The sequence below is a fragment of the Sorex araneus genome, chromosome 2, assembly GCF_027595985.1.
Source record: "Sorex araneus isolate mSorAra2 chromosome 2, mSorAra2.pri, whole genome shotgun sequence".
NCBI lineage: Eukaryota > Metazoa > Chordata > Mammalia > Eulipotyphla > Soricidae > Sorex > Sorex araneus.
This window is the reverse complement of record NC_073303.1, coordinates 47,631,928-47,920,285: the sequence shown is the minus strand read 5'-3', so window position 1 is coordinate 47,920,285 and position 288,358 is coordinate 47,631,928. Positions and strand designations below refer to the sequence as shown.

The 288,358-nt window shown below is 40.8% G+C and overlaps 1 protein-coding gene and 1 long non-coding RNA gene across 5 annotated transcripts; one reads left to right on the top strand and one right to left on the bottom strand.

Moving 5' to 3' along the window:
* Positions 1 to 79,237: 79,237 nt before the first annotated feature.
* On the bottom strand, positions 79,238 to 136,326 carry LOC129401987 (uncharacterized). Its single transcript, XR_008628483.1, has 3 exons — positions 135,836 to 136,326; positions 104,316 to 104,450; positions 79,238 to 80,022 (listed from the first exon to the last, which is right to left on the bottom strand). It is a non-coding gene; the product is annotated as an uncharacterized LOC129401987 (long non-coding RNA).
* Positions 136,327 to 136,624: 298 nt separating this feature from the next.
* ERCC6L2 (ERCC excision repair 6 like 2) lies at positions 136,625 to 269,874 on the top strand. 4 transcript variants are annotated; one of them, XM_055125781.1, is made up of 19 exons: positions 136,625 to 136,754; positions 143,573 to 143,997; positions 160,761 to 160,880; positions 185,854 to 186,047; positions 189,511 to 189,672; positions 190,997 to 191,204; positions 193,265 to 193,405; positions 194,411 to 194,524; positions 197,410 to 197,529; positions 203,365 to 203,436; positions 203,970 to 204,115; positions 205,323 to 205,418; positions 206,145 to 206,244; positions 216,594 to 216,746; positions 220,792 to 220,872; positions 222,134 to 223,265; positions 228,876 to 229,030; positions 260,748 to 260,929; positions 267,086 to 269,874. In XM_055125781.1, exons 1-19 carry the CDS (start codon positions 136,721 to 136,723, stop codon positions 268,047 to 268,049), a joined length of 4,599 nt encoding a protein of 1,532 aa, XP_054981756.1. In that variant the 5' UTR covers positions 136,625 to 136,720; the 3' UTR covers positions 268,050 to 269,874. The 4 variants fall into 4 exon arrangements, with proteins under 4 accessions (XP_054981756.1, XP_054981758.1, XP_054981759.1 ...); XM_055125783.1 differs by lacking the exon at positions 136,625 to 136,754 and having other exon boundaries at positions 143,754 to 143,888; XM_055125784.1 differs by lacking the exon at positions 136,625 to 136,754 and having other exon boundaries at positions 143,877 to 143,997; positions 160,783 to 160,880.
* Positions 269,875 to 288,358: the final 18,484 nt, after the last annotated feature.

Sequence of the window (288,358 nt, the reverse complement as noted above, 5' to 3'; positions counted from 1 at the left end):
TTTTAATGTTTGGGTTACAATTACAAAATGATCAAGCACCCATCCCTCCACCAGTGCACATTCCCCACCACCAATATCCCGGGTATACCCCCGCTTTCCCACCCTCCCCCTGCCTCCATGGCAGACAATATTCCCCATACTCTCTCTCTACTTTTGGGCATTATGGCTTGCAACACAGACACTGAGAGGTCATCATGTTTGGTCCATTATCTACTTTCGGCATGCATCTCCCATCCCAAGTGATTCCTCCATTCATCATTTTTTTAGTGATCCCTTCTCTATTCCATCTCCCTTCTCCCCTCTGCTCCTGAAGCAGGCTTCCAGCTAGGGGGCAAACTTCCTGGCCTTTTGTTCCCTCTTTCTTTCTGGATATTATAGTTTGCACTAGAGGCATAGAGTTGCCATTGTGTACAATCTATGGTCTACATTCAGCTCGCATTTCCCAACCCAAGCTGGTTTTCCAAATACCCTTTAATTGGTGCTCCCTTCTCAATCTGAGCTGCCTTTTCCCCAGCATTTGAGGCCAGTTTCCAAGCCATGAAGTAAACCTCCTGGTCCTTATCTCTACTATTCTTGGGTGTTATTCTCCCATTCTGTTACTTCATTTTCCACACATGAGTGCAATCTTTCTATGTCTCTCCCTCTCTTTCTGACTCATTTCAATTAACAAGATACATTCCATGTTGATCCATTTGTATGCAAATTTCATGACTTCATCTTTTCTAATAGCTGCATAGTATTCCATTCTGTAGATACACCAAAGTTTCTTTAAACAATCATCTGTTCTTTGGCACTCAGGTTTTTTCCCAGATTTTGGCTATTGTAAACAGTGCAGCAATGAACACACAAGTGTAGATGTCATTTCTGCTACAGTCTTTTGCCTCTCCAGGATATACTCCCAAAAGTGGTATAGTGAGGTCAAATGGGAGCTTAATTTCTAATTTTTTGAGAATCATTCATACTGTTTTCCAAAAGAATTGAACCAATCAGCATTCCCACCAGCAGTGAAGGAGAGTCTCTTTCTCCCCACATCCGTGCCAATTCCAGTTTCTTTTGTTCTTCTGGATGTGGGCCGACCAATTTAGCCCCTTTGGAAAACAGTATGGACGCTTCTCAAAAAATTAGAAATTGAGCTTCCATTTGACCCGGCAATACCACTTCTGGGAATATACCCCGGAGATGCAAAAAAAGTATAGTAAAAGTGACATCTTCATCTATATGTTCATTGTAGCACTGTTTACAATAGCCAGAATCTGGGGGAAAAAAAACCCGAGTGCCTGAGAACAGATGACTGGTTAAAGAAATTTTGGTACATCTACACAATAGAATACTATGCAGCTGTTAGAAAAGATGAAGTTATGAAATTTGCATATAGGTGGATCAACATGAAAAGTATCATGTTAAGTGAAATGAGTCAGAAAGAGAGGGAGAGACATAGAAAGATTGCACTCATTTGTGGAATATAAAGTAACAGAATGGGAGATTAACACCCAAGAATAGTAGAGATAAGTACCAGGAGGATTACTCCACAGCTTGGAAGCTTGCCTCTCATGCTGGGGGAAAAAGCATCTCAGATAGAAAAGGGACGACCAAGCAAAGGGTGCTAGGTGGGCCCACTAGGGATGGGCGATATGGGCTGAAAATGGACTATAGACTGAACATTATGCCTACTTATTACCTCTATAGCAAACCACAACACCCGTAAGAAAAGAGAGAGCAAAAGGGAATGCCCTACAACAGAGGCAGGGTGGGGTGGAGGGGACAGGGTGGGGATGGTGGGAGGGATGCTGGGACCATTGGTGGTAGAAAATGGGCACTGGTGGAGGAATGGGTACTCGATCACTGTATGACAGAAACGCAAGCACGAAAGTTTGTAAATCTGTAACTTTATCTCACGGTGATTCACTAGTAAAATTTTTTTAAAAAACAGTAACAAGTCTCACAATTGAGACATTACTGGTGCCTGCTAGAGCAAATTAATAAACAATGGGACGACAGTGCTCGACACAGTGCATATATATTTATATATGAGTTCTCATATAAAAATATATGTACAAAATGAATTAATGTTTCACCCAAAACAGTAAAATATCTACTTCCGTTGTATAAAATAATTACATTACCAATTTCTAGTTGTATTTTGGCATGTATACAAGATGCTATATATTGATGTAAAGCATTACTATTTAAAAAATAAAAGAAGAAGACATCCAACCCCATCAGAAAATGGGGTGATGAAATGAACAGAAACTTTCTCAGAGAAGATAGCCGAATGGCCAAAAGACACACGGAGATGCATATCAAAACAATAATGAGATATCTTTAATTTTTGAGACCTCTCCATGCTGTTTTTCATAGAGGCTGAACAAAATGTTATTCCCAACAATGGGTTCTTTTCAACATATGCCCAGCGGCACTGGCTGTTTTTAGTCTCTTTGGTATGGGACATTCTGGTTGGTGTTTCATCATTTTCATTTCCCGGAAATTAAATGATAATGAGTACTTTTGCATGTGGTTATTGGATCTCTATGACATCTCTGGAAAAGTATCTGTTCAGCCTCCTACAGGTCAGTGAACCGAAACAGGCTACAATCTCCTCTGCGCCTGCACATCTCCCCGCCCCCCCGTGCTGTCTCCTCTTCAGACCCTGACTCCCACCCTGCCTGAGCACCGCCCATCTACCCCTTTGCCACCTTCCAGCGCCACTGTGCCAGTTTGCTCCCTCCTGCAGAGGGAAAAGTGATAGTGAACTTGAAGGTCCCTCTTCCATACCACCACAACAATATTAAGAAACAGCCCAAATCCCCCCAACCAGGAGAAAATGATAAAAGGAGTCCGGAAACCTCAATAAACGTTTACTACAAACTTGAGCTCTCGAAAAAAGAATTCAGAGTTGAAATCCTCAAGATGTTCAATGAACTCAATGAAAAGATTGACAAGTTAAAGGAGGACCTGACAGAAACGATACAACAGACAGCCGAGAAATTACTGGAAGAAATGAGCAGAAATAAAAAAAAAAACTACAAAAGTAAACATCACAAATAAAGTATTCGGTAGATGAATTAAAAAACTCAGTAGGTGCCCTCAACAATAGAATGTGTACAGCCAGAGACAAAATCAGTGAGCTTGAAGATGAGCAGCAAGACACCTACAGGCAACAACAATGGGGAGAGACCTCAAAATTGCTATAGGGAAAATCAGACTCCTAGGGGATAAGTTCAAGAGAAACAACATTAGAATCACTGGAGTACAAGAAGGACAGGGAACCAACCACAAGGAAAAAGCCACAGTCAAACAAATCATTGCTGAAAAGTTTCCGGAGCTGGAGAATGCAGACATCCAGATTCTAGGAGCCAGAAGAGTGCCAGCTAAAAGAGACCCTAACAGAAAAACTCCAAGACATGTCGTAGTTAGTATGATGGACGTCATGGATAGAGACACAATACTGCAAGCAGCAAGGTCGAGAAAGGAAATCACATTCAAAGGAGCACTCCTTAGAATTCTCAGCAGACCTATCGGAGGAAACCCTCTAAGCCCTAAGGCAGTGGTGGGATGTAGTGAAAAAACTCAATGAAATGAGCACTTCACCAAGAATACTTTATCCGGCCAAACTCTCATTCAAACTCGAAGGAACGATACACTATTTTGCGGATAAACAACAACTCAGGAAATTTCATAGACTCAAAACCAAACCAAAACGAAAGACTAAAGAGGCTACTGTAAGACAAGAAAAACCCCTAAAAGCACAACAAAGCCTTACAGAAAGATGGCGCAAAATCCTATAACAATAATCTTTCTCAATGTCAATGGACTTAATTCACCAATTAAGAGACACAGAGTGGCTAAATGGATTCAGAGACTGAACCCAACATTCTGCTGCCTGCAAGAAACACATCTGAATACCCAGAACAAACACAGACTCAAAGTCAAAGGATGGAAAACAATCCTGCAAGCAAACAACGCCCTCAAAAAAGCTGGGTGGAATTACTAGTATCGGACAATATAGACTTCAGGTTGAAAAAGATTAGAAGGGATAGTGAAGGCCATTTTCTATTAATCAAGGGATATGTACAGCAGGAAGAAATCACACTCCTAAATGTGTACGCACCCAATAAAGGACCACTAAATACCTACAATAACTGCTAAAAGACGTTAAGAGGGAAATTGTGAGCAAAACAATAGTAGTTGGAGACTTCAACACCACCTTATCACACCTGGGTAGATCAAGAAGATTAAAACCCACCAAGGAGCCCGCCGCCATCTGCGTTCCCCGAGTTCCTGAAGCCGCACCCAGCGCGCCCCACGCACCCTGTCTTCCGATCTGGCTCTGTAACTGCGCCCGTCCATCAGGTACCAAGCTCTCTAACAGGAAGACACTGGGGGCGTGGCCTGTGTCTTAGTGGGCGTGGTCTCTAAGTGGGCATGGCCTCCTGTCGGAGCAGCCAACACTAACCAGGCCGAAAATATTCTTTGATACCTCAGCTCAATCGGTACTGTATATATCTTTGAAAATTCACTTTTGCGATCTCAAACACTTACGCAAAATATCCAATTAGCCTAGTTTGACACTGTAAAAGCTATCAGTGAATAAGGGAAGTTTAGCACAATCAGAGCCCCTTCTTTCCACAAGAGAGAACAGGAATAAATAACTACAAAGTTCCAACTCTATACTTCTGTAACAATATGAAGAAGCAGCGAAAATCCCCTCCACGAAGTGAGGGAGAAGAAAAGATACAAGAAACATCAACAGGGGCTACTCACATCTACGACCTCTCAGATAAACAATTCAGAGAGGAAATCTGGAGGAGAGTCGACCTACTCCAAGCAAACATGGAACAGACATCCAATAAATTAAGGGAGGAGATGAATGAAGCACTGCAACGGTCTACCAAGAAAATCCAGGAAGAAATGAGAGAAGAAATTTCAAACCTATGAAAGGAAGTCACACAAATAAAGGAATCGGTAGATGAATTAAAAATCTCACTAGAGTGCCGGAGCGATAGCACAGCGGGTAGGGCGTTTGCCTTGCACGCGGCCGACCTGGGTTCGATCCCCGGCATCCCATATGGTCCCCCAAGCACTGCCAGGAGCAATTCCTGAGTGCAAAGCCAGGAGTAACCCCTGAGCATCGCTGGGTGTGACCCAAAAAGCAAAAAAAAAAAATCTCACTAGATGCCCTCAACAGTAGAATGACTACAGCCGAAGACAGAATCAGCGACCTGGAAGATGAGCGGCAGAAAGCTTATAGACAACAACAAATCATGGCCAAAGACCTCAAAATGGCTATAGAGCGAATCAGAGCCCGGGGGATGACTTCAAGAGGAACAACATAAGAATCATTGGAGTACCAGAACCACAGGGAAGTAACCCCAATGAAGAAAACACAGTCAAAGACATCATTGCTAAAAAGTTCCCAGAACTGGAGAAGGCCGGCATCCAGATACAAGGAGTCCGAAGAGTACCAGCAAAAAGAGACCGAAATAAAAAGACTCCAAGGCATATCATAGTCAGAATGACAGATGCTATGGATAGAGACACAATTCTGCAAGCAGCAAGGACAAAGAAGGAAATCACATACAAAGGAGCACCCCTCATATTTACAGCAGACCTGTCAGAAGAAACCCTCCGAGCCCGAAGACAATGGTGGGACATAGTGAAAAAACTCAACGAAATGAATGCCTTACCAAGAATACTTTATCTGGCTAAACTCTCACTCAAACTAGAAGGAACCATACACTGTTTCTCGATAAACAACAGCTCAAGAACTTCATAGACTCAAAACCAAACTTGAAAGAAGGTCTAAAGGGGCTACTGTAAGACAAGGAGGAGCCCCATAATAACAAAAAATCCCACAGAAAGATGACACAAAACCCCATCACAATAATCTCTCTCAATGTCAATGGCCAAAATGCACCTATCAAGAGACACAGAGTGGCAAAATGGATCCGGAAATTAAACCCAACATTCTGTTGCCTGCAAGAAACTCACCTGAACAAACAGAGTAAACATAGACTCAAAGTCAAAGGATGGAAAACAATCCTGCAAGCAAACAACCCCCTTAAAAAAGCTGGAGTGGCCATCCTGGTATCCGACAACATAGATTTCAGGATGAAAAAGATTAAAAGGGACAGCGAAAGTCATTTTCTGTATATCAAGGATATGTACAACAGGAAGAAATCGCACTCTTCTACGTATATGTTCCTAATGAAAAACCGGCTAAATATTTAAAACAACTCCTAACAGATTTCAAAGAGGATATCACTAACGGCACAATAGTAGTTGGAGACTTCAATACAGCCTTATCGCCTCTAGGTAGATCGACAAGAACAAAACTCAACAAGGAAACACTGACTCTGAAAGAAGAGATTGAAGAGAGAGGCCTAATAGACCTATATAGGGCCTTACACCCCAAAAAGAAAGAATACACATTCTTTTCCAGTGGACACGGAACTTTTTCTAAAGTAGACCATGTACTGGGCCCCAGAACATACCTCAATAGAATCGGAAAAATAGAAACTGTATCAACCATCTTTTCAGACCACGATGTGCTGAATATAGAAGCTAACCACTCACAAATACGGAAAATCAAATCAAACACCTGGAAATTAAACAATTCAATCTTGAACAATGAGTGGGTCAGGAAAGAAATCAAGGAAGAAATCAAAAAATACTTAGAAACAAATGAGAATGAAGACACGAGCTACCAAAACCTATGGGACGCAGCTAAAGCCGTGTTAAGGGGAAAATTTATAGCTCTCCAAGCATTCCTAAGGAACCCAAACCAGACCAAAGTAAAGAAATAATAAAAATTAGAGCAGAAATTAATGACATCAACACCAAAAAGACAATCTGAAAGATCAAAGAAACAAAGAGCTGGTTCTTCGAGAAAATAAATAAGATTGATAAACCACTAGCAAGACTCACAAAGAAAGAAAGAGAGAGAACTCTAATAAATCGAATCAGAAATGAAAAGGGGGACATCTAAAAGAAACCAATGAGATTCAAAAGATCATTAGAGACTACTTTGAAGGTCTATACGCCACAAAAAAGGAGAACCTAAAAGAATTGGATGGATTCCTTGATTCCTAAAATCTCCCAAGACTGAACAAAGAAGACTTGGAATACCTGAATAGACCCATCAATGTTAAGGAAATTGAAACTGTAATCAAAAACCTCCCCAAAAACAAAATCCCAGGCCCAGATTGTTTCACTGGTGAATTCTTCCAAACATTTAAAGATGACCGGTTGCCTGTTTCCCTCAAAGTTATCCAGGAAATTGAAAAAACAGGAACTCTCCCAAACAGTTTCTATGAAGCACACATCTCCCTAACACCAAAAGCAAACAAAGACACCACTAAGAAAGAAAATTACAGAACAATATCCCTGATGAACACCGATGCGAAGATCCTCAACAAAATACTAGCAAATAGGATCCAACAACTCATCAAAAAGATCATACATCACAACCAAGTGGGATTCATCCCGGGGATGCAAGGATGGTTTAACATTCGGAAATCAATCAACATAATCCAGCATATCAACAAAAGTAAAGATAAAAACCATATGATCATATCAATAGATGCAGAGAAAGCATTTGACAATATCCAACATCCTTTCATGATGAAAACCCTCACCAAAATGGGGTTTGGAGGAATTTTCCTCAAGATAGTCAAAGCCATCTACCACAAGCCTATGGCAAGCATTATCCTCAACGGGGAAAAACTAAGGGCCTTTCCTCTAAGATCAGGTACAAGACAAGGATGCCCACTCTCACCACTCCTCTTCAATATAGTACTGGAATTACTTGGGATAGCTATTAGACAAGAAAAAGAGATTAAGGGCATCCAGATAGGAAAGGAAGAAATCAAACTCTCACTATTTGCAGATGATATGATACTATATCTAGAGAAGCCTAAAGCCTCTACTAAGAAACTCTTAGAAACAATAGACTGATACAGTAAAGTTGCAGGTTACAAAATCAATACCCAAAAATCCATGGCTTTCATATACGCAAACAATGAGGCAGAGGAAAGGGACATGAAAAAAGCAATCCCATTCACAATCGTGCCCCAGAAAATCAAGTACCTCGGATTCAGCTTAACCAAGGAAATAAAAGACCTCTACAAAGAAAACTATAAAACGCTACTCCATGAAATAAAAGAGGACATGAGGAAATGGAAACATATACCCTGCTCGTGGATAGGGAGAATCAATGTTGTCAAAATGGCAATACTCCCCAAAGCATTATACAGATTCAATGCGATCCCTATAAGGATACCCATGACATTCTTCAAAGAAACGGATCAAGCAATCCTAAAATTCATATGGAACAACAGACGTCCACGGATAGCAAAAACAATTCTTGGGAAAAAGATGATGGGAGGCATCACCTTCCCCAACCTCTAACTTTACTACAAAGCAGTAACAATCAAAACAGCATGGTATTGGAACAAAGGCAGAGCCATAGACCAATGGAACAGGGTGGAATATCCCTACACGAAACCCCAAATGTATGATCATCTAATCTTTGATAAGGGAGCAAGAGATGTGAAGTGTAGCAAGGAAAACCTCTTTAACAAATGGTGCTGGCACAAGTGGACAACCACATGCAAATGAATGGGCTTAGACCTTGACCTGACATCATGCACAAATGTCAGATGAAAATGGATTGAAGACCTCAACATCAGACCTCAAACCATAAGGTATATTGAACAGAAGGTCGGCAAAACCCTCCACGATATTGAAGATAAAGGTATCTTCAAAGATGACATGGAACTAAGCAATCTAGTAAAAACAGAGATCAACAAAGGGGACTACATTAAACTAAAAAGCTTCTGCACCGCAAAAATACAGTGACCAGAATACAAAGACTATCCACAGAATGGGAAAGGATATTTACACAATACCCATCAGAGAAGGGGTTGATATCAATGGTATATAAAGCATTGGTTGTTCTCTACAAGAAGAAAACATACAACGCCATCAAAAATGAGGGCGAAGAAATGAACAGAAACTTTACCAAGGAAGAGATACGAATGGCCAAAAGGCACATGAAAAAGTGCTCTACATCACTAATCACCAGAGAGATGCAGATCAAAACAACCACGAGATACCACCTCACACCACAGAGACTAGCAAACTTCCAAAAGAACAAAAGCAACCGCTGTTGGAGAGGATGTGGGGAGAAAGGGACCCTTCTACACTGCTGGTGGGAATGTCGACTCGTTCAGCCCTTTTGGAAAACAATATGGACGATTCTCAAAGAATTAGATATTGAGCTCCGATTTGACCCAGCAATACCACTTCTGGGAATATATCCCAGAGAGGCAAAAAAGTATAGTCGAAACGACATCTGCACTTATATGTTCATCGTAGCACTGTTTACAATAGCCAGAATCTGGAAATAACCCGAACGCCCTAGAACGGATGACTGGTTGAGGAAACTTTGGTACATCTATACAATGGAATACTATGCAGCTGTTAGAAAAAAAGGAGATTATGAATTTTGTATATAAGTTTATCGGCATGGAAAGTTTCATGCTGAGTGAAATGAGTCAGAAAGAGAGAGAGGACACAGAAAGATTGCACTCATCTATGATATATAGAATAACAGAGTGGGAGACTAACACCCAAGAATTGTAGAAATAAGTACCAGTAGGTTGACTCCATGGTTTGCAGGCTGGCCTCACATTCTGGGGAAAGGGCAACTCAGAGAAGGGATCACCAACTATAATGTAGTCAAAGGCCATGCGGGGGAAGGGAGTTGTGGGCTGAATGAGGGCTAGAGACTGAGCACAGTGGCCACTCAACACCTTTATTGCAAACCACAACAGCTAATTAGAGAGAGAGAACAGGAGGGAATGCCCTGCCACAGTGGCAGGGTTGGGTGGGGAGAGATGGGTTTGGGGAGGGTGGGAGGGATGATGGGTTTACTGGTGGTGGAGAATGGGCACTGGTGAAGGGATGGGTTCTCGAACCTTGTATGAGGGAAACATGAGCACAAAATTGTATAAATCTGTAACTGTACACTCACGGTGATTCACTAATTAAAAATTAAAATATTTTTAAAAAAATAAAAATAAAAAAAATAAAACCCACCAAGGAAATACTGGCTTTGAAGTAAGAAATAGAAGAATAGAAGAAGGCTAATAGATCTATACTGGCTTTATATCCCCCCAAATGGGAATAAACATTCTTTTCCAGTGCACATGGAACATTTTCTAAAGTAGACCATGTGCTGGGCCACAAAACATACGTCAACAGAATCAGCAAGATAGACATTGTATCAGGTATCTTTTCAGACCATGATGCACTGAAGACAGAAGTTAATCATGTACAGATGCAGAAAAGCAAATCAAACAACTGGAAATTAAACAACTCCATGTTGATCAATGAGTGGGTCAAGAAGAAAATCAAGGAATAAATCAAAAGGTACCTGGAAACAAATGAGAATGAAGACACGAGCTACCAGAACCTGTGGGATGCAGCTAAAGCCATGTTAAGGGGAAAATTTATAGCTCTGCAAGCATTCCACAGGAAGGAAGGAAGGGCCCACATAAATAACGTGACTTCACAGCTCAAGACCTTAGAAAATGACCAACAAAAGGAGCCCAAACAAGGCAGAAGGAAAGAGATAATAAAACTCAGCAATAATCAACGACATGGAAACTTAAAACACAATGCGAAAGATCAATGAAACTAAGAGCTGGTTCTTTGAGAAAATAAACAAGATTGATAAACCACTAACAAGACTTACAAAGAAAGAGAGAGAGAACCTTTATAAACAGAATCAGAAATGAAAAGAGGGACATCACAACAGAAACCAAATAAATTCAAAGATCATCAGAGACTACCTTGAAAATCTGTATGCCACGAAACATGAGAACTTAAAAGAAATGGATATATTCTGGATTCCTATAATCTTCCAAGCCTGAACCAAGGAGACCTGGAGTACCTGAATAGTCCTATTAATATCAAGGATATTGAAACAGTAACCAAAAGTCTTCCCCAAAACAAAAGCCCAGGTCCAGATGGATTCACTACATAATTCATCCAAACATTTAAAGAGGACCTGTTGCCAGTTCTTCTCAAGCTTTTCCAGGAAATTGAAGAAACAAAAACCCTTCCAAACAGTTTCTATGGGGCCCATATCTCCCTAATACCAAAAGCAAGGAAAGACACCACAAAAAAATAAAACTAAAGGCCAATATCCCTGATGAATGCGAGGATTCTCAACAAAAAATCAGCAAACATAATTCAACAACTCATCAAAAAGATCATATACCACGACCAAGTGGGATTCATCCTGGGGATACAAGGATGGTTTAACATCCAGAAATCAATCAACATAACCATCATGTCAACAAAAGAAAAGATAAAAAACATATAATCATATAATTAGATGAAGAAAAAACATTTGACAAGATCCAGCACCCATTTATGATGAAAACTCTCGCCAAAATGGGTATAGAAGGGACTTTCCTCAATATGGTCAAAGCCATTTATCACAAGCCTATGGCAAGCATCATCCTGAATGGGGAAAAACTAAGAGCCTTCCCTCTAAGATCAGGGACGAGACAAGGATGCCCTCTCCTACACTTCTGTTCAATATAGTACTGGAAGTTCTTGCAATAGCGATTAGGCAAGAAAAAGATATTAAGGGCATTCAGGTAGGAAAGGAAGAAGTCAAGCTCTCACTATTCGCAGATGATATGATACTATACTTAGAGAACCCTAAAACCTCTACCAAGAAACTCTTAGAAACAATAGACTCCTATAGTAAAGTTGCAGGCATAAAATCCATACCCAAAAGTCCATGTCTTTCCTATATGCAAATAATGAGAGAGAAGAAAGCGACGTGATAAAAGCAATCCTGTTCATAATTGTGCCTCAAAATATCAAGTACCAACAAAGGACGTAGATACAAGGGCCAAGGGGATTGCCCCATAGCTGGAAGACTGTTTCATGAGCGTAGGGTAGAAGGCAGATGGAATAGAGAAGGGTTTACTAAGAAAATGATGGCTGGAGGAACCAGCTGGGATGGGAGATGCGTGCCAAAAGTAGATAATGGACCCAACATGATGACCTCTTTGTGACTGTGTTGCAAGCTATAATACCCAAAAGTAGAGAGAGTATGGGAAATATTGTCTGCATTAGAGGCAGGGGGATGGTGGGAAAGAGGGGCTATACCCGGGATATTGATGTTGGGGAATGTGCACTGGTGGAGGGATGGGTGTTTTTAATCATTGTGAGATTGTAGCCCAAACATGGAAGCTTGTAACTATCTCACGGTGATTCAATAAAATTAAATTTAAAAAAATATGGGGCTGGAATGATAGTACAGCGGGTAGGGCGTTTGCCTTTCACGTGACCTATCTGGGTTTGATTCCCAGCATCCCATATGGTCCCCTGAGCACCGCCAGGAGTAATTCCTGAGTGTAGAGCCAGGAGTAACTCCTGTGCATCCCCAGGTGTGACCCAAAAAAGAAAAAATAAAATCAAGTAACTCGGATTCAGCTTAATTAATGAGGTAAAGGACTTGTATAATGAAAACTACAAAACGCTACTTCAGGAAATAAAGAGGAGAAAAGAAAATGGAAAGATATCCCCTGCTCATGAATTGGAAGAATTAATATAGTCAAAATGGAAATAATCACCAAAGCATTGTACAAATTCAATGTGATCCCTCTGAGGATACCCTTGATATTCTTCAAAGAAATGGAGCAAGCGCTCCTGAAATTCATATGGAACAATAAGCCCCCACGAATAGCTAAAGCAATTCGTGGGAAAAAGAAAATGGGAGGAATCAACCTCCCCACCTTCAAACTCTACTACCAAGTGGTAATAATTAAAACAATATGATACTGGAACAAAGGCAGAGCTGTAGACCAATGGAACAGGATTGAATACTCTGACACACACCCACAAATATATGATCATCTAATATTTGATAAGGGAGCAAGAAGTGTCAAGTGGAGCAAGGAAAGTTGTTAAACAAATTGTGCTGGCAAAACTGGACAGCTATATATATAAAAAATGGACTCAGATCTTCACTTATAATCATGTACAAAAATCAGATCAAAATAGATTAAAGACCTCAACGTCAGACCAGAATCCCTAAGGTACATTGAAGACAAGGTCAGCAAAACCCTCAACAACATTGTAGCCAACAGTATCTTCAAAGCTGACACACCGCTGGCCAAGCAACTGAAAACAGAGATAAGTAAATGGGACTACATTAAACTAAGAAGCTTCTGCACCTCAAAAGATACAGTGACCAAAGTACAAAGACAGCCTACAGAATGGGAAAGGATATTTACCCAATATCCATCTGATAAGGGGTTGATATCAAGGTCATACAAGGCATTGGTTGAACTCCACAAGAAGAAAACTGCTGACCCGATCAAAAACTGGGGTGTTGAAATGAACAGAAACTTTCCCAAAGAAGAAATTCGAATGGCTGAGAGGCACATGAGAAAATGCTCAACATCACTAATCATCAGGTAGATGCAGATCAAAACAACAATGAGATACCATCTCACACCACAGAGACTGGCCCACATCCCCCAAAACAAAAGCAACTGGTGTTGGTGCGGATGTGGGGAGAAAGGGACTCTTCTTCACTGCTGGGGGGAATGCCAACTTGTTCTGCCCTTTGGGAAAACAATATGGACGATTCTCAAAAAATTAGAAATTGAGCTTCCACTTGACCCAGCAATACCACTCCTGGGAATATATCCCGGAGAGGCAAAAAGGTATAGTAGAGATGACATCTGCATATAGTAGAGATGACATAAACAGTTCATTGCAGCACTGTTTACAATAGCCACAATCTGGGAAAAAAACGGAGTGCCCCAAAAGAGATGTCTGGTTAAAGAAACTTTGGTACATCTACACAATGGAATACTACGAAGCTGTTAGAAAAGATGAAGTCATGAAATTTTCATATAAGTGGATCAACATGGAAAGTATCATGTTGAGTGAACCGAGCCAGAAAGAAAGAGACAGACATAAAAAGGTTGCACTCATATGTGGAATATAATGAAGCAGAGAGGTACAAACTTGCAATGATGCAACTTCTGACAGAAATTTCTCTGGACTCAGTTACTAAAATACTAAAATACAGAAATCCAAAACCTCTCGGCCACTATTGTGGCCACACGACCTCATATCTCTTCATTCTCAGCAATGGAAAACAAATTATCAAATGCTTCCTTTCCAGCATGTCCAACTTTATGGGGGAGGGGTACTCCAAATAATAATAGTGAGTTTTTTGTTGAAATATTGAATGTAATCAAAGTAAAGAGAAAGTAAAGTGAAATTTATCAGCTACACAGGTGGGGTGGAGGGGCGGGGGGAGGCATCCTGTGGTTCTTGGTGGTGGAATATGTGCACTGGTGAAGGGTGGGTGTTCAAGCTTTGTGTAACTGAAACTTATGCCTGAAAGCTTTTTTAACTTTTTGCAGGTGATTCAATAAAAAAATAAAATTTAAAAATAGTATCTGGTCGTCTTCTTTCCCTATTTTTATTTTAATTTTTTATTAGTGAATCACCATGAGTTACAATTACAAACTTGTGAACTTTCATGTTTACATTTTGTTTATATTCCTCCACCAGGGCCCATTCCCCTCACCAATGTTCCCAGTATCCCTCCCACCCTCCCACCCCATCCCCCTAACCCCACCACACCTCTGTGCAGGGCATTTCCTTTTGTTCTCTCTCTCCTTTGGGCATTGTGATTTGCAACAGAGGCACTGCGTGGCCATCGTTTTTGGTCTATATTCCATTTTCAGCGCACATATCCCATCCCGTGCGGGTCCTCATATCACACTTTAAGTGGTGTTTCCTTCTCTATGCGAGCTGCCCCTTCCTCAAGCGTGTTGGCCAGCTTCCAAGCCTTGGAGCCAATCTCCTGGTACTTATCTCTACTATTCTTGGGTGTTAGTCTCCTATTCTGTTATTTTATTTTATATTCCACAGATGAGTGCAAACTTTCTATGTCTGTCTCTCTCTTTCTGACTCATTTCACTTAGCATGATACTTTCCATGTTGATCCACTTATATGCAAAGTTCATGACTTAATTTTTTTCTAACAGCTGCATAGTATTCCATTGTATAGATATACCAAAGTTTCTTTAACCAGTCATCTCTTCTCGGGCATTCGGGTTTTTTCCAGATTCTGGCTATTGTAAACAGTGCTGCAATTAATATTCGAGTGCAGATGTCATTTTGACTATACTTTTTGCCTCTCAGGGATATATTCCCAGAAGTGGTATTGCTGGGTCAAATGTGAGCTCAATTTCTAATTTTTTGAGAAGCGTCCATACTGTTTTCCAAAAGGACTGAATCAGTCTCATTCCCCCCAGCAGTGTAGGAGGGTCCCCTTCTCTACATATTCACACCAACAGCGGTTGCTTTTGTTCTTTTGGATGTGTGCCAGTCTCTGTGGTGTGAGGTGGTATCTCATGGTTGTTTTGATCTGCATCTCTCTTATGATTAGTGATGAAGAGCATTTTTTCATTGCCTTTTTGCCATTCGTAGTTCTTCCTTGAGAAAATTTCTGTTCATTTCCATCCCCCATTTTTTGATGGGGTTGGGAGTTTTCTTCTTGTAGATTCCAAACAGTGCCTTGTATATCCTTGATATCAGCCCCTTATCGATGGGTATTGGGTGAGTATTCTTTCCCATTCTTTAGATTGTCTTTATATAATGGTCACTGTTTCTTTTGCAGTGCAGAAGCTTCTTAGTTTAATATAATCCTATTTGTCCTATTTATCTCTGTTTCCACTTGGTTGGTCAGTGGCATATCATCTTTGAATATACCAATAGCTTCAATGTTGTGGAGAGTTTTGCCAACCTTGTCTTAAATATACCTTGTGGATTCTGGTCTGATGTTGAGTTCTTTAATCCATTTTGATCTGAATTTTGTGCATGGTGATAGGTAGAGTCTAAACCCATTTTTTACAAGTGGTTGTCCAGTTATGCCAGCACCATTTGTTGAAGAGGCTTTCTTTGCTCCACTTCACATTTCTTGCTCCTTTATCAAAGATTAGATGTTCATACAATTGGGGTTGTAGGTAGGGATATTCCACCCTGTTTCATTGGTGTACGAATCTGCCTTTGGACCGGTACCATTCTGTATTGATTATTACCGCTTTGTAGTTTGAGGTTGGGGAGAGTGATGCCTCCCACCGTACTTTTCCCAATAATTGCTTTAGCTATTTGTGGGCATTTATTGTTCCATATGAATTTCAGGTGTGTTTGCTCCATTTCTTTGAAGTTTTTCATGGGTATCCTTATAGGGATCACATTGAATCTGTATAGTGCTTTGGGAAGTATTGCTATTTTGACAATGTTCATTCTTCCTATCCATGAGCAGGGAGTAGGTTTCCATTTCCTCGTGTCCTCTTTTTTCTCATTGATTAGCGTTTTATAGTTTTCTTTGTAGAGATCCTTGACCTCTTTAGTTAGGCTGATTCCGAGGTACTTGATTTTCTGGTTCTTTCCCCATTTTTTGATGTGGCTGTTTTTACTGTAGATGATCTTAATTAGTGCTTTATCTATCTTGAATATTATCCCTTTACCAAATGTATATATAAAGTGAAAATACCTTTCCCCATGCATTAGACGGTCCTTGTTTTAACTACAGGTTCTTTTGCATTGCAAAACCTTAATTTTAAAAAAAGTCTGTTTTTTTGTCAATACAGTTGAATAATAAAATACTCTGAAATTAATTTCAAGGAAAAGTTCTGCCTATGATTTACTGAGAATTTTATAAATTCTTGTCTAATGTTGTAGGATTTAATCTATTTTTAATTGTATCACTTGTACCACTTGTCACTTGTCATCCCATTGATCTTCAATTTGCTTGAGCGGATGTCAGTAACATCTCCATTCATCCCTGTAGCATGCTAGTGTATCCCAATGATATCTTCTCGCTCCAGAAACAGGAAGAGCCTCAAACTGTTCATTGAGGGTTTTGATGAAGAAGTCTGACCGTCTTGTTGGTGGGTGGCCATGCGGTCTTTTGACGTCCCATGGAATCCAGTCGGTAACAGCTCTAATCCAGCGGTTGTCTCTAAATCGCATTACGTGCCCAGGCCATCTGATTTTTAATGCCTTGGTAAACAAGACAGTGTCCCTGGTTTTTGACTGTCAACGATGGTAAGAACTCCGGATTCCTTCTCTGACTTGAGTGAAAGGTGATACTCCAAGCATAGCTCTTTTGATTCCTCTTTGGGAGACCCAAATAGCCTTCTCATCCTGTTTTCGTAGAGCCCAGGTCTCTGAGGCGTATGTTAGTGCAGGAAGAACAATGGAGTTGAAGAGAATATATGCCCGAAGCCAGAGATTCTTCATACTCTAAACCACTTCTTCGACACTCTTGAAGGCATTTCACGCTGCTCTCTTCCTCCTGCACAGTTCTGGCTCCAAGTCGTTCCTCATATTGAGTTCTCGACCCAGGTACACATAGATGCTGCATTCAGAGATTTTCATTCCATTGAGAGCAAATGGAAGATCAGGGACCAGTTTGTTTTTCATGAACACTGTTTTGATGAGATTCAGCTGCAGTCTGACATTTCCACACTCGCGGTCGAAGTTAGCCAGCATTTGTGCACTTGGCTAATGTTTGGTATTATTAGAACGACGTCATCAGTGAAATGGAGGTGGTGTAGTTGCCGATTGTGTATCTTCACTCCCATTCCTTCCCATTCCAGTCATCCCATGACGTTCTCAAGGGTGGCACTGAAGAATTTTGGTGAAATGGTGTCCCCCTGCCCAACCCCTCTCTTTACGTCAATGATCACTTCCTTGTAGAATGGTGAGATCCTGATGGTGAATCCGTAATATAGCTCACAGAGTATCTTGATGTACCAAGTTTGAACGCCCTGTTTGGCTAGGGCTTTGATTACCACTTCAGTCTCAACAGAATCGAAGGCCTTCTTTAAATCAATGAATGTTAGACAGAGCAACATTTTGAAATCTTGCAAAACTTCAATGAGCTTGGTTACTGTGTGGATATGGCGGATTGTGCTGAATCCTTTTCAGAACCCAGCTTGCTTGCATGGTTTTCCTTCATCTAGTGTTCTGCCTATTCTATTCAGGATGACTCGAGTGAATAATTTGTAGATTACGAACAACAGGCAGATTGGGGGATAGTTGCCAATGTTGTGGATGTTTTCCTTCTTGTACAACAGAACGGTCCTGCTGGTTTTCCATTGGGACGGAACCTTGCATATGGACAGGTAGCATGTGAAGAGCCCAGCCAGTGTATTGATGAGTACTGGCAGCAGATGCTTCATGTGTCGGGTCTGACCTTGTCTGGACCAGGTGCTGTATGTGTCTTTACTGACAAAATGGTGTGTTGGATTTCGGAAGGGAGGATGTTGGGAACGGCATATCCATCCTGTGAAACTTGGTATGTTCTGCATATGGGCTGGTAGACATGGCTTTCAAAGAGATCTGAGTAGAAGTCATGAATAATCCTCTCATTGCACTTCTGGAAGATGTGATGGATCCATCAGGACGTTGGAGGGCAGTCGTCTTGGTCTTGTAGTTGGCGAAGGATAGTAGAGCATTGTGAATACTTTTCCCAGCTTCTGCCACATTGGCCAACATTGTTGCTATCTCTCTTTGAGGTCTTCCTTTTTTGCTTCTCTGCACAGCTTTGCAAACTCAGACATTGGCTTGTGTTTGCCTGAGGCTCGTGCCAAAACATGTTGGCAAATGAGCTCGAGAGTTTCCAGAGACTGGCATCTGTTTGTGGCTTTCCCATTCTAGGCACTCTTCGCGTAGTCATGGAGGTGCTGAATCAGTCAATCATATTCCTCGTCAATGTTGCCAACAACAGCATCTTCCCACATTGCCACAATAGTGCCAAAGAGCTCCCAGTTGGTGGTCATTCTGGGAGTTCTCTTCTTAGACTGAAACTTTGCAGACATTTCTCCCCACTCTGTAAAGTAGAATTTTGCACGAAGGAGACAGTGGTCCAATCTTGTTTGGAATTTTGGACAACAGCGACATTGGTCAGGCAAAACCTTCGATTTAATATGATGTGGTCAATTTCCTTGTGGAACTGTCCACCGGGAGACTCCCATGTCCAACATTTCAATTTGGCCTTCTTGAACTGTGAGTTACCATGGATGGTCTTGGTCGACACAATGAACTCAGACAGTCTCTCACCCTGTTCGTTCCATTCTAGGCCATGTGATGTGGAGATCAATGTGGGGTTCTCAGGTGACCTTCTCTGTCCTATCTTGGCATTGAAATCACTGATAATGATCTTGTAGAAGGTGTGATCTTTATAGAACTTTTCCAGCTCCATGAAGAACTTCTCAATTTCTTCTTCATTGTAGTTGGGTGTTGGTGCATAGACGACAAAGATAGAAACTGCCGACAGTGAGCCACATCTATTCAAGCATAATCATCCAATTCAGGTTGTTAGGCATTTGAATGAATCAATGCTCATGGCCAAGTTCATGTTGACATGGACACCGATGCCACTGATGCCTCTGTTGTCGCATGTTCTGAGGAACAATTCTTCTCCAGTGTCGAAAATGGCCTGATGTGATTGATACCTTCTCATTTCAGTCAGACCAATGATGTCGTACTTGATCTTCTGCACTTGCACCATCAGGTCCTCGATGGATGCTTCCAATGCCAGCCTATGTGTGTTGAAAGTACAGACAGTCATTTTAATCTTTCTTCGTTTTGGCAGTCTAGTTCGTCCCTGAGATTTTTATCAGCCTCTTCTTGCTTATCCTTCTTAACGCTGCCATATTGGGGGCTCTTTTGGTGTCAGGCAAATGAGGCCCATTGTTGTTTTGTTTTTGGCATGTCGAATATGTCACGGGTAGCTTGCCAGGCTCTGCCATGGGGGCAGGGTACTCTCGGTAGCTTGATGGGCTCTCTGAGAGGGATGGAAGCTTTTAGGGCAGTCTCCAATCACCCTTACAGGTGTTCCCATGGTTCACACATATTTGAAGCCCATCATTAAAAATCTATTAAAAATCTATTTTAATTAACTTTTTAATATGTATTAGAGAGGATCTAATGTATTTTATTCTTTTTGTCCCCTTTTCTTCCTCTCCCTCTTCTTCTTTCCTCCTCTTCCCCTTCCCCTTCCTCTTCCCCTTCACCCTCCTCCTCCCCTTCCCTTTCCTCCTCCCCTTCCCCTCCTCCTCCTCCTCCTCCTCCTTCTCCTCCTCCTTCTCATAGTTACCCAGTTCTTTTTACACCATTTATTGGAGTCCTTTATTCCCCAACTTAATTCACCTAGTCCCTTTGTCATTAATTAACTGTTAATACATCTGAGGGCTTACCTTGAATATCTCAGTTTTGGTCTATTTGACTGAAATTTTTATTTTATGCCAATAGTACACTACATATTTTTTGGTTTTAAGTTTCACTCAGCTGTACTCAGGGTTTACTCTTGAATTAGGGATTACTCTAGACAGTGGTTTAGGACCATATACAGTGCCAGAGATCAAACCTTTGTTGACTTAATCAAGGCAGTTGTTGTACCCACTGTACTATCTCTTCAACCCCAATGACACTATTTTGACTATTACAGCTTTAAAGTGTAGTTTAAATTCATGGGATGCAATACTTCCTGTATTTTTTTCTGAATTGCTTTGGTTATCAAATATTTTTATGAGACCTTACAAATTTTAGCAGCAAATGATCTGTCTTTGAAGAAAACCATTGGAACTTTTAAGAGTTACATTGAATATGTATAAGAAAATAGTATGACTGTCTTGACAGTGCTTCAATTCACAAGCATGGAATAGTTTCCCATTTTTTGTGTCCTTTTCTATTTAAATAGTTGTTGATGCAAAAATCTTTCATGTCCTATGTTACATTGATTCAAAGGGACTTTTTTGGTGCATAATTTTAAATGGAGCTATTTTTAAATTTCTCTTCTGGTTTGTTCTTTGCATGAAAAAGTGCAAGTCTTTTGATAATTGACCTTTTAACCTCCTATTTTACCATAGCAGGCTCATTGTTGTTAGGGTTCTTTGACTGTCTTTATTTTCTATGTATAAGAGCATATAACCTCCAGGTACTGTTAATTTCACTTTTCTGATTTGAATTCTTTTAATTTCTTTTTCTTGCTTGATTAATGTGGCAGGGACTTCCAATACTATATTAATATTATTTAAGAAAATGGGGAAATGATCTGTGTCTGGATTTAGAGGACAGGTTTATCAGATTTTGGCTACTGAGTTTGATGTTAGCTGTGGCTTCGTTATGTATAAATAGTTATTATATGTGGATAGATAAATGTATGTGAGATGCATTTCTCCTAGATCTATTATGCCTAAATCTCTTTTTGGCAAGTTAAAATTTATTTTAATTTTGGGGCCGGAGCGATAGCACAGCGGGTAGGGCGTTTGCCTTGCACGCAGCTGACCTGGGTTCGATCCCCAGCATCCCATATGGTTCCCCAAGCACTGCCAGGGGCAATTCCTGAGTGCAGAGCCAGGAGTAACCCCTGAGCATCGCTGGGTGTGACCCAAAAAGCAAAAAAAAAAAAAAAAATCTTTATTTTAATTTTATAAAGCTATTCACAATATTTGGTAACATTTAATATTCAAAAACCAATTCCACTACCATTCCACCTTCTCACCACCACATTTCAAATGTTCCCATCCCAAACACCAAGTTCTGTCCCCAAAGCAAAACCGAAATAATTTGTTTTGTATTGCTTGTTATGAATAATCCGCTAAAATTTATAAAAAATTTTTTTCCTTAGAGGAGAGTGTGTGAAAATTGTTGCATTTCACCTAGGAGCCATTCAGCCCTTCTATAAGAGATTAGTAACATATTATTAAGGGCTTGTGTGCTTATATAAATATCTTTGTAAATATATTTCCCCCTAAGGTTGTCTGCCTTCTACTTTAAACCCCATCAAATGTGGTATGCTACTCTTGGTGTAAAGTATGAGATGTGGTGCAGCCACAAATGCGGCCTTGCATGCCTAGATATTTTAAAACCAAAAATATACGTTGAATCTTTTTGAAAGCCTCATCTAAATCTATTGAAATTATCATATGATTTTTAACTTTTACTTTGATTATATGGTGTATTATACTAATTTACTTACATATATAAAACACTCCTTACATCCATGAATTACTTGATTCGACTTTTGATATATTGTTGGATTAAATTCACCGAGATGTTGTTGAGAATATTTGCATCTATGTTTATCAGGGATGTTGGTCTGAAATTTTGTCTTTATTTGTAATACTTGTTTTTGATATTAGGATAAATCTGACCTCAAAGACCTCAGAGAAGCTATAAAGAAGACTCACTTTTTTTCATTTGTGGAGGTATTTAAAGAGTTTAGGTAATATATGTACTTTGAAGGTTTGGTAGAACTTACTGGAGGAACTGTTTCAACTTTTACTTTTATTTTACAGAGATATTTTATTGCTACTTCAATTTCCTTAATTGCAATTTCTCTGCTTGGGGCTTTATCTTCCTCCAGATTTAGTCTTGGTAGTGTGGAGGCTTTAAAATACCAGGTATTTTTAACCACCCTTATCTGATTCTGTGATATAATGCATAGCACACTGGACTTCTAAAATATCATCCAGGGTCTATAAGGAGAGTACAGCAGGTAGGGTACTTTTCTTTCATGTGGCCAGCATAGGATAGAATCCTAGCATCCCCCATGGTTTCCTGAGCCATGTCAGGAGTGATCCTGAGCAAAGATCCAGGAGTTAAGACCTGAACACAGCCAGGTATGGCACATTCTTCCCTTCTCCCTCCCATTCTTTGAAATAAAATATCATCTCTTTCTTCTAGGTTTTCCAATTTAGCATCATAAAGTTATTTAGCCTCTTATAGTCATTTTTATTCCAGAAACATGTTTTTACTGCTCCTCTTTCTTATATGTTCTAAATTTTAGGGTTTTCATTCTTTATTCTTTTGTGAATCTAACAAAGGGTTTGCAAATCTTGTTGCTTCCTTAATAAAAAACGTATTCTTTAGGAAGAACAGTATTTCAATCTTATCAATTGATTACCTTTTGATTTAGTGCTCTTTATTCCCTGGAGTGAAGAGATAGCACATGTTCAAGTTTGCATGCATCTGACTCATTCAGTCCCTGGCACCACAGATGATCTCATGAATACTTACTAGGAGTGATCCCTGAGCACTGACCCAGGGGTAAATCCTATGCACCATAGGTGGACCCAAATCTCCCCCCATAATTTTTTCAAGGACTGATTAATTTAGGGTGTTAAAATAGTAGAAAAAGGAACAAAGTCAGAGAGTTCCTCAGGCCTGTGAACATAAAGGGCATTAAGGAAAGTATTTGAGTAAGGCGGTGCCTAGAGACCAACAATTACTTTCATAGACTCACCACACAAGACGTCTGGTTGGAGAGCATGTAAAGGCACATTTCAGAAAGTGTTCCCTTCTCCCTCATCTCAGGGAGGGGGACAGACAGATCGCACTGACGACGTCTGACTGTCTGCTGCCCACATTGAAGCACAGCGGTGCAGGGCAGACATTCAAGCCTAAAATGGTGAGATATATTCTGAAGGGAAACACATTCTGCAGCAGCAAATCTCAATGGCAACAGGAACATGAAGGGGTTTTCAGAGAGAAATTTCTCCTAGTACATTTTTTCGACATCTTTAGTAAACCAGTGGGCTGGTGTTGCAATTGTCAGATGCAGCATCGCTGGTCTTATTTTTGGATGAGTTCGTATTTTCAGGTGAGCATCTTTAGAAGAGAAAATTGAAAATTCATCTTTTGATTCATTTCCTTTTGTTCCTGTTGCACTAGAATTTTGCTGCTGCAAAATGTTCACACGGTAAAGTAATGCGAGGTAAGGAAGATTGAAGTTTTTAAAATCTGTAAGGCACTGTGGGACCAGAGTGATAGTACAGGGACAGGCACTTGCCTTGCATTCAGTCAACCAATAAGGGTTTGATCTCCAGCATCCCATATGGTTCTCCAAGCCTCCCAAGAGTGATCTCTGAACTCGGCCAGGAGTAAGCCCTGAATACCCTGAGCATTCGCCCCTGGAATAGAAGAGTCTTCAAGGCAATGAACTCATCAACTTCCAGGGCTTTTAAAGTAACAACTGAGACGTATTTCAGCTTTTTGGTGTGTATGATAGGACTTTTTGTTATGTGTATGATGGGACTAGAGTTGTTTCAGACTAGAGAATAGTGTTTTACCAAAACAGGCAGTAAAGGATCAAAGCTTGCAAACCTTTTTGAACTCAAAAACTAAAATCAGTTTGAGGAAAGTGATCAAAAAATCAGTTGCAAACTTTCAAGGAGACTGAGAGAACTCAGAGAGGAAAACCTCTTACATAATGTCCACAAACTGCAGTGAGCCGCTGCTCAAATATAATGAAGGAAACGTCTAATGATAATTCATTTGGATCTGAGGGCGCATGTGTTTACCAGCAACTAATTCAGAGTTGAACAGATATTTTGCCCACAAATTTTGAGGGCATATATAATTGAAATGCATTAATAAAAATATCAACACATATAAAATTGTTATAAAATTGTTAGAATATTCTCCTCTGACAAAAAAGTTTTGTTCAAATTTGACCACTCACATTAAGCAATCTGAAGCAATTATAGTGGGACTTGATATTCCTCTGAGCTATTGTTCGCCAACAAAAGGAAGCTTTCAAGTATCCTAGAACTCTGAGTTTCTAATGTGTATCTGTGCTTCATGGAAACCAAAGTACACTCCATTTTCTTTTATGTTTTTTGCCACCAGCATATATGTTCTTCATAAATTGCAAATACAAATCTCTCAACACAGTTTAATCCATAAGTGAACTTTGGATGAGAACAAAGAAGTCTATTTTTACCTTCTAAAATTGAATTTATTAAATCGTTATTTTGCACTGTTACCAAATTTCAGGGGTTTAACTTCACACCTCTTGTTGTGTATAATACTCACTACAGACACCAGAATGACCACCTAAGTTCTAGTGCCAACCTTCCCCCCCAAAGTCTCCTGTACTCATTCCTCCAAGGTACCTCCCCTTTCTTTTTGGTAAACATCCTGGTTTTCAGAGTCTAAGAGTAAGATACATCTAACTCCTAAGAGTTTTTATGTTTTATTGCCAGTTCATTACTTTAGTTATTTATATTTCACATTGTAAGTGAAGCCATCAAATAACTGCCTTTAAATTACTGATATTGCACATAGCATAATCACAAGGTTCCAACTATTTTGTTTCAAAAGGCACAATTGCATCGTATTTTTATAGCAGAGCAGCATTCTGTTGAGTTTCTTTACTACTGTGATGGCATTTAGGTAGATTAATATTATGACTATTATGAATAATGCGGCTTTGAAACCCGGTATCCTTTAGAATTAGTGTTTCCATATACTTTGGACATATGCCTAGGAGTAGACTTGCTGGTTCATGTGGAATTTCCAATTATACTTTTTTTACAGAAAACTGCATACCATATTCGATAGAGGCTGTTCCAATGTAAACGTGTTCTAGAATTCCTTTCCCTTCATATCCTCACCAACACTTTTTTTTCCACTCTTGACAGTTGTCAAAAATTTGTCAATTTTTTAACAGCATGAAGTGATGTCTTATTGAGGTTTTGCTTTGCATTCCACAACAATAAGGGATACAGAGATCCCTGTGTTTCTGTAGACCTTGTGTATGTCTTATTTTGAAAAGTCTATTATTTGTGTAGTTCTTGACACATTTTTTCTTTATTTTCTTTATTCTTCTAATTTTTCTTATGTTGACTTCTATTCAATTAACTTATTGTATCTACCTTCTTCAGTAATAGTCGCTACTGTAGATTTTGTAATATGCATTTTAATCATTTTTAAGTTTTAAATAATACACCACCTCAAGTATAGTTTAAGGACCTTACCAAATGCATTCCCAATTCTTTCTTCCCATCTTTGTATTATTGCTATCACTTATTTTACACTTCCACAGGCTATAAATATAACACATTGCTAATATTTTTAATTTAAAAACCCTTTGATGGGTAAGATGCCACTGACAGGTAAACCTGTACCTGTGGGACGAGTGCATCCGCAGCCTGATGGTATCTTTAGGCTTCCTGACTCCCCAAAATTGCCCCTGTGCCTTTGGCCAGACCCAACAACTTGGGACCAAGTTTACCAAGAAATTAAATGGCCAAAAGTTAGGTATGTGGGAGCCTTGCCTACAAACCACCTTTATTGTCCTTATCTGAGAGACCCATAGATAAATCTAGAAAGAGACCAAAAGCCACAGTTAATCTCAGACCCACACATGGCTGAATAGACTGGGGTAAATTGGAGGGGGGCAGGTTGGCCTGTGCCTGCCCAAGCAGAGCCCCCAGCAGCTGTTTGCTCCCGCAATCCAAAATCGCTGCCATAATCCCGTCCTGACTCCACCGTCTCAGGACAGACCTCACCAAGATATAATCTGCTGAAAATTCTGGTATGTGGCTTTTGTGACTGAAATTTCCAGGCTTTTATGGAGTTTTTGTGGGCTACCTTCCCCCACTTCCCAATACACATGGAAGTGCTGGCAGTCACCCCCATGAACCAACTCTAGAGCCACCCTGTAAGCTCTACTGCAGGCCTTGCTTCAGAGACCCATAAATAAATCTTGAAAGAGATCATAAGCAGAGACACAGCAGCGAGTCCCAGAAGACACCACAGAACCGGAGATCTTTCCAGGCCCCATACCAAGCCAATTTCTTCCTGCCTACTCCAGATGGAATGCCGGCGACCAAGAGCTTCCACAAGCAAGGCTCTGGTATGCAGTTTTCAGGATTAAATCTCCATGCCCCATGGCAGCAGAGGCACCAGGCTGTTCCTTCCTGGTTCCCCACCCACTGGATTAGTGCCCTACAGATATGTCTCTGGAACCCAACCATTTACAATCTTAGATTCCAGAAGTGCACGGCAGCCCCAGCACCCAAGTTATTTAAAATGAGCAATGAACAATAATTGATATAGCATCTACCCCTGCCAGGCAGGCTTGAGAGATGGTGGGAAAATTCAAGCAAAACATAATACCTAAACGTAGAGACAGTATTGGGGAAATTCCCCGCCATGAAGGCAGGGTGAGGACTGGGATGGGAGGGTGCGATATACTGGGGACACTGGTGGTGGAAAGTATGCGCTGGTGGAGGGATGGGTGTTTGATCATTGTACGGCTGGATCTCGGACTTAAAAGCTTTGTAAATGTATCTCAGGGTGATTAAATTAAAATATTTTTTAGAAAGTAATGTGGAGTTCATGCCCAATTCAATCAGCTTAATCGATGGCTAAATAAATAGCAGTACTCCTACACTTAAAAAATAATTTAAAAAATAACAACCCTTTGACTATGAAAAACAAAAAGAAAAAAGTCTACCTTTTCCAATAAACTCATTAAATGGCATTTTGTTCATGGAGTGAGAGACATAATGCAGAAATTAGGTCATATATACTCATTTGATGCCTGGTACCACATGCCTGGAGCAATAGCACAGCAGGTAGGGCGTTTGCCTTGGGTTCGATTACTCCGTCCCTTTCAAAGAGACTAGCAAGCTACCGAGAGTATCCCGCCCACACGGCAGAGCCTGCAAGCTACCCATGATGTATTCAATATGCCAAAAACAGTAACAAGTCTCACAATGAAGACATTACTGGTGCCCGCTCGAGCAAATCAATGAACAACAGGACGACAGAGCTATACCACATGCTTCACATGTATCGTCTGATAAAGCTCTCTAAGCCCATGAGCACTGCTAGGTGCTGGAGGCCCCTGAGCACCACTGGGGTGATGCAGGTAACATCCAACTATGTAGGGTCTAAGCAGCAACACATCCTTTGGACTCGTGCAATGAATCACAGGCCTGATTGCTAAAAATCACCAGGAGTCACCCAAGTCTCCTGAGCAGCACGTGGGAGACCTCCCAAAAACAAATGTGCAAGTGATGAATTAGGATAACTTCGTGAAAAATCCATAAATTTAACACATTTGTAAAATATTTGTGTAACGAAAGCTGAGAAATGCATTGTCTTTATACAGATTCAATTTTATGTACTTCTCTTGAAATCATTATGATTTTCTTTAAATCATTTATGTTCTATGAAATTATAATATTATTTTTATAATTCTAATGATAGATTATATTTGAACCTTGAAACAACTTTCTGTACCCAAGCCTAACTATATTTCAGAATCTATGATCAATCAGACAAAAAGTTTTCTTATACCTTTGAATTTTTTCGATTTATCCTATTTGAGAAACAATTCAATAATGAAATTGAGCTATATGAGTTGCTATCAGGAATGTGTTTCTGTAATTACATCTTTTTCAAATTAAAAATAATTATTATCTGTTTATCTCTTTTTTAAAAAAAAATAAAAGAGAGTCTCTTGTCCACAGGCCTGGCTGTGTTCCCCAGGGCCCCTAGGAGGGGATGGGCTCCAGCTTCCCTCCCCGCACCAAGGAGAGCTCTCGGTGCCGAAGACCACTGAAACTAGCTACAGCCATGCTAGAGGCCCCTCTCCACACGTTCGGACAAGCCTCACACATGAAGGTACCGGCAGAGGAACCCAGGTGTGTGTAATCCCATCAACGGCCAACATCCAGAGACTTAAAAGCAAGCTCCCAGAAGATATCTTATAACCTACTTCTCCCACAGGGAGAAACTCAAAAGCTACTGAGAGCTTCCTGTCCACATGGGACAGCCTGGCAAGCTTCCCATGGTATATCTATATGCCAAAACCAGTAACCAGCTGAATCTCATTCCCCTGACCCTGAAAGAGCCTCCAATGCAGCATCATTGGGAAGGCCGAGTAGAGAGAGGCTTCTAAAATCTCAGGGATAGGACGAATGGAGACATTACTGAGACTGCTCAAGCAACTTGACAATCAACGGGATTTCGTAATTTGTGATTCGTGATTTTTATTAAAGTAATAGTTTCTAGTGTGTATTTTATGTATAGAACTATAAAGAAACTTTAAAATAACAAAACTTTTAAATGCATGACACACCAATCTTTTTGTCTGGTTGTCGTTTTTTGGTTAGAATGGTGTACTAAAATCTTATACTGCTGTTGTATTTCATTTCTGGTGGGGAGGAGACACGCAGAGATTCTCAAGGGTTATTCCTGACTCTATATATTCCTGGGTATCTCAAGAGCACTCATGAATGACCCCTAGTGGTGCTTGGGAGACCATATGAGGTACCAGGGATTTAAACCAAGTCTGGTTGCATGCAAGGCAAGTGCCTTAATCTCTATCTATGTAAGGGGTTTGGAGTGGTATACTATCACTCCAAACCCCTTACATTTGTGTGTGTGTGTGAATTTTTAGGCCACTGTTGGTTATGCCCAAAGATCACTCCTGGTAACAATCAGAGGACCATATGCAATGCCAGTGGTTGAACAGGATTAACCTCAAGCAAGGGAAGTGTCTTAACCCCTGTAATGTTTCTCCAGCCACTGCTATTTTATTTCTGTCAATATCTCTCATCTGCCCTGTTAATGCTTGTCCAGTACATTGTTATGCTTTTGATTTTAAGAAACAAATGTTATTCAGTGTTAAACCCTCTTGATATTTTGATTAACTGTTATAAATGTCATTCCCTGCTCTTATAACCTTTTATAAAACAACCAAATTTTTAAAAGTTTACATAACATATTTTACCTGCAGTAAACATGGATGTCTCTGTACTTGCACACCACCATTTTCCTTACAATTGTTGTCCAAGTTTTTACTCTGAGCCTATGTTTATTACTGGAATTCAAGTAGGTCTCCCAAAGATAGGAGAAAGCTATATTTTGTTTCTATTTTTTGAGCTTACATTTTCTCTCTCCTTTGATATACATCTTTCGTTTAGTTACCAAGGCACATTTACTGCTTCTTGTTTGTTTCTTTAAGTAATTTTTCAGGTTACTATAAGAATTGCATCAAAGATCCTAAACTTATGGATCATTTTTAAGTGAAAGTAAGTAGAGCTTGAGTATTTTTATGAGATCTCATTACTACTTTTCTTCTTTCCAACACTTTATGTTTTTCAGATTATCTTGCTACTTTAAGGTATATTCTCTTTTCCTTTCAATAGTGACTCTTTTGTATGTCTTGCATATCTATATTAGTGGTAATGATTCCTTTAACTGCTGCTTGTCTGAGAACATTTATATAATTCCTTCAACCCTGAATGATAATCTTCCTGAATAAAGTTGCCTTTTACGTTCAACACTCTGAATATGTCATACCATTACCTTCTGACTTGCAGAGTTCCAGCTGAAGGCCCAGTAACAGCTCCCTAGTATACCAAGAACGGAAAGATTTGGTCATGAGCACTTGGTAGCAACTAGACAGATCTTGTGGAACAAGATCTTGAGTGTTTGGCAAGGCCTATGCCACCTATGCTTAAATAAATGGTCCTACTGCAATGAAAGGTTGAATTTTGCAAGTGCCTGTTGGCATCTATGCAGCAAATTTGAACAGACTTTGACAGGAATCAGGAGCTTAACCTCACAAAATCAAAAAGTTTGAGTGGGCTCATTTGTGACCAGGGTGTGTAGTCAAAAGTGCCCAGAAGTGACTGTGAAACAGGTTTGAACAGGCGTATGGTGTCAAGTTTTAAGATGATTGGTGGCTTCTGTACACTATATTCAATGTGGGGATAAAGATTGCCATTTCCCATACGTCACAGCTTGCTGTGATTGAACATCTGTGGGCTGTTGCTAGGGAACTTGGATGAGTTAAGAGAAGACTGGTGGACTTAAAAAGAGGGTGGGATTTAGTTTTGATGATAAGTCACTTCTTGGAACAGCAGGAAGTACAGTAGGCAACTGTAGGATTACATAGTCTCAGGTAGTTTAGGTTTATTGGGTTACTCCCATTACAGTGCTCCCATTCCTCTGTGTTTATTTGTAGCTTATTTCATAGTGTTCTGTTGACTTGTAAATATTGTTTTTCTCTTCTCCTTGAGTCCTTTGCATAGTTTATTCAGAGCCATGTCCTTTTGTATGGACACAGGAAGACTTAGCAAATGCTATGCTTTTGTAATCTTATGTCATTTGACTCTACATGATATTTTCCTCCTGGACATCAGTTCTCTCGACCTAAGCCTCAGCTGCCCTTACTTCCTAGCACCCCCAAAAGCAGGGTCCCGATGAGGGACGAGATGGACCCAGGGCAAGCGGTGAGTTGTGTGCTACCCTGACATTGAGATGGGCCTGGCCAAAGTGCCTCATGCTTAATTTTAAGTTAACAGTTTGATCATGGACAAATGTTGTCATGATCCAAACAATGATAATTAGATTTGGAGCCTGCTAGGGTGAGGAATGATTAATCTGGCCTGAGTGCTGTAGTCTGAGTCTGTGGCAAGATGTTGCCAGGAGAGATGCCTTGCAAGCCTCAATCTATCTCTTGCTATGTCCATACAAAAATAACTAGTATTAAGATGTTAATGAGTGTTTGGAATAAGGAGAGGAGAAAAAACCCTTAAGAGGTATTTTGCCTACTGGCAGTCAGGAAGGTTTGGAATGACCCTAGGTTGTGTTCCCTTTGAACCTGACAGCACTCAGGAAGGGCTTTCTTATGTTGATTTTGCTACCTGGCAGTGTGTAACCTAGGGGCAAGGGCCACAGAGGAAAAAGGGAGGAGAGAGATGAGAATTCAGGCAGCAGTAGACCCATAGAGAGGACGGAGCTGGGAGTGCAGGAGATGAGAAAGATGGAAGATTGAATAAACGGTAACTAATCAGCAACCAGCTTGGTCCTCGTTCTTCCTTCGCCTGTCCTTGGCCAACGGCCGTCCCAATCCAGTCCACACATAGCGATTCCAGAGCACTGAACGTGGGCGGTGAGACAGAGCCACCCAGAGAGCCCGCGAGTGCACACGCACCCCCCCGCCCCACGGCGTGCTTTAGTTTTTTACAGGCAATAAGGCCTCCTCGCTGTCTGTATTCATTCCGCTTTGTGTAGGATAACATTGGGCTTGTCCTTTCAGCCTTGCCACAGGGAACTTAGTTTCCCTTAGAGCAATGGCCTTTCTCTATGGACAGAGGAAGACAGTTAATATTATACTTTGTAACTTGGGAGTTGATTGACTCCAATAATATCTACTCCTGGGCATCTGCTTTCTAAACTCAGTTGCCCTTAGTTTCCAGCACCCCAAAAGCAGGGTCCCAACGATGGATGGAATGGACCCAGGGCAAGCTGTGAGCTACCTTGTCATCGAAATGGGCCAGTCCAAAGCACCACAATACTCAACTATAAGTTGAGAGCATGGTCATAGACAAATGCTTCCATGATGCAAAAGTAATGATGACACTAGGACCCTGCTGGGGTTAGGAAGACTAACCTGGCCTGAGGACTGTGGTCTGGAATATATAGTGAATGTCCTCAGGAAGGACCAAACTTTAAGTCTGATATACCTCTTACTGTGCTCATACAGAATCACATTGCTATAAATATTAGAAGTAGATTTACTATAACTTTTTAAGTGGATTACTAGCCGAGGAAGGAAGAAAGTGACATACTCTTCTTTGGATCCCACCCTTGAGCGGATCTCCTTGTAATCTGGAGTAGTCTCCTTAGATGAGATTTTGTTACTCTCCTGGAGAAATGGTCTTACCCTTCTTTGTTGATTTGTTAATGTTCAACCCATCTTTGTGTCACCACCTTATGTAATTGCTATATAAACTAAGCCCATAAGAGGTAAGACAGAAGCAAGGAAAGGAGACAAAAGCAGAGAGAAGACACAGAGGCAAGAAAAAAGACACAGAAAAAGACACAGAAGGAAGAGAGAAGACACAGAATAAGAGACAGAGAGAGGTTGGAAGAGACCAGAGAAGAGAGCACAGCAGCACACACAAAAGATGAGTACAAGGAGGAGTCGTCCCAATCTGGTCTATACACAGCTCCTCGAGAGCACCAAATGCAAGTGGCGGAGAGAGAGAGAGAGAGAGAGAGAGAGAGAGAGAGAGAGAGAGAGAGAGAGAGAGAGAGAGAGAGAGAGAGAGAGAGACCCTGAGAGCCCTCAAACAATAAAACACACATCACATCTCACCCTCCCTCACGCATGTCTTTCTATTTTTTTATAGCCTTGGAAGATTACATGACTCTAAGAATCTATCAATTTCTTCTAGGTTCTCCAGTTTAAGAACATAAAGATGTTCGTAGTAATCTTTTATTATATTTTGGATTTCTGAGAGATCCATTGTAATTTTTCCCCTTTTATTTGTTATGTGATTTATTTGAACATTTTTTCTTTTTTTCATTGTAAGTATAGCTAAAGATTTATCTATCTTGTTTATTTTTTATGATACAATTACCATGTTTATTTCTAATTCTTTTTTCCCCACTTTATTTATTTATTTATTTTTCTAAATTTTTATTGATGAATCACTGTGAGGTACAGTTACAAACTTGTTTGCATTTGGTTTACATCCCTCCACCAGTGCCCATTCTCCTCCACCAATGTTCCCAGTATTCCTCCCACAACCCCCACCCCAATCCCCAACACCCCACCCTGCCTCTGCGGCAGGCATTCCCTCTTGTTCTCTCTCCTGTTGGATGTTGTAGTTTGCAATAGAGGTATTGAGTGGCCATCATGTTCGGTCTATAGTCTACTTTTGGTACACAGCTTTCAACCTGAGTGGGTCCTCCCAACATTCTCTACTTGGTGTTCCCTTCTCTATCTCTGTATCTTGTTTTTTTTTTTTTAAGAACCAGTTCCTGGTTTCATTGATTCTTTGAATTGCTTTCTTGGTTTCCAAGTTGTTGATTTCTGTCCTAGTTTTTATTATTTCTATCTGCTACTCTTCGGATTTATTTGTTGGTTTTTCTCCAAATTTTTGAGATGTATGTTTAGGTTGTTGATTTGGGCTTTATCTTATTTCTTAATGTAGGTGTGTATTGCTATGAATTTCCCCCTTAGTGCAGCATTCACTCTATCCCATGGATTCCGGTAGCTTGTGTGTTCATTCTCATTAGTTTCAAGGAATCCTTTCATCTTTATTTCTTTCTTGATTTTCTCTTTGATCCATTTATTGTTTAGCAGAATTTTGTTCAGCTTCCAAGTGCTGGAAGTTTTCCTCATCTTTTTCCTGTGGTTAATTTCTATTTTCATGGAATTGTGGTCTGAGGAGGCAATTTGTACAATTTCTATATTTGTACATTTATGTATTTACGCTCTGTGTCCTAATATGTGATCTATCCTGGAGAATATTCTGTGTGCACTAGAGAAGAATGTGTATTTTTGTTTAGAGGATATAGATTTCAGTATATATCCAACAATCCCAGTTCTTTCATCTCCTCACTTAGGGCTCTAGTCTCTTTACTTCCATCAGTCTAGTTGACCTACTTAGTAGGAAAAATGTGTTTCTGTTAATGTGTTTCCTTACACTTGAGAGTAGAAAGAATCCTTTTTTGAAATTTGCTGAGCCTTTGTTTTGTGCATAAATGTTAATGACAGTTATTATTTCTTTATCTGTTGTTTCCTTGACCAATGGTGGTAGTATCCACCATTGTCTCTACTATCTTTTTATTGAATAGAATTTGGTCTGATATAACTATGTCTGTACAAGTTTTATTTTTGCCTTTTTATGTTTTCCATTAACTTATATGGTTGTTTACCATCATTCCATCCTTTCTAAGTCTGTATTTATCCTGATAGTTCAGGTGTGTTTCCTTTAGGCAGCTAAAGGATGGATTTTCTTTCCTGATCATCGTGCTATTCTATGCCTTTTGATGGGGGAATTGAGTCAATTGACATTCAGAGTGATTATTGAGATAAAGAGCTATGTTACCATGTGTGTGTATGTGTACGCACATGCATGTGTGTGTGCAATCAAGGTGTTTTTGCAAGTATCTGTTTTTTATAGGTGGCATTTCAGTAATTCTTGTATGATTGTTTTAGTTATCACAAACACTGCCATCTCTTGATTGTCTGAAAAGGTTATGTTAGGGCGCGGATCGAGATCTCCCTATAACGACAAAGAGACTCTAGAGACTGCAAACAGCAAGCAGGGTTTATTGTAAGACTGGCTAGCCAGGGTCCAGCCGCCTACACGGACACGCAGGTCCAGCAGGTTGGACAAAGACCCCGAGCTTCTCCAAAGGAAATCTTATATTGGCCTTTCCCGGCCATTACAACAGAGCCCGCGCATTTCATAGCCAATAGATTTGTAATATTACGAACTTTCTTAACCAATCCATTTAAAAGGACATTACTCCTCAGTCTATGGTTTTAGAGATCAGTATTCACGCCAATATTCAGGAATGTCCCGGTTCTGGGGGCAGTCCTGGGTCTTGTGATATGGGTCGTGTGATATGGGTCTGGTTATCTGGTCTGACCACCACCCTTCTTGCAACCCAGCGTGCCTGTATCCAAATTCCTTGCTCAGGGACAGATAGACAAGTTATTCTACAATGCAGGCTCCTGTAAAAAGAGTCTTAAGAAAGCTAAATAGATTTCTGTGGTCTGTCCTGGGCCAGTTCCTCACAGTTCTTATTCCTCTCTCAAGTCTAAATAATAACTTTGCAGGGTAGTGGACTCTAGGCTGGAAGCATTTTTCAGTCAGTACCTTGAATATGTCATTCCATTTTTCCTGACTTGTAAGATGTCATATGAAATGTCTGTTGTAATTTTTACATTCCTTATTTGTGAAGATTTTTTTTCTCTCTTGCTTCTTTGTCTTTGTCTTTTCTGGGGGGAGGGGTCACACTTGGTATTGCTCAGGGGTTACTCCTGGCTCTGCACTCAGGAATTATTCCTGGCAGTGCTCAGGACACCATATGGGATGCTGGGAATCAAACTCAGGTCAGCCAAGTGCAAGTACTATTGCTCCAACCCCCAGTATTTGTCTTTTGATCATACCACTTTGATTACTATGTGTCTGGTGTTCTTTTGTTTAAGTCTATTTTCTTTGGTACTCTTTGGGCCTGTTGAACCTGTACAGAAGCTTTTCTCAAAATATTAGAAAAGTTTGAAATTATTATTTCTTTGACAAGCTGTTTAGAAGACCATTGTGAAGAGATAAATTACTTCTAAATTGTGGTGGAAATGAAATACCAATTTAAGAGAATTGGACATTTTAAAGACAGTGGAAAACAACAGAAGGTTTCTACTGTTTATGGATGTGGATTTGCTTGAGGAGGGAGTGAAATGTGAGACATGCAAGTTCTGCATAGGGATGACTCATCTGACCAAGATGTGAGATGGAGAAGAATGGAGAATTAGGCTTCAGAGTTCAAGACTGAGAGTGCCACTGGCTTATGGCTACTGATTATTAAGCATCTATATCTAGACTATAATTTGTACATTAGTCTCTTAAATTGTGTATTACGACTGCACATGGAGTCATTTAACTTAATGTGGGGTCACAAAATTTGGCAATAGTCAAAGGCTTCTTAACATGCAATAATAATTTTTACATTAGTTTCACTTGCCTTGCATGCAGTTGACCCAGGTTCAATCCCTGATATCATAATGATCCCCTGAGCTCTGCCAAGAGAGATCCCTGAGCACAGAGCCAGGAGTAAGTCTGGCTGGGTGTGGCCCCAAAACAAACAAAACAAAATCAAACACACAATGAATCCAAGATATTATTGGCAGCGCTTGCCTGCATTGCATTTATTGGGCAAAGTCTCATAAGTAGCAAAGTTTAACAGGTCTCATCTAAACTGTAGGCATGTCTCCACTTCACACCTTGACTCAGGTGAACTTTATCCTATAATGTGGGTTTTGGGAATCAAATGTTGAATGGTGCAATACAATAGAGAAATTATACAGGTGAATCCACTTACGGTGAATATCCATATATTTCTACTGTAAAATGCCAGTCTCTTTTAAAAATAATGACTAAGCATAGCAATGCCAGGTGGCATGGAAGAGCACCAGAGTTAGGGTCAGGTTATCCTTGAAACTATACTGTCCTTATGTTGGACTACAATGTTGTGGGTAACTCAATTTCCTCTTATTTCCACTGGAGCTTCTCAGGGTAAAATCATTGCACTTTTCCCTGAGGACCAAGTCCTGTGTTCACTGTGAGGTGGAAGGTGATGGGTGAAGCATGTTCCAGGCTTGTGAGAGATTTCAGAGGACAAGACGAACCAGAACTGCACCACTGAGTGATGTGCTGTGACCTGGGACAGCAGCTGTGTTGTAGGCCTATAATCATTCTCATTAGAAAATTTAAAAGTTCAAACTTCACGTCTGTAGCCTTGCACTGCTCCAGCCACAAGGTGACAGGAAGCCGTTTGTTTGCACAGGTGGGGAGGCCAGCAGCCTCAGAGTGGGCGGCTGTTGGCCCACCCTGGAGCCCAGGTGGGCTATCAGAGGAGAGGCGAGCCCAGGAGGAGGCATGTGCGCTCTGTGCTCTCCACAGCCGTCTCAGAGGAAGGACCAAGAGGGCCTGTCCACGTCAGTGGTCATTGCAGGGCCAGACTGAACTGAGTGTTGGGACTCATGCCACTTGAGAAACTTGCCTCCAACTAATGCTTTTGTACACAGTTAAAACCAACCCAAATTAAAAGTGGTTTTTGAGAGTTTATGTATGAACCTCCTGTATTTTAAAGAAGGTATTTGTGTCAAACTAATGGCAATAAAAAACATAAGAATCAGGGTGGTGATTACCGCAGACTTGGAGTGTGGGTAGAAAAATGTCCGGGAAGGAAGGGGCCACCAAGATGCTGCCATGTTGTCATAGTTCTGGAGTCTGAGTTGGATGTTGAGTTCATGGGAGCTGAGGGGGTCATTAAAAGCTAACTTCCATACACACCACAGCTCTGTGGCCTCTGACATCACAGAAGCCTCTGCTGCAGACTGGTGGCCTTCTCCCTGCCGTGCCTGGCAGCAGAGGCCGACACACAGCTGGCAGCTACTGCCCAACGACTGCCAGAGGGCAATGATGGAAAAACTCACTTAGAATGAACACTGCACATGACAATAACACCTGACTTATTGGAAATGTGGATGTCACTGATCATTTCTTTAATCAAAGGAATTTAATATCAAACAGAAAGTCAGGAAGTGTCATTTTTTGAACCTAGTGGTCTACAACCAAAAGTTATATACTATCTTAAAATGTATTTCTTATTCATGCAATAGTCAAAGATGCCTTTTATTATTCTCCTTACAGCCCTCCCCTTCTCTCTTAGTTTCTAACCTGAAGCAACCTTCACTTTTCATTTGAAATAACATACAATGGTAAGAGTTGGGGGCAGCTCAGGCCACAGACTCCTCTGACCTGAAAGGCACCATGGTGCTGTGTGGCTGTGCTGGCATGGAGCTTTGGGCTCCCAGGGCACTCAGCACCACCCCATCCTTCAGCTTCAAGATCCTGGTCAGGGCAATTTGGGGAGTTATTCTGATTCTATGACTTCTCTTGTTTATTTCCATAAAATTAGAATATTAAACTAAAATTTTCCCTACATTGATTGAACTAGAATCATTGCAAACCAGAAAAAGTTGAGTCACTGTCTTACCTGTGGTTTCTGGGAAGAGGGAAGGAGTACCTGCCTATCTGCGCCACTTAAAACTGGAGGCTAATTTTGAGGTTAAAGTTCAGAGCCTACCACATGATTCGCAGGAGAAGAGAAAAGTGAACTTAAAATCTAGGACCTTTTGTTAATAATTACTAGAACTTTCAAAACTGCAACAACAAAACACTGAATCAAGTGTGGGCCCCTAGATGCCCAAGGCCTGGCCCACTGCCCACTGTAGCCGACCAGCTGCTGTATTTGCAGGGCAGAAATGACAACCTAAAGCTGTGGTGATTGGTTTTCTACATATTTATAAAAATGAGATTTCACTCAGTAAGAAGCCATGGAAGGATTCTGTTGGGAATTATTGTGGCACTACACACTTCTAGAAGAATATTTGACCCTTCTGTGGAGAGGATACCAGGAAAACCAGGAGTCACCATAGGGAGACAAGCCAGAATTATGACAAAGGAAATAAATAATTCAGTATAGGGCTTTGGTGATTAATTTTGTAAGCAATATTGATATCACCAACCCCCTAAATTTTAAATATTCTTTCTTCTTGCCTCTACTGATGAATAAAAATGCCCTAACACTTGAGTGTATTTGTATGAGTTAGAACAACTTAAGCAGAAAGGGAATTTAAGATTCAAAGTATCCTTTACTGTCTCAGGATGCCAGTATTGATTCGGTGGGACGGGAAAGTTGAGAAGACAGAAGTTCAAACCAGAAAAATTCTTTCCGGTAGCTTCCTAATATTTAATTATGTCTCCCTTTCTTTAAAAAACAAGGAAAATTCTGAGGACTTAAGGAATGTCTTTTCTTTCTTTCTTTCTTTCTTTCTTTCTTTCTTTCTTTCTTTCTTTCTTTCTTTCTTTCTTTCTTTCTTTCTTTCTTTCTTTCTTTCTTTCTTTCTTTCATCTTTCTCTTTCTTTCTTTCTTTCTTTCTTTCTTTCTTTCTTTCTTTCTTTCTTTCTTTCTTTCTTTCTTTCATCTTTCTCTTTCTTTCTTTCTTTCTTTCATCTTTCTCTTTCTTTCTTTCTTTCTTTCTTTCTTTCTTTCTTTCTTTCTTTCTTTCTTTCTTTCTTTCTTTCTTTCTTTCTTTCTTTCTTTCTTTCTTTCTTCTCTTCTTATTTATTGAAGCATCATGAGACACACAGTTACAAAGTTGTTTAACCATCCTTGCATTGCTGGGATGAATCTTACTTGGTCATGGTATATGATCTTTTTTGATGAGTTGTAAGATTCTGTTTGCTAGTATTTTGTTGAGGACGTTTGCATCTGTATTCATCTAGGATATTGGCCTGTAATTCTGTTTTATCTTGTCTTTGTGGTGTCCCTATCTGCTTTTGGAGTCAAGGTGATATTGGCCTCCTACACTGGAGGGTTTCATTCCATATGTCTACTGTAAGTCTAAGGCAAGATCTTTATTCTTTGTACGTTACGTCCTTCTTTGATCTTTCTGCTTTCATTTTTGTATCTCGATCTATGGTATTTACCATTCTGATTAGAATATGTCTTGTAGTATTTTAATTGGGATATCTTTTAGCTAGTACCCTTCAGGCTTCTTGCATCTGGATGCCTGTTTGTAATGTTCTTCAGTTCTGGGAACTTTTCAACAATGATGCCTTTAAATGCTGCTTCCTCAATTGGAGTTGCCTTCTGTCCCTCTGGGATGCCATTGATTCTTTTTTTTTTTAATTTTGTTGAATAACCGTGAGATAGTTGCAAGCTTTCATGTTTGGGTTACAATCACACAATGATCAAACACCCACCCCTCCACCAGTGTACATTTCACCACCAATATCCCCGGTATAGCCCCCTTTCCACCCTCCCCCTGCCTCCATGACAGATAATATTCCCTATATCCTCTATCTACTTTTGGGCATTATGGCTTGCAACACATACACTGAGAGATTATCATGTTTGGTCTGCTATCTACTTTTGGCACACATCTCTCATCCTGATGAATTCCTCCAGCCATCATTTTCTTAGTGATCCCTTCTCTTTCCATCTGCCTTCTCCCCTCAGCTCATGAAGCAGGCTTCCAGCTATGGGGCAATCCTCCTGGCCCTTGCATCTACTGTCCTTGGGTGTCAGCCTCATGTAATGTTATTCTATACTCCACAAATGAGAGCAGTCCTTCTATGTCTGTCCCTCTCTTTCTGACTCATTTCACTTAGCACGATACTCTCCATGTCTACCCATTTATAAGCAAATTTCATGACCTCATAAACAGATGACTGGTTAAAAATACTTTGGTACATCTACACAATGGAAGACTCCAGTGATTCTTATGTTGGGTTCCTTTTGAATTCATCCCATAGTTCTCTCGCTCACCGTTGAACTATTTTAAGGTCTTTTCCCATCTCTATTTTTGCCTGGATGCTTTCTGCATCTCCTCTTCAAGCTCACTGATTCTGTTTTTAGCTGCTATTTCTCTACTGTTCATACATTCGTCAAATGAGTTTTTCATTTCATCCACCAATTGTTTTTGGGTCACACCTGGCAATGCACAGGGGTTACTCCTGGCTCTACACTCAGGAATTACCCCTGGCGGTTCTCAGGGAACCATATGGGATGCTGGGGATCAAACCTGGGTCAGCCACGTGCAAGGCAAACGCCCTACCCGCTGTGCTATCGCTCCAGCCCGTATGACCAATTGTTTTTATTGATGACATTTCTATTTGTAGTTTTCTTATTTCTGCTCTCATTTCCTCCTTCATTTTATTGGCTGTTCATCCTACTGTCTATGTCATATCCTCCTGCATTTTATTGGATATCCATTACATTGTTTCTTTGAGGTCATTTAACATCCATGTTGTCTCTGAATTCTTTATTAGAGAGATTTTATATGTGGGTATTCATTGTTGAGGCTTCTGGGCTCCTGTTTTCACTTGCTCCTTGTGGTGGGATTCTGCACTGCTTTCCCACAGTGCCTGGTTGGGCTCTCTTCTCTCCTCTTCTAGGATATTCCCTTCCTTTTTGGTGTCCCAGTGTAATGATGTAATTATTTGGAAATAAATTTTGTGGGCTATACATGGAAGTATAAATGGTGACCTCATTAGCATCTTTACACTGGAGAAACCACTCCCACTGCACTTCTAATCCGGGGGCAGGGGGGCATTAGCATTTCTAACCTGGAGTGAGGGGCATTAGCAGAGTTTCATAAGTTTGAAATCCCACACGTTGGCTGCCTAGGAATGCACTGGCCACATCCTCTGGGTCTGTGCTGCCTCCACACTCCTGCTGCTGCGGGGTCCACCCCTGGGGAAGCCACTCAGCCTCGGATATTTATTCCCCCTACAGTGCAGAAGCTTCTTAGTTTGATAGAGTCAAATTTGTTCACCTTTGCTTCTGTTTGTCTGGCCAGTGTATTAAATCATTGAAGATACCTCTAGACTCAACATCATTCAGAGTTCTACCTATGTTTTTCTCAATATGCTCTGTAGATTTCAGTCTGGTATCAAAGTCTTTACTAATATTGATTTGACTTTTGTGCATGATGTTAGAAAAGGGTCTGAGCTCATTTCTTTTACATGCGAACAACCAGTTTCCCCAATGTCATCTGTTGAAGAGGCGTTTGTTTCTCCACTTAATACTATATCCTCCTTTGTCAAAAATTAACTGACCATAACTCTGAGACTCTGTCTCTGAACTTTCAGTTTTGTTCCACTGATCTGAGAATCCTTATTCCATCACCACACTTTTTTTACTATGACTTTATAAAATAGTTTGTAGTTGGATAAAGAAAAGGCTCACTAGGATTTTTTCTAGGATTTCTTTGACTATTCACAGGGTTTTATTACTACATGCAAATCTCAAGAGTGGTCTACAATGAAATGGGAGTGGGAGAAAAGCTGGGGACACTGGTGCAGTGAGTTGAACACTGGCGAGGGGATCATTTTTAGAACACTGCATGCCTGAAACTCAGTCATAAATTACAATGCAATTTTGTAATTCACAATAATTCAATAAATTAAATAAATTTCAAAAGAATTTTATCTATTTCTTTAAAGAGTGTCAAAAGTATTTTTATAGAAACTTCATTGAATCTCTATAACAATTTAGCAACTGTCATTTTGGCAGTTTTAACCCTTCCAACTCATGAAGATCCAGAAAATGTGGCTTTTTTCATTTATTTTAGTAGCATTTTATAGTTTTTTGTATAAGTTTTTCACCTCTTTGTTGATTCCTAGATACTCAGAATTTTTAATTTGTTCTTTGGGCTACACCCAGCAGTGTTCAGGACTTATTACTGGATCTGTGCTCAGGGATCATTTCTGGCCCTGTGCCCAGGGATCACTCCTGGTTGGCATAAGGGATAATATAGTGTGCCAGGGAATCAAACCTGAGTCAGCTGCATGCAAGGCAAGTATCCTGCCTGTTGTATTATCTCCCTGACTCTGATACTTGATGTTTTGAGGCACAATTATGGGAGGAATATTTTTTATCTTATGTTCTATTCTCTGCCGGTTCCTTCATGTGTGAGGCTCGTATGAACGTGTAGAGAGGGGCCTTTAGCATGGCTGTGGCTAGACTCCAGAGGTCTTCGGCCCCTGGGAGCTCTGCTCGGGGTGGGGAGGGAAGCTGGAGCCCATCCCCTCCGAGGAGGCCCCGGGGAAGATAGCCTGGCACGCAGGCAAGAGACTCTCTGTGTCGCTCTCTTCAGGGAGCTTGCTTTTAAGTTTCTGGATGCTGGCCATTGACAGGATTACACAGTGCCAGAGGCAGTCCCTGGGAGTGACCACGTAGCTACTGGGAAATGGAAACTCTGGGCAGAGAAAGCCCAGTCCCGATCCAAGCAGCCTTGGAGGTCTCAATCCCGGGTCCCACACACCTGGGTTCCTCTGCCCGTTCCTTCATGCGTGAGGCTCGTCTGAAAGTGTGGAGGGGGGCCTTGAGCATGGCTGTGGCTAGGCTCCAGAGGTTTTCGGCCACCAGGAGCTCTGCTCAGGGTGGGGAGGGAAGTTGGAGCCCATCCCCTCCGAGGAGGCCCCGGGGAAGACAGCCAGGCATGCGGGCAAGAAACTCTCTGCGTCGCTCTCTTCCGGGAGCTTGCTTTTAAGTGTGGGGTGTGTGGGACCCGGGCTCAGACCTCCAAGGCTGCTTGAATAGGGACTGGGCCTGCTCTTCCCAGATTTCCCATTTCCCAGTAGCTAGGTGGTCACACCCAGGGACTGCCTCCGGCGCCGTGTAATCCTGTCAACGGCCAGCATCCAGAAACTTAAATGCAAGCTCCTGGAAGTAGTATCTTATAGCTTACTTCTCCCTCTGGTAGAACCTGGCAAACTACTGGGAGTTTCCTGCCCACATGGGAGAGCCTCACAAGGTCCCCATGGTGTATTAATGTGCCAAAACCAGTAACAAACTGGGTCTCATTCCCCTGACCCTGTAAGAGCCTTCATTATGGCATTGTTGGAAGGACAAGTAGAGAAAGGCTTCTAAAATCTCAGGGCTTGGATGAATGGAGACGTTACTGAGACCACTCAAGAAATTTGGCAATCAACGGAATGATGATGATGATGATGTTCTATTAAATTATATACTTATAATGAGCACTGGTGAAGGGATGGGTATTCGAGCATTGTATAACTGAGATTTAAACCTGAAAACTTTGTAACTTTGTAACTTTCCACAATAAAAAATTAAAAAAAAAATTATATACTTATAGAAAGGCCATAGAGTTCTGTGCATTGGTTTGGTAGCCTGCTATACTATTGTATTTCTATTGTTTCTAAGACTTTTTTTTTTTAAGTCTAAAAAGAGACATTTTATTTTATTTTATTTTTAATTTTTTTTAATTGAATCACTATGTAGAAAGTTACAAAGCTTTCAAGCTTAAGTTTCAGTTGTACATTGCTCAAACACCCATCCCCTCACAGTGCACATATTCCACAGTAAACCTTCCCCCCACCCCGTACCCCCACCCCCCGCCTGTGTAGCTGATAAATTTAACTTTACTTTTCTCTTTACTTTGATTACATTCAATATTTCAACAAAAAACTTACTATTATTGTTTGGAGTTCCCCCCACCCCAAGTCAGACCTGTTGAAAAGGAAGCATTTGATAATTTGTTTTCCATTGCTGACAATGAAGAGATATGAGATCACGGGGCTGCGATTTTGGATTTCTGTATTTTAGTAACTAAGTCCAGGGAAATTTCTGCCAGAAACTGCATCACTGCAGGCTTGTACCTCCCTTTTGTGGTCGTCATAAGATGGCGGCCAGGGCTCAGTTCACAGTCTAGAGACATTTCTGCAAGAGGCTGCTGGTGCCCAAAGTAGTTTAGCTGGCCTCTGGGGCCATGGTCATGCAGCAGCGGAGAGGCCGTACACATGCGGCCACCGGGGTTACATCTCGGCCTGTTTCTAAGAACTTTTTAATGAAGTCTGTAGGGATTTTTTAAAATTTTATTGAATCACGTGTGAAACTTAACCGTGTGATAGTTACAAGCTTTCATGTTTGGGTTACAATCTCACAATGATCAAACACCCATCCCTCCACCAGTGCACATTCCCCACCACCGATATCCCGGATTTTTAACTATGGTCTCATCTCATCTGCAAATAGTGAGTGTTTGACTTCTTTCATAATCTGATGCCTTTAATATCTCTCTTTCTTGCACAATTGGTATGACAAGGGCACTATATTAAATAGTGTCAGTGACTTTGGGAAACTGTGCCTGATTTTAGGATGGCTTTCAAATATTCATTGAATATGAGATTTTCTGTGGGCTTGTGCTTAATGGCTTTACTATATTAAGAAGGTTCATTCAGCCTTCACATTTTTTAAAATCATAAATGGGTGTTGAATCTTTTTAAATTCTTTCTCTGCATTGATTGATATTGACATATGAATTTTACATTTTCTTGGTGTATTATATGGTATTATATGGTGTATTAGGTTAATTGACTTGTTTGTATCAGACCATCTGAAGAGTTTTTGAGGACTATTTGTACTATTAAATTGTCTTGACATAATACCCTATAAAAATTAATGTTTTATAGCTAGGCTTTCCAGAGTTAGGAGGCTGTGCCAGTGTTGTCACTCAGACAGGGTTTGATCTCCAGTTCCTTATGGCCTCTAAGTACCAAAGGACATAGCCCTAGAGACCCCTGAGAAGTGCCAGAGGGGCCCTAGTGGTACTGTGCACCACACGACCCCAGAAATACTGCATCCTGAGGCCCTCACAGTGAATTAAAGACCCCACTGAACAAGAACATAGGGAGGATCCTCGAGTTTCCTTAGCACTGGTTGGGAGACCCCTACAAAAGAATAATTATAAAAGATGTGATCTTCCTCTAAAATCCTCCTCCTACTAAAAGCATGTTGTATTGAAATGTTGTTATCTTAACAAAATTAAATTCTCAGTAGCATTTTGTAAGATTTCATCACTATAATAGTGAGTTCTTGATCTTGTTCTTATTTTAGGATGTCTAAAAAGAAGTTTGGGTATGAAAAATGGGGGTGTTGCCCTCCTGACAGGGAATTAGATGCTGCCATTGAGGCCTTTTCTCCATGTTTTTAGCATATCACTGTGGGATAGCTTTGGATTTGTGTAGGGAAAACTACTCTCGAGGGACGATTTTAGGAAATGAAAGGCTTTTATTTCTTAAACTTATATTAAAAAGTCCATGACACAACTGAAAGAGACTATGAAATAACTAAAATGAGGCATTAATTGGAGCTGGAAATGAGGAAAAAAAGAAGAGTGAGATGAAAGCAGTAGGTGACTATTAAGTACACAAAGAAACCTAAATATCCTGTCAAAGGTGTGACTGTCATTACAGTTCCTGACGCCAAGACTGCATGACCCTCCAGGGAACTCTTCTACTTCAAGGGTCTTGTTTTAAATCTCTCTTAATGGTACAATAGCAAGTCCATGAACTCCATATTCTCTGTGTGTGTGTGTGTGTGTGTGTGTGTGTGTGTGTGTATCCTAAGAATTGTGGCAGAACCACATAAAAGACTGAGTTACTGCAGTGATGAATCCTTTGGAAGATTAAATGCCGCTGATGACTTCCATGCTGCTGTCTGGACTCTGGTCATTTTTAAGGTTGACTCTTTACTTGCTTTAATTTATGTGGCTAGCATTTCTTATGTTGTTAGATTAAAATAAAACAGGGGAAACCCACCTCACCACCACAAAGATTAAAGTCTGAATACAGCTAGAGATCTGTTTGCAAGCTTGTCAGGAATGACTCATTAAGCTATTTAAAGCCAGAGACTCCAGTAAATCAAAAAGCTTTGATAATTCTTGTTTTTGGTTAATTTAGAGAAGCAAAACCAAATGGCCAGATCCATTACTATGCTGAAGCTGGGCAGATTTTTTACAAACAGAAAAGGATAATCCTTAAGATTCCAAGAATACCTTTAATTAGCCTGTTTCTAGATCTATTATTAGAGGTTCATTTTCAAATGAAAAATATGTATACAACTTCAATAAATCAATTTCAGCTTGGTAAGAAAAACTCCTTGAGAATTGCTTCATTTTGTGCATATGTATCCCCCCCCCCAGAAAGGGATATGGTTTTTATATGTTATGATCCCATATATCGTGTAGGTCAGGAGGAGAAACCAGTCTCTAAGATGAATTTGTGTGAGTAATTTATTAAGAATTCTGAGGGCTCTCATTGTTACAATGGTTTTCATTTTCAATTATTGTATGGTTCATTCAGGGCTGTAGTGATAGCACAGCGGTAGGGCATTTGCCTTGAATGCAGCCGACCTGGGTTCGATTCCTCCACCCCTCTCGGAGAGTCTGGCAAGCTACCTGAGGCGTGTTCAATATGCCATAACAGTAACAAGTTTCAAAATGGAGACGTTACTGGCACCCGCTCAAGCAAATTGATGAGCAACGGGATGACAGTAACAGTGATGACAGTGACAGTATGGTTTATTCAAATCACACAGGTATATTTCCAACAGTTATAAGAAGCTTCCTGGGTTCCATGGGACTTCACTCATGCATGAGGCTCAGCCCGAGCATGTAGAAAGCGGCCTGGAGCGTGGAGGCAGTGGGGTAGTGGAGGTTGGCTGCTGAAGCTGGGTCTCTTGGGGACGGGGAAGACTCTCACCTGCCCCCTCTGGGGCACCCCTGGTGCGGAGTCCAGTGGCATGGTTATGGGGACCTCACTTTATGCTCCCTTCTGGGTGAAGCAGCCCTGAGTTCTAGAGGGTGGGCAATGAGGAGATTAGCAATAGCACAGCAGGCAGGGCATTTGTCTTGCATGAGGCCGACCTGGGTTTGATTCCTCTGTCCCTCTCGGAGAGCCTGGCAAGCTACCGAGAGTATCCCGCCCCCCCCCCAACAGAGCCTGGCAAGCTCCCCGTGACATATTCGATACGCCAAAAACAGTAAAAACAAATCTCACAATGAAGAAGTTACTGGTGCCCACTCGAGCAAATCGATGAACAATGGGAAGACAGTGCTGCAGTGCTAATTTATGAAGAAAGTGCTCCAGTGGAGACCAATTAGAAGGAAGGGAAGAGAACAATTAGAGAGCTTAAAGAGTTCTATTTCAGGCCACATTCTGCTGGGATGCATCAGTCTGATTTACTTTGATGGACCTTTTCCTAAATTCTCTTGGTTGGTTTCTGACATTGACAGATAAAATAGTGAAGAAGCAAGTTATCTTTTAAAAAAATTAACAACATTTTAGAATTTTTTTCTGTCTTCAGTTATTACATAACTTTAAGCCTGAAAATGCTTAAACTTCTTGTTTAGTTATATGTTGGGGTTTTATTTTTGATTCACAAAAAAAAAAAAAGATGAGAAAGGGAAGTTGGGACCTGCGATGCAGCACTGATGTGGTACAGTGTATAGTTATATAACCAAAATAACATTGGAAACATGAGATCTAAACTGCAAACACCGAACTTTGAACTGTGCCTGTCAAGGTGGCAGTGGAGGTGAGGTGGTGGGGACACCAGTGGAGGGTAGTTGGCACTGATAGTGGAATTGGTGTTGGAATATTTTGTGCCTAAGACTCATCTATGAATAATTTTGTAAATCATGGGTCTTTAATGAATTTTTAAAATTTTTAAAAAATATGTTATATTCAGAAAAGTGCAGTCCTGGCCCAGAGCAATAGTATGGGGCAGTGCACTTGTCTGCTACGCGCCGACTAGGGTTCAATCCTGCCTCCCCCTATGGTCCCCCAGGCACTCAGTGGTTCCTGAGCTTAGAGTCAGGCGCAAGCACCACTGAGTGTGACCGCAAAACAGTAATAAATAGAGTACAATCCTAGAACTATGAGTGATTCAATTTCTTTTGTTTAAAATTACTGTGTTCATGGTAATTTGTACTGGAAAACAAGAATTACATACCAGGTTTTTTGATTTAACACTATGAAATATATATATATGCATATATATTCATTCTTTTTGGACTGCCTGTCTTTCTAGAATTCTACTTGCATAATTGGTATAAATGGAATTTCTTTTTTGTTGCTGTTGTTTCAAATTTTGTAATTTTTTGTGTGTAAAAATATTTTGTATTTTATTTATTTTTTAAAATTTTATTGAATCACTGTGAGATAGTTACAAGCTTTCATGTTTGGGTTGCAATCTCACAATGATCAAACACCCATCCCTCCACCAGTGCACATTTCCCACCACCAATATCCCACGTATATCCCCCCTTTCCCACTCTCCCCCTGCCTCTAAGGCAGACAATATTCCTCATACTATCTCCCTACTTTTGGGCATTATAGCTTGCAACACAGACACTGAGAGGTCATCATGTATAGACCAAATTTTGTAATTTAATTTATACCCACCAGAGCTCCAATGGGGAAAAAAATCTTGTGGTACAGTTTAGCATATTTTCTTACAAACCTCAAGTCCAAAATGTGCTTCTACTGACATTTGGTCTTTGTGTTGGAACTGTGTTTCCATTATAAATTACCAACATATCAGAATGTGTTTTCAGTGAGTTGTCTATTAGGCATTCAAAGAAGAAGTATGAATTACAACTCCTGGTTGATTTTGGTGCAAGTGAAAGATCACAAATAGTTATTAAGAAAAAGGTGATTATAAGAATGAGCAACAGTCAAGTTTATCACTACCAGTGTTGACATTTAATACAATTTCCACAGCTAAGAGATATACTGAGTCAGTTAATAAAATGATCTATGTAACATAATGATCTGTGTTACATATTTAGAGAGATTTCAAGATGATATATTTTATGACACCACTTAAGGATATCATTTAAAACAAAGGTACTTAAGTTTGAATCTCTGTTCCACAGATTTTTACTAATTCCAATGATCAAAGTCATTTCACCCCTAGAACGTTGTATCACTTATATCAATTGTCATCCCGTTGATCGTCGATTTGTTCGAGCGGGTGCCAGTAACGTCTCCATTCATCCCTGTTGTGCTTGTGTAGCCCAATGGCCTCTACTCACTCCAGGAACACAAAGAACCTCAAACCGTTTATTCAGGGTCTTAAAGAAGTCTGTCCATCTCGTAGGTGGGCGGCCATGCCATCTTTTGATGTCCCATGGAATCTAGTCTGTAACAGCTATAGCCAGTGGTCATCTCTAAATCATATTATGTATCTGGCCCATCTGATTTTTGATGCCTTGGCAAACTAGACAGTGTCCCTGACTCTTTTTCTTTGTTTGTTTGTTTGCCTCCTCTTTTTTAAAAAATTGAATTACCATGATAACAGTTACAAAGCTTTCAGGTTTAAGTCTCAGTCATACAATGATCAAACTCCCATCCCTTCACCAGTGCACATTCCACCATCAAGAACCCTAGTATACATCCCTTCCAACCCCCACACTGCCTGTGTGGCAGATGATATTCACTTTACTCTCTCTTTACTTTGATTACATTCAATTTTCGACGGAAAACCCACTAATATTATTTGGAATTTTCTCCCAACAATCATACCTGCCAAAAAGGCATCATTAGATAATTTGTTTTCTATTGCTGATAATGGGCTGGAGTGATAGCACAGCAGGTAGGGCATTTGCCTTGCATGGAGCCAACCTGGGTTTGATTCCTCTCCCCCCCTCAGAGAGCCTGGCAAGCTACCAAGAGTATCCTGCAGAGCATGGCCATGGCGTATTCGATATGCCAAAAACAGTAACAACAAATCTCACAATGGAGACGTTACTGGTGCCTGCTTGAGCAAATCTATGAGCAACAGGACGACAGTGATGGTGATAGTGATTGCTGCTAATGAAGAGCTAATCCATGGTGCTCTGCTTCCCTGATTTTTTTAAAATTTTATTGAATCAGTGTGAGATAGTTACAAGATTTCATGTTTGGGTTACAATCTCACAATGATCAAACACCCATCCTTCCACCAGTGCACATTCCTCACCACCGATATCCTGGGTATACTCCCCCTTCCCACCCTCCCCCTGCCTCCATGGCAGACAATATTCCCCATACTCTCTCTCTACTTTTGGGCATTATGGCTTGCAACACAGACACTGAGACATCATATTTGTTCCATTATCTAATTTTGGCATGCATCTCCCATCCCAACTGGTTCCTCCATCCATCATTTTCCTAGTGATCCCTTCTCTATTCCCTCTACCTTCTCTCCTCCACTCATGAAGCAGTCTTCCAGCTATGGGGCAATCCTCCTGGCCCTTGTATCTACTGTCCTTGGGTGTCAGCCTCATGTGATGTTATTTTATACTCCACAAATGAGTGCAGTCCTTCTATGTCTGTCCCTCTCTTTCTGACTCATTTCACTTAGCATGATACTCTCCATGTCTACCCATTTATAAGCAAATTTCATGACTTCATCTGTCTTAACAGCTGCAGAGTATTCATTGTGTAGATGTACCAGAGTTTCTTTAACCAGTCATCTGTTTTAGGGCACTCGGGTTGTTTCCAGATTTTGGCTATATAGGTACAGATGTCATTTCTATTGTGCTTTTTTGCACCCTCGAGATATATTCCCAGAAGTGGCCTTCTGCTGTCATATGGAAGCTCACTTCCTAGGACTGTCCATATTGTTTTCCAGAAAGGCTGGATCAGTTGACATTCCCATTAATAGTGAAAGGGCGTCCCTTTTTCCCCACATCCACGCCAGCACTGGTTGCTTTTGTTCTTTCGAATGTGTGCCAGTCTCTGTGGTGTGAGATGAGACCTCATTGTGTTTTGATTTGCATCTCCCTGATGACTAGCAATGTGGAGCATTTTTTCATGTGCCTTTGGGTCATTTGTATTTCTTTTTTGAGGAAATTTCTGTTCATTTCTTCTCCCCATTTTTTAATGGGGTTGGAGGTTTTTTCTTACATAAGTTTACTAGTGTCTTGTATATCCTGGATATTAATCCCTTATCAGATGGTTATTGGGTAAATATTCTTTCCCATTCTGTGGGCTCTTTCTGTATTTTGGTCAGTTTCTTTCTTTTTTTTTTTTTTTTTTTTTTTTTGCTTTTTGGGTCACACCTGGCAATGCACAGGGGTTACTCCTGGCTCTGCACTCAGGAATTACCCCTGGCGGTGCTCAGGGGACCATATGGGATGCTGCCCGTTTACATGACTAGCAAGGAAAATGCTCCTACAGAACATCTGAATTAAGGTTAATGAATTCTTTGTTCCACTAAATAAGTTTTGTGAACTGGGTGGCACCATCATTTTGTTTCAATTCTGTTAATCTTTTATTTATCCTTAATGCGTGGTAAAATTCAGGGTGTTTTATATAGAAATTAATGATTTCTCAGCCCAGTCTATTGAATATATATATAACTAACCCCCAAATCTCAACATATTTTATTTTTCTAACAATTAACCCGATGCTTTGATTACACATGAATTAGGCAAGTGTTTTCTTCCTTTGACTCCACCTTTTCTGATTTCTAAGCTAATTTTTTTTTCAGTTTTATTGAATCACTGTGAGATAGTGACAAGCTTTCATGTTTGGGTTACAATTACACAATGATCAAACACCCATCCCTCCACCAGTGCACATTCCCCACCACCAATATCCCCGGTATACCCCCTCTTTCACACCCTCCCCCTGCCTCCATGGCAGACAATATTCCCCATACTCTCTCTCTACTTTTGGGCATTATGGCTTGCAACACAGACACTGAGAGGTCATCACGTTCAGTCCATTATCTACTTTCGGCATGCATATCCCATCCCAACTAGTTCCTCCAGCCATCATTTTCTTAGTGATCCCTTCTCTATTCCATCTGCCTTCTCCCCTCCACTAATGAAGCAGTATTCCAGCTATGGGGCAATCCCCCTGGCCCTTGTGTCTACTGTCCTTGGGTGTCAGCCTCATGTGATGTTATTTTATACTCCACAAATGAGTGCAGTCCTTCTATATCTGTCCCTCTCTCTGACTCATTTCACTTAGCATGATACTCTCTATGTCTATCCATTTATAAGCAAATTTCATGACTTCATCTCTCCTAACAGCTGCATAGTATTCCATTGTGTAGATGTACCAAAGTTTCTTTAACCATTATCTGTTCTAGGGCACTTGGGTTGTTTCCATATTTTGGCTACTGTGAACAGTGCTGCAATGAACATATAGTTACAGATGTCATTTCTACTGTGCTTTTTTGCATCCTCGGGATATATTACCAGAAGTCAAACCAAATTTTTAAATTTTGATTATTGGTGGCCAAAAGAACCATTGTTAAAGGTAATATTTGCATCTTTTCAGATTGTCTCAAAATAGAAGCTTTCTGTATTATGTTCCCATAGTTTTACTGCCTTAACTCCAAAAAAGACACAGCAAGAAGAAATCATTACTAATACCAAATTGTCATTGAAAGAAATGTTATGGGCTATTTTATAAAGATCAGCTAGGAAATATGCAGCTGCCATCCAGACAATAGATAAGATTGAAACTTGTTCTTTGAACTTTGTTATCTGTTCAACTTTTTAACTTTCAGGTTACAGAGGAGTGAATAAAGAAAGTGCTTGTCATATCTCCCTAATACCAAAAGCAAACAAAGACACTTCTAACAAAGAAAACTGTAGACCAATATCCTTGATGAACACTGATGAGAAGATCCTCAACAAAATACTAGCAAATAGAACACAACAACTCATCAAAAAGATCATACACCATGACCAAGTGGGATTCATCCCGGGGATGCAAGGATGGTTTGTCATTCGGAAATCAATCAACATAATCCATCACATCAACAAAAGTAAAGTTAAAAACCATATGATCATATCAATAGATGCAGAGAAAGCATTTGACAAGATCCAACACCCATTCATGATAAAAACTCTCACCAAAATGGGTTTTGGAGGAACTTTTCTCAAGATAGTCAAAGCCATCTACCACGAACCTAGGGCAAGCATTATCATCAATGGAGAAAAACTAAGGGCTTTTCCTCTAAGATCGGGGACAAGACAAGGATGCCCACTCTCACCACTTCTCTTTAATATAGTACTGGAAGTATTAGCAATAGCCATCAGGCAAGAAAAAGATATTAAGGGGATTCAGATCGGAAAGGAAGAAATCAAGCTCTCACTATTCGCAGACGATATACCTAGAGAAACCTAAAAGCTCTAGTAAGAAACTCTTAGAAACAATTGACCTATACAGTAAAGTCGCAGGCTATAAAATCAACACCCAAAAATCCATGGCCTTCCTATATGCAAACAATGAGACAGAGGAAAGGGACTTGAAAAAAGTAACCCCGTTCACAATTGTGCCCCAGAAAATCAAATATCTTGGAATCAGCTTAACTAAAGAAGTAAAGGACCTCTACAAAGAAAACTATAAAACACTACTCCATGAAATAAAAGAGGACATGAGGAAATGGAAACATACCTCCTGCTCATAGATAGGGAGAATAAACATTGTCAAAATGGCAATACTCCCAAAAGCATTATACAGATTTAACGCGATCCCTATAGGGATACCCATGGCATTCTTCAAAGAAACGGAGCAAGCAATCCTAAAATTCATATGGAACAATAAACGTCCACGTATAGCTAAAACAATTCTTGGGAAAAAGATGATGGGAGGCATCACCCTCCCCAACCTTAAACTCTTCTACAAAGCGGTAACAATTAAAACAGCACGGTACTGGAACAAAGGCAGAGCTGCAGACCAATGGAACAGGGTGGAATATCCCCACACACAACTCAAATGTATGATCATCTAATCTTTGATAAGGGAGCAAGAGATGTGAAGTGGAGCAAGGAAAGCCTCTTTAACAAATGGTGCTGGCACAACTGGACAACCACATGCAAAAAAATGGGCTTAGACCTCGACCTGACACCATTCACAAAAGTCAGATCAAAATGGATTAAAGACCTCAACATCAGACCACAAACCATAAGGTACATTGAAGACAAGGTCGGCAAAACCCTCCACGATATTGAAGATAAAGGTAACTTCAAAGATGACACGGAACTAAGCAATCTAGTAAAAACAGAGATCAACAAATGGGACTACATTAAACTAAAAAGCTTCTGCACCGCAAAAGATACAGTGACCAGAATACAAGGACTATCTACAGAATGGGAAAGGATATTTACACAATACCCATCAGATAAGGAGTTGATATCAATGGTATATAAAGCACTGGTTGAACTCTACAAGAAGAAAACATCCAACCCCATCAAAAAATGGGGCGAAGAAATGAACAGAAACTTTCCCAAGGAAGAGATACGAATCGCCAAAAGACACATGAAAAAGTGCTCTACATCACTAATCATCAGAGAGATGCAGATCAAAACAACCATGAGATACCACCTCACAACACAGCGACTAGCACACATCCAAAAGAACAAAAGCAACCGCTGTTGGAGAGGATGTGGGGAGAAAGGGACCCTTCTACACTGCTGGTGGGAATGCCGGCTAGTTCAGGCCTTTTGGAAAACAATATGGACGATTCTCAAAAAACTAGAGGTTGAGCTCCCATTTGACCCAGCAATACCACTGCTGGGAATATATCCCAGAAAAGCCAAAAAGTATAGTCGAAATGACATCTGTACTTATATGTTCATCGCAGCACTGTTTACAATAGCCAGAATCTGGAAAAAACCTGAGTGCCCTAGAACAGATGACTGGTTGAAAAAACTCTGGTACATCTATACAATGGAATACTATGCAGCTGTTAGAAAAAATGAGGTCATTACGTTTGCATATAAGTGGATCAGCATGGAAAGTATCATGCTAAGTGAAATGAGGCAGAAAGAGAGAGACAGACATAGAAAGATTGCACTCCTCTGTGGAATATAGAATAATAGACTATAAGACTAACACCCAAGAATAGTAGAAATAAGTACCAGGAGGTTGTCTCCATGGCTTGGAGGCTGGTCTGGGCAACTCAGAGAAGGGAACACCAAGTAAAATGTGGTTGGAGGTCATGTGGGGGAAGGATGATGTGGGCCGAATATAGACTAGAGACTGAACACAATGGCCACTCAACACTTTTATTGCAAACCACAACACCTAATCAGAGAGAGAGAACAAAAGGGAATACCCTGCCATAGTGGCAGTTTGGGGTGGGGGGAGACGGGACTGGGGAGGTTGGGAGGGATGTTGGGTTTACGGGTGGTGGAGAATGGGCACTGGTGAAGGGATGGGTTCTCAAACTTTGTATGGGGGAAACATGAGCACAAAAATGTATAAATATGTAACTGTACCCTCACGTTGACTCACTAATTAAAAATAAACTATTAATTTGGGGCTGGAGCGATAGCACAGCAGGTAGGGCATTTGCCTTGCTTCCCGCCGACCCGGGTTCGATTCCCAGCATTCCATATGGTCCCCTGAGCACCGCCAGGAGTAATTCCTGAGTGCAGAGCCAGGAGTAACCCCTGTGCATCGCCAGGTGTGACCCAAAAAGCAAAATAATAATAATAATAATAAAATAAACTATTAATTAAAAAAAAGGAAAAGTGCTTGTCTCCAGTGATGATAAGAAAAGAGTAAACATTTTTCTTTGTTTGAAAATAACCAACAGTTTTGCTTTCCTAGAGAAACCAGGAAATGATAAATTAGAATTGATAGGAAGCATTTATTAAAATAACAGAAAAACACTTAGCTAGGAAATCCCAGCTTATAGTTTCAGTCTTACTCAAAACTGAAAAGAAAGTGGTTTTGGTCTTTGATGCACCTTGACTGCTCTTTCCCTCCAAATTCAGACGATTACTTACAGTGTTTGCATTTAATCATAAAATACTTGCACAGAATCAATCAGTTATTTAAGAATTTACAGTCTCAGATGGTGGGCTTGTATTCAGCCAGAAAGGTCACTGGAGATTATTCCTTGACTAATGCTTAGCATAGGTCAAAGATTCTCTGATTAGCATAGCAAATGTTAAAAATGGGTTTTAATTAGTGAAATTTGTGGCTTACTGCTTGTGATGATAAATGTTACAAACAAACCCTAAATACTGAATTTTATGGTGTTTAAAATGCATGATTTAGCTAAAAGACTTTTTTTTAACTTCCCTTCTGAAATATAAGGATTGTAGGACGCTAATAAATGGGTGGCTTCTGTCCTTTGTCATGGCATGCAAAACTGATTCCTGGACAACGTTGCCCAGCCACTGGTCAAAAATTTTATTGAGTGAATTAATTTAGACAAAATTCTGTTTCTGAAGTACAATTTTTCTCAAATGTGCCTTTCATGAAATATAGTGGTCAGAATAACTACAAAGTGTTCGAAGCTGGAGCTTCTTGGAGTTTATAAAGCAGGTTGTGAGACATGTTCGGGGCTTGCTGTCCCTAGAAATGTATTTGGTGCATGTTTGGAACACAGCCGAATTTGATGAGAGCTGCTCTTATTATAGCTTTGTAGTGAGGATGTAGGTAAGTTACTAGCCCTTATCCATCCATACAAAACATATACTTCAGCTGATGTAACCTCTGACCAAAAGGCCCCAGGAGTGATCTGTGGCCTAATTGACTTGGGTCATTTTGAAACACATACCTGGGTCCACAGTTTAGTTCTGCCTTTTCCTTAGTAATCTTCTTCTTGCCCTCTTTGTATATAAAGGGAAATAGATAGCCATACACTGCTGGGGGCCTATGCCCTGGCACTATGTCTCAATTCTCTGCTCAACCCTAACCTTGCCCACCAAGCCAAGAGCAAATTAGCTTGAGACATAGTTGCCTACAATGTCCAGGAAGTTTCTATATAAGTAAAAGAAAAAATCCTGAACTTTGAAAATAGAATTCTAGGTATCAGAAAGAGACCAGCATTTATTTTGAGATCAATTGTCACACAATTTCTTTAATGTAACATAGGAAAGTCAGTCCCTGGCAGTCAACACAATTAACAGGAGGGACAGCTGCAGAAAGGGGCAGCTCAGGTAAACACGGCAATGGAGGGTCATTTGTTTTGTTTTCTCTTTAATGCACTTCCCTTGTCCTCGTACAGGGTTGTAGGCTCTGAATTTTTGCCAGCCTCTTTTTACAGTCCATTTTCTTTGTTTTGCATTCTGACAAACCGTCATTGCTAGGATATCAGTGAAGTTGTGGTTTATGTATTATTTTAAAGGACCAAGTGTGGCCGAAATAAATTTAAAAGACCTACTTAACTATTCCCAGGGCCTTTCATGCTTGAAGCTCAGAGAGGAAACTGATAAAGAAAATGTTAGGGATCACAATAAACCGCAGAAGATCATTTCAGTAGACACTTTCCCTATGTCTCCAACTGGTACCATGCATTATCAACTTTCCCTCTATAGGCCTAAAGATCAAATTCAGTCCTCACACAAGCGAGTCAGATGCATCGCATTGAGTTACACTCCTTCCCCACTCCTCACTTTCAGCATGGAAAGTATCCTATGTGGCCAGAGCAGTAGCACATAGGGCATTTGCTTTGGTTGCAGCTAACCTGGGTTCAATCCCCACCACAGTATATGGTTTTTAAGTCCTTCCAGGAGTGATCTCTGAGTACAGAAGCAGGAATAAGACTTCTATACTACCAGTGTGGCCAAGATACATCTTTAAATAAATAAATAAAGATTCTATCAGAGATATCCAACTATATGGTAGGGCAAACATCTAATCATTCAGCATTTCGTCTTAGTGATGTTAATTCTTCTCTCTCCTCAGATACTGAAACTCCATCTCATATCTTAGCTCAAGATATTATTCCTTGATTTTTCTTTATTTGCTGTTTTCTTTTGCTAATTTTTCTAATGGATTGCTTGATCAATCCAAAAGGAACCAGAGAGGCAAGGGATGTCCACCCTGACAATCCTGTACCATTTCCCATTGGTATCAATGGCAGCTTAATATTATGCCCTTGCCTGGAGTCATGGCTTCTCACTGCTTCACTCCCCTACTGTTTTAGGAAACTGATGCTCAACACACAAAGGAAAATAAATATAGCCTGGCAATGTAGCACTTGCATATTTTTATTGTGTAATGTCTTTCACCATCAAGGCCTGCTTCAAGTCTCTATCCTTCAGGTCAAAAGATGTGGAGCTGAGTAGAGAATGCACAGCCAGCTCTCCTAGCCAGCACAAGCATAGCTGTCTTCAGTGCATCGCTCCCTGTACCTCCTAAATAAACCAAACAAACTTCTGGTACCTAAATCCTTTCTTTAGGGTCTGTTTCTCAGAAGAACTAGGTGATTTCCTCAAATATGCACACTTGTCAATAGACAAGAGTGTCTTAAAATTCATAAATCATATCATAGTATGTATTATGTAATAGTTGCCTAAACTTTCACTCCTCTGTTAAATAGGAATGAATTAAATAAAAGTACTTTGTATAGAAAAGTAAGAAAAATTAGAATTTTATTGATATAAAAACTGTAAGGCAGATAATAAATTTCTGCATTTAAAAATAAAACACAATATACTACCACAGAGTGATTTCTCAGCATTCATTATTCTTTGTATAAGAATTACTAGCCTCGGGGCTGGAGTGATAGCACAGTGGGTAGGGTGTTTGCCTTGCACGCAGCCGACCCGGGTTTGATTCCCAGCATCTCATATGGTTCCCTGAGCACTGCCAGGGGTAATTCCTGAGTGCAGAGCCAGGAATAACCCCTGTGCATCGCCGGGTGTGACCCAAAAAGCAAAAAAAAAAAGAATTACTAGCCTCATACTCACATTTATTTATATAATTAGTGAGATTAATTGCACATAATAAATAAGATCCTTAACATATTTTTTGTATTCTTTTCTAGAACAGAAATGCATTAATCATTCTTGGGTTTTTCTGGCTAAAATATTACTAGAAAACATTCATAACCATCTTGTTTCTGGAAGTGCTTTGAAGTCACTTCTTTCTAAAATTAAGTTTGCTTGCCAAGAAATTTCCAGCAGGTTGACTCGTTTTGCTTTTGTTTTGCAGCATCAGCTCCATGATACCAAACACAGGAAGCCTAATTGGTAGGAATTACTCTCCAATGTGTAAATGAAAGAATTTCAATCATTAACAACATTCCATCTTGGCCTCCAGCAAAACTAGGTCAGATATATTATTAACTAAATGTTATGAAAAAACTTGGATAACTATTTTATATACAGTCATTAGTAAATTAGATATAGCACTGTGTAGCACTGTCATCCCATTGTTCATTGATTTGCTCGATCGGGCACCAGTAACATCTCCATTGTGAGACTTGGTGTTACTGTTTTTGGCATATTGGATATGCTACAGGTAGCTTGCCAGGCTCTGTTGTGTGGGCGGGATACTCTCGGTAGCTTGCCGGGCTCTCCGAGAGGGACAGAGGAATCGAACCTGGGTCAGCCCAGTTCAGCAAGGCAAAAGCCCTACCTGCTGTGCTATCACACTTTAGATAACAAATTTATATAAAGTGATTAGTGCTTCTGACAACCTCTATTAAGGGGCTGTTATTGAGGGGCTGGAGCGATAGCACAGCGGGTAGGGCGTTTGCCTTGCACGCGGCTGACCTGGGTTCTAATCCCAGCATCCCATATGGTCCCCTGAGCACCGCCAGGGGTAATTCCTGAGTGAAAAGCCAGGAATAACCCCTGTGCATCGTTGGGTGTGATCCAAAAACCAAAAAAAAAAAAAAAGAATTGTTATTGAGAGAAACAAAATTAAATTTGGGGGTAATCATTTTTTTAACTCTACTATAAACATACAGATTTCCTACATACAGATTTTAACCTCTCTTCCACTCTATTTGTCTTTATGGCTCTCTTAATATCTTCTCCTACTTAAATCCCTCTTTCAATTATTTTATTTAGCAGATTGTATCAATTTTTTCAACTTCCATCTAAGAAATCCATGATAATAAAGCATTTCACAATTATTTTCGCTTTTATTTAACAATTATAAATAAAGTCATTTATGCATGATTTGATTTGGTGACATAAAAGTAACTACTAAATTTATTTTTTTTTAATTTTTTTATTGAGTCACCATGTGGAAAGTTACAAAGTTTTCAGGTTTAAATCTCAGTTATACAATGCTCGAATACCCATCCCTTCACCAGTGCTCATATTCCACCACCAAGAATCCCAGTATAGCTCCACCCCGCCCCCTCACACCCCAACCCCCCCCACGCCCCTAGCCCCCCCAACGTAAGCCCCCCCGCCTGTGTAACTAATAAATTTCACTTTACTTTCATTTTGATTGCATACAATATTTCAACAAAACTCACTATTATTGTTTGGAGAGTCTCTCCCCTAAAGTCAGACCTGCTGAAAAGGAAGCATTAGATAATTTGTTTTCCATTGCTGAGGATGAAGAGGTATGAGGTAGAGTGACCACACTTATCGGCCTCTCAGTTTTGGGTTTCTGTAATTTAGTATTTTAGTAACTAAGTCCAGAGAGACATCTGCCAGAAGTTGCATCGTTGCCAACTTGTACTTCTCAGTTACATTATATTCCACATATGAGTGCAATCTTTCTATGTCTGTCTCTTTCTTTCTGACTCATTTCACTCAACATGATACTTTCCATGTTTATCCACTTATATGCAAATTTCATGACTTCATGTTTCATGACAGCTACATAGTATTCCATTGTGTAAATATACCAGAGTTTCTTTAGCCAATCATCTGTTTTCGGGCACTCTGGTTTTTTCCATATTGCGGCAATTGTGAACAGAGCGGCAATGAACATGGAAATGCAAATGTCATCTCTACTATACCTTTTTGCCTCTCCAGGATATATTCCCAGGAGTGGTATTGCTGGGTCAAATGGGAGCTCAATTTCTAACTTTTTGAGAATCGTCCATATTGTTTTCCAAAAGGGCTGAACCAGTCGGCATTCCCACCAGCAGTGAAGGAGAGTCCCTTTCTCCCCACATCCACGCCAACACCGGTTGATTTGTTTTTGGGAATGTGGGCCAGTCTCTGTGGTGTGAGATGATATCTCATTGTTGTTTTGATCTGCATCTCCCTGATGATTAGTGATGTTGAACATTTTCTCATGTGCCTCTTAGCCATTCGGATTTCTTCTTTGGAAAAGTTTCTGTTCATTTCATCAGCCCATTTTTTGATCGGGTTGGCAGTTTTCTTCTTGTGGAGTTCAACCAGTGCATTGTATATCCTTGTTATCAACCCTTTATCGGATGGGTACTGCATAAATATCCTTTCCCATTCTGTAGACTGTCTTTGTATTTTGGTCACTGTTTCTTTTGAGTTGCAGAAGCTTCTTAGTTTGAGATAGTCCCATTTATTCATCTTTGTTTTCACTAGCTTAGCCAGTGGCGTGTCAGCTTTGAAAATACCTTTGGCTTCAATGTCGTCAAGGGTTTTGCCGACCTTATCTTCAATGTACCTTAGGGATTCTGGTCTGATGTTGAGGTCTTTAATCCATTTTGATCTGATTTTTGTACATGGTGATAGATGGAGGTCTAAGCCCATTTTTTTGCATGTAGCCGTCCAGTTTTGCCAGCACAATTTGTTAAACATGCTTTCCTTGCTCCACTTCACATTTCTTGCTCCCTTACTAAATTTAATTTAGCTGTTTTGAGACTTAATAAACTGAAATTAGGTGGGCCCTGTATACTTCAGGAGAGACATGGTCATGTAGTTTACTCAAAAAAGGCACTGAGGGCCAAAGTGATAGTACAGTGGGTAGGGTGTTTGCCAGGCATGCGGCCAACCCAGGTTCGATCCCCAGCATCCCATATGATCCCTTAGCACTGCCAGGAATAATTCCTCAGTGCAGAGCCAGGAGTAACCCCTGAGCATCGCTGGGTGTGACCTGAAAAGCAAAAATATAATAAAATAAATAAATCACTGTATGATTGTCATTCGTTGTCCATCAATTTGCTTGAGCGGGCACCAGTAACGTCTTCATTTGTCCCTGTCGTGTGCTAGTATAACCCAATGGCATCTGCTCGCTCCAGGAACACGAAGAGCATGTTGTTACTATTCTTGGCATATCAAATATATCATGGGTAGCTTGCCAGGCTCTGCCATGCAGGAAAAAAAAATGAAAAAAAAAATAAAGAGGTCACATGGCCACATTTGCGGCAGCGCACTCTAGGAAAAATTGTGTTGCTCTCCTGCCCCTGTGCCAGGCTGTCTTTACTGGGATCCTCAGAGGGGCAGGTTGAGTTTCCCTGACCACCCGGAGCAGAGCCCTCGCAGCTGAAAACCTTCAGAACCCAGCCACAGCCATGCTCAAGGCCACTCTCTGCACACTCAGAAGAGCCTCACCCATGAAGGAACCGACAGAGTAACCCAGGTATGTGGGACCCAGGGCTGAGATCTCCAAGCCTACTAGGATCAGGACTGGGCCTCCTCCACCGAGATTCCCAGTTTTCCAGTAGCTTGGTAGTCACACCCACAAACTCCCCATGGTGCCATGTAATCTCATCAATGACCAAAATCCGGACTATAAAACTATATATATACATATATACATATATATGTATGTATGTATATATATATATATATATATATATATATATATAGCACTGATGGGGCCAGAGAGTGGAGTGGGTAGGGTGCTTGCCTGCTCCTAGCCGATCAGAGTGTGATCCGTGTATAATCCACCAAGTCCCACTGAAGTGATCCCTGAGCACAGAGCCAAAAGTAAGACCAAAAGTAAAACAAGCAAAAAAAGCATTGATCAAATCCTTAGTTTATATTGGGAAATCAATATGCTGGCTGTTCAAATGTAATTTGGAGATGTTAACACTAACTTTTTTAAACCTAATCTATGTTTTGTTTTTTAAATCATAGCATTTCAGGTTTTGTGTTTGTTTTGGGGTCACACTTCACAGTGTTCAGGGGTTACTTCTGACTGCTTCTCTGGAGACTATAAGTAATAGGGATCACACCTGAGCTTCCTGCATGCAAGGCATGTGCTCTAATCCTTTGAACTCTTTCCCTCCCCTATCACAGCATACAATGTCAAAAATTTATTGATTAGGGTGTTTCATCTTCTCTATCTGAGTTTAAGTGATTTGAAAATAGACATTTAGTCTAATTTACCTCCCATTCCTCTAATGCTCCTGTAAACATTTGGGAAATTTATTAAACTAAACTTCATTTTATGTAAACTTAATTACATAGAGGAGTGAGAATAAAAGGAGATGTGCTTCAACAAGAAGTAGAATTTTAAAACTCAGAATTAATCATATTCTCAGCTGTTTTACTCTTCATAACTTCTAATGTGTGTGGCTTTTGTGTCGAAAAAGTTTATTAATTGTGTGATTAAAATGGCATAATGTATAAATGCCTGTTTGAATAAGAACTTTTAATGTTAAATTTAATTTTTACTCAGCAGATTTATTCTTTAACTGGCTCCTATGAATATGATCCAAAGTTGTGGGTGGCAAAAATGCAGTCTGTGGACCATATGTGTTCTCTAGGCCACATTCAAAACATGGAGCATTCTTGAATTCCAGATATAACTCAGATTCTGGTATGATATGTCTACAGAAAGCCATGCCTTATGTACTCTGAGGCAGTGGGGGGTGTTCCCTAAAGCAGGGTGGATTGCCTACCCTTACCTCTTTCATAGACTTTTGCCAATAAATCACTTATCAAGTTCTGGACTGCATTTAAATGAATATTTAAAAATGCACAAGAACTTTGGTATGTATTTCCGTTTTCTATTTTTTCCCTTCAACTTGGTTCTGTCAGATTTTACACTTTAGTATTGTTCTCTTCATTAAATTAATCCTCTCCTTTGTAACTCGATTTAACCTACCCTGCTTATGCAAAAAAAAGGAAAGAAAGAAAGAAAGAAAGAAAGAAAGAAAGAAAGAAAGAAAGAAAGAAAGAAAGAAAGAAAGAAAGAAAGAAAGAAAGGAAGGAAGGAAGGAAAAGATCCAACACCTTGTTAGATCACAGTAATATTTACTAAAGTCATGTGCTAAAGGGATACATTTATATGATATAATAAATTTCAAAGTAGGAATGAGATTTACTCTAAAATGAGCCCAACAAAAATAAGTTTAAATTTTTAAATATCAGAGCCATTATAGAAATTATTCCAAGGAAGGAGGGGAGTGAGGAGGAGGATGATTGGGGTTGCAGACTGAGACTGACACAAGGACATTTATTCGTCAAAGGATTGAACATTTTAGTGGTGTACAGATAACAATATATATAAAAATTATGAGTAGGAGCTGGAGTGCCTTGCACTGGCCAATGCAGGTTTGATCTCCTGCATCCCATATGGTCCCTTGTGCAATGCCAGAAGTAAATTCTGAGTGCAGAGCCAGGAGTAACCTCTGAGCATCACTGGGTGTGACTCAAAAAGTAAAAGAAAAAAAGTATTGGAAGCAGGTCCAAGAGGGTGGGAACTACAATGAGAGATGAAATAACGAAAACAGAAACAGCAGTCAGTTCCTTAAGAGAAAGTCAGGAAGGCAGTGGGGAGGAGGGGGGATGCAAAACTTTATCAAGCATTCCAGAGAACCATGCACAAAATATTACTGCCCACTATTATTTGATATGGTATTGGAAGTCTTTTTCATAAATATCAAGAGGATCCAGATTGGCAGAGGATTCAAGCAATTACTATTTACAGGTGACTTGGCACTAAGGAAACCCAAAAGATTCTACCAAAATTGCCTACAATCAATAAACCTTTACAATAAAATGGCAGGCTGCAGAATCAACACACAGAAATTCACAGAATTTTTATACACAATGAAGTAGAAGAGGGAGAATTAGGGGGAAATTTTCCATTCATAATGGTGCCTTGGACAGCCCGCAAGCTACCGAGAGTGTCGAGCCCGCAAGGCAGAGCCTGGCAAGCTACCTGTGTGTATTGGATATGCCAAAAACAGTCACAATAAGTCTCTCAATGAGACTTACTGGTGCCCACTCAAACAAATCGATGAGCAATGGAATGACAGTGACAGTGACAATGGTGCCTCAAAAAAATCAAGTATCACTGAAATGCAAGCATGAAAGTTTGTAAGACTATAACTGTATCTTACAGTGATTCACTAATAAAAAATAAAAAAATAAATTTAAAAGATTCAAGTATCTTGGAATCATCAAAATAAGTGAAAAACTTAAACAAATAAAACTACAAATTACTGTAAAAAAAAAGTAGAAGGCACAAGAAAATGAAACCACATCCTTTGTTCATGGATATGAAGATAAGCGTTGCCAAAAATGACCATCCTTCCCAAAGCACCATACAGATTCAACACAGCTCCTACAAAAATCACTTGTATCACTTGTCATCCCATTGATCTTCGATTTGCTCAAGTGGGCCCCAGTAATGTCTCCACTCGTCCCTGTCGCATGCTAGTGCAGCCCAATGATATCTGCTCTCTCCAGGAACTGGAAGAGCTTCAAATTGTTCATTCAGGGTTTTGATGAAGGAGTCTGACCATCTCGTTGGTGGGCAGCTACGCTGTCTTTTGACATCCCGTGGAATCCAGTCTGTATCAGCTCTAGTCCAGTGGTCGTTTCTGAATCGCATTACGTGTCTGGCCCATCTGATTTTCAAAGCCTTGCCAAATGAGACAGCATCCATGATTCTTGATCATCGATTCTTGAGGTCAGAACTCTGGATTCCTTCTCTCACTTGAGTGAAACGTGATACTTCAAGCATAGCTCTTTCAATTCCAATTTGGGATGCCAGAACAGTGTTCTCATCCTGTTTGCATAGGGCCCAGGTCTCTGAGGCATATGTTAGTGCAGGAAGAACGGTGAAGCCGAAAAGATGTGCCTGGAGCCGGAGGGTCCTTATCCTTTTAACCACTTCTTCGACACTCTTGAAGGCGTTCCACGCTGCTCTCTTCCTCTTGCGCGGTTCTGGCGCCAAGTTATTCCTGATGTTGAGTTCTTGACCCAGGTACACATAGCTGCTGCATTCAGAGATGTTCATTCCATTGAAAGCAAATGGAACATCAGGGACTAGTTCATTTTTCATGAACATTGTTTTGATGAGATTCAGCTGCAGTCCGACCTTTCCACACTCGCAGTCGAAGTCGGCCAGCATTTGTGCCACTTGACTAATGTTTGACGTGAGAACGATGTCATCAGCGAAGTGGAGGTGGTGTAGTTGCTGACTGTCTGTTTTCACTCCATTCCTTCCCTTTCCAGTCATCGCATGATGTTCTTGAGGGTGGCACTGAAGAGTTTCAGTGAAATGGTATCACCATGCTGAACCCCTCTCTTTATATCGATGATCACTTCCATGCAAAGGAAGTCCTACAAAAATACCTGTGACTTTTTTTTTACTTTTTGGGTCACACCCGGCGATGCACAGGGTTAATCCTGGCTCTGCACTCAGGAATCACTCCTGGCGGTGCTCAGGGGACCATATGGGATGCTGGGAATCGAACCTGGGTCGGCAGCGTGCAAGGCAAACGCCCAACCCACTGTGCTATCGCTCCAGCCCCCAAAACCTATGACATTTTAAAAGATACAGATCAGATGCTGTTCATATATATATATATATATATGAAGTAATAAAATCACCTGAACAAAAAAAATTTTCTAAAAATAAATAGAATGGAAGGCTTTTCTTTCTCCAGCTTTAAATTACAGTATAACTATAGTAATCAAGACAGTTGTGGTGCTGGAATAAAGTCTAGACTTTTGTCCAATGTAATAGAACTAAAAGGCCAAAGACAGACCTTCTGGCACATAATCGCCTAATCTTTAACAAAGGAGCAGGGAGTGTGAAGTAGAGCAAGGAAAACTTCTTCAACAAATGGTTTTTGGAAAATTCATCAGCTATATGTAAAAGAAAGAACTATGAAGTCTATATCATCCCATACAAAAAAGTTAAGTTAAAATGCATTAAACATCTCAGTATCTAAGCTCAATGCAGGCACAATTCTTCTTTGATTCAGTGTCACTGAATCAAAAGGTGTCTTCAATGATCAAACAAACAGAAGCAAAAATTTAAACAAATGGAACTATATCAAATTAAAAAGTGTCTTCACCACAAAAGAAATGATGACAAGAATAAAAAGACATTCCATAGTGAGAAATTTGCCCATATTTGCCCATCACTCATGTGACAAAAGATTAATAACCATGATGCACAAAGCATTGTAAAGTTTAACAACAACAACAAACAAATAAAACAAACAATCCCATCAAAAAATGGGAAAAGAGATAAGTAAACATTTCCTTAAAGAAGACACAGAGATGATCAAGATGTATATGAAAAACTATAAGTGATGGCATGTTACTTATCATCAGGGAAATGCAAATCAAAATGAGGTGATATCACCTCATACCAGTAAGACTAACGTACATACATAAAAAAGAACAAAAATGACTCACAAATAAATCTCTGAAGATATCAACAAGCTTCAGACATGCCTCCAGATCCCGTGCCAGGCTGAATTCATATCTGGGGCACCCCAGAGGGGATGAGTCCACCCACCCACCCAAATAGAACCCTGACAGCCAAAAACCTCCAGAATTCAGTTGCCGCCATGCTCACGGCTGTCCTCCACAGGCTCAGACGAGCCTCATGCATGAGTGAATATGCTGAAAAACTCAGGTATGTGGGTTTTGTTACTGAAATCTCTGGAGCGAGATGGAATGAGGGATGGACGACCTCCCTTCAGCCCCCTGTTCTTCCCGGAGGCTGGCAGTCATGCCCATAGACTCTTTGGTACCATCTAAGCTCATTAACTGTCCATGATCCAGAGCCTCACAAATAAATCTTGGAAGAGATAAACAGCTTCAGAGATGACTCTGGACCCCAAAGTCACCATCCAGTTAAAAATTTAATTCCAAATGTATCATTTTATTTAAAATTTTATAATTCCTGGAGTATGTGACTGCATTCAAGGCTGCGTGACATCTCATATTCCATACACTTATGTACCAGAAGTAGCATACTACATTGGATGGGATGTAAAGTAGAAGGCAACTAATCTCAGTAAAAAAGTATTAGCAAAGGCCCAACATGTAACATGTTAGTAATCTCTTATACAAGAATTAACAGTCCCAGGGTGAGATGCAACAATCTTCACACACTTTCTTCTAATGAAACCTTTTTTTGATCATTTTTAGTGAATTGTCCTAACAAGCAATATAAAATAAATTATTTAGGGGCTGCTACTCGGGCAGTCTTGAGTGGTGGATGGGAAAATTGGAAATAATGATAGTGGAAATATGTAAGTATGGTGGAATTGGTGTTGAAATATTGAATGCAATAAATTATTGTGAACAACTTTATAAAAATAAAATAATTTTTTTATAAAAGAACAAAAACAATCACCACTGGTATAGAAGTAGAGAAAAAAGAACCTTCATCCACTATTGATGAGAAGGCTGACTGGCTCAATATCTTTGGAAGACAATTTGGGCACCTCAAAAAAAATTTAAAAATTGAGTGTCTAGTTGACCCAGAAATTCCACTTCTTGGCACCCACTCCAAAAGCTCAAGACACTATTTCAAAAAAGATGTTGTACCCTGATGTTGACTGCAGCACTATTAACTATAGCCAAAATCTAGAAACATCCCAAGTGTCCAAAAAATAGATGACTGGCTAAATAAATTATGGTACATATACATGATGGATTTCTATTCAACTATAAAGATGAAATAATCCTTTTTGCCATTATGTGACTGAAACGAGAGGATGTCTTACCAAGTGAAGTTAGTCAAAGAGAGGGACAGACACCTAATGATTTAATGTGTGGGATACTAAGTAACATAGTAAGGAAACAGAAAATGGCCAAAGGCAATAGAACAGAAGAGTCAATCTGTGAAACTGAGCATAACTGGGACCGTGCAGAGATGAATGAGGGTTTCGGTTGTTGGGGGAGGGTAGGTGTCCCCCAGGAGGTGCATATGGGATTGTAATGATGTGTGCATGAAGCTAATAATAACAGGGTTTTAAATCAATGTGCCTCAATAAAAGTAGATGAAAAAAAAAGGGGGGAAATGACTGTCAACACTCATGTAAATACAGGACCCAAATTGCAATTTGTAAAGTTTTTAAAAGAAGGGCTGCTAAGGAGGCAGTGAAGAGGAAGGTAACAAAGTAACATTTCCTCACTTGTGAAGGGTTTGGAATTGGACCACCAATGCCTGACACTCAGCTACAAATAGTTTTGTAAACTAGGGTGTCCACACAATACATAAATAAAAAGTTTATATATATATATATATATATACATACATATGTATATCTTTAGCCCATGGGATAAAGATGAATGCTTATTAACTTTGGCTGGAGTGATAGCACAGCAGTTGGGCTTTCGTCTTTCAGGTGGCCAACCCGTATTCGATTCCTCCACCCCTCTCGGAGAGCCCGGCAAGCTACCGAGAGTATGGAGCCTGCACAGCAGAGCCTGGCAAGCTACCCGTGCGTACTGGATATGCCAAAAACAGTAACAACAAGTCTCTCGATGAGAGACGTTACTGGTGCCCACTAGAACAAATCGATGAGCAATGGAATGACAGTGACAGTGGCTTAATAACTTTAACCACAGCATTCCTTTAAGCACACAGATTGATTTAAATATTTATCTGCTGGTTCTTTGGTGCTTTCTACATGAAAAGAGCATCATCTGTAAATATTGTTTTTCTTATTTTGTTCCTATGTTTTTCAAAGTTTATTATTTTAGTACTATAGTACTGGGATGGAGCGATAGCACAGCGGGTAGGGCTTTTTCCTTGCATGCTGCTGACCTAGGTTCGATTCCTCCGCCCCTCGAAGATCCTGGCAAGCTACCGAGAGTATCCTGCCCACACGGCAGAGCCTGGCAAGCTACCCGTGGTATATTCGATACGCCAAAAGCAGTAACAACAAGTCTCACAATGGAGATGTTACTGGTGCCCGCTCGAGCAAATCAATGAACAACAGGATGACAGTGCTACTATAGTACTAGTTAAAAATCTCCTATAAAATGCTGAATAAATACAAGTTTTGGAGCTGGAGCAATAGCACAGTGGGTAGGGCATTTGCCTTGCACATGGCCAACCCGGGTTTGATTCCCAGCATCCCATAAGGTCCTCTGAGCACCACCAGGAGTTAATTCCTGAGTGCACGAGCCAGGAGTAACCCCTGTGCATCACCAGGTGTGACCCAAAAAGTCAAAAAAAAAAAGTAACAAGTTTTGCAAGTTTCTTTACTCTAGATATTAACCAGGATTTTAAACATTTTACAAATGATTTCTATGCCTGGAATAATTTTGTATAACCCTTTATTGTATTGTAAATCCCTTTATTATCCCTGACTTAACAAGATATTTCTCATAAGTTCACTTATCACTGACTGTATCACTATCATCCTGTTGCTCATCGATTTGCTCGAGTGGGTGCCAGTAACATCTCCATTCGTCCCTGTCACATGCTAGCGTAGCCAGATGGTGTATTGGGGGCCCTTTCTGATCAGGGGAATGAGAACTGTCATTGTTACTGTTTTCAGCATATTGAGTAAGCCATGGGTAGCTTGCCGGGCTCTGTCGTGCAGGCGGGATACTCTCGGTGGCTTGTCAGGCTCTCCAAGAGGGATAGAGGCATTGGGGTTGGCTTCTAATCACCTTCACAGTGTTCCCAGTCTACTGAATGTAAGCTTTTGGTCAACTGGCATGTTGTAACGATCTGCACACTGACAAACACGCACCTGCCTGCATCTCCAGGCAGCACCTGGGACATCTGCAATCTCAGGTTGACCTCCTTGAGGTTGATGAGTGCTCCCAAAGGTTGTTGAGCAGCTAGCAGCGCAGGACCCTATCGCGGAGGGTCTGTGCCAGGTCGAACACCTGTGCCGAGTCCCAGGTCACCCAGTAGTTGGCTGCCAGCACCCCATAGTGGATGAGCCACTGCGCACACTGCCACCACGGCTCTATGTCCGATGGCACTGTGACTCAGCCCAGCCGGGGCAGGTGGCGATGCCGCGGCCACTGTCTCAGTTTCTCCGTGCTCTGCTAATGCCATTTTGTCCGAATCTTTCAAAACAGCCGGTGATGTCCATCAGGAATCACGCATAGAGATCCAGCAGGGATCATGCGTAGAGTTCCATGCCTGGTGTGCTGAACCATGTATTGTCTAAGGCGAGGTGGGGAGCCAGGTTCAGGAGAGTGCGAGGGGTTCGGGCGGCATCAGCACCATCTTGTCTCCAGTCTATAGCTGAGCCAGAGGTGGTTTGTGGGTGTGTCTTCCACATACCTAACTTTTGGTCACTTTATTTCTTGGTAAATTTGGCCCAAGTTTTTGGGGTCTGGCCAAAGGCACAGGTGCAATTTGGGGGTATCTGTATGTCTGAAGGCACCATCAGGATGCTGATGTACTCGCCCCACAGGTACAGAGTGACCTGATGGCAGCACCATACCCCCAAGAGACTATATGTTTATAAATCTTTGTTTATGTATCTTAGGAGGAAAAGAGCACACATAATTTGCCTTAGGAAAACTAAAATAAACAGGTACAAATTCAAGTTTCACATGCGGAACTATCAGTTCAAAAGTGTGGGGCAAGGGGATGTGATTAGAGAACATTCCTAATGGAGTTACAAGACAACTGAAATGGAAAATCCACAGAGACAGGAAAAAGGGCATCAGACTGTACTGCTAAAAGTCACTCTCATCTCATAAATATCCACTGGCTCTCTGCTCCCTATCCTGAGAGCCATTCAGCTATTTGGAGGCTTCCTAAGCACTCACTCACCCATTCTAAAAATATGTATTGAGCCTAGGCCTAAGATATATCAGAGATCCTTTTAAATTCAGAAATCAGTCTGAGGTCTTGGTCCCATTGGGCCAGGCCGAACCCATCTCACCTCCCCACCATGCACCCTACACAGTCTCTCCATCTCAAATGCTTAAAGTTTCAGTGATAAAGCATCACTCTGGTCTTGTCTTAATGTTCCAATTTGTCTTGGAGTGATACTTTCAGAAAAACGAGTCTCTAGAAAACTTAAATACTGAACATAAATACTGAACAGACATTTCTATAATCTTCACTGCAGAATTACAATTAAGAACATAACAATAAAATGACTCCCAACTGACTATAAAAGTTTCTAAACAAAAACCATTGCTAGTGGTTTTTCTTTCTTAACTACAGCTTCATGTTTGCTTGGTGACATAGGTTTTATTTGTTTTGTTTCTAAAATGCAGACTGAAAAGCAGTGTGCTAAACTTGTTGAGAAATGAGTTAGAGCCACTCCAGTGGCAGGAAGCAGAGGGAGAGATCGGCGGGCAGGTATGGCAATGATTTCCCTCCAGGCTACCCGCCTACTTCGCTAGGAGATGGATTTGTGTTGCCAACATGGATTTATCCCTGCAGAGAATTCCATGGTTACACTGAGGAAAGAGGCGCAGATACATAAGAATGTTCCTATACAGTGCCGGTCATGCAGATCATTCCTGGCTAGGGTGGTGGTGACTGCAGGTCCTAGAAGATGTTCATGGAGGGCATAGATCAAGGCTACTGAATTTTGGTACTCTTAATATTTGAACCAGACAGTTCTTTGTGTGTGTTTTGTTTTGGGGTCACACCCAGTGGTGCTCAGGGCTGACTAGTGGCTCTGCACTCAGGGATCATTCCTGGTAGCACAGAGGACCATATGGAGTGCTAGTGATCACCCCAATCTGCTGCATGCAAGGCAAGCACCCTACCTGCTGTACTATTGCTCAGGCCCCTAAATAGCTTTTTGTTGTAAGTAGCTGCCCCATGTCTCATGAAATGCTTAGCAGCATCTCTGACCTGTGCTCTCGGGAAGCCAGTAGTACTTGCAGGTTTTGACAGCCCCTAAATGTCCTCAGACATTGTCTGATGTATCCTGGAGAGCAGGGGACAAGACTTCTAGTTGAGAGCCATGCAGAGGCATGGTTGAGCACAATAATTTGGAGCTGAATCTGAAGATCAGCAGTACTTGGCTATGTCATGAGATGTGGACTGAAGACTCAGTCAGCTTCAGTGTCTGTCCGTCCTGGAGCACTCGGATCTGGGGGCTGAAATGTGCTTCTCATAAATTAATGCTTCTTATTTATATATTTGAACTTTTGGTAAGATATATATTTTCTCTATCATATTATATATATTATATATTTTTCTTCACTAAACTGTTAATGGGGGTGAGAGCCCTCCCGCGCCAAGGGACCGAGCCCCAGCAGCCGACCTCCACTACCCAACTGCCACCATGCTCCAGGCCTCTTCCGCACTCTCGGGCCGAGCCTCACGCATTAGCGAAGTCTCACGGAACCCAGGTAATGCAGAGCTTTGTGATCTTGGACTCTGGGCTCACATGGACCTGGGAGCAGAGATCCTCTGCCTGCTTCCCCCAGTCTCCGGCGACTCGGGGGTCACACCCACAAGCCTCCTCCTGCAGCTCCTGCCGGCACCAGATAATCTCATTGGTCACCCTCCAGAGCTCACGGCTGCTTCTCCCAGAAGGGAGGATAAAATGAGGCCTCCATAACCATGCCACCAGACTCCGTGCCAGGGGTACCCCAGAGGGGGTCGAGTGAGAGCCCTCCCCGCCCCAAGAGACCCAGCCCCGGCAGCTGACCCCCACTGCCCGCCGCCACGCTCCAGGCTGCTTTCCACATGCTCGAGCCAAGCCTCATGCATAAGCGAACATATTCCTGGACTGCGCGACCGCGCATCATCATAAAAAGAAATATATATATGGGTATTATATATATATATATATATATATATACACACACCTCTCGGGGAGCCCGGCAAGCCACCAAGAGTATCCTGATAGCACAGAAGAGTCTGGCAAGCTCCCCATGGCGTATTCGATATGCCAAATACAGAGACAATAACAGCCTCATTCCCCTGACCCTGAAAAGAGCCTCCAATTGTTGGGAAAAATGAGTAAGGAGAGGCTGCTAAAATCTCAGGGCTGCTACGAATGGAGACGTTACCTGTGCCTACTCGAGTAAATCAATGAACAATGGGAAGACAGTGATACAGTGATACTGTGAAACTGTTAATGTACTATTAAGATAGTAAAGATAATATTAAAACCATTCAATGTTGTGAATGATTAACACGTTGCATTTGTTCTGTCAGTTGTTCCTTCTTCACCTATAAATCCATTTTACCACTGAATTTTAGGAAACTACCACTTGCAGTAAATGTTGGTCCACCATCTATAATTCTTTTTATATTTTTAAAATATATTTAAGTTCCTTCTCTTAGGATGCAAAAGTGAGTTTCTTCAAATCTGACATCTAGGCCAGCAACATGAACATAATCTGGGTACTTGCTGAATTGCAAATTTCTGACCAATTGTTAGATATATGATTTGAAAATATTTTCTACCATTCTATAGATTATCTTAACATTCCCTTACGTCTTTTGGTGCACAAAAGTTTTGTAGTGCATCTTGATGCATAAAATTTTATAATTTTCAATAAATTTCATTTGTCTGTTTCCCTGGATTCTTGTACTTTTGGTTTCATGTGCAAAACAAAAAAATCATTGTTATGTTCAATAACATGAAAGTTTCCCCCATATTTTGAGGATTTTATAACTTAGCTCTTATGTTGTCATCATTGATCCATTTTTTAATTAATTTGTGTATATGGTTGAAGGAGCATATAGAAAGCAAAAGGGTCCTTCTTCTTTTTTTCAGTCTTTGAATGTCTTGTATCTGATTTGCTCATCACTACTTGTTGAAAGACTGTCCTTTCTTTAAAGAATAAGCTGGTATTGGTGCCTTTGTAGCAATCTGTGTTTAAACTAGGCTCCTACATTATTCTAGTGTACACTCAAGTTTTAGAATCACTGGGTTGTCTTTTTTTTTGCTTTTTGGGTCACACCCAGCGATGCTCAGGGGTCACTCCTGGCTCTGCACTCAGGAATTACCCCTGGCCGTGCTCAGAGGATCATATGGGATGCTGGGAATCGAACCCGGGTCGGCCATGTGCAAGGCAAATGCCCTAGCCGCTGTGCTATCACTCCAGCCCCGGGTTTTGTTTTTTATGTTTATTTTTTGGTTTTTGAGTCACACTTGGCTTACTTCTGGCTTTGTGCTCAGGGATAACTCCTTGCTGAATTCAGGGGACCATATATGGTGCCAGGGATAGAACCCAGGTCTGCTGTGTGCAAGGCTATCCTACTGTTCTGCCCCCTAGAATCACTATTCTTAAAGCATTTTATCCATTATTTTATGCTTAATTAACCCAAGATTGGGAAAGTTTAGATCAAATTGCAAAGGTCTAGTGGGAATTCTAGACAATGAAAGTATGTAGATAAAATTATCTAGATAATTATCTAGATCATCACGATCATGATAGCCCGTTAAACACCGATTTCTCGGGCGGGCCCAGTAACATCTCATTTCGTCCTTTCCCTGAGATCTTAGAAGTCCATCTCAACTCGGCCCTCCTAACGATGTTGCACTGGGGGTTCTTCAGGGTCAGGGGAATGAGATCTAGCTTGTTACTGGATTTTGCATATAAATACACCATGGGAAGCTTGCAAGGCTGTCCCATGTGGGCAGGAAACTCTCAGAAGACTGCCAGTTTCTCCCAAAGGGAGAAGCAGGCAAAAGATATCACCCGGCCGCAAGCGGCCACGCACTTCTGAGAGCTTGCTTTTAAGTCTCTGGATGTTGACTGTTGATGGGATTACACACACTGGGTTCCTCTGCTGGTACCTTCATGCATGAGGCCTGTCCGAACGAACGTGTAGAGAGGAGCCTCCAGCATGGCTGCAGCTAGGTTCCAGTGGTCTTCGGCTGCTGGGAGCTCTGCTCGGGGTAGGGAGGGAAGCTGGAGCCCATCCACTCCGAGGGGCCCTTGGGAAGACAGCCAGATGTGCAGGCAAGAGACTCTAGATAAGTTATCTATATAAGTAAATAAAATTATTATCTACTTAAATCCACTCTTGTTATAACCTGTAAGTGATTCTCTAAATCTCTCATTATCCTGTCACAATTAACACCACTCTTCAAAATGGAGGCTCATGATATTTAGTTAATTGTATACTAGAAATAAAGTTTTTAGGGTTGGAGCAATAGCACAGTGGGTAGGGCGTTTGCCTTGCATGTGGCCTACTGGGTTCAATTTCCAGCATCCCATATGGTCCCCCGAGCACCGCCAAGAGTAATTCCTGAGTGCATGAGCCAGGACTAAGCCTTGTGCATCGCCGGGTGTGACCACCACCCCACCCCCCAAAAAAGAAAGTAAGTTCTCTAGGAAGTACACTTTAAAACATTTATATTCATCTTTTGAAAGTTTTCATTAATCACACTTAAGCTTGATAAGCAATGTTCACCTCAGGTTTAATGCAGCTTAATTTTAAAACTATGCTAAATTTTGCATTAAAATACATCTTGACCTAGGCTAAATGATACTTGAACCTTATCCATTAATGTAAATCAGTCACATTTATGTGTGACAACAATATGCATACACAAGCATGCATATCTCTAGAAATACTGGTAATTTGTCTTTAAAGCTCTAGAAGGGAAAGGGTTACATCAAATCTGACAAACTCAGTGACAGATTAGTTTATCAAATTGTCTAGATTATCAGCTTTATTTAACTGACAAATTGGATTTTATTTCTTAACTATATCCTTCAAATGGTTGTTCATCATACAACCTTGAAATGAATGTTAATTGATTGAAGTAGTAAAGGTCAAAGTGGTTAAGCCATATGTGGTAGATCTAAAAAATCAAATCAATATGTGCAAAGGGAAGAATTATTAGAAGATTTATGAAATCTGGCCTAAACAAATTAATTCATCAGTTTAGCCAAAGGTCTGTCAATGTATCCAAGAAACTTTTCAAAAGGGAACATCTGTTACAATTTAAGTTTCTGTTTAAAAGTGAATGTTATGAATTATTCTTTCTGAAAAAGGATACAACAGTTTACAAAAATGTATTTGAAAGCTAATTTGATGTTACTCTTGTGTCTTTGAGGATCAAGGAGAAATGGTTATGGAATTTGGATTATTACTGTCTTCTCCACTCTTTCTTGATGATGGAAAGGAATTTAAGCCTCACTGGGACTGAAGGATGTTGGAACAAACCACAGTGTCAACTGCCTAGGAAGAGCTGATGGTGTAGATAAGTACACTAAGACTCTAACAATCCTTTCAGTTTCTTGTTTGTTTATTTTGGTCTGTTTACTTGGAGGCCATATCTAGTGCTTACCTTTGGCTCTATGAATATGGACACTCCAGGTGAGGCTTGGTACCCTTTGATTTTAAAACGTATTTATTTAATAAGGGTTTTAAGGTATTTTGAAGCATAGAGATGTACCATACACAAAGCGTGCATGCATACATTCCTACGTAAATTTTTGGACCACAATTTTTTTCTTTTTGGGTCATACCCAGCAATGCACAGGGGTTACTCCTGGCTCTGCACTCAGGAATTATTCCTGGAGTGCTTGGGGGACCATATGGGATGCCTGAGATCGAACCCAAGTCGGCCGCGTGCAAGGCAAATGCCCTACCCACTGTACTATCGCTCCAGCCCCAAGGACTACACTTTTTTAAGAACCTAATCAAGTTAGAAACTCCAATATATTTTATGCCTACACATATATAATAAAGAAGGAAACTGAAGCTCAAAACAATTGATTTTGTTAAATGAACATGTATTTGTTTGAGAGTATACAGTTAGCATGTGACAGGACCCAAACTTAAACTCACGATCACGATCACGAAATCCCCATTAATCGTCGCTTTCTCGAGCGGGCTCAGTAAACTCTCTATTCGTCCTTTCCCTGAGATCTTAGAAGTCTCTCTCAACTTGGCCCTCCCAATGATGTGCACTGGAGGCTCTTTCAGGGTCAGGGGAATGAGACCAGCTTGTTACTGGATTTAACATATGAATACACCACGGGAAGCTTGCAAGGCTGTTCCATGTGGGCAGGAAACTCTCAGAAGCTTGCCAGTTTCTCCCAGAGGGAGAAGTAGGTTATAAGATATCTTCTGGGAGCCTGCTTTTAAGTCTCTGGATGTTGCCGTTGATGGTATTACACACACCTGGGCTCCTCTGCCAGTACCTTCATGCGTGAGGCCTGTCCAAATGTATGGAGAGAGGCCTTGAGCATGGCTGTAGCTAGGTTCCGGTGGTCTTCGGCTGATGTGAGCTCTGCTCGGGGTGGGGAGGGAAGCTGGAGCCCACCCCTCTGAGGGGCCCTGGGGAAGACAGCCAGGTGTGCGGGCAAGAGACTCTCTTAAACTAATGCTGCTTAATATTGATTTGCACCAAACTTTTTTTTAAAAAAAAACTTTTTATTAAATCACCATGTGGAAAGTTACAAAGTTCTCAGGTTTATATGTCAGTTATACAATATTCAAACACCCATCCCTTCACCATATTCCACCACCAGAAACCCCAGTATACCCCCCGCCCCCACCCCAGACCCCCTACTGTATAACAAATGAATTTCACTTCATTTTTTCTTTACCTTGATTACATTCCATAATTCAACACAAAACTCACTATAGTTGTTGGAGTTTCCAACCAAGAGAGACAGACCTACTACATTTGATAATTAGTTTTTCATTGCTGGAAATGAAGAGATATGTAACCCCACTGCTACAAGTACCTAACTCTCTCTCTCTCTTTTTTCCTTTTTCCTTTTTCCTTTTTTTTTTCTTTTTCCCCCTCATCCCCCTTCCTGTGCCTCATAGTATGGTGTACGCCACGACGCGTCGGCCAGCGTGGGGCTTTTGCTTAGTTCACAGTCCAGAGGTGGCTGCTACATTAAAAACCTTTGGGGCTCCCAAGAACTCATGAGAAGGGGGCGTAACCAGCACGCCCTCGGCCCAGATAAATCCAGAGCCGCTGAGCGCGAATCGGACCCTCTGCGCCTAAAGACTTTGATTCCAGAGATGTAACACATTCGGGCATCCAGCGCAGCATCCGATAGCAATGCACTGGGACACCGAACTGGGCTACAACTCTGTGCTGCTGGGGGTGGATTTTTTTCCTCCCCACCCTGCCTTCCTGCACGGAAAGCGGCGGCCTGGCGGCACCCACGTGGCAGGCGCCATCTTCTGTGACTCCAAACCCACAGGTATTTGGTTTTTACTTTTGGGGCTCCCAGGAACTCATGGGAAGGGGGCGTAACCGGCACGCCCGCGGCCCGGCCCAGTTAAATCCGGAGCCGCTGAGCGCGAATCGACCCTCTGCGCCTAAAGACTTTGATTCCAGAGATGCACCAAACTTAATAAACTGGTGGAGGGGCGGAGTGTGGAAGTCGATGTGGAGGTCTCGTTCTGTTCAGCAGGGAGAACTCTTTGTGGGGCTTAGAAGGGGACACAGCCGAATGAACAGATGCAGAGCCTGGTGGAGGGAGAAAAGGCATTTATTCTATGGCAGTTACAGTATTTTATACCTCCCTGCTGGGAGGAGGTGGTATAGTATGCATGCAGGGACCCCCAATAGAAATGCAGGGTGTGGCACAGGCTTTAGCTAGTAATAAACAAATGCTGATAGGATAAAATCAGTTAGATTAGGAGCGGCAACCTTTGCTAGGTGTGGCATGGGGTTAGCTAGTGATAAACAAATAGTGACAGGATAAGATCAGTAAGGTAAAATGGCTCCCTACAGCAGAGAACCTAGTGTCAATATTATTATTTTACATTAGGAAACCAGTGCTTGAATTTATGTGCTAAAAAATACTTGATTAAACCCTTAAAACATAATTTCAACTTTTGGACAATAATTTTCTATATTTCAAAATTGTATAATAATTTCTTTCTGTGGTTTTTGTTATAGGTTTAACTAAAATAGATGATTTGCTATCATGGATTTTAGATAGATTCCTTTGCTTAAAGCAAAGATTCCTTTGCTTTAGAAATTAGGTCACCAACACAGAAGAAATTTGAGTCATTTTCTATTGAAAGATGTTTTTGAATCAAGGCTTTAAAGAAATGCTACTAACTTAAATTCAAAATATATGGCAAGAGATGGAGCCAAAATGGCAGAAAGGGAGCAATTTGAGAATGCTCTGGACTTCACAACAAAACTGCATCAAAACCCAGAATTAAACACAGAATCTTTCACAGAGTCTTTCTAAGAAATTTCACTGGAGAAACCAGTTCCCATCAAGGAGGGTTATCTGCTGTGGAACGAGCAGAGGCCACTGCGGCTGGGCAGAGGTGGGGACAGGGAGAACAGAGAAGAGGTGATAGAGACTCTAAGACATAGAACTTCACCTTGGGGAATAAAGGAACCAACTGAAAACAAGTGTTCCAGCCTTAAAACCTAATCCAAGGGCAAAAAATAAGCTGGGTAAATTTTCCAGCACTACCACTAACAGGTGGGGTGTATCTGCAACTCCCTGCAGGCAGGTAGTGAGTTCTGATCCTTTTCAGAATGGGAAACAAACTCAGGGAAATCCCACTGTTTCAGTGGTGGAACAATTCAGGACTGCGCTTAGCAAAAGAAAAGCCCATTTACTTCCTAGCTTACACCTAACATGTTGAGGGAATGTAATGAAAGCCAAGTCAGGGAGGCCTTGCAGTTTCTTTAGGAAGTGCACGCTATCCTTCATTGCCTGGTAACCCCATATTCTACCCTTATTTGAGTAACTGAACTTCTGCTTGAAACTTTGGCTGAAATTTGTGAAATAGTGAAATTTACGGTAGGCTGCTGGACTATGTGATATTTTCCATGTTGCTTATATTAGACAAAATAGACTCCAACAACAACAAAAATTTAGTAAGAGATATGGATGTTTATTATATGAGTAAGAGATCTATACACTAATAAAACTTAGCCATACTATTAATAATATGCTCCAAATGAAGAGAAATAAAAACATACCTTGCAACCACAAATAGGCCTAAAAAAAAGACCAACAGAAACACTGTAGTAGAAAAGAAATTGGTGTCCTCTCTCTACCACTGGATATGTCAACCAGACAAAAAACAAATAAATGAGGAAATAGTAATCTTAAAGGAAAAACACAAAAGATGTGGGATTCATATACCTAAGAAGAGCTCTTTATTCCCCCAAGATGATTACACATTATCCAGTGTACACAAAACTTTTGCCAAGACAGAATAACATACATGCTAGGGTATTAGAGTACCATATAAAGTCACAAAAAAATGGAAGTTGTATTAAGTATATTTTCAGATTACAATGCCACAGAATTAGAAATCAGCCATAAAAATAAACTTGGGGAAAGCTCTAACATTTGGAAAGTGTACAATATGCTTTAAAATAAATATTTTATTTTTGATCAAGAAAGAAATCAAAAAAGAAATAAAAAAGTTCCTGGAAATAAATGATAATTAAGAGATAAAATACTAGAACACGTGGGACACAGCAAAAGCTGTATCCAAAATGGAGTCCATAACAACACAGGTTTACATAAAAAAAAAACTGGAAAAACTTCAAATAAATAGCTTAATCTCACATCCTAAGAACTTTTCTTATGAAAGGTAAAACAAATGAAGACCAATAAGAATAGAAAAAAATAATAATATATTAGAGTGAAAATTAATAACATAGAAATCAAGAAAACAATATAAAGGATCAACAAAACCAGGAACTGGTTTTCAGAGAGAATTAACAGGATAAATAAACCTTAATTAGACACATGAGGACCTGGATTCATAAAACACATCAAGGAACAAGTAAGCAGAGCTCTCCATGATATTGATTTAAGAGCTGTATTCAGTGACTTGACTCCATTGCCTAACAAGGTGAAAATAAAAAATAAATGTGAATGAATTTTGAAAACTTCTGTACTGTAGAAGAAACTATGGGTAAAATCACAAGACTTCCTACTGAATAAAAGAAAATAGTAAAGGGCTATTATCCAAGATAAAGCACAATACTAAACAATAAAACGTAAACAGCCCATCAAAAATGTGGAGATAGATATTACTGCCAAGAATTTATGCAAATCACCAACAAGTATAAATGAGCATTCGTCATCACTGATAATTGAGGACTGCAAAGCAAAATGACAAAATGATATCTCTTCACATCAGTGAGAATGGCTTGGGGTTCATTTCTTCAAGACTGTACCTATGGAAGATGCCAATAGCAAGCTTTGGATCCCCACATTACTTGGAGTTTTCTTTTCTTGTTCTGTCTTTTAATTTTTTTTTACTTTTCCTTACCTTCCTCTCTTCCTTCCTCATTCTCTCTTACCTTCTTTCTGCCACACCTGAACTATGCTCAGGGTTTAATCGTGGCTCTGTGCTCAGGGACCGGTGCTGATAGAGCTCAAGGAATCATATATGATTTTTGATATTGAACCTGGGTTGGCTGCATGCAATATGTTTGCCTTACCCATTGGACTGTCTCTCTGGCCCCACACTACCAACATTTATATTTGATTTGCCTACAAATTGGGAGCTTCCTCAATAACCCTCTCCTCAAGTTCCTTGATTTCCTCACAGACCATGGAGAAACACACATATTTACAAGTTTATTTGTTTACTCTAATGTATAAATTAACAGATTAAGATGAGGTCTAGGAGGGTTCCTAGTCCAGCAACCTCTCTCCACAGAAAGAACTAATACACAATGACCTAAAACTCTCAAAAGTCATTATTTAAGATTTCATGGGTATTTTATGAGTTAAAATGATCAATAAAATAATTACTCATGTGAATAACAAAAGATATTCATATCACTAAAGAATTTGAGTTTTCCCATGAAGTAAAGATAAATGAGACTCCCCGAGACCTTCCAGCCGCCCCAGCCCGTGTCCTCTGCGCCCCGGCTCCTCCCCGGGCCCCCTAACTGCGGCCCGCCCTCTCAGGTACCTTCCCGGACCCTCGGCCACGCCCTCCCGCGCCCCGCTTCCCGCCGCCTGGACTCCCCGAGACCTTCCAGCCACCCCAGCCCGTGTCCTCTGCGCCCCGGCTCCTCCCCGGGCCCCCTAATTGCGGCCCGCCCTCGCAGGAAGACACTGGGGGCGTGTCCTGTATGTTAGTGGGCGTGGTCTAAAAGTGGGCGTGGCCTCCTCTCAGAGCGGCCAACGCTAACGCGGCCGCAGTTATTCTTTGTTACCTCAGCTCAATCAGTACTTGTATGTTTTTGAAAATTCACTTTTGCAATCTCTAACACACAAAATAGCCATTAGCTTAGTCTGACACTATAAAAGCTCTCATTTAATAACGGAAGTTTAGCACGATCAGAAAACCTTCTTTCCACAAGAAGGAAAAAGGAACAAATAACTACAGAGCTCCAACTCTATACTTCCGTAACAATATGAAGAAGCAGCGAAAATCCCCTCCACCAAGAGAGGGAGAAGAAAAAATTCCAGAAACATCAATGGGGGCTACTCACATCTATGACCTCTCAGATAAACAATTTAGAGAGGAGATCTGGAGGAGAGTCGACCTACTCCAAGCAACCATGGAACAGACATCCAATAAACTAAGGGAGGAGATGAATCAAGCGCTGGAACGGTCTACCAAGAAAATTCAGGAAGAAATGAGAGCAGAAATGAGAACAGAAATTTCAAATCTTCGAACGGAAATCACACAAATAAAGGAATCGGTAGATGAAATAAAAATCTCACTAGATGCCCTCAACAGTAGAATGACTACAGCTGAAGAAAGAATCAGCGACCTGGAAGATGAGCTGCAGAAAGCTTATAGACAACAACAAATCATGGCCAAAGACCTCAAAATGGCTATAGAGCGAATCAGAGCCCTGGGGGATGACTTCAAGAGAAACAACATAAGAATCATCGGAGTACCAGAACCACAGGGAAGTAACCCCAATGAAAAAAACACAGTCAAAGACATCATTGCTAAGAAATTCCCAGAGCTGGAGAAGGCAGGCATCCAGATACAAGGAGTCCGAAGAGTACCAGCAAAAAGAGACCCGAATAAAAACACTCCAAGGCATATCATAGTCAGAATGACGGATGCTATGGATAGAGACACAATTCTGCAAGCAGCAAGGTCAAAGAAGGAAATTACATACAAAGGAGCACCCCTCAGATTTACAGCAGACCTGTCAGAGGAAACCCTCCGAGCCCGAAGACAATGGTGGGACATAGTGAAAAGACTCAACGAAATGAATGCCTCACCAAGAATACTTTATCCGGCTAAACTCTCACTCAAACTCGAAGGAACCATACACTACTTCTCGGATAAACAACAGCTCAGGTCCTTCATAGACTCAAAACCAAACTTGAAAGAAGGTCTCAAGGGGCTACTGTAAGACAAGGTGGAGCCACATAAAAACAACAAATACCACAGAAATATGACACAAAATCCTATCACAATAATCTCTCTCAACGTCAACGGCCTAAATGCACCCATCAAGAGACACAGAGTGGCAAAATGGATCCAGAAATTAAACCCATCATTCTGCTGCCTGCAAGAAACACACCTGAACAAACAGAGTAAACATAGACTCAAAGTCAAAGGATGGAAAACAATCCTGCAAGCAAACAACCCCCGTAAAAAAGCTGGAGTGGCCATCCTAATATCCGACAACATAGATTTCAGGTTGAAAAAGATTAAAAGGGACAGCGAAGGTCATTTTCTGTTTATCAAGGGATATGTTCAACAGGAAGAAATCACACTCTTAAACATATATGCACCTAATGAGCGACCAGCTAAATATTTAAAACAACTCCTAGCAGACTTCAAAGAGGACATCACTAACAGCACAATAGTAGTCGGAGACTTCAATATGGCCTTATCGCCTCTAGATAGATCGACAAGAACAAAACTCACCAAGGAAACACTGACTCTGAAAGAAGAAATTGAAGAGAGAGGCCTAATAGACCTATACAGGGCCTTACACCCCAAAAAGAAAGAATACACATTCTTTTCCAGTGCACACGGAACATTTTCTAAAATAGACCATGTACTGGGCCCCAGAACATACCTCAATAGAATCGGAAAAATAGAAATTGTATCAACCATCTTTTCAGACCACGATGCGCTGAAGATAGAAGCTAACCACTCACTGACACGGAGAATCAAGTCAAACACTTGGAAATTAAACAATTCAATGTTGAACAATGAGTGGGTCAGGAAGGAAATCAAGGAAGAAATCAAAAAATACTTAGAAACAAATGAGAATGAAGACATGAGCTGCCAAAACCTATGGGACGCAGCTAAAGCCGTGTTAAGGGGAAAATTTATAGCTCTCCAAGCATTCCTCAGGAAGGAAGAAAGGGCCCACATAGACAGCTTGACTTCACGACTCAAGACCTTAGAAAAGGACCAGAAAAGGGAACCCAAACCAGATCGAAGGAAAGAAATAATAAAAATTAGAGCAGAAATTAATGACATGGAAACCAAAAAGACAATCCGAAAGATCAATGAAACAAAGAGCTGGTTCTTCGAGAAAATAAACAAGATTGATAAACCGCTAGCAAGACTCACAAAGAAAGAAAGAGAAAGAACCCTAATAAATCGAATCAGAAATGAAAAGGGGGACATCATAACAGAAACCAGTGAGATTCAAAAGATCATTAGAGACTACTTCGAAAGTCTATATGCCACAAAACAGGAGAACCTAAAAGAAATGGATGGATTCCTCGATTCTTACAATCTCCCAAGACTGAACAAAGAAGACTTGGAATACCTGAATAGACCCATCAATGTTAAGGAAATTGAAGCTGTGATCAAAAACCTCCCCAAAAACAAAAGCCCAGGCCCAGATGGCTTCACTGGCGAATTCTTCCAAACATTTAAAGAAGACCTGCTGCCTGTTTTCCTCAAACTTTTCCAGGAAATTGAAAAAACAGGAAATCTCCCAAACAGTTTCTATGAAGCACACATCTCCCTAATACCAAAAGCAAACAAAGACATCACTAAGAAAGAAAATTACAGACCAATATCCCTGATGAACACCGATGCGAAGATCCTCAACAAAATACTGGCAAATAGGATCCAACAACTCATCAAAAAGATCATACATCACGACCAAGTGGGATTCATCCCAGGGATGCAAGGATGGTTTAACATTCGGAAATCAATCAACATAATCCAGCATATCAACAAAAGTAAAGATAAAAACCATATGATCATATCAATAGATGCAGAGAAAGCATTTGACAAGATCCAACATCCTTTCATGATGAAAACCCTCGCCAAAATGGGGTTTGGAGGAAATTTCCTCAAGATAGTCGAAGCCATCTATCATAAGCCTATGGCAAGCATTATCCTCAACGGGGAAAAACTAAGGGCCTTTCCTCTGAGATCAGGCACAAGACAAGGATGCCCACTCTCACCACTCCTCTTCAATATAGTACTGGAAGTACTTGCGATAGCTATCAGACAAGAAAAAGAGATTAAGGGCATCCAGATAGGAAGGGAAGAAATCAAACTCTCACTATTTGCAGACGACATGATACTATATCTAGAGAAGCCTAAAACCTCTACTAAGAAACTCTTAGAAACAATAGACTTATACAGTAAAGTTGCAGGCTACAAAATCAATACCCAAAAATCCATGGCCTTCATATATGCAAACAATGAGGCAGAGGAAAGGGACATGAAAAAAGCAATCCCATTCACAATCGTGCCCCAGAAAATCAAGTACCTCGGAATCAGCTTAACCAAGGAAGTAAAAGACCTTTACAAAGAAAACTACATAACGCTACTCCATGAAATCAAAGAGGACATGAGGAAATGGAAACATATACCCTGCTCGTGGATAGGGAGAATCAATGTTGTCAAAATGGCAATACTCCCTAAAGCATTATACAGATTCAATGCGATCCCTATAAATATACCCATGACACTCTTCAAAGAAATGGATCAAGCAATCCTAAAATTCATATGGAATAACAAACGTCCAAGGATAGCTAAAACAATTCTTGGGAAAAAGATGATGGGAGGCATCACCATCCCCAACCTCAAACTTTACTACAAAGCAGTAACAATTAAAACAGCATGGTACTGGAACAAAGGCAGAGCCGTAGACCAATGGAACAGGGTGGAATACCCCTACACACAACCCCAAATGTATGACCATCTAATCTTTGATAAGGGAGCAAGAGATGTGAAGTGGAGCAAGGAAAGCCTTTTAACAAATGGTGCTGGCACAACTGGACAACCACATGCAAAAAAATGGGTTTAGACCTTGACCTGACACCATGCACAAAAGTCAGATCAAAATGGATTAAAGACCTCAACATTAGACCACAAACCATAAGGTACATTGAAGACAAGGTCGGCGAAACCCTCCACGATATTGAAGATAAAGGTATCTTCAAAGGTGGCACGGAACTAAGCAATCTAGTAAAAACAGAGATCAACAAATGGGACTACATTAAACTAAAAAGCTTCTGCACCGCAAGAAATACATTGACCAGAATCCAAAGACTATCCACAGAATGGGAAAGGATATTTACACAATACCCATCAGATAAGGGGTTGATATCAATGGTATATAAAGCACTGGTTGAACTCTACAAGAAGAAAACATCCAACCCCATCAAAAAATGGGGCGAAGAAATGAACAGAAACTTTACCAAGGAAGAAATACGAATGGCCAAAAGGCACATGAAAAAGTGCTCTGCATCACTAATCATCAGAGAGATGCAGATCAAAACAACCATGAGATACCACCTCACACCACAGAGACTAGCACACATCCAAAAGAACAAAAGCAACCGCTGTTGGAGAGGATGTGGGGAGAAAGGGACCCTTCTTCACTGCTGGTGGGAATGCCGACTGGTTCAGCCCTTCTGGAAAACAATTTGGACGATTCTCAAAAAATTAGATATTGAATTCCCATTTGACCCAGCAATACCACTGCTGGGAATATATCCCAGAGAGGCAAAAAAGTACAATCGAAACAACATCTGCACATGTATGTTCATCGCAGCACTGTTTACAATAGCCAGAATCTGGAAAAAACCCGAATGCCCCAGAACGGATGACTGGTTGAGGAAACTTTGGAACATCTATACAATGGAATACTATGCAGCTGTTAGAAAAAAGGAGGTCAAGAATTTTGTAGTTAAGTGGATGGGCATGAAAAGTTTCATGCTGAGTGAAATGAGTCAGAAAGAGAGAGACAGACATAGAAAGATTGCACTCATCTATGGTATATAGAATAACAGAGTGGGAGACTATCACCCAAGAACTGTAGAAATAAGTACCAGGAGGTTGACTCCATGGCTTCGAGGCTGGCCTCACGTTCCGGGGAAAGGTCAACTCAGAGAAGCGATCACCAACTACATTGTAGTCGAAGGCCATGTGGGGGAAGGGAGTTGCGGGCTGAATGAGGGCTAGAGACTGAGCACAGCGGCCACTGAACACCTTTATTGCAAACCACAACAGCTAATTAGAGAGAGAGAACAGAAGGGAATGCCTTGCCACAGTGGCAGGGTGGGGTGGGGGGGAGATGGGATTGGGGAGGGTGGGAGGGACGCTGGGTTTACGGGTGGTGGAGAATGGGCACTGGTGAAGGGATGGGTTCCCGAACTTTGTATGAGGGAAGTATAAACACAAAAGTGTATAAATCTGTAACTGTACCCTCACGGTGATTCTCTAATTAAAAATAAATAAAATTTAAAAAAAAAAAGGAAAAAAAAAAGATAAATGAAATATATAGATATTACATCTATCACTATGTTGCATTATAGAGCTTTAATGTTTTAGAACATTGAAGAAAAATGAATAATGTAAGCAGACTAATAAAAATTCTTGAAACAAAAGGCAATTCTAAACGTAAAAAATGTACTATAGCAGAAATGAATATTCTTAGTGAGGAAGAATCTAAACTTTAGGTTATGTCAAAAATTTTTCAAAATGAGAATAAGTGGGGAAATAAAGACTAAAAAATCTTAAACTGTAGGACATCTGCAAAAAGAGTTACAATTGCAAAATGGTATACAAAAAAAAAAAGAAAAAAAGGAACAGAAGCATCACAGAAAAATAATGAAAGAGACTACCCACAAACTAATGTCATACACCAAACCAATTGAGGAATCTCAGAGAACAAAAAGCAAGATACATTTTAAAACAAAATAAAAGAAAAGACCTGTGTGTTTTATTTTAAAATTTTAGTAAATCAAAATTAAGGAAAAACATCCTAAAAACTGCAGAGGGGAAAAACACCTTTTCTATAGAGCATGAGAGGTAAGAATGACCTCACATTCCTTTCAGAAACTGTAGGATGACATTGCTTTGTCCTTTCCCCCCTTGCCACAAGGAGCTTAGGTTCATTCGTCACACCCATTAAGGTGCTCCCAACCACGCTCATTTCTTTGTTTTTCTGTAACCACTTCTCTATGCTCTCTTCCCCAAAACAGTTAATCAGCTTTTCCCCCTAATCTGACTCTGTTAATTTGTAAGGTCAGACCATTCTAGGACACTGAACTTATAAGTTGATATTGCCTTTCTCCTCTCCTTATGTCTTTTGAATAATTTACTTTAAAGCAATGTCCTTTTTGTATAGACACAAGAAGACAATGTTATGTTTTTGTAACTTGGGATTTAATTGGCCTCTAATATTATTCCCTCCCGGGCATCTGCTTTCTCGATTTAAACCTCAGCTGCCCTCAGTTCCTAGCACCCCAAAAGCAGGGTCCCAACGAGGAACGGGACTGACTCAGGGCAAGCAGTGAGTTATGTGCTACCCTGGCATCGAGATGGGCCTGGCCAAAGTGCCTAATTCTTTTTTTTTTTTTTTGCTTTTTGGGTCACACCCAGCAATGCTCAGGGGTTACTCCTGGCTTTGCACTCAGGAATTGCTCCTGACAGTGCTTGGGGGACCATATGGGATGCCGGGGATCGAACCCGGGTCAGCCGTGTGCAAGGCAAATGCCCTACCCGCTGTGCTATCACTCCGGCCCCAAAGTGCCTAATTCTTAACTATAAGTTAAGAGCTTGATCATGGACAAATGTTGTCATGATCCAAAAGTAACGACGAGTTAGGACCCTGCTAGGGATAGGAAAGACTAATCTGGCCTGAGCACTGTAGTCTGAGATCGAGATGGCCCCAGGAGAGTAATTCTATAAGCTTAATGCATTTTTTATTGTGTCCATACAAAATGATTAAATTATGAATGCTTATATGTTTGCTGGACTAGGAGAGGAGAAACACACTCATGGGACTCCACCCTTGGGTGGGTGTCCTGCTGAAAGAGAATCTGTCCTAGAAGCAGCGTCCCCTGGAGGGAAAGAACTTTACCCCTATTGACTGTGACCACACCTATGTGTAAGCCCCAACCCCCTCATGCTGGGGGGATTTAACTAGACTGTAAGAGTGGGGTGGGGGACGAGATCCAGAGAGAGATCCAGAACCGGGAGAGAAGCGGAGGGAGAGACAGGAGAATGGAATAAACGACAACTGATAGATCAACCGGCTTGGCCCTCATTTCCTCTGCCATCTGCCCCATGGCCCCAGCCGCTCCAAGCTGGGCGAGCAGCCCGGGACCATCCCCCTTGAAGCCGGGGGCGGCCGACGGGGAGAGCGGCCGGGGCTCTTTCCCCAGTTGTCCCCTGGCAGTTTAGTTTTTTACAAGAAACCATGAAAGCAGAAAGAGTGAAGTAAAATGAAAGCAGAAAGAGTGATGTGCTAAGAGCAATAAAAACAAACCCAGTATTCTATATCCTGTTGAATCATACTACAGAACTGAAGGAAAAATAAAGTCCTTCTTAGAAAAAAAATTTAGGGAATTTGTAGCCCGTATACCTACCTTGTAAGAACTGTAAAGAGAAGTTCTTCAGGAAGAAATAAATTTATATAGACCAGAAAGCAGTATTCACAAAGTAAACAAAAGCAAAGAAAAAGAAATAAATTAAGGGAAAATAAAAACCTTTATTTTTTTTATTCTTGGGCACAGCATGTAAGGTGTTTGCCTTTCATGTAACCGACTCAGGTTCAATTCCGCCATCTCTCTCAGAGAGCCCAACAAGCTACTGAGAGTATTCTGCCCGCACGGCAGAGCCTGGCAAGCTACCGGTGGCGTATTGGATATGCCAAAAACAGTAACAAGTCTCACAATGAAGATGTTACTGTTGTCTGCTCAAGCAAATCGACGAACAATGGGACGACAGTGCAGTGCAATCTTAATTGATGCAAAAGATATTAACTTGTTCAAGTTAATAATAGCAACAACGTTTTTAATTATGCATGCTTAAATATGCTTATATATGCTTATTCAAATTATTTTATAATTACGGAAGCATTTACTATTCTCATGGCATATACTATTATTTCAAGTGGATTTGGGTTATTTGTAGACTTATATTGTAAACTCTAGAGCATCCAATTTAAAAAAGTAAAAGAAGAATCACTATATGTCTGAAACATCTAAAACCAGTAATCTAATCTTCTACCTAAGGAAATGAGAGAAAGAAGAGAATATTAAATCCAAAGAAAACAGAAGAAAAAGTTAAAGAAGAAATATCACTGTATCACTGTCATCCTGTTGCTCATCGATTTGCTTGAGCAGGCACAGTAACATCTCCATTATAAGACTTGTTACTGTTTTTGGCATATTGAATATGCCAGGCTTGCCAGGCTCTGTCATGCAGGTGAGATATTCTTGGTAGCTTGCCGGGCTTTCTGAGAGGGGCAGAGGAATCAAACCCGGGTCAGCCGTGTGCCAGGCAAACACCCTACCCGCTGTGCTATTGCTCCAGCCCAGTAGTTCTTGTACCTTAGCTATTTAAAATCATGAGCTTTCTACACCAGATACTTTTAACAATTCCACAAAAATACAAACATGCCTTCAGACATAGAAAAAGCCCTTTGGATTTTTACCGAACTTTGATGTTACCATAGGAAAAAAAAAACACTTGAACAGCCAATGTTTATGAAAACATGAGGAAACTTTATTTTAATGGCTTCTGTACCTCTGTTGTTTGTAAACCAGCCTCATTTTTTTTCATTAAAATTGGCTGAGGCTTGTAAGATAAAACCTTGCATTCTCTGAACTTTATTTCACTTTAGTTTCAGGCTCTGGTTCCGCAGCTCTTCCTACTCATATTTCTCATATTCTTAAGTTCAAAAGAATTTCAACTGTTAATAACCATTAATGTTCTTCCAATAAGAAATTTAGATTGAGAATTTAAATTTCTCTGTAGGCTCAATATTCTGATGAGAAATCTTTGTCAATCTGGCTCTAACACTCAAGTGTTCCACGCAAACAGGCAGACAGACAATGAACTGACTAAAAACACCACATGTACATGTGCACACATCTGCAGTTGATCGGTCGATCTGACCCTTCAAAAATGGCAGGGAGAAAACTGATAGACTGAGAAAGGAAGGGGCAGTCCCTAGAGCAAAATTTGCTCTGTCCGCCGATTGGAAACCTTGCCCCCCGTTTCCCAGTCTGACCAGCCAGTTTCCTGCTTGTTAAAAATGGGTCAAGAAAGGGCTTCTGTTGACATGAGCCGGCAAAACAAACTATGACAAAGTTGTTGAAACCTAAGGCAGCCAGATGTTACCATTTTAAGGTCAAGACTAGTTCTGAGGCAGAGAGCTAGTCTCTTCTTATCAGGCATGGGAAAGGCTGCCTCATTTAACACACTTCTTTGTTTCTGATACCAAACAGATAATCATATGATATTGCATTTTCCTGCCTCCTCTGCTTTGATAATCCTATTTCTTTAATGCAAACTTCCATTAACTGCCTATCTTTCCCTGTGCTCTAGCACTCAGGCCACATGGTGTTACAGAGGTCAACAAGATGTTCCTTACTTAAACTATCTAGCTGGAGGCTTTTCCAAGGTTTCAATAAGTAATCCAAAGGAGAATGTTTGGGTACCGATGTAGAATTTCTCATATTTCCTGAGTTCCAGCAATAATCTATGAAAAGGGATGGCACCTTGGCAAGCTCTTCTCCTGGTAATTTCTCACAAGGGGTTTTACCCCCTTATGCCTGAACTGCTGTGGTTCTAGAGGGGTCCGGCGTGGACATGACCACAACTGCATGCCGGTCCATCAGAAAATCGCAGCGAGGACGTCTCCTTCAGTGATTTCTGAGCTACCCCAAGCATCCCTGGGGCCTTCCTGGGCGTCCACCACAACCACGGATGGGTTTCCAGAGAAGTGCCATGGGTTTCCAGAGAAGCCTCGCTCAGTAGCAAAACCTTGCTTGCTATTGAGGGGAGAAGAGGAAGCTTCTGCCATTCTTATCTTGCCACGTGTTCCTTTGCCTCTTGCTGGCTTGCTCCCTTCCTTAAGCCTCTTACCTGCCTTTTACACTTTTTCTTTCTGCCTCACTTTGCCTAGTGCAAAACCTGCTGGCTGCCTTTATTAGCCTTTCAATTGACCTCTAGCCGATCCTCTGATTAGACTGAGACTGAGTGGGGAAAGGACATTTATCTGCCTCAGTTCCCCAGAACTAAGTGGGCTTGGTTCACTCGTGGGCTCTCCTCCCGTCTCTCCCATGGTGATCCGTGGCATGAGACAGACAAAGGAGCGGTGCCTCTGTGTAGAGACCATTCAGGTGCTTGTCTGGCCAGTGGAATAAGAAGAAATAAGAAAAGAAGAAATAAAATAGAAATAGGAAATTGATAGAGGAAATCAGCATATAAAATCTGGTTCTTTAAAAAGATCAAGAGAACACTAACTAGAGTTGACTAAGAAAAAGTAGGGGGGCTGGAGAGATAGTACGGTGGCTAGGGCATTTCCCCTGCACGCGGCTGACCTGGGTTCAATTCCCAGCATCCCGTATGGTCCCTGAGCACCGCCAGGAGTAATCCCTGAGTGCAGAACCAGGAGGAACCCCTGTGCAAGGCCAGGTGTGACCCAAAAGAAAAAAAATAATAGGTTACAAATTAGAAGTGTATTCAAAGTGAAAGGGGTCATAACCACTGAGCCTATGGAAATAAAAAGAACAGTAAAGAGGATAGAGAAATAATGCACAGGCAGAAAGCTTGTTTTGCAACTTTTGCAAGCAGCCCTGTATGGTTCCCCGAACCCCTCAGTAGTGATCTAATTGCTAAGTACAGGCCAGTAGTAAATCCTGGGCACCACCAACTGTGGCTTGATAATAGGCCACATGGCAGCAAATCTGGGCACTCCTCCCCCTGCTCCACATGCTCTCCTGATGCCGGATGTCACCCCCACAACCCACCTCTGGGCACCATCTTGGCGTACCAACAGTCCGGGCCCAGAGACAGCAGCAGTGAGTCCCAGAGGGCACCACAGAGCAAGAGATATCTCCAGGCCCCATACTGAGCTGATTTCACTGGGGCACCCCAAATGGAGCAGGTGGAGACTCCCACCTACTCCAGATGGAATCCCGGTGACCAGGAGCTTCCATAAGCAAGGCCCAGGTATGCAGGTTCCAGGACTAAGTCTCCAAACTGCATGACAGCAGCAGGGCAGTCCCACCCTGGCTTCCTGTCTACTCTTGAGACAGAATGTCACACCTACAACTCGCCTCCAGGCACCATCTTGGTGCACCAACAGCCAGGGCCCAGAAACTCCCAACTGAATCCCAAAATGGATTAGTTCCCCACAGAGATGTCTCTGGAACCCAACCATGTACGATCTTAAGAATTTGAGAAGCACGTGGCCACTTATATGGCTGCATGACCTCTCATGATATGCAAAATGAGCAATGGAAAATAAATGATCAAGTGTCTGCACTTGGAAAGCAGGCTTGAATGGTGGTGGGAAAAGCAAACTATAATGCCCAAAAGTAGAGAGAGAGTATCTGAGAAATTGTCTGCCATAGAGAGGCATAGAGGACTGGGATGGTGGGGGTGGGGGGTTAATGGGGACACTGGTGGTGGAAAGTTTGCACTGGTGGAGGGATGGGTGTTCGATCATTGTATGGCTGAATCTCAAACATGAAAGCTTTGTAACTATCTCAATAGTTACAAATGGATCAATAAATAAATGATTCATATGTTGTCTTTGGTTCATAGTTAATTTGTGTGTTATTTAGTTTACAAGGTTTTTTCCTGTTACCATTTTTTATTTTTATTTTGACTGCTATAGGATTAGATAGCATTTACAATTCCTTCAAATGCATTAGTATTTGTTTAATAGCCCACAATATGATCTATCCTGTAAATATTTCATGAACATTTGAAAATGTATATTCTGCTATTGTTAGATGGAATAGTAATCTTATCTGGTTCTTCTGGTTGGTTTTGCTAAAGTCTTCTTTGTAGTTACTGATTCTATGTCTAGATATTCTATTAATTGCTCAGAGAGAAGTATTAAAGTCTCCAACTACAACTGATGATATGTATGTTTTACATTCTATTTCTGTAGTTGTGCCTCACACATTCTTAGCGCTGTTTGATACATACACATTTAGCATTGAACTACCATCTGGATGTCTCGAAATTTGTATCATTTGGTAGTATCCCTCTCAGGTAATTTTCTTTCTTTGCTCTGGAAATGACTTTATCTGGCATTAATAAAGCCATTCATGCTTTTTTTTACTGATTATGTTCACGCGGTAGATCTTTATCTACTCTTACTTTTGATCTACCAATATTATTATATTTGACATGATTTTCTTATACATTGCATATATTGCAATCATTTTAAAATCTATGTCGACAGTTTCTTTTGAGTTGATTTAGATCATTTACATTTAATACTTGTTGCTCTTCACCAGGGCCCCTCAGAGGGGACGAGTTGCCTTTCCCTCCTTGCCCCAAGCAGAGCCTTGACAGTTGAAGACCTCCGGAACCCAGCCACAGCCATGCTCAAGGTCACGCTCCACATGTTCAGAAGAGCCTCACGCATGAGGGGACTGGTAGAGGAACCCAGGTGTACGAAACGGGGCTGAGATCTCCAAGCCTGCTCAAATTGGGACTGGGCCTTCTCCACCCAGACCCCCCATTTTCCAGTAGGCTGGCAGCCACACCCACAAACTGCCCCCAGTGCAGTGCAATCCCACCAATGGCCAACATCCAGAGACTATAAAACCAAGCTCCAGGAAGTGCATAGCTGCTTGACATTTGACTATTTGACATCAGATGATAGCCTTGTTCTCCCTCTTGGAGAACCTAACAAACTACCAAGAGTCTGTTGCCCGCACAGGAGAGCCTTGCAAGCTCCCATGTCGTATTCATATCCCAAATACAGCAAAAGATATATACATACCTCTCGGAGAGCCCGGCAAGCTACTGAGAGTATCCTGGAATGATACTCTCCATGTTGATCCACTTATATGCAAATTTTATGTTTCATCTTTTCTAACAGCTACATAGTATTCCATTGTGTAGATATACCAAAGTTTCTTTAATCAGTCATCTGTTCTCGTGCACTAGGGTTTCTTTCAGACTCTGGCTATTGTAAACAGTGCTGCAATAAATATACAAGTGCAGATGTCATTTCTTTTTTTTTCTAATTTTTTTTTTTTTTGCTTTTTGGGTCACACCCAACGATGCTCAGGGGTTACTCCTGGCACTGGACTCAGGAATTACTCCTGGCGATGCTCGGGGGACCATATGGGATGCTGGGAATCGAACCCGGGTTGGCCGCATGCAAGGCAAACGCCCTACCCGCTGTGCTATTGCTCCAGCCCCAAGTGCAGATGTCATTTCTACTGTACTTTTTTGTGTCTCCGGGATATATTCCCAGAAGTGGTATTGCTGGGTCAAATGGGAGTTCAATTTCTAGTTTTTTGAGAAACATTCTATGGGCTATATTTTACCTTCTTTAAAATTTTGTTTTGAAATGTCTCTGAAATGTTTTGACTATGTATATACTTGGATAGATATTTTAGTGACTGTCCTAAGTATATTTAGATTATACAGCTATAACTTGTCATAGGCTACTAGTATCAACACTTTATAAATATTTATAAATACTTCAAACAAAAAATAAAATTTCTTATTTATTTAAATTCCTTTACCTTACCCATTCATAATAGAATTGTGCTAAATATCTCCTCTACTTACTTTAGTAACCATATCAAACAGTATTGTAATTTTGCTTGAATCATCAAACATAATTCAGAAAATAAAAAGTAAGAAAAACTAAAAAAAATGAAAAAAGAAAATAGGACACAAAAGTGGAAAAAGAATAATAAAGAAATAATATGAACAATTATATTCACAAATTTGATGATTTAACATAAAACTCATATAATAATAGTAAATCTGAATAAGTCTGTATCTTCTTAATAAATAATAATCAATAAATAGAAAGTATCTCTCCAGCTGCTAGAGCAATAGCACAGAGAGTAAGGTGCTTGCCTTGCATGCAGCCGACCCTGGTTCGATTACTCTACCCCTCTTAGAGAGCCCGGTAAGCTACCGAGAGTATCTCACCCGCACGGCAGAGCCTGGCAAGCTACCTATGGCATATACAATATGCCAAAAACAGTAACAGCAAGTCTCACAATGGAGATGTTACTGTTGCCCACTAGAGCAAATCAGTGAGCAATGGGATGACAGTGACAGTGATACCATGAAATAGAAAGTATTGGGGTCAGGGGGAACCACCAGGGCGGGGGTCCTGCGCCTCAGGCCATCAGCCCTCCTGCACACCATTTTAGCAGCCCCTCCCTATTGCCAGGTAACTTTGACTCCAGATCGATCATGCTCTCTTCTTCCTGACCCTCTGAAAGAACTCTCACGCCGGCTCAGCCCAGCCTGGGGACTTCCGGCTGGTGGGGGAGTGTCCTCTACATCAGGGGGCGTGGCCTCAAAGAGGCATGGCCTATTTTTGGAGGGCAGCAGGTATTTTTCTCCCTCTCCTATACTGCTCACTTAGGTCACAAATCCCTATGACCTACTTACTCGAAGAACAACCTAGCCATCTCAATCACTATATGCCTATAAGCCAGTAACTCATCCTAATTCCAGAAAAGGTGACAGGAATACAACTAGGTACACAAAGCCCTCATAAACAGACCATAGCCTCAAACCTTGATTAGAAGCCCTACATAAACTAGGAAGATCACAGTAATATAAGGAACTATTCTAAAAGGGGGAAAAGATTACCATTATCAATTTAGCTCGCCTACAATCCCCTCCTGGAGCAAGAGGAATAGTGATATAGAATCGGGAGGTTGCACCTCTATTGTTCCATAACAACATGAAGAAACATCGAAAAAACCCGCCACAAACAGAAAATGAAGAGATTCCAGAAACCTCAATACAGGTCACCTACAAATACAACCTCCTCTCAGATAAGGAATTCAGAGAAGAAATTGTGAAGATGGTTGAGGAACTCAAAATAACCATGGAATGGACAGCCAATAAACTAAGGGAGGATATGAACACAACCATGGAACGAACAATCAATAAACTAAGGGAGGATATGAACACAACCTTGGAACGGACCACCAAGAAAATACAGGAAGAAATGAGAGCAGAAATTTCAAACCTATGAACAGAAGTCACACAATTAAAGGAATTGGTAGATGAAATAAAAAGCTCAGTAGTAGCCCTCTACAGTAGAATGACTGCAGCAGAAGACAGAATCAGTGAGCTTGAAGATGACCTGCACAAAGCTTACAAACAACAACAAATAGTGGCAAAAGACCTCAGAGTCTTAGGGGACAATCTCAAAAGGAACAACATAAGAATCATGAGAGTACCAGAACCACAGGGAACTAATCCCAATGATAAAAACACAGTCAAAGACATCATTGCTAAGAAATTCCCAGAGCTGGAGAATTCAGGCATCCAGATCCAAGGAGCCCGAAGGTTGCCAACTAAAAGGGACCCCAACAACAAAAAAAAACTCCAAGGTATATCATAGTCACAATGATGGATGCCGCGGATAGAGACACAATACTGCAAGTAGCAAGGTCAAAGAAGGAAATCACATACAAAGAATCACCCCTTAGATTCACAGCAGACCTATCAGAGAAAACCCTCCAAGCCATAAGACAATGGTGGGATATAGTGAAAAAGCTCAACGAAATGAACGTCTCACCAAGATTACTCTATCCGGTTAAAATCTCACTTAAACTTGAAGGAACCATACACTATTTCTCAGATAAACAACAACTCAAGAACTTCATAGACTCAAAATCAAATCTAAAAGAAGGTCTAAAGGGGCTGCTTTAAGACAAAGAAAAACCCTAACAAGAACAACAAACCCTAAAGAAAGATTTCACATAATCCCATGACAACAATCTCTCTCAATGTCAATGGGCTAAAAGCACTAATCAAGAGACACAGAGTAGCAAAATGGATTCGGAAACTAAACCCAACTTTCTGCTGCCTACAAGAAACACACCTGAACAGTCAAAGCAAACACAGGCTCAAAGTCAAAGGATGGAAAACAATCCTACGAGCAAACAATTCCCTCAAAAAAGCTGGGGTGGCCATACTAGTGTCTAACAACATAGATTTCACGCTGAAAAAGATTAGAAGGGACAGTGACGGTCATTTTCTATTCATCAAGGGATACATACAACAGGAAGAAACCACACTCTTAAACGTATACGCACCTAACGAGCGACCAGCTAAATATTTAAAGCAACTCCTAACAAACATTAAGGAGGACATCACTAGCACCACAATAGTAGTCGGAGACTTCAACACCACTTTATCACCTCTGGATAGATCAACAAGAACAAAACTCAGCAAGGAAACAATGGCCCTGAACGAAGAAATAGAAGAGAGAGGGCTTATAGACCTATACAGGGCTTTACACCCCCAAAAGAAAGAATATACATTTTTCTCCAGAGCACATGGAACATTCTCCAAAATAGAACACGTGCTGGGTCAAAAAACATACCTCAACAGAATCAGCAAGATAGAAATTGTATCAACCATCTTCTCAGACCATGATGCACTGAAAATAGAAGCTAAGCACACACAGACACGGAGTACCAAATTGAACACCTGGAAATCAAACAATTCCCTATTGAACAACGAGTGGATCAAAAAGGAAATCAAGGAAGAGATCAAAAGATACCTCGAAACAAATGAGAATGAAGACACAAACTACCAGAACCTATGGGACGCGACTAAAGCTGTAATAAGGGGAAAATTTATAGCCCTGCAAGCATTCCTCAGGAGGGAGGAAAGGGCCTACATAGAGAGCTTGACTTCACAGCTTAAGATCTTAGAAAACCACCAGCAAAAGGAACCCAAGCCAGACCGAAAAAAAAGAAATAATAAAACTTAGAGCAGAAATTAACGATAGGGAAACCCAAAAGACAATCCGAAAGATCAATAAAACAAAAAGCTGGTTCTTTGAGAAAATAAATAAGATTGACAAACCGCTAGCAAGACTCACAAAAAAAGAGAGAGAACCTTAATAAACCAAATCAGAACTGAGAAGGGGGATATCACAATAGAAACCAATGAAATTCAAAAGATCATCAGAGACTACTTTGAAAATCTCTATGCCATGAAAAAAGAGAACCTAAAAGAAATGGACAAATTCCTTGATTCCTACAATCTCCCAAAACTGAATCAAGATGACTTGGAATACCTGAATAGACCCGTTAATATCAAGGAAATTGAAACTGTTATCAAATGTCTTCCCAAAAACAAAGCCCAGGCCTGGATGGATTCACTGGAGAATTCTTCCAAATATTTAAAGAGGAACTGTTGCCAGTTCTCATCAAGTTATTCAAGGAAATTGAAGAGACAGGGACTCTACCAAACAGTTTCTATGATGCTTATATCTCCCTAATACCAAAGGCAAACAAAGATACCACAAACAAAGAAAACTACAGGCCAATATCCCTGATGAACACGGATGCGAAGATTCTCAACAAAATACTAGCAAATGGAATCTAACAACTCATTAAAAAAATCACACATCACAATCAAGTAGGATTCATCCCGGGGATGCAAGGATGGTTCAACATTTGTAAGTCAATCAACATAATCCATCACATCAACAAAAGTAAAAATAAAAACCATATAATCATTTCAATAGATGCAGAGAAAGCATTTGACAAGATCCAACACCCATTTATGATGAAAACTTTCACCAAAATAGGCTTAGAAGGAACTTTCTCAAGATAGTCGAAGCCATCTACCACAAACCCATGGCAAGCTTTATCCTCAATGGAGAAACACTAAAGACCTTCTCTCTAAGATCAGGGACAAGACAAGGATGCCCACTCTCACCACTTCTGTTCAACATAGTACTGGAAGTACTTGCAATAGCAATTAGACAAGAAAAAGACATTAAGGGTATACAGATGGGAAAGGAAGAAATCAAGTTCTCATTATTTGAAGATGACATGATTCTATACCTAGAGAATCTTAAAACCTCCACTAAGAAACTCCTAGAAACAATAGACTTGTACAGCAAAATTGCAGGCTATAAAATCAATACCCAAAAATCCATGGCCTTCCTATACACAAATAGTGAGTCAGAGGAAAGTGACATTAAAAAAAAATCCCATTAACAATTGTGCCCCAGAAAATCAAGTACCTCGTAATCAGGCTAACTAAGGAAGTAAAGGATCTCTATAAGGAAAACCACAAAACACTACTCAATGAAATAAAAGAGGACACGAGGAAATGAAAACATATTCCCTGCTCATGGATAGGAAGACTTAACATTGTAAAAATGGCAATACTCCCCAAAGCACTATACAGATTCAATGCGATCCCTATAAGGATACCCATGAAATTCCTCAAAGAAATTGATCAAACACTCCTGAAATTCATATAGAACAATAAACTCCCACAAATAGCGAAAGCAATTCTTGGGAAAAAGACAATGGGAAGGATCACCCTCCCCAAATTCAAACTTTAATACAAAGTGGTAACAATTAAAACAGCATGGTACTGGAACAAAGGCAGAGCCGCTGATCAATGGAACAGGGTGTAATATCCCTACATGCAACCCAAAATATATAATCATCTGATCCTTGATAAGGGGGCAAGACATGTGAAATGGAACAAAGAAAGCCTCTTCAACAAATGGTGCTGGTATAACTGGACAGCCACATGCAAAAAAATGGGCTTAGAAATCGACCTAACACCATGCACAAAAGTCAGATCAAAATGGATTAAAGACCTCAACATCAGACCACAAACCATAAGGTACATCGAAGACAAGGTCAGCAAAACCCTTCACGATATTGAAGCTAAAGGTATCTTCAAAGATGACACGGAACTAAGTAATCAAGTAGAAACAGAGATAAACAAATGGGACTATATTAAACTAAAAACCTTCTGCACCGCAAAAGACACAGTGACCAGAATTCAAAGGCAATCTACAGAATGGGAAAGGATATTCACCCAATACCGTTCTGATAAAGGGTTGATTTCAAGGGTATATAAAGCACTGGTTGAACTCTACAAAAAGAAAACATCCAACCCCATCAAAAAATGGGGCAAAGAAATGAACAGAAACTTTCTCAAGGAAGAAATGCGAATGGCTAAAAGGCACATAAAAAAATGCTCTTCATCACTAATCATCAGGGAGATGCAGATCAAAACAACTATAAGATACCACCTCACACCACAGTGACTGGCTCACATCCAAAAGAACAAAAACAACGGCATGGATGTGGGGAGAAAGGAACCCTCCTACACTGCTGGTGGGAAAGTCGACTGGTTCAGCCCTTTTGGAAAACAATATGGTTCATTCTCAAAAAATTAGAAATTGAGCTTCCATTTGACCCAGCAATATCACTCTTGGGAATATAACCCGGAGAAGCAAAAAAGTATAGTCAAAATGACATCTGCACCTGTATGTTCATCGCAGCACAGTTTACAATAGCCAGAATCTGGAAAAAAAACGAATGCCCGAGAACAGATGACTGTTAAAGAAAATTTGGTACATCTACACAATGGAATACTATGCAGCTGTTAGAAAGCATGAAGTCATGAAATTTGCATATAAGTGGATCAACATGGAAAGTATCATGTTGAGTGAAATGAGTCAGAAAGAAAGAGACAGACATAGAAAGATTGCACTCATATATGGAATATAAAGCAGCAGAGAGGTAAGAGCTAGCAATGATGAAACTCTGGCAGAAAGTCCTCTGGACTTAGTCACTAAAATACTAAAATACAGAAATCTTGAACCTCACGGTCACTACTATAGCCACACGACCTCATATCTCCTCATTCTCAGCAATGGAAAACAAATTATCAAATGCTTCCTTTCCAGCAGGTCCGACTCTGTGGGGGAAACTCCAAACAATAATAGTGAGTCTTTTTTTTGTATGTAATCAAAGTAAAGAGAAAGTAAAGTGAAATTTACCAACTACATAGGCGGGATGGGGGGCTGGGGGCCGGGGGGTATGGGGGAGGTTTACTGTGGTTCTTGGTGATGGAATATGTGCACTGGTGAAGGGATGGGTGTTTGAGCATTATGTAACTGAGACTTAAGCCTGAAAGCTTTGTAACTTTCAACATGGTGATTCAATAAAAAAAAAATTAAAAAAAAGAAAAGAAAGAAAGAAAGAAAGAAAGAAAGAAAGAAAGAAAGAAAGAAAGAAAGAAAGAAAGAAATGAAGGAAGGAAGGAAGAGAGAGAGAAGGAGGAAGGAAAGAAGGAAGGAAGGAAGGAAGGAAGGAAGGAAGGAAGGAAGGAAGGAAGGAAGGAAGGAAGGAAGGAAGGAAGGAAGGAAGGAAGGAAGGAAAAAAGAAAAAGAAAGATCAAAGTTCTACAATTTGTAGCAATCTCTTTCCAGAAACAATACCAGGATGTCTGACCTTACTCCACATATCTGCCTATGAATGAAATACTTGGAAGTCCTCTCACCCCTTTCCTGGGCTCCTCCCCTACCAACAACTAAGGACTCACATTAGTGCTCACCTAGTCTGGAAGATGGCCGCGTGAAGCACAGGACCCATACTTGTACCAGTTTGGTAGCAGGGCTTCTTCCTTGGGGACAATTGCTTCTTACTTCTCAGTGCCCATTTCCTCCTTGACAAATAAAGAAACTACTACCTGCAGCAAAGTGTCAAACAAAACAAAAACATTGTTACCTGCTCCATAATCCCCAGCATTTCAGCAATGAAGTTACCTGTATAAATACCAATATCGTAGCAACTTATCTGAAAACAAACAAACAAGCAAACAAAAAACAAAAAAAAACCAACTCATTCTATACCAAGTAAAATTCCTGGACTGTGTTCAAAAAAAAAAAAAAAAGAAAGTATCGGGCTCAGATGAATTCACTGGTAGCTACTACCAAATATTTACTGAAGAAAGTTTACCAAGTCTCTACGATCATTTTTTGACAGTAATACAGAGCCTACTTTCTAAGTTATTTAACAAAGTAAGCATTATGCTAACACCAAAAACAAAGGCATTTGTAAAAAAAAAAAGCTATATACCAATATCCCTGATGAACATCCTGAATTAAATATTATCAAATTGAATTCAGTGCTATATAAAAAACAAATAATACATATTTCAATCAAGTGGGATCTATCTGAGGTATGCAAGGCAATTTCAACATTCAGAAATTAATTCATGTAATCTATTACATTAACAGATCAAAAAATAAAAATTAATGGAGCAAGAGAGATAGTGCTAGTTGCTGATCCAGGTTCAATTCCAAGCACACCATTTGAACCCTGTAGCCCCACCATAAATAACCTCTAATCTCAGAGCCAGGAATAAGTCATGTGCACAGCTAGGTGTAGCAAAAAAAAGTAAAAAAAAGAAAAGAGAAGGTAAAAAGTGACATGGCTTTATTAATAGACATAAATAATGTCTCTGACAGATTGCAGCTCCTTTTTATGAAGAATACTCTCAGCAAACTAGAAACAGAGGGTAGCTTCCTAAAATGATATAACTAACATTATACATCTGACCAAAAGTTCAAAACACCCACTAATATGGAGACCACATCAAAGATAACTGCATTTACCATTCCTTCCAGTCTTATACTTTTCAGCATATCCAGTCTTAGCTAATGCAACAAGAGAAAGGGAAATATAAAGTGTAGGATAACATGGGGTTTGTCCTTTCAGCCTTACCACAGGGAACTTAGTTTCCCTTAGAGCAATGGCCTTTCTGTGTGGACACAGGAAGACAGTTAATGTTATACTTTGTAACTTGGGAGCTGATTGACTCCAATAATATTTACTCCTGGGCATCTGATTTCTCAACTCAGTTTTTGCCCTTACCCCAAAAAGCAAGGTCCCAACGAGGGACAGAATGGACCCAGGTCAAGCTGTGAGCTACTCTGGCATCAAAATATGCCAGTCCAAAGCTCTACAATACTCAACTACAAGTTGAGAACATGGTCATAGACAAATACTGTTATGATCCAAAAGTAATGATGAGACTAGGACCCTGCTGGGGTTAGGAAGACTAACCTGGCCTGAGGACTGTGATCTAAAATATATAGTGAATGTCCTCGGAAGAACCAAACTTTAAGTCTGATATATCTCTTACTGTGCTCATACAGGAAGATATTGCTAGAAATATTTGAAGTAAATTTACTACAACTATTTAAGCAGATTACTAGCTGAGGAAGGTAGAGAGGGACACATCCTGACACACCCTTATTTGGATCTCACCCTTGAGCAGATCTCCTAGTAATCTGGAGTAATCTCCTTAGATGAGATTTTGTTAATCTCCTTCAGAAATGGTCTTAGCCATCTTTGTTGATTTGTTAATGTTCAACCCACCTTTGTATTACCGCCCTATGTGACTACTATATAAACTAAGACTGTAACAGACATAGGGAAGACACAGAAGAGGAGACAGCAGAGACAGAAGAGGAGACAGCACGGAGAAGACACAGAAATGAGGGAGAAAGAGGCAAGACAGAAGCAGCATAGAAGACACAGAAGTGGAGAGAGAAGACACAGAAGCAGAGACAGAGAGAGGTCGGAAGAGACCAGGGGAGAGACTACACAGACAGAGACAGAGATAGAGAGACAGAAGAGAGCACAGTGGCACACACAGAAGCAGAGCACAAGGAGGAGCCATCTCGATCCTGTCAATACACAGCAGCGTGAGAGAATCGCCCCAAGAGCCCGCAAACAACAGAACACAACACACACATCATCGCACTCTCCCGCAAGGGCACGCCCTTGTAATTTTTTACAATAAAGTACAAAGATTTGGAAGAAATAAATAAATTTTCTTGTTAACAGATATTATATATATTGTTCAACATACTTTGTATGTAAAAGTATCAAAAACAACCTATAAAAAACTCCTAAAAGTGATAAGTAATCACAGAACAGTTGATTAGGTTAATACGCAAAGGTCAATTACTTTCCTATATATAGCAGCAATGACCAAGTAGATTGTTCTAAATTAAAAACATAATACCATTTATATTAGCATCCTGCAAAAAATAATCACTTATGTATTATATATACACTTATGTATTAATATAATACACATGCTTAAAATCTATATAAGGAGAACCATAAAACTCTGATAAAAGAAGTCAAAGAACTAAAGGAGAGATTCTAAATAAATAGGAAGATTCAGTATCACTAAGATATCAGTTCTTCCCAAATTTATTTATAGATTCATTGCAATACCCATAAAATCTAAATTTATTATTCTGTGACTATCAACAAACAGATTCTGTCATAAGCAGATTGTCATATCCTTCTCATGGACAGCAGTGAATGACCAACACACCAACTAGCACAGTTCTTTGGTTTTACAGCTCTTCTATTTAGTAGATAATATTAACGCATTAAAATTGTTTATGTGATCCTTTTAAAATATCAGGAAAACTTAATAGAGCTGCCTAATCAAAAAATAGGTTACACATTACTGTAATAAAAGTGAAATGCAGAGATGAAAGAATGAAAGGCAGGCAGAGTGCAGGGGCAGAACCAGGGGCAAAAAAGAGGGCTTGTACTCACACATGTCACCGTCCTGTGGCGAATGGGTCTCCAAGTGAGTTGGGGACCCATAGTTGTTCCATCCAGTTGGAATAATGAGTCACGGGCTGATAACCAACAATGATTTATTGAACTCAAATAAGGTTTCTATAGGGAAAGAGAAACTGCTCTCTGTGGGGGGACAGAATAGAATGGGACATAATGCAATTAATAGGGGAAGTAAAACACAAAGGAGAAGTTAAAGATAAACACGGAGGATGGGAGTGCCCCTATGAAGTGGATGTGCCTGGGATCGCTGTAGGGGGTGTCATTATCATCATCATCATCATCATCATCATCATCCGGTTGATAGTCGGTTTTCTCGAGCAGTCTCAGTAACGTCTCCATTCATCCTAGCCCTGAGATTTTAGAAGCCTTTCTTTATTCATCCATCCCAATGGTGCCACATTGGAGACTCTTTCAGGGTCAGGGGAATGAGACCCATCATTGTTACTGGTTTTGGCATATGAATATGCCACGAGGAGCTTGCCAGGCTCTCCCATTCAGGCAGGAAACTCTCAGTAGCTTGCCAGGTTCTCCAAGAGGGAGAACTAGGCTATAAGATGTCTTCCAGGAGCTTGGTTTTATAGTCTTTGGATGTTGGCCATTGATGGGATTACATGGCACCAGGGGCAGTTTCTGGGTATAACCACCTAGCTACTGGAAAATGGGGGATCTGGATGGAATTTTTATATAAGCTATTAAATATACCCATTCTTAATAATTTAGTATAAAATGAGATGTATTTTTATGATGCTGCTTATCAAGGTCATATCAGCTTGCTAGTGTTCATTACTATTATTTGAATAAAACAAATATGGCTTTATGGATGTTGACTAGTATAATTTAAAAAGAAGAATTTTCTTCTTGAATTGTCTTACAAACACACACAAAAAGGGTAGAACTGGGTAAAAACAGTAAAAAAATAACTAGAGGGGGCTGGAGCAATAGCACAGTGGGTAGGGCATTTGCCTTGCATCGGCCGACCTGGGTTTGGTCTCCAGCATCCCAAATGGTCCCATGAGCACCGCCAGGTGTAATTCCGGAGTGCATGAGCCAAGTAGGGGGTTTAACTCAGTTAACATAAGCTCTCTGCCAGGGAGATAGGATGACTCAGTATCAAGCCTGAGCTGCTTGGAACTATGGGAGGACAAATAATCCCATTACAAATGATGGAGAGAGAGCATCACTTCACTTCGGTGATGTCCTTCCCCACTCTGGAGCCCTTCCAGGAGGTTTACTCAACAGAGTGGCACTGCTCATGAGGTTCAGGAGAGGACCCAACACCTACATATTACATACCCCTGCCTCTTAGTTATTTCCTCTGTCTGATCGGTTAAATCTTATGAGGCCATTTTACAGGAACAACCAATATAGTGACATTTGCAAATGAAGCACTGGTGATTCTGGGATGACCAGATTGAATGTGCTCTTACATAGGTTTGTGAAAGGATCTCATGTCTTTCAGCAAATGAGATTTGTAGAATAATCAATCAAATAATATATGCAAAGTGGCACCTCATTTCTCTTTCTGGTCCTTCCCTGTTCACTTCCTCTGTGTCTTATAAATCTAAACATAGTCAAAATAAAATCTAGGTATTATATTTCTTAGTATGTATCCAGAGAGCTGTAAACATATGTCCACTGAGATATTACCTGCACATAGATATTTAGAGCAGCTTTATTCATAATTACCAAAACTGAGAAGCAACCAAGATGTCCTTCAGAAGGTGAAAGCTAAACTGTAGAACATCAGACAATGGGATGTTACTTAGCACTGAAAGTAAACAACTTACTAAGTCGCAACCTCATAACTCTCAATGTTTATGTGAGAGAAACTAAATCTGAAAAGCTATAAACTATATGATATGGACCATATGTTACCCTATAAAAGGTAAAAGTAAGAAGGCAGTACAAGAACAAACTAGGGGTCTTAGTGACAGCTGAGTGGACTGGAAGTGTGTGCTATGCACGAAGAAAGCATGGTTTGATATCTGGTATCACTTGGTCCCCTGAACTCCACCAAGAGCAACCTCCCAGGCACAGAGCCCCACCCTCAAAAATACTTTATTCCAAGAGATGAGAAGTAAATCTAACCTTTTGGATTGGTACTCTTTCTTTCCTCCTTTAAATTCATTCACAAACATCTTTGGCTGTCCTGAGTCTACTAGAAAGGTTTTATACCTGCTGGATATCTATTTCTACACTACTGATTAAGAGAGAAAAAGTTTTCTGAAAAGCCAATTTCAATTTCCTTGTGTGACTGAGCTGACTTGTTCACTGGGGAACAGCAATCTCACTATGACTAGCAGTTTCTGCTTTTGCCCTCTCCCAGTAAAATTGATAGGTTGCTAGGTAGAAGTTTCCCTTCTGGTGGTTTTTATCTCAAATATAAAAAAAACTAGTTCTATAATAGGAACACTTGTTTTTAAGACACAGTATGTTAATATATTAACACTAAGAGCTTACTTCCTTCTTTGAATAGAAGAACGACTTTCTGTAGTTGTAGGGATTTTCCAAAGAGTTCTTTAATAAGTCTCACCCAAATAACATTGCTTACTTGTTTTAAGACTTTCAGAAAAATAAGAATACTCTTCTTAAGAAGCTATATTCAGGCAAAGGTCTCTGATGCAGCTGACATAAAGGTAGGTTTTTTTAGGGCAAGAGGGAAATCTACCTTCAGTTAAAGTTATTTAAAAGTTATCAGGTTGCTTTAAGATCTAGATCTTCTCTTCCTAACTGCTCTGAAGAGCAATTAAAAATCATAGTGGACTTCAAGACAACCCGGATTATCAAGCTTCTCAAGAAATGGTGAGGTCTGAATTTTTAAATATGGTAGAGGGAATGTGATTTAGCACTTCTCCAAGCTCCTGGGGCTATTTGGAAAAACTAAGAGTGTCTTTTTAGAGTTTCAAATGGTATCTTTAAAGTAAAGAGAAAAACAAAGAGAAAATAAAGGTTTATAGGGTGATAAAATAAGAGCAAGGAAAACAAAAAATAATTGAATGTTAATTGTAGAATTAGTAGCAAGAATAATAAAAACTATTTGACATTAGTTTTTTGACTTTAAGCCTTTAATATTAATTTAGGTCATAGTAAATGACATAACTGACAATAAGCCTTACTATAAAATTCATAAGTGATATTGTTTTGTCAAAAACTCATGCATCAATAAGCAAATTATTTCTAATTATATTATTTAAACAAATTACATAAATGTCAAGGTCTTATATTAAAGGAGCAATTTTTAAAATTACCATTGCACAGTTCTAATGAATATTTCCCTTCATCTTAATGTTTCACTCTTATTTTTAACTCTTATTTTTTAATAGGTAGATCAACTTACTACTCTGTTTCTTGTTGCAGGTCTTCGAAAGATAATTTTGAGAAGTATTTTGCACCTAATGCAATATTACAGAAATGCCAAGATCCAATTTTAGTAAGAGGCATACTAATTCAGGTAAATTTAATAATTTCATGTGTTATGTTACTTTAGTGGTAAAATATTTATATATTTTTTGTTTAGGAAATTATTAGTAAGCCAGAATTTCTGACTCCTATCTAAAATTTGTATAAAGGCTGTATGTCTATGAAAATAATTAAATATACATTGGTCTCTGTTGAGCTTTAATTTATGCATTACTGTCAGTGCAAATATGCATCCATATTTGCACTGACAGCATATATATGGATATACATATAATACTTAAAAACATAAAGAATTAGTATTGCAAGATCAATCACCTACATCCTAAAAATTAAAATGCCATTATTTCTTTAGCATTTTATTTAATAGACTGAATATTATTATTAATAACTCATTTTTGAGCTTAATATTTGACAATTTCTCTAAGTCCTTTAAAAATTCTTTGATAACTTCTTTATTCTGAATTTTATTATAATTGCTTAAACATTTTGTTTTATTTTTTCTGGGACCACACCTAGTAGTCAATTTTTCCCAACTTGATTTATAGATTCATTACAATCTCCATAAAATCTAAACCTATTATTCTGTGGCTATCAACAAACAGACTCTGTCATAAGCAGATAGCCGCAGCCCTCTTGGGGCAGCACTGTGTGACCAGCACACCAACCAGCACAGTTCTCTGGTTTCACAACTATTTTATTTAGCTGTTCACGTTAACGCGTTAAAGTTGTTGATGTGGTTTTCTTAAAAGATCAAAAGAACTTAAACACTAGAGTTGCCTAAGAAAAATTGGTTATAGATTATTGTAGTAGAAGTGAAATGCAATGATGAAAGGACGAAAAGCAGGCAGAGTGCAGGGGCAGAAACAGGGGCAGAAAAGAGGCCTACCAACTGGGGGGGATTGACTATGGGTTCCTAACTCACCTAAAGACCCCGTCACCACAGGACCATGACATACAATTTTGGGGAAATTTTTGACTGCTAAAGAATTTTATTCATGAGTTTTAGTTATTACTCTATTTTACTTGTTTTATGAATGTTCTTTCTCCCTACTATTTTGAAAGTTTACTATTCAGCACTTCATGACTTGCTTTTTTGCATAGCTTATTTCTAGTTTGTTTCTAGATGTACACTGATAAGAAAAATGTGACTGTGTTAAACTTTACTATGTCCCAGCTTCTCTTTTGAACTTCGTGACGTATTTTATCTTCTTGATCTGTTATAGTACTTACATATACTATTGTTCTTTGCCTTCATATTTTGCTTTAACTTCTATTTTGACATATTAATATCAACAGTTATCTTTTTCAATTGATTTATAGCGTATATGTACATATATATATTGGGTGGGCACACCCAGAGGTTTTCAGGGCTGACACTCTTGGTGTGCTCTCAAATGAGATGCAGGGGACCCAACGCGGGTCAGCTGCACTCAAAGCAATCACCCTACCACTGTACTATGGCTCCAGTCCTAGAGCTTTTGCATAATTTTAATGTTTTCCTTCCTATCTTTTCATATCTCCTGTTTTAGGCTTCTTTTTTGGTTGTTGTTGGCATATGGTGTTTTTTGTTTGTGTAATCTAATGTCAGTACTTAGTTTGGACTTATTTTGGTTTGGGGTGTACAACCTGCATGATCAGAACTACTTCTGGCCTGATTCTTGGAGTACCATCAAGCAGTGCTGGGGACTTCGCAATGCTGGGAACACCACAGACAGACGCAGTGCTCCACCGCTCTGTACCGTCTCTCACCCTAACATCAGTACTTCCAAATTTACTGAAATTGTTGTTAGACTGGATTATTTCCTTAACTTCATGTTCTACTTTCCTTATTTTTTTCCTAGTCTCCCCTTTTAACACCATTTTAATAAGGAATGAATTAGTTATTATTGTCTTATAACTTAAGATCTACTGTTGGATAGGTTTTTTTTATTAATTACAAGATTATTTTATTTCATGCACCATGGCTTCCTGTTAATAGTGGGGGTCCTTGCATAAATCATCCCAACTCCACACCCTCCACCATCAGTCCCAATATACTTCCCCTTCTCCCATGGTAAGCTTCCTACTGAAAGCCAGTTCTCAGTTTCTGTTACCTTTCTGTATTTGTTATTCCCCAACTATGTTTTTTTCTGTGTATGAGGGCAGGAGCGATAGCACAGCAGGTAGGGTGTTTGCCTTGCACAAGGCCGACCTGGGTTCGATTCCTCTGCCCCTCTCAGAGAGCCCAGCAAGCTGATGAGAGTATCTTGCCCACACGACAGAGCCCCGCAAGCTACCCGTGGCATATTCAATATGGCAAAAACAGTAACAACAACTCTCAAAAATGGAGATGTTACTGATGCCTGCTCGAGCAAATCGATGGGAAACGGGATGACAGTAATACCGTGATGCAATGACAAGTGAGATCATTCTGTGTCTGTTCCTCCCCTTCTGATTAACTTCACTCAGCATGATGCTCTCCAGATCCATCCATGTGCATGCTGCACAATTTCATCTTTTCTTCTGTAGCTGACTAGTACTCCATTGTGAATATGTACCATCACTTCTTTACTGGTAATCTTGTTCTTGGACACAAGTTTGTTTTCAGATTTTGATTATCATGAATGGTGCTGCAATGTTCATAGCAACGCAGATGTTCTTTTCTGAATAAATCCTTTTGGGTCCTTGGGGTAAATGTTGAGAAGTAGAATTGTAAAACAAATGCAGTTTAATTTCTAATTGAATCACCTAGGTCTTGGTCTACATAATGAATCTTAGTTATTCAGTCATTTTTGAGATTCCAGTATCAAACTCAGTTCTTCTTCTTATTATTATTGTCTAAAATTTTTCATGTAGAAAAGAGTAGCAATGGTTGATACAATTCTAGAATTAAACTGATTAGATAACAAGGTTGCAATACCAATATCAATAAATACTAATATCAATAAATCTAGAAAATAAATTTATGTGAACATTGTTATATCTGATTGCTGGGTTAGCAAGTCTTTGTCTAAAAATTTATTAAGCTTTTTGTTGCTTCAGGAGGTGTCCAGACACTTTCTCATCTATGGTTTTTCTATGGTCTGGGCAGTGAGTCAACAAGGCGGCAGATTGGGCGGTAGGCTGGCTGTTGGGGCTTCTAGAAGCAGGGGGCTGGGGAGAGGCTACTCATCCCAACTCCAAAAAAAGGAACCCCAAAAAAAGGTACCAGCCCTGGCATGGTACCTGAAATTTTTCGGCAACTAGCATCTCTGCAGAGAATATTCGTGGTGCAGTGGAGTTGAGTCCTTGGCATCCCTGTAGTGGTGGGGATGGGTGCAGCTGCCACAGTCTTGATTTGGCAGGAGTAGGAGACTGTTCCTATGGGCACTCTGGGTAAATCAGGAGGGAAAAAAGAACTTAGTAGAATCTCGTGATTTTTATTTTTGAATGTCACAAAAGGCAAAAAAAAAAAAGGCCAGCACAGAAAGGAGAACAATAAAGTGGTTTTTATTGTGGTTTACAATTCTGTTACTGATAAGGCATCACACATGACATTTACATGTCATTTCAGCACCCAGTCCTGGTCCACTTCTCTCTATCAGTGTCATAGTGGTCCCTTCCCTGACCTATCCCCCTCCTCACCTGCAAGGAAAACTAGGGACATTGGTGAAGGGAAATGGACACTGGTGAAGGGATTGGTATAGGAACATTGTAAGCCTGAAATAATTATTCACTGTGATTCAGATAAAAATTAAAAATTAAAAATAAATTAACAGCAAAGCTTTTCTAACTCAAGTCCTTAATGACAACTTCCTACTGAGATTTCATTTGCAGTTTTTTGGTTTTCAAGAGTTCCTTTTTCTAACAACAGACTAGACAGTGGCTAGATGCCACAACACAGGTGACCACCATATCATAGCAAATCACTCATGACACAAGCAAAACATGACATGAGTAATGTACCCCATAGGTCAAGGTTTGATGGGTGTATAGGGTGTGTAGGAGGACTTAAATATTTCTTGCTCAGGAATACTTGTGTCTCCCAAATTGGTAGCTTATATGTTTTAGCAATAATTCAGATATGCCCTGTTTGTTAATTAAATCAGATCTAAACAAAATGCTTTCTACTTTAGATGTTAACTTAGCTTCAACCTTCCCTGGTTCTCATTATGTGATAAAGTACCCATGAATATACCTTTCTTAACACACTTCTTTCTGAAAAATGATAGACATAAGGGGTCACACAGACAGACCGATGAATTGATTAACCGATCTGGGTTCACAATTATTCCCAATTCTGAAGCATGTGAGTTCAAGATATACAATGTGTACAGTGGTCAAGAGTCACCTCCAAGGCATCCCCAGCAGAGGAACAAAGAGATGGAGGACTCATGGATGGTCAAAATCATCCTTTTAATTCCAGAACCTAATAGCCTTTATACAAGTTCTGAAGGAGTTGAGGCATAGGACTTCACATAGGAGTGATTGATCACTTACAGGGGTAAAGCATTTTGACAGGAGGTAATTCTCTTGGGGGAGTTAACTCAAGGAGATGCTCTGTCTCTCAGGGGCAACTACATTGCTTTTCTCTTTCCCTTGTTGCTAGTACATATTAAACAGTTGAGTTTACTTCTCATAAATATTTTCAGTTATTTGGACAAGCATAGTAAGAGATGTACATTCCAAAATTTAGTTCTCTGGCCTCTGAGTAAAAGCAAGGGTTAAAAGCCAGCTAGGGTTTTACCATAAATCCCAGACTAGTCCTCAGACTGATTTAGCTTTTCCTACCCCATGGAGTCCTGTCTCTCAGGTCATAACGGCTTGCATCAAGACCATGCTTTATGCTTTCGAGACTGCCCCATCAATCCTGAGGTAGCTTTGCCTCTTGCCCTGGGTCCATCCAAGTCCCTATGCGGAACCCTGCTATTTGGGGTGTTAGGAACTACAGCAACTGAAGCCTCAGTCAATTAACATGACGGATGCCCAAGAGTAGATATATTGCAGAGTCAATTATCTCCCAAATATTAGAAGCACAGCATTAGTGGTCTTTCTGTGTGTAAGCAAAGAACACTGTGCAATAGTAATATATGAAAAGGCTACGGGGGAAGGAGAAAAGCAAGTAATTCGGCAGATAAAAAGTCCAGAGTTGCCAGAAAGTCTGACTTTATAAGTAACCAAGCCTGAATGCAGAATTTAATCACTAACAATGAGAAGTAAAACACGAAGGAAAGGTTAGAGATAAACTCGGAGGATTGGGGATACACGTTAGAGCACTGTAAACTTCTCTGGGGGGAGGAAATTAAATCATCAATTCACTGAAGAAGCCTAAAACACTTTGGGTTAATACTGACATCCAACAGTGTGGCCCAGAATTCCCTTTAAAAGTGCACAGGGAAACAGAGGGAGTTTCTAGGAATTGTAGCCCAAGGGGACTTTCCCCATTTACAAACACAGAAATGGTCACTCATACCTGCCTAGTTGATTGACCCAACTCTTCTGCCAGACCCTCTCCACCCCATGCTCCGTTGGAGTGGCACCAGAACTGGCAAGACCAGAACATCCCCAAGGGCAAAGAGGCTTCCTGGATATAGTGTCCTGGCTTCACCAAACTGCACCCATTCAGATTCAGTTTCATTGTCATTTGAGAGACACTGTGATGAGTTAGGAAAGATATTTACTGATGACTGACTCACGTCATTTCCTACTTTTTACCCTTACAGTTTTAGTTAATAATAAAATTACAGAATTTATTTTATTACCACATTTCTTTATAATACTATACTGAATTTATAATAATTCCTTATTGAATTTCTTCCAAAAGTTAAATTATAGTAAAATATCACGAATCATGAATCACGAAATCCCGTTGATCATCGATTTCTTGAGTGGGCTCAGTAACCTCTCCATTTGTCCTATCCCAGAGATTTTAGAAGCCTCTCTCTACTCAGCCTTCCCAACAATGCCACATTGGAGGCTCTTTCAGGGTCCTGAATGAGATCCAGCTTGTTATTGGCTTTAGCATATGAATACACCATGGGAAGCTTGTGAGGCTGTCCCATGTGGACAGGAAACTCCCAGTAGCTTGCTAGTTTCCCCCAGAGGGAGAAGTGGGTTATAAGAAGTAGATTTAAAGTTTCTGGGAGCTTGCTTTTAATTCTCTGGATTTTGGCCGTTGATGGGATTACACACACCTGGGTTCCTCTGCCGGTGCCTTCAGGCATGAGGCTTGTCCAAACATGTGGAGAGGGGCCTTGAGCATGGCTGTGGCTAGGCTCCGGTGGTCTTCGGCCACCAGGAGCTCTGCTCAGGGTGGGGAGGGAAGCTGGAGCCCATCCCCTCCGAGGGGCCCCGGGGAAGACAGCCAGTTGTGCGGGCAAGAGACTCTCTGCCTAGTAAAATATACATGACATAAAATTTACTATATTAAGTGTTGTTAGTTATATTTATATTGTTGTTCAACTGTTGTCACTTTCAATATTTTGCCTTCGCAAATTAAAGAATGACACTACATTCTATCATGTCTTCATGAATTATCATTCATCAAGTTCCAACTATCTGCAACTACCATTCTATGTTATGTTTTTATAGATTTGTACCTCAGATAAATAGAATCACAAAGCATCTCTTCTTTTGTATCTGTCTACTTTTACTAGCATGTTTTCAGAGTTAACCTATATTTTAGCATTTGCAGAATTTATTCCTAAGTCAACACATTCCCATTGTCTATATAAGTGCATCACATTTTGCTTACCTATTAATATGTTTGTTGTGAGACACTCGGACTACTTCCAAGATTGTCAATTGCTTTGGGAACATACCCAGAAATGCAATTTCTGCATCATAAAATAATTTTGTTTAACTTTTTTTTTACCTGACAAACTTCTTCATAGGGATTTCACTCTTTCACTCTTTTAATGTACAGCCACTAGTAATGCAGAAATGTTTGAATTATGTACTCATTGATTATATGCATTTGTTTTTTATAAAAATACTTATTCAAGTCCTTCGCCCATTTTGAATATATAAAATATTTTGTTTCTCGTATTTATTTTACGGCTAAATTTTGATTAATATTTTAGTTCTTAATGAAGTTGTTGATGTTGTCAAGGACGGCATCTTCCAACGTTGCTACAATAGTGCCAAAGAGCTCCCAGTCAGTGATCATTCTAGAGTTGTCTTCTTAGACTTAAATTTTGCAGACGTTTCTCCCCGCTCTGTGAAGTAGAATTTTGCACGAAGGAGACGGTGGTCCGATCCCATTTGGAATTTTGGGACAACAGTGACATTGGTCAGGGAAAACCTTCAATTGAATATGATGTGGTCAATTTCCTTGTGGAACTGTCCACCGGGAGACTCCCATGTCCAGCGATTAGATTTGGCCTTCTGGAACTGTGAGTTACCATGGATGGTCTTGGTCGACATGATGAATTCAGACAGTCTCTAGCCTTGATCATTCCATTCTGGGCCATGGGTATCAATGTGGAGTTCTTCGGGTGATCTTCTCGGAGATATCTTGGCATTAAAATCACCAATCTTGTAAAAGGTGTGGTCTTCTTTATAGAACTTCTCCAGTCCATGTAGAACCTCTCAATTTCTTCTTCATCGTAGTTGGAAGTTGGAAGAAACTGCCGGCAGTGAGCCACATCTATTCAAGCGTAATCGTTTGATTCAGGTTGTCAGGCATTCAAATGAATCAATGCTCATGGCCAAGTTCGTGTTGATAAGGACACCAATGCCACCGATGCCTCTGTTGTCACATGTTCCGAGGAACAATTCTTCTCCAGTGTCGAAAATGGCGTGATGTGATTGATGTCTTCTCGTTTCGGTCAGACCAATGATGTCATACTTGATCTGTACTTGCACCATCAGGTCCTCTATGGATGCTTCTGATGCCAGTGTACGTGAGTTGAAAGTACAGACAAACATTTTAGTCTTTCTTCGTTTTGGTAGTCTAGTTCATCCCCAAGATTTTTTCAGTCTCTCCTTGCTCATCTTTCTAAATGGGGGCTCTTTTGGTGTCAGATGAATGAGGCCAATTGTTGTTACTGTTGTTGGCATACCGAATATGCCACGGGTAGCTTGCTAGGCTCTGCCGTGCGGGCGGGATACTCTCATTAGCTTACTGAGCTCTCCGAGAGGGACGGAGGCTTTTAGGGTGGCCTCCAATTACCGTTAGAGGTGTTACCATGGTTCACACCAAATTTGAACCCTATCAAATATGGTGCCGGAATAATGGGTATTAAGTGTCTTATGGTGTGTTGCGAGGCCGCAAAGCAGCCATGCGGTCCGGAAAGCAGCTTGGAATGTGGCGGTGGCTGGGTAGTGGATGTAGTAGGGGTTGGCCACTACACAATCAACTGGTTCAGCACCTCCACGACTGTGCGAAGAATGCCGAGAGTGAAAAAGCCACAAACAGACGCCTGTCTTCAGAAACTCTTGAGCTTATTCGTCAACGTGGTTTGATGCAAGCCTCAGGCAACCACAAGCTAACGTCCGAGCTCGGAAAGCTGTGCAGAGATGCGATAAAGGAAGACCTCAAAGAGAGAAGAGCAGCAGTGTTGGCCAGTGCAGCATAAGCCAGGAAAAGTATTTGCAATGCTCGCCTGTCCTTCGCTAACTACAAGACCAAGATGATTGCCCTCCAACGTCCCGATGGATCTATCACATCTTCCAGAAAGGCAGTGGAGAGGATTATTCATGACTTCTACTCTGATCTCTTTGACAGCCATGTCCACCTGCCCACATACCAAATTCTGCAGGATGGATATATCGTTCCCCACATTCTCCCTTCTGAAATCCGACATGCCATTTTGTTGGTAAAGACTCTAACAGCACCTGGTCTGGACAACCTGAAGAATCTGCCACCAGTACTAGTCAATACACTGGCTCAACTCCTCACACACTACCTGTCTGAATGCAAGGTTCCGTCTCAGTGGAAAACCAGTAGGACCGTTCTGTCGCACAAGAAGGGACACATCCACGACATCGGCAACTATCACCCAAACTGCCTGCTGTCTGTCGTCTACAAATTGTTCACTCGTGTCATCCTGAATAGAATAGACAAAACACTAGAGGAAGGACAACCATATGAGCAAGCCGGATTCCAAAGGGGATTCAGCACGACAGACCATATCCACACAGTGACCAAACTCATTAAAGTTCCGAGAGAGTTCAAGATGCCGCTCTGTCTAACGTTCATCGACTTAAAGAAGGCCTTCGATTCTGTTGAGACTGAAGCAGTCATTGAAGCCCTGGCCAAACAGGGCGTTCAAACTCAGTATATCAAAATCCTTCACGAGCTGTATTGTGGATTCACCACCAAGATCTCACCATTCTTCAAGGAAGTGATCACTGATGTAAAAGAGGGGTGCAGCAGAGTGATACCATTTCACCAAAACTCTTCAGTGTCACCCTTGAGAACATCATGCGACTACTGGAATGGGAAGGAATGGGAGTGAAGATAGACGGTCAGCAATTACACCACCTCCGCTTCACTGATGACATCGCTCTCATAACACCAAACATTAGCCAAGTGGCACAAATACTGGCCGACTTCGACCACGAGTGTGAAAAAGTCGGATTGCAGCTGAATCTCAACAAGACAATGCTCATGAAAAACGAAGTAGTCCCTGAAGCTCTATTTGCTCTCAATGGAACGAACATCTTCGAATGCAGCAGCTATGTGTACCTGGGTCGAGAACATGAGGAACGACTTGGTGCCAGAACTGCGCAGGAGGAAGAGAGCAGCGTTGAATGCCTTCAAGAGCGTCGAAGAAGTGGTTAAGCGAACAAAGAACCTCCGACTCCGGGCATATCTTTTCGATTCTACCATTCTTCCTGCACTAACATATGCCTCAGAGACCTGGGCCCTATGCAAACAGGATGAGAACGCTATTAGGGTATCTCAAAGAGGAATTGAAAGAGCTATGCTAGGAGTATCATGTCTCACTCAAGTGAGAGAAGGAATCCGGAGTTCTGACCTCCATCGACGGTCAAGAATCAGGGATGCTGTATCGTTTGCCAAGGCATCAAAAATCAGATGGGCCGATCATGTAATGCCATTCAGAGATGACCACTGGACTAGAACTGTTACCAACTGGATTCCACAAGACGTCAGAAGACCTTGCGGCCACCCACCAACTAGATGGTCAGATTTCTTCATCAAATCCCTGAATGAATGATTTGAGGCTCTTCCTTTTTTTTTTTAATTTATTTTATTGAATCACCATGTGGAAAGTTACAAAGTTCTCAGGCTTATGTCTCAGTTATACAATACTGAAACACCCATCCCTTCACCCGTGCCCATATCCCACCACCAAAGACCCCAGTCTACCTCCCAACACCCGCCCTCCCACCCCCATCCCCACCTGTGTAATTGATAAATTTCACTTCATTTTTAATTTACCTTGATTACTTTCCATAATTCAATACAAAACTCACTATTGTTGGAGTTTTCCCCCAAGAAAGACAGCCCTGCTGCCAATGAAGCATTTGATAATTAGTTTTCCATAGCTGAGACTGGAGAGATATGAAGTCCCACTGTTTCAAGTACATAGAAGATTTTCCCCCTCCTTCCCGCGCCACCAAGTTCACGCCTGCTTAATGGATAGTCCTCATATTATGGCTGACACCACACCGCCGGACAAGAGAAAGAGATATTTCCCGATGGCTTAGTTCACAGTATAGAGACATGGCTGCAAGCAGTTTCTGGAACCAAAAGTAGTTCCTCAGGATTCTGGTTGATCTGCAGCAACGCGGCCGCACAAAAGTGTGGTCACCCGGGTTGAATCTCAGCGGAGCATGCACTGGTATCGGCCTGAGACTCCCCGTGTCCTGCTGTTCCAAGTACAAAATTTTAATTTTTTTCCCTCCCCTTCCTGCGCCTCTAAGTTTGTGCCTGCTTAATAGACCTCATAATATGGTGGACTCCACACCACGTTTCTCCCAGAAAAGGGAAAAGAACCGAGAGAGGAGGATATTACCTCTTGTTGGCCGGCGTGGGGCTATAGCTTAGTTTACAGTCCAGAGAAATGGCTGCTACTTTGATTACCTTCAATATTTCAATAAAAAACTCAGTATTATTGTTTGAAGTTTCCCCCCACAGTCAGGTTTTGGATTTCTGTATGAAGTCCAGGGAAAATTCTGCCAGAAATTACATCACTGCAAGCTTTTGCTCCCCTTTTGTGGTGCTCATAAGATGGAAAAGCCTAGAGATACAGACCCTTTCCCGTTGTCTTAGCCTGGGGTAAACTTTCAGTTCACGGTCTGGGGGTATTTTAGTGGGCTGCTTGTGTCCAAAGTAGTTCATTTGGGCCCCGCGATTTTGCTTGGGCGGCAGCAGCGGCGGAAAGGACACGCACATGGGTCTGCTGGACTTAAGTATTGGCGGGGGGTGGAGCCAGTTCCCCCCCTCCCCGGGATCTCCCGCGCGTCCCGCAGCTGCTGGCCTGGTGTCTCCATTTTGTGCTCAAAAAGCGGCGACTGCTGTGTCGTGCCCAGGAGGGAAAGGTTGAGAGAGAAAGAAAAAAAAGAGAAATACCTTACCCCGCTGTCGCAGCCTGGGGTAAACTTTCAGTTCACGGTCTGGGGGTATTTCAGTGGGCTGCTGGTGTCCAAAGTAGTTCATTTGGGCCCCGCAATCTTGCTTGGGCGGCAGCAGTGGCAGAAAGAGGGGCTCTTCCTTTTCTTGGAGCAAGCAGATATCATAGGACTGCACTAGCTCGCGAAAGGGACAAATGGAGACATTACTGGAACCCGCTCGAACAAATCGAAGATCAACGAAATGACAGGTGATACAAGTGAAGTGATACGAGTGATGCTAGGAGTATCACGTCTCACTCAAGTGAGAGAAGGAATCTGGAGTTCTGACCTCCGTCGATGGTCAAGAATCAGGGACGCTGTATCGTTTGCCAAGGCATCAAAGATCAGATGGGCCGGTCATGTAATGCCATTCAGAGATGACCGCTGGACTAGAGCTGTTACCGACTGGATTCCATGGGACATCAGAAGACCTTGCGGCCGCCCACCAACTAGATGGTCAGATTTCTTCATCAAATCCCTGAATAAATGATTTGAGGCTTTTCTTGTTCCTGGAGCAAGCAAATATCATTGGGTTGCACTAGCACGCGATAGGGACAAATGGAGACGTTACTGGCGCCCGCTCTAGCCAATCGAAGATCAACGGGGAGACAAGTGATACAAGTGATACAAGTGAATGAACTTATTTTTATATTTCTAATATATATTTTTCTTTGCCCATTTTAATGTTTTTTTTTGTTGTTAAACTTTAGAACTTCTCTATGTATTCTGGATATTTATCCCATATCAGATATATTATTTGAAAATATATATCTTTTAGAGGGGTTCTCCCTCCTCGTGGTTTTAGTGAAGTTCAATTTGTCTCTGCTTTTGTTACCAGTCCCTTTGGTATAGCATCCAAGAAATTATGGCTAAACCCAATACCATAAATCTTAACTCTTTTTTTCTTGTAAGAGTTTTATTGTATGTAGACTTCCATTTATGGCATTCTGAGTAAATTAACGCATTAATGCATTCAGAGTAAATTTTTGTGAGTATATTAGAAAAGGAAGGAAGAGAGTCTCTTTCCCGCACGCCTGGCTGTCTTCCCCGGGGCCCGTTGGAGGGGATGGGCTCCAGCTTCCCTCCCCACCCTGAGCAGAGCTCCCGGCAGCCGAAGACCACCGGAGCCTAGCCACAGCCATGCTCAAGGCCCCTCTCCACATGTTCGGATGAGCCTCATGCATGAAGGTACTGGCAGAGGAACCCAGGTGTGTGTAATCCCATCAACGGTCAACATCCAGAAAGCAAGCTCCCAGATATCTTGTAGCCTACTTCTCCCTCTGGGAGAAACTGGCAAGCTTCTGAGAGTTTCCTGCCCACATGGGACAGCCTTGCAAGCTTCCCATGGTGTATTCATATGTTAAAACCAGTAACAAGCTGTGTCTCAATCCCCTGACCCTGAAAGAACCTCCAGTTAGACATCGTTGGCTTGGGAGGGCCAAGTCGAGAGAGACTTCTAAGATCTTAGGGAAGGGATTAATGGAGAGGTTACTGAGCCCACTCGAGAAATTGATGATTAATGGGATTTCGTGATCGTGATCTTGTTACTAGAAAAGAGTCTGATCTAATTACTGCATGTGAATAACCATGTAATATTGTTTGCTCAGATTGTCCTTTATTTTGTTGAATCATCTTGACAGCTTTGTCAAAAAAAATTGGGCATATCTGTTAATGTGTATTTCTGGGCTCTCTCATGTGACGCCACCCACTGTGCCTGCCTTTTTGCCAGCACTACATTATTTTTGTTCACATAGCTTGTTTTGTTTATTCCAGATTTCTTAAGATTCCATGTGAAGTGTAGAATAGGTTTTTCTTTTTCTGCAGAAAGCTCTGGAATTTTTTATAAGGATTGGATTGATCTGTAAATCACACTGGTTATTAGTGACATTTTAACAAATGTTAAGTGTTTTGATCCATGAACATGTGATATGTTTCCATTTGTTTATTTCTGCTTTAATGTTTTAGTGAAATTTTGTAGTTATCAATGTTTGAATCTTTCACCTCTATGATTAATTCTAAAGTATTTTCCATATGATCATAAATTTAAAATTCTAAATTATTTTCCATATGATTATAAATTTAAAAATTTTAAATTTATCTTTCAGATTATTCATTGTATATATGAATGAAACTGGTTTTTGTGCACTAATGTATTCTGCTACTTTGAATTAACTTGTTAGTTCTAACAATATTTGTATGTCAATGTTTTAGGGATTTTTGCATATTAGGTAATATATGCACACATTATTTTACTCCTTTTCAATTTGGATATCTTTAATTTCTTGTTCTTGTTTAATTTCTCTGACTAAATGTCAATTACTATGTTGAATTAAAGTGGGGATCCAATGGTAAAAAAAGTTTTTCATCACTGTTATTTGTTGTGAGGTTTTCAAACATTTTCTTAAATTATTGTGAGATACACAGTTACAAAGTTCATGACAGGGAGTCATACAATGTTCCAACAGCATTTCATCACCAATGTACATTTCCCACCACCAATGTCCTTCCCGCCATTGTTCCCCAGCTTTCACTTATGGCAGGTACTTCTTCCCCTCCCCCTGTCTCTCCCTCTCTCTATCTTCTATCTATCTATCTATCTATCTATCTATCTATCTATCTATCATCTATCTATCTATCTATCTATCTCACACACAGATTCACTCATACACATGCTCACTTTCCTTTCCTTCTGGGCATCGAGGTTTACAATACAGGTACTGCAGGACTGGTATGTGTACTCCTTTGCCTTCTTTCAGCACTCAGTTCTTGTTCATAGTGATTGTTTCCAACTATCATTGTAATAGTGGTCTCTTCTATCCTAACTGCCCTCTTCCCTCACTTCATCGCCCACCACCACTATCACCACATGTGGCAAGCTTCCACCATGAACCAGTCAACCTGGTCCTCATTTCTTGTGTATTAGTTCTTGCATATTAGTCTCATACTACACACATGGTTTTATTATGTGAAAATTTTCCTCTATTCCTACTTTGCTGAGAAAGTTGTTGAATTTTGTCAACTTCTGCATAAATTGGCATGGTCATGTGGACTTTTTCTTAGCTGATGTTATATTTCATTGAACATTTTTTTGTGGGGTGAACCACTCTAATTTTACAGGAATTAAAAGAAAACTTGGTTATGTTTATAAACCCTTAATATGCTGCTAAAATTATGCAGATTAGTACTGTGAAGAGAAATTTTGCATCAGTGATTCAAAGGGTTTTGAGGATTTTGTCTGTACTTGTCAATTTTGTTTTCTTTCTTTATTCAGGGGCAGGTATTGGGCCACTCTCAGAGATGCTCATGGGTTACTTTTGACTCTGTGCTATACTACCTGGTACTACCCCAGGAACCATTTGTGGTGCCATGAATTGAGCTGGTTTGACCGCATGGAAGGCAGGCACCTTAACTCCTATAGTATGTCTTCAGACCTTGCTTTCTTGTTTTTATTTGGCTCTTGCTTTATTGTTATGCTGTGCTCATAAAATTAGTTAGAAAGTTGTCCTTCTTAAATTTTGTTGAAAAATTCTAAAGATTAGCCTTAATTCTTTATGTGATTTACAGAATTCATCAGTGTAACTGACAGATCCAGGTCTTTTTTCAATTGGGAAATTTTTGATTATTGATAAAAGCTCCTTTATTGTTATAGATCTCTTCATTTTCTTGTTATCTGATTTTATCTTAGTAAACTTTGTCTTTCAAAATCTTTTCTATTCATTTGTTATCTTTTTGATATGCAAATATTTGTTATCTTTTTTATATGCAAATATACCACTTTCTTGCAACCTTCTAATTTCTGAAGTGATCGCAATGTCTCCACTTTCAATCCCATTCTTTGTTATTTGAGCCCTTTTGCTGTTCTGTTTGTGCTGGAGCCACACCTGGTGGTACTCAGGACTTACTCTTGGCTCTGTTATGCTCAGAGATCACTCTTGGCAGGCTCAGGGGACCATACAAGGACCCTAGGTTCAGTTGTGTGTAAGGTAAGCATTTTAGTTGCTGTGTTCTCTTCAGCTCTCTGAATTTAAAACATTTTCATTAACCCTTATACTTTGTAGAGGTTTCCTATGGAGCTCAGTTGGACTTGAGCTATGATCAGCTGTTCATGTTTGCAAGACTGAACTGTCTCCAAGATGTGTACAACTGCTTGGTATTTCCTTAAGGCTGAAATGCCTTCTGACTACTAGAGGTCTGAGTGTGTTGCTAGTGTCTGGTGACTGATGAGGTATCACAGTCCAGTAGCATGAGCTGCTGCTGCAGACGATTTTATGAATACCCCAACACAGAATCATACCCTTCCCCAGACATTTATGTTACTGTCAATTTTGTTTTAATTTCAATGCTTTTTGTTTGTTTGGGGGCCACACTGGCTGGATCTCTGTGGTTATCTTTAAAGTGACACACATAAAATGAATTTTATTATTTCACTTAATTTTTTCACTTGATATGTTAATTTTCATGTAGTTAACTTAAAGATATTGAGCAAATTTAATTGTTTTTATTAAATCTGAGAATCTCTTACCACAAAATATTAATCTGTTCAATACATTTTTTGGTTCTTTCACTCCTGGTGGGCCTCCGGGAACCCTACATGATGTCAGGGTTCAAACTACGTCCTCTGCCAAAGCACCTGAACTTCTGCACCGTCTAACAGCCTGTGGGTACTGTGTATTCTATTATCATGGTGATCTGAGAGCCTTGCAGGGATGACATTTTATGATAATGCTTCATTCACTCATCCTTCATGGTTTTTGATGATGGAGCCCTGAACCCTTTTCTGTGTGCTGAGCGGGCAGCTGCGGCTTCCCTTGGTGTTGAGGCCATTGCAGATGTGGAAGGACAGGATCACAGATCAGGTGCAGAACAGGGAGAGGAAGGACCCTGGAGGACTAAACATCTCTTGCAGTGGTTTCATTAGAGCTGAACACAGCTCTAATGAAAAACATTCAAAATCTTTCAGAAGATCATGTAATGAGTTTACAGGTGTACTAGTTTTGTCTGGAAATATTGCTTTGTTGATTTCATTACTATTTATCTGAATATAAAATTAAAATTGACTTCTTTCTCTTTCAATTTGAACTTACCATCCAGTTGCCTTCTAGTTTCATTTAAACTATTCAACTATCGGGGCTGGAGCAATAGCACAGCGGGTAGGGCGTTTGCCTTATACGCGGTCGATCCGGGTTCGATTGCCAGCATCCCATATGGTCCCCTGAGCACCGCCAGGGGTAATTGCTGAGTGAAGAACCAGGAGTAAACCCTGTGCATTGCCGGATGTGATCCAAAAAGCAAAAAATAAATAAATAAATAAATAAATAAAAATAAACTATTCAACTATCAGTTAAACAGCTGATCTATTCTATGTTTTTATTTTTATACATATTATTTTTATAAAGTGGGGAGGGAAGCTGGAGCCCATCCCCTCTGAGGAGGCCCCAGGGAAGACAGCCAGGCACCGGCAAGAGACTCTGTGTCTTAAAAGCCAGCTCCCAGAAGAGAGCGACACAGAGAGTCTCTTGCCCGTGCGCTTGGCTGTCTTCCCTGGGGCCTCCTCAGAGGGGATGGGCTCCAGCTTCCCTCCCCACCCCGAGCAGAGCTCCCAGTGGCCAAAGACCACCGGAACCTAGCTACAGCCATGGTCAAGGCCTCTCTCCACACATTTGAACGAGCCTCATGCATGAAGGAATGGTCAGAGGAACCCAGGTGTATGGGACCTGGGGCTGAGACCTCCAAGGCTGTATTTTAGTGACTAAGTCCAGAGGGATATCTGCCAGAAGTTGCATCGTTGCCAACTTGTACTTCTCAGTTACATTATATTCCACATATGAGTGCAATCTTTCTATGTCTGTCTCTTTCTTTCTGACTCATTTCACTCAACATGATACTTTCCATGTTGATCCATTTATATGCAAATTTCATGACTTCATGTTTTCTGACAGCTACATAGTATTCCATTGTGTAGATGTACCAGAGTTTCTTTCACCAGTCATCTGTTTTGGGGCACTCTGGTTTTTTCCAGATTCTGGCTATTGTAAACAGTGCTGCAATGAACATAGAAATACATATGCCATCTCTACTATACCATTTTGCCTCTCCGGGATATATTCCCAGGAGTGATATTGCTGGGTCAAATGGAAGCTCAATTTCTAATTTTTTTGAGAATCGTCCATATTGTTTTCCAAAAGGGCTGAACCAGTCGGCATTCCCACCAGCTGTGAAGAAGAGTCCCTTTCTCCCCGCATCCACACCAACACCGGTTGCTTTTGTTTTTTGGGATGTGGGCCAGTCTCTGTGGTGTGAGATGATATCTCATGGTTGTTTTGATCTGCATTTCCCTGATGATTAGTGTTGTGGAACATTTTCTCATGTGCCTCTGAGCCATTCGGATTTCTTCTTTAGGAAATCTTCTGTTCATTTCAGTGAGTTTTACATTTAAATTAATATGTTCAGAAGTCAAGAATCATAGAGTCTCTTGCCTGCACGCCTGGCTGTCTTCCCCTGGGCCCCTCGGAGGGCATGGGCTCCAGCTTCCCTCCCTTCCCCGAGCAGAGCTCCCGGCAGTTGAGGACCTCCGGAGCCTAGCCACAGCCATGCTCAAGGCCCCTCTCCACACGTTTGGACAGGCCTCACACATGAAGGTAACAGCAGAGGAACTCAGGTGTGTGTAATCCCATCAATGGCCAACATCCAGAGACTTAAAAGCAAGCTCCCAGAAGCGATAACTTATAACCTACTTTTCCCTCTGGGAGGAACTTGCAAGCTACTGAGAGCTTCCTGCTCACATAGGAGAGCCTCGCAAGCTTCCCATGGTGTATCTATATGCCAAAGCCAGTAACCAGCTGAATCTCATTCCCCTGACCCTGAAGCCTTTAGAAGCGTCTAAAATCTCAAGGATAGGACGAATGTATAGCCCGCTCGAGAAATTGACGATCAAGGGGATTTTGTGATCGTGATTGTGATGTTCAGACCTGGACATTTAGGTTTATTTTTTAAAGTTTTATTGGAATACTCCCCTATGCATGTTTTTTTGGGGAGGAGGAGCTGTTTTATTCAAAACGAATATTTTTTTCAAAATTATTTTGTAATATTTTGATATGCTTACTGATAAACATTCTATCTTTTATATTTGGGTTTTTTTGGGGGGAGAGGTCATACACAGTAGTGCTGCATCCTTCTGTCTCCAGGGCTAACTTCTAGCTCTTTGCTCAGGGATCATTGGTAGAGGTGCTTAGGGGGTTGTATGATACCAAGAATTGACTCTGATGCTATATTTTTATTTCTCATATTTTCAGTCTTATTTTAAAATACCAGTAAATATATTAACAATATACATAACAGAAATAGTATCTAGTACTTCTCATAACTGAAACAATTAGTTCTGTTGTGCTGTTTTATGCTTTCTCTACTGGCTTTTGTTTCATGTATTTTGCAGTTTACAGATTATAGATTGCTTTTTAGGGCTTTATCTCTGGGAACTTTGGAGTCTAACTTTTATTCCTTCCAGGGAGGATGTGCTTCTTTTTAAGAATCTGGAAGTAATTAACCTGGCATTATATAATGTGTTTATATTGGCTTAGGTTTAACTATATCATGTAGATCATATGAATTCAAGTCCAAAGTATATCTGAGGTCATGGCTGTGGTTTCTAAATGTCAGAGGAAACTGATTTTTACAGATGTACCCCTTCCTAAAGAGTCAATGTGAAAACAGGTGAGTCTTGATTTTTAATCATATTTCCCTCTGCTGGTCTTAAAACTTTTCTTCTAGCTCACTATTTCATTGAGAGTGTTACATTTCTGGTTTCTAAACTCAGTTGAGAATCTTTTCACTTGGGACCTTGTAAGAACTTAAACCTATACCTTCTGTTCCTACAAAACTGTTAAAACTCAGCTTCTTCTGTACATAAAATGAACAAATAACTTCAGGACATCAGTGGCATAAATGTTAGCTAAGAAAGTTAGTTTTCAATTTCCTCTTTAATTCTTGGAATGACTATTTTACACACTTTATTTAAACCTGCAACTCCTAGTGTTTTGCTGCAAGAGTTTTGACTTATTATCTGACATAAATTGAAACATTATATGAAGTAAATTTAAAGGCTTTGTATTTTAAAATAAAAAATTATGTTCTGTGAGCATTTTTATATATCTGATGGATAACATTGGGTTGTCCTTGCTCTTCTCACAGGGAGCTTATTGAGCTACTCCCACAAGAGTGCCCCTGAGGCATAACCAATTCCATCAAGCACTTCTAATCCTATATTGCTTTTCTCTTTCCTTTATGTCATTTGCATGGTTTATTTAGCAATGTCCTTTTTGTATAGACACAGGAAGATGGTTCATGCTATGCTTTGTAACATGGGAGTTAACTGACTCCAAAATAATATCTACTCCTGGACATCTATATTTACTTACTTAAGCCTCAGTTGCCCTTAATTCCTAGCATTCCAAAAGCTAGGTACCAATGAAGGGACTGGATGGACCCATGGCAAGCTGTAAGCTACCCTGGAATCAAAAGGAGATAAGCTAAGCACCATAAATATAATAAGTTTAGAGCATGGTCATGGGACAAACTCTGTCATGACCCACAAAGAAGTAACTGAATAATTACCCTGCTGGGGTTAGGAAAGACTAACCTGCCTGAGGACTATGGTCTGGAATATATAGTGAGATGTCACCAGGAAGAGCCAACCTTTAAGCTTAATATGTCTCTCACTGTGTTCATACAAACTGACTAGAAATATTATAAGAAGCAATTTTACTTTTACTGTTTAAATGGATTACTAGCTGAGGAAAGGAGAAAGCAGAACACCCTGGATGGAATCCCACCCTTGAGTGGATCTCCTAGTAATCTGGAGTGCTGAACCCTCATATGAGATTTTGTCCTTGAGTTAATCTCCTAAAGGAGTGGCCTTACCTCTTTGTTGTTATGACAATATTTAATCCCACCTTTGTGCACCTCCAGCCTTCATGATTCCTGTATAAGTATGCTGTATGGGGAAAAAGAGCATGAGAACTGAGACCTTGGAGACTTTGGGACTTTGAGGTCTTTGAGGACAAGAGGGTCTGCAGGACTAGAAGGAAGACTAGTGACGACGATGACTGGAAGTAGAGGACTATGAGAATACAATGAAACAAGGAAGAAAATATAATGCGGTGAGGACTTAGAGGTCTAGGAGACTAGGATGATGGAACTATGATGACTGGTACTATGACCAGAACTACCACTATGATTGTGCTGTAAAGGGAGAGATTGGACTACGCTGGGGAGGAGAGAGAAATAAACTGTCTACCAACCAGCCTGTGGCCCACGGCTAGTTTCTCTGTTCACTCGATCCTTCATTCATCCATCACCATGGGCCAGCCAGGAGAATGGTTCTTGGCCACGTGTGTGCCCATGCCTTTTCTCTTGGAAACTAACATATATCCATCATATGGAATGAGAATCAGAAATCATTGTTCTAAGTCTGATTCTTATTTTTACTTCTAATTTTAGGTAACTCACCTACCATCTCCAAAATTTTTTAAATTACCTTTAAGTTAGAGCACTGGTTCAAGGGAACCTTAAAATTGCTTCAAGTCTAATATTAAATTAGGCTATAAAACAAAAAATAGGATTTGTGGGCTGGAGAGGCTAAGGTGCTTGTCTGGCACAAAGCTGACATGGGTTCAGTCGCCAGCATCATATAGTATCCTCCTGAGCCCCTTCAGGACTGAGCCCCGAGTACAGAGGCAGAAGTCAGTCTTGAATACTGCTAAGCATGGCCTTCAAAATACTGTCACTGTCACTGTCATCCCGTTGCTCATCAATTTGCTCGAGTGGGCACAAGTAACATCTCCATCGTGAGACTTCTTGTTACTGTTTTTGGCATATCAAATACGCCACAGGTAGCTTGCCAGGCTCTGCCATGGGGGCGAGATACTCTCGGTAGCTTGCTGGGCTCTCTGAGAGGGGCAGAGGACTCAAACCCAGGTCGGCCGTGTGCAAGGCAAATGCCCTAACCCATACAGAATAAAAGATTGGTGAGCCTTCAAGGTGTGGCAGTACTCATCATTTGCTGGAGACTAACCTGCCACTCATTTATAATTTTTCCATAACTGACTCACGTTAAATTGTCCTTTTGTTGACCTACCTTTTTAAAATACTCTTTAATTGCAATAAACACACACAAATGCTACCTCAATCATTTATAGAGTTCACTATTAAGCACAATACATTGTTACACAAAGTCTCTTATCTGTACCTTGTCCTAAGATATCTTTTTCCTCATTCATCATTTACTTGATACAAATGACTAAAATTCTCAACTTGTGTCATCATAGGCTTTATATTGGTATGATCTGAATATTTGTGTACTTTCTAAACTCGTGAGCTGAAATCCTGATTTTATTTTTTTAATCATTTTTTTCTTTTTTTATAATTTATTTCTTAATTGGTGAGTCACAGTGAAAGTACAGTGACAGATTCACACATTTTCGTGCTTGTTTTTCCCTCATGTAATGTTCGAGAGTGCATCCCTCCACCAGTGTCCACTCTCCACCACTTATGAACCAAGTATCCCTCCCACCCCCCATCCCATCCCCCCACCCCACTCCGCCTCTGTGTCAGAGAATTCCAATTTGTTCTCTCTCTCTCTCTCCTTTTGGGTGTTGTGGTTTGTAATAGGGGTATTGAGTGGCCATCATGTTCAGTCTCTAGTCTACTTTCAGCGTGCATCTCCCTCCCTGCTCGGGATTTCCAATCACATTTTACTTGGTGCTCCCTTCTCTATCTGGGATGACTTTCCCCTAGCATGTGAGGCTAGCTTCCAAGCCATGGAGCCAACCTCCTGGTATTATATACTACTATTATTGGGTATTGGTCTCCAACTCTGCCATTTTATATTCCACAGAGGAGTGTAATCTTTCTATGTCTGTCCCTCTCTTTCTGACTCATTTCACTTAGCATGATACTTCCCATGTTGATCCACTTATATGCAAAGTTCATGACTTCATCTTTTCTAACAGCTGCATAGTATTCCGTTGTATAGATGTACCAAAATTTCTTTAACCAGTCATCTGTTCTCGGGCACTCGGGTTTTTTCCAGATTCTGGCTATTGTAAACAGTGCCATGAACATATAAGTGCAGATGTCATTTCGACTATACTTTTTTGTTTCTCCAGGATATATTCCCAGAAGTGGTATTGCTGGATCAAATGGAAGCTCAATTTCTAATTTTTTGAGTAGTGTCCATATTGTTTTCCAAAGGGGCTGGACCAGTCGGCATTCCCACCAACAGTGTTAAAGGGTCCCTTTCTCTCCACATCCTCTCCAACATTGGTTGCTTTTGTTCTTTTGGATGTGTGCCATTCTCTGTGGTGTGAGGTGGTATCTCATGGTTGTTCTGATCTGCATCTCCCTGATGATTAGTGATGGATAGCATTTTTTCATGTACCTTTTAGCCATTCGTATCTCTTTCTTGGAAAAGTTTCTGTTCATTTCTTCGGCCCATTTTCTGATGGGGTTGGATGTTTTCTTCTTGTAGAGTTCAACTAGTGCTTTGTATACCCTTGATATCAACCCTTTTCGGATGGGTATTGGGTGAATATCCTTTCCCACTCTGTAGATTGCCTTTGTATTCTGATCCCTGTGTCTTTTGCGGTGCAGAAACTTTTTAGTTTAATGTAGTCCCATTTGTTTATCTCCGTTTTTACTTGATTGCTTAGTTCCGTGTCATCTTTGAAGATACCTTTAGCTTCAATATCGTGAACGGTTTTGCCGACCTTGTCTTTGATGTACCTTATGGACTGTGGTCTGATGTTGAGGTCTTTAATCCATTTTGATCTGATTTTTGTGCATGGTGTCAGGTCGAGGTGTAAGCCCATTCTTTTGCATGTGGTTTTCCAGTTCTGCCAGCACCATTTGTTGAAGAGACTTTCCTTGCTCCACTTCACATTTCTTGCCCCCTTATCAAAGATTAGATTATCATATATTTGGGGTTGTGTGTTGGAATATTCCACTCTGTTCCATTGGTCTGAGGCTCTGCCCTTGTTCCAGTACCATGCTGTTTTAACTGTTACTGCTTTGTAGTAAAGTTTAAGGTTGGGGAGGGAAATCCTGATTTTAATATTATGGTATTAGAAAGTGAGAACTTTGCCAGATCATGATGAGCTGGAGCCCTTATGATGAGAAGTAGGTAGTTTATTATTTATTCCCTCAACCCCCACACTGCCTTCCCTCAGTTGTTGCTGTCAGTTTTTTTTAGGAAGACTGGGGCTTGCACACATACTTAGCTATGGTGCTCCCACATTTTTGTTCTGACTGTGGTGCTTAGGAAAAGCCACACATCAGGACCTGGTGCTTAAATACTTGGCCTCAATGCTCACTAAGTATGGAGTCCATTAGTTTAGTGCTTGCACTCATGTTCACTGGGGATTTTACTCTTAGTTAAGGAACAAATCTCTAGCGATGCTACTTGCTGGGAGTCACTGCTACACTAATGACAGGCTCACCGGAGATCACACTTGATGACTATGACTCTGGCACATAATTCTAGTTGTGCTGTGTGCACCAGGGGCCAAACCCCATCTCGTGTGTGCTTACAAACTGTTTGTGACAGCTGGAAATCTCTTGAATGTTGAGGGATCTCATAGCAGAGCTGCTAGGCTCAGCACACATGGGACATCCACGATTTGAATTCATGACCGCAGATGTAAAAGTGACATGTTCTAAGCCCCTGAGCTATTCCTTTAAGCCAGGATGAAGTGTTCTTAAAAAATGGTTCCAGGGACTGAAGCAATAGCACAGCAGGTAGGGCATGTGCCTTGCACGTGGCCTACCTGGGTTTGATTCCCAGCATCCCACATGGTCCCCTGAGCACCGCCAAGGGTGGTTCCTGAATGCAGAGCCAGGAGTAACCGCTGTGTGCATCGCCGGGTGTGACCCAAAAAGCAAAAAAGAAAAAGAAAGCTTACATTTCCTGTACCCTTCCACCATGAGAGAATACATCAAGGAGTTGCCTACTATCAACCAGGAGTAGGGCTTTTATCACTGTCACTGTCATCCTGTTGCTCATCAATTTGTTCGAGTGGGCACCAGTAACTTCTCTCATTGTGAGACTTACTGTTACTGGTTTTTGGCATATCCAATATGACACGGGTAGCTTGCCAGGCTCTGCTGTGCAGGTGCGATACTCTCGGTAGCTTGCCAGGCTCTACGAGAGGGGTGGAGGAATCGAACCCGGGTTGGCCGCGTGAAAGGCAAACGCCCTGCTGATGTGCTATCACTCCAGCCCAGGGATTTTGTAAGAATGTAAATATCAGAACCTTGATGAGATTTCCCAGCCTTCAGAAGTGAAAAAATAAATTCAATTAGTAAATCAGCTGCATGTACTTACTATTATTATCAATGGAATACATTCTATTAAAGATCTGTGCACACATGTTCGCTGGGGATTGTACTCTTGGTTGAGTTGCAAGAACTCAACTACTCGGAGGGTCACTGCACTGACCACAGACTCACCAGAGATCCTACTTGCTGACCATTGGCCGTCTGGACTGGCAGTCAGAAGGGTGCGGTGGTGTCAGGAATTCCCTGGGCCACTTGGCAGTGGCTGCGAGCCTTTATGCCCTCCAGGGCCTCAGTGTTGAGGACTGACCCCGGGGAGGACACACGGGAGGCACAGTCCCGAACTCTTGCACCATCTCGCCAGCCCCGTTTCCTGGCTTCTAATGGATCCAGTCTGTGGTAGAGCCAGAATTTGAGCTTTACGGTGTGTGCAGCCACCTTTCTCAAGAGCTCTGAATTCGAGTGATGCTTCTTCACGGTTCCTTTATGTTGTAGTTCCAGCATTTATGTGTGCAAGATGCTCTTTGCCAGCGGCTTTGTGCGATGCAGCGTTACAACTTCAGGAATTCCAGAACATTCTTCACTCCTCCCTCCGGCTCGGCTGCTACAGCCTCGGTGGCCCGCGAGAGCTGAGGAGATGAGCCGGCCTGGGCGGAGGGGGGCGACACGCAGCCCCCGCCCGGCCCGGCCGCTGCCCAGGGCGCGGGTCTCGCTCGGGGACGCGGGGCGGGGCGGGCGGGCCTTGGCGCCCGGGGTCCCTGGGCCCGCTCCACGCGCCCCTCGCCCAGGACCCCGCAGGGACGCTCGCGCGCCCACAGGCCGAGTCCGGGCGGGGCCGCAGCGGCTCCTCTCGCGAGATGGCAGCGGCCTCCGAGGACCGGCCGGGAGCTGCGCGCCCGACCTCTGCTCTCGCGAGATCCCAGGGCGGCTGGGCCTCGGCTCTTGCGGGGCTCGGTGGCTGCGGGCGCGGGGCCCGGGCGCGTCCTCGCGCTCTTCTCCCCCGCGCCCGCGCCCGCGCCCTGCGGGGCCCGCCGGCAGGGCTGTCGGGGGCGGCGCGCCATGGAGCCCCGCGCGGGCGCCGCCGCGGGCAGAGGTACGGCCGGGCGGGCGAGCGGGCGGGCGGGCGGGGCCGTCCTGCGAGCCGTCAGGGCCGGGTGTGCCGCAGGCTGGGGCGCGGCGGGCGCTCATCAGGACCCGCCGCGGGCCCCCTCCGAGTCCCAGCAACGGCCCTTGGCTGGGGTCCCCGCGCCGCGGCCGGGCGCCCCTCGGGGAGGCCGGACAGGAGCCCATGGCCCGGGAGGGGCGCGGGCGCCCGGGAGGGGGACAGCGCGGGGGGCGGTGCGGGGGGGGGCGGGGTCGGGAGAGCGGACAGCGATGTCCAGAGGCGCGGGCGGGCGAGTCCTCTCTGGCCGGCACCCTGGGGACTGAGCGTGGTCGTGGCTCTGGAGAGGAGGTTCCAGAGACCGCGGGCTGTGTCAGCTGACAGATCTCTCTTTAAAAAACGCATATGGGTTTGAAACATCAAGTTTTGTGTTATTCTGGGATCTTATGGTAATAGTCATGTCTCACCTGCGATTAACAACACCTTTAAAGCAATTCTGTGTTAATTCATATATTGGAGTGAATTTACTTTGGAGCACGTAAGACCTGCATGTAAATTTTTCCCTTACACTTTATATGAACGGTGGTTTGCAAAGTTGTTCATGATGATTTGTTACAGGAATTCAGTATTCCAACACCACTCCCACCACTGTTACACCTACTGCCCAATATTGTCTCCAATTTTCCCAACCACCCTTTAAGCCTCTCCTCATAGCAGGCTTTCAAGAATTTACTTTATATTGTTTGCTGTCAATAATCTAATAACAGAATGATGGAAAAAATGTTTACTTAGAAGAAAGTGAAAATTACGTCTCACTATGGAGTCATTAAGTCCTTGTATAAGAGGTTACTAGGCGGTCAAAGGTGAAGCCCTCGCTGTTAATGTCTTGGTAATCAAATGGGTTGCCTTCTATTTTACATCTCATTCAATCTGCTGTGCTACTACCAATTTATTAATGTTGTGGTTTGAGATGTTGCTCCGGGAAGTCCAGAATTTTTAAAGTCGAAATGCAGCCGGAGTTACGTATTTAACTGGGTGGTGGTGTGACTGCCAGGGCTTCCGGAAGTACAGTAGGTGGGGGGAGGTAGCCCGTCTTAACTCCGGGAAAGCCTGGAGATTTCATTCACAAAACTCACATACCTGAATTTTTCTGCAGATCAGTTTCTGGGTGAGACTCATCTCAAGGTAGTGGAATCCAGCTGGGGCATGGCGGCAGTTGTGGAGCGTGGGAGCCTTTGGCTGCCCTGACAGATACTCTTCTGATTTCTTCTAAATGGAGTTTCTTGGTCTTTCTAATAGCACACTGATCCTGCAGAGTACTTATAAGTTTCATGTTTGTATACTTGGATGTCTTTCATAGCAGATGTCAAAGATTTGTTAAGAGTTAAATTCAGCACGTTTGCTGTGTGCTTACTGTGTGCTGGTCCTGGGGATCAAGCTTTAAATACATACATGGCTTTAGAAAGGAAATTACTTTGTAATCAGGACAGATTGAAATTGTCAACAACTAAAAACGTGGTAATTAGCACTGATACAAATGCTTATGATGCTGATTTGAGAGAGAGATTAAAGGGATGCTTTAAAGTAGTTGGTGATACCTGAGATGATTTGCAGGTTGCTAGAAGACCTGCTGAACATGTTTCAGTTACCGTTACATAGCAGATTGTAGCGATGAGTTGAAGCAGACAATATATAGAGATTTTTAGATCATAGTCATCTGGAGTTGATTGTGCAGTGGAGACTTATCAAAAGATATAGATGTATACATACGTGTGTCCGTGAGCTATATACATATGTTTATATGTATTTTAAAATTGTTGGTGGGTGATAATGGCAGTGGTGCAGGCACCATCCTCTACAACCTCTGAAGTACTTGGGGGCTTCCTTGACTACCTCTGGATCCTTCAGTCCCAGGAATGGAACCCAGGACCTCACACACGAAGGGCAGATGTACTAAGACTTTGAGCCACATCCCTAAACCTAACATCTTATATTGGAAAGCGGTGTTGCCAGTCTGTGGGAGATGGATGGTAAGGGGGAAGATGGCAGTAGAGCCTGTGGTGAAGCAGTGATTTGGGAGAACGCTGAAGTCGGCATTTCAGGGAAGAGGTTGGCAAACTGAAGCTAGAAGCTCTTATCCGATGCTTGTTTTTGAAGGTCCTGTTAGAACACGGCCATGTCCACTTGTTAATGTACTGCACTTGCGTTTGTGTTCCAAGGCCTAGAGCAGCGTAGGGCCAAAATCTGATGCTGCAGAATAGTTGGTCAATAGTTGTATTAGAGAGATGAGAACATAGAAGAAAGTGATATATTTTTTTATTACTATTTTTTTTAAATTTTTATTTTATCACCATGTGGAAAGTTACAAAGTTCTCAGGTTTATGTCTCAGTCACACAACATTCAAACACCATCCCTTCACCAGTGCCCATATTCCACCACCAAAATCCCCAGCATACCCCCCGCCCCCGCCTCCCACCCCCAACTGATAACTGATGAATTTCACTTCATTTTCTCTTTACCTTGATTACGTTCCATATTTCTACACAAAACTCACTATTGTTGTTGGAGTTTTCCCCCAAGAAATACAGCCCTACTAAGGAAGCATTTAATAATTAGTTTTCCATTAAAAGATTGTATGTTTTCAGTTTTTAGGAAAGGTCGCGCGGTTCGGATGTGTCCCAGTCCCGCATCCTGGAGCCGTGTTAGTTGCTGCTCAGCATCGCCAGGGCTCCATCTGAAGAAGGTGTAGTGGCTGCACCTCAATCTGGATCCCCGGTGTTGCTGTCCCGGTTTTGGGTCTGGAGCATTCTCCGGCCGTGTTGCTCACCAGAATGCCTGGCTTCTTTGTTGAATGTGGCAAGATGGCATCGAGGGTGGGTCGAGGGCGTGACTTCCAGCGGCCGGGGCCACTTGGAGGCTGGGCTAAGTGATATATTTTTTTATGCAAAACAATTTGGGCATTTGGATGTAGAGAGTAATATAAAAAGAACTGACTAGAAGTTTTCTATCTTAGAAAGTTAGATGAAGTTCAGAAAGGCTAGTTTGAGCAAGGTTTAAAACACTATCATTTTTACAATTGATTTCTTCATTTTTGTATCCATTGTATGGCACAGAAATGGTAAATAATTGAAATTGAGTAATGCATTGAATTATAATAAACTAAGTCTTTAAAAATTAGGAGATATTTGCTGACTAAATAAGTCACATGATAGAGAAAAACACATTAAGAATTTCTAATAGTGGACGGCAGAGCAGTAGTGCAGCAGGTAGGACACATACTCTGCATGTGACCAACCTGGTTTAGTCTGCAGCTTCCCCTATGGCTTCCCCGGCACAGCCAGGAGCAGTTCCTGAGTGCAGAGCCAGCAGTGACTCCAGAGTATTGCCAGGTGTGCCTCCCCACTCCCAATTTTCCAGTAGTGGTTAATTTAGGTTTTATGTCAGACAGTATTATTAGGAAACTAGAGGCTGAGGCCAGTGACTTACCCATTACTCCTGTATAGTGGATCAAGGGTTTAGTTGCATATTTAAATTATTTTAGAATATTATAATTTTCAGGTGCTTGAATCCAAAGTGTAGGGGCAATAAAACAGATTTTTCTTTGTGTACTTCTAATGTTAGTTATGATAATCTTACCAAAGTTAGTGAGAGTAATGGTTTTACATTTTGAACAATTAATGAGAAATAGCACAGTGAATTTTTATCACACTCAAAAACCTAAGTTGAAATCATTCCATTCGGATGATCCTAACAAAGAAACATTGGCTATTTGACCTCAGTGAGAAAAGAATGAGAATATAATTACTTGTATTCTTACAACTATAGACGTATCCTGTAGGATGACATTAGTTCGCCCTTCCTCCCTGGCCGCTGGGAGCTTGTGTTTGTTGATTGCCCCCAACCTATCAGTGACCTTTGTCTCCTGATCAGACTCTGACTTGAAAACATTGTCTCTCTCTTCTCTTTACTGTCCTCTGCATGGTTGCTATTTCAGAGCAGTTGCTTTTTGTGTGGATACAGGAAGACAGTTGAAAACACAAGCCTGTGGCTGGGGAGTTGATTGACCCCAGATGATACACCTCCTGGACACCTGCTCTCTGGACTGAAGCCTCAGTTGCCCTTACTTTCTAGATCCCCCAAAGCAGGGTCCCAGTGAGGGACTGGATGGACCCAGGGCAAGTGGTGAGCTACCCTGGCCTCGAAATGGGCCTGGCCAAAGTGCCATATTTTGTAACTATAAGTTAAGAGCATGGTCATGGACAAATTATGTCATGATCCAAAAAGTAGTTAACTAGATTTGGACCCTGCTCGGGTTAGGAATGATTGATCTGGCCTGAGCACTGTAGTCTGAGTCTGTGGTGAGATGTCTCCAGGAGAGTCACCCTACAAGCATAAAAGTGTCTATTACTGTGTCCATACAGAATGGTAAATATTAGGAAGTAGAATTAAAGATGTTAATGAAGTTGCTGGTCTAAGGAGAGGAGAAACACACCTTAAGGGCTGTTTTGCCCTCATAGGCTGCAGGTGGTTGAAGACTGGAAAAACGTTTTGATTGCGCTTCCTGTGGCGAGGTGTGGCTGGGGAGGCGTGGAGAGAGAGTAGAAAAAGCGGCTGTAGGGAGAAAGGACGGAGGGTTGGGAGGAAGATGGAGACACAAAAAAGTGAATTGACGGGCTGGAGCAATTGTACAGCGGGTAGGGTATTTGCCTTGCACATGGCCGACCTGGGTCGATTCCCAGCATCCCATATGGTCCCCTGAGCATCGCCAGGAGTAATTCCTGAGTGCATGAGCCAGTAGTAACCCCTGAGCATCGCTGGGTGTGACCAAAAAAGCAAAAAAAGTGGATTGAAGGAGACAGAAAGTTCAAGACAGAAACGGTGGCAGAGGGACGGGGAGACTGGAGAGGAGTCATGGAGAGCACAGAGAGTGTTGTAGAGCGAGTTAGAGAAAGGGTTGGGGAGAGCTGGTTGTGATGAGAGAGTGAATAAACGGCAGCTAGTTGGTAACCAGCTTGGTCCTCGTCTTTTTCGTCTGCCCATTGCAACAGCCATCCCCGGTGCAGGTGGCGAGAGCCCCGACCGCAGGTGGCGAGAGAGAGCCGCCCAGAGAGCCCGAGAGCATGCTTTCATGTATGATCCCAGAGCGAAGGAGCATACACAGCTCTGCACCAGAGGGGGCGTTTAACAATATCCCTCTGGGATTTTCTTTTAATAAGGAATTTTATTTGTAAAATGATTGAATTTCTTACATTTGGTACCTTGAACTGTACTGAAACTCCCAGAGACTCCTATCTCCTTATTCATGATAGTTTATTTTTTAAACAGAAAATGAAAGCTTTCATTGCTTTAATTTGTATAAAATAAGCTGTAAGTTGAGCACAAAATAATTCCACAAAGATAAAAAAATAATAAAAATCTTAACAGATCTTGTAATTCAACTTTCTAGAATCTCAGCTTATAAAACCTAGAAGGGAATAAGTGTGACCAAGGTGGCACACGTCTTTGTAGTTGAAGTGGGGATTTTCCTGGGTAGTCGTATGCAAATTAAAGTAGTAGTTTTGAAGCAGCAATATTGTTTCTTTCCTTCGATCTGGTTTGGGTTCTTTTTGCTGGTCCTCTTCTAAGATCATGAGCTGCGAAGTCAAGCTATCTATATAGACCCTTTCTTTCTTCCTGAGGAAAGCTTGCAGAGCTATAAATTTTCCCCTTAACACAGCTTTAGCTGCGTCCCATATGTTTTGGTAGCTTATGTCTTCATTCTCATTGGTTTTGAGGTATTTTTTGATTTCTTCCTTGATTTCCTTTGTGACCCACTCATTGTTCAATAGTGAATTGTTTAATTTTCAGGTGTTTGATTTGGCTCTCTGCATCTGTGTGTGATTAACTGCCATCTTCAGCGCATCATGGTCTGAAAAGATAGTTGATACAATTTCTATCTTCCTGATTCTATTAAGATTCTGTTAAGGTATAATTTGTGGCCCAGAACGTGGTCTATTTTGGAAAACATTCCATGTGCGCTGGAAAAAAATGTATATTCTTTCTTTTTGGTGTGTATAGCCCTGTATAGGTCTATTAGCCCTGTCTCCCATTTGTTCCTTCAGAGCCATTGTTTCCTTGCTGAGTGTTCTTGTCGATCTATCCAGAGGTGATAGGGCAGTGTTGAAGTCTCCAACTACTATCGTGGTGCTAGTTATGTCCCCCTTAAATTCTGTTAGGAGTTCTTTTAAGTATTTTGCTGGTCGTTCATTAGGTGCGTATATGTTTAAGAGAGAAGCTGCAATATTGAATGTGAGGAGAAACAACTGTCTGGGTAAAGGAGATAAAATGGATGAATGACAAAAAATATTACTTTCTATAGTACTTTAACATGCTCATTACCAGTTCCTATTTTTATTACTCTACCATAGCATGACTAATAAGTTTTATGTTTACTAGCTGTCAGTGGTATTTAACCGTTAATGTCAACCCTAGCTGTACACTAGTTCATCTTTTGAATTCCAATAACAATGAAACAAAGTTATAAAATCAAATGCCCTTGGCACATATTCAGGAATCGGAGTCAACCTAGGTCTGACCTAAACAAATATGGAGATTATGATGTGAGAACCTTGGCAATAAATTATCTACCCTTTATATCACTGTGGGGGAATATCTTGTGCTAGGTTTTGGGAAATTACAATTATTTGGGAAGAACATTTATATGAAATAATTTTTTATGTGAGATTATTGTTGTTTTTTTTTCAGTAGGAGAGACGTGAGGCATATTATTTTGTAAGGTGAATTTATTTTTTTTTCTCTATTATCACAGGTATGTGGTATCCAGGAGAACGATGTCTTGCGCCTTCACCAGATAATGAAAAACTCTGTGAAGCAATCATAAAGTCTGTCACAGTGGATGAACATGGGAATCCATTCGCAGTTGTCTTATATTCAGATTTTCAAGAGAGGGAAGTACCTGTTAAAAGACTTCAAGAAGCAAAACCTGTTAAAGACTGCTCCAGGAATTTCATATTTGATGATGAAGATTTGGAGAAACCTTATTTCCCAGATCAGATATTTCCTTCTACTGCTGTTGCCTTTCAGTTATCTGAATGTGGAGACTCTATTCCTTTTACTATTAACAGGTATCTGAGAGATTACCAAAGGGAAGGGGCCCGGTTTCTTTACGGACACTTCATCCAAGGAAGAGGGTGTATTCTTGGTGATGACATGGGGCTGGGAAAAACAGTACAGGTATTGTTTTCATTATTTTATAACTAAATTTCAGTATTTTCACTTTATAATATGTAGTCATCTTTATTATCTTTTTTATCATAATCATTTATAGACTGCCTTTGAAGGTTTGATAGAAGGCATTTGGACTTAGACTATTGTTTTAGGGGACAATTTTAATTATTTCAGTTTTCTTGTCATTGGTCTCTTAGGATTCTCTGTTTATTCTTGATTAAGTTTTGGGAGATTGTATGATTTTTAAAACTTTATCTGTTTCGTGTAGTGTCTTCAATTTAGTGTTCATAGAAGTTTTTCTAACTACTTCCTTTTCATTTCTGATACTTACAAGGGATTTTCTTTGTCAGTTTTTTTTCTTTTTCAGGCACCAGCTCTAGATTTCAATGAAGTATTGTCTTTTATGATTTCTATTTAATTTATTTTGCATCCTTCCGACAACTGATTTTAAGTTTTGTTCTTTTTCTAGATTCTTAATGTTGGGATTAGTGTTGAAATTTTTCTTGTTTCTGGATATAATCCACTATTGCTATGAACTTCTCTCTCAATACTTCTTTTGCTGTGTTTCATGGGTTCTGATAACTCATCTCTCATTTGCTGAAAATTTTGAGTTTTCTCTTTTAATTTTTTTTTAAAGTTTTTCACAGTAATTTGTTGCATTTAATATTCTAACAACAGTCCCACCACCATTATACCTATTCACCACCATATTTTAAATGTTTCCATCCCAGTTCCCAAGCCCTGCCCCCAGGGCACAACCTAAATAACCTATTTTGTATTGCTTGTTATGAATAATCCACTAAAAATCCAAAAAAATTTCCTTGGAGGAAAGTATGTCAAGATTGTTGTATTTCACCCTGGAGATTTTAAGCCCTTGTATAAGAACGAGATGTCATGTGGCCACATATGCAGCCACGAACTCCAGGAATTAAAAATTTTTAAATATATTAAATATGGTTATACAACTGAGTTGATTTAATTTTTTCAACTTGATGGTGACTTTGGCATCCAGAGGCATCTCCATGGCTTATTGTTCTGTGTTGCTGTCTTCTGAGAGATTTTTTGCGAATGTCTGGATCCTGGCTGTTACTGAGATTATATGGGGTCAGGGGCAGTTCCTGGGCATGACAAGGAGATGGGGGGCTTGCCCATTCCCGAGTCCGTGCGAGCCTGGATTTCTCAGTCACCATTTTGGCATACTTGGGATTTTCAGCAGATTCACTCATGGGTGAGGCTCATCCAAACCTGTAAAATTTTCTTGATTTCCTAAGTGACCCAATAATGATTTAGTAGCATGTTGTTTAGTCTCCAGATGTTTGACTTTTTTTTCCAGTTTCTCTTCTTGGTTGATTTTTAGTTCTATTCCGTTATGATCCAAAAAAGATACTAATGTGATTCCAGTTTTCATGCCTCTTTTGAGAGAGTGAAGAGCCTGTAAATGTCAATTAGACCTGCTTGGTCAAAATTCTATGTTGAGAGAAGGCGTTTTCTTATTGATATTCTGTTTGTTTAATCTGTCCATCTGAGAGTGAGGTGTTAATGGTTGTTCCATAGACATTCAAGTTATTTTTTTTTTCAGTCTTAATTTTAGGAACTGGGGAGATAGTATAGTGGGTAGACCACTCGCCTTCTTACTCTGGCATTCCATATGGTCCCAGAGCACAAAGCCAGGAGTAAGCCTTGAGCACCGCCAGTATGGTCCCCTCCGACATTCCTCCAAATACAACAGACAAATGTCTAATTTTAGCAGTTGTGTATGTGATTGTGTATGTTTGTGACTATATATTTTGCTAAGATACAATTGTCATATCACCGCCGTCGTATAATAAATTGGAGAAAATTATTTTTATATCCATATGCAGCCTAGAAATTATAATACCACAATGAGGATTTATTCAGTCACCATTTTGATTCATGAAATACTTATTAGTAATTCATATTTTATTAGTAACATAATTCTTTTGTTTTTTAATTGGACTGAAAAATTAGAGGAAAGAAAATCTAAACATAAAATTCTAAACTTTTATGAAGCTTCCATTGTTTTCCAGAATTCTTATGCCTAATTCAATAGGTGATTTGAAAGTGATTTTTAAATATATTTATGTAATGTTTAGTTGTCTAATGTAATATAATCAACAATCTTGACTCCATCTGCTTGGTAAGACAACTCAACAGGGGCAGAGGTGAGCAGCTATGTTAGTATAGAGCAGTGGTTTCCCAAAGTGTGAGCTTTTGACAATGTCAGCCTCATCTGAGACTTATTAGAATTATACATTTTTGGTCTTATCCCAGTCATACTGAAGGAAACTCTGGTATGAGCCCAGAAGTCTGTGTTTTAACAATTTCTTTGGATCATTTGAGGCTCATTAAAGTTTGAGAACCTTTGCTCAGATTTTTCAGAGGGAGTGGAAAGCTTTGGTTAATTGATATGTGCCCAGTGTAGTTTAATAAAAGAGGATTCTGTAAAGATTTATACATAGGATGATGAGTAAAAATGAAATTTTAGAAATGGAAAAAATACTAGGGTAACATACTAAAACTAAAATTTAAAAAATCAGTTAAAATAGGGCCAGAGTGATAGTACAGTGGGTAGGGTGTTTGCCTTGCATGCAGTCGACCTGGGTTTGATCCTCAGCATCTTGTATAGTGCCCCGAGCTCTGCCAGTAGTAGTTCCCAGTGCAGAGCCAGGAGTAACCCCCGACATCGCAGGGTATGACCCAAAAAGCCAAAAAAAAAATAGTTTATATATAACTGAATTTTATATAACTGAGCCTCTTACAGCCTAGTTCTCCCTCTCAGAGAACCTGGCAAGGTACCGAGAGCATTCTGCCCACATGGCAGAGCCTGGCAAGCTCTCCGTGGCATATTCAGTATGCCAAAAACAGTAACAATGATGGGTCTCATTCCCCTGACCCTGAAAGAGCCTCCAGTGCAGCACCGCTAGGAAGAATGAGTAAAGAGAGGCTGCTAAACTCTCAGGGCTACAAAAGGAGAGAGAACAAAGGGGAATGCCCTGCCTCAGAGGCAGGGTGGGGTGGTGGGTGCTGGGGCGGGGGTGGTGAGAGGGATACTGGGATCATTGGTGGAGGTGAATGGGCACTGGTGGAGGTGTGGGTAAACGATCACTGTATGAGTGAAATGCAAACACAAAAGTTCATAAGTTTGTAACTGTACGTTACAGTGATTCTCTAATAAAAATTAAAAAATAAATGAATAAAAATAAAATGCGAAAAAAAAATCTCAGGGCTAAGTTGAATGGAGACGTAACTGGTGCCCGCTCGAGCAAATCAATGATCAACGGGATGACAGTGATATAGTAATAACTGGATTTATATTTTGGGGTAATAACTGATTTATAATTTTTATTCTTGTACTCGTTCCCTCCCTTTCCCTCCCCTGTAATCTTGCAGTTATTTAGCTTTTAATAAACTGTATTGATTCAGTAAATTGAATGACATGGGCCAGGTCTAGACACTTGAAGACCCTTCATGGCTACTGTCTTTGTAGACTTAAACAAAATAATAAGGGTCAAGATACAGTAGAGGGCCTGGGGTGCTTGCCTTGCACACAGTTACCTCTGGCTCAATTCCTAGCACCCATTTGGTTCCCAGATCCCACCAGAATTGATCCCTCAGCTCAGAGCCAGAAGTAAGTTCTAAGTGCCTTGGGGTGTGACCCTCAAGCTCCAAATTAAAAAATTGATAAAAATAAGATGCAGGTGCAATAAAAGAAAATGCAGTTAGCAGTGAGAGGAAACATAGAGGATCAACACCCAGTGTCAGTGAGGTAATGAAAGAAGCATGCCAGCCTGTGGTGCCAAGAAGGGCTTCACTGGGGGATGGTATTCACAGCTTGTGTTCTGGCCCATTGAACTATCTACCCATGCCTGAAGTTTTTCTTTCAAATTGTTTCTGTGTTACTGAATATTAAATTATCAAAGATGTCATTGTTAGAGGTTATACTTTAAAGTATAGCGAACCTCAACGTTGGCACAGAAAAAAGGTGGGATTGCTATTCATTACTTCCTAAAATTATTGTCAATGCCTGTTTAAAAAGTATATTTCTGCAGATTTGAAATACATACTTAAATATAAAAGATCTTTAGATTACAAGTCCGATCGGAAATGTTGCTTAGGAGTATAGTCATCGAGATAAAATACTGCCTCTGTTATCCACAAAGAAAAAATATTTATCTAATAAGACAGTCTAACCTTTCAGGGCTACAAGTCTTTTAAAGCAGAAACAGAAATATCCTGAGGTTTTATTATATGTTTTTTATGTGTTTGGGAGCCACACCCAGCAGCTCACAGGGCTTACTCCTGGCTCTGTGCTCAGGGATGGCTTCTGTTGGGCTTGGGGACTGTAAATGTGCGGGGGGTCGACCCTGTGCAAGGCAAGTCCCGCACATGCTGTACTACCTCTTTGACTCTATCCCAGAGTTGGAAAGATAAATTTTTTTAGCATGCCATTTAGATTTTAGGACTTGCAGTTTCATAAATATAAATGGAATTGCCCCCCATTTAAGATTGTGTTTTGTTGTTAACATATACTTTTTTATCAAGCAAAATTCATACTTTTAAAAGAATCATGTCAAAGCATGCACTCTCTGCCTTTTTAAGTTCTTGAGGATATTAAAAAAAAATAAGGCATATATGTAGCTTTCTTCTGTCCTGTATGAATTACACTTTTTTTTTCTTTTTGCTTTGCTACCTTTGTTGTTTATTTGAAGTTTGTTACACTCTTTTCTCTGATTTACTCTGTCGTGAACTGAGTGAAGCATAAAAATGTTTGCTTGATTAGAGTTTAGAAAGGAATGCCCATGAACGTAGAAAACTTTCTCAGAGTGGTATTTCACTACAAATATGTGTTTTTTGGTCTTTTACTATTATAGAAATGACTGATTTCTATTTTTACTGTTGCCCTTATTATGCCTGTATATAACTTTATATCTTATATATATTTTAAAGTTTTGATTTTGTAAAGTGTCTGTAAATATGTCATTCATCTAAGAATTAATATTTTGACAAAGTTCTATTGTAATGGTACAGTATAGTAGAGATAGCTACTCCACTAAAAATACCCATTTCCTTTGCTTTCTAGTAGTGATGGCCTGTTGACAGACTCAGGTTCTGTTCAACCAGAATGAAGTTGGAAGCGGTAAATACTATTTACAGTCCTGTCTGTAAAATCTCCCTCAATTATTCATCTTCACATTCTCTTTTCCTATATATGTGACATATCACTGCTAATGTTAATATAATTAGCTAAATGCTTGGTAGAGGCTTCAGTTAGCCTCTCCCATTACTATGTCAACCAAAGACAAGTCTATTTTTATTTCCACTGTTTGATATTGCACATAATCTCTTAGTGGGATGGTGTAAGTTAAATAACAAAGATTCCTTTAAAATCCTTACTGATTTTAGTGAGTTAAGTAATCTGTTATGTAGGTAATATAGTTATACATATACACATATTTGAAGCAAAAAATATTTCATTTGAAGGGAAAGAAAATAATAGACACTCAAGAGAGAACATAGATTTTTTCAGAGCTGAAGAGAGCCCCATGAAGTAAAAGAAAGGAATTCTACATTCCAGGTTGGGATGTGAACAATTCCAGAGTGCAGTGCTGTACTTTCATAATCTATCCAAATGTATAAAATTAGTTGCTCTCTGTAAGCCCATCCGAAGGTGACGTTTTTAACTAAAATATTTCATATGTACGGAATTTGACAACTAAGATTGTATATAATTGTAGATGAAAAGACTGAATTATGAATTATTAAAATGAGCATATGAAAGAATATGCTTCATTACAGAAAGATGTAATGAAGCAACATGTGGAAGAGCTGAGAATAAAGCAGTGAACCCATTTGTGTGCCACTGAAGACCCTGGCGGCACCACAGGTCACAGCTGCCCGGTGCTCTCAGCCAGTAGGAACAATACATAATGAAGTATTCCTTTTATCAAGGTGTCCCTGACTCTAGCATTTATGTCTTTGACCTGGAGCAGAGGAATACGAAAGTGTAAGAATTCCTTCTCTGTGACCATAGGGTATTGTTTGAATAGGAATAGCTTTCTTTTGGAGCCTTGGAAGATGCCTGTATTTGTGCCAACAAGCATGTGGTGAAAATCTGTGGCGAGAGTATATTTGACATTAGAGACTAACTCCACTCCTGTACCCCAGTCAGGGGCCTCTGGACAAATGTGGTGGGTGCTACATTCTGAGAGCCTTTCCAGTCTTTTTCCTGGTCTGTCAGTGAAGGCAGTCTTCTCTTTTGTCCCATCATGCCTGGTGCTGTGCTGGGGCCTGGTGCAAAGATCCATATTCAGGTAGATGGGACATTGACTAGGAATCTCAACTGCCAGGCAGTGGTTTTTGCTTTAAGTTTGCAAGGGCCTGGGCATTTGAGGGCTTGAGGTCTCAGTTACCCTGCAGTTGTTGGTGCTGAGGACAGGTGAGCCTGAGTAGGACTCAAGGTTCACAGTTGGTTCTGTCTGGCAGTGATTGATGTGTCAAGGTTGACTGGAGGCTTACAGTCACCACTGCCTGACAGCAGCTCTGGCTCTGATCAGGTCTACATGTCCCTCACGGGATTTGTGTCCAGGCTAGATTTAGGATTGTGGCTGAGGGGCATCTTTGCACCAAACTTGAGCAGACATGGCCAGCAATTACGAGTATGAACTTTTAAGTTCCTAGGGATGCTTGTGTGCCAAGTTCAAACAGACCTCTAGAAATAAACCAAAGTCCACTTCATGTGAATCTCAAAACAAAAATAGTAGAAATAAAATGAAGAGGCCAATGGAACCTGGTCACTACACAAAAAGGAGCTATCAAAGGAGCAGCTATAAAAGGAGGAAAAAACAAAGGAACAGAGACATGTTTCAATATAGAAACCATATGGAAAAATAGCAATAGATTTCTGTCTTTAATTTATTAAATGCAGTGAATCAAAAGGAAGAATGGCCTGATAGATCAGGAAATAAAACCCAGCTTCCTATTGCCTACACACAATCCATTTGAGTTCCAGTGGATTCAGAGTAAAAGGTTGGCAGACAGTGGTAAAGGCAACAGTAACCTGCAAAGGTAGGGGCAGCTGGATTTAATCAAACAAAGGAGCTAAGTAACAGAAGTAAATATTTTGTAATGATGGGATCATTACATGATGGGAGACCCTGACGAGTTACCGAGAGTCTGTTGCCTGCTTAGGAGAGCCTGGCAAGCTCCCCAAGCCATATGCATATGCCAAATACAGTAACAGATATATACATACCTCTTGGAGACCCCGGCAATCTACCGAGAGTATCCCGCCTGCACGGCACAGCCTGGCAAGTTACCCATGGCGTATTCGATATGCCAAAAACAGTAACAATAGATCTCATTCCCCTGACCCTGAAAGAGCCTCCAGTCTTCAGGAAAGACGAGTAAGGAGAGGTTGCTAAAATCTCAGGGCTGAGTGTAATAGAGACATTACTGGTGCCCGCTCGAGTAAATCAACAAACAGCGAGATGACAGTGATACAGTGAATGATGGGATCAATACATCAAGAAGATTTTAAGTTCATCCAGATATACATACCAAAAGGAACATAAAAATATATAAAACCACTATAAGAAGAGAGTCCTACACATCAACACAATAATTGGAAACTAATAGTTCCTGCTCTCACAAATGCGGAAGAGAAACAAGGAAACAGTGTTTCTATATTAGGGTCACAGTGTGTGCATCTGTGTGTAGTGGTGTGGTAATACAGAGCTGAGGACTCTATTTTGGACCTTGCGCAGCTCTATCCTGTAAGCTTTCTGGTATGGAAATGAGACTTGTGATTACTTGGACTAGATAGGATAAATAAATACATTTACAAGGCTCTTACTCCCACAAGTGAATACATAATTTTCTCTCGTACACATGGAACATTTTTGAGGAGTACCTGTTGGAACACCAAATAAGTCCTGTTGGAACACCAAATAAGTTTCAATAAATGAATGGGAAACTGGATAACCATTTGGAAAATAAATTGGATCACTGTCTTACAAAATACACAACAATTAACTTACACTGGATAAATACTTGCATATTAGAGTCAGAATAATGAATACATTGAAAAGACAAAAGAGGAAAAAATTGCCCCATACTGTTGGCTTGAGTGCTGTTTTGGTGATTTGATTTCAAGGCGGAATGAAAACATAAGCAAAATGCAGTGTTTGTTTTATCAAACTAAAAATACTTTGCAAAGTAAATTAATTTTAGTAGACATCCTACTGAATATAAGAAAATATTCATGTGCCATACAAAGGGTTATATATCCAAGATATACAAGGAATTCACAAAACTCAGCAAAATGTGGACAACCCTATCAAAAATGGGGAGGACTGTGTATCCCAAGCAGACACATAGATAACTAAAAGCATGTTTAAAAAAAAAAAACAGGGAAAAAGAAATCTTCATTATTACCAAAGAATTGAGAATAACAACCACGGAGATACTCATGTCTGTGAGAATAATCTGTATCAAAAAGACCAGACTATAAAATTGGTCCAGACTCATTGGAAAATTGTGAATATTTCTGAAGATGTTAAAAATAGAACTACCAGCAATCCCGAATCACGAAATCCCGTTGATCGTTGAATTTCTCAAGCGGTTTCAGTAACATCTCCATTTGTCCTATCCCTGAGATTTTAGAAGCCCTTCTCTACTTGGCCTTCCCAACAATGCCACATTGGAGGTTCTTTCAGGGTCAGGGGAATGAGATCCAACTTGTTACTGGTTTTGGCATATGAATACACCATGGGAAACTTGCAAGGCTCTTCCCTGTGGGCATGAAACTCTCAGTAGCTTGTCAATTTCTCCCAGAGGGAGAAGTAGGTTATAAGAAGTAGGTTTAAAGCTTCTGGGAGCTTGCTTTTAAGTCTCTGGATGTTGGCTGTTGATGGGATTACACACACCTGGGTTCCTCTGCTGGTACCTTCATGCATGAGGCTTGTCCGAATGTGTGGAGAGGGGCCTTGAGCATGGCTGTGGCTAGGCTCCAGTGGTCTTTGGCCGCTGGGAGCTCTGCTCAGGGTGGGGAGGGAAGCTGGAGCCCATCCCCTCCGAGGGGCCCTGGAGGCGTGCGGGCAAGAGACTTTCTGTCCAGTATCCAAAGCACTGTGGAAGTCGATGTGGAGGTCTCATTGTGTTCAGCAGGGAGAACCCTTCCTGGGGCTGAGAAGGGGACGCAGCTGAATGAGCAGGCAGAGCCCGGAGGAGGGAGAAAAGGCATTTATTCTATGGCAGTTACAGTATTTTATACCTCCCTGCTGAGAGGAGGTGGTATATTATGCACGCAGGGACCCCCAATAGAAATGCAGGGTGTGGCACAGGCTTTAGCTAGTAATAAAACAAATGCTGATAGGATAAGATCAGTAAGATTAGGAGTGGCAACCTTTGCTAGGTGTGGCATGGGGTTAGCTAGTGATAAACAAATAGTGACAGGATAAGATCAGTAAGATAAAATGGCTCCCTACACAGCACAAAAAAATGCTTATTTTAAACAATAAAAGCACACCTATTTTTACTATAGTGCAGTTTACAAAAGCCAAAATTTGGGAATAAATCAAGTGCTAAATGATAAACAAGTGAGTAGATAATGAACAAGTGTAAGTACCCCACTGGCCAGCTTTTAGAAAAAAGATAAAATTTTGTCTTGTTACAGTGAACTAAAGGTGTTATGTGCTAAGTGAATTAAGTCAAAGGAGACTGGATTATCCCCTCTGAAATATAAATTAAAATGAGAACAGGCAGTGTCCAGTGGAAAAAACCCTTAGGCACTTACTACAGAATTAAAATTACTGAAGGCAAGGAGGATGGACTGAAGGGGTATAATTTAAAGTTATACTCTTGACTCATTGTTACCATATTAAAAAATTAAATGGCTCCTGTTTATAGAGTCACTGACCTGTGCTAGATAATTTACACAATATTTTCAAAGAACAAAGAATTTTTTGATTATAACAACGTGTGCAAATACATTTTTGTGAAATAATAAATTATACTTGAAGTGATGCTTGTATTATAAATAACACATGCTTATGAAATATAAATTACATTTGAGTAATGTTTGTATTATAAATAACATTTTTAATACCCACTCTTCAATGACATTTACAGATATTGTCTCTCTCTCTCTCTCTCTCTCTCTCTCATTTCAAGGCTTTTTCATTACAGAAAAACATCCTGTAACTAACTATGTAAACAACTCTTCATTCCTACTTTCCCCAGGCAACAACCAGTTCTGTCTTTGTTGTTGATTTGCCTTTCTGAATTTTTCATATAAAAGCTATCTAACAACTAAAGTTCTGTCTTGATTCTTCCACTAAATGTATTGATTTTTTTTTTTGTTTTGGCTATTCAGTCACAGTCTGCGATGCACAGGGTTACTCCTGGCTCTGCACTTAGGAATTACTCCTGGCGGTGCTCTAGGGACCATAAGGGACGCTGGGAATCAAACTCAGGCCGGCTGTGTGCAAGGCAAATGCCCTAATTGCTGTACTATTAATCCAGCACCTTAATGTGTTGTTTAAATAGCACATTCAAGTTGTACTTCATAAAATGAATATGCACTTCATTTTATGACTAAATAATACTCCTTTGTTTATAATTAGCATGGTGTTATTCATCCTTCAGTGAATTTTTGAATTGTTCCATGTAAATTTTTAAATTGTTCCATTATCTTTGGTCATCCTGCTATAAATGTGTACTGATTCTTTTTTTTGCTTTTTGGGTCACACCCAGCAATGCACAGGGGTCACTCCTGGCTCATGCACTCAGGAATCACCCCTGGCGGTGCTTAGGGGACCATATGGGATGCTGGGATTTGAACCTGGATCGGCCGGCCGCTTGCAAGGCAAATGCCCTACCCGCTGTGCTATCACTCCAGCCCCTAGAGACTTGTTTGCTTTATTTTTTCTTTTTGGGTCACACCCAGAGATGCACAGGTGTTATTCCTGGCTCTGCGCTCAACAATTACTCCTGGCGGTGCTCGGGGGACCATATGGGATGCTGGGAATCGAACCCGGGTCGGCTGCGTGCAAGGCAAACGCCCTACCCGCTGTGCAATTGCACCAGCCCCCAAATGTGTACTGATTCTTGAGTGACCATGTGCATTAATTTATGTCTATAATTGAATTATTACATCCTGTGGTGAATCTTTGTTTAATTTTTGAGGAACTGCTGCATTTGCCATTGTGAAAATGTATATAGTTTTATTTTTCCACCATTGGTTTATATTCCCACCATATATGCACACATACAGATATTCATTTATATTCTAATCATTCCTATAACCATTTCCATATTCTTGCCAAAACTTGAAAATTTGTTTCTTCATTATTGACATCCTTGTACATATGAAGTGATATCTTCATGATTTTGATTAACCTTTGTGTAATGACCTATAGTATTGAATAATTTTTAGAATGCCTTTTGGCTCTTTATGCTCTTCCTAGAAACATGTGTCGCATTTGTATCCAAATAATTTATTACAGTGTTGATGGGAAATAAGTCTAGCTAAAGAGGAAAGAAATAGTGTTATTCCTGTTACAGGAAATACTGACATCTCTGGGTTCTTGTGAATGTGCAAGATTAACATGCTGACTTCCAGGGCTGGTCTGTGTTCTTTTATTGAGCAGCTCAGTACTTGGCGGTTCATGTAGGTCTGTCTGTGAGCTAAATCTCTGCACCCTGAGCAGCAGCCCTGATTGTTGCCCCCTTTCAACTCACTACTCCACCACCACTTGCCGGTTGCTACTCAAGTGGTGTAGCGACTTGAGTTGCTCTCTCTTCTTCCACACCACACCCCTTCTTCTCTCTTCCACACCAGCCATCACATCGTATATGTGTATTACTGTTCACCCAGGAGAGAGAAGTCCAGCGTTGGGTGCCAGGACTTGGTAGCTCTTGGGCTAGAGAGGACTGGAAATGGTCCTTTTAGAGAGTTTGTGATTCTGGCGACTGTGGTCTGCTTGAATGGTTTGATTGGGAGCTGTGAAAAGACCAGACATGTGACCACCCTGCCCAGTGTTCTTCTTCCAGAGAGTCAGTTTTACAAGCTAGTGAGCCCTGTGCACTGCAGCCAGGCTTCTGGTGGGCATGTTCTGGTTTGCCTGGTGCTTTACAACCCACCAGACGTGGTGTACTACTCTTGGTACGTCTCAGACGTGGTGTACTACTCTTGGTACGCCAGTGGTGTAGAGGATGAAATGCAGCTTGAGTTGGTAGAGCTAGGGTTAAGTTTTAAACTGGATGTTCACTTTGGAGTCCAGAGGCATCTCTAAGGCATTATTTTTCTTTGTTGCTCTCTTCCAAGACTTATTTGTGAGTCCTGGACCATGGCCGTTAATGAGCTTATATGCCACTCAAGGAAGTTTCTGGACGTGACTGCCAGAATACTGGAAACACAGAGAGATGGGAGGAGGTTACACGTTCCCCATTCCATTCGGGCCTGGAGATTTCAGTCATAAGTCCCCCGTCCCTGGGCTTTTAAACAGATTCACTCATGGACGAGGCTCGCCCAGCCCGTGGATATCAATCAGCCAGGAGATGGCAATGATGGAGTTGATAAGGTTTCCAGCTGCTGCTGCTGTGGTTGGGTGGGGGTGGGGGAGGCCCTCCCCCTCTGTGCTGCCTTGGGTACGACAGCCTGGTGCGGGATTCAGAGAGGCATCTCTATCTGATTATCCTGACTTATTGGTTGTGGCACATATTTTTATATTTTTCTAGTTTTTACTCCAGACTTCCTTAAAAATCCATTAGAGATTGGCACCTTTATTTCCTTTGTGTGACATAAGAACCTAGAATATTGTTACAGCACGGTGCCTGTTCTGACTCGTTTACAAATATATATTTGTATTCTTTTATTCGATCATAATACAATGTTTTCTTTTTGTTTGTTGATATTGGTTTATTTATGTTTTCTGTCTGTTGCTCTTTTGTTGGTTTTAATGTTTGCCTTTATCATGGACTACAACATTTTTCTGTGACTGAAATCATTCTTTATATATTTTTAATATATATTTTTATATATTTCTTTCCGTGTGTTTCTTAAGTGACAAAGTCAAGAAAGATCTTCACCTTAATTCTTTTTGTTTTTCTGTGAGGGTGGGGCAGTTCAGTGCTCTGTGTTCAATGATCACTCCTACCAGTGTTTGGGATGTGGTGCCAGGGATTGAACCAGGATACACCATGTGCATGGCAAGCACTTTAGCGCCTGGACTGTGCCTGGATTCCCGACCTTATCTTCTTCCTTTGTCATTTTTCGCTAGGCCTAAGACTAGGTTGCCTTTCTATTTTTTTAAAAATTTTTTTGTTTCTTTAACATCATACAAGTATCCTGTTGTTCAGGATTTTCCTTTATGTTTATTTATTTGCCACAGCATAAGTTACTTGCCTAATTGTTACTGTAAAAAGGTAGTTGATTGTACAGATTACCTCCCAGCCTTTTTTTCTGGCTGCTTTAAAGCTTTAGTTTTTGTCTTTATCTCAAGTGTTGAGATTTATTCTATGAAGATGCTACACACTTAGAGATTTCATAATTTTCTTTTTTAGTTTTTATGTTCCTAATGGATCCTGGAACATAAGACTTGCTTTCCAAAATAAGTTATTAATATGTTTATACCACCTATTCAAATAATTCTGCACCATTAATGTTCTTCTAATCCGAGAGATTCAGATTACAGTTATATGTATCCATATTAGATTTTTTAGTATAATTATACAATTTATTTCTCTGAAGTAATGACCAAAATTTTGCCCCTATATGGACACTTTGAATATTCATTCTCTATCCCCCAAACAATTTTGATTACTTAGTTTTTGGCTGCTCTCAAATTTTTGCACAGTTTTAACCATTTAAAAAGGTTAATGGGTCCAAGTGTATGTAGCTGCCAAACAACTGAAGATTGAAATTTGAACTGAAGATCACTTTATTAATTTCTTGTTCTTCATTATGTAAGTATATTTTCTTAATATCTATATTCTCAGTTGAGATTTGGAGAGTAATTTACTCAAAATGATATGCATAATAATAAATAATCTTAGTCTATATTAAAATAATATTTATCATTCCAGCTGTCTACTGGATAAAAATAATTGCACAACTTTATAAGCCAAATATTACCCATTTCACTGTATAACTGTCATCCCGTTGCTCATTGATTTGCTCGAGCAGGCACCAGTAATGTCTCCATTGTGAGACTGGTTGTTACTGTGTTTTTTTTTTAAACTAATTCATTTGTCTTTTTTTTTAACAGTGATTTTTATTATTTTTTTATTAGTTAATTAATCACCATGAGTTACAGTTACAAACTTGTGAACTTTCATGTTTGCATTTTGTTTATATCCCTCCACCAGTGCCCAGTCCCCTCCACCAATGTTCCCAGTATCCCTCCCACCCCATCCCACCCACCCTACCCCACCTCTGTGGCAGGGCATTCTCCCTTGTTCTCTCTCTCTCCTTTTGGGTGTTGTGGTTTGCAAGAGAGGCACTACGTGGCCATCGTATGTGGTCTATATTCTATTTTAAGAGTGTATCTCCCATCCCGTGCGGGTCCTCAAACCACACTTTACCAGTCTCTAGTCTACTTTCAGCACGCATCTCCCTTCCCACGCGGGATCTCCAATCACATTATATTTGGTGTTCCCTTCTCTATCTAGGATGCCTTTCCACCAGCATGTGAGGCCAGCTTCCAAGCTATGGAGCCAACCTCCTGGTATTATATGCTACTATTCTTGGTATTAGCCTCCTACTCTGTTATTTCATATTACACAGATGAGTGCAATCTTTCTATGTCTGTCCCTCTCTTTCTGGCTCATTTCACTTAGCATGATACTTTCATGTTGTATGCAAATTTCATGACTTCATGCTTTCTAACAGCAGCATAGTATTCCATTGTATAGATATATCAAAGTTTCTTTAACCAGTCATCCATTCTTGGGCACTCAGGTTTTTTCCAGATTCTGGCTATTGTAAACAGTGCTGCAATGAACATTCGAGTGCAGATGTCGTTTCCACTATACTTTTTTGCCTCTCCGGGATATATTTCCAGAAGTGGTATTGCTGGGTAAAATGGAAGCTCAATTTCTAATTTTTTGAGAAGCGACCATACTGTTTTCCAAAAGGGCTGGACCAGTCGGCATTCCCACCAGCAGTGTAGGAGGGTCCCTTTTACCCCACATCCACGCCAACAGTGGTTGCTTTTGTTCTTTTGGATGTGTGCCAGTCTCTGTGGTGTGAGGTGGTGTCTCATAGTTGTTTTGATCTGCATCTCTCTGATGATTAGTGATAAGGAGCATTTTTTCATGTGCCTTTTTGCCATTCGCATTTCTTCCTTAAGAAAGTTTCTGTTCATTTCCATCCCCTCATTTTTTGATGGGGTTGGGAGTTTTCTTCTTGTAGATTCCAACCAGTGCCTTGTATATCCTTGATATCAGCGCCTTATCTGATGGGCATTGGGGACGCAGGCCTGGACTGAAGGGGAGCGCGCAGAGATCCAGGGTACCTGTTAGAGGGGACCGGCGATGATCGCGCAGGCGCAGAGCAGTTGTTACTGTTTTTAACATACTGAATATGCCACAGGTAGCTTGCCAGGCTCTGCCGTGCGGGTGAGATACTCTTGGTAGCTTGTTGGGCTCTCCGAGAGAGGGGCAGAGGAATCGAACCTGGGTCAGCTGAGTGCAAGGCAAACGCCCTACCCGCTCCAGCTGCATACATGTTAATACTTTTATAAAATGGGAAAAAGAAGCAACCATTAGTTTATTTTAAAATTAGAACACACTGTTTTTGACCAGTATTTTGTGGATATCCAATTGGTGATTCTCTAAACTGACAATCTTTAAACTTTCTCCTGGTCTGTGGAAGATAGTGATGTGTTTAAGTCTTGAATGAATTAAAGTGTCCTATATGTGATAATGTTTTTAATAAGACTGTTAAATCTGAAGAGAGAAACAAATTTAAGAAGTTTCAAGAAAGCAACAAGTTTCTTCTAAGTGCTAGAATTCTTTCAAGAACACAACAGGCAGATACATGATCATTTAGTGCCAATGATATAAAATACAACTTTTCACCTCTTTTCAAAATTGTTTCACTTCAAAATATTTAACAGATAGTTGTCAAAATAGTTAAAACTTCAATTAATTTAAGAAGTTCTGCTTGATGTCATTTCTGTTATACTTAATTTATTAAAAATATGTAGGTTATACTAATAAAGAATATGAAGTGATACCTTCAATGGAACAAAAAAAGTAATAACTGATGTAATTGAAAAAGATTTCAATGATTTGGTAGACTTTTATCATCACAAAAATGTCAATGTGAGTGGGCCAAAGAGATAGTACAGTGGACGGGTTACTTCCCTTGCATGTGAGCAACCTGGGTTGGATTCCCATCACCCCATCTGGTCTCCTGAGCACAGAGCCAGTAGCATCCCCTGAGCACTACCAGGTGTGGCCCCAAAATAAAAAATAAAATGCACATGAAATAATTGACATACATATGTCAGTGTGAGAAAATATTTGAATTGCATTCAAGGTAACACATAAATATATTCCTTTTGTTGCAAATTAAAATAACAAGTGATAGTATAATGTTTTCTCTATAAAAAATTAATGTAGACATTTTAATTATTACTATTTTTTTAATTATTACTATTTTGTAGTTTAATGTAAGCAATTTAAGTTTGCCCATCATGAAATATCACACAGAGCAACATTGAAGATGTTTTATTCTTACCCAGGTCATTTCATTTTTGGCTGCAGTTTTGCATAAAAAGGGAACTCGTGAAGATATTGAAAATAACATGCCAGAGTTTTTACTAAGAAGTATGAAAAAGGAATCCTCTTCTACAGCAAAGAAGGTAGGATATTTGGAACTATACCAAGTATCAAAATGAATTTCAAAAAGTGTATAGAAACTTTTAGCCATGACAGTAGAAAATATAGTAAGAGAAGAATTTGAAGATACTACTAAAATATTTGTTCAGTTGTTCTAAGTTTCGTTTTGATTTTGTTCTTGGGCCACACCTGGCCGTGTTCAGTTCTCACTTGTGGCTCCGGTCAGGGATCAGTCCTGGCGGTGGACGCTTAAGGGAACATGTGTGATACGAGGATCGAATAGGAGCCAGCCACATGCAAGGCAGGCCTAATTTTATGAGTTAAAAAGCGATTGAGGTAAAATTAACAAATACACCATTCTAACTCATTTAAAGTGTGTGACTCAGTCCTACTGACTATTCCTGAAGTGTGACATATTCATGAAGTGTGACATCCTTGCTATCTAATACTGCTTGTATCTTTATCATTCATACTTGTAACCCTCTCCTTAGCCTTTGCTCTATTTCTGTTGATCTGTTTTCATTCACTACAGATTTTATGGGCATAATTTTCAGAAAATTTTTAATTTCATACTTAAGTTTAGTTTGACTCAATTTTATAACAGCAAAATATAATGTAAGTTTCAAGTTTTCTTGGAGTTTTGAAATCTTTAGTTTGGATTCTTGACATAATTTATTTTGGTTAAATTTCATTCAAAGTTCATTGAAGGTTGTATTTTTATATAAAATTGGGACAGTTGCAGATATTTACATAAGATGCTTCATTAATATTTGAAGTTGTTTAGCAAGCTAATTCATCCCAAAATATGAATTAAATTCTGTTGTTCCTAGAAAGAACATTGATATTGTAATCTGAACATTTTAATGCTGTTTGTTTTTTTTCTTTTTTTAATTTATTATTGTTATTATTATTATTGTTATTATTATTATTATTATTTATTGAATCACCATGAGAACAGTTACAAAGCTTTCCAGTCTAAGTCTTGGTCAAACAATGATCAAATACCCATCCCTTCACCAGTGCACATTTTCCACCACCAAGAACCCGAGTATACCCCCCATCCCACCCCTCGTCTGCCTATGTGGCAGATGATTTCCACTTTACACTCTCTTCACTTTGATCACATTCAATATTTCGACAAAAGACTCACCATTATTTTTTGGACTTTTCCTCAACAATCAGACCTGCCGAAAAGGCCTCGTTAGATAATTTGTTTTATATTGCTGATTATAAAGAGCATATGATGATTTTGTATTTATGATATGTTAGTAATAAGTCTGGAGAGATTTCTGCCAAACCTTTGGGTCCTGAGATTGGTTTGTGTACTTCTGGGATCATGGCCGTTTAGGAGCCAGAAGAGTCATTCATGGGCGGCAACTCAGGGCCTCGCCCGGGCGGGGAGAGGGGCCGGTTTCACCCCCCCATCCCGTGAGGCCCCACATGTCACATCACTGCAGTCTCATACCTGGCTAAAAAGGTGTTGGCCACAGCGCTGCCAGGGAGAGAAGGCAGAAGGGACAAACACCTTTCCCTTCCAGGGTGGCACGGCACTGTACTTTAATACTCAGTCCAGATGCATTTCTGCCAAAAGCTGCTGGGCCCTGAGATTGGTCTGTGTGCCTGTGGGATCTTGGCCGTTCAGGAGCCAGGAGCCATTTGTGGGAGGCAATTCGGGGCTTCATCGGGCGGGGAGAGAGGCCAGTTCCACCCCCCATCCTGTGAGCCCCCTCATTTTTAATGCTGTTTGTATGTGTTTATATTTGCCATTCTTTTTAGTGACTTTTAATGCTATTTGTATATATACGTGTACATATATATTATATATAGCTGTTCTTCCTTGTAAATGTTTACAAATATCTTATACCTATTTTTACAAAAGGAAAAAAGAGAACCACTTTTCACAAGTTTTAAAATGAGTTTTTTTCCAGGAAACCGAGGATGCCCACTGGCATCGGGGGCCCTGCATTCACCACGATTACCATTTTGCCCACCAGGTCAGGAATCCCCCAGCCCTCAAAGAGGGTGACCTCTCAGCTACTCTCTGGGCCGCACATTTCTTCACTTCTTTATAACTCACAGTAAACATACAATGGCATTCTAACTGTAGCCACCAAAAACTTGGTATGGAAAATGAAAAACTCTCTGGAAGGCTGCTGCTGAGGACAGAATCAGTGAGTACCAAAATGAGGTGCAGAAAATCTCCAGACAATTGCAGAAGATGGAAAAAATACCTCAAAATAAACCAACAGGTGACAAGAGAACATTTGGATGAATGCAGGAGGAACAACATAAGAAACATTGGGGTCGCCTCTCGCTGCGGCTGCCGCTCCAGCATGACCGAGGAGCCCAAAAGAGCTACTTTGGACACCAGCAGCCCACTGAAATACTTCCAGAATGTGAACTGAGTGTTTCCACCAGACTGCCACAGTGGGGGCCCGGTATTTCTCTAGGTTTTTCCATCTTATGAGCACCATAAAAGGGTAAAAGTTTGTAGTGATAGAATTTCTGGCAGAATTTTCCCTGGACTTTATATAGAAACCCAAAACCGCGGGGCCGCTGCCGCAGCTGCGCAACCTAATGTCATCTAATCATCAGCAATATGAAATGGTTCGTTTGTAACGGGTTGGACTTTGGGGGGATAATCCTAACAAGAATAGTAAGTGTTTTGTTGAAATATTGAAGGCAATCATAGTGGTAGCCATCTCTCTAGACTGAACTAAGCTATAACCCCACGCCGGCTGAGGGGAAGAAATATTTCTTTCTCGGGAAGAAATGTGGCATGGCGTTAGCCATATTATGATGTCCATTAAGTAGACACTAACCTGGTGGTGTGGGAACGGGATATAAGGAAAAAAAAATTATGTACATGGAACAGTGGGACGCTGGTGGAGTCTCGAGCCGGGGCCGATACCAGCGCACTACTATTGGTTCCAGAAACTGCTTGCAGACATGCTGCTAGACTATCAACTAAGCTATAGCCCCACGCCGGCTGATGACGGGAAATAATCATCTTTCTAGGTTTTTTCTCCCTTTGTCAGGCAGCGTGGCGTCAATCATACTATGAAGATTACTAAGCAGGCATGAACTTGGTGGTGCGGGAAGGAGGGGGAAAAAAAAATGAAGAAAAGTTATGTAACAAACAGCCGGACTTAATATCTACATTCTCAGCAATGGAAAACTATCAAATGCTTCCTTGGCAGTAGGACTGCCTTTTTTGGGGGGCTGCGGGAACTCCAGAAACAATAGTTATGAGTTGAAACATGGAATGTAATAAAGATAAAGAGTAAACAAAATGAAACTTATCACTTACAAGGGGGGGGACTGGGGAGATGGGAGGGGGCGGGAGGTGGGTGGTATACTGGGGTGGTTGGTGATGGAATATGGGCACTGGTGAAGGGAAGGGTGTTTGAGTATTGTATAACTGACATAACCCTGAGAACTATAACTTTCCACATGGTGATTCAATAATAAAAAAAAAAGAAACATTGGGGTCACAGAGGGCGGGAAGACAACTCTGATAAAGAAGCAACAGTCAAAGCCATCATTGCTGAGAAGTTTCCAGAGCTGAAGAGTGCAGATCCAGGAGGCCTGAAGGGCACCAGCTAAAAAGAGTCCCAATAAAATTACTCCAGAGACCATCCTAACCAGAAAGATGAAAACCATAGATAGAGACAGAAAGCTGAAAACAGCAAGATCAATGAAGAAAATTATATATAAGGGAACATCATGAAGTTTTGCAGCAGACTAACCAGATGAATCCTTCTGGGACCGAAGACAGTGGTGGGATATAGTGAACAAACTTAATGAAGTGAATCCTTCTCAAAGAATACTTAACCCAGCCAGACTGTCATTCATATTTGAAGGAACAATACATACTTCACAGAGAAACTACAGCTCAGGAACTTCATAGGCTCAGAACCATTGTTATACGAAGAATTAAACAGGCTACTTTAAGACAGACAAACCCCACAAACATGCCATACTCTTGACAGAAAAATAGCACAAAATTCCATAATAATAATCTCAAAGTTAAAGTCTTAAATACACGAATTAAGAGACACAGAGTGTGGCAGGATAGATTTGACAGTGGAACCCAACATTCTATTGCCTGCAAGAAACATATATGAACAGTCAGAGCAAATGCAGTCTCAAAGTCAAAGGTTGGAAGACAATTCTTGAAGGTAACACCTCCTCAGAAGATGACATCAGGATAAATGTTGTAAAATTTAGTGAAGATCGTTTCTTAATGATCAGCGTCAGTTCTTAATGATCAGTGGATCTGTATATCAAGGGGAATTCACAGTCATAAACATATATGTGCCTAATGACCTAATGAAGGACAAGCAAAATACTTAAAACAACTGCTGTTAGAATTGAGAAAAGACAACACAACTATAGTGATAGCAACACAATAGTAGTTCGAGATTTCTACACTGCTTTGTCACCTCTTTAGATCCACTAGATGAAAGCTCAGCAAGAAAATACTTTGAGGGAAGAAATGGAAGAGAGGGGGTTAGTATACATACATACATACATATGTACGTACATTACGAATATATACTATGTATATTGTATATATATATGTGGCCTTTTAGTCTCAAAAGGCTGAATGCATATTCTCCAATGCACATAGTACGTTCTCCAAGATAGGCTACATGCTGAGACACAAAGCATACTTCTATTAAGTTAGGAGCATAGATCATTATCAACTGTCTTCTCAGATCATCATGCACTAAAAGTAGAAGTTATTCACAGACAGAAATGGAGGAACAATTCAAACACCTGGAAGTTAAATAGCTTGTTACTGAACAACCAGTGGGTCAGAGAGGAAGTAAAAAAGGAACTTAAAAGATTAATGGAGGGGCTGGAGAAATAGTACAGCAGGTAGGGCATTTGCCTTGCACACAGCCGACTTGGGTACTATTCCCAGTATCCCATATGGTCCCCTGAGCACTGCCAGGGGGTAATTCCTGAGTGCAGAGCCAGGAGTAACCCCTATGAATCGCCGGGTGTGGCCCAAAAAGCAAAAAAAAAAAAAAAAAGAAAAAAAAGATTAATGGAAACAAATTAAAAGGAAGACACTACCTACCAGTATTTGTGAGATACAGCAAAAAGCGTTAAGAGAAAAGTTTATGCTATGCAAGTATTCATGAAGAAGAAAGAAAGGGCCCACATAAGTAACTTCATTGCACAACTTAAGAAACTGGAAAATGGCCAACAGAAGAAACCCAAAGCAGGCAGGAGGAAGGAATAATAAAACTTCCAGCAGAAATTAATGGACTGGAATCCCTAAAAAGCAATCTGAAAGAGAGCTGCTTCTTTGAAAAAATAAACAAGATCAATAAACCACTAGCAAGATTTAGAGTAAGAGAGACACAGAACCCATAGAAACCTAATTGAAATGAAATAGGGGACATGACAACATATACCACAGAAATTCAAAGGATCATCAAAGATTACTTTAGAATCTTTATGCCATGGAATGAGAGAATCCTGAAGAAATGTGTAAATTCCTAGATTCCTATATCCTCCCAAGACTGATCCAAGATGATTTGGAATACCTGAACAAACCTATCACTATCAAGGAAATTGAAATGATAATCAAAAGTCTTTCCTCCAACAAAATCCCAGACACAGATAATTCTGTAGTGAGTTCCTTCAAACCTTTAAAGAGGACCTACTGCCAGTCATTTCAGGCTCATAAAGGAAATTAAACAAACAAAAATACTCCCTAACAGTTTCTATGAAGTGATCATTATCCTGATAACGAAAATAGAGAAAGAAAAGCAAAAAAAAGAATCACTGGCCAGTATCCTTGGTGAACACAGATGCGAAGATCCTCAACAAAATCATAAGCAAATAGAATCTAGTAGTTCATCAAAAAGATCATATTCCATGACCAGTAGGATTCATCCTGGAAATGCAAGAATGGTTTAACATATACAAGTCAGTCAACGTAATACATCATATCAATAAAAGAAAGAGTAGAAACGATATGATTATATCAATAGATGCAAAGAGAGTACTTGATAAGATCCAGCCACCATTCATGACTAAAACTATCTACAAAATGTGAATTGAAGGAACGTTCCTCAGTATAGTCAGAGCTGTCTGCCACAAGTCCACAACAAACACTATTCAGTGGGCAAAAACTAAAAGACTTCCCTCTAAGATCAGGCACAGGACAACATTACTAGTCTTGCCACTTCTATTCAATATAGTACTGGAAGTACTTGCCATAACAATTAGGCAAGAAAAAGATATCAAGGACATTCAGATAAGAAAGAAAGAAGTCAGGCTCTGACAATTTGCAGATGACATGGTATTATACTTAGAATATCCAAAAGACTTCAAAAAGCTCCTAAAAACAATAGATTTATATAGCAAAATGGCAGGTTATAAAATTAATATTCAAAAGTCCACCATGGCTTTCTTTTATGCAAATAATGAAATAGAAGAAAGAGATATTTAAAAAAAAAATCCCATTCACAGTTGTGCCTCAGAAAATCATGTACCTTGAAATCAGCTTAACTAAAAAGGTGAAGGATCTATGCAAAGAAAATTATAAAACTAGTTCAGAAAGAAAAAAAAGGACATGAGGATATAGAGACAACATTCGTCATTCATGGATTGGGAGGATTGATACCATTAAAATGTCAGTACTCCCCAAGGCATCACACAGACTCAGTGCAGTCCCTAATACTATGCACAAAAGTAAGATCAAAATGGATTAAAGACCTCCACATCAGACCCAAATCCGTAAGGTACATGGAAGAAAATGCAGGCAAAACTCTCCACCATATTGAAGGTAAAGGTAACTTCAAAGATGAGGCATCAATAGGTTTGTTAGTATATATATATATGTGTGTGTGTGTGTGATCTGTGCCACACCAAGTGTGAATAAATCACCTTCTAATACCAGAAATCACTGTTTTGTGCCCAAAATAACTTCTTAAAGGCAAAAGCCACAACCTTTTCATTTCAGATATTTTTTGAATGAATGTTTAGGCTGACTTAGGCTGATTTTAGTCTTTATAAAAACAAATTAAATCATTAAAAGTATTTTATGTGATAAAACTTTTGAGATTATATGTAATATTTGAAGTATTAATGTAGAGAAGGGTTTTTCTAGTAATAGCACTTAGTATCAGAGAAATTTCAATGGTGTTGAAACAAGATGTTTTTGCCGCCCTGGATTAAGTCCAGGTGTTAGACATACGAGCTCTGTGCTCTGCCCTGAACCATGTACCTACCCTGAACAGTATTTTTTGTACCTGTGATAACATAGTTACAATAGTCTAATCTTTTATTCTTTTGGTGCACAGTTACTGCACTTCCGGTACCACTAGAGTGCCAAAGATCCACTACCACTGTTGCCAGATAACTTCTGCTCTGCCCTCCTTCCTCTCCAAAGCCTTCTTCCCCTGTGCTCAGTGATCTTCATTCTGTAGTCACAGTCCAGGATCTGTTGTCCTCAGATACTGCCCTTTCTTCCTTTTACTTTGTTTCTTTATGTTTCGCATATGAGAGAGATTATTGGTATTTTTCCTTCTCCTGACTGATTGCATTTAAATTCCCACTAGCTCTATCCACAACGTATCAAAATACAAGATTTCATTTTATACAGAGTTGTACTGTATTGTGTGTGTATATATACCACCACTTCTTTATCCACTCACCTCTCATCGAAAATTTTTGCTGTTTACTTATCTTGGTCATTATAAATAATGCTGCTAAGAACAAAGATGTACATGTATCTTTTTGAGTCAGTATTTCTGTGTTCTTGCGTGTGTGAAGGATCATGTGAAGGAGTCGAAGGACTATGTCATAATGGAAGTTACATTTTTAATTCTCTTCCTTGTGTATTTACTGAAGGACAGCGGTGCTCTCTCTCTTTCACCGCCTGTGTTTGGTAGTCTCAGGCCACTTTCCCCACCCCAGAGAGGCTGATGGTGATGGGCAGGCGAAGGAAGGAAAGAGGGCCAGGCTGGTTGATGTCAGTTGCAGTTTATTCCAATCTTGTCTCTATTCCTCTTCCTCAACCCCTCCCCTGATCCCCTCATCCTCCTCTTGGACCCTACTCCTTCATACTTCTCCTTCCTGCTTCTGCCTCTTGCTCCTACTTCATTCTCCTTCTGGATCCCCCCTTCAGTCTCCTTCCGACTCCCTCATCCCCCTCTTACAGTCCCAAAGCAAGAGGGGTTGGGGTAATAATTACATGTAGGTGTGGTCATACAATCAACAGAGGTAAAGTCCTTCCCTCAGGAGAAGCTTCTTCTAGGACAGATTCTCATCCAGCAAGACAACTCTCCCAAGACTGAAATTCCAATTATGGGTGTGTTTCTCCTTTCCTTAGTCCAACAAGCATACATTCATAATATTAGTCATTTTGTATGGACACAGTAAGAGGTACATTAAGCTTATAGGATTGCTCTCCTCGGGTCATCTCACTATAGATCTCAGACTACAATGTTCGGTCCAGATTAGTCTTTCCTTACCGTAGAAGGGTCCTAATCTTGTCGTTACTTTTTGAATCATGATAGAATTTGTCCATGACCATACTCTTAACTTATAGTTGAGTATTGTGACACTGGCCTTGGCCTGGCCCATTTCGATGCCAGGGTAGCTCAGGCTTACTCTAGGTCCATTCAGTCCCTTGTCAGGTCCCTGCTTTTGGGGTGTTAGGAAGTAAGGGTAACTGAGGCCTAAGTCGAGGAAGCAGATGTCCCAGAGTGAATATTAGTCAGAGTCAATTAACTCCCAAGTTACAGAACCATCATATTGTCTTCCTGTGCCCATACAAAAAGGACATTGCTTTAAAGTAAACTATGCAAAAGACACAAGGAGAGGAGAAAGGCAATATTTTATTCATAAATATAAAATCATAGATTTCTGAGGAATCTGACCTTACAAGTTAACAGAGTCTGATAGGGGGGAAAGGTGATAGACTGGTTGGGGAAGAGAGCACAGAGAAGAATTTACAGATAATCACGGTGGAATGGAAGTGCCTCAGGAGCACCGTGATAAACCTAAGCCCCCTGTGGCGAGGGAAACAGGACATACCAATGTTAACGTAAAATATTTAGAGCTACATTCCAATAAACACAGGAATGGAGGTGCTTCAGGAGCACTGTGATGGGTATCACCCGAAAAACCGAAACTCTTGTGGCAGAGGAGAAAGCACAAACCAGTGTTATCCTGCACATACTGTTTATCATAGAGTTTGGAGAGGATGTCGTTCCTACTAACTCTGAGAGTTCCCTTCTCACTGAATTCCTGCTAACATTGGTTGTTTTTGGTCTTTGTGATAAGCACCATTTTAACTGGTGTGAGATAACAACATTGTCATTTAGATAAGCATTTTCCTCATAATAAGTAATGATGGTCTTTTTCATGTGTCTGATGCTATACATGTTCTTTGAGGTTTGAAGTTTCTGCTAAGTTCTCCCCACTCTTTGATTGTTCTTGTTCATGAGCTTTATACTATATATTTAAAATACATATGGATATATATTCAAGATAGTTGAGTATTGAGTATACATTTTGAATATTCGACTTCTCACATTGATAACATGCAAGTATTTTCTTCCATTCTGTAGAGTGTCTTTATTACTTTAGATGTAGTTTCTTTTGTAGTGCAAAAACCACATTATAAGCTTTCATGTTTGAGTTACAATCATACAATGATCAAACACCCATCCCTCCACCAGTGCACATTCCCCACCACCAATCTCCCGAGTATACCCCCCTTTCCCACCCTCCCCCTGCCTCCATGGCAGACAGTTTCTCCCATACTCTCTCTCTACTTTTTGGCATTATGATTTGCAGTACAGATGCTGAGAGGTTATCATTTAGTCCTTTATGTGCTTTCAGCACACATCTCCCATCCCGAACACTCCCTCCAACCATCATTTTCTTGGTGATCCCTTCTCTATTCCAGCTGCCTTCTCCCCCTGCTCATAAGACTGGATTCCAACTATGGAACAATCTTCCTGGCCCTTGTGTCTACTGTCCTTGAATGTCAGTCTCATGTTACATTATTTTATATTCCAGTCTGTCCCTCCCTTTCTGACTCATTTCACATAGCATGATATTCTCCATGTCTATCCACTTACAAGCAAATTTCATGACTTCATCTCTCCTAACAGCTGCATAGCATTTCATTGTGTAGTGCATCAAAGTTTCTTTAACCAGTCGTCTGTTCTCGGGCATTCGGATTGTTCCCTAATTCTGGCTATTGTGAACAGTGCTGCAGTGAACATATAGGTAGAGATGGCATTTCTACTGTGCTTTTTTGTACCCTTGGGATATATTCCCAGAAGTGGTATTGAGGGGTCATATGGAAGCTCAATTTCTAGTGTTTGAAGGACTGTCCATATTGTTTTCCAGAAAGGCTGGAGCAGTTGGCATTCCCACCAACAGTGAAAGAGCATCCCTTTTTCCCCACATTCACGCCAGCAGTGGTTGCTTTTGTTCTTTTGAATGTGTGTAAGTCTCTGTGGTGTGAGATGATATCTCATTGATGTTTTGAACTCCCTGATTAGTGATGTGGAACATGTTTGTTTGTTTTTGTTTTTTTTGTTTTTGGGTCACACCCGGCAATGCACAGGGGTTACTCCTGGCTCATGTGCTCAGGAATTACTCCTGGCGGTGCTCGGGGGACCATATGGGATACTGGGAATCGAACCCGGGTCGACCGCGTGCAAGGCAAACACCCGCTGTGCTATTGTTCCAGCCCGATGTGGAACATTTTTTCATGTGTCTTTTTTGCCATTTGTATTTCTTTTTTGAGGAAACTTCTGTTCATTTCTTCTCCCATTTTTTGATGGGGTTGAAGGCTTTTTTTCTCGTACAATTCTACTAGTGTTTTGTATGTCCTGGATATTAATCCCTTATCAGAAGGGTATTGGGTAAATATTCTTTCCCATTCAGTGGTTCTCTTTGTATTTTAGTCAGTTTCTTTTGAAGTGCAGAAGCTTCTTAGTTTGATGTAGTCCAATTTGATTATGTTTACTTCCACTTGCATGGTCAGTGATGTTTCATCCTTAAAGATGCTTTTAGCTTTAGTGTCATGGAGGGTTCTGCCTACATTTTCCTCCATGTACCTTATGGATTCATGTCTGATATTGAGGTCTTTAATCCACTTTGATTTGACTTTTGTGCCTGACATGAGACAGGGGTCATAGTTTATTTTTTTTAAATTTATTTTATTTTATTTTATTTTTTCAGAGTTCATTTTTTTGCAGGTAGCTATCCAGTTTTCCCAGCACCACTTGTTGAAGAGACTTTCCTTGTTCCATTTCACATTTTGCTCTTTTATAAAACGTTAAGTGATCATATATTTGTGAGTCTGTGACAGAATATTCAACTCTGTTCCATTGGTCTGCATGTCTGTTTCTAGCCCAATACTGTTTTAATTGCTACTGCTTTGTAGTAGAGTTTGAAGTTTGGGAGGTGATGCCACCCATCTTCTTTTTCCCAAGGTTTGTTTTAGCTATTCGTGGGGGTTTATTATTCCATATGAATTTCAGGAGTGTTTGTCTATTCTTTGAAAAATGTCACGGATATCCTTATAAGGACCACATTAAATCTATAGTGCTTTGGGGAGTATTGCCAGTTTGATAATGGTAATCCTCTGGTTCATGAGCAGGGGATGTGTCTCCACTTCCTAGTGTCTTCCTTTATTTCTTAAAGTAGTGTTTTGTAATTTTCCTTGTATAGGTCCTATACCTCTTTGGTTAAGCTGATTCCAAGGTATTTGATTTTCTGAGGTACTATTGTGAATGGGATTGGTTTTTTTTAATGTCTCTTTCTTCTCTTTTGTTATTTGTATATAGGAAACCCATGGAGTTCTGGGTGTTGATTTTGTAGCCTGCCACTTTACTATACAGACTTATTGTTTCTAGGAGCTTTTCTATCGAGTCTTCGGAGTTTTCTAAATATAGTATCATATCATTTGCAAATAGTGATAACTTGACCTCTTCATTTTCTATCTGTATGCCCTTGATATGTTTTTCTTGCCTAACTTCTATGGCTAGTATTTCCAGTACTATATTGAATAGGAGTGGCCAAAGCAGGCGATCTTGTTTTGTGCCCGATATTAGAGGGAAGGCTTTTAGTTTTTCCCTATTGAGAATGATTCTTGCCGTGGTCCTGTGGTAGATGGCTTTGACTATATTGAGGAAAGTTCCTTCGATGTCCGTTTTGTTCAGAGTTATCATCATAAATGGGTGCTGGATCTTGTCAAATGCTTTCTTGGAGTCTATTAATATGATCATATGGGTTTTATTATTTCTTTTATTGATGTGATGAGTTATGTTGATTTACTTGTGAGTGTTGGCCTGGGGCGATAGCACAGCAGGTAGGGCATTTGCCTTGCACTTGGTCCACCCGGTTTTGATTCCTCCGTCCCTCTCAGAGAGCCAGGCAAGCTACCGAGAGTATCCCGCTGGCATGGCAGAGCCTGGCAAGCTACCCGTGGTGTATTCTATATGCCAAAAATAGTAACAACATACTAGTACAGATTCTATGTACCGATCTATGGTACATAGAAAAATAACGAGGGAGTGCAAGCTTTGGGGGAATAGCTGGATTTCCCTTGACTCTATATTTCAGAGAAGCAAAGAAAATGTGGGAGAGAATAAAAAGAGGTGGATGGGAGGTAACAGGAACAGTGTCAGGGGCCTTGAGCACATTGGTGTAGAGGTATAGTATATGGATATATCTAAACCGCAGAGCCAGTAACACGGTAAGCATGAGATCCAAACAATAAGAACCAAACTTTCAATTCTCTTTTGTCATTTTAATTGAGCTTTTGGAATTTACTATGTTGTAAATTTTACTTTTTTATTTTGTTATTTTTTATTGAATCACCATGTGGGAAGTTACAAAGCTTTCAGGTTTAAGTCTCGGTTATACAATGCTTAAACACCCATCCCTTCACCAGTGCACATATTCCACCACCAAGAATCACAGTAAAGCTCCCCCCAGCCCCCACCTCCCCAGCCCCCCACCCCGCCTGTGTAGCTGATAAATTTCACTTTACTTTCTCTTTACTTTGATTACATTCAATATTTCAACAAAAAACTCACTATTATTGTTTGGAGTACCCCCCTCCCCAAAGTTGGACCTGTTGGAAAGGAAGCATTTGATAATTTGTTTCCCATTGCTGGGAATGAAGAGATATGCGGTCGTGTGGCTACAGTAGCGGCCACGAGGTTTTGGATTTCTGTATTTTAGTATTTTAGTAACTAAGTCCAGAGAAATTTCTGCCAGAAGTTGCATCATTGCAAGCTCATACCTCTCTGCTACTTTATATTCCACATATGAGTGCAATCTTTCTATGTCTATCTCTCTCCTTCTGACTCATTTCATTCAACATGATACTTTCCATGTTGATCCACTTATATGCAAATTTCATGACTTCATGCTAACAGCTGCATAGTATTCCATTGTGTAGATGTACCAAAGTTTCTATTGTATGTTTTTAATGCCACACCCTGTGCATAAACAGAGTGCCTGCTTTCCTCCACCAGTGTCCCAGGACCCCTCTTAGCTACCCCACCCCTCCCCCCACAATTTCTGAGTCAGTTCTGTAGACATAATAATCATCAGTTCTCATGACTTGGCCTTTTGTTGTTCCCTTATTGTTTCCTTATATCTCACATGTAAGAGATAATCAAAATGTATAGACCTTAAAAACAATTTTTTGTGAAGGTAATAATAAGTACACATATAGATGAATAAAGCTAAACTGAAATTTCACAGAATTGTAAACCAATGATAATATTTTTAAAAAACTAGGTTTACGTATGTATAATTAAAAAAATAATAGTGTGAATAATTCTATGCTGATACATTAAAAATCACATGAAATAGGTAAATCCTATGAATATACAATATACTGAGTGAGAAGAGAATTAAGAAAATGTTATGGGAAGCCTATAAAAATATAATGTGTATTATCCTTAAAAGGGAATGTTGGTTTTGTTTTAAAAAATATTATACTGTATCTAATGCTTAAGTATTTACATTAATAAGTTAATCTCTACAGATACAAAAACATCTTTTGAATAGACACAGAACATTCAGTATAAATGAAGCATTATTCATTATTGGAAAAGCTATAAAATCCCTTAGCAAACTACAAGTAAATAGAATTTTATTAATCTAGTAGGGGGCAACCATAAGCGCCATGACTGAGTGCCATACTCACTGGCATAGTGCTAAGAAATTTGTGTTGTCTTTTAAAGCTTATTTAATGCTTCCTGCAAAACTGATTTTAATACTATGAATTCCCTAAGCAGTTGGCAGCCCCTGACTGTACTGTTCCTTCAAATCTGAATGATAATCTAGTTGGATAGACTGCTCTTGATGAGGTATTTATTTTATTGATTTTTTTTTTTTTTGCTGTGTCCCACCATTCTCTTCTGGCTCTACCTAGTCTTATTTGATAAATCTGCTGCGAATCTTACAGGCCTTCCTTTGTATGTGTACGTTCCTTTACTTAATTTTTCTGCTTTCAGTATTCTGTCTCTGTCTTTGGACTTTATCATTCTGATTATAATGTGTCCTCGAGTTTTTCTATTTGAGTCTGTTTTTACTGAACCCTTTGAGCCTCTGAACCAGGGTGTCTGCACTGCTCAGCTCTGGGAAATTCTTATGATTATATAACAAGTGGTTCTTCATCAATTTTTCCTTCTTGTTCTTTGGGGATTCTGATGATTCTTAAATTGTTTTTCTTGAAGTTATTACTATAGTTCTCTGGTGTGCTGTTGATTTTTTTTTTCATGTTTTTTCCCACCTTCTATTTTTTTCTAGATATTTCTTGTATATCATCTTGGAGCTCCTTGATTTTTTTTCTCAGCTCTTGTTATTCTCCTGTTCAGTCATACACACACACACACACACACACACACACACACACATGTATGTGTGTCATATACCATACTCTTCATTCCTGTTACTTCTGAATGTGGTTTTCTCATTTTTTTCATTTCCATCTCCACTCTCATACACTCTTGTGCTTTGCTGACTAACCATGCCATTGTTTCTTTGAACTCATTAGACAGCTCAGTAAGTCTTCACTAAGTCATTCTCTGAGAGTTTTCAGAGCTAATTGTTACTGGTAGAAACTTCTTTGTAACTATTTTTATTCACAGTGTTAGGGGCTTCTACACATTTTTTGTATTGTGTTTGCTGTGTTCCTTCTGTGCTGAGAGTGAATCTTTGTAGTTAGACGCCCTGGGATCTGATGGATCTTTTCCTTCCCTGCCAGTCCTCACTCAGTCACAGAGGTGTCAGTGTGCAGTGTGAGATGTGCTGACGGCAACTGTTGTATAGCCGTACGTGTTGCGGGTGCTTAGTTCAGGAGATGTGGAGCAGTGACCCAGCTAGAAGGGAGGGGGTCTGCGCCAGCTGCACAAAGGCACGGGGATGTCTGGACGCTGGAGGGCTGGGGGGCAGAGCCGCGGGTGTGAGGTGGGCGCAGCGCCTGCTGAGGGGCTCTAAAGAGACCTACTCAGGGGCTTCTGGGCTTGTGTCCTCAGCAGTTGTGTCTGTGCCGGTTCCCCGTGGTTCATTGCATAACTGGGTGTCGGTCTGAGCGGTAGAGTTTGGAGTCAGAGATACTGGACGGGGTTGAAGCATTTGCCCTGGAATGCAGCCTCCACTAGTTTGGTTTCTGGCACTGCATGTGGTCTCCTGAGTATAACCAGAGGTCACTCCTGAGCACTGCTGGGTGTGGCCCTTTGAGTATAATGAAATATGGTCATTTTGAAAACAGAAAATTACGTTTTGCTTTACTTTGTTACTGATATTTACAAAATCTTAAAAGAGATTTCAATGTCTTTGCTTTTTTAAAAATCGTTTAATATTATTTATTTTTAATTTTTTACTAGAGAATCACTGATGTACAGATGTACAGTTACAAACTTATAAACTTTTGTGTTCGCATTTCACTCATACAGTGATCGCTTACCCATCCCTCCACCAGTGCCCATTCACCTCCACCAATGATCCCAGTATCCCTCCTACCACCCCTCCCCATCCCCCACCACCCCACCCTGCCTCTGCAGCAGGGCATTCCCCTTTGTTCTCTCTCCTGTTGGGTGTTGTAGTTTGCAATAGAGGTATTGAGTAGCCTTCATGTTCGATCTGTAGTCTACTTTTAGTTCGCATCTTCCAACCCGAAAGGGTCCTCCCAACATCTTCTACTTGGTGTTCCCTTCTCTATCTGAGCTGCCTTTCCCCCCAGCATGTGAGGCCAGATTCCAGACTGTGGGGCAGACCTGGTCCTTATCTCTATTCTTGGGTGTTAGTCTCCCTCTCTGTTATTTTATAAAATATTCCACAGATGAGTGCAATCTTTCTATGTCTGTCCCTCTCTTTCTGACTCATTTCATGATACTTTCCATGTTGATCGACTTATATGCAAATTTCATGACTTCATCTTTTCTAACAGCTTCGTTTTAATTTTAAATCATATTCATCGATAGTTTTCAAAATTTTAATAAGTATTTCTTTTCATTTCCATAGCTTTAGAATTTAATTTTATGCAGGGAGTGATCTAGAAATTCAGCTCCTTTCCTCCAAGATGATTTGCCAGTTATCTAAATAGCACTTACTGATTCTTTATTGAACTAATTCACATAATTGGACCTATTTTTGGATAGATTGTTCTTTCCTATTGATTTATTTGTTGCTACTACACTGGCCACATTTTATCTTAGTTTTATGCTCTTTTTCTTTCTTCCTTTTTTGTTCATTTATTCTTTGTAATTTTTTCTTTTCGGCCACACCCATTGGTGTTTATTTGTGGCAGTGCTCAGGAGGACCATATGGACTGCCAGAAATTGAACTTGGGTCTGCTGTTTGCAAGGCAAGCTCCCATACTATCATGGTAGCCCCTATTATTTAGAAAATAAAATTAAGATTAATTTTCATTCAGATATCTCAACTTGGGAGAAACAAACTTACTCAAATGTTTAAAATTCCACTGAAATTTTACATGGTATGACATTTAGATTTATATAATAAAAACTAACATCTTTGTAATATACAACTGCATATTCAAGAGTAGTTGTGTCATTTGCTTACATTTTTAAATCATGCCTCTCAGAATTTCTAGCTTTCTTTTATGATCTAATTTCTTACTGAGTTTAAATGGGTGCTCTGTTTTTTTTTATTGCTATTATAAGTTGCCAGTTAAAATTATTTTCTATCTGGCTGCGTTTTTGTTTAATCTAGGGGTACAAGTATCTTTATCACTCAATTTTTTAAATTATTCACTATTTTATTTACTCTTTGGCTTATTAATGATATCTTAAAAATACCACTTTGTCATTTTTTTGTTTACTTACAAATTTTTTATATATTGACTTGCTAACCATCGATCTAAGTGATATTGGTCTGTCATTTTTTGTTACGGTGGTTGAAGTGATTTTCAAGTTATGGTATTATTATTATTAGTCTGCTTTTCTGAAAAGGATATGAAAGAGTTCCTGACTATAGATTGTATGTTCTAACCTTAAATTCCCATGTAGTAATTAGTCATAGTACTTACCAGGGTTTTACTAACTACATACAATAATGGTATAAATTAGGTTGAAATTTTTTTAAATATTAAGATAGGCCATTTAAAACATTGAGTTATGTAAGAAAAATGCAATATTACTATTTTGTTTGGGGGCTACTAGTGTTCAGTCCTTGCAGGCTCTAGGGATTATATGGGACTTCTATGCCATCTTATCTCTCTAACCCCAATATACAATTTTATTACCTGCAATTTTTTATGCAAAGCTACTTTTCAGTTTTCAATGTAACATGTTTGTTTTGGGTCTGTCAATTTAATGACACTTAACTGAATGATTCTTAATTTTATTTGTATATTGTATTTTATAGTTAATTTTGTAAATATTTTTCTTTAACATCATAACAATAAAAAAGTTGCCTTTTAAGCAATTGGTTCAGAATACCAGTAACTTAAGAAACATGTTTTGGGATGATTTAGCTGATATATCTAGGAATTTTTACATTCTTTAAGCACTTTTTATTTCCAGAAAAAAGATGATTTTTTTTAAACTATTTAAAGATTTTGTTATTGAATCACTGTGAGATAGACCCTTACAAAGCTATTCATAATTAGGTTTGCTAGCCTTAATAAATATATGGTAACTTAGTAGCCACAAGTAGTGAGAAATTAAAATAGTTGATGACAGCAGGATGTGGGGTTAAATGAAGCATTCATTTAAAGGTTAGCCAGTTATGTTGATAATGTTGATATTGGACTGATTCGAGCAGTGATTTTAGGGCATGCATCTCATTAACAGGAGTTTAAGAGAGAATAGGAGAATAAGCAGATAAAATCTCTTATAATAACCACTGAGAATTGTTGCTGTAATGGAAGCAAAGTAATGGGGATAGCTTGAGAGAGATGTAAGGTATTCAGGAGGAGTCATTTTGTGTTTTAATCCTGGAAAATACAGAATGTATTTGCTTAGAGATGAATAAAGCCTGTTATCAAGGAAGAGCTATCCATATAGAGAAGTTTGGGGCAGTTTCTCCTCCACTGACTTTCAGGTTGATAAGTGGTGGGAGCCTCTGTAATAAGTTGTCCTTGGGTAATAACATGGATAGTTTGTTCATGGGAATGGGGGGAAGAAGAAATATATGAACTAGAGATAGTTTATTTTCCAATCAAACGTACTCAGCCCTGAAAACTTCTCATTCAAATATGATATAGAAAGAAAGGATTTTCCATATAAACAAAAAGTAATGAAGTTTTCCACCACCCATCATGCATTATAAGAATTGCTAGAAGGATTTCTTATACAGAAAAATAGAGTTAAGGAAAAATAATATTCATGTATGGTGATATATAATAAAAACAGGATCAGGAGTAAACAAAAATGAAATGAGAAACCCGAGAGATAGTACAGAGGTTAAGGCTCTTGGGCCAGAGAAATATGGTGAAAGGTGCTGGCATTGCTTATGATTGACCCAGGTTTAATCCGTGGCACTGAGTGGGCTTCCTAAACCCTCTCAGAAGTGATCCTTGAGCACAGAGCCAAGAGTAAGCCCTGAATACTTCTGGTTGCGATCCCCCACCACAAACCCACCAAAAGAAGAAAGACAACCAATCAGTAAAAAAAGAGAACCTTAAATACAAGAATGACTGTATAGTTCTCATGGTAATTACTAAACAAAAATCTGGACCAAAGACCCAGAAGAAAAAAAATACTGTAAAAGTGAAGGAATCACCAGGAAAAACCTTCCAAATGGAAACTATGCAAAGAAAACGTCCAAATGAAAAGATGGATACATCTGGGAAAAGAAAACAGAAATATAAAATGACCATTTTTTTAAATAAATTTATTTATTTTTAATTAATGAATCACCATGAGGGTACAGTTACGGATTTATACACATCTGTGCTTATGCTTCCCCCATACAAAGTTCGGGAACCCATCCCTTCACCAGTGCCCATACTCCGCCACCAGTAAACCCAGCATCCCTCCCACCCTCCCCAATCCCATCTCCCCCCACCCCACCCTGCCACTGTGGCAGGGCATTCCCTTCTGTTCTCTCCCTCTAATTAGCTATTGTGGTTTGCAATAAAGGTGTTGAGTGGCCACTGTGCTCAGTCTCTAGCCCTCATTCAGCCCGCAACTCCCTTCTCCCACATGGCCTTCGACTACATTATAGTTGGTGATCCCTTCTCTGAGTTGCCCTTTCCCCAGAATGTGAGGCCAGCCTCCTAGCCATGGAGTCAACCTCCTGGTAGTTGTTTCTACAATTCTTGGGTGTTAGTCTCCCACTCTGTTATTCTATATGTCATAGATGAGTGCAATCTTTCTATGTCTGTCTCTCTCTTTCTGACTCATAAAATGACCATTTTTAAAAAAAAGAATGATGGTAAGCATGCACCATATATCAATAATCAGGCATAATAATATAATAATAACGTAATAATAATGTAGGCATGAATGATCTGAACTCACCAAATAAAAGACATAGTGACTGAGTGGGTTAAAAAGTAGGACCATTCTATCCTGTGCACACAGTGCCTCATGTTGATTTGTAGACCAGTACAGGCAGAGTGAAAGACGAAGGTGGGGTGTTCCTGCCCTGCCCAGCAGAGCACTGGCAGGCAGGGACTGATACTCAGCAGTCATTGGTATTGGTGAAGCCAAGATGGGCGCACCCATATGTACGAAACACATGTTAACAGGTATCCAATGATATAGACAGCAACCTGATTAATTGCAGGGCAACTCAGCACACTGTACCGCAGTTGGACAGATTGTTTGGAGGGAGAAGTAAGGAGAGGATAATGGCATGAAATGAAGTATGTGAACAGATGGACTTAATACATATGTGCTGAAATTTCTTTTTCCCTTTTTTGATTTTGGGCCACACCTGGTAGTGTTCAGGATCTACTCTCAGCACAGTACTCTGGGGACCAACCATGTAGTGGCAGGGTAAGCCCAAATTGTGCAAGGCAAGTGCCTTCCTCCCTGTATTATTTCTCTGACCCCTAAACAAACAAAAACACTAAACTCTTAATAACTGAATCAAGAACAAATTGTCTCTCTGCAAATATATGATTCCTGAAATAGAGATTAAAACTAAAGAATAGTCAAAGATCAGTTAACATAAACATATGATCTTGTAAGAATTTCTTTCCTGTGGTCTAGAGCAAATCTTTTTTAGCATCCATTTTATTTTATTAAACTCCCAAGACATACTGTGCTCAGAACAACAAAATTCAAAGAGAGAAACAGATTATTGAAAGTAGTAAGACCAAAAATGTAAATTACATACAAGAAGCCCATAAGATTCACAGCTGATCTATCAAGCGAGACGCTACAAGACAGAAGAAAATAGACAAAAACTCAATGTCATGACCATCACACTCTGTCCCACTCAATTCTCACTCAGATCTGAAGGAACAAAGCTTCAGGGACAGGCATTTGCTTAGGGAATTTAGACTTGCAAGAACCACTAAAGTAGCTTCCTTAAAAGTCAGGATATCTCTGTTTCCTGGTCGGTGGCGAGTCATCTTTGAAGATACCTGTAGCTTCAGTGTCATAGAGGGTTTTGCCAACCTTGTCTTCAGTGTACCTTATGGATTCTGGTCTGATGTTGAGGTCTTTAATGGAAACAGATAAACAAATGGTACTATCTTAAAATTAGAAGCTTCTGTACCTCTGCATAAACAGTGACCAGAATACAAAGACAATTTAGAGAATGGGAAAGGATATTGACCCAATACCCATCTGATAAAGGGTTGATATCAAGGATATACATGGCACTGATTGATCGCCACAAGAAGAAAACATCCAACCCCATCTGAAAATGGGCAATGAAATGAACAGAAACTTTCTCAAAGAAATCCAAATGGCTAAAAGGCACGTGAGAAAATGCTCAACATCACTAATCATCTGGGAGATGCAGATTAAAACAACAATGAGATATCATCTCACACCACAGAGACTGGCCCACATCCAAAAGAACAAAAGCAACCAGTGTTGGCACAGATGTGGGGAGAAAGGGACTCTCCTTCACTGCTGGTGGGAATGCTGACTGATTCAGCCCTTTGGAAAACAGTATGTATGATTCTCAGAAAATTAGAAATTGAGCTCCCATTTGACAGCAATACCACTTCTGGGAGTATATTCTGGAGAGGCAAAAAAGTATAGTAAAAATGACATCTTCACTCGTATGTTCATTGCTACACTGTTTACAATAGCCAGAATCTGGAAAAAACCCAAGTGCCTGAGAACAGATGACTGGTTAAAGAAACTTTGGTACATCTACACAATGGAATACTATGTAACTGTTAAAAGTGATGAAGTCATGAAATTTGCATATAAGTGGATCAGCATGCAGAGTATCATATTAAGTGAAATGAGTCAGAAAGAGAAGGACAGACATAGAAAGATTGCACTCATCTGTGAAATATAAAGTAACAGAACACTAACACTCAAGAATGGTAGAGATAAGGTCCAGGAGGCTTGCCTCACATCTTGGAAGCTGGCCTCACATGCTGAGGGTAAAGGCAGCTCAGATAGAGAAGGGAACACCAAGTAAAGGGTGTTAGGAGGACCCGCTCGGGTTGGGAGATATGAGCTGAAAGTCAACTATAGACCAAACATGATGGCCACTCAATACCTCTATCACAAACCACAATACTCAAAAGGAGAGCGAGAACAAAAGGAAATGCCCTGCCAGAGAGGCAGGGTGGGGTGGGAAGGGTGGGATGGGGGTGGTAGGAGGGCTCCTGGGATCATTGGTGGTGGAGAATGGGCACTGGTGGAGGGATGGGCACTCGATTGTTGTATGGCTGAAATGCAAACACAAAAATTTGTAAGTATGTAACTGCCTCACGGTGATTCACTAAGTTAAAAAACTTTGGTATTATATTTATAAGTTAATATGAGAAAAATTATATCATTAATGCATTAAAAAAGTCAGGACAAACTCCTCAGCATTTGGTATTGAATATGACATTCAGCGCTTGTTGTTGTCCTCTACTAAATTTAGAAAAGTTTATTTACTTCTATGACGCTAAGCATTCTCAATAATTAATCAACATTTGATTTACATTAAATTCTATGTATACCGCCAAAAAAAAAGCAAAAACAAAAAAGAGTGTCCCAAAACATCAAGTACCTAGGAATCCACTTAACAAAAGAGATGAGAGACTATATGATAAAAACTTCAAAACACTCAAGAAAGAAATTGAAAAAGATCTTAGGAAATGGAAAAACATTCCATGCTCACAGATTGAAAGAATAAACATTGTCAAAATGACCATTTTACTTAAACTACTGTATAGTTCAGTGCAATCCCCGTCCAAATCCAGACAACATTCTTAAAGGAATGTTGAAGTAAAGTTGATAAAATTAAGAGTTGATGTCCATAATCTATAAATTGCTTACAAAGATCAACAACAATAAAATCTAAAAGCCACATCAAAAAAATGAACAAACACTTCTATGAGAAAGACTAGCGGATGGCCAACAGGCACATGAAAAACTGCTCATTATCATTTATTATTAGGGAAATCCGAATCAAGATTTCAGTGAGATATCCTCTTACACCACTGACAGTGGCACATATCAAAAATACTGGGAACAACCTCTGTTGGTGGGGATGTAGTGAAAGGAGCCCTCATCCACTGCGGGTGGGAATGCTGTCTGGTTCAACCTCCATGGAAAACAATATAGGGGTTACTCAGTAAATTCAAAGTGAGCTCCCATATGGTCCAGCAATTCCACTTTTGGGTATCCATCCCTAGAACAGAAAAACATTCATTCAAAAGAATGTATGCACACCATTCAGTACAATGGCTAAGATTTGGAATCAGCCTAGATGTCCAACAACAGATATGTAGATCATGAAGATATGGCATATATATGCAGTGAAATAGTACACAGCTTTAAGGAATGATGAAATCATGCAGTTCTCTGCAACATGAATGCAACTGGAAGACATCATGTTAATTGAACAGGTGTCACAGTATTGTGTGTCTAAAACTCAATTATGAATAACTTCATAGATCATGTTTTAGTAAAAAGGTTGATTGAAAAATAAATAAAAATTAAAAAGGTATACAAAAGTTGTCTTCACTTATTTCACTTAGAATAATCACTTGATATTACTTCTATCTTGTCTCAAAAGACATCTTCTTTAACGGCAAAGTAGTGTTTTACTGTGCAATACTTCATATCTCAAAGCTGCTTTATCTTAAAGTTGTCTGTGGATGAGCATTTAGATTGATTTCATGTTTGACTATTGTGAATTGGCTATTGCTAACTTCAAATTAGTATTTTTATACCCTTTGAAAAGATACCTAGGAGGGCATGACAGGAGCATGTGAAATTTCCACTTGGGGGGTGGACTTCTCAGCAGTGTTCAGGAGCCTGGGGGCACACCCCAAATATGTCTCCTGGGAGTGCTCAGTGCTCAGTATCTCACAACAACGTGATGTTGTTCAGGCCCAGTGGAACTCAGGACCGTGTTTGTTTATTCAAAATCTTCATCCTTTTTTCTATCGCAGCTGCACCAGTCCACATTGTTACTGCTTTTTCCGTTTGTTTGTCTTTTCCCATGAATCATATGCCCTGAGATTTCTCTCCTTTTTTCCAGTTTTCTTTTTTGTTTTGTGTTTATCATGGTGTCTATTTTCTGTATCTAAAAAAGTGTGTGTGTGTGTGTGTGTGTGTGTGTGTGTGTGTGTGTGTTTGCGTGCAGCGTTGATAGTGGCTCAACATCCTTTGCTACAGCTGAGCAGATAGCAAAGAAGAAGGAGATTTTCTTCTTTGTATTTTTTTATGGTCTTCTACAGATTGTTGCTCAGCTGTCATTTTTACAGCTTCCTGTCATAAATGAAAGAACAGAACCATTGATGATTTAGATATAACCTTGGAGTTCTCTTTTATTTACAAAATATCACGATCGCGATCACAAAATCCCGTTAATCATCGATTTCTTGATTTCTCGAGCAGGCTCAGTGACCTCTCCATTCTTCCTTTCCCTGAGATCTTAGAAGTCTCTCTCCACTCAGCCCTCCCAATGATGTTGTACTGGAGGCTCTTTCAGGGTCAGGGGAATGAGATCCAGCTTGTTACTGGATTTAGCATATGAATACACCATGGAGAGCTTACAAGGCCATGTGGGCAGGAAACTCTCAGAAGCTTGCCAGTTTCCCCCAGAGGGAGAAGTAGGCTACAAACGCTTTGGGGCCTCGTGCTTCTGGGAGCTTGCTTTTAAGTCTCTGGATGTTGGCCGTTGATGGGATTACACACACCTGGGTTCCTCTGCCAATACCTTCATGCGTGAGGCCCGTCCGAATGTGTGGAGAGGGGCATCGAGCATCGCTGTAGCTAGGTTCCGGTGGTCTTCGGCTGCCTGGAGCTCTGCTCAGGGTGGGGATATATTAATATATTAATTCAAAAATTAATATATTGAAATTAATTTTTCTTCTTTTAGATGTTCTTGGTAGTTGCTCCTCTTTCAGTCCTTTACAACTGGAGAGATGAATTGGACACCTGGGGGTATTTCAGAGTTGTTCTTTTACATGGTAGCAAAAAAGACCAGGAGCTGATTCGAGTAAAGCAGAGGAAATGTGAAATTGCTCTAACGACTTATGAAACACTGCGGTTATGTCTGGATGAACTCAACAGGTAACAGTTTCTTACATCAGTTGCATACATGAATGCTTATGTATTATAATTTAAAATCTCTTAACTGTTTATTAGCATGATTTACTTAGTTCAGAATTATTAAAATAGTTTATTATGATTAACTTTATGTTGTTGCTTGTTCGTTTATTGGGGGCCACAGCCAGCAGTGCTGAGGAGTTACTACTGGCTCTGTGTGCAGGGATCATTCTTGATGGGACTTGGGAGACCATATGAGACGCTGGGGACCTAACGTGGGTGGCCCATGTGGAAAGTGAGTGTCCCACCTGCTGTACTATCTCTCTCGTCCCCTTAACTTCCGTGTAATCACCAAGCGGGTAGGAATCCTCAGCTCTCTCTCGACACCTTTGTTCAGTGGGCTTGCGTCACTCCCCCACCCAGGACAGCCAATGCCATGGGCGGACAAAGAAGGAAACGAGGGCCAGGCTGGTTGGTGATCAGTTGCCTTTTATTCCATTCTCCCCAGTGCCTGTTCCAGCTCCCCTAGGCTCCTCATTGCAGTCCTCCTGTCCCCTTGCTCAGCTCTCCCTGCTCCGACTTCCTGCCTTGGCCTCTCTCTAGTCTCTCTCCAACTCCCAGCATTGGGGGTAGCAGCAGGACCAGGCCAAACAGCACAATCAGCATATGAAAGCCCTCCACTCAAGGGCAAAATGTCACCTAGGGTGTGTTTCTCCTCTCATTAGTCCAGCAGTCATTTAATTAGCATTTTAAGTAACATCTTAATTCTATTCCTTAATATTAGTTATTTTGTATGGGCACAGTAAGAGATATATTAAGCTTGTAGGGTGGCTTTCCTGGGGACATCTCGCTATAGATCTCAGGCTACAGTGCTCAGGCCAGATTAATCTCTCCTAACCCTAGCAGGGTCCTAATATAGTTGTTACTTTTTGGATCATGATAGAATTTGTTCATGCCTATGCTCTTAACTTCTAGTTAAGTATTTTGGCACTTTGGCCTGGCCCATTTTGATGCCAGGGTAGCTCACAGCTTGCCCTGGGTCCATCCAGTCCCTCATCAGGACCCTGCTTTTGGATGCTAGGAACTAAGGGCAACTGAGGCTTAAGTTGAGAGAACAGATAACCCAGGAGTGAATATCATTCAGAGTCAGTTAACTCCCAAGTTACAGAACATAACATTAACTGTCTTCTTGTGTCTATACAGAAAGGACACTGATCTGAATTAACTATGCAAAGGACATTAGGAGAAGAGCAAAGCAATATTTACAAGTTAACAGAGTCTGATTTGGAGATAAAGGTGATTGACTGGTTGGGGAAGCAGAGAACAAAGAAAGAGGTTACAAATAAACACAGAAGAATGGGAGCTCTGTGATGGGAGTAACCCAGTAAACCTAAGCTCCCTGTGCCAAGGCAGAAAGGACAAACCAATGTTATCATACAAACTTGTATCAGAATTTTCATTTTCTTGTTCTATTTTTTCTGTACCACTCTCTATAAAGTGCTTTATAAGGAATATGACTCATTCTAAGTCTTATGTAAAATCTGTTTTTCAGACTTGAGTGAATTTCATGAATGATTTTAGTTATGGAACTTGTTGTAAATGTACTTACTTATTTTGATTTTGAGGCCGTACCTGGCAATGCTCAGGGTTTTCTCCTGGCTCTGCATTCAGGAATCATTCTTGGTAGTAATATGTGGACTATATTAGAAGTTCTGAAAGATTCTTTGAGAATTTCGCCTTTATCAGGGCTACTGGAGTGTCTCTAGGTGTTTTCTGTAGGTTTCTGATATAATCCCCAAAATGATCAGATGGTATTTTATAGTCAGTGCCAGATTGAATATAGTCGTACTAATGAGGGTATGTTTAATAAGACATACTTGAGCAAAACTGTGTTCACTTCAAATTCTCATAAACCTAAGTACACACATCGATCTTCAACTTCTAGCTTCCAGTGCTGTAGATGTTTTTCCATCTTTCACTCATCATAATTTTTTGTTTGTTTGTTTGGGGGCCACACCCAAACTCATGGTGCTCAGGGCTTACTCCTCGCTCTGTGCTTAGGTGATGTTCCTGGCAGGGCTCAGGAAACCGTATGGAGTGCTGTGTGCAGGCAGCCATGTGGGGTTGGCTGTGGGCAAGGCACGTTCCCTACCTGCAGTACTGTCTCCAGCTCCACCCCTTAGGGTTTGTTTTTTTGTCTTTCTGGGTCACACCCGGCGTTGCACAGGGGTTACTCCTGGCTCATGCACTCAGGGATTCCTCTTGGTGGTGCTCAGGGGACCATATGGGATGCTGGGATCGAACCTGGGTCGGCCGCGTGCAAGACCTATGCCCTATATGCTGTGCTATTGGCTCCAGCCCCACTCATCATATTTTTTAAAAAAATATAATTTCCACTCCTTTAGTCCATTTGAAAAATTGTTGTTTTTTTTAACAGATGTAAAAGTGTATTACAAAATCCTACATGGTAAAAACTTCATTCCCAGGAAACTGCTCCCACCCACCCACTCCTTCCTCTAGTTGCAAGCTGTAAGTCCTCAGCTTGGTGACAGAGGTTCCTGGGAACTCCCTTTGGATTCAGTCATTTGCTGGAACAGCTTTCAGAATTGAGGAAAATATGCTGACGAGCTTATTGGAGGATATGCTGCAAGTACAGAGAGCGTGAGATGAGGTGCTGCCTGGCGCGGTGCAGCAGGTCTGGAATGCAGGGGCTTGCATTCTGCTGTGGGGCTGGACAGGAGCACCTTCTGGTGCATGGGTGTGTTCACGCCACATTGTTTCTGATCCACAGGTCATTGACAAGAAAAGTCTATTCTGCAGTTGTTAGTTGTACTTTTCTCTAATTATCAGTAAAGTCAGATTGTGATTTTTAAAGGAATGATTATTAACTGCGATTCCAACCTGTCCTTTCTGGAGAATGGGAGGGCAGACAAAGTTAAATTTCAAAGTTAACTCATTGCTTAGACTTTATGCTGCCCCCTTTTATCTTTGTATACATCTCTGGGTTGGGGATCTTCATTAATTCCCCTGACACATGTACTAAGATCACTCATTTCTTCATTGGCCTGTCATTTTTTTATTAAATTTGCCATGGGAATGCTTAAGTAACAATGGATCTTACTTTTTTTTAGCAGACAGAGCTGTATGATATATTTTTTAAAACTTTATGTTGCTATTTTTCCATTCTGATTAAACATTATAATTTTTAAATATTATTTTGTATTTGTTTTTTTTAAAACTTTAAAGTTCCTTTATTGTCATTCTAGTAATGTTTTAGTGATGTTTTTCGATTATCTTTAAACACTAGGCAACAATCTCTGTATCCTTGTGTTTCCACAAACTTTTTATGACAGATTAGCTAGGTTTTAATTCCATGGAATCATCAATGTAAAGAGAAATAAAAGCTTCAAGATTTTGAAAGCAAAAATTACATAGACTAAGAAAGGGAGATTTTCTTCACTTCCTCTCATTTTTCCTCACTGTGCAGTTTGAAGTGGTCTGCTGTCATTGTGGATGAAGTTCACAGAATCAAGAACCCAAAGGCCAGAGTGACAGAAGTTATGAAAGCTTTAAAATGTAAAGTCCGTATTGGCCTCACGGGAACCATTCTTCAGAATAACATGAAGGAACTGTGGTGTGTAATGGACTGGTGAGTGAAAACTCTTTTTGGAAAATTTTATAAAAATTTTATAGTAATGAAATAGTATTCATTATAGTCAACTGTATCACTGTATCACCATCATCTAGTTGCTCATCGATTTGCTCTAGCGGGTACCAGTGACATTGTGAGACTTGTTGTTACTGTTTTTGGTATATCAAATGCGCTCTGCCATGCGGGCAAGATACCCTCAGTAGCTTGCTGGGCTCTCCAAGAGGGACGAAGGAATCGAACCCGGGTTGGCTGTGTGCAAGGCAAACGTCCTCCCCACTGTGCTAGCCATAGCGCAATGATAGCATCATAGTCAATACATTCAATAATGTTATCTTATTTTCTAGTTAATTTTTCTCTTTCTCTCTGTCACATCTTTTAAGTTTCAATGAACACTATCCTGCTTCACCAAAAACAAAACAAAACAAAAATAAGATAAGGGGGCAGAGCAATAGTACAGTGGGTAGGGTACTTGCCTTGTGACCAGGTTTGATCTCTGGCACTATATAATGTCCTCCTAGCCTGCCAGGAATGATTCCTGAGCTCAGAGCCAGGGGTAAGCCCTGAGCACTGCTGGGTGCCCCCCTACTCAAAAAAGACAAGGGAGTGGGAGGAAGATAGAAAAGGTGGGCAGACCCTTGACTCTAGACTACAGGGTTCCTGTGTATTTCTCGCCTTCCCTGAACTCTGAAAGGAACAATTCGGGGAAGGGGAGAAATAAATGGAAAGAAGGAGGAAGTGTTCTGGAGGTGAAACAGGGTCAAGGGCCCTGAACACAGTAATGCTGTGAAGGCAAACTTACTTATACATGTAAACCACAGAGCTTACACTGCTGTACGCAGCTATAGTAGACTTTAAATTGTGCCTGTACAGGGGAGAAGCTGTGTGGTGGGCAGAGTTGAGAGTGTAACTGGAGTATTGGTGAAGGGAAGTTGTGGTGCTGGGATTGGTTTTTGGAGAGTATATGCCCAGACCCTGTTATTAATAGCTTTGTGAATCACGGTACCTAAATTTTAAAAAATGTAGTTTAAAAAAAACAACAATTCAGTTTATTTATGGAAGTATTTGATCCCATAATATGCGGAGTAGAGAGTTTCATGAAAACCCATTTCTATATAATAATTCTGGTTCCTGAAGTATATATCTTGGCTGAGTTACAAATTCCATCGTCTAATTATGTTTACTGAAATTTTAAGAAAGAACATTCTCTTTTCTTGGCTTTTGTTATTATTGACATTGATGGTGTTATAGAAACAAAAAGAATTTAGTCTTATTTTTACATATTTTTATAAAGCCCTATCGTTATTTTTCTGCCTTTATAAAGGGCTGTGCCAGGACTTTTAGGCAGCAGAGTACATTTCAAGAAGCAGTTTTCTGATCCAGTAGAACATGGTCAGAGACACACAGCAACAAAAAGAGAGTTGGCCACCGGCCGGGAGGCCATGCAGAGGCTGGCGGAGAAGATGTCCGGGTGGTTCCTCCGGCGCACAAAAGCTCTCATCCAGGACCAGTTGCCTAAGAAGGAAGATCGGGTGAGACCTGCTCTGGGCTGTATTGTTGATTTCTTGTTATTTTATAGTCTAAACATTTTCTTTTGTAGTATATAGTTTCTATGGTATTCTGCAATTTGTCTTGTACTTGGTGTGGGAAAAATGTACTTGAAAAGTTTAAAAAACATTAAATTGAGCTCAGTGATTTCCCCTATTAACTTTGCTAACATGTTAACTTACAGGTTTGTTGTTCACTTATTCTTACACTTTTAGAGGATTTTTTTGATGTATTTATTTCTCAATGAAGTATGGTCTCATATGTGGAATCTTTAAAAAGAAATTCAGAACACGTAGTAGAGGGTGATTGCAGAGACCTGGGGTAAGAGGGCTGGAGAGATGTTGGCTAAAGCTACAGACTTTCACAGACCGGCCAGAGGGTTCATGGACGACACAGGCAAGGTCAACTCTGTTTTTCTGTGTACTTGGAAACTCATATGGAAGTAGACCTTAAATGTTCTCATTACAAAACAACTTGCAATCAAGTGAGGTGATGATGTGTTGACCATTTTACATGTTGTGTTAATTATTTTATTATTTCATGGGTGCCAGTACCAATTCAAGTACCTTAAACTTACATAACTTTGTCAGTTATATATCAGTAGATATGCAGAAAAGAATTCAAAATTTCTTCATACTTCAGTCATTGGCTGTCATCTTCAATATTCTCTCTTGTATCTTGAGGAGTGGGGTGGTACTTCTTGAGGAGTTTTGTTTGGGGTGCCTTTGGGCCACTCAGCAGTGGTCCCACCAGCTCAGCCATACAGTTCCGTTCAGGTGAGCAGTGCTGCTCCCCTTACAGTGCTGAGAGGTCCCGGGTTCCACTCTGAGCTGTATGTAAAGTGGAGGGAATGTGGCATGCTGTGCCAGGGATTGAAACTGGGGTCTTTGTGCATGCAAGACTTCATGTCCCTGGCCTCTGAACTGTCTTCCTGACCCCTTTTTGTCCTTGGGTATATGAACTAGTATCAAGGTGTAGATAGTAGCTCATGTTTACATTTTTAAAATCTAGTACAGTTTTATATATAGACATCATTTTATTTGCTTGCATGTGCATACTTCTCATTTTTACTTATTTTGCCTTTTTTTCTCCAAGTAAAAGTCATTTGTAAAAGCCCTGTTATAGTTATATTTAGTTTTCTGACCCTAATTACATATCTAGGAGAAATTTACCAGTTTTTAGAACAGAAATATGTTCCAGAAATTTAAAGTAAAGTGTGTCCCCTATAACTTAGTGACTATTGTTCTATGTATCTTTTTCTTTCTTTTGCAGTTGGGCACAAAATAACAACTTACTGCTTTTATTTAATCAATATTTAATAACATTAGAGATTTATAGCAAGATATTAAATAAGGATACTTCATTTTCAGCAATATTAAATTTTTAGAAATTCCCAGTTTCCCAAGTTTTAGTATTATTTAAGAATAAAGATTTTTCAGTAATTTTTTTCTATTAAAAATAAAGTAATTTGGGGGGCTGGAGCAATAGCACAGCGGGTAGGGCGTTTGCCTTGCATATAGCCGACCCAGGTTTGATTTCCAGCATCCCATATGGCCCCCCGAGCACCACCAGGAGTAATTCCTGAGTGCATGAGCCAGGAGTAACCCCTGTGCATCGCCGGGTGTGACCCAAAAACCAAAAAAAAAACAAAAAAGTAATTTTTAAATAAAATGCATTTTCTTAGTGGTATTATTCAAGGGAAAATTTTCTTCTTGCCCTTACCTAATCTTTTCCTTGATAGACATTAATCATTTGCGATCACTTATTGGTATGATGGTCAATATGAAGCCATGAAAAAATCCACAATATGTTGAGAAATACATAACGAAATCACATAATTATTTTTCTTATACTTTGCGCTTTTGCCAATGAGAAAGCGTTTATTTGAAAATGGAGTTGTTACTTGTGGTTTGGGAGAGGGGGGTGTCCAGGAACATGGGAGATTGGCTGTGGTGGTGCTGGAGGACATGTCCGAGAGAGGGAGTCTCACCCGGTAGCCGGTGACGTCTAATGTGCACTGTGGCCACTGCTGCTCCTTTGGCAGATGGTGTATTGTTCTCTGACAGATTTTCAGAAAGCTGTCTATCAAGCAGTACTAGACACCGAAGATGTAGTTTTGATACTCAAGTCCTCTGAGCCTTGTCCTTGCAGTAGTGGCCGGAAAAGGCGGAATTGTTGTTATAAGGCAAGTATGACATTAGTACATCTTGACTCTTTTGCTTTTGATAATGTGGTTCTTAATTCTAGTACCAGAGCAAGTTATTAGGTAAAATGGCTTTTCCTTAGACAATTTTAAATTTCTAAACCCTTAACTTAAGAAGCCATAAATTAATAAGGAATCATCTTCAAAAATATTCTTATAATAGCAAATAGTAATCAGCAGAATACAGTTTACAAATACCTTTTTAAAAAAAAACAGTTTTTGAAGGTAGTTTCTATTTTCTATCCTCAACATTTACAGAGAAGTTTACAGCTTTCAACTTGAAATTTTATTTTATTTTTCAGGGAGTATCTCATTATTCCCTGACACTAAAATTACTTTCTCTTTGATAGCATACTTAAAATAATTATTCTAATATGAGATATGTTGTTTATTAGTAGAAACTGTCTTAGCACAGTAAAATAATTTAGAAATAAGTAGTTGTAGTTCTAAAACCTATTTTAATCTTTTTAATTTTATTTTATTTTAGTTTTACCTTTTTTTACTTCTTTATTCATGTAATTGCTAAGTCATGAAGAGGTACAAAGAGGGGGTGTAAATAAATATTTATTCAGATAATATTTATGCTGTTTATTTTGTTGGTTCTTAGCACTTTATTCCTTGTAAGAGTGTTGGTTTCCTAGGAAATCTTGGAGTGTAAATGAAATGACAGAGTGAAGAAATCTGTATAACCTGGTGATTGTTGCCTTAGTGTTTTACCGGAACTTCTTTAAAAAAACAGTATATCTATCTCTGTGTCAAGAAGATAAACACTTTCTAAAGGACTTTCTCCCCAATTTCATTAAATTATTACTAAATTATGATTCAACAGAAGTATGATTCCATGGTCGTGATTTACACATATTTTACAAACAGATGTTTGCAGAATGTATAATGCCAACAGTAGCCCCCAGATGAATATTGTTGATACTACATAGCCATGTTAGACTTGTACTTGGTGTTATGTCCTGTGTTTTTTTCTGATTGCAGGCCAATTCGGATGGGGAGGCAATGAAAGCCTTGTACTTCAGTTACCTTGCCGTCCTGCAGAAGGTGGCGAACCACGTCTCCTTGCTGCACACTGCCGGTGCTTCCAGACAGCAGGTCTGGGCTGGACTTGGTGGCTCTCTGTGTGTTGGTACAGACACTTCGTGGCTGCTATAGAATACTATTTGTGCATGAAATTTCAGAGAACACTGACTTGCTTGATGTTTTTTTCAGAGAAATAAATGAACTTAAGTTTTTAATCTAACAGAAATGTTAAGGTTAAATGAAAATACTAGCTTTGTGTGTTTTTGCTGATGCTCATATTTTATTTAACCCCCTGACAGACTTGCTTGGCTAGATACTGGATGAGGCTTTTTAAAGTTTTATTTCAGAACACATCATAAAAGGGCCTTTTGATGAGCTTTTTTAAGGAATTTACGTTTTCCTTTTGTTTTATTGTCTGAAAGCTGTTTAAAAGTTAATTCTAGCATCTGAATTCTTGTTACTGTTCTTTTATGCTGCTGTTTGTACAAGTATTTTATTCTTTTTTTAAAAAAAAAAATTTAAATTTTATTGACCCTGCGTGAGATAGTTACAAGCTTTCATGTTTGGGATACAATCTCACAGTGATCAAACACCCATCCCTCCACCAGTGCACATTCCCCACCACCAATATCCCATGTATAACTCCCCTTTCCCACCCTCCCCCAGCCTCCATGGCAGACAATATTCCCCATACAATATTCCCCATACTCTCTCTCTATTTGGGGGCATTATGGCTTGCAACACAGACACTGAGAGGTCATCATGTTTGGTCCATTATCTACTTTCAGCATGCATCTCCCATCCTGACTGATTCCTCCAGCCATCATTTTCTTAGTGATCTCTTCTCTATTCCATCTGCCTTCTCCCCTCTGCTCATGAAGCAGTCTTCCAGTTATGGGGCAATCCCCCTGACCCTTGTATCTACTGTCCTTGGGTGTCAGCCTCATGTGATGTTCTTCTGTACTCCACAAGTGAGTGCAGTCCATCTATGTCTGTCTCTTTCTGACTCATTTCACTTAGCATGATACTCTCCATGTCTACCCATTTATAAGCAAATTTCATGACTTCATCTCTCCTAACAGCTGCATAGTATTCCATTGTGTAGATGTACCAGAGTTTCTTTAACCAGTCATCTGTTTTAGGGCACTCAGGTTTTTTCCAGATTCTGACTGTTGTGAACAGTGCTGCAATGAATATATCGGTACAGATGTCATTTCTACTGTGCCTTTTTGCATCCTCGGGATATATTCCCAGAAGTGGTGTTGTGGGGTCATATGGAAGCTCAGTTTCTAGTTTTTGAAGGACTGTCCATATTGTTTTCCAGAAATGCTGGAGCAGTCGGCATTCCCACCAACAGTGAAAAAGCACCCCCCCTTTTTCCCCACATCCACGCCAGCACTGGTTGCTTTTGTTCTTTTGAATGTATGCCAGTCTCTGTGGTGTGAGATGATATCTCATTGTTGTTTTGATTTGTATCTCCCTGATAACTAGGGATGTGGAGCATTTTTTCATGTGCTTTTTGGCCATGTGTATTTCTTTTTTTGAGGAAACTTCTGTTCATTTCTTCTCCCCATTTTTTGATGGGGTTGGAGTTTTTTTTCTTATACAGTATTACTAGTGTCTTGTATATTCTGGATCACTGTCACTGTCACTGTCATCCCATTGCTCATCGATTTGCTCGAGCGGGCACCAGTAACATCTCTATGGGAGAATTGCTGTTACTGTTTTTGGCATATCAAATATGCCACGGGGAGCTTGCCAGGCTCTGCTGTGTGGGCGAGACACTCTCAGTAGCTTGCCGGGCTCTCCGAGAGAGGTGGAGGAATCGAACCCGGGTCGGCCACGTGCAAGGCGAACGCCCTACCGCTGTGCTATCTCCAGCCCTGGATATTAATATCCTGGATATTAATCTCTTATTTCATAGATATTGGGTAAATATTCTTTCCCATTCTGTGGGCTCTTTCTGTATTTTGGTCACTTTTCTTTTGAAGTGCCAAAGCTTCTTAGTTTGATGTAGTCCCATTTGTTTAAGTTTGCTTCCACTTGCATGGTCAGTGCTGTTTCATCCTTAAAGATGCTTTTAGCTTCAATGTCATGGAGAGTTCTGCCTACATTTTCCTCTATGTATCTTATAGATTCATGTCTGATATTGAGGTCCTTAATCCACTTTGATCTGACTTTTGTGCCTGGCATTAGACAGAGGTCAGAGATCATTTTTTTGCAGGTAGCTATCCAGTTTTCCCAGCACCACTTGTTGAAGAGGCTTTCCTTGTTCCACTTTTCATTTCTTGCTCCTTTGTCAAAGATTAAGTGGCCATATATTTGGGGCTCTGTGACAAGATATTCAATGCTATTCCATGGGTCTGCAGTTCTGTTTCTAGCCCAATACCATGCTGTTTTAATTACTACTTCTTTGTAGTAGACTTTGAAGTTGCATAAGAGTAAGATGCTACCCATCTCTTTTTTCCAAGAATTGCTTTAGCTATTCGTGGGGGTTTATTGTTCCATATGAATTTCAGGAGTGTTTTGTCTATTTCTTTGAAAAATGTCATGGGTATCCTGATAGGGACCACATTAAATTTGCATAGTGCTTTGGGCAATTTTGCCATTTTGATAATGCTAATTCTCCCTATCCATGAGCAGGGGATGTGTCTCCATTTCCTAGTGTCCTCTTTTAGTTCTTAAAGTAGTGTTTTGTAATTTTCCTTGTACAAGGAAAGTTAGTATTTTATTCTTGTTTTAGAAATTTTTTTAAAAGTAATTGCCTCACTGTTCATCAGAGCTGCCATTGTATGAGTAATATTAAGGTTTTCTATATTATAAATATGACTTTAAAGAGGAAAAGTTTTCAAAGTAATGTATTTCCTCTAAGTGGACTTTTCCATAAGAAATTTAAAAACATAGAGGTTTAAATGTGCTAAGTTGAAGTCTCTTTTCTTCTAATTGTTCCCCTTAAGGAAACACTTATCAAAAGGATCTGTGACCAGGTGTTTTCTAGATTCCCAGATTTTATGCAGAAGAGTAAAGATGCAGCCTTTGAAACACTTTCTGACCCAAAATACAGTGGGAAAATGAAGGTATGTTCTCTTAAATAATATGCACACCGGATGTCATGAACACCATTATCTCACGGGGAGTGGCGGGAGAGCACAGCTGTCTGGGAAGCTGCTTTGCACGTGGCTGAGCCCAGTTGGATCGCTGGCAGCCCTGAGACCTGTGAGGACTGATCCCTGGGATCAGAGCCAGGAGTATACCCTGAGCAGGGTTAGCTGTAAGCCCTCCATCCTCTCCCCTCAAAAAAAATAAGGGATGGTGAAATTATAAGCAAGTGGGACTATATGAGCTTAAAAAAGTTTTTACATGACAAAAGGAATTTGGGCTAAAATAACAGAACACCCAACTGACTGGGAGTGTTTACTGTTGGGAGCTACCATCCAAAATTTATGAAGCTTTCACAAAGCTCAGCACAGTAAAGCCAATAACCCTATCAAAACGTTGGAATAAGAAGGCCAGGAAGATAGTACAGTAGGTAAGACATTTCACGTACACACGGCTGACCCAGGTTTGATCCTTGGCACTCCGTCTGGTCCCCCAGGCACCACCAGGAGTGATCCCTGAGCACAGAGACAGCAGAAATCCCTGAGCACAGCAGGTATGGCCCCAAAACAAAACAAAAAATAAAACAACAAAAAGTGGGGAGATGAGATGAATAGATACTTAATGACATGAAAAATTAATCATTATCATGTAGTATCTTTTTAAAAAATTTTTTATTAGAGAATCACTGTGAAATACAGTTACAAACATAAACTTTTGTGTTTGCATTTCACTCATACAGTGGCACTGGTGGAGGGATCGTTTACCCATCCCTCCACCAGTGCCTATTGACGTAGTATCAGGGAAACACAAACAATAGTTTTTATTCTCACCTCATACTAGTGAGAATGTTATATATCAAAAAGCCTAAAAATTTTAAATACTGGAGGGTATCAGATAAAAAAGAAATCCTCATTCACTGCTGGTGGGAATGTCCCCTGACTGAGCCTCTCTGGAAAACAATATGGATATTTTTCAGGAAAGTAAGACTGGAGCTGTCATTTGGCCCGATTACCCCACTTCTAGGAATCTCTCCCTAGAATACAAAAACATTAAGTTGAAGAGATTATGCAACTCCTGGTACAGTGTGGAAGCGAACCAAATGCCCAACACCAGGTGGAAAGACAGAAAACTCTGTAACACATATGCACAGTGGAGCATTTTGTGCAGCCCTCGGACAGAAAGCCATGCCATTCTCAACAAGTGGGAATCAGAGGGTCTAATGCTGAGAAACATAATCCAGAGGCAGAAGGACAAATAGAGAATGTCATCTGTGGTATATGGAATATTACAATTTGAGGATGTAGGCAGTATCAGTAGCTAATAAACCTCACCCACTAAGACAGGCCTGAGAGTGCCAGAGTTGGGGGGAGAGAGGAGGGCAGAAGGTAGGTGAGTTGAAGTAAGGCAGCAGCGTCGGTGAGGGTATCAAGCAAATGGTGGTGTTGAGGGAGGTTTATACTAAACAGTTTGTACCAAAACTATAAAGTTCAGTTAACAGACAATAGGAGGGATGGGAGGGAAGGAATATTCGAGCAAAGGTGACAAAGGGTGACATTCATAGGCATTTTGGTGGCGGGGTGTGCGATAATATCGTATATCAATATAAAATAAAATTTAGACTATTGTAACCTATGACCTATAGTTAGCACTGCAGCACTGTTGTCCCATTGTTCATTGATTTGCTCGAGTGAGCGCCAGTAAGGTCTCCATTGTGTGACTTGTTGTTACTGTTTTTGGCATACTGAATACACCACAGGGAGCTTGCCAGGCTCTGCCATGCGGGCGGGATACTCTCGGTAGCTTGCCGGGCTCTCCGAGAGGGGCAGAGGAATCGAACCTGGGTCGGCCGCGTGCAAGGCAAATGCCCTACCCACTGTACTATCGCTCCAGACATTAGATATTAATATAGTCATATATTCATGTGATGAGTAGGTATTAATATAATACATGCTTTGTGAAATCAAAGTCCAGAGTTTGCCTACCTAAGAAAAGTCCGTTTACTGCATTTCTACATGACTTTGTTTTATTTCTCTTGAGGGGCTGTAACTTCCAGTAAATGACTTTCTATGTTTTTCTTGAATAGTATATTTTCATTATTCAAATATATTCACTATTTTCTTTCAATAATAATTGTTTGTAAAGTTTTTCTTTATACTCAATAACAGTTTAGGAAATAATCTTATATCTGAACATAGATTTTTGTTTCTTTGTACAGATTCAGTAAAACTGGCATCTGTATTTTAAGTCATGTATTCCTTTTTAAAATTTATCTGTATTTTTCGGTGGCATGATACATTTATTTATTTATTTATTTATTTATTTATTTATTTATTTATTTATTTATTTATTTATTTTTGGGTCACGCCAGGCAATGCATCAGGGTTACTCCTGGCTCTGCACTCAGAAATTACTCCTGGTGGTGCTCAGGGGACCATATGGGATGCTGGGAATCAAACTTGGGTCGATCGCGTGCAAGGCAAGCGACCTACCCGCTGTGCTATCGCTCCAGCCCCATGATACATTTATTTTATCATCTTAAATTTTCTTTCCTATTTTTCCTTTTTGTGGGAAAGACCACTAAGCCAATGTTTGAGGAGATGGGGGAGGGAATGGAAGGAAAAAGGAATGTTAGTGCTGCTGGAACCCTACCCAGGATCATATTCGTCTTTGTAGGTCTGAATGAAGGATTTGAAAAAAGCTAGATCCAGGTCTCTTAAGTCAGAAACACCTCCAGAATTGGTTCCTTTACTTTGGATTGTCAAGAGGTAGATCGTCTCTTTCTATGGGAGACAAGTGACTGATAAAACATTGTAAAGGTTTTAATTGTAAAGGTTCTGACCAATGTTGTTTGCAGTATCATTTGAAGTTTTGTTAGTAATCTTAGCTTTAATAGTTTTTCATGTTATTCATTTGTCTTTTTCAAAAGATACATGTGAAGATCTTAAATCAAAAAGGAGTCACTATTTTTTTACTGTAAGATACTCGACTACCCAAAATTACATTAGGCATGACACCATTCCCATCAAAATGAATTACTTTGTAGTATATTCTTGAATTTTAATCTTTAATATTTTTAAGAAAAAGGGAAAGAAGCCAAATTAGAGAAGGTATTTATAAAATCAATAGAAGATTTGTATCTTAACAAGAACCCTTAAAATTCAACAATAAGAAAATAATCCAGGGCCGGAGCAATAGCACAGGGGGTAGGGTGTGTGCCTTGCACAGGGGCTACTGAGGTTCAATCCCTGGCATCCCACATGGTCCCCTGATCGCCACCATGAGTAATTCCTGACCTCAGAGCCAAGAGAAACCCCTGAATACCATTGGGTGTCACTCAAAAACAAGAAACAAAAAAAGTAATCCACTTTAAAATGAGCCAGAGACAGACAGATGCCCTACCAAATAAGAGATTTAAATTGCCAGATAAACATTTGAAAGGTTGTTCAGCCTCATGTCATTAGGGATTGAAAATTCAACTAATGAGATACGGCTCTGTGCTAATTAGAGTGGCAGAATCCCAGGCTTCGGCAGTACCCATTGCGAGTGAAGAGGTAGACCAGTTGGTGCTGTCTTTCATTGCTGCTAGCAGTGAAAACTGCGAAAGCCATTTTGGAAGAGTTGCGCAGTTTGTCACAAACCTAAATGTACTATTACCATCTTCCCCAGCCATCACAGTCCTTGGTATTTATTGAAATGAATTAAACTTTATGTCATTATGATAATTACCCAAACTTGGGAGCAACTAAAATGTCTTTCCACAGTTTACTCTGGTATATCCAGATGATGTTGATGGACTCCAAGGGCAGCTCATGTGAAGTGGAGAGGAGAAAGATGGTCCCTTTCTCACTTTCTTCCTGCCACCTTAGACCCAGGGTTACTGAGTTCTTGTCTTGCCTCACAGAAAGGAATTTCAGGAGTTGACACGCAGTGAAATTACACAGTTTTTATTCAGAGATTTTGAAGGGAAGGAGGGAGAGAAAGTGGGAGAGAGTGGAGAGTAATGTGCTCAAGAGAGTACCCGGGCTTCTCCAAGGGCGGAGAGAGCCCACACACATTCCAGCATTCGACTCGAAAGCACGAAAGCACACATCTCAAGAAGGGAGATGTGGGCCACGCATGTGCTCAGGTATCACATGTGCTCGGCCACATGGGCACAGGCAGAATATGCATGTCCTTCCTTTGTTCAAGGTGGCTTTTATAGAGTATCTCTTCGGGATGTCTTGGTCTGGATTGTTCTGAAGTCTTCTCTGGGCTGAATCACTAAAGTTAATCAGATTAAGGGAGAGGTCCGAGGGTATTTGAGGAATTTCCTTCATGGGTAGGTGTCCAGTCTTCTCAGGGTCCATTGCTGGTGAGGGTCTTATCAGGCCTTAGTTCCTGTTTTTCTGCAAGGTTGGCTTTCACAAATTCACAGCTCTTATTTCCTAGAAAATTTACTGCCATCGCTTGGGGAGGGGGCTTCCCTATCTGCCTGCTACTTCACAGACAGTAGAATATTATTTAACAGTATAAGGAAAATAGCTTTTAGACAATGAAAAGACAAGGGAGCAGATACCAGAAGTACATATACTGAGAAACAAGTTTGATTCCAGTTCCACAACATTTTATTTAATTTGTTGTTGTTTGGTTTTGATTTGGGGCATGCCTGGCACTGTTCCTGGTCAGCTCTTACTGGCTCTGCTCAGGAATCTCTCCTGGAGAAGCTTGGGGACCATATGTGGTGCCAGGGACCGATTGGGGATTCACCCAAGCACTGAAATCCCTGTACTTCTTATATACCATTTCAGAAAAGACAAAGCTGTAGGGAAAGCAAAACAATTACTGATCAGCAGAAGTTTGTGGAAGGATACAAATAATCAGAACAAGGAATTTGGGGGCTGTGAAATTGCTTTATGTAACACTGTGAGGGTGGGTCCATGTCATCATTTTTACATGTCAAAATCTTTAGAAATGAACACCACGCGAGTGAGCCCCAGTGGATTTGAATAGTTTGTCACTGTAGTTTAATAATTCATTCATCATAAACAGTCACAGGCCACTGCAGAAGCCAGTAGCAAGGGAAGTGTGTAGGAGAGTGCTGGCATGGGGCACGGAACCTGCAGGACTCCTCTCTATATTTTGCTCAGTTCTTCTGTAATCTATGTGCTGTGAGATTTTTTAATCTTTCTAAATTTCTGTCCTAATTTTAGCATTTCTAAAACATTTAACTAAGTAATAAATCATGAAATTCTGATGCACCTTTATTTGTATTACTGTTTTATTATTCAGTAAAACTAGTGCAAGTAAAGCTTAATTCACTTGTTCTCATTGACATCCAGAGAAAATTTGAATATCTCTTTAAAAAAATTGTTCTCTCTCTCAAGTTTCCAAACATATTGTAGGTGTAAAGACAGTGCATTTTGGAAATTAGATTATTTTATTTAAGTATATCCCATAATTAAGATTTTCCCATATATTTGTTTTTTTTTTTTTGCTTTTTGGGTCATACCCAGCGATGCTCAGGGGTTACTCCTGGCTCTGCACTCAGGAATTACTCCTGGCGGTGCTTGGGGGACCATATGAGATGCCAGGGATCGAACCCAGGTCGGCCGCGTGCAAGGCGAACGCCCTACCCGCTGTGCTATCGCTCCGGCCCCAAGATTTTCCCATATTAAGATAAAATTAAATAAATGTATCAAGAACTTTGCTGATAAACTCATCTAATACATTATTCTCTACTTTAATTCATCACTCCCCGGCGGAGTGATGGCTGCGTGTGTGTGAGGTCGGCCGTGGCTGTCGTCGCTCACGGGTGCTCAATGGTGTATTCACAGGTGCTCCAGCAGCTCCTGGCCCATTGCAGGAAAAACGGAGATAAAGTTCTTCTTTTTTCTTTCTCCACTAAGGTGAGTTTCATTTTAATGTGTTCTCGATGGCTTAAGCCCTAACTCCAGAAGCACAAAACCCAGGGGATCTCATCTTGGTTTTTTGTCTCATAATTGAAACAGAAAATGGAAGAAGGGTAACTTTTAAAACAGACCCTCAGACCTCAGACCTGTAACATTGATACTTTATAAATTTTGTTTATCTTGTTAATAATACAGTGTTACATACCATATTAAGAGTCCTAGGATGTCGAAATGGCAAAAATAATAGAATGTATTTACATAAAATTTTAGCCAATACTTTTAGTTTAAAAACATTAAAAACCAACTTTTTCCCCTAAAAGATTGATTCTTTGAGAAAAACAGCTTAGTAAATATTGAAGTCAGGTTCAGGATTATGGGCAAAAAGACAGAAAAACATTTGTTGCTTTTATAATTATTAGAAAGAAATTGTTAATTGTAGTAATTTATACTTGGTAATCATTATCTCAGTAGTAGTGTGAAAATTCTTAAACCTGGAATTCTTTTTGCCCATCTCTACCTTTCCACCCTAGCTACTTGATGTGCTGCAACAATACTGCATGGCATCTGGGCTCGACTACCGCCGACTTGATGGAAGTACCAAATCAGAGGAAAGGGTCAAGATTGTGAAGGAGTTCAACAGTACGCAGGGTGTCAATGTTTGCCTTGTCTCCACAATGTAGGAAAATAAATGATAATTTTTATCTAGTTGTTATTTAGAGCTAGTGTAATTTTTACCAGCACTGGATTAATTTTTGGTGATAATGCCTTATTGACTTAGTAAGTGCAAAAATGCTTTCATGATTTAAATAACAATCTTGAGTTTTACTGAAATTTCTCTCAGTTCCCTTACCATCATTGAATTCTCATTGTCTTTGCATTTATAAAGATACCAATTTGAGAAACGGATGTTTCCAACAAACAGGAAATGTTCTTTTAAAAAAAATTATTATTATTATTATTATTATTATTTTGCTTTTTTGGTCACACCCGGCGATGCACAGGGGTTAACTCCTGGCTCTGCACTCAGGAATAACTCCTGGCAGTGCTCAGGGGACCCTGTGGGATGCTGGGAATTGAACTCAGGTCAGCCACGTGCAAGGCAAATGCCCCACCTGCTGTGCTGTTGCTCCAGCCCCAAACAGGAAGAGTTTTTAACTTACGTTTTGTATTCTGAGTAATCAGATTTAATTCTTAATTGATTAGTTTAGAATTTTTGTTTGTTTGGGGGCCACACCTGCAGTGCTCGTCTCCTGGCTCTGCACTTAGGGGTCCCTTCTGGGAGACTGAAAGGACCCAGGATGGAACTGGGTACTGGCTGTGCTCAAGACAGTGCTCCATCCAGGTTCTGCCTCTCCGACCCTGAGAACCGTTTTTGTGTCATAGTTTTTGTACTTAGTTCAAGGATCCCGAAAGAGCTCTCTGCTTTCCGTGCACACGGCGAGTTCCTTCTCTCTCTGTCCCTTGTTTCAGGCAGGTGTTTACTGGAATATAATCTACTAGGTGATGTATTTTATTTGTATAATTACATATAACATGTATTTTATTTCTACAGATTATATATAACTAATAATATAGTTAACTTAATAGTTAAGTGGAATATGCCATAAGTTTTAAATGGTAATTCTAAAAGAAGTCTGCACAAATATTATTTGAATATATAAAATTATAGAAATTAATAGTCTGTTTACATGAACATTAGAGGTCAGTTTTTAAAACAATATGCTGAAGTAGCAAAATAGTATAACATATTTTATTTATAATTTAATCACTTGTTTCACTATGACAATGCAGTATTGTGTTGTTTTAATTATAGATCCATGGTACAATTAAATTTTAGAGCAACTTTTAAAAAATGCTTAATGTGGACTTTTTGTTTTCTCCAGGGCTGGTGGACTAGGGCTCAATTTTGTTGGTGCCAATGTTGTTGTATTATTTGATCCTACCTGGAATCCAGCTAATGATCTTCAAGCTATTGACAGGTGTGATACTTAGAAAATTTTAAGTGGGCTACAAATATTTTTAATTTTAGTAGGAAAAATTTTAAAAATGTACAGAATACAGAATTTTTTGATCCTCTATGATCTAGAAAGTGACAGAAAAAGTCCTACAGTAGAGGATTGAGGAGGTAGCTCCAAGAGTGGGGAGCATGCTTTGCATCGTGAAGCGCCAGACTCAATCCTAAGCACTCGTGGTCCCCCGAGCACCACTGGGAGCAACCCCTGAGCACCGTACCACGAGTACTCTTAAGCACTACCGGTGTTGCACCAAAGCCGAAACAAAAACCAAACAGTAGGGACCAGAGAGATCATACAGCTGGCAGGGCACTTGCCTTGCATGCAGCTGATCCGGGTTCAGTCTCCAGCACCCCATGTGCTTCCCCAAGAAATGACCCCTCAGCCAGAGCCAGGAGTAAGCTTTGAGCACTGCCTATGTAACCCTTCCCCCTTCACAAAAAAGCCAAATAACTAAAACCAAAGCTACAAAGTTAGTAGAGGGCACAGGGAAATTTTAAGCATGAAATTAGCAACTATTGCATGTTGAGAGCAAATCAGAATATTGAAAAAAAGCATTCTTTTTTTATTTGTTGTCAGTCATGTTCTTTGGTTTTGGGGCTACACCCTCCAGAGCTCAGGGCCTAATCCCTATACTAATTCTCTGGCCCTTCAATTGAATTGTGTTTGTTTTTGTTTTTAATATTGTTGCAGAGCATATAGAATTGGGCAGTGCAGGGATGTCAAAGTGCTTAGACTGATATCCTTGGGAACCGTGGAGGAAATCATGTATTTACGACAAGTATATAAGCAGGTAAATTTGTTTTCTTTTGTATTAAAAACTAGAAATAATTTGCATAAAATACTTTCTTTAACTAGTTGCAGGTAAGAATTTTTTGTTAATCGCAGTAATTTTTCAATCCTATTACTACACATATATATACATATATTTCCACACTGCCTATTGATGTGACTCATCTATGAAATAAAATAGCCTGGTATCTAATAAAAGATGATGGGTATTTTTCAAGCTTCATATAAAGTAGTTGCTTTATAACATCATTTTAAGATGTGAACCATTAAAGAACATTCAGCCATGAACTTGATAGGCTATAGCTAAGGTTCCAGTCATGTTAGGAAAAGGTAGTCACTGCAGTTTGAAACTGAAGCCTGAATCAAGGCTCTTATGGTATTCTCAAATATTTTCATGGGGAAATTCCAAAAGCAATGTTTTAAAAGGACATAAAACTTCTGGGAGAAGAAGGAAAAGTTCTCTCTGTGACAGAAAGTATCATTAACCTTGAGAGGCAAAGAGAGTTAGGGTCAAATTGAGGGAGAAAAATCAAGCTAAACAGCTGAGGACAAAGGAAAGCGGTTGGTGCCACTTCTGGGTATCCCAAGCTGACAGCAGATACTTTAAAAAAAAAAAGTAGGGGAATAACTTTTTGGAACTACTGGGGTCGCAGTTCCCGCAGTTCCCTCTCCTCTGGCTAGGTCCCCTACATGTCCTGAAACTCTGCCTCAACCTCTCTCCCCTACACACCACCACACACTCGCTCGCTCTCGCTTGCTCTCTCTCGCTCTCTCGTGAGATTAATCTCCTGGCTGACATCTTTCAGCTTTATTGGAACTGGGGGCAAATTCTCCTTGCTTCAGCTCAGCCAGTGACTCCACGCTTGGCATATCAGCAGTTCAGCTCCACATCTCCGAGATTCTGGTTGCTCCCCAACCCTCCCAGGCTCTGCTCCACATTTCTAGAACCACACTGCTGCATGTGCAGCCACACGGCAGCTCATCACACCGCACGCTGCTCACAGTTACACTTCCTGTCACTGAGTGAAGACAGGCAGGGCGAATGAGAGCAACTCCCAGAACAATCCCTCAGAGACTACTAGGGGGCTAACTGCCAAAACTCACCCTCAGCACAGCAAGTGTGCGGCAGACGAATGGGAAACATATGTGGAATTCCGCCAAGGTTAGTGACTGAAAGCAGAGAAAGCTTAACCAGCTCTATAAACTCACAGAGAACAACTTTAGTGGACACCACAGTGAGAATGTTTAGTGAGCTCAAGGAAACGATGGCGCAGGTAGTCAGTAAAGCACAAAATAGTGTGAAAGCCAAAGTGAGAAAATTATCTTCAGAAATGAAGAGTATGGTTAGGTATTAGAAAAATCCAATAGAAGATTTGAGCATCAGAATAACAGCAGATGAGGAGCTCCAAAATGAGAGAGAAGAAACCACTCCAAAACAACAGAAGATGGGGAGAAGACTGAAAACAGTGAATAGCGCATCAGAGAATTATGGGATGAGTTCTGGAGAAACAATGTAAGAATCATCAGAGTCTCTGAAAAACAGAAAGACAAATCTTAGTAAGAACCAATAGTTAAGGGAATCATATATAACATTTTCCCAGAGTTGAGGAATCTAGGTACCCAGATCCAAGAGACCTGAAGGGTCCTAATGAAAATAGTCTCAAATAGAAAAAGTCCAGACACATTGTACTTAGAATGAAGGAAGCTACAGATAGAAACAGAATATGAAAAGCAACAGGATCAAAAAGAACTTACATACACAGGAAAGCTCTGAGATTCACAGAAGGTCTATTAAATGAGACTCCGTGAGCTAGAAGAGAATGGATCACTACATTACAAAAACGGATTGAAATTAAAAACCTCACAAAGAATGCTGTGTCCAGGTGGACTATCATTCCAATTTGAAGGGATAATACAGAGCTTCAAAGATAGGCAACAGATTAGGGAATTCATTGCTTAGAAACCAATTTTGAAAAGAGTATTAAAGGTGCTTCTTCAAAAAACAAGACAAACTCCTCAGCACTTCGCACTGAGGATGACCTGCACTCACAGTGCTTATGGCTGCCTCTGCTAGATTAAGAAATGCTTGTTTACTCCTGTCCTGCTTAGGAATCGTACACATTTTCAATAACACTTGCATTTCCTTTATATTGAATGCTCGTCTGATCAGGTGTTTCATTTCTTTACATCAGTAGAGTTTTTTTTGTTTTGTTTTGGGACCATGCCCAGCAGTGGGCAGTGCTTATTCTTGACTGTACTTAGGAATCACTTCTGTCAGGGCTCAGGAGACCATGCCGGGTACCAGGAATCAGCCTGTTGGCTGCATGCAAGACGGGTGTCCTGCCTACTTACTCTCTCTAGCCCCGTATAGTTTTTTTTTAATTAAAATCTCTTTCTTATTAATGCAGATAGTTAAGAATTTTCTGTAGTATATTATCTTAGGATAAAACATACTTTCATACTGTTACAGGTATAATTCAGATTGTTCCCTTAAATTTTTCATAATTCTCATTCATACTAAAATTTTACATTTGTTAGACTTATCTATTTCATGTAAATCTAAAGATATATTAGCACAGAACTATTCACAATGTTAAGATTTTTAAATTTATATACCTGTAAGAAAGAAAAGTAGTTTATCAACTTATCATTGATTTACAGTTTCGTAGCATTTCAGAAGTTTAGCTTTATTCATCTACATGTGTATAGATGTCACCACCTCCACAGTAAAGTCAAAAGAACGATGGTCTTCTCCTCATGTTTGGTGAAAAAGGAACTGAGAGCAGTGAGTGGCCAGCATCACTGGAACCGGAGGTTCTGTCTGTGGAGCTGTGCCAGGGGGGTGCCAACGGGGAGGCCCCTGGGCCCTGACAGGGTGTGGCTGTCTGGAGGGGTGGTGGTGAGATGATGCATGCATGCCAACTATGACTATAGTGTTGAAAATCCTGGTATCTCGATGAAAGTGGTTAAAAAGTTCTAGAGGGCATCTTTGAGGTAACTGTTGTGGTCCTCCTTTGGAATATCACTGAAGACCTAATAGGGTGTCTTGTCTATTATAATATTGCCCCAGATATATCAAATTGTGGTCAACAAAGCTTTCTGTTCTCAACTGATAATTGGTAAGAATTCTCTCAAGTAGTAAGTAGAAATACTCAAAGGAGGGGCTGGAGCAATAGCACGATGGGTAGGGCATTTGCCTTGCACGTGGCCGACCAGGGTTCGATTCCCAGCATCCATATGGTCCCCCGAGCACCGCCAGGAGTAATTTCTGAATTCAAAGCCAGGAGTAACCCCTGAGCATTGCCAGATGTGACACAAAAGGGGGGGAAAAAAAGAAAAAGAAATACTCAAAGGAGTGAAGTGTGACAGTTTAAATTTTTTGCTGAAATCAAAAAGAAAGCCCATCCCAATTCCCCAGAAAATTTAAATACTTCCATCATACACCTTTTGAGTAATTATTGCAATATATCATTGAGATAAGCATGTAAAAATGCTAAAAATGAATACCAAATAAAAAGTAATTATTGAAAAGTTTTTAAAATAGTAAAAAAAATTATGAAACTATCCCTCTAAGCTATTAGAGCCTAATCTCTGGAATTTATATGTTTTACTGTACTATGGGACAATGGGTCCTTGTAGATGTGAGATGAGATTGTGCTGGATTTTTGACTTGTCCCTAAGTCATAGTGTCTTTATAAGAAAGGCAGAGGAAATGTGGCAGAGCCGGGAGGAAGGACAGCACAAGTCAGGAGGCAGAGGTCTGGGTGAGCTGGCACACAGGCCACAGGGTAAGGAGTGCTGACAGCCAGAGTCGGGGGCGCGGAGGGGAGACCCAGTAAGACTCATCTCCAGAGAGCAGAAGGTTTAATATTCTGTTGTTTTATGGCACCAAGTCTATGTTAACTTTTTAAGGAGCCATGGGAACTAACACAGATACTGAAGAAGAAATAAAGAAAAAAACCTTTTTAAAATTAGTATATTTTTAGAGCTAACTGAGGGAACAAAAACAGACTACTAGAGAAAGAATCCAGAAAATAAAAACCTCTGGAGAAAGCCTAAGTCACAAAGCAGTTTCTTTTTTTTTTTAATTATTTTTTAATTAGTGAGTCACAGTGAGGGTACAGTTACAGATTCACACATTTTCGTGCATGTTTTTCCCTCATGCAGTGTTTGAGAGTCCATCCCTCCACCAGTTTCCATTCTCCACCACCAATGAACCCAGTATCCCTCCCACCCCCCAATCCCATCCCCCCCACCCTGCCTCTGTGGCAGGGCATTCCAATTTGTTCTCTCTCTCTCCCTCTCCTTTTGGGTGTTGTGGTTTGCAGTAGGGGTATTGAGTGGCCATCATGTTCGGTCACTAGTCCACTTTCAGTGTGCATCTCCCTCCCCGCTCGGGATCTCCAATCACATTTTACTTGGTGTTCCTTTCTCTATCTGGGATGACTTTCCCCCAGCGTGTGAGGCCAGCTTCCAAGCCATCGAGCCAACCTCCTGGCATTATATACTACTATTCTTGGGTGTTAGTCTCCTACTCTGTTGTTTTATATTCCACAGATGAGTGTAATCTTTCTATGTCTGTTCCTCTCTTTCTGGCTCATTTCACTTAGCATGATACTTTCCATGTTGATCCACTTATGTGCAAAGTTCATGACTTCATCTTTTCTAACAGCTGCATAGTATTCCATTGTATAACTATACCAAAGTTTCTTTAACCAGTCATCTGTTCTCGGGCACTCAGGTTTTTTCCAGATTCTGGCTATTGTACACAGTGCCGGGATGAACATATAAGTGGAACATAAAAGTGCAGATGTCATTTCGACTATACTTTTTTGTTTCTCCAGGATATATTCCCAGAAGTGGTATTGCTGGATCAAATGGAAGCTCAATTTCTAATTTTTTGAGAAGTGTCCATATTGTTTTCCAAACGGACTGGGCCAGTCGGCATTCCCACCAGCAGTGCAGGAGGGTCCCTTTCTCCCCACATCCTTTCCAACAGTGGTTGCTTTTGTTCTTTTGGATGTGTGCCAGTCTCTGTGGTGTGAAGTGGTATCTCATGGTTGTTTTGATCTGCATCTCCCTGATGATTAGTGATGGATAGCATTTTTTCATGTACCTTTTAGCCATTCTTATCTCTTCCTTGGAAAAGTTCCTGTTCATTTCTTCGGCCCATTTTCTGATGGGGTTGGATGTTTTCTTCTCGTAGAGTTCAACCAGTGCTTTATATACCCTTGATATCAATCCCTTATTGGATGGGTATTGGGTGAATATCCTTTCCCATTATGTAGATTGCCTTTGTTTTCTGGTCACTGTGTCTTTTGCGGTGCAGAAGCTTCTTAGTTTAATATAGTCCCATTTGTTTGTTTCTACTTGATTGACAAATCACAGTTTCATCTAATAAAATAAATATAGAAATACTCATTTACTTTAGAAATATGACTATTGATGCTGAAATTTGACCAAAAACATTGTAAGAGCAGAAAATTACATAACATTATCTCATGAACATATATGTAGGGTTCTCGAACAAAGGATATAAGTATTTTTGCTTTGAAACTTTATATTTATCTTGAAATTATGTTGAAAAAACATAAAATTTATCCTCAAGCATTTTAAAGTATACTGTTAGTATTCACATTGTGTAACAGATCACTATAATTTCTTTCAACTACTAATTGTAGTTTTTACAGTAGTACAAATACTATTTCACATTTGTAGTACTGCTATATCATGCCCACTGAGAGAATGCAGACATCCCTTCCCTGTTGTCCAGATTCTCCACATCTCCAACACGTCCCCTTCTTCCCTTGACATCTGTGGATCACACTTCTCTTGATCTCAGGGATGTGTCCAATAGTAATTTTCTAATCCCTTGCTGTATCTCTTTATACTCAGCATATCAGCCAAGTCATCTGTCTGGTACTTGTCTCTTTTTAGTGTGTCTTCCTTCAGTTCTATCCCAGCTGCACAAACTTCTCATAGTGCAGCAAATCCGTTTTATATGTAAATCGGAATTTCTTTATCCACTCCTGTGTTGTCAGGCACTTGGGTTTTTTCCGGAACTTGACTGTTGTAAGTAATGCCCAGATGAGCAATGCAAGGCAAGTACTGTACCTGCTATACTATTGCTCAGCCCCCATTCTAGTAATTTTTTTTAAGAAGTCTAGAAACTTTTTCTCAAAGAGGCTGAACAAGACCACCAGCATTTGCCACCAGCACTTAATTCTGGACTTTTTGATATATAAGCCATTCTTACCCATGTGACATGATAGATAGCACATTGTTCTGTAGTAACCGTTGATAATCACTGAAGGTGAACACTTATGTGTGTACCTGTTGGCTATCTTTATGTGTTCTCTGAGGAAGCGTTAATCTCCTTCCCCCATATTGTATGGGCTTGTTTCTTTGTTACTGGGCTTTGAGAGCACTTTTTGTATCATGGACATTAGTCTTTGATGTAAGGTTTGTAAAAATTTTCTTTCAAAGTGTTTTTTTTTTCTATGTCAGAATCCAACTTTTAATGATAATGTTGAGTAATGGAGGCAATAGAAATAATTAATAAAAACTTTTAAAATGAAAAACTAGAACAGAGAGATAGTGTAGAAGTTAAAGCACTGACTTGCACATGACTGACCCCATTTTGACCCCTACAACCACCTGGTTCCCTAAAATCCACCAGTGACCTTAAGCACAGAGACTTATGTCCCCCCACACAATAATATTAAGAGAAATGGCACAATTGACATATAGCAAAGCTAATTTTCTGAGAATACAAAATTGCAGACTATTTATGAGATAAAACGAAATGTATTTAAATAGGAACTCTTTAAAATATAGGGATATCAGGGAGATGCAAATCAAAGCAACAACAAGATATCTCACATCACAGACTGGCACACATTCAAAAGAACAGAAAAGAAACAGTGCTGGCATGGATATGGGGGGAAAAAAGGGACTCTCTTTCACTATTGGTGGGAATGCCGACTGGTCCAGCCTTTCTGGATAACAATATGTACATTCCTTCAAAAACTAAAAATTGAGCTTCCATATGACCCCGCAATACCACTTCTGGGAATATGTCCCAAGGGTTCAAAAAAGCATAGAAATGACATCTGTACCTATATGTTCATTGCAGCACTGTTCGCAATAGCCAAAATCTGGAAACAACCCGAGTGCCCGAGAACAGACAGGTGGTCAAAGAAATTTATTTTTGGCCTCATTCCCTTCTTAGTGCCAAAGCTTTTTAGTTTTTGATATAAAGCCATTTGTTTATTTCTGCTTTGGTTATCTTTGCCAGTGGTGTACTATCATTGGAAGACTCCGAGGTCAATATCTTGGAGAGTTGTGCCTGTGTTTTCCTCAGTATATTTTATAGAAACAGGTCTTGTATCAGGTGTAGGATGACATTACTTTGTCCTCTCCCCCCTTGCCACAAGGAGCTTGTCCCGGTTTTTCCCGGAGTTTAGGCTTACCCCAGTCTCACCCATCAAGGTGTTCCCGAATCTCTCCCATCCCTTTGTTTAGCTGTAATCACTTCTCTATGCTCTCTTCCCCAAAAAGAGTTAATCAGCTTCTCCCCCTAATCTGACTCTGCTAATTTGTAAGGTCAGACCTTCCTAGGATACTGAATTTATATTATAAGTTAATATTACCTTTCTCCTCTCTTTATGCCTTTTGATTAATTTACTTTAAAGCAATGTCCTTTTTGTATAGACACAAGAAGACAATGTTACGCATTTGTAACTTGGGACTTCATTGGCTTTGAATATTATTTTTTCCCGGGTATCTGCTTTCTCCACTTAAGCCTCAGCTGCCCTCAGTTCCTAGCACCTCAAAAGCAGGGTCCCGACGAGGGATAGGACAGATCCAGGGCAAGCGGTGAGTTATGTGCTACCCTGGCATCGAGATGGGCCTGGCCAAAGTGCCTAATTCTTAACTATCAGTTAAGAGCTTGATCTTAGACAAATGCTGTCATGATCCAAAAGTAATGACGAGACTAGGACCCTGCTAGGGATAGGAAAGACTGATCTGGTGTGAGCACTATAGTCTGAGATCGAGATGGCCCCAGGAGAGCAATTCTATAAGCTTTAATGCATTTCTTATTGTGTTCATACAAAATGATTAATATTATGAATGCTTATGTGTTTGCTGGATGAGGAGAGAAGAAACACACTCAAGGGACTCCGCCCTTGGGTGGATCCTCCTGCTGAAAGAGAATCAGTCCTAGGAGAAGCATCCCCTGAGGGAAAGGAACCTCAACCCTATTGATTGTGAGCACACCTATGTGTACGCCCAAACCCCCTCATGCAAGGGGGATTTAACGAGACTGGAAGAGTGGGTTGGGGGGGCGAGATCCAAAGAGAGATCTAGAGCCGGGAGAGAAGCAGAGAGAATGAAATAAACTGATCGAGCAACCAGTTTGGCCTTCCTCCTTCCGTCGCCTGCCCTTGACCAACAGTCACACACTGCGGTTCCAGAGCACCGAACATGGGCTGTGAGACAGAGCCGCCTGGAGAGCCCGCGAGTGCACATGCCCATAGGCGTGCCTTAGTTTTTACAATCAGGGTCTTTAATTTTGAATTGACTTTTGTGTATGTGTGAGAAAGGAGTCTAATTTTTTCTTTTTAGTAGGGCTATTAAGTTTCTCCAGTATTCCCCATTTGTTAAGGAGGCTCTCCTTGCTCACTTTCTGTATCTAGCCCCTTTGTCAAAGTAAACTGCCTATAATTTAAGTATTTATCTCTAATCTCTCCATTCTAATCCATCAGAGTTAGATAGAAGTGGTGGAAGAAGTCATGCTGAGTGAAGTAAGAAAGTAAAAGACAAATAACCAGGTCTCAGAGTCTGTCTTTATTTTAGCGCCATGTGGTTTCATCAGTGTGGCTTAGTTGTAGAAACTGAAGTCTGGGAATGCAGCAACTCCCATTTTCTTTTTTCTTAGGATAACTTTGGCTGTTCTTAGAAGTTTTATGGTTCCATACAGATTTCTCTAAACTTGTTTCCAAAGTAAAGAAATTCTTTCTAAGTGGTAGATAATACAGGGTTTTAGGAATTAAAGAATATAAAGATGTGTCACATGTATTAGGTATTCAGTAAAGTGACTGTTATTAAAAATAATTAATTTTAGTGTCTAGAATAGTTTCATGCAGTTTGCAGATAGAGATCAACTGGTGATGGTCACAATAAAGTTGCACTTCCTAATAATTTTAGTAAATGTAAGTTACTTTTTTTTTTTTTTTTTGGCCACACACAGAAGTGCTCAGAGCTTACTCCTGGCTCTGCACTCACAGATCACTCCTGGTGGGCTTAGGGGACTGTATAGGGTGCCTGGGACTAGACCTGGGTCAGCACTCACAAGACAAGCACCCTACCCACTGTACTACCTCTCCAGCCCCTTAAATTGCTTTCTGTTGTGTATTCTTTCTTTCAAGAGATTTTAAATACATGGGATTAATCAGATTGTACTTAATTTTAAATTTTTATATCATACTTGGTAATTACAAAGAAAATGAGTAGTTAATTAATAGCAATTCTAAAGCGCTGCATGTCTTAAGGGTTTCCTCCCATTCTTTCTATATTTTCTATATTTTTCTTTCAAAATGTACTGTTTCTAAAACAGTGATTGTTTTTTTTGTTATTAACTGATAATGTAACCATGATCATAATTAGTTTGACACTTAATTAGATTACTATGTAAGTACTTTATAATTATATTGGGTGATACAGTGATTATTGCTGCCTATTTCAACTGCTTTCTGCTGTAATGAGTCTAGAAAGGAGAAAAATGCCTCAAAAATATACTGTCCTATCAGACGTTTCACATCAGATAACTATTCCACAGAGATGGAATCTTAGTATTGGAAATCTAAGGCATCTTCTTTAATAAAGCCAGCCAGATAATGATGGTGATGGTGGTGATGATGTCACTGTAATAGCAACATCACTGTTACTGTCACTGTCATCCCGTTGCTCATCGATTTGCTCGAGCGGGCACCAGTAACATTTCCATTGTGAGACTTGTTACTGTTTTTGGCGTATCGAATACGCCACTGGGAGCTTGCCAGGCTCTGCCTTGTGGGCGAAATACTCTAGGTAGCTTGCCGGGCTCTCCGAGAGGGATGGAAGAATCGAACCCTGGTCGGCCGCATGTAAGGCAAACGCCCTACCTGCTGTGCTATCGCTCCAGTCCATAGCAACATCTTCTGCAGAAATTAAATGAAGGTTCCTCCTGAGGAGGTTCTTCTCCCTGTTCCTTTAAACCTGTGTCTTTTAAACAGGAAATGCCATGAAATACTGGTCAATCATTGACACAAACATTTCAAAAGTATCTTATGTTTTTTCCTGTTCTAGCAACTTCACTGTGCGGTGGTTGGAAGTGAAAATGCCAAGCGTTACTTTGAAGCAGTTCAAGGATCGAAAGAGCACCAAGGAGAGCTTTTTGGGGTCAAGAACCTCTTCAAATTGAGATCCCAAGGGTCTTGTCTTACAAAGGATATCTTGGAGGTGTGAAAGTTTTGGGGGGTTTTTGATAGTGTTTTAAAAATGATTTTGTACCTCAGGAAACTTGAAAGACAAGTGTTGATGATTTTCATCAAATATTTTTGTTTTTATTTGTAAAAATACTTAGAGCTTCTGCTTACTTTTAGATGAATTAAAAAATGAATTAATTATTCCTCTAAGATTTTCCTATCCATAGTTACAATTAATATACATGTAATTAGAAAGTGTAAACTAGATAGTGTGATCTCAAAGGGCATTTTCCGGCTAGCATAGAGAACTTTATTATTTAGAAAACAGCTGTTGAGTCAGGAACTAAAAAAGGGAATTTTCTAAATAAACAAAAGTATAAAATATGTTTTGATTTAAAGTCACCAAATACTCTCTAAAATGCAGTCATATGTCTCATGCAGTTTTTTGTTTTCTGTCCCCAGTAAATATCCCACAGTAATATTTCAAACCTCCCAGTTGTGTTCATCCTCGGCATACAGATGTTTCTTGTTCTTTAATAATAGTATTCTTTATGTCCTCAAGCCTTACAGGTCCTTGAATATATCAATTTCAAATACTAAGGATATTAATCTACTTTTTCATTGATACTGATATAGCAATTCTGGAATTTTTTTTTTTTTGCTTTTTGGGTCACACCCAATGATGCACAGAGCTCACTCCTGGCTCTGCACTCAGGAATTACCCCTTGGCAGTGCTCAGGGGACCATATGGGATGCTGGGAATCAAACCCAGGTCGGCCTTGTGCAAGATAAACGCCCTACCCTCTGTGCTATCGCTTCAGCCCCTGGAATATTTTTTGAAACTTTCTCATAGAGATGTCTCTGGAAAGTTAAGGAGATTTGCTTCCAGATCTTACAATAAAGCTTGAATATACTTTATTTGGTGAACACAGTAAAAACATTCAAGTGTCCTAAAACGTATACCATTTTAGTGGGAGATGGAAAAGAGTATTTGCATGATGTAGCATCATGTAACATGTAAGCATGTGTTACGCAGGCTCAGAAGCACCTGTGAGCAAGCACTGATGATTGAGGAAGAGGAAAGTATCTATGTTTGGATTCTGTGACTGTTGTTACTCTTACAACACATCAACATGCATACTATGGATTCTGAGTCCTGCAGGATGCCCACTGGCAGTCTCCCATTGTCTTGTGTTGGATGTGCTATTTTGTTCATGAATATTCTTTCCCATTTCTCTTCTCTAATCAGTAACACTTATTGCCTATGTCTAGGAGATCTTACCTCCTTCTTAGAGTACTGTTCAACATGCTACCATATAGTCATGTTTCTAATTTTAAGTCATTGTTATTAATGTGTATTAAAATTATATTATTTACTTTGTGCGGGTCATTCTTCAAGTAATTCAGTCCTCCATTTTATCAGAAGGGCCAGTATTTTTGTTTAAAAAAAGTTCAGGTAAGATACACTGTGACAGGCTATTATATTAAAAGTTCTCTTATTCTCCAGTTATCTCCAGTATGTCTTATTCTTTCATGGGGCATGGAGGGTGGGGTTACTTATTAATAAGTGCACCCTCTGTTAATAATGAAGAGGGCTCTGTTATTAATAAACACCTACCACTTCTTGTCAGGGCCATTGTCATTAAATTTTTATTTTGAATTAAAATTATTATCAAAAAGAATGCAAAATTATTCAGGTCTGTATAGATTTATGCTATTTTTGACCCCTATTTTAAAAATATTTAGATCCTGTATAAAGGAAGCAAATATAAGATTAAAGAAATATTCCACTTTCTAGGATAGTTTTAACTTGTAAAATTTGTAGGAAATCCCTGAAAAAAAAATTAAGTTGTATAAGTTGGAATTTGTGGAACACTTAGTTTGATGATTTCTAAATAATTTAATTCCTTTTTGCTTTCTACTTTCTGTTATCTCTACCATGGCTTCCCTTCAGCAATTAATAGTGAAAATTCATTTCAGAAATCAGAGCTTATGCTAAATATCAGGTGGTATTTATGGAGCTAAATTTAAGAAATGACTAAAACAAAAATTCTTTCTTCAAACAATGTAAATTATATTTAGGGACAGACAGATAATAAAAGATATTTAAGTGAAACATGTAGTATGTTATGATAGAATACTGGAGGGAAAATAGAGCTTATGGAATAGAAATGAGTTTGGAGAGTTAATATACAGTATAGAATTATAGCCAGGGATACTGCATTGCAGACTTTATGATTAAGAAACTAGATTTTTAATGTTCTCACTATGAAAATTGATTTTTTAAAAGAGTTAAGTTTAAAAAACAAGTGATATGGTAGTCATTGTTAAATCCACAATAGAAATTCTTTGCAGCATATAAATGTATGTACCACCTGTCCCCATCTCTTGCCTCTTGGTGCCCCCTCAGTGCTCTTAGCTGAGTGTCCCAAGGGGCCCGAAGCATTTACTTTGAAAATATATATGCCTCTTGGAGAGTCCGACAAGCTACTGAGAGTATCCCGCCTATAAGGAAGAGCCTGGCAAGCTCCCCGTGGCGTATTGGATATGCCAAATACAGTAACAATAATAGGTCTCATTCCCCTGACCCTGAAAGAGCCTCCAGTCGTTGGGAAAGATGAGTAAGGAGAGGCTGCTAAAATCTCAGGGCTGGGATGAATGGAAATGTTACTGGCGCCCACTCAAGTAAATCGATGAACAATGGGATGACAGAGATACAGTGATATAAATGTATAAAATCATCATGTTATGTACTTTAAACTTGTACCATGTTGTATGTAAATTATTTCTCTATTAAAAAAAAAAAAGAAGAGGAATGGCACTAGGAAGAGCCTTAAGGAAATTGCACTGCAGTTCTGGAAGGGGCAGCTAGGTGGGATTCCCTGTGCGATGGCCAGTGGTCCTTTGAGAGACACGGCAGCTGTGTCAGAGGGGGATGCTGAGGCTTTGAAACACAAATATGCCCAGATTTCATCAAGTACAGAGGTCAGGGGTGGGATTGAGTAAGAGAGAGGGCCAGAGACATGACAGGAAGACATGACTTGATCGAGCACACACATCCCGATATGTACCCGTGTCCAGTGTGGAGAGGGTGACCACCACTGGTCTATCACTTTGACTCTCACTGCTGGTCTGCGGACTGATGCCAGTGCACAGTGTCAAGAAAGCTGAGCTGTAGTCTAGACTATTGAAAATCAGACTGAAAGTGTAGAGCCAAGTAAGAGGCCAGCGAGGAGAGACGCTGCAGTAGGGACCCAGCCTTGTGGCACTGGCAGGATTTGCTCGTGATAAAGTTTAGAAGGTATGAGAAAAAAGTACTAGGAAGGATGCCAGGGAGGTTGACTCTCACTGCTGGTCTGCGGACTGTCAGACAGGATAGATGCCAGTGCACAGCGGGTAGGGCATTTGCCTTGCACACGGCCGACCCAGGTTTGATTCCCAGCATCCCGTATGGTTGTCCCCCCCACACCCCCTGCCCTGAGCACCTCCAGGAGTGATTCCTGAGTGCATGAACAAGGAGTAACCCCTGTGCATCGCCGAGTGTGACCAAAAAATTAAAAAAAAAAAGAATAGGCCTTTTCATTTTGATACCTGCCTCTTCAGAGGAATCAATGTATTTTAATTAACACCATGTTGGCTAGAATGTTAAATTCCCAGTCCACATTATTTGTGGAGTTGAAGTCTTTCTTCTATGCCCTTACTGTCATCTTATTACACAGGTTTGGTTTTGATGGATAAGTTTACTGAAAAAGCAAATTATTTTCTCTCTCCTGCTAGATCACTTAATGAAGTTTGCTGCAAAGTACTATTAATTTTATATCCGAGAAGAGTAAATGTGAACCCAAAAGCATTTCATGTTCCCTGTGTCTTTCCACTGCACAACTCTTCTGCCCGACGATCCAGGGGGTTCAAGGAGGCTCTGGAAACTACCTTAGTTCCTTGACTAACAGACTGGAAAATAACATTCAGAGTGAAGTGCGAGCTGCGCGCTGTCATTCTTGCTTTGCTCCACGTATAGAACACCATTGCTCCTGACCCGACTGTTCTCACACTGTGCTCTCCATTTGCGTTCTGAATAGAGAGAAGGCCGGGTGGAAGCAGGCGTGCTGACGGCCACGACATGGCTGAGAGAGGAGCCTCAAGTACATCAGCTGGAAAAGGTAAGCAGCTTTTTAATATGTAGATCAGAACTTCTAGGAAACAAGGACTGTGACCACTTTAATTTCTCTTTATTTTTCCTCTTCTCTTTCTCAGTGTGAAAAGAAAGTCTTTTATCTCACTCATATGTGGGTGATATCAAGGGAAACAAATCAAGGGATTATACAATATCCAGTAACAACAGATCCTTACACTCTGACAGCAGAACTGACATTACCGAGGACCTGGGAGAAAGAGCCGGAAAGGCCCTTTCTCCCAGGTCCTGTTCTGTCGTAGATGGCTGGGAGCGTCTTGGTGGTGGATGTGATACTATAACATTAAACCCCCTAGAACAAATATTTCTACTTATGTAAATCCTTGTTACAGCAATTTAAAACTATTTTAAGGAAGTCAGGGACACGTAGAGTACTGCAGCAAAGTGAATAATTTAGATCTGTTTTACATCTGATATTATAAGAAAATCAGGAGTAATCATTAGGCACTGGAATTTTTAACTGTAAGAAGTCGTTGATCCCGGGACCAGACCGATAGTACAGTGGATGGGTCATTTGCTTTGCACACGGCTGACCTGGGTTTGGTCCCTGGAATCCCTTAGGGTCCCCTAAGCACCAGTAGGAGTGATTCCTGACTGTAGAGCCGGGTAAGCTCTGTGCATTGCCAGGAGTGGCCCAAAAACAACAAGCGAGAAAACCAATAAATCCAGAATTAAATGCAATGTATAGGTGACTGACCCAACATGAATAAATAACTTTTTACTAAACAGAAATTGAATGGGAAAATATCTATATGCTTAGTATTAAATCTTGAAGTATCCTGACTCAAGCAGATTTTTATTTGAGTTCCTGATCTTGAACTTTTTAGTAATTTGTTATATCTCATACAGAGCCTATGTTGTTATCATAAGACCTTTTTAAAAATATGCATTTCAGAGCCAGAGAGATAGTTCAGAGGATAAGGCATTTGCTATATTCATGGATGACCAGGTTTTGCTTGCTGACCATTTTCACTGTTTTTGTTACCTAACTTGATAACATAGTATTCTCATTTACTATTTATTTTTTTGAAAGTTAGTCAACTTGAAATGAAAAATACAGTGACTAAAACTGTGATATTAAATCCATCATTTTTAATTCTTTCAGAAAATACTAAATGATGTACACATTCTTCCCAAATTTCATTCTATTTGATAATATATCAGATCTCTTCCAGATTTGATATATTATCTTGACCAATTCTAATGTTTCTGTATTGCTTCTTATGTAGCCTAGCAAGGTAAACTGTGAAGAACCCAGAAATCCAGCGGAACCCACAGAACTATTGGCAAAAGAACCATGTGATCTCTGCAGTGATATTAGCGATGATGAAGCAGGGGGAGACTCAAGAATAAAGAATATTACAAACAAAGCATCTAATTCAAGTAAAGCCCCAGGTCCTCCCGGCCACCCTACTTTACTCCAGTGTGGATTTTCTAAGTTGTTTGAAACACAGTGTAAAGCAGTTAAGGAAAGTGGTGAAAATAATGTCTCTCTTGATGGAAGTTCTGATGAAGAACCTATATCCAGTGGTGTTCATCATCAAGAAAGTTCAGACTCTTACGGTACTTTAAATCATCGAAATTCTGCTGCTATTCTAAATCCAAATGAGGAACATATTTTATTTAAAAATGAGAAAATATTGGAACAGAATACTTCTTCCGAGTCTGATGATGAAAAAAAAATTAAGAATACAGCTGACCTATGTGATTTCCAGAATGCCGCAGAGTCAGATGAAAGTGATATTATTTTCCCCACCCAATTTAGTACAAAAAGATTACCTAAAAATAACCTAGGGTTGAAACCACTTATGGATGAATCTGAAGGTTCTGAAACAGAAAACTCTCCAAAAATAAGAAATGGTGGTAATAGTAGAAACATTGATATCAGAGGAAATGGACTAATTTCAAAACCGTTAAGTTCTGAGAACATGCCTCTGAAATCTCTTGTGAAAAGAAAAAGCACCAGTGATATTAGTGATGAATCTGATGACATTGAAATTTCCTCCAAGTCAAGAGTAAGAAAGCAAAGAAGAATTGATGTCTTAAGGCCTAAGAGAAACAGGGAAAACAAAAGGGACCCTAAAACAAAGAAAACAGACCAACTATCTGCAACAAATGTATATTGCCATTCTCAGACTATTGATGATTTTGTGTCTTCAGATGATGATTTATCTGTCAACCACATCCATTTCTCTGAACAGAGCCAAAGACCAAAAACTGTAAAAGAAAGAATAAATTTCTCTTCAAAATTGCCCACCCATAAGAAAAATACCACTTTGCTATCAAGAAAAGCATTGAAAATTTCAAATAAGACAGTTGTTAATCAAGAACAAGTGTGTGAATCAATGGACAAACTTTTAGGTAACTACAGAGAAATTTGAAACTTTTCCTTTGCTACTTGTTTTGTGCAATCAGTTTCTCAATTTCTGTTTCAAATTCTCCAGACATAGATAAGGAAGTGGGCATGTGGCAGGACCAGAGAGATAAGGAACTTTATCTATCCCAGGAGCTTTTATGTCTCACAGCTTTTGTACTAATTTGTATATCACACAAATATGTATCACTGGATACTGTAGTTTCATCTATTTTTTAAAAAAATTTATTCCAACCTATTCTATTCCTTTATCTTTCCTTTCATTTTTTTTTCTTTCATCAGCCATTTTTGCAGTTCTCAAATTTTGCCTCTTGCTATGAACCCTCATATCAGTCTGACATGTTCCTCTGCCCACCTTAGGGCCCTCCAGCGAGTAATTAGTGCCTTAGATGATGTTAAACCTGAGATTTAATGGTTTAATGTTTAAGACGAAAGTCACTGTTTGGCTCACTTTAGGAAGCACAAATATAATCATTCTTGCTTCTCTGTGAACTTGGTCAATGTGTTAGTGCTTCAGAGGGTGATGGTGATCACACTGCCTACACCCTCTGCACAGCCACACCCCGTTCAGGGGGTGGGGCTGCAGTAGTCACCTATACATTGGAGGGTTTCTTGTTTGATTAAAGAAGGTAGACTGGGGGGGGGGGGGGTAATGGTGCTAAGAAATTTACCTTTCAAAGGGGAAGGGGGCCAGCAGGTCAAATGAGGTTAAGAATCTCTGTTAGACGATAGCATTTTTCATAAGTGGTCACTGGTTATAGCAAAATTTAGAGTAGCAAAGGTATTTTCTACTTCTCATTTTAAAAAAAATTTAATTGAGAAAGCTTCTGTTGGGAGAATATTCCCTACGTTTATTCTTGCTTACCATGCAGTTCTTGAGAGAATACAGAAAAAAGTAATGCTTACTTTATTTACCAGGTTTAGGTTTTTGTTTTTGTACAAAACAAAATTTTATTTCCCCCCTTTTTATTGAAGTGCTATAAATTACATAATTAAAAAGTTTTTCGTGCTTGGGTTTCAGTCATACTGTTCCAACACCCATCACTTCACCTGTGTACATTTCCCACCAGTAAGTCCCCAGTTTCCCTCCTGTCACCCCCCCCCCCACACACACACACACATCTTGCCTCTATGGCAGGCATTTGTCTCTCTCTCCTCCCTTCTTCTTTCTCTCTCCATCCCTCCCCCCTATATATGCCCCTCTCCCTCTCTCTCTGAGTCTCTCTCTCCCTCTCTCTCTGGGCCTCTCTCTCCCTCTCCCTCTCTCTGGGCCTCTCTCTCCCTCTCCCTCTCTCTGGGTCTCTCTCTCCCTCTCCCTCTCTCTGGGTCTCTCTCTCCCTCTCCCTCTCTCTCTCTGAGAATCTCTCTCTCCCTCTCCCTCTCTCTGGGCCTCTCTCACTCTCCCTCTCTCTCTGGGCCTCTCTTGCTCTCCCTCTCTCTCTGGGTCTCTCTCTCCCTCTCCCTCTCTCTCTGGGCCTCCCTCTCCCTCTCCCTCTCTCTCTGGGTCTCTCTCTCTCTCTCCCTCTCTGGGCTTCTCTCTCCCTCTACCTCTCTCTGAGAATCTCTCTCCCTCTCTCTGGGCCTCTCTCTCCCTCTCCCTGTCTCTGGGCCTCTCTCTCCCTCTCCCTCTCTCTCTGGGTCTCTCTCTCCCTCTCCCTCTCTCTCTCTGAGAATCTCTCTCTCCCTCTCCCTCTCTCTGGGCCTCTCTCGCTCTCCCTCTCTCTCTGGGTCTCTCTCTCCCTCTCCTTCTCCCTCTCTCTGGGCCTCTCTCTCCCTCTCTCTGGGCCTCTCTCTCCCTCTCCCTCTCTCTGGGCCTCTCTCTCCCTCTCCCTCTCTCTGGGCCTCTCTCTCCCTCTCCCTCTCTCTCTGGGTCTCTCTCTCCCTCTCCCTCTCTCTCTGGGCCTCTCTCTCCCTCTCCCTCTCTCTCTGAGTCTCTCTCTCCCTCTCCCTCTCTCTGGGCCTATCTCCCACTCTCCCTCTCTCTGGGCCTCTCTCTCCCTCTCCCTCTCTCTCTGGGCCTCTCTCTCCCTCTCCCTCTCTCTCTGCGTCTCTCTCTCCTTCTCCCTCTCTCTGGGTCTCTCTCTCCCTCTCCCTCTCTCTCTGGGCCTCTCTCTCCCTCTCCCTCTCTCTCTGGGCCTCTCTCTCCCTCTCTCTCTCTCTGGGCCTCTCTCTCCCTCTCCCTCTCTCTCTCCCCCTCCCCTCCCCCACCATTGTGGCATTGTGGTTTGCAATACAGGTGCTGAAAGGTCATCACATATATCACTTTACCTCATTTCAGCCTCAATTCTTGTCTAGGGGGTTAGTTTCCAACTGTCACTGTCGCAGTAATCCCTTCTCTGTCCTTACTCGCCCCCTGCCCCCAGCCGCCACAGTTGTCCTGGTCTTCATTTCTTTGGATATTAGTCTCATAATCATAATATGTTTTCTTACATCATTCTATGTCTGTCCCTCTCCATCTGACTCATTTCTCTCAGCACGATAGTCTCCATGTCCATCCACGTAGGAGCAAATTTCATGACCTCATTTTTCCTGGTAGCTGCATAGTGTTCAGTTTGTGTATAGGTATACCATAGTTTCTTTATCCAGTCATCTGTTCTCAGGCATGTATTGTTATTGGTGGATTGTCCTCGCTGTGAAGGATCCAGGCCAGGTGATTTTGGGTGTTCTCAAGGACTTTGGATTTGCTGTGTAGTTCCCATGGAAGAAGTCTGAGACAGTCTGGAAGATTGCTTCCCTACTCCACCACCTCCTGAGAATCTCTCTAGTGATTTAAACATTATTTAAAAAAAAATGCATGACATCACTGAAATCTGAGCAAGGATATTTGATATAGAAAGTTTGATCATTGTATTTGTCTGTTTTTACAAATAGGGCTTTCTTGTGTGGGTATCAGAAGTCTTCTTTAAGACTACATATGGGGTTGATGAGATCGCACATGGGCTAGTACCTGGCTGGTTCTGTGCCCAGTACCACAAGGCGTCGATACGCACCCATGCAGGGAGTGGCTGGGTGTCACCCCAGAGACCCCGGAACACTGGGGTGGCACCCCAGGGCCGAGCAGCTCTGCATCCTATCGCCCAGCATTGAATCACCAGCCAGGTTGTCTGAATATGACCATGGTGATCCCTGGGCCCCCTGAGTATCATTTGAGATCCCCCCAAAGTTAACATTTTTGTTGTACTGTTGGCACAAAGTACTTGATTGTCCTTTGATTTGTCTTCTGTTTTTAGACTTGAGGTGTGAGGAATTTTTGCATAAACCTTTTTTAAGGGATCAGCTGAGGTTTTTTTGGGTTTTGTTTGTTTGTTCTTGCTTTTTGGGTTACACCCAATGATGCTCAGGGTTACTCCTGGCTCTGCACTACACAGGAATTACTCCTGGGAGACCCTAGGGGATGCCAGGGATTGAACCCGGCTTGGCTGCATGCAAGGCAAACACCCTATCTGCTGTACTACCACTCTGGCTCCCAGCTGAGTTGTTTTTTTTGTTTGTTTGTTTTTTGCTGCCTTTTAAAATTGTACAATAGGTCATTTGTGAAACTTACACTATTTTGAATAACGTACTAGAGACTTGAGAATCTTTTCTACTGGAAGATCTCCTTTTGAAGGCCTTGAAATGGCTTCCATATATGCAGTCAGGTATTTGAAAATTCCAGGAGAGTGTTGTTTTAGTTGCACTTTTAGTCTTCTTTTTGAGGACATTTTGTTTCTGTGTGATTGGCAGTCCTCACTGAAGACTTTCCAGACCAAAAGTGTTGAAGATTGCTGAAGATTATACTAGCTTCACTGTCAGAGCTGTTTGAAGAAGACTTTGACAAACCTCAGATCTAGCCCTCTCTTTTATGACCACAATTTGAAAGAAAACTTTAGGTGCCTAGAAGCAAAGCAATCTAAAATTTTTTTAAGTAAATATTTTTTAAACTCTCAGGTAAAAGCCTTTTTCCCCATTTTCTTAAAGATTTTATCTTTTTTTTTTTTAATTTTTTATTGAGTCACCATGTGGAAAGTTACAAAGTTTTCAGGTTTAAATCTCAGTTATACAATGCTCGAATACCCATCCCTTCACCAGTGCTCATATTCCACCACCAAGAATCCCAGTATAGCTCTACCCCACCCCCTCACACCCCAAAGATTTTATCTTGAGTATCCTTGGGCTTATGTACAAAAATAAAGACAAAATACCAGTTAAAATGAACAAAACTACCTAAACCACATGTGCCTGCTCCATCACTCTGATCAAGATGAAGCTAGCGCTGCTCTTTAGGTGAAAGATTTTTAACTTTAAAAAGTTTTTTGCTTGTTTTATTTTGGAGCCATACCCTGTGGTGCTCAGGGCTTCCTCCTGTCTCCCTGCTCGGGAATCACCACTCTCAGTGCTGGGACTCCAGCCGGGGTCAGCCGTAAGCAAGGCCAGTGCCTAGACAACCCTTGCACCATTCTCTTTGGCTCCAAAGAAAAAGTCTGAAAATTATTTCCTAATCTCAGTAGTTCACATTAAAATTCTTTCCAGGTGACCCTAAACCAAGGTTTCTCCTCGGCAGCGATGGCCCTGGGCATTGTTGGCTGGAAGGGTCCAAGGGCAGGAGTGGCCATGCAGGGTGGTGCGCCAGGTGCCTTGGGTCGTATCTTGGGTAGTGATTTTGTTCCCTTTCCAGGGGTTGCTCTGTAATTTTTTTTAATGAGATAATGATGGTAGGTCGTATAAGTTTGGGGACCTTTGACATATGCCAACATATTGAACTCTTTGTGTATATGTATTTTAATATTACAATATTGACATACAGATTGAATATTTTTTTTTCTTTTTGGGTCACACCCAGCGATGCACAGGGGTTACTCCTGGCTCTGCACTCAGGAATTACTCCTGGCAGTGCTTGGGGGACCATATGGGATGATGCCGGGGATCGAACCCGGGTCGGCCGCATGCAAGGCAAATGCCCTACCCGCTGTGCTATCGCTCTGGCCCCACAAATTGAATATTTTTCTAGGAAATTTAAAGTAAAATTAGCACCACTTCTAGCAATATTTTTTGGGAGAGGAGGTTTGGGGCACTCCTGGAGACTCTTGGCTCTGCACGCAGAAATTTCTTCTGGACATGGTCAGTGGACCGTATGGGATACCAGGGATAAAACCTCGATTAGGTGCATGCAGGGTGAGTGCCCTACCTAGTAAACTGTCTCCAGCTCTGCCAGCAGTTTTTAAGTATACATGAACAAATGCTGCTTTTGTTGCAGAGGTGGATCACAGCCCGTGGTGCTCAGGTACCCTGTTGATGCTCAAGGATCACTCCCGGGATGCCAAGGATCAAGCCCTGCTTCCTACATGCAAAACACATGTTTAGTCCTTTTAAGCTATCTCTCTGACCCGTGCTGGTTCTTGTTTTGTTTGGTTTTGGGGCCACACCCAGAAGTTCTCAGAGCTTACCTGTGCTCAGGAGTCACTTCTGGCAAGGCTCAGGGAGCTGTATGGGGGTGTAGGAGATCAAATCCCACTGTCACGCGCAGTGCAAGCACCCTGTGCACCGCACTCTCTGTCCCCACATTGCTTCCTAACAGCACACCACGTAATAAACATTGATTATCTCTAATCATCTCCTAGATGGTGTTCAGGAAGTAGCTTACGTTCACTCAAACCAGAATGTGATCGGATCAAGCAAAGCTGAAAATCACATGAGCCATTTGGCTGTGCGTGATGTATTTGAATTGAAGCAATTTTCTCAGCTTCCTGCTAATATAGCTATTTGTACTTCTAAGGTAAGAAAATATGAGGTAATATCTTTCATTTTCAGTTCATTTCACAGAGTTGCTTTAAAAGTCTTCTAGGTTCTTCATTTTAAAATGCTAATAAAACTGTGACACCATTTGGTGCAGTGTAGTTACTGAAGATGTTTTGTATTACAAGATTGATCTCTATCTGAATGCCTAATAATGTTGAATTACTTAACAGTTTCCTTTAAAAGTTTGCAAGAAATGAGGAATCTGAGAAGTTTGTACTATTAAATAAGAACTAAAACCAATGCTATGCATCTTGTAAAAGCAAAGTGTATGACCTTGGAGATTCCCTCATATTTATTTATTTTTATTTCTTTAATGAATCACCGTGAGGTGCAGTTGCAGATGTACAAACTTCTGTGGTTACATTCCAGTCATACAGTGATCGAGTACCTATCCCTCCACCAGTGCCTGTTCCCCACCACTAATGTTCCCTGTATCCCTCCTGACACACCTCCCACCCGCCCGTTCCCCTCGGTGGCAGGCACATTCTCTTTTACTCTGTCTCCTATCAGGTGTCATGGTTTGCAGTACGGGTACTAAGTGGCCATCATATTCGGTCCACAATTATGTGTACATTCAGCACACATCTCCCATCCTGAGCAAGCCCTCCAAGTCTTACTTACTTGGTGGTCCGTTCTCCATCTGAGTTGCTTCTTCCCCCAGCAAGTGAAGCCGCATTCCAAGCCGTGGAGCAGTCAACCTGGTCCTTATCCCTACTATCCTTGAGTGTTAGTCTCCCATTATGTTACTTTATATTCCACAAATGAGTGCAGTCATTCTATGTCTGTCCCTCTCTCTCTCTCTGACTCATTTTAATTAGCATGATACTCTCCTTGTCAATCCACTTATATGCAAATTTCATGACTTCTTCTTTTTTAACAGCTGCATAGTATTACATTGTATACCAAAGTTTCTTCAACAGTTGTCTGTTCTCAGGCACTGGGGTTTTTCCCAGATTCTGGCTATAGTGAATAGTGCTACAATAAACATACAAGTGCAGATATCATTTCTACTGTACTTTTTTGCCTCTCTTGGATATATTCCCCGGAGTGGTATTGCTGGGGCAAATGGGAGCTCAATTTCTAATTTTTTGAGAATCGTCCATATTGTTTTCCAGAAGGGCTGAATCAGTCGGCATTCCCACCAGCAATGGAGGAGAGTCCCTTTCTTCCCACATCCTCGCCAACACCGGTTGCTTTTGTTCTTTTGGATATGGGCCAAGTCATTGCTGTGTGAGATAATAAATCATTGTTGTTTTGATCTGCATTTCCCTGATGATTAGTGATGAAGAGCATTTTTTCAAGTGCCTTTTGGACATTCGGATTTCTCCTTTGAGAAAGTTTCTGTTTGCCGCCCTATTTTCTGATGGGGTTGGATGTTTTCTTCTAGAGTTCAACCAGTGCCGTGTATACCCTTTATATCAACCCCTTATCAGATGAGTATTGGGTGAATATCCTTTCCCATTCTGTAGATTGTCTTTGTTTTCTGGTCACTGTCTCTTTTGAGGATCAGAAGCTTCTAATTTTAAGATAGTCCCATTTGTTTATCTATGTTTCCACTTGCTTGGTCAGTGGCACATCATCTTTGAAGATACCTTTAGCTTCAATGTCGTGGAGAGTTTTTTCAAACCTTTTCTTCAATGTACCTGATGGACTCTGGTCTGATGTTGAGGTCTTTAATCAATTTTGATCTGACTTATGTACATGGTGTTAGGTAAAGGTCTGCGCCCATTTTTTTTTTTTTTTGCATGTAGCTGTCCAGTTTTGCCAGCACCATTTGTGAAAGAGGCTTTCCTCGTTCTACTTCACATTTCTTGCTCCCTTGTCAAAGATTAGATGATCATGTATTTGAGGGTGTGTGTCAGGATATTCAACCCTGTTCCATTGGGTCTGCAGCTCTGTCTTTGTTCCAATACCATTCTGTCTTAATTATTACAGCTTTGTAGTAGAGCTTGAGGTTGGGGAAGGTGATGCCCCCATCTTTTGATTCCCAATAATTGCTTTGGGTATTCATGGGCACTCATTGTCCCTTATGAATTTCATGAGTGTTTGAGCAATTTCTTTGAAGAGTGTCGTGGGTATCCTTATCAGGATCACATTGAATCTGTATAATGTTTTGGGGAGTATTGCCCTTTTGACAATGTTAATTCTCCCACTCCATGAACACGGGATGTGTTTCCATTTCCTTGTATTCTTTTTTTATTTCTTGAAGTAGTGTTTTGTAGTTTTCTTTGTACAGGCCTTTACCTCCTTGGTTAAACTGATATTGAGGTATTTGATTTTCTGAGGAATGATTGTGAACGGGATTGCTTTTTTCATATCTCTTTCTTCTCTCTCATTATTTGCATATAGGAAAGCCATGGACTTTTGGGTATTGATTTTATAGCCTGCAACTTTACTATACAAGCCTGTTGTTTCTAGGAGCTTCTTGGTGAGGTTTTAGGGTTCTCTAGATATAGTATCACATCGTCTGCATATAGTGAAAGCTTGATTTCTTCCTTTCCTATCTGGATACCCTTAATATCTTTTTCTTGCCTAATTACTATTGCAAGTACTTCCAGTACTATATTGAATTGAAGTGGTGAGAGTGGGCATCCTTGTCTTGTCCCTGATCTTAGAGGGAAGGCTCTTAGTTTCTCCCCATTGAGGATAATGTTTGCCATAGGCTTGTGACAGATGCCTTTGACTATATTGAGAAAAGTTCCTTCAGTACCCATTTTGGTGAGAGTTTTCATTATAAACGGGTGCTGGATCTTGTCAAATGCTTCTCTGTATCTATTGATGTGTTCATATGGTTTTCATCTTTTCTTTTATTGATATGGTGGATTATGTTGATTGACTTGCGAATCTTTTTTTTGTTTGTTTGCTTTTTGGGTCACACCCGGTGATGCACAGGGATTACTCCTGGCTGTGCACTCAGGAACCACCCCTGGTGGTGCTCAGGGGACCATATGGGATGCTGGGATTCGAACCCGGGTTGGCCGCTTGCAAGGCGAATGCCCTACCCGCTGTGCTATCGCTCCGGCCCCTGACTTGAGAATCTTAAACCATCGTTGCATCCCCAGGATGAATCCCACTTGGTCGTGATGTATGATCTTTTTGATGAGTTGTTGGATTTTATTTGCTAATATTTTGTTGAGGGTCCTCACATTCGTGTTCATCAAGGGTATTGGCCTGCAATTTTCTTTTTTTTTTTTTGTGGTGTCTCTGTTTGCTTTCAGTATTAGTGTGACATGTGCCTCATAGAAACTGTTTGGGAGTGTTTCTGTTTCTTCAATTTCTTGGAAAACCCTGAAAATAACTGACAATTGGTCCTCTTTAAATGTTTGGAAGAATTCGCTAGTGAATCTATCTGGTCCTGGGCTTTTGTTTTGGTGAAGACTTTTGATTACAGTTTCAATTTTCTTGATAGTAATAGGTCTTTTTTTTAGGTATTCCAAATCTTTTTGGTTCAGCCTTGGGAGGCTATAGGAATCCAGGAATTTATCAATTTCTTTAGGTTCTCTTGTTTTGTGGCATACAGACTTTCAAAGTAATCTCTGATGATCTTTTGAATTTCTTTGGTTTCTGTTGTGATGTCCTCCTTTCCATTTCTGATTTGGTTTATTAGGGTTCTCTCTCTCTCTCTCTCTCTCTCTCTCTCTCTCTCTCTCTCTCTCTCTCTCTCTCTCTCTCTCTCTCCTTCGTGAGTCTTGCTAGTGGTTTATCAATCTTGTTTATCTTCTCAAAGAACCAGCTCTTGGTTTCATTGATCTTTTGGAGTGTTTTCTGGGTTTCCATGTCGTTTATTTCTGCTCTAAGTTTTATTATTTCTTTCCTTCTGCTTGGTTTGGGTTCCTTTTGTTGGTCCTTTTCTATATCTTGAGCTGTGAAGTCAGGTTATTTATGTAGGCCCTTTCTTCCTTCCTGAGAAATGCTTGCAGGGCTATAAATTTTCCCCTTAACATGGCTTTTGCTGTGTCCCACAGGTTCTGGTAGCTCGTGTCTTCATTCTCATTTGTTTCCAGGTATCTTCAGTTCTTCCTTGATTTCCTCCTTAGCACACTCATTGTTCAACATTGAGTTTTTTAGTGGCCAGGTGTTGATTTGATTCTCCGGGTCTGTGTGTGATTAACTTCTGTCTTCAATGCATAGTGGTCTGAAATGATAGTTGATACAATTTGTATCTTCCTGATTCTATTGAAGTATGTTTTGTGACCCAGCATGTAGTCTATCTGGAAAATGTTCCATGTGCACTCAAAAAGAATGTGTACTCATTTTGCAGGGGTTGGAAGACCCTGTGTACATCTGTTAGTCATCTCTCTTCTATTTCTTCCTTCAAAGCCAGTACTTTTTTAAAAAAATTTTTATCAGAGAATCACTGTGATGTACAGTTACAAACGTAGGAACTTCTGTGTTTGCATTTCACTCATACAGTGATCGTTTACCCATCCCTCCACCAGTGCCCACTCAACTCCACCAATGATCCCAGTATCCCTCTCACCACCCCCACCCCATCCCCCACCACCCCACCCTGCCTCTGCAGCAGGGCATTCCCTTTTGTTCTCTCTCCTTTTGTATGTTGTAGTTTGCAATAGAGGTATTGAGTGGCCTTCATGTTCGGTCTGTAGTCTACTTTCAGCTTGCATCTTCCAACCCAAATGGGTCCTCCCAACATCCTCTACTTGGTTTTCCCTTCTCTATCTGAGCTGCCTTTTCCCACAGCATGTGAAGCCAGTTTACGGGCTGTGGGGCAGACCTCCTGGTCCTTATATCTACAACTCTTGGGTGTTAGTCTTCCACTCTGTTATTTTATATTCCACAGATGAGTGTGATCTTTCTATGTCTGTCCCTCTCTTTCTGACTCATTTCATGATACTTTCCATGTTGATCCACTTATATGCAAATTTCATGACTTCATCTTTTCTAACAGCTGCATAGTATACCATTGTGTAGATGTACCAAAGTTTCTTTAACCAGTCACCTGTTTTGGGGAAAGCCAATACTTCTTTGCTGAGTTTTAAACTTACTAGTCTGTCCAGAGGTGATAAGGCGGTGTTGAAGTCTCCAACTACTATTGTGTTGCTACCAAAGTCCTCTGGTCTGAAAAGATAGTTGATGCAATTTCTGTCTTCCTAATTCTATTGAACTAAATTTTGTGGATAGCATGTGGTCCATCTGGAAAATGTTCAAGTCCTCCTTGAAGTCTATTAGCAGTTGTTTTAAGTATTTAGCTGGTCCCTCATTCGATGTATATATGTTTAAGAGTGTGATTTCTTCCTTTTTAATAATCCCTTGATTATTTAAAAAAAAATGGCTTTTGCTGTCCCTTCTATTCTTTTTCAGCCTGAAATCTGTGTTGTCAGGTACTAGTATGGCTACCCCAGCTTTTTTGAGGGAGTTGTTTGCTTGCAGAATTGTTTTCCACCCTTTGAGAGTGTGTTTTTTCTGACTGTTCAGATGTGTTTCTTGTAGGCAGGAAATGTTGAGTTCAGTTTTTAATCTATTTTGCCACTCTATGCTTCTTAATTTGTTTATTTAGACATTGAGAGAGATTATTATCACATGGGGTTTTGTGCCATCTTTCTCTAGAGTTTTTATGTGCTTGTGGGGATTTTTCTTGTTGTACAGTAGTCTCTTCAGTCCTTCTTTTAAGCTTGGTTTTGAGTCTACGAAGTTCCTGAGCTGTTGTTTATTCATGAAATATTGTATCATTCCTTCGAGTTTGAGTGAAAGTTTAGCCAGATAAATTATTCTTGGTGAGGTGTTCATTTCATTGTTTTTTCACTATATCCCACCATTGTCTTCGGGCTTGGAGGATTTCCTCTGATAGGTCTGCTGTAAATCTAAGGGGTGCTCCTTTGTATGTGATTTCCTTCTTTGACCTTGCTGCTTGCAGTATTGTTTCTCTCTCTGTGGTGTACATCATTCTGACTATGATATGTTTTGGAGTCTTTTTATTAGGGTCTCTTTAGCTGGTACCCTTCGGCTCCTTTGATCTGGAGGCCTGCCTTCTCCAGCTCTGGGAATGTCTCGGCAATGATAACTTTAACTGTGACTTTTTCGTTGGGGTTGCCTCCCTGTCCTTCTGGTCCTTCAGTGATTCTTATGTTGTTCCTCTTGTATGATTCTTATGTTGTTCCCCTAGGACTCTGACTTGGTTAGAGCTGTTTTGAGGTCTTTTTCCCATTGTATGTTGTTGCCTGTATGCTTTCAGCAACTCATCTTCAAACTCACTGATTCTGCCTTCGACTGTAGCCATTCTACTGTTGAGGGCACTCACTGAATTTTTATTTCATCTACCAAATCCTTTATTAGTGACACTTCTGTTTGTAGCTTCCTTATTTCTGCTCTCATTTCTTCCTGTATTTTCTTGGCTGTGTGGTTCCCCTGTTTCTTTCATGTCCTCCTTTAATTGACTGGATGTCTGTTCCACCATTTCTTTGAGTTTATTGATTATCCTCAGCACTTCATCTCTAAGTTCTTTATTGGAGAGATCGTGTTTGTGGGTCATCCCTGTTGAGGCTTTCCTTCATCCACTCCTCATGGTGGGCATTTGCACTGTCTCTGCATGCTGTTGTGTGAGTGTGGAGGTGCTGCTCTTCAGTCACTGTCAGTGTACCCCTCTCGTTGTGAGAAAAGATTCTGGATGAGCTCGGTCACCATTTTCCCCTTCTAGAACACCACCTTCCTCTTGGTGCTCCTCTGTGACTCAGGTGACGCCTCTGCTGAAGCTCCAGAAGGTGTGTCCTTTTATATTAGGCTTGCTCAGCTTCTTTGTTCACCATTATTTTGGTGAGATTGGAATAGGCTAGTGGACTATTGGCCTAGTGTGATTGGGATAAACAGGATGTTCTCAGAATTAGGTAATGGAGATTGAGGTGTGAGCCCAGAGAGCTGGGAATGGGGAAAATAACTGCGGCCGCACGGTACTTGTGAGAATGGTGGCTGCATCAGTGCTGAGCAGAATTAAAGTCCCATTTCTGATGCAGTCCTAATGCTTGCCGGGATCCCTCTGGCCCAGCTACTCTCGGTAGCTTGCCAGTCTCTCCGAGAGGAACGGAGGAATCGAACCCGGGTTGGCTGCATGCAAGGCAAAATGCCCTACCCACTGTGCTGTTGCTCCAGCCCAAGACATTAGAATAAATGTAATAAAACTGAAATGCTATGCTTTGGGTACTTTTCAGTGTAATCAAAGATTCAGTTCCAAAATACAACTCATAAAAGCATGGTTTCAAGACACAGTTTTGCTGCTATCTTAGAGGTAGGGGTTGAGGAGGTTGTACCTTGCAGGGCTCAGGAAACTGCGTGGTGCCAGAAATCCAACCTGGATCTCCCACATGTGTGTGTTCCCGCCCTTTGGCTCGTCACCACAGCCCTCTTCTTGATAATTTTATTTGATCTAGAGACACATATACTCTCAGCTAGCACTCTAGAAAGCATCTCAGCATCACTATCTTGTCCTTGTCACCAGAGGAGCAGACAAAAGTATATTGACTAGACTGCAAAGCATATCAGTCTTTGAGACAGCAGTTTTTATTAGTTTTCCAAACTACCCCGTGCCCTTCTACAGCCATGCTCTTTCCCAAACAATTTCAGTATGAAAACATTGAGTCACTTTGTAAGCCCCTGTAGTGGATCTAATAAAAGAATTTACTAATACTGTCTGTTAATACATTAAAAACCTTCTCAGAAAAAATTTACAGTCATACAATTCTATACAAAACAAACCTGAGAAGCAGCCCCTTGATACAGAAACAATAAAATATTCATTTGTAATATTTCTAAGGAATGTTACAAAAATGAAAATTCTTGCAGTGTCCTTTGCCTTTACTTGGCAGTGGCTGGGGTTCGGGTGTCCATTAGCCGCCTCTCAGCTGCACTGTGCTTTTGACGCCTTTTAGCCTCAGCTTTCCTGATATGGACAGGACAGTGTCATCAGAAACCTTTTTTCTTCACAATGATTATTTCAAAGTGAGGCCATTTCTTCCAATTTCAGGAAACACATTGCAATATCGACTAGTAGTTTCTGATATCTTTCCCCATCACAAAGAAACCAGCTCAGTTCTTAGTATAAAAAAATTGGCTGTTGGATGATTAAATTGTAGTGGGGGTCAAATATTCAGGGAAATTTTAACTCTGCTCCAAAGAAGTCCAGTCTCACATCACTAACACTATCAGGCAAAAAACACTTTCATCTGAGTGACTACCTTAAACCAGGCCTCGATACACAGGTTTCAGCATTCAGATTCAGTCTTTCAGGTTAATATAGATTGATTAAATAATAGAGCTGTGCTGTAGCTTTGTGTGTGTGTGTGTGTGTGTGTGTGTGTGTGTGTGTGTGTGTCTGTGCATATGTGTGTTGGCGTTGTCCCAAGTTGTGTTCTTGGGCATGAAGCCCCTTTTCAGTGTTTCTTTTGCCAACAGGCCATGTGGTTGAATGTTCACGCCCCAGGAGGTAGTACTTCTTGGGCTGCGTGATACTAGCTGCCCCAGAACACACCAGTGCTCAGGAACCCCAGGGGCCATCTCCTTGATGCTCACCTCCACACCCTCAAATCGTGCTCACTCAGTGGCCCCCGAGCTTTATGTTCTTCAAAGGTCTAATATATTACCATTATACAGAAATCTCTGGGAAACAGTATTATAAATTTAGCTTAAATTTTAAAAAAAGAAACACCTAACATAAACTTACATATTTTGTTTGTTTGGGTTTTATTTATTTATTTTGGTTTTTTGGGTCATACTTGGTAATGCTCAGGGTTACTCCTGGCTCTGTAGTAAGAAATTACTCAAGGCAGTGCTCGGGGGAGCATATGGGATGCTAGGAATCGAACCTGGGTTGGCCACGTGGAAGGCAAATGCCCTACCTGCTGTACTCCGACCCCTAAAACTGCCGTACTTTTATAGAAAAGTACAACCTGAGACATACCTCATTCTTTTCTTTTTTTGAATTATATTAACAATTTTTTTATTAGTGAATCATCATGAGGTACAGTTACAGATTTACATACTTTCGTGCTTGTGTTCCGTTCATACAATGCTCGAGAACCCATCCCTCCACCAGTGCCCATTCTCCACCACTGATGATCCCAGTATCCCATCCCCCCCCACCTCTGTGACAGGGCATTCCCTTCTGTTCTCTCTTTTTGGGTGAGACATACCTCATTCTTAATTCCTACTAATTTAATTGGAAAATAACTAAGTAAAAGAATGTGTATGACGGATCTTGTCAACTGTGTACCAAAGTATGTGCTTCCAGGGGCAGAGGAATAATAAAGATCACATCTGACCTACTTCTAGTAAGATGATTGAGTCAGATTCTAACCCTACCACATTCCTCCTGGGAGACCATCAGAAAATAATGTACTTTTTGTACTTTCTCTTGCCTAAGTTACCAAATGTTTAAAATGCAATATTTTTGTTGTTGTTATCTTAAAAAGGTGTTGTGAGGCTGCATGTTTGTAAAATGCTCTGAGCAGTGTGTGGCACAAAGTAAGTGCTCAATGAAAGGGTGTTATTCCTGCCACCTGACAATACTGACGTCATGTCTCTCACTCCCCTAGAAAACAGGGATCCAGAAGACAAAATAATCCATAAATATTTGTTTGCAAGCATATTTAATTGTAACCAAAGGAGTGGTTTTAGCAGGTCTGTCCTTTATACACCCAAAGATGGAGTACCGCGGGGAAAGCCGTCTCCTTGCACACAGCCTGCCTGTGCCTCCTGAGCCCTACCAGGAGTGACTCCGGAGCACAGAGTGAAGAGGAAGCCCTAAGCAGTGTTGGCTGTGGTCCCGCCCACCGCCCCCGCCCCCAGGAAGAAGTGTGTGGTGGGGAAGAGCACAGGGGTTAGGGACACATGTAAAGCCTCAGCCTGTGTCTGACCTCTGGGATTGCTGGACTCTCCACCCCACATCTCTGGGGCTGTTCCTGGGGACCCCCAGTTGTTGTCTGCACCATTGGATATGACCCTAGTTATCTCAGCACCTGCCTCTGTGGGCCGAGTGGTGCCAGAGTGTCCTCAGACTCAAGCCAAGCCCCCGCCTGCCCTACGCCCACAGAAAAAAGGATTTGTGGCACTTTTCAGAATTTTATGTTTTACTTTTTTTTCTAATGAAAATAGAAAGCAATTTAGTACTTCCCTGAATTATAGTAATTTACTTTTTAAGGTATTTTTTATTAGGTTTAAAGTTACTATTTAAAGCTGATAGATTTATTTTCTGTTTAGGTTTACCAATTAAAGTGACTGATACTAATTTCTATTATCTCCTTAGTTGCTGAAAGACATTCAGACAAGGGAGACATCACTCTACCTCCAGACTAATCCTTTTGGGTTGTCTCTAATATTTTTAATTCTCCCATTAGTTTTCTTCTGAAAACTACCTCAGTAAAAATAATAATTTGCAAATTTCTGGGGACTTTAACATTTTGCCTACATGAGATATTGATGACATTTCAAAGCTCTCTTAGAATTTTAATGAAAATTTTGTTTATAACCATTGATTTTATCCTGTCAGGTCAATATTACTCCACTTAGCACCTTTGATGAATGACTCACTGGGAGAGGCATTGCCCTGTGGTGAGATATTCCTGTCACTCGCTGAGAGGCTGATTGCTTGAAGCATGGTGCTGAGTGACGTAGTGATTTGCAGTTCTGAAAAAAGAAATTTTTTAATGATTGTAGAAAAAGAGTAAGCGAAGTTGAAGGGAAATGAAATGAGATGAAGACAAAAGGGATTCAGCCATACTCGTAGAAAATATCTGCAATGTAGTTGCTTACTGAACTCCCCAAAAATCCTGGACCTCCCACCTCAAGTACAGTAGCTCTCATCTGGAGCTCATGTCCAGGATCTTCCTGACTACTAGGAACTCTTCTCAGTGCTTTGTGTCTATCACCAAAGTTTCATTAGAGATCTCTGCTTGTCTTTGAAAAGATTGTGTGTGTCCTCACATGCTCACGAGCGTGTGTGCATAGTGTGTTCTCTGTGTGCATGTGTGTGGTCTGTTCTTGTTGCGTGTGTGTGTGTGTGTGGTCTGTGTGTGCACATGTGTGTGGTCTGTGCATGTGTGTGGTCTGTGTGTTTGTGTGTGTGGTATGTGTGTCTGCAGCTAGATCCAGATATGTTGCCTCACTTCTGAAGAAAATAGAACAATTACCGTCAAGTTTTATGTGAAAACTGTGACCACAGTGTGCAAGTATTTTCCTTACCAAGGAATATCAGGCTTATGTCTGAGAGCTTTGTACAAGGTTGCAAAGGAATACCCTGTAAATGGCAAATTCTACAAAAGAGGGGTAGCATGCATCTCAGTTGCAGATGAAACCCTGCAGTCCTTTAGAAGTGTGGAGTCCTTTGGATATAATTATTAATTATTTAAATGACAAAAGCTAGAAATGTGCATTTCAGAGCAATTATTTATTAAGAAGGACTTAAAATATTTCTTTTTGATTTTTCATAGCATATATTTTTATAGATTAACTTCCAGTTATAGAAATATACCTGTGTATTTAGTAATACAAACTATCAAATTTAGAACCATTTCTTATGACAGCTTATTTTAAAAATATGAGATGTGTGATAAGTGAGAAAAACTTTCATGATTTGTGTTTTGAAAGTTCAGACCAAAAAGAATTGTTTAAAGGATCTGAAGGAATTGAATGTATCTTTTATTGTCAGTTTATTCTTTTAATATATTGGAAATATGTCACTTAACTTAGCTATATCTGTTTGTGATGCATGTGGTGCCACAGTTTTTCAACTGCATGTTTTCAACTTAAGTTTACTTAAAGTTTTCTGAAAAATGCACAAAGACAGCATTCAGTTAAGGATTAATCACTATGGCAACTGAGACTTGGGACTGGAAGGGGAGGATGTATTCTCTTCTCAGTTTCCTGCCAGCTGTCAGAGTCAGCCATGGCTGCCTGAGTCTAAGCCAAAATATAGACTGTGACCAGCTCTAAGAAACTATATCTGTATTTTTATAAATTGGTACAAGTATCAGACTATAAAAGAAGACTTAATCCCCTGAATTGGATGACAGACACTTGGCACTCTTGCCAGTGTTTGACAGAGAAATAACGGACCACTTTGCAGTAAAACCTGGATTAATAGTAAACCCTTCTTTATGTTATTGCAGTCTGGTGTAAATGAGAGCACCAAGCATGCTGTCAGCCTGAGGCAGGGTGGCACAGGAGAGAGTTCCTTTCAGAGAACTAGTGCAGATTTAAGTACTGTCCAGAATACTGTAAATACAAAATGCTGTGTTAGGGAGGACTTCTTTCTCTTTGTATTGGATTGGCATTTTGTTGATGACTCAAAGAAAGGATCTCTCTGAGTTCTAGTGGATTTGATCGCAGCATGTCTGTAGGGCTTCTGGGCCAGCAGGGAGGGTGGACAGGCCACAGCCAGCAGGCCTGGGGAGACAGGCAGGCTCCCTTTACCTGCTCCAGGGTAGGGGTGACACGACGGTTCACAAATGACTGGCCTATCAAGCAGTCCAGTGAGGAAGGTTTATGGTTTCAGCATGTAATGGGATTAATTTACTAGGTGGGATTTTTTTCATAGTCCTTTCATTTATTTTCTATAGCTGGATGTTAATTTTACAGTCTCTAAAACAGAAAGTTATTCTTTAAAGTAATTTTAGTATTTGATAATTTGTTTTCCATTGTTGAGAAGGAAGAGATATGAGGTTGAGCAGACGCACTAGCGGCCTCACGGTTTTGCATTTCTGTATTTTAGTAACTAAGTCCAGAGAAATATCTTCCAGAAATTGCATCATTGCAAGCTTGTACTTTATACAAGCTACTTTATATTCCACATATGAGTGCGATCTTTCTATGTCTGTCTCTTTCTTTCTGACTCAGTTCACTCAATATGATACTTTCCATGTTGATTCACTTATATGCAAAGGTCATGACTTCATCTTTTCTAACAACTGCATAGTATTCCATTGTGTAGATGTACCAAAGTTTCTTTAACCAGTCATCTGTTTTTGGGCACTCTGGTTTTTTCCAGATTGTGGCTATTGTAAAGAGTGCTGCAATGAACATGGAAATGCAGATGTCATTTCTACTATACTTTTTTATCTCTCTGGGATATATTCCCAGGAGTGGTATTGCTGGGTCAAATGGAAGCTCAATTTCTAATTTTTTGAGAATCGTCCATATTGTTTTTCAAAAGGGCTGAACCCGTTGGCATTCCCACCAGCAGTGAAGGAGAGTCCCTTTCTCCCCACATCCATTCCAACAGCGGTTGCTTTTGTTTTTTTTGGATGTGGGCCAGTCTCTGTGGTGTGAGATGATATCTCATTGTTATTTTGATCTGCATCTCCCTGATGATTAGTGACGTTGAACATTTTCTCATGTCCCTCTCAGCCATTCGCATTTCTTCTTTGGGAAAGTTTCTGTTCATTTCATCACCCCTCATTCTCAGCAATGGAAAACAAATTATCAAATGCATCCTTTTCAGCAGGTCCGACTTTAGGGGGGAGAAACTCCAAACAATAATAGTGAGTTTTTTGTTGAAGTATTGAATGTAATCAAAATAAAGTGAAAGTAAAGTGAAATTTATCAGTTACACAGGTGGGGTGGGGGGCTGGGGAGGTATACTGTGATTCTTGGTGGTGGAATATGTGCACTGGTGAAGGCATGGGTGTTCGAGCATTGTATAACTGAGACTTAAACCTGAAAGCCTTGTAACTTTCCACATGGTGATTCAATAAAAGAATACATTTTTTAAAAAAGTGATTTTAGTAGAAGATTTTTGCATGTATGCTTATGTATAAAATTATTGGCATAAAAACTTGTTTTTCTCTCCTTAGAATTAGGATTGATTCAGAAAGATGATATGTCATTTGTAAAGAATAACTTTGCCTAATCAGGAAAAGGATGTGTTAATTCTCAGCTTATATGCTTATATATTCGTATGTATATATACATACATACGTTTTCTTCTATCTGGAGGCTAAGAGCAGCTGTGTTTTTACTCATAGTAATGTTACCTACATTAATGGAAGTATATGCAGTTTCTTGTAATAAAGGGAAAATTAATCCAAGTAAATACTCATTTTTATTGTAATTATCATTATTGAATACCATAGAAGCTATCAGGTTCACTCCTTTAATGTCATACAAGTACATATTCGTCATGAGAAATATTGTCAACAGTTGTATTTGAAAGGAAATAAATTAGAACTCTCATTAACTGTGGGTGGTTGAGTATGAATTAATGCAACCACTGGGAAAACACAGTGGAGTTTTCTAAGATTTATAGGTGGAGCTACAATATAATCCAGCAATCTGCTTTTTGGTATCTAACAGAATATACAAAAACTTTAGCACAGAACGTTAACTCTACCCCAGTGTTTATTATAGCATAAGTTACTTAGCGAAGTACTTGTCTGCCTGGATAAAGAAGATAAAGTGCATTTAGACATCGCATTGCTAATTAGCTATTTAAAAAGATGAAATCTTGCCACTCCTAACAACATGGAGCTTGAAAGTAAAATAAGTTAGAAGTGTTTCATGAAGTATTTCAGAAGTATTTCTATCATTCATATTTGCTATATAAGGATATAGAAAACACTGATGAACAGACCTAGTAAAAAGACAAACCAGTGGCTGTTGGCATAAAAAACTGTTTTCTCTCCTTAGAATTAGGATTGATTCAGAAAGATGATATATCATTTGTGAAGAATTACTTTTACCTAATCAGAAAAAGGATGTGTTAATTCTCAGCTTATATACTTATATATTCATATGTATATATACATGTATGTGTGTGTATATATATATATATGAAAAACTAAAGAAAAGGTTAGAAGAGAGACAAGAGAGGAGGTGAGAAAAAAATACAAAAAAATAGGAAGGCATTATAAACTAATGGGAAAATGGACTAGCTGACTAAAACAGTAGTTGCTTATTAGGAAATAGTTTGATTCTATCTCTTCGAACCGGCAGTTGTTCTGATTGCATAGGCCATAGAAGGGCTTCTTTGAGTAGTTTCTCAGAACCAGTTGGAAGATTCTAAATAATTTTTTCACATAATGCCTTTTAAATAGCTATGTAAAAGATGAAATATAAGGCCTCATCAAGCTCTCATTGACTCCAGCAATTGACATAAAGAATGTTCAGCACTCAGCAGCCCTTCTCAAATTTTATTGTATCCCTCTATGAAAACCATGGTGTCAGTTGGACATGGCTACTTAATGGAATCACCTATTGCCTTATTATCTTGAATCCTGCAATAGGGATTTTGAATTTAACAGGAAAAATAAAACTATCAGATTAAAGAACCGTAGTGTTAGAATGTTGGGATTGAAAGATTTTTGGGAATTAATGCAAACATATTACTGATTTTTTAAAAAGAGTAATTAACTTTGGTAGCAGGCAGCTTAAATTTCTGTAGTCATTTGCTCCTCTGTTTCTCTTGTGATTTTCCTTCAATTCTCTTTGTATTTCACTTGTTTTAGAAGTTTAAAAAACTTCTTTCTACTTTTTCCACATGACAAGTTTAATTTTCTAAGATAATTTGCTTGTGGTGAATTGCTTTCACTTTTAAAAAAACATTTTTCAGTGAACTGTAACAGCTAGATATTGATACTTTGGTGGTGAGTGTGGTGTGGTAACATACATTTGAAGAGATGTGAAATTGTCAAATATATACAGTCCTGTAAACATGTGGCTTTTCATAGTTAAATTTCTGTCTGAATTCAAGAAACTCAGGCTGTTGGCAACATCAGTTCCACCAAAAGCATGGTGTTTACTTTCCTTTCTCTTTGCTTAGGCTTTTTCACCACTGGAGTCACCTTCAGCCTTCCTTTTCTAACTTCCTAAATCCAGACTTACCTGGGTACCTCCCCTGGGTCTCCCCAAAAGCCCGTCTCAGTGTCCTCCTAAGGTGGGAGGAAGTGGGCCTTACTTTCTACCTCTTGGCCTCAGTAATACTGTAGGTAGCCTGTTATTTTAACATGGTACTTTAAAATTTGTATTAATTTTTTGTGCATAGCATCTTTACTCTGCTTATCCAATAAGCTTTGGACAAACAGGATGGATCTCTGGCCATCTTGGTACCCCTAGAGAACAAATGTTCAGTTGCTGTCAGGTGCAGGGACCTCCTGGCTATGTTCTGAGATGCTTGTTGTTGGGCCAAAGACTGAAACTCAGGGACTCGGGAATGTAGGGCAGGTGCTCTGTCACAGAGCCACATCTCTCTGGCACCTGAGAACTTTTTAGTGATTTCAAACATTACAGCTCTCATAGTTTCCCTTCAAATCCTCATACATAACTCCCATTCAGAACAGTAATCAGTCAGGACATGGACCCCTCTTTTCTCAAAGTCCCACTTCCTCCGTGAAGCCTCCTCTTCCGAGATTGCTCTATTCCAAGCTCTGTTTGTACTCTGTTCACTGTGCCAGTCATCATGGTGGACATGGCAGCCTGTCACTGATGTTTATTGTGTTTGCTCTGTCATGCGTTTTCCAAGTTGAGAAAGGTTCAGGGTCATGGTGTGCACTTTGAGAAGCACCAACACATGACAGGATGAAGAGTGAGCAGACATTCAAACCTGTTTACTATTGGTATTTCTCACCAAAACTGCCATGGGGGGTGGATTCCAAAGCCATTGTACGACGTGGAAAAGCTCCTCTGCGGCCGCATTAATTAATGGGTGTACCATCGTACCATCTGGCAGTGAGCTCACCAGCAGTGGTGAGATTTTTGATCACACAACAGAGAGGAGGATGTTGGCTCTAGTACCCTGTCCATAGTATCTGCTGCCATTGTCCTGGTTAATAGAGTTCTCTGTGAAACACTGCTAAGTGAGGAACTGAATCTTTTATTGCAGGACCTAAGAGAGCACTTGGTACGTAGATTATCAGTGAGTTTGTTTATGTATTTAAGTCTATAAATAGAAATTTATGAGCATGAATTGAATTATAAAATGAACTAGCTTTTTTTTTAATAGAACCTCATTTATTCTGAAAAGAGTCACTAACAAACTATTTAGACTTTCATATTTGGTAGATAGTTTGCTAAAGGTGAACTTAGTGACTATTTCCCTTCACGGAAAGCAAAGAGGAATACTGACTGCCTGATAAAAAGTCAACTTAAAATAAAAAATAAATAAAGTACTGTAGAACTTGTATCTCCCAAAGCTAGCCCAATAATACTAAGTTCCTCCCCACTGAGGGGCTAGGAGGGTGTCCCTTTTCCTTTTCTTCTACTTTCCAATAAACTTTCCTATGTTCAAAAAAAAGAAAAAAGAACTTGTGTCCTCTCACCATGACCATGTCACCTTCCTAGTAACTAATCTGATGCAGTAGATGCTAAAAACAACATAGGTGATTTCCCAGCATTTTTTTTTTTATTTTATTGAATCACCATGTGGAGGGTTACATAGTTCTCAGGATTATGTCGGTTATACAATTCTCAAACACCCTTCCCTTCACCAGTGCCCATCCTCCATCACCAACCCCCCCAGTATACCTGCCGCCCCCTCCCACCTCCCCAGTCCCCACCCTTGTACTTGATAAGTTTCACTTCGTTTATGCCTTATCTCGATTACATTCCATGTTTCAACACACAACTCACTACCGTTGTTGGGGTTTCCCCCAAAAAAGAAAAGCAGTCCTATTGCCAAGGAGGCATTTGATAGTTCTCCACTGCTAAGAATATAGAGATATTAAGTCCCGCTGTTTGTTACATAACTTTTCTTTTTCCCCCTTGCCCCGCGCCACCGAGTTCACGCCTGTTTAGTAATCGCCACGCTGCCTGACAAGGGGAAAAAAAAAAAAAAAAACGAAAAGGATGGTTATTTCCCGTCATCATGCTCGCTCCGCAGCCGGATCCAAAGGGCGATTTCCCAGCATTTTGAAGATCTGCATAACTCAGCTAATAATATTTTTCAAATAGCCAGTGAATATTGAAGAATAATGCATAGGGGGGAAATTAGCCAAAACTGCAAAGATATACCAATGGATTTCAAATACAAATTTACAAAAGTTCTTTGTGTCTATTAATAACTTAAAAAGCACAGTAGGCTCTCTTAAAAATCAGAATGCCCTCTTAAGTCTTATAAAAAAGAGTCACCTGATATTCAGTTCTAGTGGAATATTTCCAGCTGACTTTTCTCTGTGTAAAAGATAACTCCTACTCAGAAAGTGTTTCTGAATAGGGGGAAGTGCAGATGATGTGATTCGAATTTTATTTATTTATTTATTGCTTTTTCGGGTCACACCTGGCTCTGCACTCAGGAATTACTCCTGGTGGTGCTCAGGGGACCATGTGGGATGCTGGGAATCGAACCCGGGTTGGCCGCATGCAAACACCCTACCCGCTGTGGCTATCACTCCAGCCCCTGATTCTAATATTAAAAGGTGCATCATTCACAGATCTAAATTCTCTACTGTTAATAATCTAATCTGAGACACTACAGTTAGCAGCAAGCCTCACAGCTAGTTGTACTGTCTTAGAGTCATTAGTCGCACAGCACTTAAAATGGACTTCAGAGACATTGGAGAGCCGCTAGTGGCTGTGTGATTTCATGAGCTGTGTTTCACTCCACCTGGAAGCCCCGAGAGAAGAGGTGAGACTCCAGCCGCACCTGTATGTTTATGTATATCAAGATTAAAAATTGAGTTGGGGCTATTAAGATGCCATAGATCTTCCCGTTACTTCCTCCTGGAGATCCTGTAAAGACTGGTATAATTATGAATTTTAAATATGGAAGAGATCGGGGTTCCCAGATCCAAATTTCCTGTCCTTTAGATTCAGATCCTCAAGTCCCTGACAGTCCCCCAGGATAACAAGTCATAAAGAGACAGAAAACCTCACCCGCTTGACACAGCGAGCTTGCACTCCTGAGCCCCCACGGTGCACTGGCAAAAGGAGGCAGTCAAGGGAACCTCCTGCACTGATGACTGAGGGACTGAGCGCAAGAACCATGCTCAGCATGGGTGTGGAGGGAGTGATGCCCCCACGGCCACCATGTCTCCTAGGTGTTTGCTGTGGTGACCCTTCAGCCTACTAATACCAAGGAGACACGGAAGGTCTATATTTCTGTTCACCACAATATTCACTTGTGCTGTGTTTTAGGTACTGGAATTCCTTGAATAATGGCTGTTGTGAATAAAGAAACTATGCTTAGCACCAGCGAAACACACACACATACACACACACACCCCTAGATTGTAACTATATTCCTTTCAAAAGGAAAGCAGAATCCTAATTATACACATTAATGTTTCTCCCCTTCAGGAAGAACTCTTGAATGATTACTTGAGGATAGGGAATTTTTCAGAGATACAAGGGGTTTTTTTTTTGTTTTGTTTTTTAAGAATTTTATTTTATTAAATCACCATGTGGAAAATTACAATGCTTTCAGGCTTAAGTCTCAGTTATACAATGCTGAAACAACAATCCCTTCACCAGTGCCCATATCCCACCACCAAAAAAAAATAATAAAGCACACCTCCCATCTCACCCCCCCCCCGCGCTCCCCCGCCATGTAACTGATAAATTTCACTTTACTTTCTATTTACTATGGTTACATTCAATATTTCAACACAAACCTCACTATTATTGTTAGGAGTACCCCACTAGTCAGAACTGTTGTGAAGAGGTATGAGGTCAGTTTTGGATTTCTGTACTTTAGCAACTAAGTCCAAGGAGATTTCTTCCAGATATTGGATCATTGCAAGCTTGTAAACCCCATCTGTGGTCGTCATAATATGGCAGTCACCACACCCTTTACCCCCGGCAAGAAAGAGGCGAGAGAGAGAAATACCTTTCCCCGGGCAGGCATGGGGCCGTGGCTTAGTTCTCAGGCTGGAGACATTCTGCGAGGAGCTCCCCTTGCCGAAAAATTTAGCTGGCGTCTGGAGTCATGCTCATGCAGCTGCGGAGAGGGCACACACATGTGCGGCCCCCAGGATCACATCTTGGTAGCGGGAGGGGCCGGTGCCACCCACCTTCCCAAGAGCACCCTCCCATCCTATTGCTGCAGTCGTAAATCCCATCTGTGGTCCTCATAATATGGCGGTCACCACGCCCTTCACCCCCGGCAAGGAAGAGGCGAGAGAGAGAGAAATACCTTTCCCCTCCTGAGCGGGCATGGGGCCATGGCTTAGTTCTCAGTCTGGAGACATTGTGCAAGGAGCTGCCCATGCCGAAAAATTTAGCTGGCATCTAGACTCATGTTCATGCAGCTGTGGAGAGGCCGCACACACGTGTGGCCCCCAGGATCACATCTTGGCGGCTAGAGATACAAGTTTTTGTCATCTGAAATTGTTGGGTGACATTTGACTGAATTGAATTACATGTGCCATATGCCCTTATAGGACTCCTGAGTTTTTAAATTCATTTATTTTTTATTTTATATATTTTATTTTTATAAAGTTGTGCACAATAAACAGTTCATTACATATAATGTTCAAACACCAATTCCACCACTGTGCACCTTCCCACCACCACGTAAGAGGAAAGTGTGTGAAGATTGTTATATTTCATCCTGGAGCCATTTAAGCCCTTATAAAGAGATTAAGAGATTGTATTCTATTTTATTTTTTTTTTATTTTTGGGTCACACCCGGCGATGCACAGGTGCATTACTCCTGGCTCATGCACTCAGGAATTACTCCTGGCGGTACTCAGGGGACCATATGGGATGCTGGGGTTTGAACCCGGGTCGGCCACGTGCAAGGCAAACGCCCTTGCTCTCGCTCCAGCCCCAAGAGTATGTATTCTAAAACCAAACAAATGTGTGCAACTTTTGGTACATCAGTGGGCTATAGTATAAGAGGTTCACAGATGTGAACAGGACATTCTGTGTTACTCTCTTCTGGGAGCTTTATTTCATAGTCTCTGGATCTTGGCCATTGATGAGATTATATGGCACCGGGGGCAGTTTGTGGGTGTGACTGCCAAGCTACTGGAAAACCAGGGAGCTGTGGGGAAGAAGCCCAGTCCTGTTCTGAGCAAGCTTGGAGATCTCAGTCATGGGTCCTGCATACGTGGGCTTTTCTGTAGGTTCCCTTATAGGTGAGTCTCATCCAAGCTTGTGGAGAGTGACCTTGAATATGGCTTCAGTTGGGTACTAGAGGTTTTTGGCTGCCAGGGTTCTACTTAGGGTGGGGAGGGAAATCAACCCACCACCATCCTTGCCCGGGTGAAGACAGCCTGGCTCAGGGTCAAGACATTCTGTTGGACTCCTGATTTTTTGTTCTTCAAAGGTGAATCTTTTTATGGGTTTGATGGGTTTGACCATCCCTAAAGAAATAATTTATTTTTTATTATTTTATTTAAACAAAAATTTAAAATTTGCTGCTGCCTCTTAGATATGTGATATCATACATTTATTATTTTTTATTGAAGTACCATAGTTTTCAGCAGTGTTATAGTTGGAGAGCACTAAGCCAGTCCCTCCACCAGAGTTACACAATCCTTCCATCATTGTCCTGTATTCCCAGGGCCAGCCACCCACCCCTCTCCTACTTTCTGTCCCCCAATTTCTAGTTCTATGGATCATGTTTTGGGATTAGTTTCCATTGGGATTGTGTAATCCCTTTCTTTGTTTCTTTATGCTCTACATATTAGCAAGATTATCTTGGTTTTTCTTCATCTTCTCAGCAAATCCCAGCCTTCTAATGCCTTTGAAAATTTTGTTTCCAATTTTCTCAATAACTAATCAAGCTCCAACATGTACTTATAAATATGACAGTCAAAAATATAATGCTTTTAGTTCTGGTGTATACTCTATAGGATGCTTTCTAGACAAAGTTGAGCTCAAAAGACAGATCTATTCCAGAATTGCTTAATGGAGCATTTCAGTCATTCCTGGGAACCAACCATAGACATGTTATCATTGCCCTCAAGCTGTTCCGTGCACTGTGCACTGTCCTGCTCCAGGTTTCCTCCTATAGAAACACTGTGAGGGTGTATGAATGAGGAGGGGAGAAGGGTCAGCATTCTCTGCCCCAGTGATCGATGTTTCCCTAGGATTAGTCCCCAGGAGGTTTAGAAAGATGACTGAAATTGCAGTACTTTTCCTACGGCCAAAATGGGATCTGGAGACTTTTTACAGATAATTCCTGAAGTCCTCAATTAGCCATTCTAAGTTAGGCATTTTAAGATGGTAAGGAGATTATTTTGTCCAAAATAGAACAATTACCAATATGTTTGTACATGCTGTTTCAGTTAAGGTGAGTAGATTTTATTTTCAGAAACTTACTTTTAATTACAAATAATTACTTTTATAAAAATGAGATTGTTTTTTTGAATTCTAAATTTTAAAAGTCAGATTAGGACTGACATAGTGATTTGTAGTCTAACTTTATCCCTTTTTGGAGGGGAGGGCTGGGCAGTGTTCAGAGTGAGCTCCTGGCTCTGTGCTCAGCAGGCACACCTGACTAGGGGCAGGACCATATTTGGTGCTGGGATTCAAACCTGGGTCGGACATGTACAAGGCAGGCACCTTGTTCCTATACATCTCTACGGCTTGATCTTTACTTTGTGGGTCTGTTACCTTACTCCACAACCTGGCCACCGCCACACTCCAGGCCGCTTTCCAGACTGCGTGGCCGCGAACCATAGGACAATGAATACTCATTTTCTATAATTTTCACACCATATTTGATGGGGTTCAAATATGGTTTGAACCATGGGAACACTTGTAAGGGCAATTGGAGGCCACCCTAAAAGCCTCCATCCCTCTCGGAGAGCCTGGCAAGCTACCAAAAGTACCCCCCCTAGACGGCAGAACCTGGCAAGCTACCCATGGCATATTCGGTATGCCAAAAACAGTAACAGCAATGGGCCTCATCCGCCTGACATCGAAAGGGCCCGCAATGCGGCAGCATTAAGAAGGATGAGCAAGGAGAGACTGATAAAATCTCAGGGCCGAACTAGACTACCAAAAACAAAGAAAGACTAAAATGACTGTCTGTACTTTCAAAACACGTAATTTGGTATCAGAAGCATCCATCTAGGACCTGATGATGCAAGCATAGAAGATCAAGTACGACATCATTGGTCTGACCAAAACAAGAAGGCATCAATCACATCACGCCATTTTCGACACTGGAGAAGAACTGTTCCTCAGAACATGTGACAACAGAGGCATTGATGGCATCGGTGTCCTTGACAACACTAACTTGGCCATGAGCATTGATTCATTTGAATGCCAACAACCCGAATTGGACGATTACTCTTGATTAGATGTGGCTCACTGCCGCCAGTTTCTATCTTCATCATCTACGCACCAACACCCAACTACGATGAAGAAGAAATTGAGAAGTTCTACATGGAGCTGGAGAAGTTCTATAAAGAAGACCACAGCTTTTAAATGGTCATTGTTAGCGATTTTAATGCCAAGATAGGACCGAGAAGGTCTCCCAAAGAACTCTACATTGGGTCCCATGGCCTAGAATGGAGCGATCAGGGTAAGAGACTGTCTGAGTTCATCATATTGACCAAGACCATCCATGGTACTGACAGTTCCAGAAGCCCGAATCTAAACATTGGACATGGGAGTCTCCCGGTGGACAGTTCCACAATGAAATTGACCACATCATATTCATCATATTACTGCTGTCCCAAAATTCCAAACGGGATCGGGCCACCATCTCCTTCGTGCAAAATTCTACTTCACAGAGTGGGAAGAAAGGCCTGCAAAGTTTAAATTTAAAAAGAGAACTCCCAGAATGACCACGAACTGGGAGCTCTTTGGCACTATTGCGGCAACGTGGGAAGATGTAATCATTGACAACATCGACAAGGAATACAATTGACTGGTTCAGCACCTCCATGGCTGCTCAAAGAATGCCAAAAGTGGGAAAGCCCAGGGAGATGCAAATCAAAACAACAATGAGATATCATCTCAGGCCACAAGACTGGCACACATTCAAAAGAACAAAAACAACCAGTGTTGGCCTGGATGCTCTTTCACTGTTGGTGGGAATACTTTCACTGTTGGTGGGAATACCAACTGCTTCAGCCTTTTTGGAAAACAATATGGACAGTCCTTCAAAAACTAGAAATTGAGCTTCCATATGACCCCACAATACCACTTCTGGGAATATATCCTGAGTATGCAAAAAAGCACAGTAGAAACAACATCTGTACCTATATATTCATTGCAGCACTGTTCACAATAGCCAAAATCTGGAAACAACCCAAGTGCCCTAAAACAGATGACTAGTTAAAGAAACTTTGCTTCATCTACAGAGTGGAATACTATGCAGCTGTTAGGAGAGATGAAGTCATGAAATTTACTTATAAATGGATAGACATGGAGAGTATCATGCTAAGTGAAATGAGTCAGAGAGGGACAGACATAGAGGGACTGCTCTCATTTGTGGAGTATAGAATCACATCACATGAGGCTGACACCCAAGGACAGTAGATACAAGGGCCAGGAGGATTGCCCCATAGCTGGAAGACTGCTTCATGAGCGGAGAGGAGAAGGCAGATGGAATAGAGAAGGGATCATTAAGAAAATGATGGCTGGAGGAATTGGTCGGAATGGGAGATGGATGCCGAAAGTAGATAATGGACCAAACATGATGACCTCTCAATGTCTGTTGTAAGCCATAATGCCCAAAAGTAGAGAGACAGTATGGGGAATATTGTCTGCCTTGGAGGCAGGGGAGGGTGGAAAGGGGGGGTATACCCAGGATATTGGTGGTGGGGAATGTGCACTGGTGGAGGGATGGGTGTTTGATCATTGTGTGATTGTTACCGAAACATGAAAGCTTGTAACTATCTCACAGTGATTCAATAAAATTTAAAAAAAAAAAAAAAAAAACAGTGGGAAAGCCACAAGCAGACGCCTGACTTCAGAAACTCTCGAGCTCATTTGGCATGAACCTCAGGCAACCACAAGCTAACGTCCAAGCTCGGAAAGCTGTGCAGAGAAGCGATAAAGGAAGACCTCAAAGAGAGAAGAGCATCAGTGTTGGCCGGCACGCCAGAAGCCGGGCTAAGTATCGCAACGCTTGCCTGTCCTCCACAAACTACAAGAACAAGATGACTGCCCTCTGATGTCCTGATGGATCTATCATATATTCCAGAAAGGCAATGGAGAGGATTATTCATGACTTTTACTGGAATCTCTTTGACAGCCATGTCCACCTGCCCACATACCAAATTCCGTAGGATGGATATGTTGTTCCCAATGTCCTCCCTGCCGAAATCCAACATGCCATTTCATTGGCAAAGATGCATACACCACCTGGTCCAGACAAGGTCAGACCCGAACACCTGAAGAATCTGCCGCTGTACTCATCAATACACTGGGTCTCATCAATACTCTGGATCGGCTCTTCACACGCTGCCTGTCTGAATGCAAGATTCCATCCCAATGGAAAACCAGCAGGACTGTTCTGTTGTACAAGAAGTGAGACATCCACTACATCGGCAATTATCGCCCAATCTGTCTGTTGTTCATCGTCTACAAGTTGTTCACTCAAGTCATCCTGAATAGAATAGGCAGAACACTAGACGAAGGACAACCATGCGAGCAAGCCGGGTTCCGAAAAGGATTCAGCACAATCGAACATATCCACACAGTGACCAAGCTCATTGAAGTTTCACGAGAGTTCAAGATGCCGCTCTGTCTAACGTTTATTGATTTAAAGAAGGCCTTTTTTCAGAGCCGTAGACCAATGGAACAGGGTGGAATATCCCTACACACAACCCCAAATGTATGACCATCTAATCTTTGATAAGGGAGCAAGAGATGTGAAGTGGAGCAAGGAAAGCCTCTTTAACAAATGGTGCTGGCACAACTGGACAACCACATGCAAAAAAATGGGTTTAGACCTTGACCTGACACCATGCACAAAAGTCAGATCAAAATGGATTAAAGACCTCAACATTAGACCACAAACCATAAGGTACATTGAAGACAATGTCGGCGAAACCCTCCACGATATTGAAGATAAAGGTATCTTCAAAGGTGGCACGGAACTAAGCAATCTAGTAAAAACAGAGATCAACAAATGGGACTACATTAAACTAAAAAGCTTCTGCACCGCAAGAGATACATTGACCAGAATCCAAAGACTATCCACAGAATGGGAAAGGATATTTACACAATACCCATCAGATAAGGGGTTGATATCAATGGTATATAAAGCACTGGTTGAACTCTACAAGAAGAAAACATCCAACCCCATCAAAAAATGGGGCGAAGAAATGAACAGAAACTTTACCAAGGAAGAAATACGAATGGCCAAAAGGCACATGAAAAAGTGCTCTGCATCACTAATCATCAGAGAGATGCAGATCAAAACAACCATGAGATACCACCTCACACCACAGAGACTAGCACACATCCAAAAGAACAAAAGCAACCGCTGTTGGAGAGGATGTGGGGAGAAAGGGACCCTTCTTCACTGCTGGTGGGAATGCCGACTGGTTCAGCCCTTCTGGAAAACAATTTGGACGACTCTCAAAAAATTAGATATTGAATTCCCATTTGACCCAGCAATACCACTGCTGGGAATATATCCCAGAGAGGCAAAAAAGTACAATCGAAACAACATCTGCACATGTATGTTCATCGCAGCACTGTTTACAATAGCCAGAATCTGGAAAAAACCCGAATGCCCCAGAACGGATGACTGGTTGAGGAAACTTTGGTACATCTATACAATGGAATACTATGCAGCTGTTAGAAAAAAGGAGGTCAAGAATTTTGTAGTTAAGTGGATGGGCATGAAAAGTTTCATGCTGAGTGAAATGAGTCAGAAAGAGAGAGACAGACATAGAACGATTGCACTCATCTATGGTATATAGAATAACAGAGTGGGAGACTATCACCCAAGAACAGTAGAAATAAGTACCAGGAGGTTGACTCCATGGCTTCGAGGCTGGCCTCACGTTCCGGGGAAAGGTCAACTCAGAGAAGCGATCACCAACTACATTGTAGTCGAAGGCCATGTGGGGGAAGGGAGTTGCGGGCTGAATGAGGGCTAGAGACTGAGCACAGCGGCCACTCAACACCTTTATTGCAAACCACAACAGCTAATTAGAGAGAGAGAACAGAAGGGAATGCCTTGCCACAGTGGCAGGGTGGGGTGGGGGGGAGATGGGATTGGGGAGAGTGGGAGGGACGCTGGGTTTACGCGTGGTGGAGAATGGGCACTGGTGAAGGGATGGGTTCCCGAACTTTGTATGAGGGAAGTATAAGCACAAAAGTGTATAAATCTGTAACTGTACCCTCACGGTGATTCTCTAATTAAAAATAAATAAAATTTAAAAAAAAATAAAATAAAATAAAATAAAAAAAATAAAGAAGGCCTTTTATTCTGTTGAGACTGAAGCAGTCATCGAAGCCCTAGCCAAACAGGGTGTTCAAACTCAGTCCATCAAGATCCTTATCTAGCTGTGTTATCCCCACCAGGATCTCACCATTCTACAAGGAAGTGATCATTATGTAAAAAAGGGGTTTGGCAGGGTGATACCATTTCACCAAAAACTCTTCAACGCCACCCTCAGGAATATCAACCTGCAACGACTGGAATGGGAGGGAATGGGAGTGAAGATAGACGGTCGGCAATAGTACACCTCCGCTGCACTGATGACATCGTTCTCATAACACCAAACATTAGCCGAGTGGCACAAATGCTGGCCGACTTTGACTGTGTGTGGAAAGGTTGGACTGCAACTAGTCCCTGACGTTCCATTTGCTCTCAATGGAATGAACGTCTCTGAATGCAGCAGTTATGTGTACCTGGGTCAAGAAATCAACATGAGGAACGACTTTTCACCAGAATTGAGGAGGTGGAATAGAGAAGCGTGGAATGCTTTCAAGAGATTCAAATAAGTGGTTAAGAGGACCAAGAACCTCCGGCTCTGGGCACGTCTTTTCAACTCCACCATTCTTCCTGTACTAACATACACCTCAGAGACCTGGGCCCTACGAAAACAGGATGAGAACGCTATTCGGATATCCCAAAGAGGAATCGAAAGAGCTATGCTTGGAGTATCACTTCTCACTCAAGTGAGAGAAGGAATCCAGAGTTCTGACCTCTGTCGACGGTCAAGAATCAGGGATGCTGTCTCATTTGCCAAAACGTCAAAAATCAGATGGGCCAGACACGTAATGTGATTCAGAGACGACTGCTGGACTAGAGCTGTAACCGACTAGATTCCACGGAATGTTAAAAAAAAAACGCATGGGTGCCCACCAACGAGAAGGTCAGACTTCTTCATCAAAACCCTGAATGAATGGTTTAAGGCTCTTCCTGTTGCTGGAGCGAGCAGATACCATTGGGCTGCACTAGCACGTGACAGGGACAAATGGAGACGTTACTGGCGCCCGCTCGAGCAAATCTGAGATCAATGGGATGACAAGTGTTACAAGCGATTACATTTGTGAACTGAAGGACGTTAAAGGACGTTCCTCATTGTTTCAGTTCCCATCTCACTGTTCTATATGTCAAAAGGAGGAAATACATTACTACTCAAGTCAGTGTCATTACTCCAGTATTCTTGAGTGAGTTCAACTTCTTAATTTTATCATCAAATCAATGTTTTTACCCTATCACTGTTACTGTCATCCCAGTGTTCATCGATTTGCTCAAGCGGGTGCTAGTAATGTCTCTGTTTGTCCCTGTGTGTGCTAGTGTAGCCCAGTGGCGTATTGGGGGCTCTTTCAGGGTCAGGGGAATGAGGACTGTTGTTGTTACTGTTTTTGGCATATTGAATACGCCACCGGTAGCTTGCCAGGATCCCCCGTACGGGCGGGATACTCTCAGTATCTTGCCAGGCTCTCTGAGAGTGGTGGAGGTTTTTGGGGTGGCTTCCTCACTAGTAATCCACTTACATAGTTGTAGTCAATTGACTTATCATAATATTTATAGAAATGTCATTTTGTATGAGCAAAGTGAGAGACAGATTAAGCTGAAAGTTTGTTTCTGGTGATATCTCGTTCTTTTTTCCAGATCACAGTCCTCAGGCCATGTTAGTTTTTCCTAATCCCAGTAGGGTCCTTGTTCAATTACGTCTTTGGTGTCATGACAGTTTGTTCATGACCATGCCCTTTACTTATAGTTAAGTATTAGGGTGCTTGGACTAGCCCATTTCCATGCCAGGGTAGCTCACAGTTGCCCTGGGTCTATCAGTCCCTCGTCAGGACCCTGCTCTTGGAGTGCTAGGAACTAAGGGCAACTGAGGCTTTAGTCAAGTAAATATGGATGCCTAGAACTAAATATTATTTTGGAGTCAGTTCACTCCCATGTTACATAGCATAACATCAACTGTCTTCCTGTGCCTATACAAAAAGGGCATTGCTAAAGAAACCATACAAATGACATCAAGGAAAGAGAAAAGCAATTTAGGATTCTTAGTGTCTGATGGAATTGGGTGTGCCTCATATGCACTATTGTAGGAGTGGCTCAATAAACCCTAACCTCCCTGTGGAAGGAGAAAGGACAATCCAGTGTTATTCAACATCTCCCCCTTTTCTGTTTACAAAACACAAACAGAGTTTCTGTTTGCAAAAAAAAAAAAAAAAGGTTTCTGCTTTCTTTCAGACTTTCAGATTTTGCTTCTTTTTTAATTCTTTTAGGGCCATAAAGAAACATTTTGACCCTGACATCTAGAAATGATTATTGCATTTCTTACACTGTGTTTCTTTTATAAGGATTTTATATTTAAATTGATTGTTTTCCATTTAAATACTATAGTAGAAATACTTAACAATACTCAAAAACTATGGATATAGTCATGAATATAGAAATTATTTATATAGATTACACAAATTTTTATGCCTTCTAAAATATTGTGCATATAAGTGGATCAACATGGAAAGTATCAAGTTGAGTGAAATGAGTCAGAAAGAAAGAGACAGACATAGAAAGATTGCACTCATGTGGAATATAAAGTAGCTGAGAGGTACAAGCTTGCAATGATGCAATTTCTGGCAGATATTTCTCTGGACTTAGTTACTAAAATACTAAAATACAGAAATCCAAAACCGTGCGGCCACTAGTGCGGCCACTCAACCTCATATCTCTTCATTCTCAGCAATGGAAAACAAATTATCAAATGCTTCCTTTTCAGCAGGTCCGACTTTAGGGGGGAGAAACTCCAAACAATAATAGTGAGTTTTTTGTTGAAATATTGAATGTAATCAAAGTAAAGTGAAATTTTATCAGTTTTATCAGTTACACAGGCAGGGTGGGGGACTGGGGAGGTGGCGGGGTGAGGGGTAGGTATACTGTGATTCTTGGTGGTGGAATATGTGCACTGGTGAAGGGATGGGTGTTCGAGCATTGTATAACTGAGACTTAAACTTGAAAGCTTTGTAACATTCCACATGGTGATTCAATAAAAGAATAAATTAAAAATATATATATAGTATACATAGTTGCGGTTTACAAACAGTATACAAGGTTCTTCATTATTCCCTTATTATAATTATAATTTTTTCTTAAATTTGGGGGCCACACCCAGTAGTTGTCAAGGCTTATTCGCAGTTCTGTGCTCAAGAGCCATTCTGATGGGCCAAAGGGGACCATATGTGGCACCAGGGTCTAACCCAGGCAGGCTGTGTGCAAGGGAAGTGCTCTACCTGTTTCCAGTCTCTAGGCCCATAACCTTGAGTCTTAAAGTGAAGGAAACAGTCATGGAATATAGCTACTTCCTCAAGTTTAATACTCTTGCATGATTTTTAATTTTTTAATTTTTTTATTGAATCACCATGTGGAAAGTTACAAAGTTCTCAGGCTTATGTCTCAGTTATACAATACTCAAACACCCATCCCTTTACCAGTGCCCATTTTCCACCACCAAAAACCCCAGTATACCCCCGCCTCCGCCCTCCCCACCCCCAACTGCATAACTGATGAATTTCACTTCATTTTCTCTTTACCTTGATTACATTCCATATTTCAACACAAAACTCACTATTGTTGTTGGAGTTTCCCCCCAAGAAAGACGGCCCTACTGCCAAGGAAGCATTTGATAATTATTTTCCATTGCTTAGAACGAAGAGATATGTAGCCCCACTGCTCCAAGTACATAGCTCTTTTTTTTCCCCTTTTTCCTTTTCCTTTTTTTTTTCCTCATCCCCCTTCCCGAGCCTCATAGTATGGTGGGCGCCACGCCGCGTTTCTCCCCGAAAATGGGAAACAACCGGGAAAGAGGAATATTTCCTCTTCTTGGCTGGTGAGGGGCTGTTGCTTAGTTCACAGTCCAGAGAAATGGCTACTACTTTGATTACCTTCAATATTTCAACAAAAAACTCACTGTTATTATTTGGAGTTTCCCCCCCCCAAGTCAGACCTGCTAAAAAGGAACTGTTTCACATTGCTGACAATTAAGGGATATTAGGTCGATGGCCGCGTGGTTTTGGATTTCTGTATAAAGTCCAGGGAAAATTTTGCCAGAAATTGCATAGCCCATCTCACAGTCCCAGTGCATTGCTGTAAGAAGCTGCGCTGGATGCCCAAATGTGTTAGATCTCTGGAATCAAAGTCTTTAGGCGCAGAGGGTCCCTCTTGCATGATTTTTAAGGAAATTGTTTAAGCAAGCATTTGGGGGCCAGCGGTGTGACTTGGTGTACATGCTCAGCATGCGTCAGTTCATTCTGTAGCACAAAGGCAAGGTGAAGAGAATAAGGATGGGGTGAGTGTAAAGGAGACTGTTAAAAAATAAAGGGTTTCTGCTTTCTTTCAGACTTTCAGATTTTGCTTCTATCTTTTTTAATTCTTTTAGGGCCATAAAGAAAAAAAAGAGGTAGATACATTGATACATATGAAGAAAAATCAACGCTCAAGTGAAGAAAGCATTTCACTTCCCCTTTGCCTTTTACATCCTGTCAGCCAGAAAAAGAAAGAAATCTACTGTACAGAACAGACCACCTTCATAATTGGAGAAACTCCGAAAGGGATCCGCAGGTATGTGATTTATAGTAGCATTGGGTTTTATGAGTGATTTGAGCGGGCCACATCAGCTGTGCCAGGGCTTACTCCTGGTTCTGATTAGGCTCAGAAATCACTCCTGGCAGGCTCAGAGGACCATCAGTGGTGCTAGGACTAGAACCCAGGTTGACCACATGCACGTAAATGCCATACCTGCTGTGCAATCACTCCAGCCAATTTTACAATTCTCAAAGGAAACATAGCTATTTGATAAAATGCAATACTACATCTGTTATATGAGTATTTCAGAGAGAAATCTGAATTTGTGCATTTAAAAAAATAAAATAAAAATCCTTAGATATTTTTAGAAAGCCAATCCCTAAATTAGTAAAGACATAAAACAGGGATGAAGATGGACACAGATACGATGCTATTTGCTCAATGAAGATTTTCTTGCAAGGAGAGAGGAGTGGGGACCCCATCAGGCTGTGCTCACTTCTGACTCCTGGCTCTGCACGTAGGGATCACTTCTGGTGGCCCCGTGGACCATTTGGGATGCCTGGGAACAAATCCAGGTTAACTCATGCACCCTACCCACTGTTATCTCCTCAGCCACTATATGCCACAACTTCTTTGCCCATTCGTCTGTAGTGGGCATTTGGGTTGTTTCCATATCTTGATTATTGTGCTAGGTGCTATGATGAACATAGATGTGCATATGAGCATTTCCGTGTTTGGGGGAGATGTTGAGAAGTTGAATGCTGGGGCAGTGGTAGTTTGGAGGGAAGATCGCCGTACTGCTGTCCAAGGAGTCTGAACCAGATGACATTCCCACCACCCAGAGCCATGGGCTCCTTTCTCACCACAGCCTCTAGCACTGGCTGTTTCCAGACTCTGAAATGTGCCATTCTCATTGGTGTGTGATGACATTTTATTGTTGTTTTCATTTGCATTTCCCTAATCATACTTTTTCATATGCCTGTTGGCCATCTGTATGTCTTCTTTGGATAAGTGTCTGTTCATGACTTTCCCCCATTTGGGGATGGGGGTGTTGGATTTTTTTTGTTGTTGAGCTTCGTGAGTGCTTTACAAATTTTGAATGTAGCTCTTTATTCAATGTATGGTGTGCAAATACTTTCTCCTCTTCAGAAAGGTTTTTTTTTTTTCAGTTTCTTTTGCTATTCAGAAGCTTTTTAATTTGATGTAGTTCTTTTTTATTTTAAAATTTTTGTTGTCTTTGCTCTGTGGTCAGGTTGTTATCACACATCGGGAGTCCATTTTCTAAAAAGTTTTGCCTATTTTTTAATGCATTTTATGGATTCTGCTCTGATCATAAGGTCTTTAATTCACTTGAATTAACTCTTGTGAATGCTATGAGATATGGTTCCAAGTTCACTTATTTTTTACTTATGGTTTTTCAATTTCTGCAGCACCACTTGTTGAAGAGACTTCCTCTCTCCACTCCATTCTTTTGTTGTAGATTAATTTATCATAAATCTTGGAGATTATCTCACAACTCTCAATTTTGTTCCTTTGGTCTGTGGGTTTTTCTTTATTCCAGTACCATGCAGTTTTGATTGGTATAGCTTTGTGTTACAGTTCTTTCAGTACTTTTCAGCTTTTTCTCTCCTTAGGATTGTGTTGGCTATTCAGGGCATTTTATTGTTCCAAGTAAAATTTTAGTAGTTTGTTCTGAGTCTTTGAAGAATGTCCTAGAATTTTTTTTTTTTATGGTGGGGGGATCACACCCACCTTTGCTCAGTGGTTACTCCTGGCTCTGCACTCAGGAATTACTCCTGGCAGTGCTCAGGGGACCACATGGGATACTGTGGATCAAACCTGGGTCAGCCACGTGCAAAGCAAACACCCTACTCGCTATACTATCACTCCAGTCCCTGTCATTGAAATTTTAGTGGGAATTCTAATAAATCTCCATAATGCTTTAGTTCAGAAGGTCACTTTGACAATATTTATTCTTCTCATCTTAAGCGGGGAATATTTTTGGATCTTCTGCTGTGTTTTTCTTTTGCTTTCAGAAGTAATTTATAGTTTCATTATGTAAATCTTTCACATCCTTTATTACATTATTTTTAGATATTTGATATTTTGGGATCTGTTTTAAAAGGGATTGTCTTTTAAAATTAAAAGACAGTTATTTTAAAATAAAAAGACAGTTATCTTGAAGTTCATTACTTGCACACAGAATGCCACACATTTTTGTGTATTAATTTTTTAAACTTCTTCTGTAATGGTTTCTTATTTCCAAAAGCTTGTTTTGTGGAGTTTTTAGGGTTTTCAATATGTGTTACTATGTCATCTGCAAATAGTGATTATTTGACATCTATTCTAATTTGACTCCCTGTGATACCTTTTTCTTGTCCGATTGCTGTGGCAAGGACTTCCAAACCTTGTTGCATATGAGGGGTGAAAGAGACCAGCCTTGTGTGCTGCCTTATCTCAGGGGAATGGTCTCAGTTTTTCAATATTAAATATATTTTTTGTGGACTTGTTGTAGATGACCATTACTATATTGAGGTATGTTCCTTCTATCCTTATTTTTTAGATGATTTTATCATGAATGGGTGTTTGGTCTTGTCTTCTGTGTATAACTTGATATCATTATATGACCATTATCTTTCCTTACATTACTGTGTTGTATTACATTTATTGATTTGCATATATTGAACTATTCTTTAATTCCTAGAATGAATAGCATTTGATCCTGTGTATAATACTTTTGACATGTTGCTAGATTTGGTTTGCTAGTACTTTGTTAAGGATCGAAGGGGATATTGATCTATAGGTTTTGGCGGGTTTTTTTGTTTGTTTATTTTTTATTTATCTTACTATTTTAGTAAACACCATGGTTATTGGCCAAGAATAGTTACAGGAGGTGAGAAAGTAATGCCATTAGTCAGGAGTGTTAAGTTTTGAGTGTTTTGTCATTAGCAGGCAGCAGCTAAGAGGTGAATTAGTAAGATGGGGGAGCCAGTGATTCAGTGGAACCATATAAACCTTATAGAGAAGAAGGAGTTTAAGAGAAGAATGAGATAGAAGCATCAGTGTAGAGCTTGAGTACTAAGATTTAAGTGTGTAAGAGAAAAGGTAGGTTGCTTAGGGTATACCACTAAACACATGCAATTTAAAGTATAAGAGGGCTAGACAGGCATGAGACTGGGGTGTGGTAGAGAATGAAGGAAGAATGGCAAAAATTAAAAAGACCAGTTCAATACATGTCCTAAAGGGTGAGGGTGAAGATTGGGTGTAGACATCACAGGAAAGGGAGTAGATCCCGCCTGACTCCAGGAGCACTGAGGGAGGACTGGAGCCCATGTCAGTTGGGATGACTGAGACTGAGCAGTAGTGACGTGAAAGGGGTGGAGACGTTGGGTCCAGGGCTCCTGATGGACCCACTGGCAATTGGACAGTGACTCCCTGGTGCTTCTCCCGGGATGCGCAGTGCCCGGGGAGGGCTGGCTGCTGGACCCCAAGTCCTGCCTCGCAGCTGCTCCCAGACGCCCACGGCTGCCCAGCACAGCGGGCGTCAGCGCTGCAGGGGTGTGCACGTGCTGCCGCCGTGCTGCAGCTGCGTCTCCTCTCCTGCAGGCCCATGGTGTGACTTCATGTCTTTTCACTTTGAACACTGATTTTGCACCTGTGCCAACCACATACATTTCACTGGTGTTTGAAAAGCACGTTTGTTTTTATCCTCTGTTTTTTATACAAATGATGGATTTTTCCCATTCTTCCTTTATTCTTTAGCTTGCTTAAGATTCATGTTAAGTGGCAAAGTTAACATCGGAATGTCTCCATGTAACACACTGCCCTCAGCACTCTCCTCCGGCTCGCACTCCCTGGGCCCTGCGGTCTGCACCGTGCGCAGCCCCAGGGCCGTTGGAGGGTTTCAGTCCTACCATCACTCTGAAAACTTACGCAGAGATAATGATTCTAGCTGTGCCTCACCCCCTCCCTTAGTTTCTCGAGAAAAGAGAGAACTGTGTGCTTTGCTCATGCGCAGTGTCGAGTATCCCCAGTGTAACTCTTGATGCACTTGCTACCGGGCTCTCGGGTTTGCTGTTACTGTTACCTACGTGCACAGGAGGAGTCATTCAATTTTGCTCACAGTGAATCTAACTTAACACTCCCTGGTTGTGCCTTGTAGTTCTTTGAAATTTTTGAGAAAATTGATTTTAAAGATCAAGAATTATGAAATCAAATTATAAGATAAAATAAAATGAATTCTGATCAAAATTCATCCTGTGACAGGGCAGCCATGCACCCCAGTTGCCTTGCACACTGTTCGGTGGAAATGGGATCAAAGCAGCAGGGCGACTCCCAGAGGGGCAGCTGCGTCCACGGGTCAGCTCAGCACCAAACAGACAGAAGGAAAGGTGTGGCTGCTGCTGGAATACTTGGGTTTTTTCTTAAAAAAAAAAAAAAAAGGACCAGCCTGTAACATTGCCAGGAGCTTAGTCTCAGGACACAAATGTTGACCAGGAATTGGGGCTGGAGAGATAGCACAGCAGGTAGGGCTTTTGTCTTGCCGGTAGCTGACCCGGTTCGATTCCCGGCATCCCATATGGTCCCCTGAGCACCGCAGGAGTAATTCTAAACAAACGGCCAATAAATACTCATCACTTCATGCAACGGGAGAATCAGAACCTTTCAGTAATGTGCTTGTTGCTTTCCAAAAGGAACATTGGTGATTACCAAGACAGAAGCTCAAGAATCATGTATTAAATATTTTATGTACATATAAATGTTTATATTTGATATATTTGATTTTATACTGAATATTTCTCTAATAAAAATATTAATATGATGTTTATATTTCAAAATGTATGTACTTGATGTTTATATATTTATAATTAACATAGGCATTTTGTACACCAGATATGTAATCATCTGTGTTATTAGGTATTTTCTCTGTGGGGCCAGAGAGATAGTACAGGAGATGTCGCTTGTCTTGCATATAGCCAACCCCAGTTTGATCCCCGGCACAACATACGGTTCCCCAAATCCCACCAGGAGTGATCCCTGAGCATTGCCAGGTTGGACATAAAAGTTAAAATAAGTTTTTTACTCTTGTCTTGGCAGTGAGAGTGCTATTGATCAAGCGTAGATGCATCTGGGCCAGGAACAGAATAGCACTGTGTGGATCGCACTCAGAGTGCTGCTCTGAAGCATCAGAGAAATGCATGAGCAAGCCATGAAAGCAAAGGAGACACAAATTGATGTCACCCAGTCTAGGTGGCAGGAATAGTGGCCTTACCGCTCCTGTTTCCATACATTTCAGCTCTGATCTCAGTGTTGCTATAATTGGGCACAGACACAATTCCGACCTGAGTGCAGGAGCATGTCCAGGGTCCCTGTACAGCCTCTGCCTCGCCAGGTGCCAGGAGGTCCCTCTCTGCAGCCATGCAGAAGGGCCGCTGGCACCTTGGACTCAGATGGGATCTCCCTTCTGCAAATAGCCTCGCACCTTTGCGTTTAATTATGTTGCACCCAATGGCAGAAGAAAGAATCTCAGTTTATCACTTTTAAGCTTCATCAAAAAGTTGTGTGAAGTGATTCTCTTAAATTTGTAGTAGGGGTCGGGGGAAGAAAAAAATCCCTTTATTTTTTTAAAGTTTTTTTTCCACTAAGACCCTCTGAAAACTTTATTTCATGGTGCTTGAATTCAGTGTAGATTTTTAAACACAGGCCATAGACATCATGATTCTCTCGTTATGGTTTGGCTGCCTGGAGAGCAGCAGACGAACCCCATATTTCTCAGAGATGCCTAACGGGGTAAGTCAGAATAACCTGAAAACTGCTGATTTCATGAACTAAAATTTTTTTAATAGCCTCAGAAAAGAGGTTATCTTCTGCTAGTATAAGATGCACTTTTATTATTCCATATGCTACATAAATTTGAGCACATTGTTTTTCCCTGTATCCTTCATCTAACGGTGAGGGGCCAGAGCAGTTATACAGCAGTTAGGGTGCTTGTCTTGCATGCAGCCGCCTGGATTCAATCCCATATGATCCCTGAAGCATGCCAAGAGTGATTCCTGGGCCAGAGCCAGGAGTAACACCTGAGCGTTGCTGTGTGTGGCCCAAAAACAAAAGCAAAAAAAAAGAAAAGAAAAAAAGGGAAAAAATATATAACACAATAAATATAACCACTTGTTTTATTCATAAATTTTTCAGAAAACAGTTTGAAGAAATGGCCTCTTTTAATTTGTCATCTGTAAAGGAATTTGCTGAACATATAACTAATGCCACTTCAGAAAAACGACAAAAATTTCTGAAGGACTTTTATGCTTCTCGGTATTTGGAGATAAAAGAATTTTTTGTGGATTCTGCCTCAGAAATCACCAAATTCTCTAATAAGCAAGGAGCAAGAATCAGAAATAAGACTGTAAAAAAAGAATCTCTTATAAAAGAAAAGTCAGAATTCGAAACTATGTCACTGAAAGATTCTGCTAAAACAAATTCTCAAATTTGCAGTCAAAAAGTTTATCAGGGAAAATCAATTAAGTGCCAAAATCATAGTGCCTGTAGAGAAGAGAGGCTTTATAACAGTGCAGAAGTTAAAAAATTGTCTATAAACTGTAACCCGAACACTGACAGTGAGAAGAGCAGCCAAGCTTCCAAAGGTACTAGAGCGTCTTGTTCCCTAGGTAGTAAGTCTGAGGCCTGTGAGAGAAAGCTTGCCGGAGCCGTCAGAGACCAACAGGACCTCACAGGGACAGACATTTCAAGAAATGAACCACCTTTCAAAGTGGAAAATAGAAAGCTAGAAAGTGCAGTGTTAGAAAACACTGCTGTGGTCCACTTGCTTGGTGACACCTCTATTCTCGATGACCTCTTTAAAAGTCGAGGGAACAGTCCCACACTGCTGCCAAGGAAATCTCTTTCAGGGCCCACGATAAAAACAAAACAGAGACCAAAAGATTTCTGGGACATCTTGAATGAACAGAATGACGACAGTCTCAGTAAACTCACAGACGTGGCAGTCGTGGAGACTCTGTGTGGAACAGTGCCCCCGACCACAGCTTCCAAAAGGAGAGAGGACCCACAGACTTCGCTCTGGAAGTCGAACGAGAACTTTCTGTGGAAAAAATTTAACTCAAGTGATGAAGGTGAGAACCCAACTAATATACATGAGTGATTTATTAATACACAAATGGATCACTATGACAGTGAACTTCTGCCATCACCATTTGCGGCATGTTGCTCCGTTTTTACCTGAACTTGACAACAAGTTGCCAAAACATGTTTTTATTAAATTGTTGATATAGGAGCTTGAAAGTCTGAAATGTAAATGTTATCTGTTCATTTTTCTTGATACGATTCATCTTTGAAGACTACATTACGGTATCATTGCTGTTATGAAATGGGTAAGATTACCTGGATCATGTGGTTGTGTAATTATATGGCTGTAAATAAGAGATTTGCCCTGGCATACAGCCACTTCCTAGTATGAAAGAGGAAGTGATGTGTTTGAACTAGACCGGCATAAATGTCCTTCTAGTGTGAAATATCTGCAGTTCACTGTCCCAGATTCCATTAAGTCACAAGCCAAATTAAGTTTAGGGCCAAAACCCAGGAAGATCTCACACGTGTTCTACTTGGTGAGCCACTTCTCTGCTTTCTTTCATTTCATGTAATGTCCTCATGTCATGTTCTTCCTAGGAAACAAGTAGAATTAAACATATGATGCTCTGCCAAAATAGTAAATGTACAACTTTTCAAGATCAAAGCTTCATGTATGACTTTCTATACAAGATGGGGATGTAAAGTTATATATTCAGGGCTGGGGAGCTAGTCCAGTGGGTAGATTGTTTGCTTTGCACACGGTTTACCCAGATTTAATCCCCAGTATCCGATATGGCCCCTGAGCACTACCAGGAGTAATACCAAATGCAGAGCAAAGAGTAACATTGCCAGGTATGGCACAAAAACAGACCCCCCCCAAAACAGTGATGTATTCATTACCATTAGCCACAGAACACCAGTATCTTAAATTTTATAGGACTATTATGATTGAATCAATATAAAGCCAAGGGAAGTACTTTTATCTTACACCAGTACAAATAAATGAGTAAGTTGTCTGAGTGTTGTATTTTGTTGGATCTATGTGGTTTATAAACCAATGGAATCTGATCGCTGTTGAATTCACTCACATAGAAGCAATTGCTCAAATAAAATGATTTTTAATTAATTAGCATCACAGAAACATTTTCCTTGCATATATGGGAAACACCTGCTCACATTTCACAGCTATCATGACAGCTTGATAGAGTAATTTTGAGCAGCTATCATGATTTTGCCCCTTTGATGTAGCTATTTAGTAATGAGGATGTTTTGATGTTGTTTAAATTCCCTCTCTGCTATGAATTAGATGTTTTCTTGTGACATGGATTAACCTTTAAAACCTTTATTTCATCACTAGTGGAACTATCATAGAAGCTTGTGATATTGATTAAATGAAATGTTATTAAGTGCTTATGTGATTCCTTGGGACATGTTTGTTGGTCAATAAATGATAACAATGAAAAAAATTTAAAAAAAAAAAAGAAGCAATTGCTCAGCCCCTGCGCTAGGAACTCTGGTCAAAAGAGGGAAGGCACATGGGGGCAGGGCCCACCCACACAGCCCCCAGCCTCGTGCTGCACGGTGGCACAGAGCCTGAGCTCTCTGCTGACCCACATCCAGACGCACCAGGGCAGCCTTGGCAGCTTGCAGGGCTCGCAGCAGAGTCCACAGAAGAGCAGTGGAGAGCTCAGAGGGCTTGGTCTTCATTCAGAGGGAAGAGGGCCCTCGATATGTGCCACGATATGGATCGGAAATAGGGAAAAACATTCTTCCGTATGGTACTGAATAGCCAAGGAGGGCAATGTTAGAACTATAAAATATGCTTTATGTCATGACTCCTGTATTCATGATGTATGACTGAAATCAAATGTTTATGAAATTAAATGTTCAAATATTTACCTGAAGGCATGCCACATATTTTGTGTGTGTGTGTCCAGTATTTGTATTTCTTTTCTGATTCTTGTATCTGTGTGTTTCTAAAACCCGCAACGATAGCACTGAGTTTGAAAATCATTGTTTTGATCACACAGACCTAGATGGGCCTTCTTCCCCCTCTTCCTTCTCCCCTTTCCCCCACCCTGTCTCTATGCCAGATGATAGAGCTTATAGTATTTTAATAAAAACATATTTTCATACATACAAAGGGAGACCTTTGAAATTTTTTAAATGGACATATTGTTAGAATCTAAAATAATTCATACAAATACTATCTCTGTACTCCTGAAATATATTAAAGAAGTAACCCAGTACTACATTTATTGTTTTCACATGCTTGGATTCAACCAGCCTAGCCTCTGAACACATGCTTTGTAGTTTAGGCCAGTGAGGATGCATTAAATCTGAATATATACTTTTGTTCTTACTATTTCCTAAGTAATATAGTATTAAGTTGTTCACAGCATTTGCATTAGGTGTCATAGCAGTCTAGATATAATTTAACTATGTGAAAGGTGTGTGTAAGCTATATGCAAATACTGTGCCATTTCTTATGCAAGACGTGAGGATACAGCTCTGTCTGAATCACTGTCCTCCCGTTGCTCATCGATTTGCTCGAGCGGGCACCAGTAATGTCTCTATTGTGAGACTTGTTACGGTTTTTGGCATATTGGATACGCCATGGTAGCTTGCCAGGCTCTGCCGTGCGGGCGGGATACTCCCGGTAGCTTGCCAGGCTCTCCGAGAGGGGCGGGGGAATCGAACCCAGTCGGCTGCGTGCAAGGCCAACGCCCTGGAACCAAACGCCCATAGACAGCACAGTGTGACCGTATGGTTCTTTGTGGTCTTCGGGAGCACACACGCAGGCATCAGTGAGATACACGTCACTGTCATCGCACAGGGGCACGGTGCCAAGCAGAGGGGCGCTGGAGGGGGTGGCACAGGTCCAGCGGGACAGCCTTCCCCCTGCCCTGCCCGTAAATAGCTGAAGATAAGGCCAGAGAACGGGGGTAGGACGCCCCGTAGGACTCTGACCCTGCGGGAGAAATCCCTGAGCTCTGCCACAGCCTGAGCACCCGCGGACAGCAGGAGGAGGCTGCGGGCAAGTACTGGAACTTGCCTGAGGGCGCCCAGCCCCAGAGGCGCTTTCCTTTGGGAAGAAGCGAATAAAACTGTTGAATCACCTTCTGGTTGGTGGGAAACTTGGCGTCCAACGCCAGGCGCCTCGGCCTGCTTTCCACCGCGATCCCAGAACAGCCCCCGGGTTTCTTCGTGAGCAGCAGACGTGGGTGGGCGGCCGCCCCCTCCTCCGGGCCTCAGGAGTTTCCCTGCGAGATGCGGGTTTGAGCCATTGGTGGCTTCAGCCTTACCCCGCGGCGAAACTCCTGGAGCCCTTGATAGGACCCAGTTCCACGGTGCTCTGCGCAAGGTGGGAGTTGGGCGCTCCCCGGGCCCGGGCTGCCCACCCGCTGCTTCTCACGATGAGAAAGTTCCCCAAGCGAGCGCAGTTTGGGCGCTTACCTGGGGTGTACACATCTGGGACACGGACACACACACACACACACACACACACACACACACACACCTGGGGCACACAAACCTGAGGCTCCACACCAGGGGCTCACACATTTTGGAACGCACGTAAAATTGGGGCACACACAGCTGGGATGCGCGCATACAGGGGGGGTCACACCCGGGGAAGGGGCACAAACCTGAGGCTCACACACCCTTGACACGTGCGGGGCCCACATACCTTGGACGCACATACCTACGGAGCACAAACCTGAGGCTTGCACACCTGGGACGCACGTACACCCTGGGCGAGCACACCTGGGGCGCACACCCCTGAGACTCGCGTACACCTGGGGCACACACCCCTGAGATTCGCGTACACCTGGGGCGCACACCCCTGAGACTCGCGTACACCTGGGGCACACACCCCTGAGATTCGCGTACACCTGGGGCGCACACCCCTGAGACTCGCGTACACCTGGGGCGCACACCCCTGACACTCCCGTACACCTGGGCTCATACCCCTGAGACTCGCGTACACCTGGGGCGCACACCCCTGACACTCCCGTACACCTGGGCGCACACCCCTGAGACTCGCGTATACCCTGGGCGCACACACCTGTGGCACCAGGCGAGCGGTCGGGCCGCTGCCCGCCCCTGAGCGGCCAGGTGCTGAGTCCGGGCAGCGGAGCAGGAGGGGCCGGGCGCGGCCTGAGCGGGGGGGGGGCGGGGGGGGGAGGCGGGAGCGTGGGCGGGCGCGGGAGCCCCCCAGGCAGGCGCACCCAGGCTGGGTTCGGCGGTGTCTCTGCTGCCTCCTCCGCATCCACAACCACAACGCCGAGAGCGAGTTTCTTCCGAGGTGTGCCCAGAATCCACCCTGCCAAGGGCCCGCTGCCACCCTCCCTCCCGGCCAGCCGCACCCCTCTCCCCTCATCTCTGCTCTCCCTCCCGATTGCACCCCTCTCCCCTCATCTTCGCCCTCCCTCCAGGCCGCACCCCTCTCCCCTCATCTCCGCTCTCCCGATCCGTTTTCCGCGCTGCTTCCCAGCGGAAACACGTGCCGCACTGGCCGCAGATCTGCACTGGACAGGCCTCTCTGTTCAGGTCTTTCCCAATGGCTGAGGGCCCTGAGTCCGCCCTTACTTGTCTCTGAAGCTGTGGCCAGGAGTCACTCAAACGAGTTGGAGTGTGGCACACGCGCGGCGCCTCTTCCTGCAATGCGGGTCCCCTGGGTGTCTGCCGCCTCCACTGCCTTGGGAAGCCATCGCTTGAGACATGGGGTGGGTACCCAAAGAACCCGACTGACAGCAAGCTGGCAGGTGCAGCCTTAAAGGCACCGGCCTGTCTGTGATCACAACGGAGCTTTGTTTTTTCTCTAAATACGGTGATGTTTTAGTTTTTTTTCTTCTTTTCTTTTCTCTTTTCTTTTTTTTTAAATTTTATCAAAGCACCGTGCTTTACAAAGTCAGTTAAGTTGAGTTTTAGATCTACAGCATCCCAGCACGGCTCCGCCACCTGTGCCCACTTCCCTCCACCAGTTCCAGGCTCCCTCCCCCATTCAGTCCGCTTCCTGGACAGGAGCATTTTCCAGTTTGCTGGTTGAAGTTTGGGTCTCTTGTTTCAAGGGTTGTTTGACTCTACGGTTTGGATATTTAGCTCTTCCACTCCTCTATACACGATGTGCCTGGTGCTTCCGGTCTGTCTTTCCTTCCCCACTTGGTTTCTTTCTCTTCCCTTCACTCTGGGGCCAAGGGTGATCTAGGCATCCTCACTCAGCATTCCCTCATGCCGTTCTGGGTACCGCACATATACAGAAGAGTATTTTAGAGAAAGAGGACAGGGAGGGGTTTAGGCATGTGCTGTCGCCAGGTGGATGCCAGAATGAATATTAAATTCTCCCCAGTGGCTGATCCCCTCAGGCACATACCAACACATCTGCAAACCTAACAAAAAAGGGTTAGGGGAAGACTAAAATGTGGTCTACTGCCCTCATTTGGGGGTCTTTGAGTTGGGGGTGGAGTGGGCATGTCTCTGCTTTCTAGTACTGAATTCAGCTGTGAATCTCTGTGGGTTCTTTCAGTGGTGGCACTGGGGCTCCCAAAATAACAGTGCCCCAGGGTTTATACTTGACCGGTCAAGCTTGTGTCCAGCGTCAACCAAGGGGTCCCAGTTATTCCAAACAAGTTCACATTTACTGAGTTCACATATGTTTTTTGTTCTTTGCTAACAACTTCAAGTAGACTCTTCTCACTGTCCTGTGCAATGCTTCTGACGGGTAGGTATTACGATCCCTATTCTACAGAGGAAGAAACTGAAGCAGAAAGGATCGAATAGCTCTTCAGAACTCAGCAGGTCATACTGGTCATTTCTCTATCATTGCTGTGCCCAGCTAGACTTCTTCCTGTGGGCAGGATGCCCATAGCACCAGCCATGTCCTGGAGATGGGGTAGAGGCCCCACCCACAGATGGCAATCCTGAGTAGGTAAGCCGGTCGAGTTCACTCCAGCCGCAATAGTCTCCACATGCTCTTCTGCTTGCTTTTACTGCGTTCAGGATCTTAGGGGTTTCTTTGCTGGGGGCAGAGGGAATGGACCACATCCAGCCAGTGCTTACTCCTGGCTCTGTGCTCATGAGGTCAATTCTGGATGTGCTCAGGGGACCACATATGGTACAGAAATTAAACCAGAAAATTAGAAGTTGGCAAAGGCTCCCTTTCTTGAATCTCAAATGACAGCTAGGTCCCTGGCTTCCGTTTCCTTGGATGATTGCTCTTCACCTGCTGTGTTGGATGTGCTTAGTGTAGTGACCCAGAAAGACAGAAATGGGGCTTTGGCTCTAACTATGTGATGATCCCAGCTGGGAGAAGAGTGGAGCAGGTAAGAGCGCAGCAGGCCACTGACACAAACGCGGGACACAGAGAACCGTGTGTTTGTGACGATGCCCATGAGCAGACATGCAAAGAAGAAAGCCAAGAACAGATGAAACCAGCTGTGCCAGAATCCCTGTGTAAATGAAACTGAGAAGTGGCCCTGGTGACGCTTCACTGGACTAGAGCATCACTCTGAACATCAGGTCCAGCTATGCTGAGCTGCTTTCTGAACTTTACACCAGTGACCCTAAAGCCTTCTCCAGTGAGACCACCAGGATCTCACTCACAAGAGCCCCCCAATCCCCGTTGCTCCTCATCGATGAACAGCTTTGAAGACCCCCAAGGCTGCACTCTTTCTAAAGTGTCTCCCGAACCATTCTTTGTCTCGAATGGTTTACATCACACCCTATACTTCTAATTGTACATATTGCTATGATGTGGACTCCCCACCCCTAATAAAGTCTTATTGTAATTATATGTTAGTGACTTCAATCTTAACGTGAAAACTGTCTCAGTGAGGTAGCTTCCTCAAGTGGTGGCCACTATGCCACTTTCCTCGCAGCCCATCTTGGTCACCAAGGTAAGTGCCTAGGAAATTCAGGACTTCAGTCAGCCAAGGCCACCTCTGTGTTATGGACATTTGCACCCACTAACCCCTCGAGGCAGTTATCAGAGTTCTACAGATCAAGTTCTCCCGCCCAATTTCCTCTTGGGGGGCTGTACGGCTCAGGTGGGAGTGAGGAAAGAAAACAGCTCTTGCCTCCACCCAGGTGACTTGGTCTGCCATGTGCCCTCATAGATAGGAATTTCAGGAAGAGCACAGATAGTGAAGATAAGTTTGTTCAGGAAATATGAGGTGAGGGAAAGAGGGAAATACACATTCAGAGAAACATAAACTTCCTCAAACAGGAAAGAGCCCAGAGGACTCTTCCCTCGGAGAGATGCAGATGAATCCCCCAAATGGAGAATGCACCCCACTTATCCTGCAAATTTACCTTTATGGTGTTTTTTCAAACTACTCCCCAAGGCTTATACTAGGATGCTGTCAGGGGAGCAGCTGGGAGCACTGATGCCTTGACAGTCTTCTCACAGCCGTTGTTCCTGGAGGAACCTCTCCACTCAGGCGCCAGGAATTTCTGCATCCAGGAAGGTCTCTAGTCTTCTCCATGGGTTTCTGTAGGGGTGGTTTGGCTTAGAGACACAGTGATTTTAATTTTATTTAATTTACTTAAAATTTTTTTTAATGTTTGTCTTGCTATGGGCCACACTGGTGGTACTCAGGGATTATTTCTGTTTCTGCACTCAAGAGTCATGATGCCTTGCAGACTCAGAGGACGATATGAAATGCCAGGAATCAAACCCAGGTCAGCCGCATACAACGCAAGTGCCCTAACTGCTGTACTACCTCTCAGAAAAATCACACAGTGATTTTTCAATTCATATCACTAGATACTTCCTTGTCTGCCTGATTAAAGCACATGTGTAGTGGAAATTAGCACTTTTGAGACTTAGATCTCATGTTTTTATACCTGTTATGTAAGCGAGGTCAGATGCACTGAGACTCCAAGACGAAAGTAAACAGGGACCTAGTGACAAGCGTTTGCTGTAGTAAAGCTATGCTTTTTAGTTCTGTGAACTTTCTTCTTATGTAATACTTGTGATTTTCTTCCTCAAATACCCTACCAGGATATAACACCAACCTTATTGCTGTTTTATAATTTCTAAATAAATTTTTTTGTGTGTAGATGCATAATGCAAAATTCAAGGGGTGTGGAAAATAGTAGTTTCCTTTTCTTCCCAGAAACTCTGCCATCACTATCACCAGCTTCTTATAGATCTTTTTCAGAAATAACACACATATATATAAAGGCATTAACCTTTTCCATATCTAAATTTCAGATATACTTAGCAGCTTTACATCTATCTTCTTTTTTTAAAAAAAATAATAATTCTTTATTTAATTAAAGAATCGTGATGTACAAAATTTTTGATAGTTGAGTTTTGGGTATATAATATTTCAACACCAATCCCATCACCTTCCCTCCACCAGTGTTCCCGTATTTTTTCCAATATTCTGGGCTCCCCACCCCCAGCCCTGTTTGTCATCTTGACAGACATCACATTTATTTTCAAAAACTGCTCAGTTTCCTGTCAGAAATGAAGGGAAGTGACTACCTATAAGTTGCTGCTGCCTAGTTCTAAGGAAAGCCCCGGCCAGGCTTTTGCAGTGATGTGGGTGGAACTAGAAGGTCTCGTGCTGAGTGGAGTCAGTCAGAAGGAAAAGGGCAGATGCAGAATGATCTCTCATTTGTGGGATTAAAGACACAGCAAATGAGCAGCAAAGGCCCAAAGGCAACACAATGCTAGAACTGATCCACACAAAAATTGAGTGGGGAAGGGAGTTGCGAGGAAAGGGTAGTGGAGTCCTTGGGAGAAGAAGCAGGTACACAGATAATGGGTGTGGTGTTGGAGTTTTGTGCATGACAAATCTTTTGTAAAGCATTAGAAGAAAGAAAATAGAAAGCATTGTAAACCACAGAAGCTCAGTTTTAAAAAGTGGGTGCTAACTGTTGCTTTGAGAACCACAAAGAATTTTTGTGTTTTAGTGCCTGGATAGATTCCCATTAGGGATTAGCTTGGTGGTCAAAGAAAGACCTTCTGTACAGTTAAAGAGATCTCCAGGATTATCTAGTACTGCCCCCCTTACAGCACAATGGAGGTCCAAAGAATGCCATGAACAATGGCTAGGATGGGAAATGCCACATGCAGGTCCTCAATAAATAATAGTTCCTTTGCCAAAGGTCCCATAATGCCTGGGCGTGCAATGCCATTAGTTTTAGGTTGGGTTTTTTCTTATGTCTTAAAAGTTTTAGGTTCACAGTACACTTGAGAGTAATAGAGATATTCCTTATTTATCTTCTCATATGACCCCTCTGTCAGTCAAACCCTGCACCAGAATGACTCATTCTGGTTACAGGTTATGAACACAAATCGGCACTCATTATCTGATGAAGACAGTTGCTTAAATTAGGCACTCTCATTGTCCTGGAGTCTATGGCTTGGCACCAATATACAGTAACATATCAAAATGGGGTGAGCATTTCTCACCCCAAGATCATATGGCAACTTGTGGGTCCCCAGGATATTTCAAGGGAGCAACGAGTTCAAACAATCCATTGGAAGCAGTGATGCAATACTATGGAGAGCAACTGGAAGGAAATAGGTCAGAAGATGGTCATGACTGGGAAATGCTGAGAAACTGCTGTGGAGTGTTGTCACTGCCCTGAAAACCCTCTAGCTTTCTCTCTTCATCTTCCCTCCTCCACTCCCTCACCAACTACTAATCTTTTTTTTAATTTTCCCTATATTTTGCCCTTTCCAGAATGTCATAGAGTTGGGATCATGTAGTTGGTAGCCTTTTCAGATGGCCTCTTTCAGTTAGTAATATGCACTTAAGTTTCTTCCACATGTGTTCATGGTTTAAGAGCTCATGTGCTGAATATTCCATTGTTTGGCTGTACTCATTTATTTATACATTCACCTAGTGAAGCATATTTTGGTTGCTTCCAGGCTTGCACTTTGTGGTTAAAGGTGCCTTTAAACAATCACACTAGAAAAACAGAACAACCACAGAAGAGGCAGCGCTATGCCCCAGCTACTCAGTACCCTTCCCTCCTTCTTATTAAGGCATCATGATGTGCAATGCTTTTGCTAGGGATTCCTTATACAAACATGCTCATTGTCCCCGCCGCCATCAGTGTGCCAGTATGGCTTCACCACTGCCCCCAGAGCCCTCCTCATGCCCAGCCCCCTCCTGTCTTGCTTGGTAAACTCAGTTCTATTAGCAGAACCTCAGAGTTTTCTCCATTGGCTATTTGTCTATACCCTTAATTTGTTTTGTTTTATGTTTCTTGTTTTGCCCCCAATTCAATCTGGGTTACCACAATCAAACAGAAAATTCAAGGACACTTTTCTGACACTTTTATATAGTGGTACTTACTTTTAGTATCTACAAATGAGTAGTCTCCCAGGACTTTTCTTTCTGACTCACTTTGCCTAGCATTATGCCATCTAGTTTTATCCAGGTTGCAGTAAAATAAAGGATTTCATCTTTTATTATAGCTAAGTAGTATTCCATTGTGTGTGTATATATATATATGTATGTATGTATATATGAAACTATTAATATTTCCACTCGGCTGTTATTGAGCATGTGGGTTGTTTTCAGCTCTTGGTTATGTATAATAAATGACACTGAAATCAATATTTCAACTCAGTATTTTGCATTTGAGGGATAAATACCAATTACTTGAATTGCTGGACCATATGATAGCTGTTTTCAATTTTTAAAAAAACTCTATACTGATCTCCAACACTGATCACCACCAGCAAAGGGCATTCCTTGCTCACCACATTCCAATATTAACTAGGATATCTTTCTATTTTAACCCTCATGTTTTTAGGGTGCAGGAACATTTCAGTTTGATGCAGTCTCATTTGCTTGTTTCTGCTTTTATTATCTTTGCCAGTGGTATTGAATCATTGAAGATTCCTTCATAGTCAACATCAGTCAGTTCTATGTTTTCTCCCATGTATCTTACGGATTTGCATCTAATATTGAGGTCTCTGATCCATTTTGAATCAACTTTTTTATGGTGTGTGATAGAAAGTCCAGATTTATTCTTCTGCATGTAGTTGACCAGTTTTCCCACTTACATAGACTTTCCTTGTTCCACTTAATGCACCTGGTTCCTTTGTTGTAGATTCGGTGTCTGTTAGTATGAGAGTCTGTCTTCATTTCCACTGGTAGAAAAAAGTTCAATTTAAAAACTTATTATTGGGAGAGAGTAATCTTATAGCATTCAGTTGGGCCAACTTTACCCTTTCACTTTTATAGAGAAAATGTAATACAGTTAATTGTTTAAACAGATATTGAAAAACTGAAGGCAACAAAAGACATAAGTAAGGAGCCTTGGAAAGGAGACCTGAACAGTTAGATCAGTCCTTAATGTCTTACTGCACTGAAGCCAGAAACTTTGGAGGATCTCAGAGAAATCTTCAGTGATTTGACAACATTGGCATAGAAACCCAAAATAAACAATTGGAAATGACTACATCAAACTATATAGTTTTTTTAACAGCAAAATATATAACATAAAGCATAAAGAATTGGAGGAAGTATTTGTCCACCATGCACCAGGTAAAGGGTTAACATCCAAGGCATAGAAAACATTCAAAAAATTAAACAACCAAAATATTTATTAACCCATTTTAAAATGTAGAGATGTAGGTATATAATGATTGCACTTATTTGTGTGATATAGAAAGTATAGTATGAGCCAAGGACAGTAAAAATGAGGGCCGGGAGGACTGGCTCATGGTTGGAAGCTTGTCACAAGTAAGGGAAGAGGGCAGTTAGGGTAGAGAAGGGTTCCTGTGATAGTGATAGTTGGAAATGATCATTCTGACAAGAATTGAGTGCCGAGAGTAGGCAAAGGGATATACGTAGTAACCTTTCAGTGTCTGTATTGCAAATCATAATGCCCCCCCAAAAGAGAAAGAACAAGAAAAAGAGAGAGAGAAGAAAAGTTCCTGCCATCCTGGAGGAACCAGTGGGGATGGGAGATGCATGCCTAAAGTAGATAATGGACCAAATATGATGACCTCTCAGTGTCTGTGTTGCAAGCCATAATGCCCAAAAGTAGAGAGTATGGAGAATACTGTCTGCCATGGACGCAGGGGGAGGGTGGGAAAGGGGGAGTATACCCGGGATATTGGTGGTGGGGAATGTGCACTGGTGGAGGGATGGGTGTTTGATCATTGTGAGATTGTAACCCAAACATGAAAGCTTATAACTATCTCACGGTGATTCAATAAAATTTTAAAAATTAAAAAAAAAAAGAAAGAAAAGTTCCTGCCATCGAGGTGGACTGGGGGTGGGGTGGAAGGAGGGAAAATGAGGACGTTGGTGGTGGGAAATGTGGGTGTTGGTACATTGTATGATCAAAACTCATTAATGAACAACTTTGTAAGTGTGCATCTCATGGTGATTTGCTTAAAATTAAAATGAAAAAAATGTAGAGATGGATAGTTCTCTGGAGAATACATATAAATAAATGGCCAGTAGGCATAGGAAAAAATTGTTTATCATCACTATCAGGAAAAAAGCAAATTAAAACAATAATGAGATGTCATCTCACACCTCAGATGAGAATGATGTTTATCAAAAAAATTTGAAACAGACAGTGTTGGTGGGGACATGGTAAAAAAGGAACCCTCATTCATTACCCTCTTTGAAATCAATATGAACATTTTTCCAAGAAGCAGGACTATAACTACTGCAGTGATTCCACTTCTAGACATTTAATCCATACACAAAACCATTAATTCAAGAAGATAGATGCACAATTGTTTTCATTGCAGTACCAAGTACAAAAGCCATAATGTGGAAACAACCCTATTGTCCAGTGAGAGATGAATAGATAAAGAAACTGAGGCATATATAAACAATAGGATATCATGCAGGTGCAAGATATGAGCCTCATTCATAGAAGATGTACTCATTTTTGTTACTCTGACACAGTGCTTTATTTTTAGGTCCAGGTACTGCTTTTCCATCATTTGTAGCTGCTGACAACTGTTTTATGTGGTTTGAGTCCTAACACTTAATTATCCATTTGTGTAACTGTTCAAGGGACTGGTGTTTACTATTTCAAATAGGTGTCAATTGATGATCACTGTTCATGATTCATTTGTTGTAGAAATGGTTCTGGTAGCCTTTAAAGAATTTATTTATGCAGACTGAATAAATAGCAATACTCCTACATTAAAAAAAAGAATTTATTTATGCAGACTGAATAAATAGCAATACTCCTTCATTAAAAAAAATTTATTTATGCAACTGACAGTACATGTGTGCTAAGAATCCTAGGCTCAAATTACAGTACATAGGAAGACGAAGGTGCATCCATATGAATGATTACATACTGCTTATATAATGATTATATACAGCATGACAAAACAAATTATGTTATGTAATGATTAGTTGAATAGTTATAAACCAATTTTTTGGACATGAAAATCAGAGTGCAACAAATATGTGGTGAAAAATAATACTTAAAGATACTCCATACAAAGCAAAACTTGCAGAAAATGTTTTTATTATGACATTTGATATATTGTTATTCCTGAAGTATCAAATAGATCATCAATTTTTAGAGTTCCTTATTTTTATGGAAAAAATCACAAGTACTTACATTTGCATTTAAAACAGCCCAAAATGTGTTTTTAATTTTACCCCTCATTCACATTCTGTTCTGGATCAGTGTTTCCCAAAGCTGTGGAATATGAATGCTCCGTAAACAATAAATAATGCTTCGTGAGAAAAGTCAAGTTGGGAAAAAAGTTACCTTCCCGAAACATCTAAATATGATTTCTCATAATAAATAACCACTAAAATTTTTTAGAACCAGAACCAGTTGACCTAGCTGATTTTACTGTGTCAGTTAGCCACATGGTATTGTCCTTTATTTTTGGAGTTTCAAGTGGAATTTTGGCCTCGGAGGAGGTCTTAGGGCCCCACTAGAGATTTTTTTGTTTGTTTTGTTTTTATATACATTTTGGGGCTGTACTTTGCGGCCACACTGTTCAGGATTTACTCCTGGCTCCGAGCTCAGGAATCACTCTTGGAAGTGCTGAGGAAACCAACGCGGTGCTGGGAATCAAACCCAGACTGACCCTGTCCAAGGCAACTTCTCTACTTCTGTACTATTACTGCAGCCAACACTGGCAATTCTGGGCCCACAGTGACCTTTGCTCCTCTATTTAGGTTCTGCAGTGATTTCCCAGGAAGCACCCAGCTGTGTCTGGGGAATCATGTAGTACCAGCAATTGAACCAGGGTCAACTGCACAAAGGATATGACTCTCCGCCCAGGGATTGTCTCCTCACACATAAAATTCCTTGGATGAATTAAAACACACTGCTTTGGGCAGGTTGACTGTAGGATAATATTGGTTTGTTCTTTCTGCCTTGCCACAGGGAGCTTAAGTTTATTGGGTTATTCCTATCACAGTGCTCCTGAGGCATTCCTCTGTTTATTTGTAACCTCTCCCATTCCTCTGTTTATTTGTAACCTCTTTCTTGGTGCTCAGCTTCCCTAACCGGTCAATTACCTTTATCTCCTAATCAGACTGTGTTAGCTTGTAAATATTGCTTTTCTCTTATACTGCACACAGAGCCAGGGTGGTGCTTTCGAAGAAGCAGGGAGTTCCTTGCAATTCTTTAGAAAGTGACCAGATTTCCCACAATTGGAACATTTTTTCTGAGCTTGTCTCTGTACTGCATAGGCCTCAACAGCATTGATATGTGCCTGGTGTTTGACAGAACCAACGTGCCTTCAAATACCCTATTATGTCCTCCTTTTCCTTGATGGGTCACAGAGTGGCCTAGTGTTAGGACCCACTTAGCCGGAGAGCTGCCATGGCAGGCTCTGAGCAACTTAGGCCTCTTCCAGGAACAAGAAAAGCAGAAAAACCAGATGCTTTTGTCAGAGATGACATCCCCAGAATCAAATTAAGTCTCTGGAATGTACCTGTCCGGAGGTGGGCTGGATGTTGCAGGCCAGAACAGCAACAACAACAAAAATAGAGGTGTACTCTGTAGGTAATAGAAATTTGCTGAGTCATGCTGACTTGCCAAAATGAAAGTACAAGAACCTGCTGAACCTAGTGCTGGGGTCCTTGTTGAAGCTGCATCTGGCGGATACATGGACCCCAGCTAGCTGGAACAATAACCCTTGCTATGTGACTTGCATTATTAGTTCTGCTCTCTGTCCTTGAGGGCTGGTTGACTCCAACAATAGATAAAATTCTCTGATTGTATGTTACCTTTCAATATAGAGTTAAGGAGGGGTGATGTAAAAAAAGACCACTCCTTAATAATGATTCTAATGGCAAAACAACCTCAAGGAAACATGCTGATGTGAGACTACTAGAAGTAGAATAATGGCCTTAGGTTTTGCTAACTTATCTTGACTATGTTTGGTCCCTAGATTTGCTTCAGTATTTTCACCCAAACTTTAAAAACTTTGTGCTTGCCAAAAACTCATTCTGGGTAAATCATGATTTTTATTTTTTATTTTATAGTAAAATATCTTGACATCCTGGGGCCTTGCGATCCCGAGGAAGGACTCCAGGATTAGCTAATTCCGAGTGATAATGAAAAGCATGCCTGTCGTATGCAGTCTAGATAGTCGGAGCCACCTCTTCTCTGCCCATCACACACCCGCAGCATGACTTTGCCTTGTCCCCAGAAGCTGACTGCTAGAGGCCTCCATACCACTGCTGCTAGAATCTGCAGAATCAGTGCTACTGATTCTGAGCAACCGGTCAGCTGCTTCCCCTACATCTCCCTTTTCTTCCCAAGAAAACCACAGTGAAGACTGTGCCTCGTGTCCTCTCTCCCTCTGCCTCTGACGCACACTTGCAGTCCCTTGTAGCCCTGCATGGTGAGTCTGGTCTCTGCTTCCTTGCGTCTGTGAGCATAGACTCCTTTCCTCACAGCTGCTACTTTTCATGTCTCACCAACTTGATAAAAACAAATCCTCGTACCTTCATTCATTCCACTTTTTTAAAGACCTATTGTATTTCAGGCAATTTTTCAGATGCCAGGGACAGAAATGTGACCATATGAAAAAGATCCCTGTTCTCATGCAGTCTGTGTCTAGTGGGAGAGAAATAATAAAGAAAGAATTCTTTCCAGCAACGTTAAATGGAACAAATGAAGCAAACCAGCCTGGGTGGTGTTATATGGTTTAGTTTCCTTTGTTTTGCTTGGCTTCAGAGGCTCCATCAGGGAAGATCTCCCACCGGAGGGAGTGTCTCAGGACACTCAGACAAAGCCTGAACAACCTGAGTGGTGTAGCGCCTACCATGGTTCCTCTAGGACAAACCCTGTCCTCTTCTCCACAACACAGGAGGGCTTGGACCTCAGATAAAATGATGTCTGGCACCCACAAAGCCCATGGCCTGTTCCAATAAAGTTGCTTTCCAAGTGCTGTAGAGTGGAAGTCCCTGGGCATCAGACCCGGACTATGGTCACTGCCAGCCAGATCCCTCTGGGAGGTAACCATCTTCCATGTGTGGTTACACAACTGTTTCTAATCAGAAGTAAATGCAGAGGGTCTCAAGCCCTATTTGCTCCTCGTCCCTGGAAGCCCATTACCTTGCTCAGCTTTAACTATTAAGTTAAACTGAAGCCTTCACCATTTCCTCCAGACCTGCTCCCCTGCCCTGACCCTGCCCCCACCCCAGACCAGCCACCCTTCACCTGTGCCCACCCAGGAATGGAAGGGCATTCACACTCTGTCAGCATTAAAGAGGCTGACACATCGCCATCATTCCATTTCTCTATTAGCGTCAACTTGTCTAGGACCACATCCGAGTACAGTGAGGATAACAAGAGTAGGAACACCACATCCCCGCTGCCGACTCCTCAGTGCTGTCTCTTGGCCTTTGGGGTGGCTCAGGCCTGACTCAGGGCTGGAGCTGCTCAATGCTGGTGGGGAGTGGGGGCTGGTGACCTACACATTTTCCCTCCTTGAAGTTCCTAGACTATGTCCTGCACTGGGACCATCCACCCACCTGGCCCTTGACTCAAGGCCACTCCACAGTTCTGCTTCCAGCAGGGCAGGACCAGGAACTCCAGGTCTGAAAAGTTACTCCCATCTCTATTTCACTTGAACCACAGAAGCTGGGCCAGGCCAAATCCACTTTGTTGAAATGGAAACTGTGCTTTGAAACTGGCGTAGCCTCCTTTTCCACCATGTTCTCACCACACAGTCTGTGCCAGTGATCACTTCTTGGAAGAACACTTTCTATAAACATTGATGAAGCTATGTCCTGTTCTACGACAGGTTTTGTTTATCTTTGTCTTGGATTCTGTTGCGTTGACCCTCACCTTATCTCTCCCTGACGGTTTTGTTTGGGTGTTTAGACAGACCTCACTCTCCTGCTTTGAGAGTTGTTCTGTGGGAGTGTTTTATGACTGATATCCAGAGTTATGATCACTCCAAGGGACACACTCACAAATACTTCACCACATAGAAGACCAGCAACAATTCACTGAGCCAAGGGCTGCCAGAGCCAGAGAGTTTCTGTGTGGCCAAGAGGAAATGTGACTCTCTTCACAGATTCCAGCAGGCATTTGGTGGCTTGAAAAAAACTATATAGTCCCTTCTATAGAGAATCTCAAATTCTCAAAACTCCTCAGCTGGCTCACAAATGCTAACAGATAACCTACTTGCTGAGCATAATATGTATCTAAACAAAAAGATTTCCAAGGTACCAGACCCCTGTTTAACAAAATAATCAGGCCTCCATTACATGTTGGCAGCTTAGCAGTTGGCATGCACAGGCACCTCTTTGAATATAGCAGTGCTTCCATTAAAAGTGTCTAAATCCCAAAAAGTAATTTGTTTGCTTCTCTACCAAATTATCATATTCATTTTGTTTGTGTAAATTCACTCAGCACCAGTCATTAGAAATCCCTATAAGAAACTATTTTCAGTGAATATAATCCCAGACAGACTTCTCTATTTTTTATATTTTTTGTTAAAACATTTAGAAAGATGTGAGGTGAAAGAAAGGGGCAAGTACGTGTTCAAGAGAGAACAGAGGCTTCTCCAGGATCAAAACAAAGTGGAGCCAAGAAAAGAAACACAGAGACAAGTAAGCAAGATCATGCCCAAAGGACAACACGGAGTTGGAAAGTGAGCCCAGAATTCCCCATCTGTCTGACATATTCATACCGAGGAGAGTTGCAGGAAACCACCCCTAATTCTTAATATGAGGTCTGTGTATAATACATTTTTGGGTCTTGTTTATAAAACCAAACACACCAGGAGGTTGGGAAGTAGGTACCAGATCAGAAGGGCCTGAATTAGCTAATGTTGTTCCCATTCATAGATAATCAACATGGGCACTGTATCACTGTCGTCCCATTGTTCATCGATTTGCTCGAGTGGGCACCAGTAACATCTCCATTGTGAGACTTGTTGTTACTGTTTTTGGCATATCGAATGCATCACGGGTAGCTTGCCAGGCTCAGCTGCATGGGTGGGATACTCTCAGTAGTTTGCCGGGCTCTCTGAGAGGGACGGAGAAATCTAACCCAGATCGGCCACATGCAAGGAAAACACCCTACCCGCTGTGCTATCACTCCAGTCCCAACAACTTGGGCAGATAACAAAAAATCTGTTTGTGGTCTTGAGTACACAATTCAAATCCAGACACTCTGAGCAGGCTTGGTCAGTGTCCAGCAGGAGACATCTGGGTTTACTCTGCAAAGGGAGATCGAGGTCATCAAAGCAGTCGGAGGCCACAGTGAGAGCAAACTCAGGAGCACATCAGAAGCCTGCTTTAAAAACTCTCTTTGTCCTCCCAGGCCTCGTGAAAGAGCTTCTGGAGACCAGGAGCGTGGATTTTAGGGGTGGATCCCCACTGGTTCTTGGCCTGCATTTTCATCCCATCATGCAGAATGGACATTGGGTCTCTCTGGTTGCCAAGTGCTCAAGGAGGAGGGAAGGATGTTGAGATACAAAGGTGTTAAGCTAATGTCTACAGACTTTCCAGTTACCATCTGGGGAGTGCTACGTTGCCTTCTTGCCTGCAGTTTCCCTCTGAAAGCTCATCCAAGTACCTGCACTGTTTGGAAGCTCCTTAAATCATCATCAGTGCCAAAAAGGCACATTTCCCCTCAGCCAACCATATCATGAGGGACATTTCCTACATCTTCAGGGATGCCTCCTGGGAAGATGTTTTGGCGGATAAGCAAGACATGATTATCTAGGTGGGTTGCGATAGAGGAGCAAAGGCATTGGGAGCAAATGACTAGCGAGAATAGCCAGAGTCTAAGGGCCAGGGGGCTCTTGGAGCAATGCCTTTGAGAAAGTAGCCAAGTGAAGGATGATTTGGAGAGAGATGAAGCTTCAGGCAGGTAAACCTATGAGGAGAGAAGGAGACACAAACCCAGAGCAAAGTTTCTGAACACTTTCGTGAGGTTCAGTGAAGGATTAATTTTGCTGTGTCTCCAGCCGTTTTGAATAGACCATACTTTTGCAAAATGAAGTACCAGGAAAAAAAGAAACTTTAAGAAAGCATACAAAATGAAGTTCCTGATTTTTTCAATCTTTATGAGCTACTTTGATCAACAATACTGTCAGTGATAGTTCCATGCACACGTTTTCCTAACACCACGCCTGCCACTCGAGTCGCACATCCCTCCACCACAGTCCCAAAGTTTCCCACCCCCCCCAGTTCTCGCCCTCCTCTCCACAGACCCTCATAAACTCAATTCTGTGGACCAACGCTCCAGGTCCTTCCATTCGGGCACTTGTTGCTCCCTTACTTAGCATTTTTATATCTCACATAGAGAGACCATTCTCTATCTGTCCCTCTCCTTCTAACTGACTTCATTCGTCATGATGCTCCAGTTCCATTTATGTAGCAGAAAATTATATGATTTTATCCCTTCTTACAGTGGCATAGTATTCTATTGTGTATATACCATAACTTCTTGACCTATTCATCTATAGTTGGACATTTGGTTGTTTTCGTATATTGGTTATTGTACCAAGCACTACAGTAAACATAGGTGTACAAATATCATTTTAAGTTAATTTTTTGTGGTTTGGGTACTAAGAGATGGTATTGCTGGGTCATACTGTAGTTCTGTTCTTACATTTTTGAAGAGTCTCCATACTGCTTTCCATAGAAGTTGAACTAGATGATGTTCCTACCAATAGTGAATGAAGATTCCTGTCTCACACATCCCTATCAATGCTAGTTATTTCTGGACATTTTTTAAGGGCTGGGAGGCACACCTGGCAGTTCGAAGGACCTACTTCTGGCTGTGTTTAGAAATCACTCTTGGTGAGTTTGGGGGACCATATGAGGTGCTGGGGATTGAACCTGGGTCAGTTGCATGCAAGGCAAGTGCCTACCCACTGTACTATTGCTCCAGTCCAAATTTTCCGGACTTAATATATGCCATTGTCACTGGTATAAA

Bases quoted from the DNA above. Each gene is read 5' to 3' on its own strand.
- ERCC6L2 (XM_055125781.1), top strand. From the start codon at position 136,721: ATGGAGCCCCGCGCGGGCGCCGCCGCGGGCAGAG. The intron at 136,755-143,572 runs GTACGGCCGGGC...CTATTATCACAG, and splicing joins GGGCGCCGCCGCGGGCAGAG to GTATGTGGTATCCAGGAGAA. The intron at 160,881-185,853 runs GTAGGATATTTG...TTCTTCTTTTAG, and splicing joins CCTCTTCTACAGCAAAGAAG to ATGTTCTTGGTAGTTGCTCC.